This window comes from Glandiceps talaboti, chromosome 2 (genome assembly GCF_964340395.1).
Source record: "Glandiceps talaboti chromosome 2, keGlaTala1.1, whole genome shotgun sequence".
NCBI classification, from domain to species: domain Eukaryota; kingdom Metazoa; phylum Hemichordata; class Enteropneusta; family Spengelidae; genus Glandiceps; species Glandiceps talaboti.
The window spans coordinates 22,012,974-22,301,331 of NC_135550.1; the positions used below are offsets into that span (position 1 = coordinate 22,012,974).

The following is a 288,358-nucleotide window of genomic DNA, read 5'->3' on the forward strand; positions in this document are numbered from 1 at the left end:
ACATTGCATTATGTCTTCCATTAGTTAAGGCCTTCAAGATTAAAATTTGGAGGCAATTTAAGACATTAAAGATATTACAGTAAGACAAATATTTAACAGTAATGATTTGTGTGATGGTAAATAGAGATTAATGTTCCTAGACAGTAAACAAAGAGAGAAAGTGAGAAACCAAATTGAAAAACCTCCAGTATTGGATAAAAATGTTTGAAATACTGTCAATTTTCACAATTAATCAAATTTGTATTTATATCCCTCAATTCCTATAAAAAAAAAATATCATTCAAATAAATTAAATACAAACTTGTCTTGCAATATTACCTCTAAGGTTGATGTTGTACAGGAGAGGAGAAACAAAGTCTTTTCCTGATTATTGACATGTCCTTAAAATCAACACTGTATAATAAAATACAATAGCATTGCAGTGTATACAACAGACAAAATGAAATGACCCAGAAATGAATGCAAAGCTGTATACCTAAATCTGATGAAACGGAATTAATGTGGTCTCAGGAAGGTTTTCATCTTTGTCTCTCTAAATCAGAAAGAAATTAGTGTTACTTGTTTGATTGCATCTCTCCAGTGATTACACCATCATCAGTCTGCAATGATTGAATATACAGAGATATACCGGTAGTTCTGTTTCATAGAAAATGTTCATATTCCCTTGGCGTGTCTTGACAGTACTTAAGTCATTGAAATCCTTGTGTAATTGTACAGTGTGCATTCTTATCACATGATGATAACATAGTTGATTAAGACATCTATGTTATCCCAATTTCATCATCTTTGCAACTACACGTACTTCTTAGGTTTTAGCAAAAGCTGGAAGTAAAGGATTACGTGGCAGTATGCTTTCCTTGTATCTATCTATCTATCTATCTATCTATCTATCTATCTATCTATCTATCTATCTATCTATCTATCTATCTATCTATCTATCTATCTATCTATCTATATATATATATATATATCTGTCTGTCTGTCTGTCTGTCTTTCTATCTGTCTCTGTCTATTGCATTGTGTTTTCTTGCTATTGTCAATTTGTCTCTTTCCGTGTGTATCTCTCTCTCTCTGATTCTGTTTGTTTGCCAGTGTTTATGTTGTCATTTGATTTTTATGTGTCTGTCTGTCTGTCTGTCTGTCTGTCTGTGTGTTTGTTTGTGTTTCTGTTGTCAGTCAGTGTATCTGTTTGTGTTTCTGTCACTTTCTGTCTTTTTATCAAACTTATTTATAGATGTACATATGTATCTGTTTCTGTGTGCATGTATCCATGTTGGTATGTGCCTGTCTGTGTCTGTCAGTTTTTGTTCTTGTATGTCTATCGGTCTGTTGGGTTTTTTGTGTGTTAATGTTGTACTCTATCTATCTGTCTGTGTCTGTGTCTGTGTCTGTGTCTGTGTCTGTGTCTGTGTCTGTGTCTGTCTGTCCATCTGTCAGCCTGTTCATCGGTCTGCCTCCCTCCTTCCCAATCTGATTAAAATCCGATGTAGATGTCTGCTAATCGTTCATTGCTATTTTATCTTCGTTATTTTGCCTGAATTGAAATCCTGATTGCCTCCTAGAGCATCGGATTTTAATCAGATTGCCCTCCTTCCCTGCCTGCCCTTCCAGTCTGCTTGTATAACCAGTTACGTATCTCTCTCTGCCTGCCTGTCTCCATATCTGTTTCCTTCCCTACTTCTGTCTTGCTCACTCTCACTCTCTATCTCTATCTCTCTGTCTCTCTTTCTTTCTAAATATTACCAGGCTGTCTATATCCATATTTGTCTGTCCGTATCTGCTGATATTTTTTTGCAACGTTCTCATTTGATTGAAATAAATTTTTGCAGAATAATCTCTAGAATTACATTTACATTCCATTAATAGTTAGTTTGATGTAATATCCATATTGCATTCTGCAGCATATTAAAGAATATATATGACATGAGTAAATGTTTGATGAGAAAAGCTTTTTTACTTTCAATCATAAACCTCAATATCATCATTAATTTAGTCGTAAGTTGTGATTGTTATATGCAGCAGATTTACTAAAATATCATATTTGGAATCAATTTTCTCATATCATTAAATGTTTCCAAGGTAATAGTTTATTATTTCAATAACTTATTCTTCTTTAAAATGTTCAAATTGATAATTGCATATCAAGGCATATATACTAGGTAGAACACCATTTGTTTTATGCTCAAATGCAATTTCTAGATTCACCTAGGGATTCCTAATACATATATGAACATGCCTAGAAGGTCCTTCTCTTAACTGCAGTACTTCGAGCACATTTCTACTTGCACAGAGCATCTGACAGGGAGTAGGAAAACATTTAGTCGTTAGAAGATCACTTAGCACCAACTTGGTAGAGAAATCTGCACAGCTTTCAGCAAATTATCGGAAAAATTTGTCTGTTCAATTTTGTAAGTATGAGAGGCATCGGTTGCCATGGTAAATGGAGATAATAGATGACTACAATGTGATGACATGTCTCTCTTCGATGTTGCCATCTGTTTGGCTGTACTATAAATACACATTGAGACTAGAAGCCGTTATTGATGAAATATACTTACTTAACAGTGTTTGGAATCTTGACTCAAACAGGTGAATATGTTGGTCGGAATTGATGTCATATAATCACATTCTCTGTTTCCCTTTTTTTTCACATCAACAGCCAACTACGGGTGGTGGCGATAGTAAATCAGTTCACAGTGCTAGCACAGCTAGCAGGAAAGATGTACCTGATGGCAACAACTCTACTGAGACAGAGAAGACTTCGACCAGCCAGGTGAGAGCTGATCGTGATCAAAATGATGTGAATGAAATGGCGACGGCAGCAGCAGCATCAACTGACCCTACACCTAGAAGCAGTGTGGACAAGTCAAGTTGTGAATCATCCACAGATCCTGTTCGGTCACCAAGACCCAAAATCACCAAGTCTGTCAGTTTTAATGAAACTGTAGTTGTGGAAAATTTCAAGGAAAGATCAAAAAAGGCTCAAAAGAAAAAGCCTGGAAAAGTGGAAATGTCTTTTAGGACTAAAGAGAGATTGAAAGACAGCTCTGAAGAGGATTCAGAATCGCCTAACAGTCCATGCAGTCCTCAGCCATTTAACGATGACAAGTCAAATAACCCCTCGTCACCAAGGAAAGGCAGCAAAAACAAAGGCTTCTTTAAAGATTGTAAGAATGAAAAAAGTGAAGAAAAGGGGCCAAGGAAGGGTAAAGAGGAGATATCCAAGACAGGAGATAGCACAAGTACTGGCCATGGAGATGCAGCAGGCTGGAATAGTCACAAGTCAAAAAGTGAATCAGAACTACACACCAAATCAGCTGTGGCATTTTCTAATACACTTATGTATGATTTGGATTAAGATGACATAATCTGTGTTATTGACATCTTCTGAAACATATTCTAAATATAATTGACGTGTCAATGTCAAAGCAGTTGTTCAAATTTCAGTTTATTGATACTACTGGAAATGTCAAGTTTGTAGACATGGTTGTAGTAATAATACATAGAAAGAATGGATAAATAATATTCTATAGAAGATGGATGGATGGATGGATTGAGTCCATATTTTGAAAGTTCAAATACAAGGTAAATCGTAGCTTGATTGGTGCTCTGAGTGACAAGTTATTGAAATGTACCGTGTACAACGACGAAGCTTTCAATTTAAGAGGAAAGTTGACCTAAAAAAGTTGTAGCGTTTCAGTTACATATAGTATGTTAATGACTGTATAGGTGATACGATACCTTGCATTCTGTAAACACTTGATTTTCATACAATGATACAGTTTAGCTACCGCTTCACTGGAAAGTGGTTGAATCCAGTTGTCTATCATTTAGAGCAGCTAGTAACTGTGATAAAGTATTCAATAGAAATCGACATCTCTCAGTCAGAATCTGTTAATTTCACTTGTTCTTTGAACGGCCTTTCTTTACCTTCAGATAGTCCTATGTGTTTGTCTAATCACAACTTCAACCCCATTTTCTTGTTCTGTGTTAAGTCAGGCCAACTTGTTAAGTGTCTCGTAGGTTTGATATCTCCCCAGGTAATGTTTTGAAAAGGTTATCACAAGAATCTCGTTATCTGGGGGATGTTACTTTACACAGCCTTGCTTTAGAATATATATTTTGACATCAACATTCAATGTTATGCAAATTGTGTATGTGTATGTATGGATGTGTGTGTGTGTGTGTAAAAACTTCATATTTCCTGAGTGGAGGATTTTGTGTTACCCTTTTTATTATCCTAATTAGTGAAGGCAGGACAATTATTATAGTTATTTTAGTCAAAAAACACAGTTTATTGTATCATTATCTCTTCTGTTTCTATATATAGCATCAGCTGTTCCTGACAGCCATACTTAATTGGTAAATTTTATTGTAATATTGCAAGTGGGAATAAAATGTGTGTGTCCAATTATTTCAATGTGTATAAAACTACCAAACATAAAAGTACTAAACATATTACCCAGGTTTGGAGTCAAGAACAGCAATGTAAAACAAATGAAAACAGCTGAATTAACCAAATCAGTGAATTGATATTATTACGTGTTTAACAATGCTCACCTTTCCCTTTACTCTAGTGCAGTCAAGTGATTTTGTCATGCCGTCGAACAAAAAAATCAATTTAGCTGCCGCGGCAGGGATAAGATGAGAGAGAAAAGAATGTTCTCCTCTGTGGTTCAAGCCTTGGGGAGAAAACGACATTAGTTTGGCATAAATTTGGTAGTCAATTCAAAGCCCAGAATACGATACTGCATATGAATACGTAGGTTCTTGTAATTTGGATGCAGGTATATCAGATGCTGATAACATCAAATGTATTGGCAATTTAATTCCATGTTTCTGTACCAACAGCTATATTCTTACTATCTGCACTACTTCAAAATGACACATGTCAACATGTTAACGTAGTGTCAATATATCTAGTTCACCCAACCATCACTCTTCAATTGGAGTTTGTTTCTTTATCTAGTTCACCGTATCATCACTCTTCTTTCTTTCCATAATCAACTGCTATCAAAAACATTTTTGTGAATGGAAATTCTTGATTTGAAATATTTATTTCTGTACTAATTAATTTCTCATGTACTTGTCATTTCATATGCAGAATATTTAGGGAATCACATGGTGAAAATGACAAAGATATCGTTTTCTTTGTAAATTCTAAAAATAGTAATTGCAAAATAATGTGTTTGTGTAGGGAGAGTTTAGTGAGATGTTAAAGTGAAGGTGAAAACCCTAAGGGTTAAAACCTTCAATATCTTAATAACACTTGTTTTTAAAGTGGCCATATGGATGAATGAGCATTGTGTATTTATTTTGGATTTTTAATTTATGAAACAATTTTATCATGACTTCCTCTACTTATAACATCAATGTGAAACAACATATGCCAAGTCCTTGTTTGTAACTCAATAAATTGAAAAAGCATAACAAATGTGTAAAATGTTTGTTATTGTACGTACAATAAACAAACTTTTACACTATTTTTTACCTTTTTGCAATGTATTGAGTTACAAACACAGAAGTAGTCAATGTTGTTTCACATTGATTTTTCAAGTAGGAAGCCATAATGAAATTATTTTATAAATTAAAAATCCAAAATAAATATCCAATCCTCATCCATATGACCACTTTAAAAAAACAAACTAGGGTATTTTTCTAAGGAATGTTTTAATGGTTCTTCATTGAATTTGAAGTACTTGATTAATATTGTTTGATCTACTGAATGTTAGATATGGTTTGATAAGGACCATATGGTCAATGAAGAGAATGAAACTGTTTATTGATTTAGATGTGTGAAATTGACCCATAATAACCTTGATACAGTTTAAAACAGGTATTGTTTATTTTTTTGGAAGAATGAGTAAAAAAATGTATGATTTTTGTACTTGTAAATTCAGATTATCCCTTTTGAAATAAAGTAATGTACGTAATTTATTTTTCACTGAGTGTGTTTGATGTTATGTGATGACCATTGTTTGATGTTTGGGGCAAAGTCAAAAGATTGATGCTGGATATAAACTAAATTGATTGGTCTGTTTCACTCAAAATACTGGTAAGTTTTCATCTGACAACCATTTTTGTGTGTGTGTCTACATGATGGTTTTTGTATCATTATCAGATGAAGTACAAGATGTAGTTGAATGTGAAATACTGCTATTGCCAGGTGAGTCTGTAAAAGATTCAATTCTACTTTGGAAGGAGATGGGAAGTCTGAGAAAACATTAAAGAAATGTACTTTTTTTTATCTCATATCAGTCTTGTGATGAACACGGGGACTGTGAACTAATTCACAAACACATTTTGTCACTAAATGTATGATTGTGTTTTGACAATATGACATTGATCAGCTCATAGGCTATTTAGCCTTTTGTAGCTGTGATGTGATATGATATGATGTGATATGATATGATATGACATATGATATGATATGATATTATCTTATGACATTACTTCATGTCAATCTTATGACATCACTCCCTGTCAATCATATGACATCACCCTGCCAATCTTAAGACACAATCTTGTCAGACTTATGACATTAACCCTTGTATCTGTGTAGTGTGTTTACTATCAAAAGAGAAATAAAATTTAGGCATAAAATGAATATATTCAATATGAAAATTAGTAAATTTGCTTATGTAATTTTTCAAAATAATGTTAAATACATTTTAATAACATTTGTCTCCACGTTCTCGTATGTTTGGTAGAGTAAGGAATATATCAGTCAAAGTGTGCAGAGCCTTGTATTGTTAGAAAAGAACATCTGTCATTAAAAGTAATCATGGTAAAACATACGGTCACAGTACTTGAAGTGATCCACAACCTCCCTACATAGGTTTCTTTTATAAATTGACTTTCTTTGCTGGTGACCAGGTGACCCTGCTCTGTGTGTGGCCAACACACTATCCAATTCTATTATATATTGTTCACAGTCAGTAGTTGAAACCAAATAATGCAACAGCTGGAGTAAATGTTTTTTTCTTGTTATGACATACAACATTAGTAGTCAAATTCCAATTCAGTCTAATTCAGTTGATTTCTATCGCTCAAATATAAATGCTGGAAAGTAGCCTACATGTAGACGTGCAGGACTCACACTACAACATTACTTCAGCTATCATAACTGACATTTTGATTTTTGGAGCGAAAATTAAAAAAATCAAAATATCAGTTAGGATATTGGAAATATTATTGTAGCTATTGTCCTGCACATTTACAGGTAGACTAACTGAAGGTACATGAATAGGTAGAATGCAACCGAGAAAAATTTCACAGAAATTCTAAGTTCTTAAAATCACTCCAAACTGTTCTATATGAAAACTTGGATCCTTTTGAAATAATTAAAAAAAAATCAGGGTTCACCATCTTGTTTCCAAGGAAATAGACGATCTTCTAGAGTAAACACAGCATTTGGCAGCCATATTGGATTCTAAAATGACTTGAGTTTATAGACCCGTCTAATTCAAACAATTCTCTAGTGTCACCTTTATTTTATCTCTGATTTCAACTGACAATGGAGTTGCATTTTCTTGTAGAGTAGAAACAAAAAATTTAAACTTTCACTTCTGAGGTGCTTTCTTTAATATAATTTGAATTAATATTAATGATTAATTAATAGACCATATAATTTCCTTGTATGCAAGATACTGCATGTTAGTATTCTCATTTTTGTATCCTGTTTTTTTTTTCAAACTGTTGTATAAATAGATTTGAACCTTTTCTTTATTATGATAATCAGATGTTCACTCTAACTGAAGCCATAGATATGTATCAACAAGAGCGTGAATTTAACATCAAATTTGATTTCATTCTCCCTTGGGAACACTAGGAAATAACTATGTTTACTATGGTGATGAAAAATTCAATATCACAATACACAATTTGAACGAAGTGATAAAAATATTATCCGACAATGTATTTGTCTCAAAAATTCGTTTTGTTTTTAGTGAGATCATTAATTTCTTATAGATTTTTTGGAATGTACATTATTTGAACGAGTGTATGAAAAATGGAGGTCATTTTATATGTAATAGACATATGTTACCTGCCTTCAGGTGAAATTGATTTGATGACCCGTTTACTAAAAAATGTCACACTGAAACACAGATCATTAAATACAACTTTAGAATACCGTTCGAACGCTATTGAATTACATAGTGTTGATTTCACTCTATAAGATACAAATTTCATTCATTTCATGAAGATAAAAACACAAATGAAAACAGATATCATAGTTTTGCCAAATACACATGGTCTTTTCTCAGTCAAGTTGTTGTATTTGATAATTAGAGTAGCCAGTTTTGCAATCTGCAAGTTGCCGGTTTGAGCACAGACAAGAATATTCTTGTCTGTGGTTTGAGTCTGACTACTGCCATTTATATAAAATTATGAATGGCTAGAGGACTTGGGCAACATTGTATTACCACCACTGTACTCCAGTCAATGTAGCTGCATAAATTGGAACCTGTTAGGATATAGGTTGTAACATGAGGGATTAAATCCTATGTGGTTAATACAGATGCCGCAGGGATTTTATGCCCCAGGTATCGAGTTGAGGAAGTAGGGGCCATTGTACTAGTATAGGTCCATGCAAAGAGTAAATAATCATACAATGCATTAGGCACAGTTCGGGTATTAGTACTTCATACAAATTTGCATTATTCAAATCATAGATCTTGGAGGGGACATTGATCTGTGTTCAAATATGTCGTTTAATACTTCATTTACCTACATTCATACACATTGGTAAATGTCATACCTGGTGGTGTTTCTGGTAAAGATAATAGTGGTGTCCATCCATAAAGGATGTTGGTCGTGATCAGATTGGCCTTCTTGTGTTCTTGGGTACAAATTTAATCAACTTTCTGTTTCCTGAAGTTCAAAAACGTGCACGGATCGTGAAGACCCTTTCCATATTACCGTTCTTGCCATGGTGGTCTTCCTATTACAACGACTCCTTATACGCTATCTGATGCATCAACAACTGATTGCAAGGTTAACGTTCTTATTAAAATGCGGTAGGAAGTAAATTTGGCATCATTAAAATGATGTTTATCAATTAGGCATAGGTAGAGCTTGGGCATACACTCGGGTCAGACATTTCTTTCCAGTGTCTATGATTACAGTTAATATTTTTGATGGCGAGTTATATCCAGATGTAGACTGTATATCTTATATCGAAGACCATTCGTTTTATATACATGAATAGCTACATCTTCATATGTATATGCGTATGTATTGGTTCATTTCGTCACGTTTCCGGTTGATTTTGAATATGAATGTAGAAAGTAATTTAGAAAGACGACAACGCTATCCAAAGGCGAAACATACATGTAGTTGATTTCACATTTTTGAAGAACATATTTGCGTGCGTGCGTGCGTGCGTATGTCTGTGTGTGTGTGCGTGCGTGCGTGCGTGCGTGTGTGTGTGTGTGTGTGTGTGTGTGTGTGTGTTTGCGTGTGTGTGTGCGTGTGTGCGTGTGTGTGTGTGTGTGTGTGTGTGTGTGTGTGTGTGTGTGTGTGTGTGTGTGTGTGTGTGTGTAAGTGTTAATGTAAACTAATAGCTGTCTTATACTAGTATCATAGTTTTAATAGTGATATTGTCCATAGCAAAATAATATCATCATAGCTGGTTAGATATGTTTTAACAAAACGCACCATGCACAACTTTCCACACACACACTTATTTGTTATTTGTGGGCATCACTGCGCCCTGCTACCAACGCGTACCAACAGTGGACATAGGGGCGTGTAATATTTCATAGATTGTTGTTTTCCTGGTCTACAGACTAAATATAACAACCTTTTGACTATATATTCCTACATGTAAGGAGAAAAGATATAATATTTCTACTATAGTATAGAGATTGATACATTTGTAACAGCAGAATTCGTACGATATTTTCCTAAGAAAACGGCAATCTAAGCAATAATACGTGCCCCTGTGACAGTGGACAACTTTATTATCTTGCAACTGTAGAATAATGCTACAGTTTCAGAAGACGCCCTAGACCTGTATGATGAGCTAACTGTTACAATAACATATACCAGCTGACTGTATACGTCTTGAGGTGTATTTTTTTTATGCCTACTTGAAAAGGTACTCGCAGTATACCCTACTGTGAAGGATACTTAGTCATCATTTGCACAACTTATAAACGATCAAATGACGTCATTTATTACACAAATCCCTACCATGCAATCAACTGTTCTAACAATGCCAGAAGACAATTGTAATGTTAAAGAAGACATGTATCAACATTAACATTATATTTGAATAGTTGAATCAAGGTTTATTTTACTACAGTAACTGTAAAACTTGTAACTAAGCTTGTGCCACTTTTTTAAAAAAAATGAGAGTCGGGGGAGGGGAAGTGATTTCTCTTTGGTTGGAGATCCAGTGTACATTGGGGATACGTAGAAATGTATTACAAAACACATCACGTCTTTCAGCTTGTACACTGTTGTTGTGAAACAGTATAGTTTGATAAATAAACTCGATAAATAAACCTTTTCCTCCAAATAAAGTCGCAGTTTTAATAATATTGATGATAGCTTTTCGGCCAAGGTTTCTTATGACAACAACGGGTAATATGAATAATAGTTTGTAACAAACAAAATTAACTAAATATGTTAGATATTGTACAAAGTTCAAACATTGGCGTCATAGAAATGCCACCTCTTTGCCTACATTTGAGAATGCGTCAGAAACATCTGTCAAACCCTGGGGCATTGATCATGTCTAAAAACTCTTTATGATTGGCTAGAATACGCTAACATTCACCGTCTTTTCTTACTGTACTTATTTAATATTGGTATAGGGTTTAACATATGGATAAACTAACTGTCTCTTTCTCCTCTGGTCAATCCTCAAACACTATCACAAGTTTCCCGTCGGTTTGCACCCCAGCCCTGGCACAATGTAATCATACAGTATTCGCCCTTATGATATCACTCTACTCGTGCCGATCCGTCGATTCTTAACAATTACCACATTTTGTAGATATCATCTTCAGGGGGAAGAGAAACAGAGTGTTCTTGATTATGACACATACATATGTTGACGGTGGAGCCCCTTTTTCAATATATATATATTAAATCCAGGGTTTACAGCAAATCCTTAAACTTCACAGCGTGTTATTACACGTAGGTTCAAAGGTCAATCTAAAATGATGCGAAATCTTCCACTTATGAAAAGCTTCTAGCTATATGCTAAAACACAACAATACATCACCAGATAATCAAAATCACATAACACACACCAAAGCTATGACGAGGTTGCCATTGGTTACATCACATCACATCACACATTTCTCCTCAAGGAATATATCCTGATTTGAATTCTCTGAAGCAACAATACAGTCATTTTTAGTTTGAGACCAAGTTGTTTTCCTGTTCATTATAGTCATTCAATTAATCCATTTTATCATTTTTCTCTTTCATATTATTTTTGTTGCGATGCCTGTAGACACAAGTTGATAACAGAAGTTTCAGATATAACACTCTTATATGCTGATAAAAAAATATTATGTATTGCTAAATTTGACAGCAAGTTTGTGAGCAATTACCATCAATGTCGTAAACCATAGTCCAAACAATACCGGTCGGTCTTGAGCAGAAACATGTTTTCTGGCTTGTGAGAATGCGTTACCGTGTAATTATGATAACCAAATTGATAAATAATTTTTAATAAAACTTTCAACTGCTGAGTTTTAAAATTATATATTTAAATCTCAATTATTATTTGAATTAGCGATAAATTAAACAGATCTCAATTGTTCCTATTCACATGAAAACACACTAATGTATCGATAAGAGGTCAAACACATTTGAAACTGGAGTTTAAACAGACTGCATAGAAGCAGGTGTTTGAACTCAATTACAGTGTGCGACAACAGCATCACAACTATGAAAATCTAATTAGATGTTGGTCAAATCTAATTCTTCAGTTTTAGAAGCATGAAATGCTTATTTGCAATACTTAGGTCGTTCACTCTTCGGGGCTACACACTAATACACGCTATTTTCATGATTGCATTCTATACGAACTGTTTTTTTAGGGTTAGTGAAAGAAATTCTCTTTGAATCAAAAAACAATTTGTCTGTACCTGTAAATCATACTAAAGACGGCGTGAATGCTCAGCACTTTTACTGTCACGACATGCTAAAAAATATCACCTTTCTTGTAAGTTGTAAGAAATACATTAGATAATGACATTTACGCACCATTTACACCTCCAGCAAATAACAAAGTTGGCTAGTGTTGAAAAAACGGTCATCCTTTTCAAAAAATAAACTACATTTTGATTTGTGCTTTATGTTTCTGACATATCTTGAATGCCTCCGCCATTCAGGCTTTAATCTTTCGCAGCACGCATATACAGACAGACAGTTATAGTACAGTCGTATTTTAGGCTTGTTAGTAGCTTTAGATGTAAATCGACATAAAAACAGTTTTTAGTATCTTGACATACAGCCGGGCACGACTTCATTTAGCCAGTACACTATTAGTTGGAGAAAAACAAAATCAAGATCGTAAAACAAATTAGGATTTAAAGAGGAGATAGAATAAAAGAAAATATCCAAGCTTTTCATTTTAGATTTCGACTTTTGACTTTCAACGTATTAACCATGGTTATTAGACAAACACGACGAAGCGCGCCTTAAACGTGATAACGCTGTGTTTTTCATCGTCGAACAATACAAGTTCACCTGCATACTGATGTAGATGCGTATAAAACATTTTATTTTTTCTTAATTTCCATTAAAACGTACGAAGAAACATAAGTATAGTATTATGTTATATTATTATTATATTATATTATATTATATTATATTACATTACATTACATTATACTATACTATACTATACTATACTATACTATACTATACTATACTATACTATACTATACTATACTATACTATACTATACTATATTATACTATATTATACTATACTATACCTTCACAATTGAAGTGTTTGTTGACCACCTATTTATACCCTGTCAGGGCAAATCAACTTTATATGTTTAGGTATAGACAAATTACAAATAGGGTTTGTGTGAGCCAACAACACAGTCACTATTAAAGCTTATTTCTAAGTGAAAACTATATTTCGATGACGCGTGCTTTATATTTTATGATTCTATTCACTCTGAGCTACATTATAACAAATTTCATTACGAAATCTGCAAATATCAGTTTGACGAGATACACTAATTTTTTCTGGTAACATTTGATGCAGTACTACTACTGCATGTCTCTCGCTCGTGCATCAACTGCTTGGCAAATGGAGGTAGAGAATCGCACCAGGGGCTTTGTCTTTTGGCCACACGCAGTTCAAAAGTTAACTAAACGCATACTTGCCTTTGGTCGTGTAATCTACTCTACAATTGACGCACTGCAACCAAATTAAAGTTGTATATGCGTATCTCGTTTGTAGAATTATAATAACATTTTATCGGTATAGCTACAGGACTAACATGCACACCTGCATAGCGTACATGCAATTATCGCAATTACTAAATGTTTTATGATGTTGAGTGGATTGATAGACGTATGAACCGATACACATTGTGTATGCAGACTATTACTGTAGACTACTGCTATTAACCCCACATTGCACACGGTTGTGAACTTTTTCAATGGGTACTGCATTTTTTTATATTTTTTTTAACGGGAAATCTTACGCGTTTTCCGCGAAGCATGAAGACAAATATGATTATTGTATATTTTTCAAATGAAGTGTGTTAATTACAATAAAATTACACCAAACAAATAAAAACTGAAGAAATGAAAGCAGACCTACAGTAATAATCCATATGTAATATTCACTTCTCAACATACATTTATTCGAGTACAATCATGATTAAGTTGTAACGCCCTCTATAGGTGAGAGCGACCACGTCCATGGTTCATGTTATTCTGTTATTTGGAGTCTATTCCAAGGATCAGTAGGCAATATAAATCAATTATTGTTTCATGACAGTCGTTGCTATGCTTATCAGATACCATCAAGTTGAACAAACTATTAAGCTTTAGACGGATGACACTTAAAATATTGACAATTCATGCCAGTTTCTATGTAACAGGCCATCAATACCATCATTATCACCACCACTGCCACCACCACCACCACTGGGAATATCAGAATTATGTGTATCATACATATTAACAAGGTACAAACAATGTTTTTTAGTACAGTATTTATTGTAAATTATCATATAAAGGAACAATCCAAGACATAAAGAAATATGACTAGTAGTTAATGCTGTTATAATCAGAGGCAGTGTCCATTGCACAGACAACTATTTAATTTCAGAAATAAAATGTAAATGGGAAAATAGGTGTTCTTGTCATGGCTTTTATTTTCCTCTTTGAACTGAATCCCTGTAACTAACTGAAACATCTTTTTATTCCTTTTCAAGTTTCAATTTTTGAAATATAATGATTTTGTAGTTGTATTTCCTAATGTACATCTATTCACATGTGTGAGAATGAATGTTCATGGTCTCTAGGTTCATACTTAATAATGAAAATTTCTACTCACAGAGTCAAAAGATTTCTAGGAAGCGAACACAAATTTTCGCTGACGTCTTGTCAGCATCATCAGGGGTGTACTACAATGGGTTATTTGTCTTGTATCTCGGAAGGCCCTCTTTAAATAAGGATGGAGGCATGTTTCCCAGCCGTTTCTCTCAAGCTCATTTCACTTGTCTCTTCTGAGACACGTGACAAATAGCTCACTGTAGTACACCCATGACAACACTGATGAGATGTCAATGAACTTTGGGATTCCCTTCCACAAAATCTGTTGACTCTGGGAGTAGAAATTGTCATTACCATCTATTGATATGTTTGATGAAGGAGCAATACATGTACACATTGCTATATAGACATAAAAATAACAATAAAGACGGCTTGGTTTTATACTCCAAAGTAAGTTTTTTGGAATTTCCCACCTGTTGATTCAGTGTATTCACTGAAGTTTATAAATTTGTAACATCTAGTGTTATACATTATATGCGTAAATACAAAGCAACAATATAAAGAAAAAACGGCTTCAGTAGCAGCTATTTCATCATGCATCAAATGCTAACATTTTTGTTGACATATACATAAGTCAAGTTTACCCTCTGCAGTGTATCTGTAATAGTAAACTCTAGCTACCAGATACAAAACAAAATAACAAGTTCAATTATGAAATAAAACATTTAGTTTTATAATTATGAAAAGAATAGAACTCAACAGCTTAACACTAAATCAAAGTCAATTTAAATATAACATGTTTTCTATTCTTCCAGCTTGGCAAGATTTTTGATGATATAATGTTTGATAGATACTTTAAACAATGGTAAATAGACACTGCACTAGGTAGTGGAGATTGTGGTTATATAAGTGAAAACAATGAAGAATCTCAGTTTACAACTGCAATCCAGTACAGTACATACATGATGTCCGATTGTCGTTGGTGGCGCTATTTATCTCTACTCTGGACGACTACAGCTATAATACTAGTAATGCATAAACTGGTGGAATTAAACATTGCCTATTTATTGAAAATAGTTCTTTCAGAGAATATCAATACATTCTCACTAAATATCAGAATCTTTCAAATAAAAATTACGACCCACTTTTTTCCAGACAGCATATGCATCATTATTTATTTTTTTCAATTGGCAGATGCCATTACCAAAGGATTCTAGGCACTCTATAATGTTTTCATCATATGCAGTGTAAACTATCTACACTATTAAAAATGGATGGAATTTGAAAAAAAAGGTATGAACAGGTATAATATGGTAGGTATGAACAGAGTACTAAAAATCAAATAAAGATACGAAAAGTGTTAAAATATAAATTTGCAGATTTGAATTTTTCTGACTTGAATTTGAACTGCTGTTGTCTTGACCTTGGACAGTTATCTCTCATGGTGTTCACATTTTTCCATCACCACCACCACCACCACCACTGGCACCACCATCCAATACTTTATCATGAAGGCCTGGTGCATGCCGCTGGAGATCACTGATAAAATCTTTGGTTGTTGTCAATGACACAGAAGGATTCAGATACATCTGTAGGTATGATCGAGTACCCCATGGAGGCATAATCACACCCATTGTGATGTAGCGGTCATTGTGTGCCTGGCCTTGGGTCGAGTCTACAGTCCAATGTTTCAGACACATGTCCATCTGAATAAACAATCATATTTTACAATGAAGATTACACTCTTTGTCATAAAAACCTAGCATTTGGGAGTTTGAGTCACACACAATCCATGTCATAAATGCTTAGCATTTGAAGGTTTTATGCAACAATTTACTCTAAAACTGGACACATCAACACACCAACTTTAATATGTCTGTCAACCTGTGGTGACACAACCCTCAATGTCTTCTGTTTTACAGTAAATTTTGTCTAAAACCCCCAAATGCTAAGCTCTTATGACCAGCATTCAGTGTGTTTCGAACACCTAAATGCTATGTGTGTCAAACAAGGATTGTGTTTGTATCAAACACCAAAATGCTAAACTTTTTCGACAAAGATTGTAAAAATGTTCATGTGAAAATATTCATCAAAAGTCATGTGGTGATAAGTCTTTCTTAGAATCACTTCACAAAGAAAGCAGAAGAAATTCACACGTAAATGTTACTTACCCCAAAGACACCACATAGCCCATAACAGCAAGGTTGTTGGCCATGGATATTAGTCGCTGCCTTTACGCCAACCGAGGCATATAATTCAACACTACGGAAACAGCTGATAGGAACTGATATATAGTGTAATGTATCATAACACGACGTCTCCACACGGTAACCACCTGGTAGTTTCTTTGGGTCACCAAATTTGTTCAGTGTAGCACCTAATGTGAACACAAAGTATAGTTGATTTTAGTAGATGTAGTAGTAATATACAAATTATATAACTTGGGTGAACTTGCCCAGTAAAAACTAAAATGTGGAATATCTATCACGCCACGATTCAAAATATACAACCTGGGATTAGGTTAGTTTAGGTCACTGTGATAAGAATGTAAATGAAAGGAAGTTATATAACTACATTTGTATGAATTGAACTAATTAAAACCTTTGATTACCCGATACATTTAATAAAATCATTGATATATTCATAGATAAAATTTCAATTTAGAATATAGAAAAACCAACAATCACATATTAACTGTTTAATACATAATACTGTTCTTGAAATACATCTTACAAAGTAGGGAGCAGGGTAGGGAGTTCCTTGACTAGATCACACTGAAATGAGGCACTGAACTTGTGTGCTAAATACTTTGCAATGCAACCCTGACTGCTAAAAAGTTGAAGTATGCCCTCGCTTGTTGAAATCATGAAATGGCAGGAGAATGTTAACCTTAAATTCAGGCATACAAGGGTATACCTAGAACCTGAGCAGGAAGATTACTTTCCTTCAAGCAAACATTATCAAGACACAGTGGAAAACAAAAATTCATTAAAAATGTCCACAGCATATATATATATATTCCCTAATCATATATGATTATCAGAAATATGTAAATTGGTCTCATTAGTATGCACATATTTGCAACAAACACAATTGCAATGTAGATATGCTAATTACCTCACAAAATATGCCAACCAGCTGCAGACAGACAAACTTATCTCATCCTGCTGGGATCCAGTCATTTGAATACATAATAATTTTTAAATCAAATAAATGTAAGTACATATACCTGCAGAACTTTCTGCTGATAGCATCAGTAACCTTTGGTTTGTTAGGAATGCTCTGCCCTGTCTCATGGGTGCTTTTGATGTTGCATTGCCATGCTCATCCATAAATGACACAAAACTGTAGTAAATGTACTGATTATTCACCAACAGAGTCTCTCCTCGGTACAGCAACCCTGGTGTGTGGAGAGACAAATAAATAAAAATAACAATTTTGACTTTTACCTGTTAATGAAAGTGGTGTAATCCATCAGCACTTGATTTGAACTGAAATGAATTGAATTTTATTCAAATAGAAAGTGACAAGATACATTATTAATTGAAATGGTGACAGTAACCATGGTAACAACCGTGTTCAAAGATGAACTGCGAGGATCACTGGGGTTGTTCTCTGGAAAAAAGTAAAGTCTACGGTCTAGACAAAAACATGTAAATCAAAGTAAGTGTACAAGATACACATCAACACATAAGATAAATATGTATGTTGTAATGTTTTGTAATAAATATAAATAAATAAATGAACATATATGTATGTATGTATGTATGTATGTATGTATGTATGTATGTGTGTGTGTGTGTGTGTGTGTGTGTGTGTGTACGTGCACGTGTATGTATGTATGTATGAAAGTATGCTACATATAGAGTATAGAAAGTCACCAAATTGAAAATGTCAACAAAGAAGTTCTCAAGTTAATTGAAAAAGAATGTATCTTGACCTTTTATCTCCTGATTTTTGAAGTAAAAACTTTAACAGTCATAATTTCAAAGTGTATATTATATTTAATATTCAAAATGTTCATACTTATTCAAATTGTTCATACTTAAAACAATTTTCAAAGTTTTCAAGTTTTAATCTGAAGGTAAATCAGATTACTTAGCAATGTTTATAATAATATAATAAGTCTTGGGATACTGTGGATAAAGATTACTTGATAATATTGCACGGAAAAGAAAAACAATTGATGTTTTTAAGTAACTATAAAATAAAGGATATTACAATTAAAATCATTTCATCTGAAACAGTGTTCTTTGACTCAGCAAAACTCTCACCTCTGATATTGCTACATTTCATTGTCTGGCCCCCCCTACAGGCAAAAAAGTCCTACTAAAAATGTTACATTTTCTCTGCACAACAAATCAGTATCTAATCATATTGTTACATTGTAACTAATTTGTAACTGATTTTAACAAAAGATAAAATGTACTGATCATTGTAAATTTTTGTTGAGTCAGTTGACATAGAAATATAGTAGACTTACCAGCCAATAGGTTATCATACGACAAATTATCATGCATACCAGTAAAGGCAGCTACATTGGATCGATACATCTCACTGGTTTGTTGTGATATGAGATTGTTTAGAGTGCCACGACTCATGTGAACATAGGTACCATCCAGTACAGCTTTGGATGTGGGATCATACATCGAATCACTAAACATTGTCGGTATGTTTGACCTCACTGGTTGTTGTGTCATTGGTCTAGACATTGCAGCTGGTACCTAAAAAAAAATTAATAGAAACAAAAGTTGTAGAACTAGTTTATTTTCACTTGGAATTTATCTTATTACTTTTTGGATGTCTAATTCAACCTAAAAATTCGATTGACTCTTTCTGTTTATCGAAAAGAGAAAAGTGGGAAGGAAAAAACAAAAATTGAATCATGTGATATTACAAGGATATTATCAAGATGAAAACTGAAGACAAAATACACTACTGTAGATTTGCCACAACTGGCCTTCAAAGGTACACAGTATCTGCTTTTATATTTTTACATTGGAATTTCTTCTCTTTTCATTCATATTTCACTTTCATTTTTATTTCCAGCACTGAAGTAAAATATAAGTGAAAATAAAAGAAATTGAAATTTAAAAAAAACACAATTCTCTTTCAGATTCATAAAGTTTACAGTTCAGTTCTACTAATAAACAAATCCAATTACTTCTAGTGGGTCATATGTACAATTCCAAGTTCTAGTTTCAGTTTAGTCAGACTGTTCACAGCTACCACTAAGATGCAAATAGGTTTTGTGCTTTAATCTTTAGCTAAAAAAACAAAACGTGTCTGTATATACAAAGAGAACAATAGGAATACAATCAACACTAATCCAAACACATCAAATTATCCTAATTTAATTTTAGACTGTTTGGTTGCTGCTTTTAGCAATATTTGATTTACAAAATATAAATGACAAATCAAAATTTGACTGTATATACAAACGATTATACAGGAAGCAACAAAAAACCCCAAAACAATAAAGATCAACGACAATTTTTGAATTTGCTGTAAACATGTAAAGTTACAATGGGTATTATTTCACTATCACCTGGTGGGTAGTTCCGATGAAATCCGGATGTTAATTTTTTTCTCAGAAATACTACTGTTGCATGATGGTCAAAATTCTTTGGTTGCCCTGTACATGCGATGTAAACAACGATGTAAAAGACGGATTGTTACATATCAAATGTCATTTATATACATGTATGTTCTTTGACCGGCACCTAGGTTAGTCTCTCAAACCACAGGCCATAACAAGGTTCTATGAAAACTATGCTTACACATGTAAACGTATTTCACAAAAAATATTATGTGAATCCATCATTAGGGCAAACAGTGTACGTGCAGTGTATGGATTAGGTGTCCATGAAGGTAAAACCTCAGTCCCGGATTTCGGAAATATGGGATGTTTTTTGCAGTGATTTCTCCCAGATTCACTAAAAAAAGGGGGCGTTTTTCATTGAAATATACTGGGAAAAGGGGTACATTTGAAATTTCGCTAACACAAGCATGGGTACCATTCCGGAGTGCCAACGCCGGGAAGTAAAATAATCAAAAGACCGTTCATATGCCAAGTTGTTACTGATTAAATCGTGGACAAGGGCGAAATATCCACAAAATAACTCAGCTTCAGTTTCAAGTACATGTATCATGCATGCTGGCTCTGGAAATATGCTGTCCCGCGGGTCGGAGGGTTCCGACATGCGACACGTATTTTAAATAGTTGAGTGACGGAAAAGTCGGAGCGCATATACAGAGCTACATCATGTACATACATGCATGCGAAGTACCTACCTCGTACTCCATGTCTTGATAACCTACTTGTAGTTCTATGCTTTCTGCGCCTTCAGAACTACTATGAAACTCGCCGTGTTCTGTGCGCAAAAATGGTCTTTCCATGCGAGACCACCGACAAACAAGCCTGAACTAGTGTTCGACAGTGTGCTCAAACAATGGTCTACTTCAGTTAGTTACAACAAAACGAAAATTGACCCGACCGATACATTGAATTCCTAGAACTAGCGTGCGAATCGATAGAAACACAATTCTACGAATATCAAGTGAGTGTTGTCTCATGAACTATGACCGAAAATTTTAGGGACCATTCAGTTTCTTTGGGAGGGAGTCATCCTAGTGCTTTTGAATAGGGAGGGTCATCCTGTTTTTAAAATTTTGGATGCGATGGTCATTGTGGTTTAGATTCAGATTGTGATATGGAAGAAAACCCCATTTCTACGATGACATGACCTTATCTGAACTGTGGTATTTGTTCCTGTTCCGGTTTTTTACCTATATTCTTTAATATTTTGCGACCTAATTTAGCTTTGCAACTGCAAAGGTAGGTAGCGACCGAAGGTAGCTTTACAACTGCGGAACGCCGCCCTCGATAAAGCGACCTTAGGTCGCTTGTCGTATCGTATCGGAAGAAAGTCCGAAGGTCTAGCAGCCAGATGACTAATCTAAGACTCATAAATATAAGGGACGATCAACGCACTATGTCGCAAACACAGTCCCTTGTAAACTGTTATTCCTTTCCTAAATGTTTTTATTCTTGTCTATGACGGTCCTAATACAGAACAATTACGTTATTATAGGGATTGGCGATATTCTTATAAAATCGGTAGCGATGTCATAAATACAACGCTACCGATTTTATAAGAATATCGCCAATCCCTATAATAACGTCATTATTCTGTATTAGGACCGTCATAGACAAGAATAAAACCATTTAGGAAAGGAATAACAGTTTACAAGCGACTGTGGTCGCACAGGCTCATGCTCAACAAACAAACATCGTTCGTTTAGGTCACCCCTCCCCCCTTAAACGAAAGTTCATAAGTGCGACATCAAACGTGTGTGTGTGTGTGTGTGTGTGTGTGTGTGTGTGTGTGTGTGTGTGTGTATTTTAAAAACTTACGTTAACTTTAGCTTTTAGTCAAGCAGTCCACTCTGAGTTACGATGAATTACCTGGCATGTGGATATATGGGGGGGGGGGGGGGTTCCATAAAGTTTTCGATTTTACGGGGGGGGGGGGTGTAAGTGACTTTTCGTTGACGTGATGGAAAAATACACCCCGGTGGAGAAACTGACCGGCCCCTTACTGTGGAATGACTCATTGGTTTATGCCGTGCATAATTATTAATATTCAAATACAATATAATTACTGTGCACTTATCATGGTACGTGTAAAACACGTACCATGATAAGTGCACAGTAATTATATAGTTTGCGCGGGAACAGGAGTGGGGGAGGGGTTATGTACTCGTCACTTCGCCTTCTCCAACATGTCATCTAGATAGCATTTTAATACATTTTTACCAGTGGTACGAGTTTGGAAAATTGTTTGATAAAGCTTAGGCCTACCCAGTCTGACAAAGCTTAGACCTACCCAGCCTTCCACATCGTAATTTTTTCTTTCGCTTGCCTCTCACCATTAATGTACTTTTACTAATTACGAGACTTGTACACTGTGTTCATGTACAAGAAGGTATTTTAGTCACTACTTATTTTTGCGTTTTTTGTTTTCCAGCAAAATAAGCGAAAATAAGTGTTTTAGCCAAAATGTCCAGGTCTACAGCACACTTACACTGTACTAGTGAGCCTTATAGTCTAGTCTAGTATCGTAGTATAGTATTGTTCATTATTGCACAGTATGTAATGATAATATTGTATACATAATTTATTTGACAAATGCCTTCAAACAACTTTAAAAGATAGAATATTTATTTAAAATCAAAATTTATATAAAAAATTCCACATGCCTCTTCTACAGAAGCTGCATTACACAAGACACAAGATACAAGATACAAGAAAACTTTATCATCTCAAGTAAAAATGGCTCCATACATTAAACATATATTGAATATAGGTACACGATTTATGTTTTAAAAACGAAATACTGACTTTATAAAAGACTCCTAATACACAACACACTTAGATTAGACCTGTGTATGTCAGATATATTGATAAAACAAAGCAATGTATAGTAAATATATTTATTTTTTTTAAATCATCTAGTTTGATTTTATATTCTGATTGAAGTGGGTACAAAACTTGATTTGGTTCTGGTTATTCTGAATTTGGGGATACGTAATTGTCTCCAGGAGTTCAAAGTGTTGAGACATAACGGCGCTTTTATCGTTTATCATTTTCCTACATTTATATTCTGTTCAGGAGAATGTAAAACAATTCATTCAAATAGTCTCCTTTTCGCCTACTACTTTACTACACACATTTACAATCTTGTTCAAAACATTCTTGAAGTTGTAGCTAGTCCCCAGGCTACCAAACAGCACAAAGTCAAAGAAGAAAATGTTAGGGCTGATTCAATAATTAAAAGCTTCGATAGAATGTCTGCAACACCTTGGCATTTACATTTAGGGCCCTCAGTTTTTGCAAACAGTAAATTCTAGATTGATATTTCTTGTGAATGGAATCTGTGCTGGCCTTGAAATTTTATTGATCATTCGAGATTGTTCCTAAATATTTATATTTTTACACGTAAGAGGTGCAAATGGCCACAGGCAAACTGTAGCTGTATGGCAGTATGTCCTTAAAAAACGTTTCCGGCGTGGATTTTAATATTGGATTATTGACATTGTGTGATAACTCTCATCTGAATATGTACGTGGCAAAAATAACATATATGACTGTGTACTTAAGCTTAATACGAAAACTTGAACAAATCTTAACAACATCGACGATAAATTTCATCCAAACCTTTTTTCAAACGTGTGCAGTGGAACGTTGAAGGGTTGAACTTGACATAGACAGCTAGCTGCAGCTGGCCGGATTCTCGGATGATGTGAAGTGCGCCATCTATCGAGCTCAATTGTAGATGATGTCACCTTTTGTCACCTGACTAGTTCTACTACGCTGAGTCAAAATGTCGGGCAAAGACAGGATAGCGGTTTTCCCTTCTCGAATGTGAGTATGATTGTCTTTTCTCCCAGCAAATTATAGTATTTAAATTGCTTCTTTGGTAATGGTCAACCTCTCTAATAATTTTAACATGTCAGTATTCATACAATATCGAAACATGTGGTTTACTTGGATCGAGATCACAGGACAGAGGTGTCCATTTATTTCATATTCCAGAACGATATTTACTACGATATTATTGTATCAAAAAACTTACATGTAATAGTTACATACAACTCATAACAGGCTTTTCGTATCGCTTAACACGACATACATGAATTTAGATGATTGTTGCAGACCGAAAAAAATATCTGTAGCCTGTAGGTCTAAAAGGCAGTGCTATGGTAAACTAGGTATTTGACTGATAATAGGGGTACTTAAAAACTATAAATAGACTACATATTTTCATTCTGTATGTTTCAAATTTATATTCCTATCCAACCTGAAATATTCATTCAGTTTCCAATGCTATCAAAATCTATATATGAATGATACATCGTATGTTTTACTTTTTAGTGAATATATTATATATGTGACAGGATACTTTAATACCAGTGCTGTCAATCTCTATGGTGTATTTAGTTATTAACTTTACAACCAGTAGATTGAATTGGCCCAAAATATCCATTTATATGGATTATGCACGAATATCCGATAACAGCACTTGAACAAAGTGAACACCTAGCAGAGAGCATGAAATGCTGTCACATTTACCCTGTTGTCTCCTTGAAATGTGATTTTATGAAAGTGTCCATGTTTTGTTGATTCTTGAATATCAAAAATTTTTGTATAAATAATATTAACAAATTAACAATTGTGATGCAATTGTTTTGAATGTGCAGTGGACTGGTTATGTGGAAATACTTGCAATAATGTGAAATTTTAATTGTTCAATGCAAGTTATGTGATATAGTATAATGATATCATATATCATGATATAGTTTTAACTTTTAAATTATGAGAAAGTCATGTTTTACCAGCAGTGAAAGCCTTTTAATTCTTTCTTCAATCCCGAGAACCGAACTGTGTTTTAAGAAAGTAACTTGGAGTTACCAGAAATTTCCTAGAGACCGTGAGATAGGAGAATTTAAATGTATGGTTTGACATATGCATGCTTGATGCAACGAGTCATTACACTATAGATAGTGGTGAAGAAATCCTCCACTGTGCATGGTTTCACTAGGAATACAAAACCATATTTTCAAACTAACGTAACACCCTGTGTGCTTGTTGTACAGGGCCAGTGTGAGTGTGGTGAAAACAAACTTAATTGCTATGAAAATCAACCAAATCCAGTATCTTCCTTTTCCACCACTTTTTTTGCAGCAATCTTTACAGAACATTGCTTTTATACATATAGTAAGACTGATCTCTGATTCAGTCCATTGTCATACTTATACTATAAATGATACCTGTGTGAGGTTGTGAGGGACTTGCATATTTTTTGGCAAATTAAGTTCCCTAATGACCTGCAGTCATGGATAAGGTTGACAGTCTGGGAAAATGTTGTATCCATAACTCAGTATACCCTGGTTTATATTGACAATGTAAAGTATTTGTATCAGCAAACAAATTACATCAAGTTATGTAATCATTGCCAAGCATTCATTGGCACATGATAAAACACAAAATACCAAATGACCTTTAGTTGAAACACTTTATTTCAAAAGGAAATTAAAGGTTGCATACCGCATCGTATAATTAATACTTTTGATGGGCACCATTCATAATTCATGTATGTTGTGTTTTTGTTGATAGGGCCTTGACCAATATGAAGGCCAGGCTGAAAGGAGCTCAGAAGGGCCATAGTTTATTGAAGAAGAAAGCTGATGCATTGACTCTCCGATTCAGACAGGTTCTAGCTAAAATCATTGAGGTAAGATTTAGATTTCAGATTCACATGCTATCAAAAGATGCAGTAGTAATACTAACAGTCATCTTATTCTTCATATTGGTACATTGATGTGCTACATTCAACTACAATAGTTAGTTTTGTATTCTCAAGACAGGTTGGTAAACTGTAATATCAGGTTAGTACTAGTAGTTTATAAAAAAACTGTCTGGGATACTCTTTTTTGGCAATGTCAGGTTAGCATTCTGTGTTTTTGAAACCATTTGATATTCTCATTGCAGACTAAGGTTCTAATGGGTGAAGTTATGAAAGAAGCAGCATTTTCATTGGCAGAAGCTAAATTTGCATGTGGAGATTTTAAGTAAGTATTGGTCTTTTCAAGTTAAGCTCTGGTTTATTCTTTCCTAAGCTAGCTTGTCAGTAGTGGGGGAGAAGGACTACCATACACTAACCATGTATATATCCTAGATGCTATTCAAAAGAGTATCAAGTACATCACAATTCAGTTAACTATACATGTATACTCATATGCACACTCACCGACACACACACACACACACACACACACACACACACACACACACACACACACACACACACACCCACTCACACACACACACACACACACACACACACACACACACACACACACACACACACCCATCCACCGACCCACACACAAACACACACACTTGTACATTTACATACACATACAAATAAATACATAAATATGTATATTTGCACACACACACATCCACAATATACTACCGGTACTACACATGCACACATATACACACACTGATACACTTGTACAAAATTTACATAAACATGCAAATAAATACATAAATATGTATATTTGCACAGACACACACACACACACCCATAGATACACACACACACATACTTTCTGTGAATGTAAATACTAACAATTATCTTCTCCTTTCCTCATGTAGCCATATAGTTGTACAAAATGTCACCAAGGCATCTTGTAAAGTGAAATCCAGAAAGGAAAACGTTGCAGGTAACTATAGAAATCATATCATAGCAAATGTAATTTTACAATGATTTACATTTAGGTCATGCCATTGGTTCCATCTTACCAAATGAAACCAATATCTGGCATGGTCCAACTAGTAAGATATAACCATACAGTATAACATTGTGCAATCATTTCAGCAAAAAGTCAGATAGTTATCAATGTACTACATCTACATACTTCTCCATTGTGACATTCAGCTTCTATTACAGACTTTATCATAGGGACATGTTTTACAGTTGAAGGTGCAAACATTTGGACCTATAATGACTTTTGTTTCATAAAAATGTATCTTGGCTGGAAAGGTTTAGCATATATCATATGTAACATCAGGTATATGATTAACTGCATAAATACTTGTGAGAATGAATATTCATTGCTTCTGAGTTCATAGGCTAGCTATGATTAGTACTTTAGCAAGGCATGTTACTGTGGTATTTAAACACATAGTGGTACATCCCTGGCTATGCTAGCAAGATATTATTGAAACTTTTTGATTCTGTTGCCAAAATTTTGTTAAATCAGCCTGTGAGTAGAAATCTTTTATTCATACCCTCATACATACATACATACATGTATTTATTGATAGCTTTGTGTAGTGAGGTTATTTGATTAGATATGAAAAAAAAAATATTTCTCTCTTCCTTTCAGGTGTCAATCTTCCAGTATTTGAACTCTGTTCAGATGGCACTGATTGTGAGTATTTTCATCTTATTTATCCTGTAGTAATACTAGGAACTGCTTACATACAGTAATACAGACTTGACATGTCTGTGAAACCATAGACCCTACACGAAACATAATTTTTTTTATAAGCTGTACTTCAGGTCTCATTGGATAGCAAGGCACTGCATCTTTTGCTGTTTACAGAGATGAAATCCCATGTAATTGAATAGAAGTAAACAACAGCATCAAGTGGTTGACTTTGATGAATATTTCCATCATCAGTCTGTTCACAATGTAAATGGGGGCTGTGGATTTTGTAAAATGATACTGGCACATTACAAGGAGTCTATACATTTGTACATGGACTTGACATTCCAAATACCAACCATACATGCAACATATACCGGTAGTTAAATAAATTGCTGTTTTTTTAGCACGACTGAACTGATAGGTTCAGTAGTGCTATAGGCATGGTGCGGTGTCTGTCTGTGTGTGTGTGTGTGTGTGTTTGTGTGTGTGTATATGTGTGTGTGTGTGTACATGTGTGTGGATGACTTAAATTTGAAAACCACAAGACCGATTGCTTTGGTATTTGATGGGGACATTGCATTTGGTGTCTCGTTGGGAAATTGTTCAAAGCAAAATAGTCGCATCACTGGTGTGAGATTTGGGTCAAAAAGGTCATTTTTGGTCAAAAGATTTGATGGGGATGCATTTGGAGATGTGTTGATGAAGAATTATTAAGCATAGTGTAATGATCTTATCAGTAATATGCAAATTAGGTGTAAAAATATGAATTGTGGCCAAAAACTTGTATCTAAAAAAAGTACTTGCTTGATGGGGCTGAATTTTGATGAGATGTTTCTAGATGTTAGTCTACAGATGTTTAAATTTTTTTGACATAATTGACCCTAGCAATCATGACCGTGCCCATAGCAACAACCTAATGGCAGTATATTTTGCTAAAATAACATCTTGTAGGCAAGCAAGTAAACATTAAAAAAATTATGCAAATATCCCTAGCTACAGACTACACCCGTAGCAACAGCCAAACAATAATGTATATTGCAAAGATACCAACAGGGCTGGCTAGGCAGTAGTCTTGCTGCTAGACGTTCGGGCTTTCTTTCGATGCTATAAGCGAACGAAGTTCGCAGTGAGGGCTTGGATGTTCCATCCTCGATAGCGTTGTTCGGCCGTGTGTCGTATTTTATCGGAAGAACATCCGAGGTCTAGCAGATAGACTAGCTAGGCAGCTGGATAATCATTCAGCAAATGAACACCTATATGTAGCATGGATCAGCTTGTGGATAAACATTTAAAAAAACTGTACACTTGTGCTACAAGGCCATTGCCGCTATTTTTCAATACCATGTTTTTCAAACTTATGTTGTGATTCATTCTCCATGCAGCGTATGAATTGACTGGTTTATCCAGAGGTGGACAACAAATTGATAAACTAAAGAAGAACTATGCCAAAGCTGTAGAGTTATTAGTGGAACTAGCATCCCTGCAAACTTCATTTGTTACTCTGGATGAAGTCATCAAAATCACCAATAGACGTGTGAATGCCATTGAACATGGTAAGTATGATGACAGTGATGGAATTGCTGATGTCAACAGCAAATCATATGGTATGAAGGTTGTACTTTCCTCTCATGATGGTTGTCATATGACAGCATTTAATCCTTGATAAAGTCTTGATTCACAATATCCACTCGTTTGACAAATATGATCAGTACTGCTTGCTACCTCTTTTACCACAGTGTTTTACCATGTATGTCTTTTCATACCACAGTAATAATACACCCCTGTACCTCTTTTACACCACTGTGTTTTACCATGTGTGTCTTTTCATACTACAGTAATTATACCACGTATTGAGAATACCCTGTCCTATATTATTACGGAGTTAGATGAAAGAGAAAGGGAAGAATTCTATCGGCTGAAGAAAATCCAGGAAAAGATGAAGAAGTTAAGAGCCGAAGCAGAACTTGATAAGTTGGCAAGAATGGCAAAAGAAGAAGGTGAAACGGATCAACCTGCTAATTTACTACAAGATGGTGAAGATGAGGATCTACTATTCACATAGTAGTAGTACTATTATTTAACTCTTGTCAACCATTGGGATGGGTAGAATATCGGGGAAGGGAGGGGGATGCTTGTTGTTCTGTTTGTAAGTTTGTGTTATTGTACATATGATGGGGTTTTACTGTTTGTTTCCAAAGTATATAATTTGATGGAAGAACAGATACAATATAAAGAAATTACATCATATTTAACAAGCCAAGCATTACTTTACGACTGAATTCTAATATGTGTCACTTTCACCATTTTATTTTATCTGCCAGACAATTGTGTTGTTTTACAGTGGAACAAGTTCACTTTGACTATAGTAATATAATAGTTCATTTATCACAACAGACCAGATGTTCTGTTGTCTGTGAATCATTCCTATACAGGGATCGTTGTGACAGTATTATATATTGCAACAAATTAAGAACAGATATTGCATCTTTACATGGAGATAGTCAGTAACTTTATGGTTCTTGGTGGTACGTTTGTTTCAGTTGTCCTGAAATATCCATAGATTACTAGAAGAAGAAGTAGAGCTTCCCACTAGCTATACACCAGTCTTGACTTCAAAGTCCCTTTGTGTCTAGGTTTATTTACCTCTATTACACTGTCAACTCAGATTTATTTCCAAATAGGCTGTAGTGTGTATGCTGTGTTTGTGTTTTGTACTCTGACTTTGGGCCTCAGTAACAGACTGTACATAGATTTGTTGCAGTGTTTGTCTATGCAGTAAACCCATGTGAACGTTAATGTATTTGGAAGGGTTGAGTAGAGTGTGTTCTTTGGTGTAGTAAGAACTGATAAATAACTTCAAGTTTATCATGCAGTGTTAGGCTGGTGTATTACTTGCACCAAAAACATTTTTAAAGAGGATTCAATGTGATGAAAAATACTCTTGCCATTTAAATAGGGCAAAAAGAAATCATGTTTTACGTATGTCATGTTAACAGTGGGTTGTATAATTACATTCTGGTAAGTTATTTTAAGAAACTCTCCCATTGTGCAATTGCCATGTGCTTAGTAGTATTTCAGTAAAAGAAATAGAAAATACCAAGTTCAAGAACAACAAATATTCAGGCTTTAGGGTTTCAAAAAAAAGTGTGAAGTCAAAAAAAAAGTTAAGAAAATTGTCAGGATATTTATGTACTATGTATGTGTTTTTGTGAACTGTCCAGGTGATGAGTGTGTTCCTATATTTACTGGTATATATCACCCTAAATTATGATATTGCAATGGCAGTGAAGGTTACATTGCATTAGCATGTAAGATATGGTGTGTCAGCCAGCACTAACAGTAACAAGAGACTGGTTAGGGCTGATTGTCATGATCTTACAGGCTAAAATTTGCATCTAAAAATCACATAGATTTGAAACTGTATGTATCTATATCACTTGAAGAAATGAAACTGTACATTATACTGGAAATGAATTAAAAAATGAAATATGGACAATCAGACTGTGTGATTATTGTTAATGATTGACACCTGTCATGATTAATTGATGTCTTTTATTGCACTTATATCGATGAAACTTACAAAGCACTGTATTGTAAAATGTATGAAATGGCTCAAGTATGAAATCATGTATGTTTTGTGATGTATAAAATGGTGTAAGTACGTTTTATAAATGTGTATTGAAATACTGTATGTTCTGTAAAAATTCTGTCAGAATTTTTTGTGGAAGACTATAGCGATATAAACTGGCAAATGAACTATACAATGTACTATCAATAGCAGATGTGAAGTATACATAGAAAGCAATGCATGACCTTTGACTTTTGGCAAACGTAGTGGTGCTCTGATCTCTTGAAGTCTGTACGTAAACATATCGTTTTACTGTGTGAATATTTTCAGATTTCTACAAAATGCTAAACACATTTGTAAGGTATTGAATTCAAAATAGTGTGATTCATGCTCTTCTTTATCACCATAGCACCTACACCATTACAAAGTAAAATAATGTATTTTTTAGAGAGTAGAAAAGTGTGTATTCAGATGCAGATTATATTTTGTCGCATTCCTTAAAAACCTTCTGAAATATGTTTTATTTAAATACTAATTGTGTGCAAATACATATCCTATAACATACAATCTAATAGTCAGCATGCATAATGCACATACAGAACTCACTGCATGCACTGAGGATTCAAACACATAAAATATAATCTAGTGTCTGTACTATCTCCTCAAATGCCCTCTAGTGGTTAACCAGGCATCTGAGTTAGTCGTGCCATAAATGAGGGCACTCATGAATATTCATAGAAATGAAAGTTCAGTGGATTAGAACAGTTGTCTTGACTGCATGGAACGTCCTATCCTGCACACACAATGTTTAATTCTATTAATTTCAGCAGCAACAATATACTATTGAAGATAGATTACAAAAAAGTCAAGACGACTGTTGACAGTCTAAGGGTAGAACAGATTTCCATGAAGTTTTCTGTTGTATTCTCAATCCAATTACTTTGGCTCTGCACATGTTTCCTTCATGACTGCTGTCATCTATGTCTGTATGACCCCCTAGCTCACGCTACATTAGTCATCCCATTCATCATCATCTGCCCCTGCTCCTTCTTCATCACCTTTCTGTGTTGTTGGATTGTCTTGTGATTTCACTGACATTATCTTATCAGTCCATGATCCACCCACAGCCTGTCCACCGGCATAGTTGCAAACATTGACACTTTCAAAGTCAATTTTAGTGATGGATTCTGTAAGAATTAAGATACTATGGTGTATCATTAAGAAATTAAGAAGTGATACTATTCCTAAGAATCCAATAATTCTCATCAAGTAACTGTTGTCATAAGAAATGGTGCCATTTGATGTCGACTGGTTAGGGGATATGATAATGTACTTTGACATCACAAATGAGAGCTCAAACACACTTCTAAGAAAAATTATGGCACACATTTAAACATGAATATATAGACATACAGAAGCCATTCATCGGAATATACACTAATAATAGATAAAACATCACACTCTCGCTTACAATGACACTGAACTTGATGATGTAAGGTACAAAGACACGACAACTACCGGTACTTGGTGACTTCACAGAGGCTCTGTTATCACTGAGTCACAACTAGACAACAAATAATAAATTATAGTACAGGTAATTAACATGAAAACTTACCAATGAATGGTCCATCACCGCTAGTTTTCAACCTGATATGCTCACCATCAGTCAGATCAATTTTTTCCAAATTCTCTTCTTGAATCCAAAATGGAATACTTCCTGGTGGAGTCTGTTTTTCTGTCAACTTTGTAAGTTCTGGTTTCTTCAACACTGATTCTAATTCCTCCTGTGACAACTTATCAGTTTCACCTTTGGCCTTAACCTCTGAAAAGTGAAATCAAAGAATTACTTCTAACCTTTGTACACTAAAATTATATTTTTTAAAAGAATGAAATTTAAATACTACATCAGACAAAACCTATTCAAAACATAAAATTGGTTGGTGACCGAGGGATGATGAAAGTCTGTGCATTTAAGGGCAAGATGCAGGGTTATACAGGTAGGGAAACAACCTAGTTTACCTTTTCTAAATTGAATGGTTCTCAATAAATGATGATAACTATCTAAACTATATAGTTTCAGAAAGGTAATAATGTGAATTTTATTGTCACATTTTTTTCACACTGACCCAAAATGGGGGTGTTTTTTGGGGTGACAAAACACAACAAGGTGACAATAAAATTTACATAATTACCTCTGAAAATATATAGTTTTAGATAGTTGTCATTATTTATTGAGAATCATTAATTTCACAATAGGTTGTTGTTTATCTCCAACCTGTATCTGCCCTGTAATAAATGAGCTTGATACATGATAGTAAAATTTAGAAACAGTTTCAATTGTCATCATTAAATTGCAACAAACCAAAACCAGGCATATTAGATGTATTTATTTGTCACTGTTTTACAGCAATCTGTCACTGTTTTTCAGCAATCTATCAGTTTTACAGCAATCTGTCACTGTTTTACAGCAATCTGCCACTGTTTTACAGCAATCTGCCACTGTTTTACAGCAATCTGTCACTGTTTTACAGCAATCTGCCACTACGGTTTTACAGCAATCTGTCACTATTTTACAGCATATTATACACCACTTTATGACTGGAGAAAGTAATGACTTACTGTATGTAGATTGTAGATAGCCAGTTTGTACTTTTTTAGTTTGACTGAAGTTTGGTTCAATTTCCTTGCCACTGCTGTCAAACTGTCTTCGATGAGATCTTTGCACTTTCAAATGCAGCACATAATACCTGTACTAGAATAAAATAAATAACAATAAATGTCAGTAAGTACATATTCAATATTTTTTTTACATGGCATTTTTTGTTTGAGATTATATAATCATGAAAGTACTTTGGGCTAACCCCATCAACCCAGAGTACTAAGTGAGTTAATCACAAAGACTATATCACAAATAAATAAATAAATAAATAAATAAATTTTGATAAATATTAATTAAAACAAACAAAATAACATTGCTAGGAATCAACCTCTGAAGATCCAACAAACACTTTGCAGTCAAGTACAGTAGTAACGGTAAGTCTTTTTAATATTTATTCGAATTATCTGTACTATATAGCACCTTGTTCACTTCCTCTAGAACTCAATATAATAAACTGATATTAAATTACACCCTGCAGTGTGATAGTGACTTACCTTCTTTCGAGTTGTATCTGTAATGATATGTTTTGACCTGGCTTCAATGTTACCTTCTAACAGTAGACCATTGCCTCTTTATAGAATGGACAAGATAAAAATTACAAATGATGCAAAAAATTCTGCCAGAACATGACCCAAATACACACATACATATGTAATGTTTGAGAATTTAATCTGGAAATTTCACCAAAACATAGATTGCCATACCTTATACCATAATTTCGATGGAAAACCCTGTTAAAATATCTATTTTACTTGCCACCTATGACAAAAACAAAGTTTGTCATGTTTTGTATGTGTTTTATATTTTATATATAATTTGTCAAGAAACGAGTGTTGATGTACTTAACTATCAATGTTATCATATATCATACATACATCACTATAAATATGTGCCATGGCCTACAACATGCATGTTACAAAAGTTATACGAAATAAAAAAAGTAATATGTTTTTACTTCTCATATTGTTCAGGCTTCCATTGCCCAGCATATGAATGGTTGATGACTGGAATTGACTGTAAAGGTTCGTTGTAATACAGGCGACTCATAGTTGACGTTGGGTGATGTATTTCAGTGATTGTCAAATCTCGACCCTTTTCTGAATATATACTAGTAACAAGTCACTGTAAGGGGTCCCTTTCATATGCGCGAAATGCGCTGGGTGACAGTTTATGCGATCCTCGATTTCGAGCCTCCGATCTCTAGCTCTCAGGATGCTCTGCAAGTAAAGTCAACGAAGCCATACCCGGAAGTTATGGTGCACAAGTTTTCGTAACACGAAAGGTTATTGGGCTCATTCATTATCAGCTAACCAATCAGCTGTATGTTTACAAAATACAATTATCACTGGGTTGTCAACAAACATCATCAGCCGACGACATCGAGAGGAAGCATGGCTAATTTCTGACTGATTAATTTATATGATCTTCCGATGTTGTAGGTACGTGACACCAATGCCCAAAAAGGTCGATGGATATGGCATGACATTGTAAATTGTTAGCAATGGCGTACAGCTACGTGGTCCGCGACGAAGGGAGTAGTGTTTATGCTGCAGTAGCCAACGTTCTCTCATCCCGCCAAGATTGGAAATCGATCCATAAAGATAGTCGACGATTTAATGTGATGTTCGGCGAGAGAAATCGTTTACAATTCGGTCGTTTAGGTGAGCAGGCAACGCCTATTCAGTGAAACCGTATGTTTTATGTATTATGTAAGGTCAAATATATTTTAGAAGTGTGTGGAGTAAAACCATTGAAATCTGCATAACGTTAAAGATGAAAGTCATCGAAATGTGAATGTTTGTACATCATGTTTTTATTAAATATTACATATTGAAAGAAATACTCCAATGCGCTGTCAATTTTATATACAACCTCAAAATTCATTTAACAGGTACAATTATCTAGCTTGTATATATTATATTAAATTTAATATATTGAATATATACTATATATTATATTTCCGACATTGTAACAATGCAGGAATATACAGTGTTCGACTTCATTGATGTACATTGTTATACGTTATACATATTGATGAGCATAGTTGATAATGTAGGTTACACAAAACCTTGATTCATGTAACTTGCCAATTGTATATCGTTCTGCTTCCCATGACCGTTAGAACTCCGAGACTGAACAATTTGGTCAGTTTGCAGATGAACAAATATTTAATATGTGCATGCATACTCCAGGTGTTCCCATTTTCACCTCAGGAAAAAATTCACATTTTAAATGAGAAGATAGAAAGGAATCTAAAAATCATGGACTTTTATAGGATAATTTATTACAGTGTGTAAGTTAGTATGGTTAGGGCATTTAGATATGTTTTCATTTCCAGTTTAATATTATTGAGAGCAATCATCATAAATGTATATTGGGAATAGAAATTACTAGTATGTGTCCTAGTTTTGTACCATTTCAGCTTTATACCATACTAGACAGAATCAAGTACAGTGAATTTCACAATACCGTGCTGCTTTTCTGTTTGATACAACCACTCAGAAACCAATAAGAAACTGGACATGCTACACTTTAAGATAGCAAAGTTGAATGAGTACAGTTTCTTGTTACATTTTGTCTAAGTAAAATGAACTACACATATGCCACCATACAGACATCAAATGAACATTAAAGGACATTTTATGTGCCGTTCATCGGGTGTTGGATACTAAGAAAAACATTGGTGCTCGAATGTCTGTATGGAGTTGCAATACATTTAAATGGTTTATTTCATTTAGACTAAATGTAGCAAAAAAATGCAATCTTGCTATTGAAATGTGGCATATGCATTTTCTCGTTGGTTTTCGTGTGTGGATGTATGAAACAGAAAAGCTTGTATTGTGAAATTCACTGTAGGTATATGAATTTATTAAAGGTACATGTTAATTATTACTGACCTTGTCCTTACACATGCTATAATCTAATCTATATATCCAGGTGAAATGTCACTATATTATATATATATAAAATTGATTTGTTGATAGGGCATGAACCAGGTGTGACCCAACTGGTCAACTATTATAGAGGGTCAGGTCGTCTGTGCAGAAAGACTTCATTGGTGTATGTCTTGAGACAGTATTGTCAGTCACTTGACATTGACCCTTACCAGTGGATACCACCATCATTTGAAGTGAGTCCTAACAATGTAGATACACCCATGGAGAATGACACAAGTCTGAAAGCAATGATACAGAGACAAAGACAACAGAAGACAGATGAGAGGAATCAGTTTATTGAAACTTATCATAAGATGGCTGAAAACAACCAAGGAACTGTCTGGATAGCTAAGTCAGCAGCTGGTGCCAAAGGTATATGGGCTAGCTACTAGACACAAGATTCATGCACTGTGACTTAGACCATAGACCTCATGGAGGGACTATGCTTGGACACATTTATATGTGTTAGAAAGATATTATACCAGATTCAGAAGTATTTTGAATCCAGTTACATTTCTCTCATCAATAATTGTAAAGACATTGAGACAACAAAACATGTAGCCCATATATGGAATATGGGATGATTTTACCCAAAATTCTACTGCTATGTATATCAAATGAGATGTGACTAAAACACTCTGTGAAGACAAAATGATGTGTTTATGAACATGATTGAATATGATTAGTTGGCACAATATGATGATTTCTACTGATAGACATTGTCATCTTCAAGCAATTGCAGAGTTTTGTATGACATAACATAAGAAATAAGGCATATCACAAATATACTTAGTGCTATAGACTTTAGACTATACATTCAAGACAATTTTGTGAATGTTTCTATAAAACAAGGTCAAAGTTCAAGACTGAAACCAAAGGTTACAATATTGATTTATTTCAGGTGAAGGTATTCTGATTGGTGACAGTCCTAAGGAACTGATTGATTTCATAGATAGCCAAAAACAATCACATGTACTTCAGAAATATATAGAGAACCCTATGTTGCTGGAAGGAGATAGAAAATTTGATATCAGGTAGGGATGAGTGTTATAAAGCTGGGTTTGGATATCCACCAGTTTCTGTGTAAGGAAGTGCTCAATGACCACTGATGACTTTCAAGTTGTCCGAATGGAGGCCATTATAGAGGGAGCATGGGATTTGACATTTGGAAAGAAAATTTGTTCCATAATATACCATTAAGTTCACTATATAAAAATGTAATTTTATTTTGTCAAGATGGCACTCAAAAATTTCAAGGGGCTTGGAGCCTTCATGGCATTGTTTGTAGAGAACACTACCGATACTGTATATATAGAGTAAAATGTAAATCACATGTAGAACTTATCCTTAAACATGTTCACCAGGTCAGTAAAACATAGTAATAACATGTTCTTGTATCCTGACCAAGAGTTCACGGTAACATTTCGCCTGTTTGACGTTGCCTGTCGACCTGAACAGGTGAAATGTTACTAGTAAGTAATAAGAACTTGTGGTGATGGTACAAGAACGTATCTAGCTATTAATACATAAAAGTGTATAGTTTTGAATATCTTGATTTATTAATGGATGTGTTTTTCAGATGTTGGGTTCTAGTGGACCATGAATACAATATATACTTGTATAAGGAAGGTGTGTTGAGAACAGCGTCAGATCCATACAACCCAACTAATCATAAAGATGTGACTGGCCATCTAACAAATCATTGTCTTCAGGTATGTATTAGCTCTTCAAGTTCATGAATTCATCAGTGGTTGAACTTGAATATGACAAGTTTTGCCTCCAAACAGTCTAAAATATAAACAATGTTAGATTTGACATAGCAACAAATCCATTTCACCATTTGACTATTTCTATTTATGAGTTACACTTACACTAACTATGAATATGGAATGTTTCACCTGTAGGAAGCACTTTCACCTAATTTTGGAAAATTTGAAGAAGGCAATGAGATGTTCTTTGATCAGTTCAACAGGTGAGTAATGGTTTAATATGCAGATTACTAGTAACAGGTGAGAATCTTAGTATGCAAAATACATATGAACCTTTACAAATTTGTCAATTCAAGCTGTACCGTTTGCTAAATTGTGATGTAAGTTGTCATTTCTGTTTTTATAGGTATTTACAGGATAAATACCAAACTACACTGGAAGACAACATCCTACCACAGATTAGGGAAATAATTAAAGGAAGTTTACTTGCTGTTAAAGAGGTTAGTTACTCTTGTGTCCAATTTGTTCCTTCAAAAACATATATCCTCATCAGAAAGTGTGGCCACAAGTAAAATATTTGAGGAGGGGTGGGCTTCAGATCCTTTCTAGTAAGTTTACAAATGCTACTTTTGTGGGTTTGGAGGATACATTACCCAGAAAAAAAATTGTTAATTATTTTTCTTCTGTAATGAATGATATTAAAAGTACTATGATTATGGAATCAAGGGAATATTCATACTTAAACAAAGTTAAAGTCCAGAGATTCAATCCCAGGTTCTATCTTATCAGTGGAGCCATGAGGATTACACACGATTATTCTTTTATTAAAGACTGATCAACTTTTTCTATAACTCTTCCATACAGCTGTTCTCAGGCCTAGATTTTAATCCTAATCTGACATGGGTCACTATGTTATTCCATTTTTTTGTTCCTCTATTTAATTTTTTGTCTGCTCATAAATCTGACAAATCTCCTTTCCAGCAAATAAGTACTGAGGATTTACCATACCACAGTTTTCAACTCTTTGGTTTTGATTTCATGGTTGATGACAAGTTCAAAGTCTGGCTAATTGAAGTCAATGGATCACCTGCTTCAGCACAGTAAGTGTTAAATTAACCTTGTGTGTCTCCAACATTACTGATATTCTCACCTATAAAATAATGGCTCAGTCCATTATTGCAAAATTACTGATATGCTTACCCTCGACAGAATGGTTTGAGCCATTAGAAATTTTCATATAAACAGTGTCCATTGATATTTAACATTCAACCTTCCGTGTTTGAGAAAACACATAGTTAAACCCCCTCTTGGCTTGGGGGAACATAAAATTGTCCTAATTTCTGTAGCAATAGAGTACAGGGATAAAATAAGTCTTGAGTGGGCATTCTAATAGTCTATGGGTGTGTAACATAGACTACTGAAGTGCATAACACATGATTGCAGTTAATACAGGCTAAATAAAGATGAAGTCAAGAAATTGATTTTTTTTTAGTTTACCACAATGAATATACTAGAAATATCTTGATCAATTATGGCTTATGATTTTTCCTTTTTCATCTTTTCAGGAAACTTCTACCTGCATTGTCTGAGGCCATAGTGACTATTGCTATTGAACCATTGTTTCCACCTCAAGAGGAAGATGATAAAATTAACAGTGAACCAACACTGTTTGAGAAACTGTAAGAAGAGTAGCATCACAACATTGTTTGACTTGATTTCAACAGTTCAAGAACATTTACAGCATCTACATTTACATGTATACAAGATGTTAAGCTACCCTTCTAGTGCAAACGATTTCCCTCTCTCCATGGAATCTAGCTTTCCAGCCAAGTTGTTCCGCTACCATCCTGATCATCACCTATTATGGCAAGAATGTGGTACAGAGGACCTACTGAATGATAGAGTAATATTTGTAGCCAGGCTAGGGAGTTAGTGTTAGGGATATTGTTAGACTCCCTAGCATAAATCTCATGTGTATCTTCAGCAGTTTGGTGGACACTATTTCCATGCTTTATCATAGGTGTACCCCAGAGGCTTGTTTTGGTATTACTATCTCAAAAAGTGTTCTATACTTGGTAGGCAGAAGAGAGTTCCTTGAGACTTGAGATAGTAACACCAAGACAAGCCTTTGGGCTCTAGGAGTTACTTTTAATGTAGCAGGCTCATTCATTAGTGTATTCTGTCAGTACCATCATTTAACAGCAGAATTAATGGCTAGATAATTTCATACCTTAGAGTTAGACAAAATGTAAAGGGTGGCATTGGTATATATTGACCAGCTGACTGTATGGTAGGGAATTCTGTTTATACATGTATCAAGTTGAGAAGGCTGAAATGAATACAAAGGCAGAGAAAATTTCTTGAACACTTCTTGTGTATAATGAGTAGAATAGTTAAAAATGTAGAGAATTATAATTACCAATCACATGTTATCTGTGCATTGAATTTCTTGATGTCAAAATGCAGAAAGTCTGTGTAGCAAGAATATACCCCAGGTCGACTTGGCTTGGATGATTGTTGAGACATATTGTGAACTAAATGACACTTAATTGTTCACTGTACATATAGACTTGAAGAATCACACTTTCTACCATTCCAGTTGAAAGGAGGAGGGATTCTCAGGAAGTCACAATAGAAGTATACCATCCTTTCACCCAAGTTCAGACCCTTTTTTTTGAACATTTGAGTATCAAATTTTTTTCCACTTCCATACCTTATGGCAATTTTTGTAATATTCTGATGCTATGTATTCATAGACCAAAATACACACCACTTCTGGGCTAAAATTGTTATTCTTAGAGGAAATTTGTATCTTATTGACCCTGTTAGCATACCATATGAAGAGCGCCCTCACACGATACACCATTGCACATAAAGGTTGATGTACTAAATGCTGGTGTATCTCTAAACTTTTCATTAAATGTATATATTGTAGCATACAGTTTGTGTAAATTTGCAATACCTGTGTACATATATTTATATTTGTCAGACCAATGAATATTTGAATTAGACTCTTGGATATACATTGATTGTATTTGTCTTTGGTAGCAACATAAACATCCACTGTTTGTGAAATGATCATTTTCATACTCCATTCCATGAAGTGTCATGTATAAAAACTTAACATATAAAAATATAAATGACAGATTCAGGGGAAGTGAAAATTGTGAGATAGAACTGTTAAATATCTTGAATAGAATCAAATTTCAATTTGTGCATTGTGACTATTGCCTTTACGTATGATAGTATATTAAAACCTACAATCTATGCATACAAAAAAAGTTATCGGTCTTTCTACCAAAATAATTTTAATACTTTTGCTGATAATCAATTCAGTATGGCTGTGCATCCATGTGTGTATCCACTGTGTTGAACACACTGATTTACTATGTCAACTTTCACTGTAAATCAAGTCATACAGCAAATGTAAACGAGAAGCTGTGCACACAAATACCACTTATACTCTTGAAGTATGGAATTTGGAAAGACAATAAAAATAAAATATGAACAAGAAAATTCATTTCGAGTATGGTTGAATATGAAGTCTAGTGTAAACAAACATAGATTTGACAGTAGATCAACTTGACTATACAGTGAGTGATCTATATGTATGGTACAATGATTGTGGCAGGAGGCAATAAGAGCTAGCTACTTGTTCAAAGCAAATGCAGTTAAACTAAAATGTAGCAGTATCAGCTTTACTAAGTCTCAAATGTGGCTTGTTTCTCTGTAACTAGTGATAATAAATTTTACAACTACATTTCAAGGTACAGTGTAGATCTATGAAAACAGCCAAGTGTATTGGACTATTATTAAACATTAGCTTGAGTAAATCACATGATTTGTGGATTGGAAGCACTTCAACTTAATAGTAGATTCATTAAGCCAACATGATTGATGATCTAAAAATCAAGACTTGACCAAAAATTGTTCATCAGCTTGGTAGATCAAATAGCCTTACACAGATTATAATGCACAAGTAGTTCAAAGTCATGGAGGATCGCCGACCAAGACAGATTGAAAGCTCAATGCTAGAACTTTTGAACTGCTTGTGGCTTATAATCCATGCAAGTCAAAATTATGACTTATCAACTCTCATACTGGAGAGAAGAGACAAGATAAAGTAGTTCAGACTCCAACAAGTTTTGAGAGAACTGACATTTCAGGATTAAAACCATCATCTATTTTAGCTAATCTGTTCACACTTTTACTTACAACGTTCAGTTCATGAAAGTTATCATGCTACCCCTGACTGCATCGCTACTCTGATTTCTAGTACTATATACATAGTTAACGCACTCTGACATCAATTGCCTTCTGTGACAATCGCAAGTTCTATGGTTCTTTCAATACTTTGTTGAACTTCTTGTAAAAAACAAATAACTGCCTCTCATACAAAGTATACAACATAGCAATGACAAATACACACATGGCAAGCAAGAAATAAAAGAAATTCACACATAAGTTCTTACTTTGTCAATTATTTATTCCTTACTTAAAAATTTATACAAATGAGAGCATGTAGATTGAAAAGCTGAGGGTAAGTAAACCTTACATTATTAGAAAATGAACCCGGCTAACACAGAATGGTATGCAGTAAATCTGGATAAGATTTCACTATTGTATAAAACCAGTTCATGAACACCCAACTACAACCTACTCTCTTGTGTTGCTCCCAAATTTGAGGGGAATAAAATAAGTGTAACAATAATAATATTTTATCAGCTGTGATAAATAATTAAAACAATCAAAGTAACGGTTCTAGTTTATGATGATAACACATACTGTTTTTTTTCTTTCTTTCTTTCTGAAATCCCCACATACAGATGACAATTGGTATCATCTACATAGAGAGTGCTGGTTAAACTTACACCAAATAAAGAAAAAAACATACTTTGGTAATGCCTTGTAAAGTAGAATTCCAATATTTTGAATTGTTAACATACAAATTGGGTGAAAGTTGCACTTGGCATAAACATAATTAGAAATATAAATACTTTATACATGCAAAAATGAATTGAAATATTTTTTAGATAATGACTTGAGTTCCCATGGTAACGGTTATTGCTACATACTCCAAAAGATTGTAAAAGTAAAATCCACCTTATTGCGCTAGCTACATTTTCATTCTAAGAACAGAACAATTCTCTCGGCCTCAAACTGCAGTCCAAAATTTCATTGCATGAATTTTATACATTTGGTAATTTATTTTGGTTGCCTAAAAATTTATTAAAATTGTGTATCAAAAATATTTAAATAAGTGACTGCAGTTTGGATTTTGTGAGGAGAAATCGGCGAAAGAGTTCTTGTATATAATGGGATGGTGTAAATGTCAAACTGGATATTACATATGAAAGTCATAATGTACAAAAGTTTGATGATAGTCTGTGTGTTTGTGTAAGCCTGACTATATCACCCACCAGTGTTCATTTCAAAGAGTAAATGCACACATAAAATGTGATATTTGAATGAATTTATAAATTACTGTAAGTTCCATGATGTATTTTATAATATTTGAATTGATTTCATGTTTTGCTTAGATTACAGCACGGCAAAGGATTTGTAGTCTTGTGAAGTCAACTATGATAGAATTGTGAGTGTAAATCAATTTCAATAACTCCAGCAAATACATGTACTATTCATATGGAATGACTTTACAGGATGAAAAACACGAAAGAAAAAAGTTTTACAGAACATGATTTGGAAACAAGAAATAGCATTTCATATCTAAATGTTCATATAATGAACATCGTATGTCATGGATTGGAAGTATCCATCCATCAATTCATTATTCATTCATTCATTCATCAATCCATTTAGCTATGACTTCTAACGCTAGTTTCGTCTTAACACGTCTAAAAGCTACAATAACTGGACACGTGGCAGGGACACACAAAGGGAAATAGCAGTCATCACTTTATCAGCACGTCAAGAAATGGAACACTGAATGTAGAAAAAGATGCTGGCTGGATACAGATGTGATGGTTGTTTTTTGCATTGAAATACACCGCACTGTTGGATGTGTGTGAATGAGTGATAAGGCCTTAATGTTACCAATATGTATGCCACATCTGGGAAATGAATTTGGTACGTTTTACTTTGAACTGAAAACTAGCATACTTAGAAATGCATTAAAGTAAGCAATGTGTCAAAGCAGGTATGCAGTGAGTCAATATCTTCTGTACTTTATAACTGAAGGCAAGTTTACACCTTGAATATTGTAGTCTGGTCAGGTTGAGTTGTTGATAGCAATGAGTGACGTGCTATCAAGAGAGAAACCAGCTCTCTCCTGGTAGATTTGAAGTGACATACTAGCAATATCAGCCTAGGGGCCACTGGCATGTAACTACAAAGCTCTATGTATATGGATATCTAGTTAGAAACTACAAAACTACTTCCTTTTCTGCCGTAAAATATTGTGGAAGACTTGTGCAGCATTCTGTACTGCCATTCAAGGCACATCATAATTGTTAGTAATAATAATATAATATTTTCTATCAAAATTACAATTATTGACTGCTATTTTCATAGGCACTTAAATCTACCACTGTATATTGTCTATAAAAGGTAAAAAAAAAATACTGCATCTAGGCTAAGAGTTGTCAACACTGGTGAAAAAAAGCTGATAGAAATACAGCACCATACCCAAATATAAATGGAGTAGAGCTTTCAATTTATACAACAATTGCATAATAGTATCACCAACTAGTTTGCAATGAAATATTTGAAGTCCTTTTGTCTATTCAGTATTGACAATATTAAGTACATGTTTGGTTCAGATTGAGTTTTTGTTTGGGATTTAACCCAACCACCAAATCCAACAGACAGGTTTTGATTTAATTCAACCCAATGATAGGTATCCATGTGGGTTCCAACTGATGGGTTTGGGTTTAACACAACCATTATCACTGGTACCCACGTGGGTACCACTTGACGATTTAGGGTTTAACTCAACCACATCACTGGTACCCTATGTGGGTGCCACTCCAAGGGTTTGGGATTAACTCAACCAAATTACTGGTACCCATGTGGGTTCCATTTGTATCCTGGTGATTTCAGCATAGAGTTCAGAGAAAGCCCTTCCAAGGTCAGAGTTGATGAGAACATAGTCAAAATAATGACCATGTGTATCCTCCATCTCACGGCCCTTTTCGATCATGTCTCGAAGCTCCTCATCCTGCAATATCAAATAAAGAAAAGACATTAAAGATAAGTATATTATTTGGTTTCAGCCTTCAAATTCAAAGATGTGCACAAAGCCTCATATACACAGCTATTTCACCACATAGACTGATCCTCATATACAGAAAGTTCCCCCACACAGTCTCCCTCATATAAGACTGACCCTCATATACAGAAAGTTCCCCCACACAATCTCCCTCATATATATGCAGACAGTTCCCCACATAGAGAGACAGATTCATTCACACAAGCAAATCTTCGCAGAGGCAGGTTCTTGCACGAAACAAGAAAGCATACAATGTCATCATCAAGGTGACACTGCAATCTGTATACAGATGGTATGTTTCATTTATATCATAAAGTCACATATACCTACCTTAAGATTCTCTCCAGTTTGGGCTTTCATGTTTCGTAACCTATCCAATGATGGTGGCCTTACAAAGATGACGTATGGTTTCAAGTCTGAGTGTTTCAGAATTTTCAGTGCCTGTGAAGAAGAAATAACACAAAGTTGTTTATGTAATCTTCTTTAACAAGTATATCCAAGAAATTCTGCATGGGCAAGGTAACATCTCACAATAGCATACACAAACTGCACTTAATATATTCCCTAAAATCAACAAGAAATAACATTTTATGTAAACATAGCAGTGGTGAAAGTACTAGAAAAGTATTTCTTACCTGTGGGTGTAAATTGAGGACACATATTTTTCCTGAGTTCATGACATGTCTGATAGAGTCAAGACTGGTTCCATAAATATTTTTCTCAAACTCTCCATTTTCCACAAATTTTCCGGTCAGGATGTCCTGTTCAAATCTTTGTTTGCTTATAAAATAGTAGTCCCTTCCATCTTCTTCACCAGACTTCTTTGACCTGCTTGTGTCTGAAAAAAACAATGACAAATAACGTCTTTGAAAAGACTACAAACCTTTTCTATCAATACTCCTAACTGGCTGCAGATTTAAATGTCAAGAGAAAGAGACATTGATGTGAGGACATAAATTTCTACACTACCGAAGTGTAGATGAAAATTGAAAATACTCTTGCTGGACATGGTGGAAGTAACATTGAAGATGACTAGAATGCTACACAATGTGCATACATGTACTATATGCTGCAAACTTCTTCAAACAACTGAATCTGTACCATTAATGAAATACAGTAAACACTGAAATTGACAATGAAACTATAAAGTAGTACATTGATGCTTCAATACTAATACATGGCAATCAGGATAATTACACAAAATCTAAGATATTTTTCTCAATTCACAGCAAGTCTGATAGCGTCCACAGTAGTTCCATGGGCTTTTCATTTTTTCACACACTCACAAAAAAAGAACAGTGACTTAGATGCAGTCATTCAAAGTAATAGGTGTCTACAGAGACTAAGACATAATACATCTTACAGACCCTCACATGTTCCACCTATAGTGGGTCAAGACTACCTTATAAATCATGTAACGATAGCAATTACACTGTAGGTTGTAACTTACGTGGAATAGCAGCAGCAAATAACTGTGAGTTAGCGTCTATTAATCTCTGTCTTAATTCTTGTCTTCCAACATTGGTTGGTCCTATTAGTACAATAGGTCGTTTTCTGTTACCCCGTGGTTGATATAAGGCTACCTCCTCATAGGTTAAAATTTCTTCAACATCATATTCTAAAATAAAGAATCACAAAGTATTACAATTTAAGTAAACACTGTGATAACTTCAAAATGGTATACACTGTTTCATATTGCTATATTCTGTCACACTAAGATATCTTACTAGTATGTGTGAGCTAGAAATGAAACAACACAGTGAATTGGTATATGACTGTCATTCAACTGCTTCAGGTAAGTATGCACACATATATGCAGATTGACAGAGAGACAGCCAGACAGACAGCCAGATGGACCAACCAACCAACAAACAGATGGACGGACAGATGAATGGACAGACAGACAGACAGACAGACAGACAGACAGACAGACAGACAGACAGACAGACAGACAGACAGACAGACAGATAACAATAAACACTTTTAGCTCTGGCATTTGATCCTAAACAGTTCAAAGATTTATTGATATAACACCATACATGTGACTCACCTTCACTTTGGTTAGCATTGTACAATACTTTCTTCTTCTTCTTTTTCTTCCTTGCACAAAACCATCCTTTCTTCTTAGGTTCTTTGTCATCAACTAATGTGTGTTTCATGGCTTCACGTCTGACAAAGTGACAACAGTCAATAGTAAGTACATTTATATACATACAGAGCTGAGATTGCACCAGGAATCTACTTCTTATATACTGTAAATCAATTAACTAAAGGCCAAGATTCATAGGAATAACTTGTAGAACATCACATGCCTTTTAGTTTTCACTTGGCTATAAAACAGTGAGGTACAATTATTGGTGTCATTTCCTACAACTGTCTACATCACACCTGAGTTTTGTCACCATAAAAGCCTTTTTTTTTTCAAACGTTCAGATCAGATATACTGACTAAGCGCTAAGATACGAGCAGGTCACAATGACTCCTTATGACTGAGGACTATATAGAAAGGATGCAAGTAGCTCAAAGTATTTCAAATGATACTTTAAGTTACTGCTATGTAAACTACCACTTATAATACATATCACTTACTGTTGTCTGAAGTGTTTACTGGGTATAAGTCCAGCCAGTGTTTGGTCATCTTCCCCCTCCCTGTATGCCTGCCACCAGTTGGCATCATCTTGGTTGATAACGTGAAGTATATCACCTTTCTGGAAAGACAGTCCTAGTTCACGACATGGTATGTACATGTCATCCTCTGGATCATAGTCGAAATTAGCTCTGATGTGGACCTGTAAATGATGGGTGATGTTGACATTTTAGTAAATGTACAAGAAACTGGTGAGAATGTAACATTTCTTGACACACTGCAGTCATTTCAAAGTTTGTAGAGATTACAAGTACTGGTTTCCATGGCTTTAGTAGCTGATTTTACTTCACTTGTTGAATTGTACCCAAAACTGGATGAGATACTTGATTTGATATTCAGTTTAATGCTGCTGCTAGTACTGGTCTGCAAGTTGTACCTTCAAAATAACTCACCATCTGACATCATCATACCTAATCAACCAAAGTTGAGATATCATGTTCTCTAGTAACCTTAGTATGACCTTGACATTTGACAAGTAATACTTACAATAGCACTATCTTTGATGGGTTGCTTGACTTCTCTGCATGGTATGAGTAAGAATGTAAGTGTTCCTGTCAGGGTTGCCTGAAATACACACATATCAAAATGTTAGACAAACCACAAGAACACTTATAGAAATTTCTCTGAGGTATAAAATGTATGTAAACCTAAACTTACTTATGTTCGTTCTGAATCACAATAACTAGGGGAGACTACAATGTCCTGATGTGTGTTCCTATCCCCTGTTCTAAATCTGTAGACTTATTACAGAAGTGCTTCAACAATGTGTAACACAAGGTAGGGCTATATGGATGTATCTATCATACAACACTATCCCAAATACTGTTACAAATTCTAACACAGCTTTAATTGATACGTTGATACTTTGATCTGATAGTAACGTGAATACTTCAATGTACATCATTTATTTTACATACACAATTTTAACTAAGTGTTTCATAATTTGATCCTCTCATTCACCTGATTATGACATACTATTGTAATAATATCCCACACAGCCCTTCTCTTTAAATCCAATATTTTCTACTGTACATAAATACAACAACTTACCATCAAATCACAGACATCATCCACTGACTTTCCTTTCATGTCATAGCCATTAATTTCTAGTAGTTCATCCCCTTCATGTAATAGTCCACTTTTATCTGCTGCACCCCCTCGTACAATTCTACCTATGATAACAGAATCACCTTCCCTCCTCACTGTAGCACCCTGTAAATAACAAAAGGTTTTTAATAACACTGCCTACACAGTTCCCATCTCATTCTTTTTTCAGTATTTCCACCACAGCCATGCTGTCAGTCAGTTTCTACTGTCTTACAAAGATCAAGTCAATTTACTACCTAGTATTTATTATATTTTCAGTACAGGAGTGCTAGTATCTTTCTTTTTATCAATCTTTAGGAGCATTTCATTCTAAATCATAATATACTGTTTTGTCCTGGTTCACCTAGCCTACATAAATTCCACAATCATTCATTTGAAATGTATGTGAAAGTTATTATGCTTTCTGTATCAGCATACCAACACAAGTAAAACACATACTGATCTCTATGGTATTGATATTGGCATACAGAATATCATTATTACTACTGTGGTTTTACACACAGTTCACACCATACATATGGGATGGAAGCACTCAAAGACTGCCTATGACAGTCATAGTGAACTCTGTCTCATTACTGCAACATATTAGGTGTCAGCTGACCTGCTTTCAATGAACTCTGACCTGATTCTTGGTGTATGCACTGAGTTAACATTTGACTATGTTTAATTTAAAGCTTTATATATATATCCTACCATTAAATTACATACATTATTACTACTACCAATACATTGACAATTTATTGTTTTATAACTTAGCCTCTGAAATACTAATAAATACTGCTAACCCAGCAAACTCACAGCATTTATAATACCTTTGATAACGAGCAAGAATGAACTGTGGACTGACAGACAGCAGAAAAAGAATTACTACATCTTTGTAATCATGATGATGATTTGGGTGGATAGAGATAGCGTTAGACCCATTAAATTCAACTCAATTTGTGGCATATAACATTAAACTTGATGAAGTACACATAGTTCTTGATTTCAATCTTAATCCTCTTTCTACAAGGAGGGTATTTATACACAAGTTGGGAAAAAAACAGGATTGAACTTTTCAGGCATTGTGATAGATCCACTCACAGGCACAAAATTGTAATAATGAGCCACAAAATTTATAATGCTCCACAAAATTCATCTCATATAGAAAACACTTGTACTTAAAGTTACAATATTAAATGTTTTGACTTACCAGGGGCTCAGCAGTTTTATCAATTCGGACAATTTTGACTGAGTCTTCCTCTGTGAATTGTGACGCCCTGTCTAGTTGATCGTCCTCATCGTCTGCTGCTGGTACCCACCCATCTTGAGCTGCTATGGTGTCATGGGCCAAAACACATGCCTGGTGGAAGTAATTTTCACAATCCAATGATCAGAAATATCTAGTCAGTTTTGTTTTAGCTAATACATAGTTGTGTATGTGTCCTGATAGTCTGGTGCATGGAGGTGTAAATCGTAACGATACCATACAGGGACTAGACTAGTGTCCTGAAGAGTCTTAGTAATGGTACTAGGTAAACTATACCTAAGTTTTAAAAGCACTGTGGTATTATCTAGTGTACAATTCACAGTACATCAACAAAGAATTACTCTAACATAGAAAACTGAGTACAACTTACTTCAAAATCGATGTTTCTGAAAATTTGTTTGAGTTCCTCACTTTCTCTGACATGAACTTCTCGAAGAATTCCTTTCACCTTGTGTGGAAAAAAAAAAGAAAAAGATAAATTTTCAAATTTTCTGAAAGTGTTTAATTTAGTGTTGATGCAAACCATTGGAATACATGTATACAAGTTCTCACTGCAGGATTACAAAAAAATACCATTGCTGGATATAAACAAATAATGTTACCAATTACAGAAAGTATGGCATGTGAAAAAAATGGCAAATATGAAATAGCATACCTTTACATTATTTAACTATGTCAATGGCATTGTTTGTGAACATATAACAAACTATAACACAAATATTTAACTGGAACTCTATATTTTCTTTCAAACAGTCATTTATTTGTTGACATTATCCTATGTGTAGTAGTAATGGCACCTACCTCAGTTATAAGGTATTGTGTGTTATGTATTACAGGTGTGACAGGCACTTCTTGAGTGTGAACGTCTGTCATGGTATTATGCACACGGACTGCCTGTTGGAACTCATGGTCAGCAAATAAATTCTGTAGAAACCTAATATCCTCTGCATCCTGAGAACCTTTCATTGAAGACTTTAAATTATTCAACGTTGAGAATAATTTCTCTAGACCTGCAGAGTAATGTAAAGAGGAAGACAATTACATGGAGATACCAGTAGAATTCATCGGTGTTAGGTTCTATGAAGTTCATTCAACTCATTAATATTGCAGCCATTCAATAGATACTTGCAATAACACAGACATCACATGCTATGTTGCATTATGAAGGCCATCGCTACCTACACCATGGTTTGTACTTTTTAAATAATTGTTAACTGTTTGCTTTATAAGTTCCTGATATACAAGCATAAAAATAAAGAAAGGCATCTCACATTCTACAAAGAATTATACTGATTAAAACTAATACATGTTGTAGATGAAATATTTTCAAACTGATGACTGATTTATATGCGAGAATAACTATGATATACATCTTTTTTTAATTTTCATTTTTTTGGTATAGAAATATCAATCACTGAAACAACCAGAATTATATTGGCCTTAGTTTTGAACTAATCATAACTAAGAAAACCACTGCATTGTATCAATGGGTTTACAAAATCTATCAAGTCATGAAGAATATGATTCATGAATAATAATACAAGTCAACATGAAAACTGACTGACACACCTTTCATACCTAAATTTTATACTAAACACTACATATCACTGGTTTCTTTAACATCTTTCGATGACGATGTCAATATAACTATGACATAATATTTCAACAATTCAAGTCGGCATAAATTACTAAATTATGAAAATTAGATCAGACTATGAAAACTATGCATGGAATACGAATGAAAACTGCATTATAATACTTTTCATCTGTGTTGATTTTTCCCAAAAACATTTTTCTCCCATTTTTTATGTCATTAATTTCATTATTTGTTATTATAATTAGCACTTGTTGTTCTTTGGTTTATTCTGGGGTTTTTTCATTTTCCATTTTCACACAAAATGCATTTTAAAAATCAAGGGAAACAATTTCTTACTAGGATTTCAGAGTAGCAAATTCAAATCATTAATTTTTTTTTGTTACAGAATATAATTTGATAGCTGCAATAAAGTTGGAATGAATATTCCATATTTTAGAATAGTTAAACAGACCTATTAAGAAAATAATACCGGTAATGAAAAGTTAGATATTGGGGCTTGTAAAAATCAATATTACACTGAATACAAATGACTTGAACTTACTGACTGTTGAGGGTTCAGGTGCACTTTCTACACTACCATCTGGTATTCCTCCTACTGCTTGTGGTTGTTGTTGTGGTGGTATCCTTACATCATTCTGGGGTCTTCCTACCATGTTCACATACAAAGCATTCCCCGCTGATGGAAAAGTCTGTGGCTGGACTCTCTGTTCGTCCATCTGGTTCCTTTTCTTGATGTTTCTATTGTCCTGATCCTTGGGCAAAGTAGCCTTGTGATGAATATCAGAGTCCGTATTATCGTAAGAAAAGAAGGGTGGCGGGTCCTTCATTCCACTGGCTGCGACAAAACTTGGTGGGCAATCAACCGGTAGTTCCCTTGGAACAAAATTGTCCATTTCAATATCCTGTGCACTCATGGTTGGTTGATTATCTCCTTGTGTGATTTCTGGTTTATCTAGTGCACTGAAATCAGTGGGTGGTGCCTCATCAGTTGGCACTACTGTCTTTTCAAGTGCTACCTCACTTACAACTTGACTTCCTGGTGATGGTTTATATTTTCCTGTAATATTGACTTCAACGTCACTTTCTGACTCAATCTGTCCATTGACACTACTACCACTACCGAGAGAACGATTATCACCAATTGCACTTGATTCAATGGCAGTACTTTGTATTCCAAGACTTGTCAAATCCAATTTGGAGTCTGGTTCAACTTTAGTGGCCTGGATCACAGGTTCAATGCCGGAATTATCACCATTAGGAGTAGCAGACAGTCCATTTATGTTATTGTTCCTCTGTTTATCATTCAAAATATGTGCATAGATTTGGTTAGTTTCCACAATTCCATTCACTTCGGGGCCAATGATTTCACTGGGTCGTTCCAATGCTGGCATATTTGTCACATCAACAGGCTGAACTTTCTCCAAAGCAGACAGCTTAGCCAAGCGTTCCTTAGCCTGCTGTTCTACTGCTATGACGTAAGCCTCCTGTATGTTGTTTGGATCTGGACCACTGGTGTCTGTCAGTCAGATAAATCAACACAAAACACATTACATATTACAAAATAGAAAATATGTCTGTGACAAAATATTGACATATAATTGTAATATGACAAAAATTAGCAATACCAATCTCTGCTGCCGCCCAACCCCCACCCCACCCCACCCCACTGACTTCCTCTATGGTTGCTAGTCTTATTACCTTTATCTTATCACAATATACATAATACAGATGGGATTGATATTATGTATACTGAGTAAGAATGAATGCCATCAAATCTCAGTATGAAAATTGAAACAAACATTCACTCTTTCTTCATGAAACTTAAAACAAATTCTCCTTTTCTGCATGTAAATTAAAACAAACATTCACCCTTTCTACCTCACACTTGAAACAAACATCCACCCTTTCTACATGAAACTTGAAACAAACAATTCTCCTTTTCTGCATGTAAATTGAAACATTCTCACTGTCCTTGTTGAAGTAGTCTGCTGCCTGGGGCAAAAAACCTTCTTCTATGCATACATGCATGGCATGACTGTTGAAATTGAAACACAACTAGGCATAACATATCAGTCACATTCCACTTTCACTCTCTATTAAACTGTCTTGATAAATTACTGACTACACAAAGTTTTATTAAACATCTCACTTCCATACTCAGCTACTCACAACACAAACAACCTTAATCAACAGAAATATAAGGAAAGAAAAATATTCTTCATTTCAGCGTTTACAACTTGTAACCTTTGACTCCTTTGACAATTTACTACAACCTCAATTCTATATTTTAGTAGTGATAAGTGTATAAATACACAACTGAGAAGCAAATCACATGCCACAGTTGAAATATCTAATATTGAGAATAATAGTTTGTGAATAATCAAGATTCATAGTACAACAGTTTTGTTAACCTTCTCTAGTTTGAACTTCAACACTACAAAAGAAACAGAGCACAAATCAGCTTCTACAAACTCACAGAGAGATATATGGTTATATTTATAGCACTGATTACAACAACAAATTTTTTTGTCTGCACAAAGTTGTTAAGATTAGCAATACAAAGATAGCCATGTAATGTATGCAGAGAGCACTTTGTTTTTTCTATAGAGTAAATACATGGGTATATAACTAAAATAACAATCCATTCTAATGAACAGACTATGGATACAGATTACTGAGTACACATCCAGACTCATTGAGTATTTACCATCATATAACGAAATTGACTTTGCTGCTCAATTTTAATAGTTATATATCAGAAGTATGGTAACATTGGGTGTTGAAGGAAAAAACAGATCAACACAGACAAACTACAACATTATCAGGCTTCTAGAGTTCCAACAGCAAAATAACATATTTCTTTTCTTCTTCTTTTTTGAATCATGGCAAATACATCTGCTCCAAAATTATATTTTGAGTTGTCTTTCAGCAGTGTTTTCTTTCTGGAAGATGGTGACCTTTCAAAGGTCAGGTCAATACTCCAGAATAGACGATAAATTATTGTGACATTCCAGACTTCTAAGATTTCTTGATAAACAACACAGGCTAAAGCAATGTACAGTCAGTGTTCAGTTAGGATAAATGTCTGATATCAAATAAGTAATGTCTCACAAATAACACCCAATTTCCTGTAGCTGCCATGGTCAAAAGAACATAGATAAGAATATTCTAAACATGTGTTTCTGTACCAACTGAGACCTTCTTCAAAATTTACACGCACCTGAACTTCATTATAATTTGATTATCTCTCCATAAAAATACTCTTTTAATATGTCATGGCAATTATAATCTAAACTAAACTTAAATATTAAATATAACAGAACAAGTTCAAATCAAAACTAGGAGTTAAAAAAAGAAGAAAATTGTTTAGTATTTCAAATGCCTACTCCTCATGGCCGACAGACTTGCATAGAGATGATACAGTGTAATTTGATAGGTTGGAGACATGCTAACTGACGTGTGTAACAGACAGGGTATATGAACAAAACATAGTCTATATCGTTAACAAACAAGATATCACATGGTTTCTACATATGTAATGATCTGAACGAAAAAAGTGAACTCCCTTCTCACTAGCAACTGCACGTAAAATGACTTCAGGCTTTCACTACTTATTATACACCAGTTCACTGAAAAATACTGATCTTTCAACTCTCACAAGACTACAGAAAAACAAACAGCGCCTGGAAATGATAACAGTTATCCCAGGAAAAACTAATTAAGAAGTAATTAAACAATCAGATTACTAGACTAGACTGTAGTAGGAATGGCAAACAGATAAAAGGAAAAGGAAAGTTAAAGAGAAAGTAAATTATTGTTGACATGACGTAAGTTATATAAATGCCTCCCAGCTGATGAAATCATATAAACAAATGACACTACACAAAGACAATAATAGTAAAGTCGTTTAAAAAATGAAATATGTGAAAATTGCACCTTGTAAATTCTCGACTGACCTTTGCCCTGCGACTGACAAGTGTTAGTATCTCTAGTTTAATAAACCTTGTACATGCCCTTGTTGGTGGTATAGCAAGTGTTTATTGTAAAGTCAGTCTAGCAGCATAACAACTTGTCTCACCATGGAATTCAGGTTTACAATTGCTATGATTTAGTCTGTCATGTTTATGTAGCATTGGAAAAAAAATGTGTGAAAGTTCACACTAAACCTACAACACTTTTTCAAGATCTTATAGTATACTCTGTGAGACCTACTCACAACTAATAAGAAGCCTTGAAAACCTAGATAGCTTCAACTGTGAAATCAGCATACCATAGTGTTTTTCATCATGAAGTGATGATAATGCATGACTTTTTTTCTCTGATTTGTTCTTCCAGACTGATCTAGGTAATAATACATACAATTGACAATTTACAGGGATACGAAGCTGTTTGATTTGACTCAGACCTTTCTTAGCAGGTTTAGCAGAACTGGCAATAAGGGCAGCATAAAGTGGTGAGACACTACTGAAGCATGGCCGAGTTTTTTGACTGTTACAACTACCCTAGTATCATATTACCACACTGTCCAAGACCATCCTGTACTGTGTACTGGATAGAAGAACCACTCATCAAGGCTACAGCAAAATGAATAAAAAAAGGACTTTACCTCATATACATGGCTAACAGTTGTAGTTATCCAGCTTTACACACAAAGGACAGTGAAGGAATTCCCAGTATATTAGAGAAGCCATGTTCAAGTGAGAAAGGCACAGGGAGGGGCCTGGCAGAACACAGACTTGAGGCTTCTCATAAAACACTTATCAACTGAGATGTCATGAAGTGATTAAAATATACCAACTGACCTCAATACAACGCAACATACTTCACATAACTCCCCTGCTCACAGTGGTAACACTTGTAAAACGGTTCCCTCCTCCTCGCCACATGCGGGTACAAAATTTGGACAACTAGTACTGGTATACACTCACGTCAAGTTTACAGAGATTTGATGACTGGGACACTGAGCACTCAAAAATGTGGGTGGACCAGCCTTGGTATTAATGGGAAAAATACCAATGACTCTAGTGTCAATATTTCGCAGCAATTAAGCCAACAATTTCTATCTACAAAACATGATTGACAAATAAATGACAGAGGTATTTCATATAAATGCAAATTCATCAAATAATATCATAACAAATTAACATGAAAGGAACTAACTGGGAGCCAAAGTGGTGAAATGTTGATAAGGGTGATGTAACCTTGGAAATAATTTTTTTGCTGACCATGAAAATGTTGTCTTTCTCTTGGAGATTGACCAAGTAAAGTTTACTATGGAAAGAATTTAATGTCAACACTGTACAGGTACCTGTCATCAGTTTTATTTCCCAACACCCATGTGAGAAGAAACCTTGCCCCTCAAAGACAATCTACCTACCCTACAATCAAATGGTTCAACCATAAACATATGAACTCATCAGCTTGGAACTTTGAGGTAAGACACATACAGGGGGGTCACACACATATTTGAATTAGTTTCACAAAGTTGTGATTCCAATGAACAATGACGTGATGTAACAAGCATAGGATGGTATCAATGCAATGGTGCAAGCAATACCAGGAAGTGAACAATGCTCTTTAAAAAGAGTGTCATTTATAGCCAGGAAGTAGAATGGAGATCAAGTATGTATATGCATGTCCGAACACACCAATAATTAAGTAACAAATTCCTGTATAATTTATGAAAGGAGAATTACAATGTATATGGAGTGCTTATTGTGGTCAATATTCAACTATGCATGGGAGGCTATTTATACAAAGACCCATAGAGTATGAGTAGAACTGTAGATAACTATTGATATATTGCACACTTTGTACTGTTACTGTGTATGTAATTGATTTGGTAAAGTCACACACACACAGTGTATACACTAACTTTGTGTTTTCACATGTATATAAATGGTAGGTAGAGATAGAGTAAACCACAGACTGGGTTAGACACCTACCAACCTCTACCTTTCACACTTATGTTTGTTTTCATATTTTATACACTTTTACATTTATTATCCTGACAGAGACCTATAATGGCTCAATGGCCTTTCATACTTCCTCAATTTCATGGGGAGCATAAAATCCATGGCATACATTGTATATCCCCATACCAGCTCCCCCTCCCCCCATCATTTCTACTTCAATGTTGTGTTTAGTTGACTAGAGGTGAACGTGGATTCAACACATGAATTGTGAATATAGACAACATTCAATCTGGCATTTCCTTTAATCTGTTGTGAAAGAATCAAAATTTACACACAAAAACTTGAAGTGAAATTTTGGCAGTTCAAAATATGGTTGTACACCGGTCTATGAATGGGTTATATATGCCTACAAATCAAAACGAGGCAGGGGATATACATGTATATATATCATGACAATTTTATAAAATATATTTATTATTAACAATCTATTGAATATTATCTCAATAGCAACTGGAAATTTACACTTACGTTTTCTAACAGTTCATATTATCTGTGGCCAGGTAAACCCCGTAATAACCTCTGAATGACCAGTGTGTAAAGTTAAAACAACGGAACCTAACATACATGTATCCCTCAAACCAACATTTTGCATGTACAGTATCACACATTGTCCTATAGAGGGCGCTGTACTTATGGCAACTGTTTTCAGCTCAGCAGCCATCACACACGGAACAAGCAATGTAATTATCTGACAATCAATTTTAAGCGTTTAGTAATATTTCTTTTTGTTTAGTGACCTTAATCAGACTGAGTATTCATTAGAACTCATTTGGTTCAAAATTCAATTTATTTTACACCACAGAAGTGATAAACGTTTGTCTCTTGAGACACATATTACCTAGCAGTTACAGAATCTTTTCCAAGCCTTCAGAAATATATTTTGACAAGTAAACATTACAGTCAATCACCCTACAAACTAAAATTCAAATTACTCTCATGACAAACTGAAAAGAATGATGTCTAAAATGTCGCATTTAGGCCTAAAAAAATAAATTGTGTGGTTACGGTTACGCTCAATTTTAGAATTTTAGGTAGGCAGATTTTTAACTTTTTAATTTTTTTTAAATTTTATTTTTCATGTGCGTGTGTGTCTAGTTCAAGTAATAAGTTTTCTGTTGTTTTCAATACTGTCTCTGTGTTATTGGTTTCTTCCCATCACTACACATTGGAAAAACAGTTTTATATTGTTTTCTTAAGTTGATGTCAGTTTCTGCACCTCAATACCAGTGGCCACAGAAATGTCCTTATGTCCAATGTCAGCACCATAATGGTGAAAGTCTACTGGCATGGCACACATTAGGTCCGGTCTGACAGCAATGGCGTCATGAACATCATTAAATATCCTTATTTCTCACTATTTCTCATGAGACTTCAGAATTTACGTGATTTAATTATTTTTTTCTCGATTACATTTAAAAAAAGTTTAGGGTTGGCAGTGAAAATCTAGGTGGGGTTGGGTAACAGGAACCAAACAACTTTTTTAAGGCCTTAGTTGTATTACACTTGAGGGGCTTGTTTAAATTTAATTGCACTGAAAATAAAAAAAATTACAGAGAACTGATGTGACACACATTTTTTTTTATTTTCACATCACGTATACATATGTAATGTACGTATGTATGTATGTATGTACGTACGTACGTACGTACGTACGTACGTACGTACGTACGTACGTACGTACATACATACATACATACATACATACAGTTACACACACAAAAACAATCTTCGAGTCAGTATTTCCTACCAATCTACATTATTTACAAACACTTACATGAATATGAATGTATGAAACAAATCATTACTTAGACATGTTTCTCTTTCTAATAATATTCTATGTATATTTGGCTAAAATTAATAATTTGTTGTTAACAGTAATGCCCTCGTAGCTGCCATTTTTCTAAATTTTTCATAATTTTTGCATTATGAAAAAATCTCTGCACTTTTTAAATGGAATATTTAAATCATTTTGATTAAGTGAATTACCCGCTAGGTGATAGTAATAAACACTAGCTTGATGTCTGTATGTAAACAAGTGAGTAAAGTACAGACCATTTACATAGTTATCAACAAACCAAATTTGGCGGGATGCCTAGTTTGATCACAAGGCAATCATGTATGCTTCAGTAAATAAAACTTCATAAATATCTTGAATATAAGAATGAAAGTTCTATTTTTTTTTTTAAGTTTCAGTTACACTAAGGGGGCTCAAAACTGAAACTTCTAAAGTCTTCATTTTATGTATTTCAAATATCAGAGATGGACTGTCAACATAATGAACATGATATTCCTTGTTCTCATTCAAATATCAGAGATGGACTGCAAACATGATGAACAAGATATTCCTTGTTCTCATTTACATATCAGAGATGGACTACCAAAATAATGAACAAGATATTCGTTGTTCTCATTTACATATCAGAGATGGACTGCAAACATGATATTTCTTGTTCTCATTTATTTTTAAATATCAGCGATGAACTGCTAACGTGTCAGTGACCGCCATGAGAAATGTACACTACTCACCGCCTGGTGACCTCCTCCTGACTCGAAGGGATATTGATCTGGTACGGATACACTATAAAGTAAGAATGAGAAGTATGCTAGTTATTGTGTGCATTCATTTATAGTCTATGATGACACTTACCCTTCATATACTTTCTTACAGAGCCATTATCTTGATGTAGTATTAAAAAATTTACTGACATTTACTCAAATATCTATAAAATGAGTTGATGTCTTAAGGTTAGTAATGCTTCTGAGTTCATTTGTCTCAAGGTCTTAGTGAAGTTAGTAATATTCCTGAGTTCTTTTCTTTTCAACAAAGGCCATGTTCTGAAATTGACAATGTTAATGAACATCGAGGTCAAGTTCATACAGTTAAACTAATAAAACTCTGACACAGACCCATGGGCAATTCCTGTAATTTAAGCACAAAATTTACCACACTAAGTAAAGTACATAAGTTAATATATTTCATGGTTTCCGATATATTCTCAAATAACGTTTACGTAGACTAGTAACATCAAAAAATAGATTCTGATAGCTGTGGGTGATAATTTGTTTAATTCTTGCAGCATGACACACATTTCTATGTATACAACGTATATTCTTGTGTTCTGAAGGAGCCCTTCTTGGATACACTGAGCTCAGTACCCTGGGGGTATTTGTTTTAAATACTTGTTTGTGAAAAGAAAACTTCCATGAAACCATCATGATTTCAAAACACAAACATACAACATATGCATTTGTTTGAAGACCACAATATCAATATTAAACCTCAGTGCAAGGGAGGGATGATCAGGTGTTTTGTTATGGGGTAGTAAATTTAAGAATGTTTAAAAGTTCCCTTCACATTTGGCCTATAGGTGCAGGCTCTGAACCAGTAGCACGGCTGAATGCAAAGAAAACGATGTTGTTTCACTTTATTTGCCCCTTTTTTCTTACATATATAAAACCTTGGCAAAAACAAATGATCACAAGTAAATATTATAGAGAATAGAGACAGCCTGCATGCATACCTTGTGGATATGTTGTATAACTTCGGCATGTGTTGCATTTTCCAATGATATGCCATTGACTTCTAAAATATCATCTCCTACTTCCAAGTCAGCTCTGTCAGCTGGAGAACCTACAATAAAAACAAAATGGAATCAAATTTTAATTTAGAAAAAATCATTCAAAGAATATGGTCTTTCCTGTAATGTGTTCTAGCTTTATTAAAAGAAGAAATATATTTTTATTTTTGTTTGGGATAACACCCCAACATCACATGCTTGGAGATAACTCTGTGATATAAAAACGGTGGATACACAATACAATTTACATATGTGATTGAGGGTTTATTTTTTTACGGTACTAAAGTTTTAAATTTTATGAAATTTTTCAAATTTCCCTACAGATGTCCAAGGTAATTTGATATTTTACAATATGAACCAACCTTAGGCAGGCCCGCTAAAGATACATATTAGAAAATGTTGATGATGAACAATTACTATTATACTATTATCAACAAAACACGAACATTTAATTAGACAACTCTCACGTTATGTTCACTTTGCTTTTCAGAAAAGAGCTGAAATGGTTGAAATGGTTGGAAAAATCTAGATGATGGTAAACCACTGTACAACTTTTGGTTTATAAAGTTTTGTATATAAAGGCCGGTGGCCTAATATGATACAAATAAAACATTCATCATTCATCATATTAGAAAATGTTTGAAATTCTTTGAATTGATTTGAGCATACCATTTTGCATGGGTTCTAGATTATATCATCAACACATTGACCATGTCAATGTTAAATACACCTGAATGATGTCTGGGTCAATATGTGATTTCTAAGACCACACTTGACCTTACTCAATTGACAAGTACCGGTACAAGTTCAAGTATTTATAAAGACATTTTTGACATACTTTTCAAAGCCCAAGTATTTTGCTTGGCAAAGACAGCATTGCATGAAAGTTACATGTACATTAACCAACTACATTTTTTGAGGGTATATGGGACACTGAATAAATGTCCTCAAAACACACACACACACACGTACACGCACACGCACACACACAGAGGAACAGGCAGGCACAAACATACAGACAGACAACCACAAGTACGTTCGTTCGCAAGTTCACACACACACACACACACAGAAGCAGGCAGGCACAAACATACAGACAGACAGACAGACAACCACATGCATGTTTGCTCGCACGCTTGATAGCATGCATGCACATATACACAGAGGAACAGGCAGGCACAAACATATACATGTAGGCAACATGCATGCATGTAGACACAGACAGATACACATACACAAAATGTTCCATTTACATGCCATTTGAAGACCCAGATTGACCCCAGTCAGATTGAGTGAGTGACAGTCACACTTGTCAGTATATATGATAGTCTAATGACAACACAGACAAAAGTTCCCTACATAACTCAACAAAGAGTTTGTCAGATCTGACAATATATAGTTGAAGTCATCAACACATCTGTCTAAATTGAATAAAGCTTTAAATGTAATCTTTATATACCCAACATATCCTACATGGACATCAAACTGATCATCCTTAAATCTAGGTAGGAGTGGGATGGGGTGCCAAACAGTCTATATGTATATCATGTTTTGAACCAGTAAATACTTAAGATGTTTTATCACTCATTTCTTATATACATACGTACATATGTACACACATACACTAAAATACATACATACATACATACATACATACATACAATACATACATACGTACGTACATACATACATACACACATACATATATACATACAAACAAACATACATACATACATACATACATACATACATACATACATACATACATACATACATACATACATACATACATACACACACACATACATACATACATACAATACATACATACGTACGTACGTACGTACATACATACACACACATACATATATACATTATTACGTACATATATGCATATTAAAGTGGTACAAGCTCAAGTTTATAAGCATTTTACACAAGTGAAAATACTTACTTAAAACTTTGATTTGAACTACCAGTATTCTAATAGTAGAATAATGTTAACGTCAATGATGCATGCCTTCTAAGTTCTATACTATCAAAATTTTCTTTTGACGTTTTTTGAACAGTTGATTCATAACAGGCATCATCACACATCAGATTGTTTATACATGTATCTTTATAATACCAAGTTTGAGTTCAGTCAATTGCAAGCGAGTATGCTTCAATAAGGAAAACACTGAGTTACTTTCGAATATGAACCAAACAGTACGCCTCAAAATATATGAATTCAGTTTGTGCTTTTCTTTAACAAGATTAAAGGTCCATTTTATATTACAATTAAAATTTGGTCAACAAAAACACCAGGAAAGAGCTATAGAAAAAAGTTAGCAAAAATGCTTATCCTATCTATTCATATGGTTCTATTAAGATAACAGTAACGCCAGAACGTGGATTTCAAACATTGGGCTTTACACTTCTACCATTAATTAATTAATGAGTGTTTAGACCTGGAAGGCATGTCCTATGTGCTTATGCTTTCATACTGTAATTCTGGCTGTTGAATATTTGATAGTCTGTTATCAGCATTAACATACAAATTCTATAAATGAGCCAAGAGTAAATGAGAAAAACATATTATCCATTCTGAAAGAGTATTAACCCATGTTTTGTCACGTTTCTCAGAGCCAAAGGGAAAGAAATAATCATACTTATGACCACATTGAAGATATAGATATCAAAAAGTGTACTATTGAGATTTGATACATATTATGTTTCATTGAACATAGGCTATACAATGATTGATGTACATACACACATACACTTATTGTATACATGTTTACCCTTTGGTGAAATTTACTAACATTGGATAAGGGATCAAGAAATTATTTTGCCATGGAAAGCTTAACATTAACAGCAGATGACACACACAGTCTCAGGGCTTGAAATTAACTTTTTTCTTGGTAGTCCTAGTGGGCTACCAGTTTCACAAATTGGTAGCCCAAGGACTGTGACCTGTAGTCTGATATTCCTGAACTGAAAACACAATTCCTCTATTGGAAATATTTGTATTATTAAAATACCTTCATGTCCATAAATCTTCCATCCTCATCACATAATCAGTGGTAGCCTGTGTGGGCTACCAGTTGCAAACTATGGTAGTCTCATGACCAGAATTGGTAGTCTGTGGGAATGGGACTACTGTTAATTTCGAGCCCTGCATGACAGCTATATGTACAGTACATTGATAGCTGTAAGCATTATAGTTTATACTGTACAGAGACATACAATATGCACTATGATAAAGTTTTTCCACCTCAGCTGGTCACATAGTGTATGCATTTATCAAGTTATCTAGTTGCTGTGGCAACAATTAATATCATGTCAAATAAAATTCAGTTTTCACCACTGTCAGCATGTACATGTAGCGTGTGAGTAGTCTGGTACTAGTGGTACATGTAGTTTGATTCAGCTGCACTATCTTTTCAATTTCTACTTATATTGCCTGTGATCAATGCATGTAAGTACTTCATTGTGAGTGTGCAACATACATGTAAATGGTTGCTAATTGCTAAATGCATTTTGAAGATACATGTATGGGACTGGAATCTTTTCAAAACACAACTTTACTCAGAAGACGACAGAATTACAACAAAGAGTAGGGGAATAGGACAGCTTGAATTTTGATCATCATTTTGCTAAGTAACATGTACACTGTCTTTACACATTTAGTGAAAATGCAGACCGGGTGCGAGTGACCGGATGCTGGGTTAGTTTCACAATTATTATTATAGCCTAGAATCCAATCCTGTGGGGATTTTGCTCTTGCTTGTCCCCTAGCTATCATACCTGGCATTTCACTATGACGGTCATACATATTCAAACCTAATTCACTAAAGTTAGATCACAATTTCGAGCAGCAATTCTGAATATGGTAGTCATGTTTACATCATACGGCTCAACTTTCGGAGTTGGTTCTAATCACGTAGTGATGTTACTGATGTCATCTCACAGGAGGAAGAATTAAAAGCAAAATAAAATTTGCATTGGTTCCCTGGCCAAGGCGTCATTAAAGCAATAGGTTTATTAATGAAATGTCAGGAGTGAGAGTAATATCTCACACAACTGGATACTAGGCCACAGAGATTAGTATCGCGATCATGTTCATTTAAATGACAGGCTATCAAAGCTTTATTACTTTGTAGTCACTGTTGTTTACTCTGAAATCTTTCTCCTATACATTCTACATGATACAATCCCCGGATATATGCAATCAATATTTAAAATGTAATCTACAATAAATAATGAACTATACTACATAAAGTCATCTATATAACAAGTGATAACAAATACAATATCAAACAAATTTATGATTGCAAGTGTTTTGTGAACTTCATTTTGTAGAACATTCGTTTTCTATTTCCTGTTTAGTTCTGGTAATGCATTATTAATAACACTACCTGTTGGGTAAATATCTAGATGTTATTCCCAAAATCTTTCTTTATTCAGTCAAGGAAAATAAGAGTGACCTAAGGGGCCTTCATCACTACTGGTCTAGTCTAGCAACTTGTAGTAGCAACTCATAGGTCATGAGTATTTTCCAGCTGAACAAACAAAAATATTGGAAAATAACATAATAATACCAGTACCAGTAATAACAGAATATTCGGGGAAATTAATGCCAATTTTAAACATCTTGATTAATATTGCCTATGTGGGATTTCATTTAAGATTTTGAAGTTTAAAGTAAGGATTATGAAATAAACTTAGAGAAATTGATAGCTGATACCACTGTAACCAGTGTTGCAGCCAGCCTTTTGAAAGAGTGGGACATAATGTCCTGAAACTTTCATTTTTCTGGGTCATCATACATTTTTTTTTTGGGGGGGGGGGGGGGGGGGGAGGGACATTACAAAAAAACGCCAATAGCATTGTAGCACAACTGTACAGTTTTTTTCAAAATATTTACCCACATGCTGACCCATGCTAGATATTTGCTGAATGATTATGCAGTTGCCTATCCAACCCTGTTGTTATCTATGCAATATACAAGATCATTTGACTGTTGCTATAGACGTGGTCATGTTGCTAAACATATTTGCATACAATTTTAGTGTGGGTCATCTATGACCCGTCACTTCCAAAATTGTGGGTCAGGTCAAAAAAATGTGTGTCAAATGACCCAAAAAAACCCTCTGGCTACAACACTGTTGATACATGCTATAGAACATCTTAACACCACTAATATTACATCTGTATTGCTATATTATATTGTATTACTATTACATTACATTGCCAGCATCAAGAAAATAGCTATCATCACAGATGTTTGACAAAATCAGAAACTTTCAATCGCACAAACATTGAGAGTCATGATAATAAAGAGCACTATTGAAATATTTGTGTGTTGTTCAATAGTATTACAGTAGGGTGACAACATTTGTCATCTGCGCAATATAAATATAAAATTAAATCTACAGTACTAACAAATCAAATTTTGTCTAGTTATCTACTAGTTGTTCATTTTACTTGATAAAATTTCCAATGTTTTTATTAACTGTTTACATGTATATCACGCAATAATATGTTACAAGCACCTCACTCGTGGTACAATATCAATCATTGTTGTTATCTGCTGTATTTTCTAGTACCCCATGAAAATACAGATGATTGAACAATTTTCACATCGAAGTATGTACATCACATCATTAGCCACTTTCAAATGCTTGGGGATTGAATGTACTGTATCATGGGTATTAAATGTCACTAAAAGGAAAGAAATAAAAAATTGAGACTCTTAATCCCTGTACCAGGATCTTTTATGTTATGGGCTGATTAGCCTTGAAATGGGTAGCATGCCTTCATAAGCAATGCAATGCTGAATTTATTTTGATATAAGCAAACACCAGAATCAAATTATCAAATTCCGCTATGTGTAAATAGTTGTTCATATCAACTCCATCATCAAGATAACAGTTAGGCCTGACCTGATCCAATATTTATGTGTCAGTGACCACTACTTTCTGGTCTATATTCTCTCTAGTTACAACATAAAGCAGTGGTCACCAATGACGTACATGAAGTATTAAATGATGCTAGGTTTGTACAAAACAGCAGTATCAAACAGGTGGCCTAAATCAGATCACGCAATTCATACAGTACTAAGTAATTGAGAAGCATGGCAATCTAGGACAGCAAGTAAATGTGGGAATGTCCAACATACACTGTTTACAGTAAAGGCAATTTTACTATGCTGTTATGCTTCATTAGATAGTCAGTTGATTGAAGTTAATGGCTACATGATAGACAAATCTACTGGTACTGGTAACAGTTTACAGAGACAATGTGGAGCAGAACAGAGCCATGTCGCTAACTTGAGTTCTAGTTTATGTCAAGAGCTGTTCATTCTGTTCCTCCCACTATATCAAGACAGGTATATTCACTATTATAGATAGCGGTTCAAGAACAGCAGTTTTCTGTTAGTGTGCATGTACATGTACTTGACTAAAGAGAGAGAGTTACACACCTCAATTCATTAGTAGCACATACTAAATGATACACATTACATTAAAATACAATTAGTAAAAGTTCACTTTCCACTTTTTTAGGATATGGGTCATATTAGATGTAGATGTAGAAATTTAGATGCAGGCTAGTGACTTACTAATTGATATAATGACCTTACAAGTTACAACCAATTTACTAACTGACAGATCGACTCAGACTGACTGACTGACTTGCTGGCTGGCTGGCTGGCTGGCTGGCTGGCTGGCTGGCTGGCTGGCTGGCTGACTGACTGACTGACTGACTGACTGACTGACTGACTGACTGACTGACTGACTGACTGACTGACTGACTGACTGACTGACTGACTGACTGACTGACTGACTGACTGACTGACTGACTGACTGACTGACTGACTGACTGACAGACAGACAGACAGACAGACAGATGCCCAAAATCTCTTAAGCTTTCCCTTTGGAAGCTAAAAACTCATTACTGGTATTCCCAGGAAGTATTTTTGTCTTTGTTTGTGTGACAAGAACCTTAACGAGATTATCATCAGCACAACATTGTTAAAAAATGCAATGTTTAAAATCAGATTATCAATATCATTTATCAAAGTATGATTCATTTTCTACATTGTTATCTTTTACTTTTTCTACAAAATATGATTTGAATAATATCTACAAAATTAAATATTGCACAGACACCATTGTAGAAAATATGTATTTAGATGAATAAAATTAAATGGCAGAGGCCTAAAAGAAATGACCATACATATAAAGTGTGGAAAGTACAATATGTTGAAGTGAACTCTTGTATAAAGCGGCCTTGAAACATGCAGTGCCTGAATTCTTGTAGTCTTTTCTTAGCATCCCACATACCACCTTATTAGTGTCAAACTTGGATGGCAGACTACCACAAAATAACTCAATTAATTGGACAACATTTTAGATAAACAACAAAGTCTGATGGCTAAATTTATCCAAAACTGAAAATATCCTACGCATTTCACAATTGATATAAGCAAATGATATGCCTTTATCTGAAACATGACTAGGTTGTATCACGGCATGAAGTGTGGTATGGCCCCTTGTTAGACATGGTTTAGTAAGCAATATCCATACCATACACACAGCATGACTTTATAATATCCATGTCATAACTATCCATCATTTGTATATACACTGCTCAAGTTTGATAATATTAAGAAGTGAATTATTTACTTATTAGAGTCTAAATTTAATGAAAATGTGAAATCTCTGAATAGTTAGAATGATTCTCCTTAATTAAGTCAAATAAGTTTCAATCAACTTACTTTGTAAAATAATTAATTAATTTTTGAAATTTGTGTATGTGTGTGTGTGTGTGTGTGTGTGTGCGTGTGTGTGTAGGATATGTGGTGTTTTTTTTACAAAGTACATGTATTTGTGTGTGTGTGTGTATGTATGTATGTATGTATGTATGTACATACGTACACACGTACGTACGTACGTACGTACGTATGCACGTACGTACAAATGAATGTATGTATGTGTCTGCTTGTGACATGAAATTCATGTATACACACAAGCAAGACAGACATACATTCATTCAGAATGTAAATGTATATGTGTCTGTATGTATTTTCATGGATGGCATTTCACTGGAAAATTATCTTCATTTCATTTTCATTATCGCAACAACCTTTCAGCATCATTTGATATAACATATTATCTATGCATCTGACTTCTTGATATTTGATACTGGGGTTCATTGGCAGGGCTGCATGGAAGTTATATTTAGGGAATGTGCATACGTCCCAAGACTATCATTCTCTGACAGCTATATAAAAGAGGATCATGATAGATTATATTTCATTTGTAGACCATAAACAATATGATACAGTGTCATGACATCATACAGCTATATTAATTATTGATTCTGATATGACCTTAGAAAATGTTTCATTCATCTCAATCAGCTTAACAAATTCAATAAATTCAAACAAAAGAAACGCCTACGCTTCCAATGATGCGTTGAGAAGAATACATTTTATAATCAGACTTTATAATTCATAAGTATCTGAATTGTCGGAGGTGTGTTTTTGTACAATGTATCTAACTGAACTTAGCTGGGGAGTTTTAATCCCGTAATATTGACATACCCCACCTACATACTTTATTACATAATCACAGCATGCAAAAATATTAAGTATGTTGTCTTTACAGCAGTCAAAATATGAAATGATATTTCGAAAACATAGAAAAGGTTTATTTGATATTCCAAACAAAGGCTAGTTTTAAGATGTTTGGTCTCTAGGTCAAACTAAAATCTGCTCCAAAAAGCTAGATTTATTTTCTACTTTCTTGGCCTGTGTCGTGTACTAGTTTATAGTGATATTTCAAGATCTCTAACTCTTTGACACCTAGGTACAAGCACTGCCAGTTTGACACTAACACTTAATTGCTATCAGAAGGAATCAATGCATATCCAGTAGTCATTACTGTAACACAGCAATTAGTCAGGGAACTATGCCTGTCTTGGAGAAAACATTCAATGCATCTCTACATGAATTCTAATAGCTCAATTTAGAATACAGATTACATAATTCCACAACTGTGAAAACTTTTTTCTGGTTTGAATACACAAATTTAGAAATGAAGTAAAACATAAAAAAGACGACAGTGTACAAATTGCCAGTAGGAGCACTAAGCCATGAACATGTGTACATACTTTACAACATCATATACCTGCAACTGTAAAGTGGTCAATTTGCATATGAAGTATCTTATAAGGTGTCAACATAAGACACAAGATATCTACATATACTTACCATATAACTTCACTTTACCATCTTTACCTTCCACAAGGAGAATTACATATCCTCCTAAATCAACCATTTTCACAACATCACACTATACACAATATTCCACACACAAAAATAAAGTATCCTTTAAGCCACAGACGACAGGAACTACATAGCTATCTGCTTGCACTAGACTACTTATAATATATGTTGACTTATTAATGCAGCCTCTCACACAATAATCCTGTGATGGATATGTCACTGCACTGTCAGGCAATGGTTCTGCCAAGGAGCTCTCTGATTAATTATTCATGAGATGCAAATATGCAGACACATGATTGGATGAGGGCATTACAATCCCACTGGCTCTGTATTAATTATGTGCGACCATGCTGGGCAATCAAAGTAAAATAAGAATCTCTAGCTTCCTACAGACACAAAGTGAAGACTCAACAATTTTCCCTTTTTTTTTTTGCATTTATAAAACTAGAAAGCTATCTGTACATAACCATAAATCAAGAGTTTTAAATGAGTGACACAGATAGCTAAAGTGATCTATTGACTCTGTGTGCTCTATGGATATATACAGATGTTTAGAATATTCTTACACAGCAGTCTCATGGACTTACTAACAACTATCCCCACTGGGCTATACAATGAACTGACAAGAAAATAGATAAGATAGTACCTTACTACACTATAAATTACATGTAGAATCAATGACACATGCTTGCAGGTAAACACATTTAACATCGATTTTGTACTCCTAAAAGTCATATCCTGTGGCTAGAGTGTACCTATCAAAGCTAGTGTTCATTTTTACTATTACTTGCAGGGGTGAACAAATCATTTTGTGAACTTAATCCTCGTTCTCTCTTTCCAAATGACTGACAGTGCAACCAAACCATGTACTTTTCAATCAATGAAATATACACACCACACGTGAAATGAGGCATAGAATTCTAGCATTCTGTCATGGATTCATTCAGGGAACTGCAACACTTTCAACACTTACAAGGGTTTTTTTGGAAAAGAATTTATCAATGACTAGTAAGAAGTTGGCAGCATGTCAAGTTATGTAATTTGACAAAACTTAATAATATGTAATGTAACCTTCAAAACAAAGAATTTCTCACTTTTGTTTTCTTCCTTAGACATATTCATGAATGCATTATAATTCTACATTGAAACATTTAACATTGTAAACAAAATCATTGACTGTTCAATAAACAACAAAATATTCAATTGACTGTTCAGTAAACAACAATATATAACAACAAATATGCAAGTTAAATTGTAATTGAGAGCTATGTACATTATATGTATAATTTCCTTTCCAGACCCCCCCCCCTACCCCCATCTTTTCCATCCTCTCCTTTTTTGTGTCTTGTGGTTTGTATTTTTTTGACAAAATTTGAATAAAATTTGTTTTAAAAGAAACAAAAAAAACAACAAAAATAACAACAAGATATTGAAAATTGTGAGCCACAGATTCCAAAGTCTATTGACATACCATATACTAAATCGTCTGTACATGTACAAGTCTCTTGTCCTTTTCTGGAATGTCTAACTGTAAAGCGGACACCTTACAGTCAACGCTTCAATTTCAAAGTTGCATACAAGTACAAGAGTAACAAGACCATAGCTTGTGCCAGCCAACACATGCACACATTTATTAAAGGGCCATGTTTCACTCCATGGTCATCTCATTATCAATGTGGCCACTTGTCAAGTCAAGTAAAATATGTGGTGCTACATACAAAATCCAAAAATCCAATGAAGAAATGTAGTTTTCTTAACGGATGCAATAAAGATTCTAATTTCTATTCTATTCCATATATCATGGCTGTGTACAAAATATAAGCCCTGAATACAGGTACAGTACTGCAGTCAATGAGGATTAACTGATAAAAAGTGAACTGGATGACAAGGAATAGACTGACAATCAAAATCCACAAGTCATTGTAATGTGCAATTAACTGGAAACCAAACACAATAGCTACTAATCACTACATACAGAGAGATGTATTGATTGATTGATCCTCAACCAAGAGTAGCCCTTACTCTGGTCTCATACACACTAGTCTAGTACTATTCACGGTACTGTAAAGACAGACCTTGAGATTTCGATAGCATGAGACTATATATACACATGGCAGCAATAACCCTTAACAAAGTTCCTGTCATTATTTTGGTCACACCTGCGTGAATCACTAGAAAACATTTCATTTCCTTATCCTTCTCAGTACAAGACAGCTTGGGATTCTATGCTATGTAAATCATAGCTTGTCATCACACAGATGCTTTTCAATGAACACCATTTCAAGTATCTGTATAGTCAACCTTAGCCTAGAGACTTGGCTATCTGGCTCAACATACCCACTCCACACTAAAGACATTGTCAAGCTAGATACTGAGAAAGCCAAGTCTCTGGTCTACAGTCCTGAGATCTGCATAGATCCTTTTTATCTCAGTACACTTCCTACTGATCACTTCATCCTTTACATTACAGTGGTACAACAAAATCGTTCATCTCGCATTATGCACATCTGAAGTAATGTGTACTTGCGGTAATCAAGGAATGGAATCACACTTTTTATCATTAAAGGGACATGGACAGACATTTAAGAGACAATAATTGTATTAGACATAGGCAATGGAACATACAGGCATTGACTAATTTGATTACATGTAAGCTATTGAATATACTACACAGGTGTTGCCCCCAGAGGTGACTAACATATAACAGCGTTTTATAAATCACACAGATTGGGGTCAGAGGTCAGAGAAGAGAGAATGTAATAACAAAGTTCCACTTGCTATAAATTCAATTTAAATACATACAAATGATACAAAGAATAGCAATCTCATAACACTTTAGTGTACAGCTGGGTACACATACTTGATTCCTCTGTCATTTTTTTCTCTCCATTTTTTAAAGCACTATAATAAAACATGAAATGTATTTAAAAAATTCTAAAAATTTGTGACTGGATTGGGGGAAAATTTTAATAAAATCACATTAACTAGGATTTATTTACAAAACTGGGAAAAGTTATCATGTTGACTTCAGAAGAAACTGTAATGGGAATAACAATTTGACTATTATTGCCTCGTTATTTAAATACATATCTCTCATCACCAAACTAAAAGCATGAGTCAGTTGTTGATGAGTATCTCATTATAACATACTCTATCAATGACTCCATACGACCACAATTAGATAACATCTTGATATTCCGTTGCTTACCAGAGCCAGCCAGCCATACCTTGCATTACTGCCTGCATTAAAATATTTGCCTCCAGTTGTTTATTTTTAGATCCCATATATTCAACTGGTATAAATTCTACCCTTATTGTTGTTACTTAATCAGGTTGTTTGTCTTTGCAAGGCTGTACGTTCTGAGAGAAACATACTTCTATTAGGTCAATATCTAAAGAAAAATACAAATTTTAATGAGTTTGATATCGATATAGTGGAAAGCGCCTACAGCTACTTTTCTAATTAAGTAATGTAAGAGAGTCGATCTACTAAATTCTGTGAATTGGAGTTCTGGTCTGTTTCATTCCACTATTAGCAGCTGTATGTTGAGTTCAGTCCGTCCTTCCTGGCTGATACTGAAACTATTTTACAAATTCTTTACTACATGTAATTGTGTGATCACAACAACAAGAGACTGGTTTTCTGATCAACTATGTCTCCATGTTTACATGCCATTTACACTGTAATATATCAACTGCAGGATAGATTAGTCATGGCCATTATTTTAAGCCTTGCATACTACATCTATCAACAGAACAGTTGAAAGCACCCATTAGTAACATTAGTGTCATTACGGCTTATTCACCTTCACAACTCTGGTACTTCATACAAACACAATTTCTCTCTTCAGGGTATGTATACACAATGTAGCAATCATTCTATATTTCGCTAAATTTCCTATTTCTTGGAATATATTATTTCTACTTTATGTTGTTTCATTTGAAAAATATACTCTAGCTTGCAAGAATGAGAAATATCTAAAGAAACACTATTACTTTACAGACCCCAATAGCCTGATAAATTCACTGTAGTGAGCTCTTTTGTATGTTGGCGAGTGATTAACAGGAGTACCCACAACATCAAATCTTTTAGTCTAAGATGCTGGTGGTTATAAATGACTTTTGTGCAAATAAAATCTCTTAATAATTATTTCTTCTTTTAATGCATTCATTCCAGTTCTAATAGACATCCTAGTCCTTCAAATAAACTGTTCTCTCCAGAGTACAGAAATGTCCGTATTGTGGCCAATTTACACACAAATGAATAATCTAGAACTCAGGGGTCAACTGCCTCCCTTTCAAGCAGAAAAGGGTATAATTTGATGAAACTATGCAAGTGGAACATTGCGCCAGAACAGCATACTTTGATGTATCTACTGTAAAATATACACTTTATACTGTTCTATCTTTGTTGACCTGCTGGATAAATCTGTAATGTAACACCACATACTTGCAACTGAGAATATGCTGATCAGCATGTACTATCTTTAACTTTAAATTAAAATAGAAATTATCAAACCTCCTGTAAAGTTGTACATATATTTCCTGCCACAACTGTCATCAGCCCACACATCAAGTTTCACCCAAGAATAAATAATATTTGTCATAACGTATATTTTCCATTTACAAAAATGTTTAAAAAACATATGCTTATGCACTATTGCACTATTTTTAAAAACTATGGAAATTACATACAGACAAGTTTGAGATCTGGTTCCTTAATTGGACATACATGACCAGCTGACCTATACTAACTACATATTTTAAAGTTTGTACTTCAAGTCTGTTGGTTGTCTAAACACATGTACATGTGTTTGCCATGAATTCCTGATAGTAAAAATTCACCAGTACAGTTTTATTGTATTTTTATTTCAACTTTTTAGATAACCGTCCTCAGCTTCTAGACAGGAACAACAAAATGATATAATTAATGGCAGTGACATAAACGCTAGTCCAGATGGCATAATTTATCATAATATCTATCTATATATATATATATATATGTACATATATATTCACATTAAATGATATATAAAATACCAGCATATTTGAACATAAAAATATGCCCACACTTGTATCATTTATTCTACAATCTAGACAATTTCAACATTTCAATAGCAATACCAACAAACTTGCAGCAAAATTTTACAGTTTTTTCAGAGCCACCATATTGACCTTAATTGACCTTTCCTGTACTGAAAGACTGCTCAGAATATTTGGTGGACATGCGTCAGTGAGTTGGTTGAGTGTGACCTTTCAGATGAGGCCACATTCCCTGACGTTTCTATAAACTGATCAAAAGGCCTGCAAGTATATATTACATCATCTCTTATAACATATAAATCTGCAATTTAGATTCTACATGTCGGGAGCCACTACATTCACTAGAAATGTCATCATCAGGAGCCGCTATACTCAACAGAAATGTCATCAATGTACATAAAGGATGTATACTCTTTAAAGAAAGCAAGACTGTCAATAAAACAGAGTAATAAGAACTTATATGGTTAGAGCGCCCTCTATAGTTACATCACCCCATTCCGTTTCTGGGTGAAAACAAAAACCTTGCCTAAATTACAATTTTTTTGCTAAAAAAAGGAACTCGAACAATAGCATCTTTCAGTGGTTCACCAAACTACCTAAAACAATCCCCAACATCCCTGGACAGACGCTACTAAAAACCATAATCCAAAAATAAACATAGTCTCATATTTCAGCTCTGAAGAATTTCATGTTGATATATTACAGCAGCAAACTTCACAGTAATATATTTTATACAAAGCCAAAGAAACTCTTGAGAATACAACTGAACACAAATGATTTCCAGTCACCTTAGGAATACTGTGTTACAAGTTTCCACAGGTTGTTTTTTATTGTCATTATTACGAGTCAAACAAAGTTAGCTTCTTTTAACAACATGCTAAATTTCGTACTTATCATCAAAACGTCACTGTAAAGACAGGGCAAGTGAAGTCTACAACGATCAGTACTCAACCAAGGGAATGACTTTTCAACAAAGCTCCTTCAAAGGTCAACAACATATCACATTGAATCTATCTTTAAACTGATATAAACAGATGGTATGACATAACCATTAACACACAAAATAACAATATTTGCATCTGAGTTGATTACTAATATGTAACGTACACGTCCAAATAAAATGATTAAAAAAAATATTTTGAAGTAGATTTTTATGCGAATAAATCAAAACAAAGAATTCTCTTTGTAAGAAAACAACAAGGGGGTGGGGTGGGGGCTTATGTAATCATTGTACACAACACTCAAATGTTATCACTTGGTACTTGACTGTTCTGCTAGTGTCACTGGTAAACTTGAAAAGACAGAGGGATCAAAGGTCAAAGGTTACAACATACCTGGTGTGATGTCATCTACTCTGGGATGGAAGCCTTCCTCAACTCCTCCCATAACAGAGAAACCAAATCTGGAGTCTCCATCTTCCATATACACAGTGGTTTGTAGTTCAGTAACCTGGGAAGACATGACATGTGTAGAAATATTTCACCCATGTTAACAATTAAAGTTATCACATCATAGCAGTAAACTACATGTAAACTACTTACTTTAATGTTTTTGGGAAGTTTTGGTAGCTTCCCTTTCATCAAAATTGCATCTCTGACAGATTTTCCCTGAAGCATACTTGATTGTCATTATTGGTTGTAATATTTCTGATATCTGTGTTCATGACATGTTCCCTGCGATCAATGGCACCCGACTGAGCTCACTGTCTTCACTTTAACACTAGAGGGCGCTGTCAGACAAATGATGTCATTTTTTTCACACTCACAGTAACGATTGAAATTAAATTTTTTTTATCTCTTGAGGGGTTTTAACACACCAACAACGTTACAGAAAGCTCTAAAAAGAATGTTTGAACATGTTCATTCTTTTGTTTTTTTGGCTAACAACCACAGTAACGTTTTTGTACAATATTCTGCAGACTTCCTTTCACACACTAACATATTTACACAACAAAGTAGGTCTGTTAATAGTAAATACACATTATTTGACAGGAACTATCATGAAATTAGCAGTCTTAACATGCTTTAATGTATGCTGAAAATAGTAATGTGTCCTTAACAGTAGCCAACAGTTCAGTTATAATGAGGTTTTCATACAAATTAATCTTCTCTCTCTCCCAGTACCATAGGAATCACTTCTCACTACACAAATAGCCTCTAAACCAAGTTATAGCCTGCACAAGTGATTTAATAACCTTTTTATTTATTGATTTTTGTATGGTGACATTGTAGTGCTTGACACATTGAAATCAAACATTGTAGTGTAGATAAGAACTACCAGTTAATTCATTTATTGATTTTTGGTATGTTAAAGTGTCCAAGTTCAATTCAATTACATAAATGGAGTGTATCATAACCGATACTTATTCAAACTAGTCAAAGGCTTTCTTCTGACTTGTCCCTTACACCCTTTACACTACATGGTCTGTTTGCTGTGATCTTCAAATTCATAAAATGTATCTGTTTGACTGTAAGATATACTATAGTCTAGTCCCCATACAGTATCATTACAATTTACACCTCCACTCATCCAGTTAGAGACTACAGTAGCATCCAGACTAGATATACTCTGGCTTTCAAGTTCAGTTTGTTAAATAATGGAACAATTCCTTCACTTTTCACTTAAATGGAGATCTAAGACTTCCCTTTTTACCTATTGACTTTTTACCATATTTATTTGCATTGTCATTTTATTCATTTTAGAACCCTGATGAAGACTATCTCTCTATAGATGAAACCACGTTGGTTATTTTATTAGAACCAGTTGTATCTTCTTGACATTGCCAATATCAAGTTCAACAATGCAACATATCTGTTTGGCTGCAAGGTATACATGTACATACTGTGGTCTTCAAGTTTAATATTGAAATTGCATGTTTAGTTTAAATCATAGTGGATGGATAGCAACTGTAGGTTTTGTTTTATTCAATGGCGCCACTGTTTACTTCTGTTTTTTACAATGAAATGCACGGTAGAACTGTTAATCAATACTCTTCGAATTTGTTGATTTTTCAGTAGAGTACTGTGACTTAAGTTTAATTATGGATTTCGCAGTGACGTTTTGGGAACTTAATGACTGTGATGGCATTTTAAATGTTTTATTAAATGCAGGGCTTTCAATATGAATTGTTGTGTAATATGAACCATCCATTAACACAGTAGCCTGGAATCCATGCAAATGGGGGTTCTGAATTTGTTAATCATTATAGGGAAGTCAAATTTCAAAACGGGGATTCACCTGGATTCTAAGCTATCAAGAGTGTCGTGTCTATGAATTACACTATAAAGTGCAATAATTGTATTTACTCAACAGTTCACAAGGAACAAAACTGACATACTTTATTATTTGCACATACATCAAGTCATTGAATGATTACATGAAAATAGAAGTGTAAATTTACTTGATTAACAAATCTAATCCTCTAAACATTCAGAATGTAATGGAGAATATATTGTTCATTCCAAGAATCAATAGGTCAGTACAATACGTGATAGATAATGAACGAGTTTGGTTGATTATGCGTTATAACACGAGGGGGCGTAGCCCCGAGTGTTTGACGCATAATCAACCAAACGAGTTCATTATCTTACTTATCACCACGGCGATAACAATAGAATTTGCATGTATTCCAAGTCTGTCAGGTGGCACTAGTGAAGAGTGGGTTATGGCTTATAATCTACGGCAATCCTGTACCCTGATTGGTGGACGGAGTGTAGCCGTGTGATAAAGTTCTTTACGAATGTGATGTTTCTATCTGTCTACTACGCACCTTGATCACACAATGATTTAATTATTCAGCGTTGATGTCTCTCTCTCGATAGTTGATATGTATGAAATGTCTCATTCGTTTCCAACTTATTGTTTCAAAGTAACTATATTGTACTCTCCTATTCAGAATGTAATTGTCAAGTTCGTTTGGGACGAACATTTTGGAAATGTGGACATCAAAGATACTTACAATCTCTTCCTGGTCACCGTTAAAATAGCCATATCCATCACCTCCTTCCATGTCCTTGCCAGAAATTGAAACAGGTCCGTTGAGTGGGCCATTGGGTAGTTGACTGACATTCACATCTCCATTCATGGTGACAACCCAGCTGAATTAGCAATGGAGAAATACAGATACTGGACTAGAATTGGTCAATACATTCCTACCCTGTTAAAAGAAAACAAGAACAGACCAGGTTTGACTCGCAAGAAGTACCATAATGGAAAACAATTATGCCACAGTGAACTTAGAATGTAAGATATGTTGTGTCTTTCAGCCCTAATCCGCCTTCTCTTTAGTGAAGTGGGAGCTAATAGGGTGGCATGATACGCTAAATCCCTGGGCTGAATATATGCATATAGTCTAAAGAAAGCTAAAAGAGAAAACAAAAGCATCACACAGACACATGACCTTGAACATACTTTTAACTGTAAACCATTTACCCTACATGTAATACTGTAAATGTCATTTGAAGCTTTATAACCATACAATTTTACAAATAACATGAAATTAATTTGTGTCAAACTCTTGAAAATGCAAGTTTTTCTACTGTTTGTAAAACAACTAATACTAGTTAATGGCAGAAAATACTTACTTTTGATGATTTAGAATTCATTTCAAATTTTTACATCTACCATACAAATATTCTACTGACTACTAATGGAATAATGGGATTTCATGATGAAATTTAACAATATTTCATTCCTTCTTTTGAGCTAGCCTAGAGTAATATTTTGTCCGGTCTTGTGGGAACAGAACAGATTTTTTCTGTTCTTGTGGGAACTGTGTGATGAAAAACTACCAAAAGTGGCCTATTTAGTTTTACAACAAAGAGTTTATTTTGAAATTTACAATACAGGGATGAAAGCTCTCTAGAGCTGTAATTTTTCCAGTCTGGTGATTAGTAGGTATTCATAGTAAAATCAACTGTACAATGTACCTGGAATTTCAATACCAATCTTTCACACATATATGGTACAAGTTTACAGCAATCTCTGAAAACACATTGGTAGTTTTTATGTTATTCAAAAACATGCTGCATGCACATCTATATAATACCTTTGTAAAATTGAGTAAGAATATCTTTAAAAGAAACAGTAACTATGCTGCTATAGTAAAGTGTGGACTTTTTATAAAAATGGTTTAAGTGGAATTTTATTTTTTGCGTTATTGAATGAAATATAAATTTATTATGATGCAGGCATTCATACTTAAATGCAAATTTATTGTGTAAAAGAAGTACCATACATAATACACAGCCAGTGTGGACAACGGAAATTACTTGCTAAAGTATTGCCACTGAAAACACTCTTACAGTGCCATATGGTAGTTTAATACATTCTGGGAAGTGAATTTGTTATGCCGTAGGCAAGTACATGTACACTGTGATGCTTTGTCGGTCGAGAAATTAGCATGAAAATCAACCAAACATGTCCAAAATTGAGTTATTTGTCCAATATTATAATAAAACCACAACCTGGAAACAAAAACTATCTAATCTTCTAAAGAAATGTGTTATTTTATTTATGCAACCAGATAAAGTATTCCTCTGTCATCATCCGACCTATAGATTGTCAATCACCTTTACAATGTGTGGGATATTAAAAAAATTTGTTTATTTTCCACTTTTTCATTAAGACAGCTTTTCATTATACTAATTGCCTATGTTTGACATTACTTGGATATTTTCGTATAGCAACTTGGTATAGATTTGTGACAACTATTGTTAGACCAGGTGACATGTAATCAGGCATACTACCTTGTCACCAAACTGACCTGTTGATTAAATTTCCTCACATGACAAACCTTTCCTTTTTATTAACCATCTTATTGAACACTTTGAACCGAGTTCATCATACTAACATTTTGCAATGTATATATATATCATCAAAACCAATCTAACAAATTTCTGTATTTCCAAATATGAATGCTCATTCCAAAAATTTTCTTATCACCAACAGAATGTTTTCAATCCTAATTTCAACACTGACAGCTTTTACACCACTTCCTGCATTTTTAATTAATTTAGTACAAATATTTGTGACCTTAGACTGAAAAACACACTTTTTAATTATTATAGGGATGTCATGGTGTCACTCACCACTAGTCAACAATACCAGCAACTGATCATACAAACATACACACAATATTCTGGCATTATATTTGTAATACTAAATGTTTATATGATTTTGTTAAAATTTATGTTGGAATATCTATTTTCCACTGCTGTATGAAAATACATGTTTCCAAACCATACAATTTATTCCAGACAGTCTGACTGTACAGATGTCTGTCTTATTCTGGTTGCTATGCCAATGACAATATCATAATTTCATGTGATGCAACCTATACACGCAGGCTATTACATCAAAATGGTCAGAAAATTTCAATTTATTATGCTACATGAAGCACATAATATGACAACACTTTGATGGTGAAAAAAATTGGGACTAAAATTCTTTTGGTTGTACAATCCAAAAAGAATTTGTTTTTCTTTTTGCATGTGGTAAAATTACTCTGCACTTATGTTAGCAATTTCTGAGGTATTCTACAGGTTATATCATATATATATATATATATAATCAAAGTGAGTTGGTTGGAACTTGAGGTGCTAAGTTGTAACTCCGAGTTTCACGCTCAATGCGTTCATCAGACAAGAAGAAAGATGTCTGATGAACGCATTGAGCGTGAAACTCCGAGTTACAACTTAGCACCTCAAGTTCCAACCAACTCACTTTGATTATTCCCGCCCTGCTTACCCAAGCATCGAGCACTCTATTCTACGAGTTTGATACTATTTACTATATATATATATATATATATATATATATATATATATATATATATATATATATATATATATATATATATATATATATATATATATATATATATATATATATATATATATATATATATATATATATATATAACTATATATATATATAACTTGGTGAGTATCAATCTGCTAAGAAAGTGCTCTATACCGCAGTGGCAGAGCGTAATAGTTTATATATATATATATATATATATATATATATATATATATATATATATATATATATATATATATATATATATATATATATATATATATATATATATATATATATATATATATATATATATATATATATATATATATATATGAATATATGGGTGTGTGTGTACAATGTATTTATATATCTATGCTATTTATTTCTATTTATTTATTTCTATACTGTTACTGTTAACTCAGCTGGTCAAAGCACATCAACTTGTGATATATCTACAGTTGCCAGGGTTAAAACATAATGAAATTACCCAGTAGCTAAGAAAATGAGGAATCCCTGTATCTAGTTATTCTGTATTGTCAAATTACATGTTGAATGTACACAAACATACCTCTAGTATGTGATCTCTAAGCTTATCAAGGTACTCTGACAAACTTACATGCTACAAAGAAACATCAAACAAACAAAAGTAAACTGAATGCATTAGCAAATAATCATGACTCATTTGTTGACAATTAGAGACACATTGTCAACTAGTTTATCATCATCAATGATTTGAATAAAGAGGACAGTACATTTTTTGTACTTCAACAGGACATCTGGACTGCACGATTTTGCAATTACTAATGAAATGTCCTTACATTGCAACATGGTCGTTGCTTGTGATTACAGTATGCTGCAGTCAGTCCTTGCTCAGTTTAGTAATTGTCTAATTATAAAGTCAATTTACAACATAGTTAAGTATGTTTTTTTTTATCAATTATCACTCTGTTCAAAATTATTACTGAGATAAATGAAAGGATGTAACACGTCCATTAAAGGAGATAACATGATCAATTTTCAAAATCCCCAATACACTGACAAATTACATGCGAGTTATATTTACAACTTCATTCTAAGCTTTGACGTATGTACATGTAAATTTATGGTTCAAGATGAGCTGTTGATGTATTACTATGGTTAATGAAATCTATTCTTCTAATATGACCTAGATACAGTATGTCTATTTTTTACAAATAAATCATCCCACAAGTTGATGTTATTTTTTTTTTAGTTCATATAAATTGAATGGCTTTGCTGTATTCACACAGCCTACCACCATGTTGAATCAATCAATATTGAATGATGTACCCTGGTCAGTGCATACAATAGCTCTTTTCTGTACACTTAACTAATATTGATGCAAGGAATGGAATAGAAATGAATACACAATGAAAAACAGATGTGCGAGTCCACCAAACCATCTGAAATTAAAACTGATAGAAGTACTGGAACTGGAACCACAATTCATATTTGTAGTAACAACGGAATTTTAGTGAAATTATATCGCTATTCTAATTTTGTTGGTATTTCAGTCACCCTGTTTTAATCAGATCTCCTGCTGCTGCTGCTATGTGCAAAGGTCATGACCTTGTCATATTACTAAAATTAGCATAATAGAGTTACAACACTGATTATTCTTGTATTCAGAATATTTACAACCACTATCTCTAGTTTAACACACTACATGACAGAATTACCCTATGCAAAGACAAGTCTTCAATGTTACCCATTACAACAAATATTTCTAGTTTTAATATCACATTCTTTCAATTCTTAGAACTGTAATATCAAAACAGAGAGTTGGTTATTGTTTTATTTTGACCCTCTATAGTTTTGACTTCGGAAAAATATATTGATGAAAAAGTACAGTTCATACTTAGATGCAACTGTACCTGTATCTCAACAAGCTAATATCACTGATAGATTTAAATTTAAATTTAACTCAACGAATCAATAATGAAATATCTATACATGAATGGAACCCTATAAATAGATGCAATGTGCATAGATAGCTAATCGTTCCTATCAAATTTTTTATGGATATTTCATCAAGTGTATCACATGGACACTTTTAGTGGATTATCTAGTACACTGCACTGAATCACGTCTTGCTGAACCTCCTAAAAGGTTAATTACAATAAATAATACAAAAATGCTGCTATGCACATCAAGTTGTTCATCTCAAATTAATTTATCAAACTCCATTCTTCATACAGGTTTAAAGTACTGTACAAAATTAGAACCAATCAACCAACTACTATTAAACATTGGAACCAATCTTATCTATACCATGGAATCCATGTTCATAGAACATACAGGACGTTTCCTTGATAACCAGTCTATGACCAGAACTATTGTAAGATTCAAATTCAAATTTCTTCATTACACATTAATCATTAAAACACACTGGTTGACTTGAGGCCAAATCACAAAACATAAGATAACATAATGTCTCCTCCCAACTCAAAGGTCAGCGGAGTTCACCTCAATAATTCATCAAAACATGGCACCAGTGCTTACAGGAAATGAAATTTAGACCATCTGACATGTTACTATGGTGACAGAAAAAAACAAATTTACCATTCCAATCAATGTATTGAATACAGCAATATATACTAACAGTCTTTGGAAATGACTAAATGCACTTTGTATCACACACAGGAAAGACATCTTAAAGCTCTGAATGCACTATTCAATTAGGCATATTGGGACATTTTTTGAAATATTATAACTATTATGTTGTTGGTAGTTTAGATTTAATGACACCGCAGTCAGTTTTCTATTTACTTACAGAAACATTATTTCCAGTAATCCCCACATTTCTTATTTTCTAGTTGCCATGGCAATTTCAGAGTGACATGAAAATGGTTGTCTCTCTTACATACTGATGACAAAAACATTGTACACAAAACATTGTAGCTATAGCAACAGACAGGGGAAAGGTATTCCCTTATGGATAGTTTGAAATTACTTGTGTTATCATGCAGAAAATGGGTTCAAAGATTTTACTTTTCCAATTAGAGGTCTTTTGCTTATCTAATTACCACTGTTGACATGCAAAAGATTTCATGCACATAGAGTCCTACAAGGAAATTGTCAACATCAACGAGACTAATGTCAAACTAGTGTTTTTGTTATGGGGCGGTAACGCTGCAGTTCAATATTTATGTCATAAAAAGGGGCTGTAAGTAGGTAAAATCTACCAGAGTTCCTTCAGGTTTATAACAGGTTCTCCACCAAAAGTATGTGACAATGGATATGGAAATATAAAATACGAAAGTTTATCAGACTTCTTCCTTCTGTTACTAGAGTTTGCAAACCTTTAGGAAAACACACCTGACAATTAACAGTTCCGTATTGGTTTGAGAACAATTAAAAGTGGAAGTGTAACACTGAGAGGAAATCTAGGAATTTCACACAATATACTCATGGCAATTATAATTTGTAAAGTTACTCTGGACTTCAAACCTTTCATGAACTTGAAAACTTTGATAACATAAACAAATTATGTATTTCCTATCACAGTACAGTTGTATCTGTATTTCTATTTAGTGTGATACCTGCTTTGTGACACTGTCATGAATTCTCATAGTAGTTTTATCCTGACAGGCATCATGGGAAAAATCAAGACCTACAAACTGTCAAATACACATTACATAACCATGTTTATGTATTACTTTAGTACACTTTCTAAAATAAATGTACCAATATTTGTCTTAAAGTTTACAGTGATAGACTCCCCCTAAAGATACATCTGACTGCAGCAAAGACTATGCATGTTATGACAGATGGTACATTCTTACAGATAAGTGATTGGGTTAACAGGAGTTGAAAATCTTTACAACCAGGTGCCATTTTACCTGAGTAAAGTTTGTATACTATAGTGAAGGATGCTCATAAACAGGAAACAAGTAATTGATTGATAAATGTGTATAGTAGACAATTATTATTTAAATGTAATCTCAAGTGTGACCATCACAATTTCACTCCTTCACTGAGTACCATAGCCCTCTACAACTGAGCTGTAACATTCCATGTATGTGGCTACTACAGTCTGCATAGCTACAGCTATTTGCTTCACTTCAGTGCACACACTACGAGCAAACAAACCTTGTGGTGGGTCTATGAAACAGGAAAAAACACATGGCAGCATTTTTAGTCTTCATATCATACATACTAACTAGTTTGTCTTCTGAAGTTTCATCATGTATTGTGGCCATAGACTTCATCTATCTATCGCAATATCACTTTCCCCTACTTTATCAAACCATCACTATAGCATATATAGTTGCTGGAGGGTTACTACCTTAGACCTTGGAGCACTCATCAATGCAAATACAACATGTTATTGAAGACACTAAAATAGAATGATTCATGACCATTACACTGTACAGTACTAACTGGTACATGTCATCAAATAATTGGCAGGGGTATGCCTGCACTTTATTCCTCGGGTTATGTATATTTATATTATTTACATTCATGTCTCTTTTGTCATACCAGTGTCCTCATTTCAATAACAAGTCTACATTTCAACATCTGTTATGTATCATTTCTATATTCGGTCAAAATCATTCCATAAATGAAACTTGTTTTAAATAAGATTATGGTTTTAATTGAATCTACAGATATGAATGTGACCATGCATTTTTTTCTTTTCATTTTAGTATTGTTGAACAAATGTACAATGCAACTCTTTTTTTTCCAGTTTTTTTTCTGATTTATTTTTTGTAGGGGGAAGGTATTTTTTGTAGGGGGAAGGAATTTAAAAATACCACTCTGCTATTGCTATGGCTATGTTTTGAAAATACTATGTTTGATTAAAACCACAAATATAAAATGTCTTTTGTACTTTGGAATAGAGATTATATCTCTGTATTAGATCTCATGCTCTTTGTTGTACAATCAGTTAGATTACACAATCTACAAAGTGATTATCTTATTACCAAAAATATCCATACTAGGCTTAAAGTATATCACATGATTTAGATAAAGAGTTATATGTAACATACATATAAGGAGATAAACTTTGTATAAATCAATACTCTGCTATTCAGGCTTGATTTGTTCTGATTAATGTTTCTCTCCAGAATGATTTCAGTTGAATGTGTTTTAGATTGAAATTCACATATTTACTTAATCAGTGCCTCAAATATTATTTGTTCTGATAAAACTTCCTGTAGTTGAAAAGGTTGGCATCCCTATTCCCACTCCATCTTTAAGTTAGAACCAAGGTTTCCCTTCAACATTTAATGTAGAAACTGTAAATTTGACTAAATTTCACATCTCCAGTTAGAGGTTTTATAAATTCTAAGTAAAAACAATGTACAAATCAAGTCAAATTCGCCAGATTTCACCATCTTTGCTGTATATGTAATTCATCATATGGTAATTAATAATCTACAGTGAATACATTTTGTGTGTGTGTGTGCTTAAAATATAGAATTAATCAATCATTTTACTAATTACATAACAGGACAGATTATTGTTTGAAATTGACACATTCAGGACATGTGCTAAATGAAGCTTTACTTGAAATACAAGAACTGTTTGTATAGGTAATAGATGCCTACTTGCTCAAAATACAGCTGTAAGTAGTTTTCAATGACATTGTAACAGATTTATGCTGTCTTATAGCGAGATGGAGAATCAGATACTCTCAAATGTTGTCAACTATAACCGACTATTCCACTACTTTTCATTGCATGAATAACAATAGTTGTTTTTTAAACTTTTGTAACAGTGCCTGAGCTCACATACATACAGTAGGTCAAAGAAATGCCATTGTTACATTTCTTGGGTTTCTTTACAACTTTGTTATACATGTACATAGCTGTGATAAACAAACACATACACAAACAAACTTGGCAGTTTTCCTTTCTACGATACAGTGGAAGGAAATCATCAAAGCACACAATGTTAAAATGACTGAGGTACTTTTTATCCACCATTGCATTTTGAGCGTCACAGGGGATGGTGGCACACATCCAATGACCCATGTGTCTGCAAATCAACAATACTGGAGTCAACAACTAACAATGGCACAGCAGAGAAATACAATATGATGACAATGTTCCTTGGAATGCAAAGGCAAACAATGCTTCAGGTAGCTCACATACTTCAACAGTTCATTACTTTTAATAGTGCTCTAAAAGAAACAATTCCGGACTGTAGAGTGACAATGATTTTCCATGTTTTTCTACTTTGAATGGGACTTACGTTTTATAAGACTACTTAGTGAAATTTGAAAGGGTGTGTGATGTCCCATAGCTCAACATACAACTTCCATAAATATAATGGTCTACCAAATGTATACATGTCTCAAGAGATTCATATTAATGATATAATGTAGTTAGTATTTTTCACAGATAACTCTGATAATAGTCTGAAAGGAAATGTGGTCAAAGTTACCCTAATTGTGTTGTGCCATTATATTTTACCTATTTACAGTCTAAAATATATCAAAAAAAGTTTAATATAATATACAACTAAACTCCTACTGGTCTGCGTACTGGGTCCATTCATACAATAAAATGTCATAAACCATGCTATATACAAATACAACATTGGTTTTCTTATATATAAAATTTCCCTCAGCAAAAGAAATAAATTTGGCAAAATTTACAGTTTCCTATACTTACCACAAAAGTTGGTGGGGAACACAAATAAAACATATGGAGGACTAGGGTAAATTTTATCTATTTATACACTCACAAAAACAATGCACTACATTTGTATTCATTCAGTGTGATAGTGTTATCAACAGTTATAAATGTACCATCTGAAATAAGGTTATCAGGCTATCTTAAATGAATGTTTTTTCACTGGTATATCAACCATCTTTAGCCTCAAGGCAGACCCATACTTCACAAGTCATGGAGTGTAACATCCATACATGGCGTACTTTAAATTCAGTGCCTTTTGAAGTACAACAATCATGCCTGCCATACCTGTTGGTTCTTTTGTTATGTTACCACATTACCTCATCAGTACATTTTAACAGACTAGAATGTATGCAAGTACACCATATATACAAGCAAAGGTTACTTTATCTAGAATGGCAGATGACTGGAAAAGGGAACAGGAAACACCCCATCACTGTCTATTTCAAAATAAGTTAACAGGGTAGGAGTACCAAACACCTGATATTTATCACACTGTTTCTCTTGTTCATCAGAAAACAGAATGATACAGGTGAAGGAATTGGTAGTTGGAACAAGTTTCTGAGTAGTTGTTTTAACCTATTTATGCCTATTTATAAAACATTAACCAAAACAAAATTTAGGTCTACTATCTTCCACATAGTTGACTTTTATTTTCTTTTTCTGCAATGCTTTGTTAATGTTGTACTTCTGTACCATTTCAATGATTTTGTCACAAAAGTGTCTTTTCATGTTTTGGTCACCTTGGAAGCTTCCTCACAAACACTTCAATTTTGATATGAATCTTTTACAAGTATATCCACTTAATTAACCAGTAGGAGGGTATGAGTAACTGAAGAAGTAAAAAAAGTCCATAAAACTAGTGTGTTGTAAACAATACTGTAACACATAAACTGAGGCAATGTAATCACTTATCAAATTACTAGCACTTTCAAAGCCAATTAACACCTCTATGCCATGACTTGTACTGAAAAAAGAGACTGACATTTCTGTTGGTACAAGTTTGATTCCATGTTGCAACAGAAGGAATAACATTCCATAAATTGATTGGTGATTCCTATCTCAATTATCACTCAGAATATATGATTATGTCATAACCTTCCCTGAACTTATATACATCAGATTCAACTTTGACCCAATCTAATAGATATCTGCTTCTCACCTGCAGCTGATGATCAAAGTCAGTATAATATGACTCAGTCATTCTTAAAACAATAAAGGAAAAAAATTGAGAGTTTATGAGTGACATGTTGACATTTTATAACAATTTAAATGTCTACTATGGCAATCTGTCCATTGCATATCAAGCCCTGCACCAGTACTGACAATCCTGACATACATGATGTAGTGGTGAAATTTATATGAACAAAGTGGTATTTTGATGTTTAACTTTTTAAAGAAAAGGAACTGCAAATTCTGACAACTCTAATTTAAAACCTTATTATAAAAGCACATCATATCTGGTAAATTTTATAAACTTTCCCAATTTGTATCTGGAAAGAGGTCATTGACATGTTGGCCAGAATTGTAATTAGGACAGAGTCTAGTACATGTATTGGTTCTGATAAAACAAGTTCTGGTCAATCCTTGGAGACAGAACACGTTTCTATTCTGGGTGTTTACACACTAATCCGTCTACCTAACAGTTGGGACTTGTAATACAATTTACAAGATCTGCAGGAAGTGTAACAAGCCAGTCATGATACCTAGGCAGTAGTGCCAACCAAACACACATATATCTCCTGACTAAAATGTGTATAATTCTCCATGTATATAATCATTATTAGACAAATATCATATTTGTCCTAGTAGTCAACAAGTTGCAAGACATATTTTTAATGGTACAAACATTTGTTAAGTCATATCGGTAAATATTTCAAAGACACATGCTGGTAAATAATCTAACAGGTGGTATGTGTATCAACGCAGTAGGGGTGCGGTGGTGTACATACTTGATGTATCATATCAAACAATCGTCAACACTCTTCCGGGTTCTCGTTTAGTATTGTTCTGTCAAACATTTCACACTTACTTTAATAAAGTGCAGTAAAACTCTATACTGCAAAATTTAGGAAGTTGAACTTTTGAAAGTGTACCCGATTCATGACTGTGGATTGTGGTGTGGTGGAGCGGTGTTGTCTACACCCGCTGGGTGCATACTGATAGCCTCCCGTGTTGGGTGGAAAATTCACATTCAACACCTGAAGATTGACCATTGAAACGATGATAAACATAAAATTAAACTATCTGGATGTCATTTTAAACTAATTCTGACTTTTGAATACACCAAACCATACCTACACTCACGACACCAAAACGCGATTAATTGTCGTCAGATCGGCGTTTATCGTTTATATGGGGTGTTTCCCCACGGTGTCGCCCAGACGATCGCCAAAATCAGGTAGGGTTTCCCTTTACCTGGGTGACCTGTCGAGTGAGAAAACTACAGCACTGTTTTGGGACGGTCACAGTTAAGTGTCAATGTAATCGGAAGGGGAAAATACCCCACCCAGTGCCACAGGACTTTGGTGACTTTTCCAGAGGAATGTAGAAATCTCTTACCTTTTGTGTACGTAATTTTCAAAATGGCGGGTAGCTCAACTGGAGTACTACACTCCAAAATAAATTGGAAACCGTTCTCGATTCCTCGCTTGCGAACAGGTAATGGTATCCCAAGGCAAGTCAAATCTATCTGTTAGCTCTTCAAGTCTCGGTTTAAAATAGGGGATTGCTAATACGGTTAAAATAGATCACAATCGTACGAGAAGTACGCCATAAATCACACAAACTTGATCTACAGATGATACGTGGTCTCTAAAAGTGAGGGTGTGGTGCTAAAACAGAACAGCCAAATCAAAGATTTTGATTGGTTCAGGTTATAGCTGTTCCAATAGCCATCCTGCCCCAGTTCCAAACCAGGTCATTGGACTATCATCTGAATATGATCTCTGCATCTGAGTATCACTGTCGAGTACGAGGGTAAAGTTGGGGAACGCAGGTTCACACATACATCAATACTACTCTGTTCTGTATATTATGGGGGGACTTTAAAAGTATTATCTGATTGATATAATACACTTTAAGATATTCATCATTGGCAAATTTTATATTTTGAACACTGTTTATAGTGTAAATCTGGGCCGTCATCATTTCGTAGCTTCACGGTAGTGTACTCAGTTTTTAATACAATCGAATGTAGTAACATTGCACCACATCGCACTGCTCTTACTTAATTTTCTGACGACCATAGTTACAGAAAAATCAAGTCATTCCTTATCCAATTTTATTTCAAGTTTGTCTATTTTACTTCGTACATGAGTTAAAACTCTTTAATAGTTAGTCTAATGCGATGCTTACTAGAGTGGCTGAAGTCGATGGGATTTCTAAAAAAAAATACCAATCAAAATGTTTCAGTGAAATGTGCGTGTTTTTATTGTCTTTTATGAAATAGCTATGTATGTGAGGGGATGCGAGTGCGGGGGTTGAAAGCGAAATTCATCCATGGGCCACATACAATTGAAAAAAACACAGCTTGGTAACACATTCAACCTTTCCCCTTTGTCCAACAATCATCTCCGGGCTATCGCTTGTCAAGGAAATCTCATTCAAGGTGTCAAATGATCTGTCTGGAGTCACCAAATAGCCTCGCATAAATTAACAAACAGATCAAGATTATTTGACAAAATACATAGGCAAAGAAATATATTGAGATACTCTCCCTGGATTGACCACAGACAAAGTCTGCTTGACCGTGGTATTATTTATATATGCAAGATTTTTGAGCTGTGATTGCCCTGATATCACAATAAAATATAGAAGTAAGTTTATTCATAATTAACAACAAAACTGGTTATGATTTCAAAACATAAACAAATACAAGTATATGTTAATGTCCATTCTGCTGAATAGGAAATGTATAAAAAAAATTAAAACGGTGTAGATTGTGTCTAAGCATGGGGTATATTAAGAGGAGATCATTCCTTCATTGTGTAAGATAAAACAATTTTCCATGTTTTATTAGGGCATGTAAATATTCTAGCTGAGATACAAATCCACTACTTATGCACTAGTCTATCTGCTAGACCTCGGATGTTCTTCCGATACAATACGACACACGACCGAACATCGCTATCGAGGATGGCAAGCCCTCACTGCGAACTTCGTTCGCTTATAGTATCGAAAGAAAGCCCGAACGTCTAGCAGCAAGACTACTTATGCACCAGCAGCACACCCCTTCGTGCAAATGTCGCATTGCCCTTGATGTTTATCGACCAAAGTATCTTTTTTCACGAAAATCCCACCGCTAGGACTGCACTGCGGCGCCAATCTTAGTTTTTCACAGGTATATAGAACACGACGTGCCCTATCAGGAGAGTTTATAAGAAAATAAGATATGCAGGCTAAACTTAAGCTTATACCACAATTTTTGTAAGTTCTACTCAAATACACTCATTACATTTTTTGTTTGCCTATGCTTGAACAGATCTTAAACTTGAGGTGTACAGAATTTTGTTTTAATGTATCAGCAATGAAAATACATAATCTGTGTTCAAAATCACGTATATAGTGCACCTCCTTTCCCCACAAAAGTGTCTCAGTGGATTTTAGAAACGTATCAGTTCTCTCATACAGGTGTGTTAAGCGCTCCATGGATTAAAAAGACAAAACAACAACCCACTTGGGTTACTAGGTGGCGGGCAATTCTTGAGAATCTAAGATATAAAAAAAATAGTATGGTTGCCATAGGCATTGAGCCTTGTCATAAGAACGTTCGCTTAGTGAATTACAAATTTGGGATTACTGAGGATTACTCGATACTCTTCTGTAACCTTTAAGATATTGATACGGTTTCTTCGACATCCTCGTTTTTTTTTCTTCTCAGGTGTGCTCATTCACTGCTATAATATTCAGTCAAATATTTTTTATAATTCTTTTTCTTCCGCGTAATACTTTCACATATTCCAAATTGTTCTTGTAGAATATTTACGCACCATGCGCGTTCATTTAAAAATTTAAAATAAAATGAACCGTTGCACGCATTGTGGAAAAAAAGTAAAGTTATATTGGTACTGTGCCGACATATTGGTGACTGTGGAACCAGTACTTACACTTGGGTGCATTTTAATAAATACAAATAAAGCTTGAAAAATTGACAAATAAGAATGAATAGATAATTTCATAAAAATCAACTTGAAGAGGGCATTTCTGTGTACATGCTAAGTACACCTTCACGTGCACGTGCACATTTCGAACAGCCGTATCGTGACACAGATTCTAACGGCAACGTTCATTGAATATACATCTGCGTCATGAATGCAGGCAAGAAAGCAACCCAAATTCTGACTGTGGTTCTGTCCCTTTCTGCATGAATGATATTGATTTATGATTGCATGCAACAACAGAGTTGATCAAGTCCTCCGTGTGCTATCTGTATGTTCACTCAAAAAAAGTTATAGTACATTTATATTCTACGAAACGTCTGGATATACGTTAGAAAAGGGATGTCTATAAACGGTAGCAATGAAGACAAAACTGTATCACCAAAGGCATCTCACGACTCGCACGAAACGACGTCACAACCGCCTTTAGCCCCCACTGTTACTTCTATCAGGAATGGAGATCTCAGCACAAACAGGCTTGAAAAATTCGATAAAAGGTGAGAAATGTACGAACCGGTCCAGACATGAATCATATATAGAAATATTCCTTGTTTTCAACTACTTATAAGACATGTATAAATGCGAGGAATTAGAGGTTGAGATCTACGCTATGAAGGCAAATAGAACTTGTACATTTTCAGAATAAAAGACAACCGAATGGCGACTGTTAATGTTGTTTTTATATTGTTAACGTTTTAATACTGATTCACACCTTTAAAAACTATACAAATATTACCTGCAACAGCATACCATAAACACACAATTCTCAAGTAGCCTAACAAAGTAATGAGATTGTGAAATGATTATTGTTCTAAAAAATGTATTGTAATATTTTAGGCTATCATAAGCCTACGGTGTTCTTTTACAATTTCTACCTTATTATGTATATTTTTTTATAACTAGTACTCCTAATAATATTCCAGTGAGTCGTCAACATCTCATCGTTCCAAGAGAGAAAGGGTGAAATCATGGATTAATAATGTTCCCCCAACGGAGGATGATCATCAGGTAGTTGTCAAATAATTCTGTCGTTAAAATTCCGTAGTATTATTTATACATGTAAGCGTTCCTTCACTGCTATTTTGTAAAACCGTAGAATTGTGGGTGACGTTGGTACTTCCATGGTCGGAATTCTCAGTGAATTCCCAGTGATATGAATTTCCCACGTCAAAGCGTACGCTTGTGTGTATAAGTAACCAGGATACATATTAAAACAGTAGTTGCAAACCTATTACAATAGTTTCTCTTTTGAACTGCACATTTCATCATTTTAATTTCAGGGAAGCTCACTTTGCTGAGTAAAACCAGGATCAATAACAACATCATGATTTGGAAATCGATGTGGCCAACTTGTAGTATTTAAAATCACTTTCTTTTAGTGATTTGAGCTTAAATCTTATACAAATAAACCGTAATCATGTCAGTGTAATCATGTCTTTGAATACTATATCGACACAAAGACATCTTTATCAACAAAATGTATCTGAGATGCATCAAAATAAGCTTATAGAATGCTAAACTAGTCACTTATTAGCGATACTTATCTCTTGTACTGTTCGCCCAAGAGGTGGTGGTTCTTATCAGTCGTTCACAAAGATTGACCATATTAACGCGTAGTGTACTGAATACAATTGCTGTCCTCATATGAACTCAACATGATCTCTTGTCTTGTTGTCTGAACTATCCAGATTTCAACCCCTGAGTCTTCTTCAAACCCTGAGAGCGATGAGCCTCGGGACTCGTGTGAAAAGTGCACACAGGTAAACTTGTCGATGAAAAGTGAAGACAGGTGAGGAATAATTTTGAACCTGAAAGAATGACGTTTACCTCGATCTTAGTAACCTTTATTTGTTTCTAGTGTTTTAATTTAAATTCTTCGTAAAAAAAATACTGTTATCATTTTGCAATCGATTTCAGTGGTGAACCTACGGCACCTGCTGTTACCACGGCAACTGTCATAAGTGACGTGCTGCCCTCGATGGTGACTACAGGGATTGCAGAGGATGTGAATGTCTCAAGAATACAACCATGTGAAGACACACCCAGTCAGGAAACAGGTGAGAAAGGTGCATTAGAATGAATGGGAAAACTGTAGTCATACGAATTCTTATAGAAACTAATGATATGTGGGTGACGTCACATTAGTTATGACGCCATCCTGTTGTCTTTGTTCAGTGCAGTGTTGGTATTTTATGTTACATGTGTTTATAATTTGTGGTATATTCTTTGGTATATTCTTTGTGTTGTTAGTGAAGGTGTTCTGTAAGATAACATTGTAATAAAACTAAGTTGAATTGGAATACGTAATGACGTAAGTTTATTTCTAGAAACAATGGAATAACACACTTATCACCTTTCAGATAAAAGCGTTAACGTCATGACATTAAAGATTTAATGAAACACGTATTGTGAATGACATAATCGAAAGGAAAACAAGTGGAACTGATAAGAATGCACACTGGTCTTACGTGTATGTTATTTTTGTAACATTTTAAATTTCTTTGTTTGTTTATATATACCCATGGTACGTGCAAATACGTGTTGACACGATGGGACTGTCGTTACATACAGATACCTATCAAGCATTGTCAGAAGTTCTTCCGCATGAAAGCGACAATGTCATGACAGTTGCTGCGACTGTACCTATTCCTTTCCTTTACATACGATGTATACATAATGTGATATGATCACCACAAAACTGTAATAGATTTGGTTTATGTTCTCAAACTCTATGTCCTGCTTTATGCGTGTAAAGTTTACTTTTACACTCACCTTCTTTTATTCTCTTTAATTTCATTTATTAGTTTCAGATACCGAAGAACAAACAAAGGTACGTATATTGTGTAGATTATGTATTTAGATTATATGGTTATCACCCGATATATAACTGGTACTATCCATTGAACTTTGAGTCAGTACATGTATACCATTCTTTAAAAGTAATTTTTTTTGACGAACATAGTTGGCAGCGATTGTTTCTTTTGCACCTGTGTGTGATTTTGTTGAAAAGTGGGTCTCATTTTATCGCTAATATAAGATTGCAAATTTTTTTTCCAGTCCAGCAGTGACGATGGTAAGACTACTTCACGGTCGACACCTAGCACAGCAACATCTCTAAGAGAAGGGACTGTGTCAGCAGCTCTAAAAAGTAAGGACCCGTGAGATTGCCATCAAACAATACAAATCTACCTTTCATAGGTAACGTTTCACCCTACTCATGGAAATTATGTCAGATACATGCACACGAAACATTTCGTTTCCAGTTACTTACATATCCACATCGGAAAGTAAAAAAAACTTACGATTAAATAAATAACAAATGACTCCAATGCCTCGTCACATTCCTACCTCAATTCAACAATATAACCGAGGTATACATTATCATATTTATATAAGGATTTTTTATACTTTCTACGAGTACATGAAAATGTGGAAATTAATATTCCCAGATTTCCGATTCATAGGAAATTGAAATATGATTGATTTGTCGTGGGATGACAATGTGTCAGAATACTATACGCTTTATTGTGTGAAACTGACGTTGGAGTTGAAAACACGGAAGTGAAAGATGTACGTTGAGGTTGTTAAGGTTTGGCGTCAGCGTCAGCAAAATAAATATATTTATACTTGATTGTTAACCATGTCCTGTCTGGGCAGATGTTACAGCTCAAGCTGGTATGGTGACTGGATTGAGAAAGTGGCAGATAAAGACTAGAGACAAAGTGACTCCCCTGAGGAATTTTGCAAAGGTAACTGTAAGACGATACATAACGAAATACCAAGATAAAAACACGATAAAAAATGAAACATTTCTTGTATACTGTACATAGGTGTTAACTTGGTGGATCTTATCAACGTCGTAGCAGTATAAACCCTTTACGTCAGCTTGGTGTAATTGCGTTGCCAGGGAGACGAGAACAATGACCAGCTGCAGTAGTAGCACTGAGAATTGATAGGTACACGTCAGACACGTCTGCTATCCTAAATGCTAAACAAAACTGTAGTTTGTTTATTTGTCTTTATAGGATTGTGGAGTTTGCCAAACTCCGATACCTTGTTACAAGTATTTCGTCGGTTTATATGTAAATTTGGCATCGATAACTTGGCAGATATAAGTTTATAGTTTTTATAATATTGCTATTTCAAATGAAGAAATAAATCGCGAAACAACTGCATACAACTGCATATCAAAGACAAAAAACGGGTAAAACCACCTGTGGATTTTTGTCTAAAATTATAAATCAAGAACCTTACAATATTTGTTACGTCATAAATGGCAATCTTTGTCTTACATGGTTTTAGACTGTAACACCAAGAATAGGAATACCTTCCAACTCTGGACATTGACTTACCAGCGCTCCCAAAAACAATGAAGCTATACCATTTCGATCGAAATGAGGGTCACATTGACTTTCATTTGATTTCTAGAACCACGTAAATTGCAACGATTTTTCTATCATATGATACTGCTTTATTAACAGGACCGACATCATCTCTCTGTCATCAGGAAGGAGTGGGAGTCTATCACCGTTGAGCTTCCATTTCCCATCATCCTTCAGATTAAGAAAGAAACCAAACCAATCTTACAGGGTATTGTAAAAGGTCAGTACTTGTATAGCATAGCCAGTGGGGCCTAGTTGTCACATTTCACAGAATTTGGCATCTTTGGGTATATTATAAATGACTGCGAGGTACCCTGTCGTATGGTAACATGTCATAGGTCTTTGACACAGATATCTTGCATACATACCATGACAACTTTGCATTTGTTATGTTCTAGTGTCTGGCAGATATATTTTACATAAATGGGGAGCTTTTGGTAAATCATAAAATAATATATCCACGGTGTTCTGCAAAAACTTGAAATGTCTGATTTATTTTTACAGAATATAGGAAAGCTTTTGGGGTTGAACATAAGTTGACAATGGAGGCTCAAGCTAAGCTAGATCAACTAAATGATGAACTCAATGGACCTGACGTCTTTCTGTAATCTTTATGGACACCATTCTGGCTTGACGAAGGTGGGATTTTTGAAGGAAATGACAACGTTGTGTGTGTGTGTGTGTGTGTGTACAAAATGACCATGATGTCACTTGACTGTTAAGAGAGTCGACTTTACAAGTTTGTCTCTATTTTGTTTAATAATACATTAAATTACAATTTTTGTAAATGTTTTATAGTGAAATGATTACATTAATAAACATGTTATTTTCTAAATATGGATGGAAAGTAACAGGTTTGTGTAAATAAAATAAAAATAAAATAAAAGTCCTAATAACTATTTTGGGTTCAAAGTCTCAATGTATGCAGTAATGTTTGTGAAAGAGTAGTAGATTGTGGACACTGGGCAACACAGTCTGACATTTCATATAAATCAATATTTTATTTGTAGTTACAGAATTATTGATAAAATAAAGCATACAAACAAACAAACAAACAAACAAACAAACAAACAAACTAACTAGACTAACTAATTAACAAACTAGCCAAAGAAACAGATACACAGACACAACACACACATGAATAACACTATAAAACAACATATATACCAACAGAAGTCTTTTTTACTGTGCGATTTTGGGAGACTTTTCTTGTTCATTTATTTACAAAAATAAGGAACAATCAATACAAAACAAAATATTTATCTTTTGAAATATTAAGACAATCTGCACGATAATATTTTGGCAAGAAATTTACAGAAAATGGCAAATACATGTAATTCGTAAGTACAGGCAATAGTGATGAACAAACTCAATAAGTTTATGACTGTTTGTGTGTGTGTGTGTGTGTGTGTTTGTGTTTGTGTGTGTGTGTGTGTGTGTGTGTGTGTGTGTGTGTGTGTGTGTGTGTGTGTGTGCTTTCACAGCCTCCTCAGGCCAAGGACGGCATACTTGTGGTACTCATATTGCAGGAATTTACATTTGCTCATCATTTGTACACAGAAAGTCCACAATACTGACATTTTTTACCAATAAAAATTTATCAGGTTGTTGTGAATTCGACAACATGAACAATTTATTTCTACAGTACAGCTGCCATGACAATTGTTCTAAGGGCATCTAGTCATTTTCCATTTGGCTTAATGTTTTTTTTTTGAGAATATTACTATAATCTTATTGTCTTTGGTTGATATGTTTATTGTGATATGTAGCCTCTTTGCTGATTATAATATGCTAAGTGATTTCAATATGTAAATAGTTGAGTTGAATTGACAGGATGCAAATGAGTTGTGTTATCCTGGCATGGATCACTACATTAAATATGCCACGAAAAAAGAATAGGACCCTCTGGGTATATATCCAAGTTTTTTGAAGCTTTATACAAAACTATGATTGTAAACACTCACAAACTATATATCAAGATCGTAAAATATGTTCACTGACCTAACCTGCTGTGATTTGGTACAATATTTTTAATTAAACTAAAAACAAAGAATTCAGAGTAAATGTTTTGTCTGTTTTAAAAACTCCTACCAAATGTTATAGAAAAGTACGACCTGACAACAGTGTGGAGACAGAGAAGCAAGAAGTCTGTGGCATGACCTGAGTTACAATTAGTCTATATAAAAATACAATAAAAATAACAAATTGCATTGATAGAAATGTCTGACTTCAGTACATAGATTAAACACTGCGTTATCAAAATGGCAAACTTTTATTATAAAATCATTGTAAATCTGGCTGCTACAATCTCTGACATCTTTGCACAGCTTTTAGTGCACAGATAAATGGTGATGGGTGTGATAGAGGGACTGTGGGTTGGGGTAGGGCTAGAACTCTGGTCAGGCTTTTTATGCATTCATATTGTTTTGTGATAATGGAACATACTTCCACCTACTTACTGCAAAGGCATTGATGTGCATAGTACAATATGAGGAAGATACAATAACACAAACTGTAATCAAGGACAGTTCATAATAGTAACTGAATAACACACAAAACATTGAGAGACATTCATATTTTAAATAGAATACACCTATTACAAATCTGGTCGTATGCGGATGCAGCCTATTGGATTAGCATGAGCAAGAATTTTGGTATCTCACTTTATGCTATTTCAATGTACATACATACAGCCACATTTGTAATTGGTGTATTCAGAAATCTATAATTCATTTTATAACACCACCCATATACAATTTCTAAACCATCCAATGTCTACTTTATAACCCCTCCAATTTGTAATCTTAACCCTCCTATTTGTAATTCATAATCACCTCTCTCGTTTCTACATTACAACCCCTCCCATTTCTACATTATAACCCCTCCCATTTCTACATTATAAAACCTCCCCATTTCTACATTATAACCCTTCCCATATCTACATTATAACCCCCATTACTACATTATAACCCCTTCCATTTCTACATTATAACCCCTCCCATTTCTACATTATAACCCCTCCCATTTCTGCATTATAACCTCCCCATTTCTACTTTACACCCCCCCCCCCTTTATAATTGTCCCTCCCATCTATATGTAGGTCTAAGCTGTTGTAGTTTTGAAGTAACTTTGTCTAAAAGTTATCCTCCTTTGATTAAAAAATTGCCTGACGACTAAACCTGCTCCAAGTAGGATGGAAAGTACAACTAAAAACATTGTAAAATTACTGAGTGAAGGACCAGTGGACATGCTTTGAAGTTCTCCATTGTGTACCATGTCTTGATTCATTCTTGGTGACTGTTGAAGCATTGCTTGACGTCCAGGTGGACCAGGGTTAATGAAGTATCTCAGATGTACTACTACAGCTCCAGCGGCTACAGCTGTCTTGTGTGCCTCACAGCCATCTGAAAACAAATAAATCACTTTTTACATACAGACGATAAATATTACGAATTTTTAGCTGTTTTTCCTGTGACAATCTTTGTTGACACTCTGGTATAAATTGACGCGACTTACCAACAATCATGCAATGAAAAGATCAATGGAGAAAAATTGTCAAAAGTGACTGAGTTAACTTGACCTAATGGTGATGATGATGATGATAATGATGATGATGATGATGGTGATGATGATGATGGTGATGATGATGGCGGCGATGGTGATGATGATGATGATGGTGGTGGTGGTGGTGGTGGTGGTGGTGGTGATGATTCTTTGTTAACCTACAATTTTTACTTGTCAGCCTGAATTCAATGTTTATGCTCCAGGAGATTTTATTTCCCTTAACGCAGTGAAAGAATAGCTAACCTTCGGTTTAGAGATGTTGTCAATAATTTCATATAAAACATACCATTTGAAAATTTGGCTGACCAGACTTAAAATGCTGTGGAGCTTTAATACTTTGTGTGAATTACATTCAGAACAACATGGATGATGACAGTGTTGTGAAGAACACTACACTCAATATTACATTATAGTCAGAATCACATTGATATCGATACTACTGGTATGACTAAAGAATATCTTGCACGTCAGAATGAATCTATTCACCAGAACTTGATAGTAAAGCCACATCATTTATTTCCTTGTCTTTTAATTTATCACCATTTTATATTTACAATCTCAAAATGTTAGATATTAAAATAGCATTATAAATATTTGGTAAAAATGATGAAATTCAAATATACAATTTATCTCATCAAGTTTTTTGAACATTTCAGATTCAACAGGCCATAGGTTTAATTTATATTCCCTCAGATAAACAAAATTCAATCAGGTCATTTACCCGAGATGATAAAATTCATGAAATGTCAGTACATATATATATATCTATAAAACCTTGGAGGTGTATACAAGTTATTTAAATGTGTTTGTATTATTTATACAACTGGCCCTGTGTTATCTCCTTGACTGCACTTTTAATTCTCTGGAACACTGACTTTATTTTTATCATACAGTATGGGATCATTTACAATAAAGAGCTTCTAAGAATTCTGGAATGTTTTGGGCAAATCATATGATTAACTCAAATCCCAGAGTCCATGCCATGAACAATGTAGTCTACATATTCAATACATGTAGTCACTTCCCTATTGATAATATTCATGAAATAACAGTATACATCTACAAGACCTTGGATGAATACTTGTTAGTTATTAATGTGTTTGCATTATTTATACAATCGGCTCCATGTCCTCTACTTGTTTGTCTAATCCTTTTACAATTTTGACATCTAAAACACTGACACCTTTGTTTGTGTACTGGTACAGACTTGGATGCCTCTGATCAGAATGTATGTGTTTTTTTATTAGCAGTGGATGATTAAAAAAATTGTCTTTGAAGGTGCTGAAAAGTGTTCTCTTTGTATATCAATGTATATCAAAGTTTGATATACATTGATATACATGTAGTTTGATAAACTGATATACATGTACATTGATACAAAACAACAGTGGGTGCCTCTGATGTAGATTCATACGATGCTTTTATCAGTTTGTTTATGGCTGTGAAAGTTAGTCATATTATATAGGACAATATGACTACCTTTCACAGACATATTACAGGCATCTCTAGATCACAGCTGCAATAATTGTAATTCTGGGTCATGACTACCCCTTCATTACCTTTCTCTCACTGATACAATGTGATTGGTAAACAAAGGTTTTCAAAGAAACCTGCACACGTTCCTGTCATTTTCTGTCACATCTCATGTTCATTTTAGACTTGATGTATACATGTAAGTATTCAAGTCACACACAATCTGCTTGTCACTCACCATTCAAGTGTTGTGTTCTTTGTAATTTTCTTGACTGGAATGGTTCACTGATAATATCAACAGCTCTCGGCTTCCTACAAGGCAATAAGATTGATATTATATGTTTAGAGATTTTGAATGCAAGGAAGTCCACATTTTGATAAATATACAACTTTTACATAGCAGTATTCAAACAATACAAATGGACATTCTGCAAACAGCACCTGTTTTACAACTCTTGTATCCTACTTGACATTGGAGGTAAGTCTGTTAACTTGTTGGGATTATTTTGTGAAATAATTAGTACATAATTAAATATTTTGACATCATTTTCATCATTACTTTAAATGTTTATAACAAAAACAGGAATCTAAACAATTTCAACTTAAATCACATCTAATTGTTTTAACCAGACATCTGCATTTATCCTATAGGTGAAAAATAATAACAAAACAAAAAACCTTCCTACATGTGACATTTCTGAAAAGTGATGACAATATTAAAATTCAAAAATAGCGTCGCTGTTGCTATGGGCATGGTCTTGTTGCTAAACATATTCGCTTACATTTTTTGAATCTTTATTCACGTGCCTACCCATGCCTGTTGTTATCTTTGACATATACATCACCATTTGGCTGTTGCTAGGGCCTATGGGCATGGTCTTGTTGCCAGGTATATTTACATACATTTTTTGAATGTTCATTTGCTTGCCTATCAATCCCTGTTATTATTCTTATGATATACACCATCATTTGGGTGTTACTATGGGTGTGGTCTTGTTGCTAGGCATATTTGCATACATTTTTGGCATCTTTATTCACTTACCTACCCATCCTTGATGTTATCTTTGTAATATGCATCATCATTTCACTGTTGCCAAGGGCATGGCCATGGTTGCTAGGGCCAGTCTCGTCAAAATGTTTTGAACAATAACTACAGAATAACACCTCCAAAAACACCCACACCAAGTTTCAACCCCATACATAATGTAGTTTTCAAGATATAAGTTTTTGATCAAAATTGAGATTTTTCGCCCTAATTTGCATATCCCTGATCATGTTGTGAATATAACTTCATGTACAGAGTGAAAGCTACAGTGAGAGCTACAGCTAGCTCTGCTTGTGATTGACCCTGTACTGGGTATGGAGGTACATTCTATCTCCTACCTCCAAGTTAAATTACTCTATCCTTTGTTATTTCACATTGCTTTTCCTTTTTTCCCATTGAATTATCCCTTCTCACACCAAACTCGGCCATTCGTTGCCCATGAGCACACTGAACCTTAGTTCAGTTGTGCTAAAAATCTGAAAACGACAGACAATAAACACATATATTTTACATATTAAAATAGTAATTTTATTACCTTCTTTGTGCATCTTTAATGTGTTCTATTTTGAGTCCATCAATTCTACCCTTCTCATTGTCTTCACTGCTGGCATCAAGCCCTTCAAATAGTTGTGCAATATCTTTTTTTCTTTCTATGTCCCCATAGCAACCATTTGGAAACTGCCAGGAAAGGATTTTCTCAAGCCATTCTAGATTGACGAAATCTACATATCCTAATGATGCACCAATAAACACTGAAATACAACGAAATCTACATTAAGTATATTTTTAGAAAGTAGTAGATTAAAAAATCACACATTCTTATTTTTGTGAATCAGTGCAATTTTTCCATCATTCTAATTTTTTTTGCAAAAAATAGTAATGTACGACATATATTTGTAGTGATTTTAACATCAAAGTACACTGAAACAAGTTTGAGTTCTGAGGGAAATACTGAAAGTGAAAGGCATTCCTAACATATTTGTCTGGGATTTCTTGTCATGGTATGTGTATTTTAATGATCATGCATGTAATCCATACACAGACAATACAAAATGGATGGAACAATAACAAAATAAAACCATCATTACTTCTTTGAACATCTTTCTGACAAAGACAGCGGTTATGTAACTATTTTGTAGCTTATTCAGTTTTTGTGTGTTTGATGTATATTTAGCTAGAGTACTAATCCTAAAGACCTTTAAAGACAGGGAGTGGAGTCTTAAATCCAAGGTTACTTTATGCAGTCATACTGTCAGGTTGTAGGTATTAGGTATACAGGTTTGTATTTATGGAATGTTTATAAAAGAGCTCGGAGGCATATGCAATCATATCCAGAATATTTAGGACAGAAGCAGTATATTACATGTAAAACTCATAAATGTAAGTGCTCTGTAAACCTACATGGTTTCAGGACACATACTGAGTACAATACAATATCTAAATAACTTTCATTTTCTCCTGATAAAAGTAGGGTTTCATTCATTTTATTATTTAGTGAAATGATTGTGATGATTTGAAATGGCAATTTACTAAGAACTAATGGCTTATCATAGAGTTAATATTTTTTTTATGGGTGGGTGGGAGTTAAATGTGGCAAGTGAAATATTGATTGTTTGTACAAAATGCATGTGGTTTTCAGTGTAAATAAACCAATCCTCCTTTTAGTCTCTTATAAATCTATGAACCCATTCACAGGTTACATATTTTTGCCTCCTAAACTTCTAACCTGTTGAAGTCTGTTGTAGTATCAGCTGATCGTTTGCAGTGTTTTTATGACTTACCTAGGTGGTCAAAGTGTGACTGTGCAAGAAGTGAATGGTGTGATAGTGAGATTTCAAAGAATCACATACATTTGTTATTAAAAGTACATTATACAAGTCACAACAAATGCAATAAAGTGACCTTACAGTGTATAATAGCCTTTGTGTTCATGAAAATAGAAGTCACTGAAATTTCCAGGTGATTGTAGGAATCTTTAATAGAGTCATTTTCCAGAAGTTTCAGGGTGAATTTGTCATTTAGATTAGATTAATGTAGTTTATTTCAGTAATCAACAAAATCAACAGAATATTGGCATATATATATATTACAATTCATCTGATCAAAGGATACCTATCTGACTTTTAGTACATATAAACATTACTTGTTGTCAGACAATAACACTTTCCAACACTTTCAGGCTGATTAGTTTATAAGAAATATTGGGTGTACATTCACAGAGTTAGCCCATGGCCTTTTTATTTCTGGAACATGTAAACCTTCTATTTTAGCTTTTTATACACTGTTTGTATTTGTACCTAATTTATCAAATTACAACTTGCACATTTTAATTCAGAAAGTTTGAAAACTATTTAGAATTATCTGATTTGTTTTAATGTTACTATCCCATTCCCAATATACTTACCTTGCTCCATAAATAAATCTTCCAGGTTGCTAGGGTAACCCATGTTTGCTGTCTCTCTAACTTCTTGTAGTATTGCACCACACATCATATCCTGGATTTGTCTTACACTTCCCATTCCTTTCCTTTTAGCGACTACATCAAAAGATTTGCTACATTTCATCTGAAAACAATGACAGACACAACAAGAAATGTAACCTACACTGAAGTAAAAAAATCAAAACTATGGCAAAAATTTTATTTCATTTCCCTAAAAATTAGATTTGAAATTTTTTTGATGAAATCAACAGTTTTTAAATTGTATTATCATCTGCCTACTCCTAATAGTGGGGAAGGTAAGTTAAACACAAATCCATGGAAATGCCTAAAAAGATTTTGTAGGTCATAATTGGTACTGTCTCTATGGTCACTGAGGACACATAACCCCTCTCAACAAATTAATGTATATTAGAGAAATCCTATTCAAACAGAAACGTCAACTCACAGTATAACATTAACAAAGCATAATTTACAGTAAACATGGAACTTTACAATAAAGACTTACTTTCACTTATTTTATTGGATAACAAAAGTGAAATTAAATAGTGGCTAAAATGCATTCTTTTGCATGTACTTCAATATTGTATACCAGGCTTACACATTTGTAAACATTAGTTTTATTAGGCTGTAAGGTACTCAGTAGTTTTATCAGGCTGTAAGGTTTTTGAAACCTGGTTGAAGATTGTAAATCGTGAATTATATTATATCATGCTACTATGCGCCATTCTGATTGGATAATAACTGTGGTAAAATCCCATTTTACCACGGCTGGCAGTGGTAAAATGGGCCCCTAAACTAGCATATGAATAGTACATACAAGCTGAATGTGTTCGTTCTTATACCAATAAGTTAACACTTCCTCAGAGTAAAGGTGTGTCAGGTATCCTGTACAATAGTTTGGGTTACAGTAGTCCAAATAATTCCACTGATGACCTTGCGATCGAAAGCAACGATAGATCAGTGGCTTCAACATCACTGGCGGCCATGGCTGATAAGGTACAAGTTCTCCCATGCAACGAGCCGTCTCAGCGTCCTGCTCTCGTTGAATCAAGCAACACCATGAATTTAACTTTTAACCATCAGTCAAGTGTGTCAGGATTATTTTAAAAATGTACATTTTCAGGTTCAGTCAATGTTCAATTTGTTAACCATTAAATTAAAGTAGACTGTGTAACGTCGCGTCTCTGATTTACTGTCACGAGCTTTCTCCGATTCAACTGATTCAACGCCGAGACATCTATTTTTAGCAGTGTACAAGATTGTATTGTTCTTATGTAAATATCCAAACAAAATTGTTACTTTCTTTGACCTCTTGCCCCGTTTTCTTCGTTTCTAGTTTTCAACGTGTTTTCGTTATGCATTATATGATGTAAATAAAGTAATTTATCAATGCAATGCAATGCAATGCAGTGTATGGTTTGTGTTCATGCAGTGTGTGTGTGTGTATGGGCGACATGAACGTATCCACTCATCAAAATATGCTCGTTCCCGACGATTTATTACCGACTACCTTTTTCTGTACGTGCGAATTCGCCTTTTCAGGCATATAAATAACCACAGAATCACATTTAGAAGAAGTAGACACATATTTTGATATAATATAATAGCAATAACCCCCTCCGAAGGCGGGTATACACTCGAATTTGGTACAATTCGCTCCATATAGCACTCGCCATTCGGCTCGTGCTATATGTCGCGAATTGTACCAAAATCTCGTGTATACCCGCCTTCGGCGGGGGTTATTGCTTAAATTTACCATTGGTGAAAATATCTAGGCTTACAGAATTTCAACTGTTTACATCAAAGTTGGAAAAACTATGCAAAGCTGCACTATAATAATAATACATGTAATACTAATAATAATGTGGATTTAAAATGCACCTTTCCTCGGGAGAGCTCAAGGCGCTCACAATTATTATCCCTGGCAAGGATCAATGGCAGCACAACAGCCCTTTATACTTCCTCAACTCCCTGGGGAACATACAATCCATTGCAACTACTATAACTTAAGTGCATAGGATTAAAGCATTCACATTGCAACTTCTATCCTACCAGGTCCCAAATTATACAGCTGGGTTGACAAAGGCACAATCATGGTTCAAATCTTGCCCAAGGACTTTAGCCATGCAGAAACAAAGGGCAGCGACGGGCCTCGAACCTGCAACCTGCTGATTCCAAGCCAGTCACGCTAACCATTCGCCCATCATGACCCCATTATAGAAAGAGAAAAGTTGTAAAATGAGAAATGTCAGGTACACTGTGTAGATATAACCAATATACTTACTTGATAACCAATAGAAAAATATAAAACCTGATGAGTGAGTGCATACATCTTCTGGTTAGGGCGGGTCATTATTGTCCAACATTCAGGTGTAATTGTACATGGTGGGTCTACCTCATCAGTTCCTAGTAACTTTGACATACAACGATCACTGGCATGCTCATCTAAATCTGTACAAACAAAAACTGATGTCATTAAATATAAAAAAAAATTCATAACCACAAGATTTATTGTTTGATAGATATGCATTAAATTACTACATCTTAGTTTTTGACTTTCTTGGTCAATCATTATCATTGTCGTTGTCGTCATGATTGCCGTCACTGCCACCACCATTGTTGTCATCATCATCATCATCATCATCATCATCAGGGTTGTAGGTTATTTCACTGATAAGAATTTACTGTCATTGTCATGGTTACCAAGTTCACATTTACCTACTTATTAAATAATTCCATAAATTTGGGTAAAAATGTGAAATATCCATCAAAACTAGGCTGCTAGAAAACAATTTACAAAGACTTTGGTGTTACCTTGAGTCCTGTCCTCAGTCTTTACTGACGATACCAAAACATCATTTAACTTTTTATGAGGTAGAAACACTCTCCATGGTGACTTCATCAGAGGTGATAGATTGTTATAATATTTGACATCTTTCTTTTCTATATATGGTAAGGTTTTATCAGCAATAGTTTTACTTTCACTTTGTATTTTTTGGAGATTTTCCACAATAGTTGTAGGTACATCTTGAAGTAAACCTTTACCATATTCATCTAGCAACACTGAACTTTGACCTGGATAGTGAACGAATAGAGAGATTAGTAGAGAGCACATGTATTGGGGAATGATTGATAATGTTTAGTCAGTGGTACAGAGGCTAAATAGTCAACAACTTGAATTCTTTATTCCACTTTTAGCCCAAGACAGATGGAAAGTTCACTTCACATTGCATACTGCCATCAATCATAATATATGATGTTATTTTCAGATTAAATTTTATTTCAACAAAATTCACGAGTATTTATTTTTACCAGTATATTTAATTCAATGCTTTCCCTCTAACCATTGCAAAAGTATCATGATAATCCTCCTTCTACAAAGGGGTACAATGTACTTGTTTGTAAAAAAACCCCCTACAACGTTGAGAAAAACAGGAATAATCTATGTTACAACCATCTTTAAGGTGACTGAACCCTTCCCATTCCCAAGAATGATTGCCATTACTACATATAAAGAATGTATTGAATGTTAATAATGGTTGCCATGGTATCAATCAATATCACCCTGACAACAACACAGTTGTCAAGGAAAGCAACAATAACCCCTAATTTCTACCTATGTCATCAATATGTTGATTTCCTGTCAACATTTCTGGAAACTATTTCATGCCACATATTTTCCAACATAAATATAATTTCTATAGCTACCAGTTAATAATATCTAAACAACTTGTATGACTTTAACAGAACAGATCTTTTTACCAAACAATAAATCTACTTTATATATCAATACATATTGTAACAATTATTTTACAAACGGCATATAAAAAATCAATGACATCTTTAGTCATCAGAAAATGAGACAGACAACAGAACTCTAAATTTCACTGATATATTCACATTTAAAAATAAACAATATTAATCATTGTATTGTATTGTATCGCCTTATATTCCACTAATGTATGAATAATAAACATACTTATAGACACTAAAGTTACAATAGTGAAGGACATTGCAAATAGCTCTAACAGAGCTAATGAGACGTCATGCCCTGTCACTTGATTAAACATTACCTCAATACAGTTTTAAGTTAATAATATTACACTCGGTAAGAATATATTGAAAAACTTACAAATCTGAATATTATTTGTATAACAATTAAATTCTGGAAGAAGTGTTAAAGTGATAAAACTTACATTGGTGGGATCTTTCTCTTGTGCCCATCTTACTAGCCACAATTATTGTAGGGTTACATTTTCTTTCTTAGCTTTTAAGTTAAAATATTATTCTGTAGTTTGCACTAAAAATAATAGTTATTCTTGAGTGCATACAAACCCGATACTATTCCTGGATGGTTTTCTTGCATTTCTTAGTTAATTTTATATTCTTCGACTGGTTCATTACATATTGCTAGGAATGATTTTGCATTTGCCAGTAGCTCACTAACAAAACTTTGTAAGAGGACGTATTTATATTCATTTTCTGGCTTGATAAAATGACTATACATGATAGACGAATGCACCCCTCTTTATGAAAAAGAACTAGGTCAAAGAACCAAGTGATGTTTGTCTTGTTGCTAGGTAAAGGATTTACTTGTGTAAAATGACAGGAAAGGTGCTGGAGAAAGAAAAGAATGGCAGTTATACTACATCGAATCCTGACATGACATGATTGCGTGAGCGTCACAAAACCAAACCAAACAAAACTTACTCTCACAACTGTATATTCAGCAACTATAATACTATATATACGTCGGTGGTACACAGACAATGACGGCCTGCGTGCAAATGGTTCTGTTGATGCGGATAAACATTGACTATTTCCATCCACTTACATGTAATGTGTTCCATTATTATATCGATTTTTAATGCGAAGTTTATAGCACAGCAACATTACACAAAATCTCGCCCTTACCTTCCACTACCCGTAGACCGTACGTTCCATCCAAATTCATGTTCATGTACTCCGAGTCATAATATTGTACTATCTTATCCACGGCATGTAGGACTGTATACACAGTGGTATCTGACTTCTCTTCTGTGACTTGAAACATCAATAATAAACACTGAAGTAGTATCAACATAACGCATGTCAAAGTCATACGTATCGCCATTACATTACGTTGAGGTCAAAGTTCGCGTCTTGACACGAGAGGTCATCTACGGTGAGGAATGTTTATTTATTGTTGTCTAAGGATAGGCCGGTGAACGGAAATATATAAATAAACAACTACTTTGACTAATGACTGTAATAACATCTGTCGGTCAGAAGGTCGTTGCTATCAAGTTCTTGAAGTAATTTATTTTCTTTTTCATGTTGCGTTGGATGGATGGATGGATGGATAGCTAGATTCATAGATGATGGATAGGTGGACAGACAGAAAACTGGGTCAGAGAGAGGGAATTAGAAGAAACCCCCTCCGGCGAGATAGAGACTATTGTAATTTAATTTGAATTAATTTGATTTGATTTAGTTTATTAGTTTCTTTTGATTTTTGTCTGGACCCAGACATTACACACAAAATGTCTACCCTTGTGTATCTAGGAGTACAGGGAAGTAACAGCTAAATATATTAATTTCATAACAAACCAAATATATCATGGAGTATGGTAGACCATGGAGGTATTAGGGGAGATTTCCCCTAGTATAATACCTCCATGGTCTGGCAGATCAGACATGAGTGAGGCCATCAACAATCAATTAATTCAACTTTTGAGTCTTTTTGTTTAGATTAATTCTTCATCTTGACACTTTAAGAATGCTTCTAACCAAATGTCAAGTCAATCTGACCAATGTTTCAAAAGTTTTTTGGCCCAAAATAACTTTTTTTTTGCCCTAATTCGGACAAATTTGCATCCACTATTTCTTGCGAGACTTCACAATTTTTGCAATTTTATTATTTTATTCTCAAATATGTAAAAAAGTTTAGGATCAGTGTGAAAAACTAGGTGGGGTCAGGTAACAAGAACCAAACGACTTTTTTTTTTTAAATTTTAGGCCTTATCTACATGCATATAGGCAGATAGAGACAGAGAGACAGAGAGGGAGGCAGGCAGGCAAGCAGACAGACACATCATATATTCACTAGGTCAGTCTCTTTTTTTTAGACAAAACAAAAGAATTACTTTTACTGCATGCATCATAACAAAATACTGATCTGTTTTTACACGTTTACTGTAATACGTTACCCTCCCCCATGTTATCTAGGTTACCCTCCCCCATGTTATCTAGGTTACCCTCCCCCATGTTATCTAGGTTACCCTCCCCATGTTATCTAGGTTACAAAAAGAACTGTTGACAACGACAAATTGTTAAAGGATGATTCTGCAATGTTTACTCAGATAAAGAAACTCAACAATTACTTGCAAGTAGTACACATATAACTATATAGGCATTGATGATTGGACATACAAAGACAAAAATAATAAGTGTGAGTGGCTTACTCTCAGTTTATGTTTTTTAAAATCATTTTTTAAATTTCAGAATGATGATAATTTGAAAGCATAGCACTCTCTGTTCATATCTCATTAAAGTGGCCATATGGATGAGAATTTGGTATTTATTTTGGATTTTTATTTGATAAAACAGCTTCACTATGTTTTTCTACTTGAAAAAATAATGTGAAATAACATATACCAAGTCCATGTTCATAACTCAATACATTGCAAAATGATGCAAAAAGTGCAAAAAGTTTGTTATTGTACGTACAATAACACACATTTTACACATTGTTTAATGTTTTGCCGTTTATTGAGATGTGAACATGGACTTAGTATATGTTATTTCACATTATTTTTTCAAGTAGAAAAACATAGTGAAGCTGTTTTATCAAATAAAAATCCAAAATAAATACCAAATTCTCATCCATATGGCCACTTTAAACCATCAACATCTTCACAAAATGTTCTAACTAGTAAACATCAACTACATCATCAAAAAATTTATTTTGATTATGGTAGTATAAACTAGTCTGTAAGATAATAATCTTCATGTATACTGGATAGTTCTTTAAGTATATAAACACTTATCTCCCAAGAAGTCAAGTGAGGGCCATCCCTCATGGGTTCAGTGTTAATGCAGGAGGAAAACCTGCGTTGTCCGGTAGAGTTAAACTGAACGACAGTCTTCTTACTTATACAGTAAATTTAATCAAACCCTGAATGTGTCAAACCCTGACCACAGTGGTAAGAAGCAAGTGGTTTAACCACTCGGCCACCGACAACCCTAAGATACAATGTGTAGTGCCATGCCTATCAACCAGCAGAGAGAAGACTGATTTGGTTTGGATGACATGACATATCTTATAGTCTAACATTAAACATACTAATGACAAGACATGCTACACTTGATGGAAATTTATCAGTTATTACATCTATCAAATTTTACTTGACATCATCATAGCTCCATAAATCTAATTCCAGAGAAGACACTAATTTTCATTTGATCAAAAAAGATTACAGTTGCAAATACAGTTCACATTCAAGTCATCATTAATACTGAAATTGATGGATAAATAAGATGTACAGATATTTACAATCCAGAAATGATATGTGGAAAAGTTTGAGTACAAAGTGAAGTACGAAATGTATTAAAATTCAGTATAAACATATATTGCAAAGGTCAAGGGTATAAGGTCAAAGGTGAAAATAATCTCCATGTAGTCATGGAAATTGCAGAAAGTAAGTATTTATGTTTGCTTTAATTACTGGTCTTTACTCTTGACATTCAAGGCAGCAATATTCATGTTATTCTGAGGTGTTAAATAGGCACTGATTCGATCTGTTATGACACCAGGGAGTAATGAAAGTATACCATACAAGGTATACATCATTCCACATTGGTATTTGGATTTTGGTTTTAGTGACAATAGTGCATCAGTTACTGAGTCTGCAATGGTTGACAAATCAACCATTGACACTGAGGGCGCTAGTCTAGCAAAGGTCTCTTCTACCATGTTGTTGAAATAATCATCGCCGTACAATTCTCGTTGATCCTCTGTCACTTCTTCTAAAATAAATTGCTGGAAATTTTCTTGCTCTGATTTGGAAATCAAATCTGAGAAAAAAATATAAATATGGTTTAATAATACCCTTTTTTTTGTATTTAAAAGATTTTTATTGGAGTGTAAAAAGTTATACATAACAGGTTTTTACAGTATCTGGATAAAACACAAAAGGATTTCTTTACTGAAATTCAAACTTAGTTTTCTATTCCCTACATAATGCTAGGTCTTGGACAATGTGTTTTAGATAACTTCCCCATTTCTTTATGTGTGAGTTGAGCTTATGTCTCCTATTTGCAATATTATACTCAATTTTCTGTATTGATTGTACATAATTCTTATATGCTCTAAAGTCCAATGTCTCTTTCTTACATCAACAAATGTAGATATATATCTCTTGCCAAGCACTATAAGAATATTTACAAGACATGATAAAGTTGAATCTCCAAGGATTATTTGCCAATCTTTTGGTCACAGAATAAGCGGAGCAATGTCTCTTCTTCATTCTTACAGAATGTACACAGTGGATTGTCAACTTTTGGTGGTTTCATTTTACACAGTTTAACATTTGTGAATAAAATACTATGTAATATCTTGAACTGAAATTCTCTAAGTTTTGTGTCTATAGTAATAGGTTAATACCCTTAACTTTATATAAATATCGTTAATACCATTCACTTAATATCACTGACAAACTTTAACTAATAGTGTGTGAATATACATGCTGTAACAGTTGAAATCGAGGGACATCTGTTTCCTTATCTATTTAATATATAGTGAAATGACCTAATTATCTCAATATATTCATATTTTGGACATAAAAGACATTTTAAAAATCAAAAGACGAAACTATGTTACCTGTCTCCCTAAGTGGTGGTTTGATAACAGATACACCAACTCCCCATTTCTTCATTTCCAACCTTAAGACATCACTGAACCCTTCAATTGCATGCTGGGACATTGTGTAAGCAGCTGTGCCTTGTGTTATGAAGTTACCTAGGTAACAATAAACACAAACAATTCAAATACTGGTGGCTATTTTACACAACAAGGATACAGATAAACATATATAGAAATATCAGGTTTACAGCCATTTTTAATAAACTGTTATTATGTCTCAATCAATCAAAGACTTCATTGCATAGAACATCATTGGTTTGTAGAAGCTTTGCAGTCAACTGTGTCTGTACTCTGTGTTAAAGATCAGATATGTCATGCCTCCCTTATAGCTAGCACTCACATCAGACCACTGAAGGTGGAACGATACGACAGCACTCGCATCAGACCATTGAAGGCAGAACGATATGACAGCATTCACATCAGACCATTGAAGCCTAGCGGAATGTTACGACAAATATCTTAGCCTACTGTCTCGATCTGTGACCTATCATAGACTTCATATGTTAGTTATTTTGTTACTGTCAGCTGTTGTGCCATATTATACCACACAGCTTGATAGTACAGAAGTGTTGTTAAAGGTTTAATGATAACATACAAACTACCTATGTTTTGTTTGTTGTTGCAAACATTTGAAAAATATTGTTTGTTTTCAGGCACAAAATATTGCACTAAATTCTAAATGCTGTAAAAAAATATGTTTTGCTAAAATTACCTGCATAAGTAAAGTTGATGAATCGGCCTCCTATCTGTCTGATGAGAGGAATAAATTCTTTACAGACACGAATTTGTCCCATAGTATTCAGTTCAAACTCTTGCTGGAGGTGCTTCAATGGAAACATTTCAAATTCTGCCACATGTACAATAGACACTGTGTTTACAACACCCCATAGGTAGACTGAAATAAATAAATAAATAAATAAAGACAACTTTCATTGCTCCATGGTAACATTTGCAATGGAAACTGTTTTTTTACAATACCGCAAATGTACACCGAAATAAATAAATAAATAAATAAATACATAAACAGATTTCATTGGTTGATCAACTCAGTATCACATGATGCAGAACAGTGCAACATCTGCACACCTAAATAAAAGTACGCGCACATTTGTGTGTGTGTGTGTGTGTGTGTGTGTGTGTGTGTGTGTGTGTGTCTGTGTCTGTGTGTGTGTTTGTGAGTGTGCGGTCAAAATATTCACAATCGCTGGACTCTAATCATTTCAACCACTATGAGAGCTTACTCTGAGAATAAAATAAAATTTGAAACTAAAATTTAATGCATCTCTTTCAGTTCAAAATGCTATAGCACCATAGCTACATTCAAAAGTAGAACTTTGCACAAAATATATAGTTTTATGTGATACTATACATTTCCCTACTGTAGTCAATCTGACTCTCGAATCATATGTGACAACACCTAACCCTCCCCACTTAGTAAACTTTTAAATGATTTTTTTTGTGTCATTTTTTTTTCTTATGCTTGATGTAAAATGAATTTGAAGCAAAATATCAAGTGAGAGATCAGTTTTAACAAAGAATATTTACCTCCGTCTTCAAGATTCTCCATGACAAAGTCAACAGCCTCTGAAATATCATCAGCATTTACTACATCCAATGCTATGGTTTTTAGTCTTTCTGAGGCCTGGGATTTTAACTCTTTGGCCCCATTTCCATCTAAGGAAGCGCAGCCAGCAAAAACCTGGAAACCTAATTTATCTAAATGACATGCCAAGGAAAATCCTATGATTCCAGTGTCACAACCTACAAAGAAGAGAGGAAAGTATTTTCAGTGATGATGCATAATACAAGCCTGATGGGTTAACTCATTTTATGTGGTTTTTGTATCTGTTTAGCTGATGAGTTTTATCTATCAAAAGATTAAGTGTCTCTATGGAATGTTCGATTATCAGAGAAATGTATATTTTCACACATTGTGCATGCTTTTCTCTAGCAAGTAAAGTTTAATGTCAGTAAAAAGATTTTTAAACATCTGCTTTTAAAACCGTAAATGAAAAAAGTCCTATAAAATGAAAATTGCAACATTATGTCATATAAATTGAAAATTTGAATATAAAAATTATCAACTAATTTCTGAACACAGCCTGTTGGGATTTGAATTGAGTCAGGCAGTCTATTCCATCAATATTATACTAAATTACTAGAACTGAGAAATTGATTGAAATAATTAATAGAAACAAGTTGTAAATTGTCAACCCACCTGTGATCAGGACAGCTCTCCTTTCTACTGTTAGAAGAGGGCGTGGTAATTGATAGTACAGGGCAGCAAAGATGGCACAATACACCAACATACCAATAAATACATTAAATATCGCATTGCATAAAACGGCGGCTACACACAGCACGGCCAAACATCGACTCAACGTTCTGGTGTCAACTCTTACAATATCTCGAAGATTTCTCATCAATATATAAAGGAGAAAGAACACTCCAAGAGTTGCATAGCTATTTAGGGTGTATTCTCTCGGTGGATTCTTTGATGTTTCACTTGCCTGTTGTAGCAACTGCTTCCTGAAATTAAATATTCCGTAATCGATATTTATATGTTTATTTTTAAAAATTACACAATTTACTTTGGGTGACAATGTTCGTCTTTCCCCTATTTGGTGGGACGATGCAACAGTAAAAATGGTCTATGTGTGCGTTAGTCTCGAACTGTCTGTATTCAATACGACAAACGGCGTACTCAAACACACAAAGACTGCACTAATTAATTCTCATAAATTTGATGTGTACCGTTCTGTTATTATGCTCCGTCCATTGATGTGATATTGTAATTTACACGAAGGTCATGGATGAACTTCAAAATATTTGTAAAGATATTTATTTTCACGCTATTCCTAATTATTCACTAATTCTACAACATATTTGCACATTAACCATTTGTATCCAAAGATTCCAAAAGCACAACTTACCTGTAGCTGTCCATATTTACATCGCAATTACGAGGTCTCGTCTGACTAATTTGTTGATATATTGTGGGGCACTTTCATTTTCGCAGGATTGTGCGCCATCTACAGTTGTTCAAAACACTGTCGCTTGATGGCGCCCTTTGGACAGGAGCTATTCAGCTGCCTATATTATATCTATAGCTTACAAGCAAGATTTTCCTAGTATGCCAAGTTACAAATGGGCAGAGAAAGTTATATATAATGATAAAAAAAGGTTTCTGAACATAAAATATTGGTATATCACTGCAATTCTTCACCATAGAATTCAAAGCATGTCTATAGACTGGCAGGTTTTTGATACACTCCCCTGGCCTCGGACACTTAGACCGGGTAAATACTGTACTGCATGCACTGTGCGGATTCTGATGGAATTGTGAGGATCGACAAGTAGTATTTAAGCTAGGAAAGTGGAAAATGCAGGCCTATGTCTGTAGTGTATGCTATTCAATTTTAAGACTATGAATAACATTACAGAATTTAATTTGCATACATATCTCCACTTCAATTTGATACCAAGTTGTTTGCATGAACAACTCAAAAGAAATCAAACACAGACATGTTTAAAGAAATATCTTTATTGGTGTACCATCACCTTGGTGTAGTGAACACGATGTGTACATTCATAACAAACCTTATCAAAATTTGTGTCAAATTATTCAAATTTGTCTAAAAATCTCAGGTTTTAAACAGTGCTTTAATAATACTCTAATGACGTAAATGACAATTTGTTCTGGGATTGAAATTCAAGGCAAGTGGTGATTTTATTAAAATGATTATCAGGTGAACATTGGTGTACATGTATGTCTTTTATTGCTATTATTCTCAATCCAAAATCCTGCAAAAAATTGAAAATTCAAAAGACAAAGCATTACAATCCTTCAACTGATATTAACTTGTCAACTTTGGAATTCCTACAGATGACTTCCACAACAATGTTTTGTTTTAATTTTGTTCCAAATATTCAAAATTTGACGCGTATAATTCTTCAGAAGCAACTATACATAAATTCATTGGAAAAAACTTAATGTACAGGAGTACAACTGGCCACAATGTTCAATAGTTGTAAACAAACTACACTCCTAATGGCAAAAATTTGGTAGTTGCTTTCAAGAAAATTTTTGATTTTGTGAGTATGAATTTTCATTAGTAACTATGAACCAGTAGTCCATGAACATTCAATTTTGCAAACTACTCCAACTGTGCTATATTTGATTGGTACTTTTCTATATATGTCTTATGCAGGTCAACTTTATCAAGACTATGAAATGATTGATCGATTAATTGATTGATTGATTGATTGATTGATTGATTGATTACAAAATATGATTCAAAATTCTGAAGAACATCCAATGCAGGAATTTCACTTGCAACACAACGATAACATTTCCTGAACTTTGACATGGCTTATTTTCATAACAATATTAAATTCTGATCACCAAATCTGAATCAATTCTAAAAGCTTTAAGTTAATGTATAAACATACAACAATGTTTTTGATGATGAAAATAGCTGAATTCTAATTTTCACTTTTACTTCTTGCTGGAACTCATGACTAGAAAGTGTGACTACAAACGGTTCCTTTGGAAACAAGTTGGAGTTGTTGTTCCCCCAGTACTATCTCTGCTAAGTCTGCAGTACAATTTGACAAAAAAGTTAAACATTCAAATGTTTGTACATAAATCAGTGTAATACATTATACAAGCTGTAATAATTCACTTTCCAAGTCCTTTATTCCGCCTATTTCTACACCAGTAGAAGATACACAATCCTTACCAATATAACACTATCAACCATCTTCACATATCCTGCCTTTAAACTTCTACTGCACTCAAAAAACTGAGCTGCGTAATTGAAACATTTTTCACAAAACATACAATGGTATAATGTCATTCTTAAATCAATATTTAATCCATCTAGAGTTGCATTGCTAGAACATTTTGCATGAAAATATAATTTTCCTATTCCTTGATCATACATTCTTCTATCACCCCATGAACAGTACAACAACAGCAAAAAGGAACAAATCACTTTGAAAGTAGCATTATTTCAAATCACTAACAGTATACAAATATAGTTTTCCATTCATTTACATACATATATGCATTCTAATTTGTAATGCATGAAATTATCTCACTTATTACACTTTTAATACAATAAAGAAAATTATCTGAAATTAACAATAATAATAACGACAACACAAGACATTTGAGGACAAATTTTTCTACCAAAAAATCACTTTTCACAAACTAATCATAATTATCAATACTGGAATTAATTTAATGATGGATAATAAATCAGCAGTTAATATTACTGATATCACATCTGACATTTGTAGAAATCAATTATTTCGCAATCCTACAAAGTAGCAGTTCTAGTCTTACATATATTTTATATATATAGTTGTATATTGTCTTTTTTCTAACTAAAAATATACTATGCATCCAAATCACTATGTAAATAATATAATAATAATATAATATGGTCTATTACAACCTAAGTTGGCAGTTGGCATGGTAATAATTCTGTTTTATTTGATTTGGGGAAATGAAAACACTAAACCAGTATTACAGATCAATGTCTATCAGAATGGCAGTTACAGACGTTCAGTAAATGAAGAGTGAAAATAATACACAGATGATTCTAACTTCAAATAGTGAAACTTAACACAACAAAACAGTAAGTAAATAGTCAGAATTCTAACTTCAAATAGTGAAACTTAACACAACACAACAAGGATTCAGTAAATGAAGAGTCAAGCTAAACAATAATTAGAACTTCAAATGGTGAAACTTAAACACAACAGAACAGTAAAATGTTCGTAAAAGAATACACAAGCATAACATGGTCATACCATATATACAAATCAAGTTTGTAGTGATTGAAATCTAAATGATGGCATTGATCTCTAGTCATTCTACATGATATCAATGATACAGAATTCAACTGAAACATATGTAAATTATCTCATTTACATAAAGTGAAATGACATCATTTTACAAAATAAGTCATTATTCAGCATGAATATAACTTGTGATTTGTTTAGTCACTGGTTTATCCATAGGTGTTGGAGAGAAAGGGCTTTCTTTCCAATGTTGTATCATTTTATCTACCAGCTGAACAAACTTGATTTGATGTACTTCACTTGGACATAGAGTTGTATACTTTATAATACAAGAAATATATCAATTTGATTCATTTTAATATCTTGAATCAAAGATGAAAACAAAACAAAATATGAATATAACTACCAATACCATACAATATAGTTGGAACAACTAAGGGTGATATATTGGCAAGATTTACTGCAATCTAGTAAGCTACTTTCTAAATGGGCCATTTTTACTTCTTCAAATGATCAACTGATTCTCTCTGTTTTTCTGTCACATTTCCTCCCTCATTCTTCCCCTGTTGTATGTTTCTTACCCTTAACCTGCATGTCTTTCCTCTAGTAACAGCCCTATCCTGCCCCACCCTCCCCTTACTCTTAATGTACTTTCTTTCTTCTATCCCATTTCTTTCATTCCCTATACACTATCTATCTAACTCCCCTCTGTCACCCTCACCCATGTCTTCACTGTGTTTTCCATTTACTGACATAGATGGCTCCCTGTGTTGCAGTCTTCCATGGTAATACACATCTAACCCCACACTCTCCCCCCCCCCCCCAACCTGTCATCTTCATTGTGTTTCACCATTTCTGACATGGCTTGACTGGTCCTTGAGTTGCATAGTCTTCCCTGGTAATACACATCTGACCCCCACCTGCCCCTCCCTTCCATTCTTCCCTACACCTCAACACACTGTCTTTACTGTGTTTCCCATTTGCTGACACAGGCTGGTCCTCGAGTTGCATAATCTTCTCTGGTAATACACATGTGCTTGAATGCATTGAGACTGGATAGAATACAGGCCCCTAGATAGGCTGCATGGTATCGCTCAGCTGATGCATGTACCTTTGTGTAGGGAGATACACAAATAAACCAATTTTAATCATGTGGAAGTGTTGGATGAAAAGTCTAGAACTTTTTAATAATTTCAAATACTTGTCACTTCTACAGTGTATACATTCAATGTCACATCATAACCACAATTAGTAAGGCTGATATAACCACAATTAGTAAGGCTGATATATGCTATTGTTTCTGTCACTTTATGGCCATCATACCAGACTTACAATTTACTACCATTATATAAAATACAGTACCAGGGAAAAATAGAAGGAAATCTGTAAAACAAATAAAAGGTTTCGTCGTGGGAAATTCCCAAAAGTGTCTATTACATAATTTATATCCAGGAAATACAGTGGATGGAGAAATACCGGGAAGTAGGACAAGTACCAGTATGAATATTACACTACATCTAATTATAACTAGTACACATTACATATACACTGTAACAGTGACCTTAATGTTCTACGGAGTACTCTACACTTCAGAACACCCTATCTTGTCATAATGTATAGTACTTCCTTTCTGTGTTTATAAAGTAAGACTGTGAAGTAAACCTTACCTGACCTGGGGAATAATTTAACCAGTTCTAATATTATATCAAACCTTACCTGTATGACCAGTGACTTGGGGAATAATTGGACAAGTTCTAATTGTAATCTTTCAGCAAATCCTGGTGTCATTGTCACCCCACCACTTAGGTAGATACTCCTGTCAGTAACAAATTCATATCATTACATTCACAAACAATTTAATCACAATATTATATAACTTTAATCTAACATCTCTAGACAGCTTCTTCAAATCTCAAATTTATCTGATTTAAATCAAAAAGTTTTATTCACAAATATAGTCATACACCATCATTTGTACATTTTGATTTTGTATTGCTGTTCTTCTCTATTTTCAAAAATACTCTTTTTAGATAATAATTTCAAAGTAAAGTTAGACAGAAAAACAAACAGACAGACAGACAGACATGCACACACATAAAGAAGTGTTTATTACATGACATTCTAAATGTTGTTTATGTCAGTGAGGGTTGTCCCTAAAATTGACAGATTATAATTATTTTCAATCATGTTTCCATAGCAACTTAATGTAATTGAATTTGGAGTAATCATTATCTTTATATCTCCTTTCCTTTTTAAAGTGAGAATATCAACTGAATTACACTAAATACATGGTATTGTTTATAAACATCAAGCAAAATAGTGTTGCTAACGGAAAAAGTGTTTATTTTAGCAGAGTTAGATCGATTTTCATTGTTTAAAATGGGTAGTGATGACATATTTGCTAAACTTGGTATTTGTATGAGTTGTAATGCAGTACATATCAAAACTGTTCATAGATGCAAATAAAGTAAAAAGTGAAAAATCATTTCAGATGTGACAACATAGTTTAGATAACAGCATAATAGATATCCTACCTGCACATTTGTCTTCTGACATCAATACTACATGTCTGAATTGCTTTGTGGATAAGTTTATGTATGCCTGGGTTATCAACACCCCACATCTCAGGGTTAAACAGTCCTTCACAACAACGGAAACGGGCACTTGAAAACCTCATATTCCTGGAAAGAGAATGACAGAAAAGTTGAAAATTGAAAATATTACTCTGTATTGTATGTTGTTATTCTCATGTTTTCATAGAGTCTAAATGATTACAAACCATAATTTTGCAGTCCTTTCGTAATATTTCCTGGACACAGTATCTTTACAGCAATTTGGATAAAATAATCCTGACTTAAATTTGTGTCATAATACGTACTTAGTACCATCAGGTAATTCATAAGGTTCTAGGTCCACATCAGCTGTAAACAATCCAGCATCCTGTGAACACTGTGTCATCTCAGCATTGAAGTCTTCAGCCACATAACACACCTGTGATGAGTGAAATACTTTATTATATTTTACATTGAAATTAGGTGGGTAGAAAAACAACATTAGCAACACACAAAATAGATATAACAACATTAGCAACACAAAAAATGAATTAAATGTAGAAGATTAGAGCTAATGGTCGATATACTAGTACATCACTGACATACTGTTTTGACAATACTACTTTTCATATTAATAATATCAATTACTGTTATCATTTTAGCTTTCTAGGTTTATCACAGTGTACATGTAGACAAATCATTGATAGGAGCTATACATGATGTAGTCTGGATGCCAACATCTAACTAGTCAGTGGAGGTGTAAATTGTAACGTATAGGCACGAGGCTATATATGATGCATTTTAAACTTGCTATCTACTTTACTAGTATTAGTACATATAAACCAGTGATTACTTGCAACGGTTTGTGTGCACATACTAGTGGTATTAGCTTTGAGGTGTAATACTGAAAATGTTACTGCAAACCTGCATGCAAATCATATGCAAATGAGGGCATGATTCTTTCTTTCAGATGAAATTGCATGATCACACAGTATAATTTTTATTGGAAATTTGTTGTTTCAGATAAAAATATCAAATAATAACACAACCCCTTTGCTGAGGTAAGACTGGGAATTGTTGTAATAATGTTAATTACAAACCTTTTCCTTCAAGAACCTTGGAATAAATGTTTCTACCTCTGTGGAATACCTGAAATAAAATAAAGACAGAAAAAAGGTAAATAAACACTCACACTCACACACACTAAAAACATCAAAAACATACACAATTTGACAACTGTAAGGTTTTTCTCAAGGAAGTTACTGTTTATGTAACAAAATTTCATTTGTAGCCATGAACCTGAGTCCATGAACATTCATTTATGTAATCAACATAAAGTTCTTCAACAAAGCTGTAGCAAGAAAGCTAGCCCAGAAACTTGTCAGGATCTTACTATCTCATGCCAAGTGTACATTGGTTAAGAAAGTTTGAGGTGGTCAGACCAGGATAAGTCTCTAGGTTACAAGAAAGCAGACTCATAACAGTCTGTCCATGGTTTTGAATCTCTTCACCTTCAGAGATCTTGAGATTCAAAGCCTCGGATAGTCTCTAGACTAACTTCTCAGAGTCCTATGTACTACCACTCATTCTTTTCCATTCATACTAAATTGCTCCATGCTATGCTGGTATTACATGCACTTGTCAGCTAGCTGAGAGTACTCACACAGTGACTTGTACATAACATGAACACTTTCACACAATGTCTCTGTCACAGTTATATATAAACAAATAGTTAGTAGAAGACTGAATGTATTACAATATGGAAATGTTATTAAATTCCTTCATTGTAATTTATATTCATATACTCTCAGTATGTTAGTTATATCATTTTGTAACTTATAGCTTGGTACTCGTAACTTTGATATCAATATTCTCAGAGTAATTCAATAATGCACTTTCGTAGCTTACTTATAACTTTTGTATCCAGACTCTGTGAGTAGTCTGTTCAAGTGATCTGATCCTTCTTTGCCTCCATAGAACAGTCTACTAACACCACCTTCCAGTATAAAACCATCTACAACTGGTACAACATTGATGTGCTCTCCTACATCCACTGTAAATCAAACAGAATGAAGGATTTGTCATTTTAACGTCATGGTTTTATTAAAATGTCCATCATCTTGACCTATGACATTATTACCCTGACCCTTGTATGACATGATCACTGACCCCAATATGACCTTTGACATCATCACATCCCATACCCATATATAACCTATGACATCATCCCATTCCTGACCCTAATATGACTATGACATCATCTCATTCCAGACCCTAATATGACACATGACATTATATCATCCCTGACCCCTTCATGACATGACATCTTTCCAACCCTGACCCTGATGTGACCCATGACCTCTCCTCATCTTTGACCTCTACTATCCCTGATCCTACCATAGCCTATGACATCATCCAACCACTTATCCCTTCAAGACCCATGAGAACTATAGCATAACACACTTATAACTGCAATCTGAAAGTAATTATCATCAATATTTCCATGAATACCAGTAATTATCAAACCAAGGACTATTTGTTTATTTTTAAGTTTGCATTTATCTAGGCCAAACATAACATAAATTTAGACAACATATTTTTCTGCATGATTGCATTCACAAATACCAGTAAGTTATTGAAATATTATATTTCAATAAGTCACAATGTCAATTACCTGAACAAATCTATACATGTATCATTGATAATGTGATGTAATTAAATACAGCATATAAAGTAGCAAACTAACACACAGTCTGGAATATATGTAATACCATTCAGTAAACTACTTTGACATGCAAAATAATTGGAGATTTCATAAGCACACTGAAGGTGTGTGAAATGGAATCCTAATTCCATGAATAAAACCGAGTTAAGATATAACATATGCATTTCTCCAGAAATGACAAGAGCGCCCTCTATCATCAGCCATTCAAAATAACAACTGCACATGCTCAGTAGCTCTCATCCTTCGACAAAATGATGCACCAACAAGAATACAGTTGAAATTAACTTTAAATTCTTCTTTTTTATTAAGATTCCTTTTTTTTTTTTTTTTTTCAATCAGAGGTATAAAACTTTGTAACTAGTAACACCAAAGCAAACAAGTCCTGCCAAGCAAACGCAGTCCTGCAACAGTCTTCTGAAACTTGAAAACTTCTTATTCCAACAGTGTACTCAAAATCTGGAAGGAATAAACCACAATAGTTCAGTGTAATATATATATATACCTGAAGGTTATTGGATAAACTACACATCTCACCCTGGGCGGGACGGGTGGGAACTGTTATATCTTAACTCGGTTTTATTCATGGAATTAGGATTCCATTTCACACACCTTCAGTGTGCTTATGAAATCTCCAATTCCATTTCACAAAACCTCGTTAAGATATAACATATGCATGTTTAAAGCTACACTTACTATTTGCAAACGGTCAAGACAGCCTTGGTGAAAGCTGCTGTTTGTGCGTTTGAACCTTTTGCCTGCGATTCCCTCAAGTAGAACCTTCTAAATGTAGATGATTTTGACCAGTTTGCTCTAGAAAGGATATCATTCATTGAAACCCCTTGACCTTTGGCCTTTGATGTAGAAGCAGATCTAGTTGAGTGAGCCTTGAAGATACCTGTATCAATTCCTGCTCTATTCATAACAGTTTTTAGCCACCTTGCTAGTGTACTACATGACACTGGTTTATGTGGTCTGACATGACTTAAAAACAGCTGTTCTCTGTTGATTCCATCAGATATCTGACGCCATGTTTTGGTTCTGTCAAGGTATGTCTTCAGACATGAAATTACGCAAAGTGACTTAATGCGAGGATAGCTAGTAAATGTAATTTGACCCAAAGGGGTACTACGGTTTGATTTAGTAAACATGTAATGTGATGACTTTGTGAGCTTTGCCAGATTGAATGTTATGGTGTCGCCTGAATCAACCATATTTGACACTTGTAAGTTTTTGAGTTCTGATTGTCTTCCTGCACTGGTCAAGGCCATAAGCATGCAAAGTTTCAGTGACAGGTCCTTCATGTTTAGTTTTGGGTTCCCACCCACTTTCAAATATTTGAGAACCTGATCCACATCCCAAGTACCTGAATATCTAGGTTGAGGTGGTCTTTGATTAAATACAGCTTGCAGCATAGTTTTGACTTTTGGGTGTTGTCCAACCCTGAAACCATCAATAGATGGGTGAAATGCTGATAAGGTTGATCTGTAAGTATTTATGGATCTATACTCGTATCCCTCACTGAACAGGTAAGTTAGGAAATTCAGGATATCCCCCAAAGAGGCCTGAAATGGATTAATTTGTTGTCTACTACTCCAGCTACTCCATTTTCTCCAGGAGGAGTTATAAGATGTTGATGTTCCATGACGCCATGCATTTGACATAAGCTTGGCAGTTTCTTCCGAAATTCCCTCTGAAGTGAGGGATTTCCGGAAACCTTCCAAGCCGCTAATTTCAGTGTTCCGGTCTTTAATAGCGGATGGACTAGCTGGAGTGGTGACACCAAGAGTTTGGGGAACCCTGGTAGGAGAATTGGGAGTTCGATGGACATTTCCACTATCAAGGGAAACCATGCCTGGGTGTGCCATGTTGGAGTTACCATGACAACCGTTGCCCCTTCCTGCCTTATCTTGGACAGGCACCTCATTATTAGTGCAAATGGAGGGAACGCATAACCGTTCATGTGCAACCAACTGATCTGCAGGGCATCTGTTGCTATAGCCCCTGGGTCTGGTTTCCATGACACATACTTGTTTACCTGGTGATTCAGTCTGGATGCGAATAGATCTACATCTAATTTCCCCATCAGATTGTCCACTATTTGAAATATGTTTGGGTTTAGTTGCCAATTGCTGGAATCTGTCACATGACGTGACTCCCAGTCTGCTACAACATTGTCTACCCCCGGGAGATATTCTGCACTGAGTTGAATGTCGTTTATCAGGCAGTATTGCCAGATCTCTTTTGATAACTTCACCAGAACTTGTGACTTGGTCCCTCCCATTTTCATGATGTATGCCACTGCCGTACGATTGTCCATCCGTAGGTGCACATGAATGTTTTGCTTTCCCTTTGTGAAAGTTCTTACAGCAAAGTTTGCTGCAAGGAGTTCCAGATAGTTTATGTGATGGCTCTGTTCTTGGACAGACCATGGGCCTCCTGTCCTTCCCATGTTGCATGTTGCCCCCCACCCCATTTTTGATGCATCGGTGTCTATTATAATGTGGGGAAAGGGACTGATCAGGGTCTTCCCATTGCTGTCTCTCAAGTGGTCTATCCACCACTGCAGTTCCTCCTTGCACTCCTTTGTTAGGAAAACTTGTGCCTCGTAGGACATGAAGCTTATCAGGGTTTTTGTTTTGGCCATCTGAAGGAATCTGCACTGTAATCGGGCAGGTACTACTGCTGCCATTGAAGCAGTCATCTTCCCTATTACCTTTGCCAATTCCCTCACTGACACTGTCTGTTTCTGAACTAGATTTGCACAGTGTTTCACAATTTGAGTTATCTTGTCCCTTGGAAGAGACATCTTCATTTCGACAGAATTTATGGAGAACCCTAGAAATTCTATTGTCTGTGAAGGTAGTAAAATGGACTTCTTCCAATTTACTACAAACCCTAGATGTTGGAGGAGGAACAGCAGGGTGTCTCTGTCTTTTAACAGGTTTTCCTTTGATTGGTTTAACAATAGGATATCGTCCAGGTATATGATCAATCTCATGCCTAGACGTCGCAATGTTGCTATAATTGGTTTCATTAACTTTGTGAATAGTCGAGGGGCTGAAGCCAGGCCGAATGGCAGACATGTGAATTGGTATAATTTGTTCCTCCAAGGGAACTTCAGAAATTTTTTGCAATTCGTGGCTACTGGTACTGTAAAGTACGCATCCTTCAAGTCTACCTTGCACATCCAATCCCCTGGTTTTAGGAGATCTTTTAACATATGTAACCCTTCCATTTTGAAGTGGTTGTAAGCAACATAATTGTTTAGGCACTTGAGGTTGATCACTGGGCGATTGCCCCCATCTTTTTTGGGGACCAAAAAGATATTGCTTACAAAATCCCCCTGTTCCCGGACAGTTGGCTCGATTGCTTGCTTGCTTAGCATGTCTGTTATTTCCTTGTCTATAAGAGCACAATCGTTTTCTGTGAAATTTGGTTGCCTTGGGAGGCAATATTGTTTTGGAACAGAAGAGAATTCGATTTGGTGACCCTTCACTGTTGAAATTATGTACGGGTCCCTTGTAAATCTTTGCCAATTTGTTGCAAATTCTTTTATACGTCCAGCTTTGACTGGACTCTCTGTCTCCCTGGTGGACAATTTCAGTTGTTTTATAACAGGGTGAACATTTTCCTCCAGCACTTTTGGTGGGGGACTGTCCACAACTTTTTGTGCTAGCAAGCTTTGCGTCTCGAGACAATTCTCTAGTGAACAAGAGTCGCTTACCGTTAGATACGTACCTGGTTTTTTTCTGTTGGGACCCTCCTTGTTTTCTGAAGGAGTTGAAACTAACTCGGCCCCCAAAGTTGTGTCCACCTCTTGAGGGCCCTTGGCGAAAGGGTTGGTTGCCTTTCCTGGCCATGGGGAACTTTTTCTTCTTAAATGACGTTGAGGGGCCTAATTCGTCAGCTAGTTCTCTGGCTCGCTTCCGAGATTTTGCTATCTTGGATATCACCCTCTCAAACTTGTGTCCAAACAAACTTTCATCTGGTTTTTGCAAGATGTCATTGTGCTTAGACAGGATTGTCCTGGACCGTTTCACATCCTTTGTCAACTTAGTAAGGACTGACAATCTGCGTTGATAATTCAAGGATACATTAGCCTGGCCAACTAAAAGTACACTTTGATCTAGTAATGTCAGTGTCTCATCTAAATCCAAACTAGGAGAAGCACTCTCAGTCTTTGCTACATGCAAATCACTCCACAGTTTGGTGAGAGGTGCCATTGTGTTCAGTATTTTCTGTTGAACTTGACACAGTGATCTATCAATACCTCTTTCACTGGAAATACCCTTGGCTTGAAACAGAGTATCAATGTATCCGTCTACTTTACGGACTTCAAGAGATTCAGTCTCTGGTAATGGATGCACTTCCAATATATTTTCTTGCAAAGTTTTGTCCTTGATATACTTTGAGAAGTGTTTATCCACATAATGTTGCAAGTTTTTGTTAAGCTTCCATGCTGATTCATTCACTTCTGGGTCATACATTTCATATAATCCCTTCGACAGTTCAGGTGACCGCGCGCCAATTTTTTCGCGGGTTCCTTTTGTCCTGTCAAAATGGCGTCTGCTAGTGACGTCACTACTAGCACTGCTGTCACTGTCCTCAGAACTAGTTGATGATTCTGAGTCTGAAGACGTACTTGAATCAGATTTTTCTGACTGAGATCTCGAGGAAACATTGTCCTCTTCATAATGAGAGTCACTTAGCCTCAATTCTTTACGAGGTATAGTGAAACCTTTCAATTTACGGCGTTTTCTATCACCGTCGTCTGCAAGTACACGTATAGTGTTAGAAGTACCGTTACCTTGCTTGTTGGCTTTGGTTTGGTTAACTTCATCTCCACTCAAGTTTTCTTGAGCTCGAGAATCTCCTTTAACGCTAGAGTCATCCCTGGACTCATTTGCGTGTTTTGCATCCGATTTCGGCATTGGATGCCTAGTTAAATGGTTAGATAATACTTCGATAGAGTGAGCACCTAAATAAGACGGTCTTCACTCAAGGGCAGCCATTTTGGAGAAGGATGAGAGCTACTGAGCATGTGCAGTTGTTATTTTGAATGGCTGATGATAGAGGGCGCTCTTGTCATTTCTGGAGAAATGCATATGTTATATCTTAACGAGGTTTTGTGAAATGGAATTACATGCTATTATACATTGATTAATAGCTGTATTCAACAAAGGTGAATTCTTGTGGGTCATGGTAATTAATTTTACATTACTACAAAATAATTTCTCTTTGGGGGAACTTTGCAACATGTATTGAGCAGTTATTAGTTCGTGGTGTACAAATATATAGTAGCAGGCTACAACAGAATATGCATAGCAACAGGTATATGTAATAAATCCATAAACCACAGAGTTGACATAATATGTTATTATGGGGATGATTGATCAAGCCTTACATTCCAGCCAGCATATTATTCAATACTGTGGGTCATTTTATGAGTATAATTATGTATATCTTGGTACTTAATTCCTCCTTGACCTGGTGGTAATACAGCATGTAAATAGATTTAAATAGTTAATATAATAGTTAATTCACAGCTGGTTCAAAGTGTGACATTTCCCCCATCAGAACTGTTCAAATATAACACAGGTTATATATATATATATATATATATATATATACAATATGATAGTCTAGACCTATCTGTGAATCATCTCTTTACCCACAAACTTGAACATTTGGGTGTAGAATCCTAAAATGCTGACATTTCTCTCACTAGATGTGAAGAAATATATGTACCGATAGGGTTTTATTATACATGTACGTATGAGAGAGATATAAACTTGTACTTCCGGATATATAAACCTGAAATGTTATCCTTTTCCTTAATTACTTGAAATGTTATGTTATTTTATATGATGTGATGGCATTACACTTTGCACTTTTAGATTTAGAAACTTCAAAATGCACTAGATCTGTTGAAGTACATCACAGGCTATATATAATATTAGTCTGGATGCCGCAATGTGGTCTCTGGAGGTGTAAATCGTAATGATACCATATAGGAACTAGACTAACATTATATATAATCATGATAATGAGAACACTAACATATGAATATATACAGCAACATCTGGATCCATAAACCGTGAAGTGTTGACATTTCCCTTTCACTGTAATGGCACATACACTTCCTTTAGCCCACATACAAGATGTACTTGGCTATCTGGCACACCATACTGGCCTGCCAACAGCAGTGTTACTGTTAAGCTATAGCGTGGATATCTATGTCTCTGGGCAAATAAACTCTTTGAAATATTATATTCGGAGATTGAAGTTGAGGAAAGTTGACTCTGTTATGTAAAAAGTACAGAATTTGTTCAAGTGTGATGGGAAGACTTGTTATTAACTAAAACTTCATTTCTATTCATTGTTGATAAGAATTAATTCTTTGGTGAATTTATCTTTAGCCTAGAATCCATGTATAAATACAGGACATTGTATTGTAAAAGCGTCTCAGAAGCCCAGAGAGTTGTCTTGGTGTTACTTTCTCAAGAAGCTCTAGGCTCTATTGGTGTTATTAGCCCAAGAAGCTCTGTACACCAAGTAGAGAAATCTTGTTGAGATAGTAACACCAAGACGTGTCTTTGGAATAGTAAAACAGAGGAGCATATCACTGTAGCTCAGAGACTTGGCTATCTGGCTAGTCTGTTTACGGTACTGACTGTGAATCCAGTAGCCCAGAGACTTGGCTATCTGGCTAGTCTGTTTACGGTACTGACTGTGAATCCAGTAGCCCAGAGACTCGGCTATCTGGCTAGCCTGTTTACGGCACTGACTGTAAATCCAGTAGTCTAGTGCTATCCCTGCATCAATCTCCAGATATCTCTTTACAGATGATTCAATACTATGTGTAGCATCTTGACTATCACTGGTACTGATTAAATAATTTCAACAATTGTATACAAATAATGCTATATTGCTATATATATGTGTCATTGGATTATATTTTGTGACCACTAAAGTACAAAGTAATAAAGTATCAATGTCACTCAAGTTTAGTTTGAAGTACTACCCTTGACAAATCATACCAATATTGACATTGGCACTATGTGGTGTGGTATTTCATGCAGTTCAGGGACTGGTTATTTTGCTGTGGACCTGTTGATTTCCCTTTGAGTAAGAGTGTCAAAAAACTGTACAGTTTAAAATCTCACACAATTCAATATTTGGATGCAATAATTATGCAATACAGGACAAATTCAATACATTGGTGATGTGTTGGGTCATTTTGCATGTATGATGTATAACTTCACTATCTCTATACGTATAACACATAGTGACCTCAATTTTAATCTAATAAATGATAAATGAACTTTGACAACACAACAGCTGCCGTAAGTACCAGACATTGCGTGATCCAGTCATTAGAACTATTCATCATAAAAATAAATGATATCCAATCTCTCTGTAAAATTGTTCAGATTACACATTAATATTTTGTCATGTTTATCTGCAATCTAATCTGCTATTCAATATTTTTTAATGATATAAATATATGATAAGACATTTTTCACATATTGGTATGATAAAAGTTTAACTGATCTTATCAGCATGACCTGTGAACTCATTACATTAACCATCCAGGTATTTAGTGGTACAATCATAGACAAACACACTGTTGTACAGAGAATGATAGTACAACTACATTGCACAATACTTAGTTTTTATCTAGGTCTAGCTCGGCATCAAATCTAACTTTGTTTGGAGTTGTCCATGTTCTGAATGAATACTAAGCGCATTTGATGGTATAAAAGATTATATTTGACTCAGGTAACCAAAGCCTGTCTACAGACATGATGACAGAGACTATACATATCTCAACAAACAATGCAGACATTAAGAATGCAGGACTAAGAGTACTGAAGCAGGCAGGGATGTAGCTCATTTTTGGAGCATGTGGAAGATCTTAATATGAGGGTAGAAATATACTGCATGTATGCAATGGAGTCAATGGATAATTACTGAGAGTAGCAGATAGAAATGTTGAAATACAAGTCTTCATCTGATGGGGACTAATCTTGAAGCAAGTACTATAGGTGTGGTGGTTTCTGCCAATGGAATAGCATTCCTATGACTTGGGAGGGACTTCAGGGTTGGGATGGGAGGTGGGAATGGGGTTAGTGTTGTGAATCACCTCAAAGATTACAGGGCTATTAAACACTAATGAAGAGGATATGAGAAATAGTTGTCTTACCTATGACACCTGTTGTAGTGTTGTAGGAATACAAGGCAAATACTGATTGTTGTTGAATGTAAATACCGGCAACGTTGAAATAATTAAATAGTATGTCTGCGAGTTTCACCTGAAATCAGAACAATGTCCATTTATTTGTTATGCATGGTATTTGACATGTAAGGAACAACAACAACAACAACAACAACAACAACTACATGTACAGCTTGAAGTTTCCTCACAGGAACACATTTTCCTTCTATTTCTAAAACATTTCATTTGGAAAAGGGCAGAATTAGACTGTAAGATAGGTGGTGTTGAACTGTTCAGCCCTATCAGACTTCTTAATCCTGATGAGTGCTGGCTGATAGTGTGGCATGAATGTCTGTATCTTACTGACTAGACGATGAGTGCTGGCTGATAGTGTGGCATGAATGTCTGTATCTCACAGACTAAAACAGGATGAGCATTGAATAAAAACATCATTTTACATTATTTTGTCACAATCAACTGATCAGTGATGTTTTAGACTATTTTTTTAATTTACAACATTGAAATCAAATCTTATCTATGTCAGAGTATGATGTTGTCTGTTTTTTAAACTTTAATTTACTACTTTAAATACTTTGCATTGGGAGATCATATCATTTTACTCTGCAAGTCTTAACCTTTCATGGATTAATTTCAGTCAGTCTAAGCTTTGATTCAGTTTATAACTTCAAAACAGCACACTGCATAGTTGAAAGAAATGTCGTGTTGAGTAAATATGATAACTTTGCTAAAATTCTTGAGTAAAAAGACAAATCTTAAATAAACTGATTCAGTGACTTACTTTGCCTTCTACTCCAAGGTTTCTATGGGTTACCATGACGATGGTATATTTAGTTGGGTCAATGCCAAGGTCATTGAAGACCTTTTCAAAAATGTCCTTGATTGCCTCCAGGTTTAATCCCAACTGTTGAAGAGAGTTGCAAAGAATGGATAATTTTCTGAATTAGAAATTTTGGTCAAACTTTCGTAATAGTGATTAGATGAGAACTACACACCATCTACACACTTTAATACATGTAATTCTTCTTTTCATGCTGCGACTGTGAAAAACAAAATTCTTTTCAGCAACTGACTGGTTTCAAGTTATTGAACAGGAAGTATGACTTTCTTGGGATGTGAAACTAACTTTTGTTTCAGACTTAAAAAACCAGTAGGAGGTTGTACACTGTATAAATACAGCGTGAGGAGAGTGACAATATTCTCATAGCTGAGGGCATAGACTTATACATGGGGTAATGCAATTGAAATTCTTTTGATTTCCCTTTTTCAAAACTGTGTAACTTCAAACCCATAAAACAAACTCTAAGATTTAGTCTATGCTCTACTGTCCTACAGTTTGGAAGAACATAAAACTTCTCTGCAGTAAAAAGATGGGTACCATCCAGGTGATCAAACATGAATACACATATTACAGTCACACCTTAACCTAGACCATCATGCTGGTGGATTTTGACTCTGTGCTCTCCTCAAACGAGACATTTCAATTCTCAATCAATATTTTACTTCAAAGGAAAAGTCCAGTCAGACTAATATTTCTGCCTTTAATACACTTGCATATCATTTGACTCTTTATCTTGAAATAGACTGTGGTAAACATTGATGTCATTTCCTACAAATACAATGTTTTCCCATAATCCTTTGCAAGAAACCCTAAAAACAGAAGAACGCATGGAGGTGCAATAGGGCTCTTCACAAGATTTCCAAGGTGCCATTTTATCATCCAGGCAAAATCATACATAAGTTGTTTGCAGTAATCAACACAAGTGTACTAAACGCAGTAATAAGTCTGATTGGACTTTCCCTTTTAAGTGAAATATTAAACTCAAAGGTCTCAGTGTTTGTAGAGAGAAAGTTGAAATCCACCAGTGTGAAGATCTAAAAGCTAGTCACACAAATACAGGTTGCCTTACATGTAAGAATCAGAGGCTGAAGCAGTTGAACTTCAACTTGGCTAACTATAATTTCTATTGCTTCCACCCATACAATAGGATGGCATGGATAAACCTTTGACCACTTTAGTTTGATCAGTCATCAAAAATCTATCATAAGGGGAACTATTTTCCAAATCAATCTTATCTCAGTTTATCTCATGTTTGTGGTTTAATAGCAGCAAACACAATTTAAGAGGTGTCACAAATAAAATCCAGAAGTGAAATTCTAGACAAATGTGTGCTGCAAGGTCTGATTATAAATTGACACCAATTACGTGACCGGTAGTATAAACAGACCTGGGATCACAAACTTGTACATGTACTGAATTCCACATTAATTTGTATTACTTAAATACTAATAACAGAACACTGTTATTCCGACTCACCCTGTCCATTTTAACTGAGTGTCTAATAGGGAAGCTGAGATTGGATTTCTGTCTGACATTTGGTGGTAGTGCTTCAAAGCCATAGAATGTCTTACTGGGATTGGTTTTATCCTTGGCACAAATTGTAGGGAAGAAAAGTTGTGGTGCTGTAACGGTCTCGTCTCCACTGGGTATGATACCAGCACGCACTGAACAGGTACCAATGTCTACTACAACTATGGCCTGGAATAGAAGAATGAAATATGAAATATAAAGTTGAAGTGTAATTATGAATTGACTGCATAAATACATAAAATAAGTGTTCAGGATATTTTATAATTTATATACATCTTTACAACAGTTACTGTAGATTTCAATTTGCAGTTTAAAATTCATCCGAGGTGTGTTCTTTGGTAAAATCAAGTTTTTTTGTTGTATTAGTTCTGAATTTTGTTCTTGTTTTGTTTTATTTACTGATGGGAAAAGTCTGCATTGCTTTTCTATTTTAAAACTTGGTTGGGTAGAACGTACGTTGTTACCTCTTATGATTTATATAATGTGTAATTTATTTCTTGTTTTTCAGGCGTGACTTGAATACCATTCTAGAACAATAATAGTGCTTTCACCTATGACCCTTAACCCCTACTCCTTCTGGACAGTCTATTCAACATTTCCCCCAGAGGACCACATTGCACAAAATTAGCCAGTTAATCCCTAGCCCTAATCTTTTCCCTGGCAAAGCAATCAGCGGACAAGAGTACATCTTTGTTCATGGAAATAACAGCAGTCTAAATTAAACCTTGAAAGATTACTTCAGTTAGAAGATAATAGCTTTGATTGTTGATACTGTAGTCAAGTATGGGGAAAAACATAGTTTTGAAACACGGGGTGAAATGTCTACCTACTGGTAGAGGTCAGAGGTCAACAAGTCATATACAGTGTAAAAGCTCGGTTGTTGACCCACTTGAAGTGTAGACACGACTACTTTACCTTACTTTTATTCATTTTGGTATTCTGACATATGAGTGTAAACAAAATGTATTCAGATTCTGTCAACGACCACTTCACACTTAGGAATTTGTCCATAAAAATCTCAATGCACAGATTCCAATGGTTTTATTTTGCTTAATAAAACTTGGTAAAATCAACATTTCTGTGTGAAAACTTGCGAGAATGAATGTTCATGGACTCTGGGTTCATATTTAATAATAAATTTCAACTCATAAAGTCAAAAAAATGTCTTGGAAGTAATTTTTTGACTCTGTGAGTAGAAATTCATTACTAAATATGAAAACTGGTTTCAAGTAATTTGCAAAACCAATAGAAGCATATATCAACACTTATTTTCATAGAAAGAATCAAATTCTTGAATAGCCTACACAGTTAAAATACAAAATGACAGATTACAGTTCATTTACCAAGCAGGTTTCTAGATGTTCAAAGAAATCCCTGCAAATGTTTAATTTCATGGCATACACTCTGCTGAAGATTAGTTTCAATTTGACGTTGGTACTTCTTTAACTACACCATATGGTTAATCCATAACCTTGCACTGTAAACAATCTCTGATGGCAAAGTACCAAACACTTTCAATTTCTAATTATTTACCCCAGGATCAAACCCTGCCATCTCTGTCACAAACTGATAACAAAGAACTGATTGAATTTCGATCAGTTCTTTGTTATCAATTCTTTTAATTCAGTCGTCACTGTATTATATCTCCTACACTAAAGCTAGTAAGCTATCCTTTCAATTGATGTAAATAAATCACATAATCAATTGCAGTGGTTGAATAGAATTAAAGAGTGGTTGCCATATAACCATTAACATGTCATCATGGATTAGTGACTTTCATGGGTCCAGGAAAGGTGATTTATTACGGATCATCAAACATTTCTAGTTGTCACATCAACACCTCTGATATTAGACTAAATTAAAATGATGTTCATGTGCTGTATTCATATTTAATGATTTGTGTACATGATGAGTGTGTTATATAGATGATGACTATTGTTATGAATTTTATACCATTTTTGTTTTGTCTTTTGATGGTAGTTGGGATGCATGCATAGTTCATTAAGCAATCTCTTCACAATATCCATTTCCAGACAAGACAATATTAGGAATCTCTGTTTTTTAAAGAAGTGTACCACTTTTCAGGAATTTTGTTAAATGTGTAATGTGGTAGAAAATGTTAAATTGCATGTGTATACAATAAGAAGGAATTGCAATTTATTCAGTATTTGCTATAATATTACTTATTATAATATTTGTCACCTTATTTGGTGAGTCAGACTGCTTCCAGTCACCTTCTTTAGCTTCAGCCATTAAAGCAGCTTTCCAATCCTCCAGCTCTGTGGTACTTCCAAACTTTAATAGCAGCATACGCCCCTTCTGTATGGTTCAAGAGATAGGAAGAAAAGGGTCAATGAGCATGTTTTATGAGAATAGGTAGGAAAAGGTAGCGTCGTGGGTTGTTTACTACTGGTCATAGCTGTAGATACATGACAATGTGCCTCCATGTCTCTCAACAATACCACTAAAAATCATCGTTTCTATACACTCCATTTACAGCTTTGGTCTTGCACTGCTTGCAGCTGTGATTTCTACATGACTTGCATCTTAACAAAGTACAGTACAGTACAGTATTGTACAGTACTTTACTCTTCCACACAAGGTCAGGTCTGCTTTTTTTAAGAGTTAAAAGGATGACCCCAGTTAGGAGATGGGTGCGTTATTATCAGAAGTAGGCACATCAAAATATCAATGAACAAGTTCCTTTATTTTTTAATCTTGCCATAAAGTCTGAAAACACTAACAGGACCTTCCTTTCTACTGACTAAATAAAATTTCTGGTGTATAGGCATGTGTAAAAGAAAGACCACAGCAAAGAGAACGAGATAGGTGCACCATTGTCTGAAAGATGCCCATCAAATTGTTCACTTTCTCATCATAAAGGTTTATAGTAATGGAAAGGTCTTTTTTTTCTGCCTCTAATATAAAGAAAACTTTGTTGACAGTAAATAAATACATGATGGTTTTCACCTTACGATTTTTAACACCACAGAAAAATCAACCGCAACTTAACTGTAAAATGTTTCCAAAGTATTGGATTTATAATCAGTGAGTGAGCAATGGTACCAAAAAATATCAACAAATGTGTGTGATATTTGCAGTAAAATAGTTGTTATTATGGCTTAAAATATCCTAGGCAAAAAATAACAATCACTTGTAGATAAAACTACAAGTACATAAATTCTCAATGCTAGAATGCTGTTTATCATTTAATTGATATATATATTTGCCAATGAACCATTGAACTCTGTTACATTCCAATGACATTGTAATCCAAACACTGTATAAATAACACTAATTTAGTTCTGAGCATTCATAACCCTGAGACTTAACTGTTGTGACAATGAACAGCATAGAATATAGTTTACAATGTAAAAAAATATGTAATACATGTACTGTAAAGTCTATGGGCTGGCCTGTTTTAGAATCACAGTATACATGGTTCCCTGCCAGGCAGCTACATTGTATATCCATATACACTGAAAGACTGCCAACTCAGCAAGGTTTTAGGTTTCAGTCATTAACACAGCCCTGGATAGTAGTCAGCTGAATCATCCACAGTGCATTGCATTGCGGTGGTCTCCTAAAAAGTTTCATTTCCTTTAAACATGTGTATGAATCACACTATTGACAGGAAATCCCATCCCCACAGTCTTACCAGGAAAACTAGTTACTTTACCAGGAAAACCCATCCAACAAAGAAAGCCTGTCTGGCCATGTAATATGTTAATTATGAATACTATTTTCATGTGTTTTATGATTAAATAATGTTCAACTGTTTGTTTGGTTTTGGTGATTACCAATACAGAATCCAAGCATTCACCTAAGGATGGAACATTCCAGAGTAAACTTTTGTGGAGGTGACATACATGTACAGTCTATGTATTCACAAATTGTAACCTGATACTTCCCAAGAGTATATAACTTAGTGTGAATGTGGGTACAACTATTAAAAAATGTAAGCAGTGCATAACTGCTCATCATACAAATGTACAAAGGTATACGTGGCAACTGGTAGTACAAATTGTGTTTATTTTTTTTTAAAAGAAAGGAACTCTGCCTTGATGCTTTAATTGTGATTTGTACATCAGACAGGACAGATTGTCAGTCTTGCAAGGCTTCCTGTCCTTGGTGACAACAATAACTCACTTTACTGTCATTATTCTGGGTAGACAATTGTTGACACATTTACTGTGAAGTATAGACCCTTTCATCAGCGTACAATGACCTACCCAAGTTGAGATACCTCCAGGCAGTCACATACATACTGTACTACTGTATGTTGTACCAGTGTCACATATTAGTCAATGTAAATATAGAGTCATGCATTACATGTAAAAATAACAAATCTACACTCACCAAGTCTAGAATTTCCAACATCTTATTTCCAGCATCTTTAATGGTACTACCCATCAACTGCACAAAGCCAGAAACTTTCTTGGTGTGGTTATCCTGCAAATAATATGAAAATTATAATTTATTAATATCATCTTTTCAAACTTTGGAATAATACAATACTTGTAAGAGTAGGAATTACTAGGGTAAAACTGAAGGTAATACAAATTACAATACTGTTACCAAAGGGGGTTCATATTAAACATGTTTTAAAGGAATGGAGTGAAATTTTTCTTTTGCTTTATAGGATTGGTCTGTATTAATATGCAGATGTCACTAATGATGACAAAGTCATACAATCTACACAAAACTGAGTTTATTTAATATGGTAGTTGTCTGGAATTGATCATCCTTCTTAAAAGAAATGTGGATAATTGCAAAGCCTGTTGCACACATTTTACATACACACACACACACACATACTAGTACTACTAGTATAGTAGTTCATTCTCAGACAACAACCAGTACATATGATATCTATAATTACAATGCTATTAGTAACCACATATTGGCAGACACATTGGGACCAACCCTCCACCTACTGACCTGCACTCAACTTGATCACACATTCTGCTGGCAATTACAGACATGATCCTACACATTACTAATAAATGTAGTCATTCACTGCTTGTTTTATTGTATGCCAACACAAAAAAATGATCTCATATACACCTCTAACTTCAGGACATTTCCAACCAAGCGTAAAGCTGACTCAAGACATTGATATTTGCATTATTGGGATGTTGACATTATATACAGTACATCTCACAATATTGAAGCTAGTCAAACTTTAGCAAAAGTATGAATACTTATTATTCATTATAATATGAAATACCTCAGTCCATGTACAAAAGCAGTTGTCTTTAATAAGACTTTAGTAAGACTTTAATAACCAATATGATTTAACAGATGTTTCCCTTGTTATCTGACACACACAACTCAGATGTGATGAATGAACTCCACTGTTTCATTGTATCATGGTACACATCAAAACTTCTCTGAATAGAAAACTCATTTAATTACAGAAACTGATAAAAGACTGAATGAGATTGAGAGTCATTCTCCATGACATCATAAAATAATTGACATAGACTCACGTCGTAGTAAAACAAGTTGCCTTCTTTAGCTCTAAAATATCTTCTTTTCCATCCCTTCATCAACGATGCTTTACTCTGACCAACTGGCAGCTTCTCAATATATCCTTCCATTCTACATAAGTTACTGCTATGGTCATCTTCATCATCTTTGTACTGCTGAGTTTGACAGTACATGTCTCTCACAAGAGGAGTCTGTAAAATAAGGTTAACACGTATTTTGTACAATTTCTTCTAGTATTTTTTTCAGGGAATTCTAATTATTAGTAATTGTTTTCCAAAATTCAGAGTCCATGAGCTTACGGATGTATTCAACCCTTCATTATGACTGAGTTTGTTGGGGTGTGATATATTTGTTTTTTGTTCTCTCATAATTTTATTGTAATATTATCATTTTTATGAGGATGAATCTTATTACTTTTCTATTCAAGGCAGTTTAAGTATATTTTTAAAAATATAACATTAGAAATGATGTTATCAAAATCACTGGCAAGTCTTCAATCAACAAAAATTACTTAATTTTGATGTGAGATCTGACAAAATATTATTCTGTATTCAGTATAAAACTGGAACTGTACAAACTCATATTATTGTGATTAAAAACATTGCTCAAATATTTCTGCTATTACATGACATCCTTAGCATCCAAGACAGTGAAATATAGATATCGCTGTCCTTGGGTTGTCCACATTTAATGAATACTTGTGTCAACTGATACCTATTACACAATCTCATTTTACAAGAATGTGTTATGTGCTGGCTAGCTCTAGCTGAGTTATTCAAAGTTGACACATGTTGAGATGAAAGCGCAGCATTATTGCATGTCCAACACAGTAAACATACAACTATCACATAACAATGCTGGCTTAGACTACCCTATAAATATAACCATATTGCGATATTTATATCTCAACTATTGTTACTTATTTAATCATTATTGTGCAATTTTAATCCAAACTATTGTCACATATTTGATTTATTTGACTTCTATAAACTCTGACAATATATCACTAGTCAGTATCATTCCCTTGTTGTAATATGTGGATAGTTGCTGGTACTTTAAAGACTTGGCCATTGAAACCAAATACGTGTAGCTAAGCCTGTCTACAGACATTGGTTCAGATCAGGTATTCACCATTCTACACTAATTAGGTGTAGGCAAGGCAAATAACATATCCAAACCTGTTGACAGGCAAAATGAAATACAATACACAAAAAAGAGGTCATTTGATGACAAGGTCAAATTCATTACCATTTTTACATTCACTGGTACTAAATCATGTATAAAAATAGTACCAGGGTAGCTCCAATGTCCTTACAATGTGACTAACAATAAACATTGGCTTACAATGGCTCTCTCTTGTTTGTGCTAAAACTGAGGACACCCATCCCATCTGATCTAGCCATACCGCCCATTCCACACAATATATAATTCAAACCATGTTTGAGATAAGCTTAAAATAGGTGTAGTCTGGTTGTTTAAACTATTTTGTATGACAAAAATAGAATATTGAATGACCTGAATATAATTTCTGATAAATGCAGGTTATAGTCAATAATTTACAGAATTTGTTGGTGTAATGATAAAGAGTGAAGTACTAATTTTTTTCTCTCAATATTTTGAGTATGACTTACCGGATCCCACTTTTTCACCTGTTCCTTGTCAGTGTAGTTAATGGGTACACCCCCTTCACTCAGATCACTTTTATCAAATACCATTGATCCATCATATTTGTACACACTTTTTCTATTTTCATCATCCTCATCATCATTTAGACCTGAATTTGGTATAAATTCTGTCTCTGCTGTAGTACCACTTGCTTGGTTAACATACAAATCACCATCTGGTTTTTGTGCATCAATGTCAAATGATGGTGTCCATTCACTTGGTAAGGTGTCATCATCTCCTTTTTGTGCATCAACATCAACAGATGGTGTCCAATCATTTTCCACAGGTTTCTCAATTTTTTGTGCATCAATGTCAAATGACGGTGTCCATTCATTTTCCATGGGTTCATCTGCTTTTTCAATATTTTGTGCATCAATGTCAAATGATGGTGTCCACTCACTTTGTAAGGGTTTTGTAGTTGGTACAGATGTACTTTTATTTGCAGACAGTACTAACTTGGTTGACGTTGAAACTGATTTAGGTTGTGAGTTTGATGTCTTGGAGTCAGTTTGGCTATCATTATAAACCGGTGTCACTTTTACAGGTTCACTTTTGATTACAGTTGTTTCTGTAGGTGTGTTGAAAGTGTCCCCGTTTGGTTTAGGTTTAGGGGTAAATACAATTTTGGTTTGGGTTTTGTATTGTTTGGTGTCACCATTCTGAACACCATTTGAAGTTGTCATTTCACCAAAGCCTTTGATCAGCTGGTTGACATTCCCTGGCTCTGCCATGGTTTCATACAGTTCTCACAGGAGGCAAATAAAGAATTAATCTTTGATGAAAGAGGAAGAGCTCGGCCTGATAGTAATATATGTTTACTTTTTATTTAAAAAATCCAGGTCTGCACGTTGTAATGATTTATTTCCAGAATATTAACTAGAGTTTCTGAAATGAAAGAGAAAATGACATTATTTTGCTAGCAAACATCTAGATACACACCTCTCAACTTCAAATGAGTGTCATTGCATCATGTTAAATATTTAACTACATTATCATGTCTGACAAGAGGGAGAACACCATGCACTGTACATAACATCAATTTTGAATTCCATATTTTGTGGAAAATAACAACTTTTGCTTATAATATTGGTAACATTGTAGTCAGTTCATACACTCACATTCATATTTTTTCATTAATTTCTTTACTGGTCAAAAATAATTTTTGAAAAAAAGACAGAAAATATGGAACCTTTAGTTGAGCACCACGACTCTATTAATGTTCAACACAACTCAATGTCTGCTCATCATGTTAGTGTAAAGTTCATAATACTCCCACTTAAACAAAATATACAGTAAGAAATAAATAAATAAACAAACAAACAAAATAGATAAATGAATAAATAAGTGAAAAAAGAAATACTAGTAGTAGTCGTATAAGAAAAGAGAAAACCGAATTTATAAATGAATAATTTTATAATAAATTATATATGAAGCTGAACAAGAGGACTGATCAGTTGGTTCTCACTAACTTCCACCCTTCTAACATACGCGGTGACATAACGGAAACACAAACAATAAATGCAAGACACTTTCACACGCAACCGTGCAGCTATCACAGACAATCGCTGGCCGTTCCATTCATTCGACGTTGTATCCTGGGTTAGAACGAACTCAAACTGGTCTAGTCTAATCTGCCCGCATGCAACAAGTGATTTTGCTCTCTATGTGAAACTTTGACCTAGCAGTTGGCTGTATTTCTTGTCGATCTGACAGTCGAGGTGTGAATCTTGACTTTAAATCATTGCATACTGACGATCGATGATGTAAACAGAAGCACTCTAGACAAATAATAACACAAACAAAGGACTCCAGTCGATCGACTCTTGTCACTTATACATTACAATGTAACGTATTATCGTATAAATAACCCAAGCTCGACTTCATGACTTCAGCGCAGACAGATGTTGACGAGACAATTGGACAGCTGTCGAACCAAATGTTTCTGTACAATTTTGTCAATGGTATCTCTTCAAGAAATGAGAGTTGTGTCTTACCAGATTCAAACTTTGGGAACGGTTGACTCTGTATTTACTAAGAGAAGTATTTCACTGAGGATTCCCCATTGGCTTCTTCGTTGACAGTGAACACTTTGGCTTTGGACTTCCTCGATCCACAACATGGAGAAGTGGGCGTTGAGGGCGTCATATAAAAGACGGTCTCGGGTTTATTTGTAAATGTATTATACTAATCATGCTAATAGTAATACTACACAATGGAACAGGCCGTGCCCATGCCAAACCTCTTACGTTATATTCTTTTGTATTTTTCTTTTTATTAAAGTGGCAAGGCGGTGCATATAATTTGTAATGAGTACACCAACACATCCGGGCCGCTCCTATATAGTGTTGTACACTGGGCACATATTATGTATATGTGATACTTTTTACTCACAATTCAGATATTCAAAATATTTATAACACAATAATTCATATATCTAGCATTGGAATGAATCTAGTGATTAATGCGAATTGTTCAAAACTTAGGCTAAACTGATACACAATGTAATGTAACACAATAAATTCACTGTTAAAGATTTTAATTAACATACCAATGTCTGCCAGTTATTACAGTTGTTAATCTATTGAAGGTAATTCAATAGGGAGTTGCCTTCCGTAACACTGAATAGTGATATTGTTCATACTTTTCATGAATCAATCAAAAGAATTTCTTTCTTCTTCCTTCTTTATTATTACAATTTTTTTTTTTACTTAGTTCTACAATAAAGTCTTTATACTATTCATTAATGGTGTGACCATCAAACTGTGTACTGGAATGATGAGAATATTCAAGATAAAACCTGTGTATAATTTCAGAACTTGCTGACTTAATTAATTGTGAGAGCGAAGCGTTGGCACTGTGATAGATTTCAACTCAATATAGGATTGGGCAAGACATAATCTATAACAGAATTCAATTTGATATCAAAACAATTCAATTTGATATCAAAACAATTCAATTTGATGTCAAAACAGAATTCAAACAGAATTCAATTTGATGTCAAAACAGAATTCAATTTGATATCAAAACAAAATTCAATTTGATATCAAAACAATTCAATTTGATATCAAAACAATTCAATTTGATGTCAAAACAGAATTCAAACAGAATTCAATTTGATGTCAAAACAGAATTCAATTTGATATCAAAACAAAATTCAATTTGATATCAAAACAATTCAATTTGATATCAAAACAGAATTCAATTTGATATCAAAACAATTCAATTTGATATCAAAACAGAATTCAATTTGATGTCAAAACAGAACTCAATTTGATATCAAAAAAGTAATGTTGATCATCAGCAAGAATCATAGTAAAAAAAAGCAACAAATGTTGAAAGTTATGTAGTTGTAGCCTGTTTATGGCACTATAGTGGTACTATGTTTATCTCTCATACCATGTAAGAGATAAGCTGAGTACCACTAGTACTGTAAATAGACTAGAGTAGTCGTAACTGTCTGGCAAAGCTGAGTATAAGTTTGGAGTGAGTAGTCGTAACTGTCTGGCAAAACTGAGTATAAGTTAGGAGTATCACTTTGAGCAGAGTAAAGGACTATCGTCATAGATAATGCAATAAAACAACAACAATAATGTCCAACTCTTCATTACATCAAAATGTTGATGAGAAAAAATAATTTGGAAACAATAACATAAACAGACATTATCTCCACCTGAATGACTTTGAAGGAATGACCTTTCTGTTGTTTGTAGTCTGTTAAAAAGGTATCTAAATTTAAAAACTTGCTGATAATTTTTTATGGTGCTCAGTGACAATTCATAAGATCAGAGAGCCTCTCATTTCTACAATGACGACTATTCTCTCAGTTAAATTACACATTTGGAAAATTTCAACATCCACAACTCAGAGACAAAGAAAATAAAAGGAATCAATAAAAACAAATATCCAAACCATGTATAAAGGGTTGTTGTACCATTATAGGTCCATACATGCCAGGGAAATGAAAGCAAAGCAGATGTTAATGAAAGACAATCTGAAATCAGTATCATACGTCTGTAACCATTGGTGTTTATTTTCAGTATTTATATTTGATGATATACATACATACATACATGTACAGACATTTTGTCCAAACTACTGTAAATAGTAGAAAGTCATAACACAATTCACTGAATCTGTATTGCACAAACTGTACTGGCTTATTTACATGAATGGAAAATTTAATCCCTTCAGACCAATAAAAGTAGTTTACTCTCTCACATCTTGTAAAGTTGGAAGTAGGTAATGAGCTATGACATCATCAAATGAGAACCAATATTCCATTTTCCAAATATTTGATAATAAAATAATTTAACAGATAATTTTGTAACATATCTGATTTTCCAACCACTACTGAATGTCTAGAAGACATTTTCAAATTATACATATTCTTTATGGATTAAATGATTGACTTAAAATGATTTAAATATCTTTGCACGTTTCTGTAGTAGTAAGCATAAAACCAAAATTAAAATTCATAAGAAATAGGTTTATTTCCATTAAATTTAATCACTTTCCTTTCACTTTTAAAAGCCCAAAACAGATTTAAAGTTGTCAGAACAAAGAAGCCTTGCACTGGAAGTGTACTTTCTATCTACCTTCACATGCAATACACCAGTGTTATGTGGCCATTAAAATCCAGGATGTTAGTTTATTTCTGAGATTGTTTACATGGTATTCTACATCTCATGCAGTTCACTGTGTTAATGTGATTGAATGGTTCATTAATAGTCACTTTACAGTCTATAATTAATTACTACATCACTGACTCTGGGCTCCAAGGGTGAGTCTCGTTTAGTTAAATCTAATTTGAATTGTCAAAGTCAAAAAAATGCAAGGATACCTGAATCATTTAACATTTGTCTGTGATAAAATACATTTATTTAATTCAGAACTTGAGTGAGTTGGATAAAAAATACTAAAAATTGAAAATAATAACAGCTTGAGATTTCTCAGGTAAATCTATTACCAAATTATTAAAATTAAAAGTAATTTTGGATGTCTGTTTATTTCAGTTGCTTTTAATTTCTTAGATTGTTTTCATCATAACCAACATGTCACACAGTTCACTGTCTTAAAGTGATTGAACATTAATTTAGCATATGCACAGTCTATGATATAATTATTACATGGAACCAAAGGTATATTATCTGGGGCCAAAGCTTTATAACTATAGTCTAGCTAAGAATTGTAAATCCAATATGGATTGTCAAGGTCAAATATGTAAAGATAGCTGAATGATTTATGATTGTCCATAATAAAATCATACGATTTTGAACTTGAGTTTGGTAATACCATACTACAACTACAAACTGATCAAGATTTCTTCTGTACAGTAATTGTGTACAAAAATCACTGGAATGTCCATGATAGATTTCTAGACTCTGGTATATACAATACAACTGTATATGAGTATACAATATCAGCATTCCCACAGACCCTGTAGTTCACTCCAGAGTCCATGGTATTCCCTGTATAAGCAATCTGAGGCTTGGCATGGTATAGCAGTGGCACATATGTGAGTACTCTGTCTACAGCTAGTCTGAACCTTTTGACACTGTGAACTTGATTGTCGATTATCTAGCTAGCTGCATTCTTTGGTAAATATACACCAAAGTGTCAATGTTTTTACAATTTCTCACTGGGTATTTCATCTTTTTTTATTTCTTCCTTTTTCTCAGTATTGGAGGCTGCATCATTGCCAGCTGCTGAAGTGTCCTCAGCTTTGGTTTTGACTGGTGTGCTCTTTGGCTTCATCTTACTGGTACTTTCATCTGCATCAATTCTGGTGTGTTCGGTTTTGATTAATTCCATCAGTTCATCCTAAATAACAGCAAACATAACACACATGTGATAACATTTAATCTAATTTTGTTCTTTTTATCAAAGTCCAAGAAAGAGTTGATTTTCAGCAGTATATTCAATCACTTTATGTTTGATATGACTTTTAGATGGTCTTCTCCTGGTACTTTTTATACCGCTGCAACTGCTTCTACTGCGCTGTAGATTATTTCGTAAGGTTTCAAGTTTTCTATGTTCCTTTTCTATCATATCCAGAAGGTGTTTCTGTTGGTAGGAAAAGACAAGGGAGTCCCTTTGTCTAAGACACTTTTATCAATGGACACAATCTACACAGCAACATAAAACCCTTCCTTGTGAAAAAACCCTGAATTATCCTGCTAGTAAAGTGACACTACACTCTGTTGACAAAATGGCATACCATGGACAATGAACATTAAACCATCAATGTTTGTGACTGTGTTTTATAAACTCATAATTTACAGCAATTCTGAGAAGGAGAAAGGCAGCTGTATGGCTCAATCACATTGTACTGATTGTTTGGCAATTTCATTGCAAAGTACAAGTTTAAAATATTAAACATTGATGAAAAGGACAATGGTGTCTTAGATTATAGACCAGCATTTACTAGTCTATGCTCATCGTGGCATCCCAAAAGTTCATGGTAATCACAAAGTTTTAACCAACTTATTTTTCAGAAATTAAGGTTTATATATTGTAGTAACCCATTACACAGCTGTCTTCAACTTCAATATAATCGCTGTAAATTTCAACCACTGCATACAAGGAAAACAAAAAAATTAGCAACATAGCTTTTTTCCTATGAAAAACCATTCATCTCGACACTGCAACTATAAACATTTAAAGTTATATATCTATCAGTTTGTTACCTTCCAACCCAGCATATCAGCCAATGCAATACAACCATCATCACAATCTCCTTCATAAGCTACATCCCTGTCACATAAGGAGAAAAAATACAACATTTTAGGCTGAAGAAAGCAGAGAGTTTTTTTTTCTGAACACTGTCAAGTCCAAGTACATCACTGTGCTTAATGTGGAGTAGTTGACTAAATAAACATTGATGATGAATTAAGTGTCACAGGTATGTTAAACAGATTAGACAGCTGTTGATCAAAATATGTAGTATATGGATTGTTAAGATGACATGCAAGAACAATGTACATGTAGTCTAATCCCAAGAATCAAAATATCACATAAAAGTGTGTGACTGTAAAACTGACCTGTAGTTGTTGGGAGAATCAAACTCTAATCCTTTGCCCATTCCTAAGAACTGCATCAATGGATCAGTCTGAAGTAATAATCAAATACACAATATTACAAAATATTTGGGGGCACTATATGCTAACATGAGAAATTTAATTCACACTTCATCATACTCTGCACAAAACTATGATCTACACAGGATAGGATTAAATGAAACACCCCTTTTGCATCTTCTGTTATGCTAGTGATGAAACATTTGACCAATTTGTCTACTACAAGATCTCTAACATCTGTTTGGAATGAGCTTTATAATAATAACTCTAGAGTGTTCTCTAGTTTTGACCCAAAAACCTGCTGATAGGGTGGAATGACATGTCAAAGCCCTTCTGTGTAGTAACTATGTGCATTTGATAAAACCAGTAACAACCAATTGGTCATTCTGGCTTTGTATTCTAACACCGTTACTCCTACTATCATACTCTTCTTAAGTTTCCTGCTTCAGAATGAGTTCTCAAATGACTTTCAATCACCAGAATTTATAATTTATTGGACCCAGATTGACAAAGTCTTGGCAAAATTGCAATGTCTACTTATCACTTCAAACTATGTACAATAACTGTTTTCAAATTCCAGTGATTACTTTATTTACCTGACCACACTTTTCTTTATTGATTAATAATCTGGGGCAGTCATCTGACACTCTGGGAAAAAAAAGAAACTTTTATTAGCGATTTTCCTTTTTCAATTGTCTTTCCCAAAATAAAGCTTTCTAATGCATGAAGTCTATTATAGCTTTATCATCATGTCAATAGTGGATACAAAACTTCTTGGGCATGTGAGACATACCTATGAAAACTCTATTTGATGTGTATTTAGAAAGCAAGAGGTACAAACAAAAGGTTGAACAACTATGGATTCACCCATGATTACTAATGGTAACCAGGACTTACCGACTGACTAGAGAGGCAAAAGGTTGAACAACTAGAGATGTACCCATGATCAACAGCAAATCACACTTTGGAAAGTCCTGTTGACAAAAAGTATTGCATAAATGACAAATTTATGAACATTCATAGTGTCAAAGTATTCACTCTGTGGTCAGTGATGGCATAAAGGTCATGTCCTGGAAGAATTTCCTAAGATATGTGACCAAATGGAATGTTACACAAATACAGTATGATTTTCTAAGATAAGTAATCAAAGACAATGTTACACCTTCTCTCTCTGTCTCTGTCTGTCTGTCTGTCTGTCTGTCTGTCTGTCTGTCTGTCTGTCTGTCTTTCTCTCTCTCTCTCTCTCTCTCTCTCTCTCTCTTTCTTTCTTTCTCTGGCACTTCCAAGTCATCAACTTAAATCAATACTATTTATTACTAACCTTTTGTACAAGACCAAAGAACCTTCCTGGTAAGGCCTCACCAAAAAACACAATATCTATGAAAACAAAAATTGGTATTTAATTCCTTAATGCTTTCATAGAAGACAGTAAATGATGAATTTGCCATAATACCACAAGTGCAAGTTTACTGAGAGTGTAATGTTGACTTCAAACACAAGCCAGTACCATGGACAACTGGTGTGTAGTTTTGAATTCTCCAAACAACACATTCTTTATCATAAGCAGAAAAAATTACTTGAGAATATCAAATATTTGAAGTAACAAACCTGGTTTGACAACTCCTTCACACTCTGTACATGATGGTATTTTATCGTCAAAAATCTCATCTGAAAAAAAAGAAGCAAAACATTTCTCACATTATAGATGAAAAATACATTCAGAATTCACAAATGAGTTCAACAGAGTCAAAAATGAACTCGATTTGCAACAGAGTGAACTTTGGGAGATAAACTTTTAACACAAAAATATTTCAGTGATATGATGCAGCCACATGAAGACAATACTCACCTCTCATCCATTCATGGGTATATTCTTTATTACACCCTAGACAGTGACCTGTATGAAATGTCCCATGAGCCTCGACCATCTTATCACCTGGTACCCCAGCTACTCTCTCTAATGTATCAATATTCTGAATAAAAAGTATAAAAATTTGATAAATATTTCTGAATCACAATATTTGAAAAGTTTCTGATTCATTTTGATACAAATTATGAATCACTTTTCAAGAGATCAAAACTATCCAACTCTTAAGAGATTCACAGAGAAGGATTATTGAATTTTGTAAAGAACATAAAGTTTAATTTTGCCTCAGCTTGTCAAGTACCTACAGGAAGGGTTTGCTTCACTGGATAAAACATAAAGGAAATTTTAACATACAGTAACCATATTTACCATATGTGATCTAAAAGCAATGAGAAATGTGGATTTGTGTTCCTCAAAATACGACTACCTAAGATCGTATTTTTTAAAACTATGCTGGCCATTTTTGAACAAAATTGCTTGCAAAAATGATTTTCCATAATTTGGCAAATCCAGCTGACTCCTTCCAACTGGTACATGTTATTCACTTTGATGTAGAATGGCAACAGTAATACCATAGACTTAAATACAGGGTACATAATTATACCATTATATCATGCATAAGCCAAAAATATGGAATTTATACTCTGGTCGTTCTGCATCACAATAATGTGCATCTATGTCACGACAATGCATGTCTACATCACTGTTCTGCTGTGTTTGAAATGTTCAAAAATAGTCAAAACGTTCAAAATTGCCATTACTTTTCTTTGTTGTTACTGGTGGTGGTATAATTATGTTATTCTCCAATAATTTTCTTCATTCAGCTGGAAAATACTTGTGACCTAAAGGTTGTCACTACTTGTCTAGCGACTCATAGTTACAAGGACCACTTAGGTCACCGTATTTTCCTTGGCTGAATGAAGAAAATACTTGGGAATAATATCTAAATAATAAAAACATTAAATAAAAATAAATAAATATAAATAAATATAAATATAAATTTAAATATTTGGGAATAATATCTAAATATCTAGATCTGACTATCCAGTATCTGATAACGTAATGAAATACTTACCTGTGTATAATTCCTCAGTAGTAACTGTTTATCTGATAACATTTTGATAAAATAATGACATGGAGTTGGTTTGAAATTTCCTGGATACAATTCTTTGGAAAGGGTAAAGAATGGTTCTGGATTTTCCTGAAACATAGAATATTAAGATGTAAGTGGCCACTCCGGGATTTAAAGTCATCATTTCATATCATTGTTATATTACACCACTATATTTAAAGCAAAAGTACGATAAAAAGAATTGCGTAAATGAAAGCCATTTATTTGAATATTTACTGATGTTTATCAATTTAGGGTGAATATAAAAAATCGTTTTAGGTATTCACCCTCATTCCACTTTGTATTTGATTATATCATCTACAGTGATTTGTTTCCTTTCAAATTATGCAAAAAAATCAGGCAAAGTTTCTTGCAATTTTTAAATTGTAATTTTTGAGGAAAAATTTGCAATGTACAGATAGATAAATATCAGATCAACTTTGCATTGAAATATAATGTTGTTTTACACCAAAACCCTTCAATTCTATGTCAAAGTATATAGACTGATTATGACAAGAAATATGGTGAACCTAGTTACTTGCAAAGGAAACATTACCGGTACACTCCGATATCTAGATAAGTATTAATTCTATTGTTACAATCTAAAATTGTGTTGACAGGAAACCAAGAATTATATCCAAAAATAATTTGAACTTACAGAGGTTTGTACCGAAAAGGTTAACAGTTCCATGTTTTGTGTACTTACTTTGAAGTATCCTAATTCAAATATAGCCTGTGGATTAGGGAGGTTGTACTTCTGTAGATTGTCATATAAACCAGAACCTGGACTACGAAAGTCTGGAATTCCTGCAGCTTTGGAGACAAGATGATAAAATAATGAATGAGATAATACCATGAACTGAAAATTTACTTATGTATATGTTGGTGATCAAGATTCCATATACAGAATACAGAAATAAGAAGTTCTTGATTGCTGTGTCTCATAAAATGGAAAACAGCACTTTAACTATATAAGACATGACTATAATTTATACTTACATGTTGATATACCGGCTCCAGTCATGATTACAATATTTTTGGCTGATGGAATAAAAATAGAAAAACAAAATTATTACAGTCAGCAGGTTTACCACAAACCTCTGAGTCAACAATAGCATGTATACATTTAAAAGGTTGACAAACATATCCATTGGATAACAGTAGTAGGATGCAACAATCTCTACATCTGATGTAGAAATGGACAAAATTATGGGATACAGTGGAAAAATACAGACAAGTAAGACAGGTAAGATTCATAAAACAAATATGTTATAATACATTTTTGACTCGCTGATGAAAATATAGAACTGTATTTGTAACCACAAGTTTTCAACCAATATGTCACTGGCAACATTTCAACTTTTATATCAAAAGTTACCCATGATGATGATGATAAAATACTAAAAATGATCCAACAATAACCCATTTCACATTCATTGGGTGTGTATAAGTTCAACCTTAAGCTATAGACATGCAGACCAAAAACAAGTTTCATAACAGAATACCAGTAATACAAGACCTTAAGTTTAGGGACTGTACACTGCACTTGCCTACTGGGTAATGACACATACAAGTAGGGCAACAGGACAAAGTTATCTATCACACCAGGAGAATAAAACAACACTTAGAACGGCAAAGGTTACAGCTAATGTGGCATCAACATACTGAAGAAACACTGTGAAAGTTACCATCACAAAACTTGAATACAAATTATACCTTTTCCTTCCTTGATGTACTTTGCAATACCCTCAAAATTTATTTCATCTAATATTTTAGGTTTTTCTGCCTCTTCTCCAGAACCAGTTGTAAATCTGGACACTTTCTCCATCAATTTAGTTAAAAACTCCACTGAAAAAAAAAGAAATATCATCAATTAATTACTTTACAATTGAAAAAACATCTTAATTAAAAGTGTTATTTTTCACTTGATATGAATACTATAAACAATTGCAGAAAACATGTGAAATACTTTCCTTGGGTGCTATGGATTGCAGGTAAGGTAAGGTTACAATATCGAATAAAATCCAGAGTGCTATTTCATATAAGATCCTGGGCAACTCTCTTATAGTTTGGGTGTGGGGACTTTGGGGTTACTTACTCTCTCCGTCTGCTTGTTGTTCACCCTGTGTTTCTTGTGAACTGCCTTCAGCACCTTGGCTTTGTTCAGTGGAAGTGTCGTCTGGTTCTTTATCAACCTTTGGGGCTGTGTCTCCTGCTTCTTTAGACTGAAGATTGTCTGTAAAACAGATATTCATACAGCAATATGCAAATATATCTGAGTGCAATATCAAAGTAACCCAGACACTTGTCGTGGTCTCACTATCTCAAGTGATTTGAAAGATAGGATTGAGGAAGTGAGATCATAACAGTTTCAACTAATTTGAAAGCTACAGGCAGAACTTTGTAACCATAGACCCTACACGTAGGGTCTATGTTGTAACTGACCAATCTCAATTGGATAGAAAATCAAAACATTCTGATGATGAATGTATGCATAGCTTTTACACGTTACAAAGATGACCAGCACTCCGTCTACCATACATTCTACAAAACACTACCTTTAGTTGTCAATGAAAATGCAAGTAACTAAAGTTCTCATCAAATTCAATAGATCTCTTTATTTGTTTATTCTGACTGTCATTATTCATTGAATTGCGAAACGTTAGTTGGGATTGCGCAATACATCTACGTATGGAACATTTCTTTATCAAGTAGTTTGACCTTTTGACCTTTAGTTACAGCTGATCAAAATATTTCTACGGACTACTTGATAACCAGATCCATTAATGTTTTCAAATGAAATACTAAAAGGGAGTTGTTACAATATTTTCAAGGGTTACTGAAATCAAGGAGGTTTAAGAGAACCCTTGAAATGTACATATTTTTCTCAAAGATCAGAGATTCAGTACATAAATCTATCACAGTTTTCTTCAAAGATGCTGTAAACTTGATCAAATCCATATAAAATCTTTCTTTATAACCTATGCTTTTGCCTGTGTGGCACTTTTACAACAAAAGATGTTCTTTATAGTCATGGAATAATTTTCATCACCACACTCGGAGTAGTACACCTTGTTCAGAAGTGGACAATTAACCAACTATATGATATATCTTTAAATCTTACACTTAGTCATTATTTTTACCTTCAAAAGTCTTAGTTACATACTTTTGTGAAAAAGATATCAGATATAATTTTTTACATAGGGTAAGCTTGGTCATCCCTGGGAAGACTTAATTCAATATGGTCCCAGGTGAGTAGATGACAATAAGGGTTACTCAATTACTAACATGGACATTATCAATTAGCAGAACTATAATGATTGACTTTACTTTAAATGATCAATGATGTTACCCTTCCTAACATCAATTATTCTGATAATTAAATAATGCTACATCGGTTGTGTATGCATTCTCAGTTGATGGCTATAAAGTTGATTTGTTTATCTATAAACTTACTTGATATCATTTACCTGCAGAAATTATTCACACACAATAGAAATTTAAGTTCCTTGATTAATGCAATCAACGTGACTGTGTAGATTTTGCTGTTACATCTAGTTATAATGGTTGTCTCAACAATACATTTTTAAATTCTTTAATATAGATATGATTTTTCAACAGTTGTGCACAGGCCCTCTATAGATGAACTCTGAGCTATCAAAGGAACGTAAGCTGTTTATCAAATAAAGAAAGATTTGATTCACATACAGAAAATGTGTCAATCTTTTCAAAAAATATAAGAATTAAATATGACATTAAATTAAGTGAATGATGAAAATAGTGATAGTCTGAAAATCATGACATTTTGCAAGACTTTTCAATTTGCTGTTATACTAGACTTGTTTGAAATTCCAATAATTTCCTTGTAATACAAGACAAAGTAACAATTGGTCAAACAAACAAACAAACAAATTAAATTTCTATAGCATCCATCATAATCATAATCCATATGACATGTACATTTGCATATTATCACCTACTACAAAAATCTAATCGACCGTACACTGAAACTTACCTTCGCGTTCCGACATTGGTCTTGTTAGTTTGTAGCTGTTTTCTTAGTGATACGTCTACACGTCGCAAACACACCAAAATAGATATGACTCCTGCACAGCTTGCACTCTCGATCAAACTCAACTCTTGTAGGGTGAAAAGTCACTTTAGTCCAAAGGGCGTACCAGGGCATTGTGGGAAATTCTTGTCCAAAAAAATGGCGTCGAGTGTGAATCACTACGAGCGTATGCAGAAGTTACAAGAAATCCAATACCAGAGGTAAAACTATTTATTAATCAAGATACGTTTGTGATAACAATCATGGAGGCTATAAATGAGCAGTAGCCATTATGATCTTAATTTGACCTACGTGCTTTCCTGCACAAAACATGAGTTAAAGTGTATGTTTACAATTCGACGAATATCTGAATATTGAATAACCGCGATTTTCAAATGGCTGTCCCAACTCGATCAACGGATTTTGGCAAGCAACCAAATTGTAAACACTGCCAGTTATCCAGTGAACGCATAGCCACCAATATTTGATTCGAACAATTATTTATGTCTGTAGAAAATCGCAAGTTTTGGTCTGACCACTTGGTGTTGACGTTCTTTGATTAATTTAAGTTTGTCCTACGACCTCACACATACATTGATGTACGTGTATGGGACGCGACTCTGACTAGTTTATGTCCCTCAACAACAGGTACATAGTCATAATCGCGTCCCGTATATCGTCTGCAAGCAAGACTAATGCATATGTACCTCAGCTTACCTGTCAAAGTTATTTGCACTTCAGAATTTATTTATCTGATGTTTAAAATATATTTACCACTGATCTGTATATTTTGTTGTAGAGAACGACAGAGGTCACTGCTAGAAGAACAACTAAATGCATACCTTGGCTCCAGTGATAGATTGTAAGTATGGTATACCATGGATGTATTAATACATCTGTGGTTGTACAAATACTCTCGATGCGTTTAATAGTCAGCTGTGGGAAATTATTTTGTTAATTTTGAATAATTGTAATATATATTGTCTGTTTTGAAAGCACCTAGTTTTTATTCAGTGGTCAGGTCGTTGAATATTTCTGTATATTTCCTTCATTTAATTTGTAATATTTTAAATTGTATTAAACAGATCCAAACTTAAAGCAGCAAAATTACAAAATTATTGGAAGAAGGTTTGTGAAGATGAAAGAAAAGCCAGAGTTCGGAATGAAAATCTACTTCGTGATTTCAATAGGCTGGAGTCCTATATCAATGCAATGTCCTTAAAAACAGAACGACTAAGATCATTGAAGGTATGTACATATTAAGAGTTATATGTTTGTTTTTCTTTTCTATTTGTCTTTATTTTGTGTTTATATCAACTGTAAGAAGATACATTTGTACCTTCTCTGTGTCCTTCATGGACATCTCATGAGAGTCTAGTAGGTGAACATTTATATTTAATCCTGTCAAATAAAACAATCATGAACATTATTACATTGGGCTGAAAAAAAAACAAGTTGTCTTAACCTTGACATATTTCTGTGTATATAGAACCAGTATGAAGAACAGGTAGAAAGAATGTACCCAAGATGGAAAGAACAAATGGAACAACAGCTTCTACTTAATCAGGTAGGAACCTTTACATACACGAAAACTTATTCCAATGATAAGAAATAATGTTTGTTGACTTTATAGCTGCAGTAGTGTCATCGGTTATTTGTCTCATTTTTTTACAAATGAATCACCGTAATTTTCTCGTTAGTATTTAAGTAACAGTGGCAATTATAAAGTTGAAATACCATACTTTTTAAACTATGGTATTACCAGGGTAATTAAATCAGCTATAAATGAGATTGAAAATTGGAGGAAATTTTTTACCTAACCAGGTGGCAAACTATAGTTATGATGACATATATATAAGATTTACTAAAGGAACTTTGTCACAGTCTTGATCCCATACTTTCATGAAGTGTTCAAGTGGTTGTGCCAGTTTGCAATTACACAGTTAAATTGTGTATTATATATCATGTATCATAATAAGTATCACATACTAAATATATTTTCTATTTGGTTTCGAAAGCTACAAAGTGGAAGTCCACCCAGTACTGGTCCAAGTACTGCTCCTGGGCAGCTACATTTCCCAGCTGGTGGGTTGTATACCAGTCAGATGCCCCCATCTCCAGCTCAGTATCTTGCACACCAGCAGCCATCGGCTGCTGCCTACTCTATGCTACAAGGCCAAGGTTATGGTGGTTATGGTATGTCCCCTGGACCTTACAGTCAACAGGTACCAGCAGGGTCAGCTTCACCTGCTGCAGTTCCACGTACAGGAGCACCAATGGCAGACAGAGTTGGTCCACATAGACAGCAAGATCTACAGCCCATCACTGAAGCAAGTACTGATAATTCTGCTTCAGTTGATGTTTCTCAAAGGACAGAGGAAATATTACAACCACCAAGTATGTATCACCCAATGTCTGGTCAATATGGAGGACAGACCACACAGCAGGACTACAGGTCTGCACCAAACTTTCAAAGTGATCCTTATGGTAGAAATCAAGGTTTCACAAAACAAAGTCCCGAACAACAAAGAACAACTCCAAGTACAACTCCTAGGGGAATGTATGGTGAACCCGATCGGGTCCATCCTGTACCAGCCAAACGAAGTCCTAGAGAAAAATCTCCAAGGGTACCAAGACGACAGCTGATGATGTCTGACAGTGATGAGGAAGATGATACCAAACCATCAGAAGAAGAGATCAGAGTGGCTGAAATGGCTGTCAAAGAACGAGAACCACCATCTCCAAGGGAAGATTTTAGGCAGGTTGAGCCAGAGGAAAATATTATCAGTGTTTTATCTGATAAACTATCAGGTAGGATAGGGTCATTGTCACTACTACATAATTATGCAATTGTTTTGTAACACAATTTCCATTTTGTGATAGTAAATTATAGTCTTTGTGAAAATACAAATGATGATGTTTTCCTGTCCAACTTTGATTTGATGTGCATTTATGTAATGAGGTCATGATGTCTCTATATGATAAATACATCAAAAGATAAGCTGGGTTTTTGCATTCAACCTAATTGGATATAAAGATATGAAATATCAAGTTTGTCAATGAATGCTGTAAGTTAGGTCTCAGATAAGTACTTTTAAGCTAATATATTACTGAATTAATTATTATGAATGTCCATGTTTATGATAAATAATCCTGATTTTATATCCACTTGATATAGATTTTGATATCAGTGACCAGTTGCCAGGAATTGATAACATTGAAGTACAACGTCAGGAAGAGAGGAAACCCATAGTGATACCCAGTAGGGAAAGAGCAGATAGTGGAGGTGATGTCAGTGATATCAGCTTACCATATGATGAGGAAAAATCACAAGAGCTATCTCCAAGGCAACCATCACCTAGGCAACCATCACCAAGGGTTGAATCCAGAATACCCTTAACCAGAGAAACATCTAGAAGGTATTATAATTTGATGATATGACCTAGTTGAATGTTTAATGGCTTAAAACTACAGACTGTTTGATAATGGTACACACCCTCAGTCCCTGTACAGTGGTAGTTTCCTAAGCTACTGGTATACAAGGAGTAGTATGTAAGAGTTTATTTCATAGACTATGTCAGTCCGGTAAAGTCATTGTGAGATTGTTAAAGTCTTCTTTTTAGAAAATGAGACTGAGGGTCTCACCAAAACACAACTCTGCAGGTTTCTGAACACTTACTAAACCATGATATATACAGTAAAATTAGTCTGAAAGATCAAGTCTTATGTAACTACTCACAGGTTGAAGTATAGTACATAAGCAGAAACAACAACTACTGTAGATCTTTCAGGCTAACAATGAAATGTGCAAACGATAATTTTCAAAAACAGAATGCAAAGAAACGCTTTTCACATATCTTATAAGACAATGTTTATACATGTATTATTGTATCTGAATTTCATTAATGTCGTCTATTTCTTATCATGTGAATTGTCAAGATTTAGTGATTTGCAACTGTCTGCTATAAAGGGACAGTGAATTGTAAATATAACATGTGGTTAGAATTTCAACAAATAATGACATATATTTCATTATTTCCACACTTGCAGTAGTATTGCCAGTGAGACTACAGGGCCATCTGTGACAATTAATGGTTTTTGGGCAATGGTGAAAGCTGTAGATGATGATTTAAGAATGTCATTGAGTCCTGGTAGAATGTACAGATCAGCGGAGTGCTCTCCCTCTATCAAGACAGAAATTATACAGTAAGTTGAATAATCACATGGATATAGCATAGTATAATTATGATAATGACATGTGTTTCCAGATCTACTGAGTATTAGTATTGTTAGTATTGTACATACCGGTAGTACTAGTCTATTACACGTGACATCATGTGTATACAATATACACCATCCCACTTGTTGTCAATATGTCTAAAGCATGATATTGCACTAAGACATTTACAGTGATTTATTGACATTCACCTGGACCTGGAAACTGTCTGTATGTGTGAAATAATGCCATGTCCTATCAGTGAAATGCCATACCAACCCTTATTTCTGTTGTAATTATTGTTTTACTTGGACAAAAACCTCACTGGAAAATAAGAGTTCATATTAATGCTTATATGAGAATGAATGGTTTACAGAGGTGAATGAGAAAGCAATTTTATATTTATACAACATTAATTATAATGTAATAATTGTAATATTTTGTTTATATTATTTATCTATGTATGGTTTATATTGAATCTAATAATTCACCAGTAGGACTAATTGAATTCTCAAAACGTGTTCTCACAAGGATGATACCAGGTTAGCATGTGATATAATATTTGTCATTAAAAAGTACAAAATGATAACTTATGTCTTTCATTTCATAGATCTGCAAATGAAAATCGTTCTCTGAGTCATCTTGACCCAGTAGCTGTCAGTATGGTCATTTTACGTGAACTACCATTGTTGGTGAGGGATACGCCGGCTGGTTCGTTGCTTCCTGATAAACTACTCTCCAGTAAATCATCCAATATTACAGAAGCAAATGCCAGGTATGTCATGTTGCTTTGATGGCAAGTGGCTAGTCTTAGGAGAAGGAAAACCTCAATTTATTTCTGACTAGTTCTGAAAAATAGGTCATGTCAAAAAATCAGTGCATATTAATATTGTTTTGCCTTTTACTTAGATCTTTTAACTCATCTGTACTGTAGAATACATTAACATTACGAGTCATATTAATAATCATTGAACCACTTATTCTTTGGAAGAATTTACTCCCATAAGTTTTTTCTTGTTAAGGAATCTATTTGATATGTTATGTTATTGTTCTTTGCTATTGTCGGACTGTAATAAATCACTGTGAAGCTTTCATTGTGTTGTCAACCATTCTTATGAAATACAAAGACTTCTCCTTTGATTAACATGTTTCTAACTAATATTTAAATAATTATAAAATTTCTTTTTTTGTGTGTGTTACTGCTTACAGGTCTTACATGTTTTCATCTTCTCTTAACTTCTGGGACAAACTTCTAAAGCATTTCTCCAATTTGATGAGTTATGCTATAATGCGTGCTAATGAAATAGCACAGATATTTGCACCCCTTCTTATCAGTGAGAGTTCTAGTATGAAAGATAAGGTAAGAAATATTATGAAATAACCACAAGGTGCTGTATGAATACAGTCTTTGGAATCAAACATTGACATTGATTGAGGAAATGTGATTAAGATAACAATTTGAAGGGAAAACCAGTGTCTTAGCATGTTTCTTGTGTGAAAAGTCTACTTCTTGAGTTACATTTCTTTCCTGGAGTTTACTTTAGTGTTGAGAAAATTTCCTCATATGGTGTTCACTAGTTATGGGACTCTTTCAAAAAGATGAATATACTGATATTATGAATTTTAATTTGGGGAATTGGAGAACTCATCCATAAGTACCAGGTAGATTAGTACAACAGGAGGTCTAAAGTCATAGAATAGGAGAAAAAGATTTTCATAAAATTATGAAACCAGTCTTAAAATATCCATTTTCGTATGAACACAGACAAAGTATGGTATAGTGCAATTAACCAACATGTTGTATACTACATCTTTGCAAAGTATATGATTTCTTTGTAGTTTTTGATGATAGCTCATGTTAAAATGAAGTCTCATATCCATTCATATTTGTTATATGGTCTTCTAGGCAGTAGAAGTTCTTCAGTCTATCTTGACTAATATGTCAACTGAAAGTGCTACCAATGAGTCATCTTCAACAATAGCATCATCACCAGTTGGTTCACCACAGGGTAAAACTGGATCAAGTAGAACTGAACTCAAGCCTGCTCCCCAGGCTTCCAAAGGTAAATGAAAAGATACTAACCAACCTAAAAGTTGAATAATTGCCTTCAGTGTGATGACTGCATCAAGTCACATTTTATGTAGTGCTAGTGGCTAGTTGGTCACAAATCAAAGAATATAGTATTGCATCCTGGCCGACCACATGATGTCTCTCATAAAATACATGTACATGGATGAGTGTTTATTTTTGGGGCGAGATGCCATCTTTTATATCTGAATCCTGCTTAGACTGAAAGATCAGCTGTCATGAGTGCTTTTCTCATCCCATTCCACAGGGGGAAGATTATGACACCCAGCGACTTATTTTACAGTCTGTCTAACAGAAATACAGAATGCACATATGCACACACACCCACAAACTTTGACAAATATGTCCCTTGTTTTACATACAGGTATTACAGAGAGAATAAAATTTAATGTGGACAGGGATGATGCTTATTAAGTAATTACTGTGTTTAAGGATAACAGTCCAATTTTGGATGTTTTCAGGTTTTTTGACATAATTATATCTATGCTTTGTCCATTGTTATTACTACTGTATATATGTTGTTTTCTAACCACTTCAGTTCCTGATATTGACATTGACGATGATCCAGATGAAGACAGTTTTTTTGACAGCAATGTTAAACTTACTGGTGAGTGTCAAGTTTTTACACCACATGAAGTTTTTCATTTAAACATTTTTACACATTTGAATGAGTCAGCCTGGTATGGCTTTATGTAAGTATACACACAGTGACTGTAGTAACGCTGAATTTGAATGCGTACTACTTTGTGTACTTATCAATAATGGATTTATTATAATTTTAGAATGTAACAGCTTACAGTAATTAAGTTATAACACATTATCTGATTAGTCTAGTTCTATTTCAGTTCATGCAATGCCAACTTGGTCATCATGCCACAACTGAAATGTATTACTTGTTATATTATTTTGTTAGTGAACATTAAGAGATTTTGCTATCATCTAACTGATGTGTGGTGGCAGCTTACTTCAGGATTAGTATTTGATTAGCTCACTGGTGAAGTGTATAAATGTACATAAATCTGTGTTCACTGGTCTTGGTAATCACAGGGTGTCTGATTCCATAAACCAGTACAGTTGCACTACATCATGTGTATACACTGTACATTGTGAAATCTAGATAAATTTGACTTCAACATAATGTGCACTGCGGTGATCAGAGTACGCAGCATTAACATTTTTGGAAAGTTTGTAGTGAGGTCTCAATATGTAGTCACTGTGTTAGACAAATTCTTTATCCTTTCTGTATTTATAGTGGTATGTAAGCACATGTTAGTCTCACTGTCTGCTTAGTATACATAGTAACAGATTATCAGAATTGGAAGATAACTTAGTTCATGGTGATTCATATTGAATTGTTATCCACCTTATAGAAACACCTGCATATCAAAAAATGATTGGTAGTGCTCAGCTGAGTACTAAAGCTTTATCTGATGATGATGATGATGAAGTGTCAGCTTTGGAGAAGACAGAAGAGGAAGATGAAATAGAGAAGGCAACTAGACTAACTCCTACATCATCACAGACAAAGTAAGTAACAAACGTAAGATGTTTAAATGGTGGTGTTTTCTCTACAGATAGTGGTAGAATTGGTTGTAAAATTAATTGTTGAATGTGATGTTATTTCCATGCTATGCCCTCCCCTAGAACATTGTCATCAGTGCATATTTTTACTAATACCACACTTTAAAAATGTAATGTCATATGTCTGACAGTGTTCTCCTCAGTGTTTTCTCCAGGAACATTGGTTAATTTGCATATGACTAATCAATTGTTTATCTATTGTTTTTCTGAAATGATAGGATATGGGCACATTATCCAATAAACTCTGGGGAGAACACTATGAAATACTAAACCTTGGAAAAGAGTGACAAATTCTATGAATTGATATATTTTTTATCCTTATTTGTTTCCACTCGATATATATTTTCAGGAAAGGGAGAGGTAATCTGTTATCATCACTTGGATTTTCCTATGGTAGTGATGATGAGAAGATAGAAAGTAAACTATCGTCGTCATGGAGATCTGGTAATGTAGTTTCACCAGATGAAAGTTCACTGATCAGTTCACCATCAGCCACACCAAGATCTCCTGCATACATACCTACAGGCATGGACTCTGGGTGAGTGACTTGAGACTTTATACAATGACATTTGTGACAGTGATGGTATTCAAATTCCACTAAATGAGTTACATTACTTGTGTACACTTTTAAGACAAACTTACAACAAAAATGATTTGCTTTCATCTTTCCAGTGTATTCTTCTGTGAAGTTCTGTCTAGAATACTGATAACCATCAAATCAAATCATATCGATGCAGTCAAGTAAAACCCATGCTGTTATTTTAGTGTGCCATATAGTTTAGCTCATCAAAATAGAAATCATATGTTTTATCATGCACAAATTTTAAAGTTTCCTTACTCAAGTCAACATCTCTTTTGAATATATAATTTTTTTTATCCCCCCCAGCAACCAATCACGAAATGAGTCTGCAGCTAAAAAGGCAGCTGCATTCTGGGATGGATCTGATTTAGACGAATCCGATTCAGTGGCTGTTCCCATGGGAACAGGAACACTTGGCAGTACTCAGAAAGATGATGATGAAGACAAAGATGATTTTGATTTCTATGATTAGATTTATCTGATTTTACAACCAGTTAGTTCTCAGTACCTGTAATAAATATTTGACCTGACACCAGAGGGTCAAAATAGAACAAGAAGGTTGACTTATTCTCACGTGCACCTACAGTAATGCATGTGTAATACGTGGAGCATAATAGTGTCAACTAAGAAATCGAATAATTGTCACTTTTATGATGCACCTAGGTGGTTACATTCAAGTTCAGGTAACAAGAATTCATGTATATTATAAGAAATGATATTTGACACAATGATGTACAGGTATAACAATGTAAGTTAAAATATGAAAATCTGATTCTCATAATTTATGTTTAAAATATAAATGGCAAATGACTTGAATTAATAATCAGTACTGAATATGTGATTGATTGATTGATTGAAATCAGTATTTTACCATTCCAGACTTATTAAATGTACTTATTAATTTTTAATCCAAAGGCAACAATGTGTTTATATTGTATCAATGTATAGATACACTCACAAAGAGATGTGTACATTTTTAAGGTAACAATGTGTTTATATTGTATCAATGTATAAAATAATGACACTCACAAAGATGTGTACAATTTAATGCATCTTATTTTTTTATTAGCGTAACAAAACATAAATTATTTCAATAAAGAAATGTACTTAGCAAACAAAGCAAAATGTGTGTATGTGTCTTTTCATTTGAGGAGTGTCAATCAAGCAATACTAGACTATATAACACTAATTGTTATGTCATGTTTTCTTCTGTCTTTGGTTGTGGTATACTTTGTTGTTTTCTTAGCAACGAGTCTTGAAGTTCTTTCATACGTTGGTCAATCTCTGTGATGCTCATCTCTCTACCATCTCCCTGATCACTGTCTCGTCTCTGTCTCTTGTAAGCGAAAGGCTGAAAAGAGTAACATATACATAGCAAATTATAGTTGGAATACTAATTGAAAGGAAAGAGGTACATGTATGATCACATATCCTACATATTCACTCTATAAAGTAAAGTTGATACATGACTTAATCCAATCAAATTGAAAATTGCATCATAAAGGCCAGGGATTCAATCCCAGGTTCTTGTAATAGTGTAAGCCATAATGATTATACTAGATCATTGGTTTGTTGTGGACCAAATTTTTCTATAGCTCTACCAGACAACTGTTTTTCACACCTATGTTTAACCCTAATAGGAACTGGGCCTTTATTGTTCAGTGCATGAAGATGAACCTGTTGAACCATTCCATGATCAGCTTTTCAAAACCAAACTGAATTGCAAAATTGCAATCTTTTGTCACAGTGTATCCTCATCAACTTGTCAGAATAAATGAAATTAGGAAATTAGACAGATGGCTATTCAACAGAATAAAGGGAATCTACCAATTACAAATACTACTGGTGGCAGGAAGGATGTCAAATGAACATGCCAAAGCAACTTTGAAAGGTAAAAAGCCCCCCCCCCCCCCCCCCCCAACACAAAATATCAAGAGGCCAAGAGCCTCACTCTGATTAACAAGAGCTACTTGTTGGAGTCATGCAAGAGGAGTATTAGAGTATCCACTCAATTACCAAATAACTTACAATTGCATTAAAGTACTCTGGAGACAGTCCCTCTAACTGTAGAACTCTGTCTTCTAGTCTTTTAATCCTTGTGTAGACATCTTTAGGGACTGGGTGGCCTATTGGAAGGATTAAGTAGAAAGACAGAATGCTACTGTGTAACCAGGAATTCCAACTATTCAAATGTTAACAAGCATTTTAATGAACACTGAACACATAAAACAAATGTGATTTTTAGAACCGATGGAACTATGTAAACAGGTGTAGGTAATGATATTTTATCAAGTTCACCATGTTTGTAAACAGGCTAGCAGCATTCATCAGTGTTTATTATCACACAATGTATATCTATGTGTCAATGTATCAAGCCGTTAAACATTTTCAACCTGCACTAGAGAGTAAAAAGAATTCTTAAGGCTACAGGTATTCAAAATATAAGAAGTCAATTTCATTGCATAAATCATAACTCTATCTTTCATCTAATGCTGCAGAGTTGACAGTATACAATATATTTGTTTGTAGTCTGTATGATGTATGATATGTCATGTCATGTCGGAATACTCTTGCATGTCAGCCTACCCTTCCCACTTGGCCAGTGAGGGCGAATGACATTATGTATCTTATGGTATAATTGCTTGCTGTATGGCAATAAAAACTGGTACTAGCTTTTTTGGAATTAGGTACTAGCACATGTGTGACTATATTGAAGTAAAATGGACTAACCCATTCCTATTTTGAGATGTTTCTCCATGTTACTTAGTCTTTCTTCAACTCCCCCAGGGATGTGAGTTTTGTGCTGAGTACTGGATGTTGAAGTACTAGGTTGAGGCCTTGATCTCATTGGTGAAGCTGGTAGTCTTGTTTGTGGCCCATGTGGATTTACTACCTTGGACACTGAAATGAATTACATAAACTATCTACTGTGATGACAGTAAATGCTATGGTTATTTTGGGATATAAGTTTGAAGTAAAATCTCCTGTAATAAGAGTATGTACATGTGGTGACAGTGACCAGACTATAGAATGCTGTATATTGGTATATAATTGTAAAATTTAGCAAGGACATCTTGCAGCGTCTTTGCTCAAGTTTTAGAACCTAGACACCAGAGGAAGACTTCTTCTTGAAATCTTGTAAGCGTTTATGGTTTATGGTTTCCCCTACCTGGATAATGGTGAGAACACAAGTAAAGTCTAACAAGGTCTTATATACTCACACATGTTCATACTTTAATAATATTTCAGTAGTTCTCACAAGCATCAGTCTGCATTTCATTACATGATCAAAACATATTCATTTCACAACTGTTCAAAATTTGTAGTATATATTGTGTTCCTTTGACAAAAACCTCTTTGATGGCAAACAAGTTGAACCTTTCAGCTATTTTTGTACTCAATCATTGCAGAGATGGCACATAGTGTACCACTATCACAAACTTTGTACCCAATCATTGCAGATAACATCTATCATTATCACACATACATGTTTCATGGTCAAGGACAAAACCTGCTGATAAAGGTTAACAGCTGACGGTACCTTTGACATGACTTTTACCACCACTACGTGGTTTGAACACAGCGTCTGTTCTGGCACAACTATCATCTTCCTCTGTTAGATCAATAATACCACAGAACTCCCTTCGATTATTATCATTCACTTCTACTTGCTTCCTTTCCATGAATGATGCAATTCTTCTTTCTATCTGGAGATAGCAGTTTGAAACATCTGATTGACATCTCTTGATTTATACTCACTTCATTAACTTACAACTAAAAACTATGAAATGAAGGCGAGAGATTGTCAACTTCACCATACTCCTGTATTACAAGGATGACGTCAGCTAATACAAAATTACTTGTTAAACTTTAACACCAATTCTTTTCAAAAAGGACAAACTTTCACAAATAATACCTGAGTGACTACACTAGATGAAAAACTTCCACATAGTTGTATTTCATCTAAAGATTGACAACAACAGTGTCCTGTCAATACAGTAGAACATACTAAATACTTACCTCACTTTTACTGGCATTGATTTGTATTAATGATGGATCTATTTTAGAAATATCAGGTTTAATATCACATTCTTCTCCTTCCATTGTCATATCTGTGTGATTCTGTTCTACTTTTATTTGCCTCTGATTCACTTCACTTAAAACTTGCTGTTGGCAAAAGTAAAAATAATCAAGAATTTAAATTAGGGAGATGCTGTGACTTAATATGAAATACTGGAGAAGAAAATTAAAAAAAGTCTGTATAGAGATTGAACTCAAGCTATTACATCACTATTACATACTTATTGCCTGGCTATTAGGGTACTAGTAGATGTCTATTTATACCTCAAGGGCTGTGCAGCAATTATTTCCCTGAGGCTGAAAGCTGATACGATAGTATTTCAAATAGTTACTACATAAGAGTATGAGAGGTAATATGATGTCTACTAGTGCTTGAATATGGCCAAGTGATAAGTGTTTCATAACACATCACATTCCCAGGCATGTATTCTTTCCAGAGTGAAAGAAAATCACTTGAAAGACTAGTCTCATGCTAATGTAATAGTGCCCTAGGGAAAATAGAAAACGACTATTGCCCTCTGTATGCAAACTGAGGTCACTATAGGTCACTAGTCCATACCACATAACATGACCAATCACTGAAGGTTGTATCAAAATGACATGTTATAATAATCATATGTATGTATGTATGTATGTATGTATGTATGTATGTATTTACTTATATAAATACATACATTTAGAATAACTGTTAACAATGTACAGCTTTTGTTGTTTTAACACATGTTGTATTGATGCTATATATGAACACATTTACCAGATTTATGTTATAAATTGATCTCATTTGTGAAGACACACAGTGAGATGAAAGACTCAAGTATTGACATAAAAGTTCCTCTGACTACAACAAATGACATCAGGGGTGATGTATACATACATACCTGTAGACTGGATATCAAGCCTTCCACCTGACCAGTCAAACTGTTCAATGTTGTCAACAGTGATGTAGATACTTGTAGCTGTTCTTGGTTAATTGACATACCACAAACTCTGTCTAAGTGGGACTGTGGAAGTGAAAAAAAATTCAACATGCATTTCGGTGTGTGGACATGGATGAGAGGTAGGCTGTGGGTGACACTTCCTACTTTCAAGGGTAGGAAGGTCATCTTGGCTATAAGCTACCTCTGGAAATATACGCTGCGGGGTCTCGATACGTAGGAGAGAAGACGTGTCGAAACCCCGTAGCGTATATTTCCCAGAGCTACCTTGGCTAATGACAATATTTGACAAATCATGGCTATAACACATGTATTGTGCTTAATATATCAAGACGATGTATGGCAGCATCATGGTACCATTATAGTTGGGTTAGTTCTGCTTGGTGACGGAGTAAGCTGGGACTTGATAATAATCATGTCAGTGACAATATCGAGTCCTGGCTTGCTCCGTCTGCAAGTGCAAAAGCAGAACCGGGGTGTAATTGACTATTCGATTGATTCATATTCCCTTCATGCTTCACTCATTAAAATAACACATTTACAATGAAATTTTAAAGACTTTATTCACTTGGGCCATTTCGGAACTGTTGACTTTATTATTTGTCTTACCTCCTGCAGAAAAATCTGCATCGAGCCAAGCACTTTGGTCGCCAAGAGGAGCTCCGTCATTATCTTCACCTTTCTGTACGCTGGGGAAGTCCCTTTGAACTCTGACCTGAATATTTGGTCACGTGAGCCCCGATTTGTAGTTGTCGGGATTCCCTTTTACGTCACTTCACTCATGAAGTAACTAGTAAACACGATAAGATGTTGAGAATACCTAGTTTCTTTCATTTTTTTGGAACTTTGTCATACAAGTCATATATTTTCTTTACTATATTACTGAAAACGGAATTGATATACCGTTAAATATTGCATCAAAAGTGTTTGGGGAGGCCGGGGGGTTACACATGTAAAAGCAGTACGAGCAGGGTCTTTTTCTGACTCGTGAAAAATATTTGAAAATGGTCAAGTACCGACGCTTATTGAATATATCATTCCATTTTATTAGAACACATTTTGCAACCATTTCACGAATCGTTTCTTGTTTGGGGACAGTGTTACCGATGTATAATGTTCGTGATAACGACAGTCATGTCGCGCGCTGCATGTAATGAAACTTGAATCGCGCGACGTGCACCGTTCCAAAGATTCGGTCGAACAAACGGCATTTGTTATCATAACGGTTTTCTGCAGTCTGTCTGAATGTAGTCCATAAGAAAGCTGTGGGTAAATTGAGGCTGGCCAGGACTTCAACAAAGATTGAAATCAGAATGGGAGCTGGTCCGTCTATTTGTGCAAACAACTGTACATGCATAGACGTAAAGGTGGGCTTGTTTGTACGATTTTTCACCTCTAGAAAAATGATTTAATCGGCCAAATTTCAAGATTACGAATTTACGTATTGTCAAAATTTTGTGCCGCACATACAACTGAAATGTGTTTTATTTCAAACTGTTAAACTTTGAAGTATCTTTTTCAGACTTTATTTTTATTTACAGTTTGAATCAGGCTTCCGGGCTCATGTAAAAGAAGAGGCAAACATATAGATTATAATACAAATTTCTACAAAAACTTCAGATGAGATAAATATGATTATCAATATCAGTAATCATTCAATAAACACTAAACATAAACCATATTAATCATCAATTAATACTGATCACCTTGTATTTTTTTTTTGTATTTTCAGAGAGCTACTCTTTCACCCTCACCGTCTGAGGAAAATGTCAAAACTCTTTCAGTTAGGGTGATTCCAGATGGAGGATGGCAAGATCAAGAACTATTTCTTACTAGTGATGGGACGATAACAGAAGGTATTGATGGAAAACTGGAAATCGTCTATGATGCAGATGGAAGCAACGATACAATCAACTCTAATGAAGTCACTGCTGCAGAGGTTACAACAGACATAGAAACACCAGTTCCAACAGCTGCTCTTGAGAATAACATTGATATTGAGACAACCGAAGTCATTACTGCAGAGGTTACAACTGACATAGAAACATCAGTTCCAACAGCTACTCTTGAGAATAACATTGATATTGAGGCAACCGAAGTCATTACTGCTAATGATACAGGGGACTCTGACATACCACCTTCCCTGCCAACAGATGTCATAAAGGGTAATGAAGAAGCAAAGATCACAGTCACATCAGGAGAAGGTGAAGGTATCGAGAATGTAGATACAAAAGAAGTAACAACCGAAGAAGACCTGTCACTAACAACAGACATACCAAGTAAAGCTCCATCAGCATCACAAGAATCTACTGATGTGGTTGTCAAGCCTGTGAAAGCGAAGAAACTCAGAGCCAAGAAAACGATCAGTGTGCCAACATTCCACAATCCATTCAAGAGGAAAAAGAAAAACAGTCGTTCAATTTCTGACGGTGATATGTCTAGAACTGGTGGTAAACTAGATTTCATATTTGAGACACACGATGAAATCACAGATGATGAATTTGTTGATGCTGCAATATCAGTGGAGGAGGTCAAGGTTGCCGAGATCAGAAAAAATGAAAATTTGACCAGAGACAAAGATAAATCTACAGCAGCAGGTGCTGGAGATACAACTCAAACATCTGATGGAAAGGATGGAGATGTGATCAAAGATAAGGATGAAGATGAAAAGAGTGATGAAGCATCTGGTAGCAGTCAAAGGGTATTTGGTGCATTGCGGAGTGTAGTGAAGAGTCCAACCCAGTGGATGGCTAGTTGGATGTGGGGATGATATACTTCCTTCTGTGTTAACCTGGGAAAAAGGAGGGGGAGGGAGGGGGGTAGACCTGCTGACTTTGCAACAAACTTTGGTTTTATTTTCCCCTTTATTTTCATGCCAGACTGAAAGATATGTCTCTTGTAGTACTCTTTCACCTTGAACTCTACTGTCAAGGTCACAGTGGAAGAGTACCACAAGGAACAAATCATACAGTCTGCAAATATTATGCTACTTTCCTCAAACTTTCATTTCTCTCCCTACCCTATATTTTCTTTTTATTTGTTTTTGCGCCCCAATGTATATTTATATAAATGTGTTTTTATGATTTCTCTCTTTTTCCTTTTGAACTTTACATGTAAGCATACCCAACAGAGAGCGAATATGAGATTTGATGACATACATTTGTTGCAAATCTGGTAGTGTGGGCATGAAGCATATAGAATTAATGTTAACCAGAAGTGTGAAACTAAGCATGTGGTTAACATTATTTCTATGAGCTTCATGCAAATACCACCAGGTTTACAGTAGATGTATTGTTGTTGAATGTCATATCCCCTTTCTGTTGGCTATGATCTATGACCCTTCGAAATATATGTAAGAAAAATTGCGATGTTTTATGAGGTTATTTTTTGTTTCTTTGTTGTGGAAGCCCAGGTCACGAACAAGTGGGATGAAATATTTCATATAAATTTGCCATGTACATCAAATATTCCTCAATAAAATATCTTTATTGACCCAATATTTTGCTATCATTGATTGTCATTTTCTGCATCAGTAACTACAAGCACTTTTAATAAACATTTACATTCTGGAAATAAAAAAAATAAAAAAAAGCATTTGCATAAAAAATCTGACACTTTGTTACAAGTTACTGTCTGTAATTGTGTAAAAAAAAAATAATCAGACAGTGGAATGGAAAAATATTTGCTTTAGTAGCAATTGCATAATTCTACTTTTCGTCTATGAATTTGGAAGAATGGTTTTATCATGAACATAATAATTAAAAGTTTTAGGCTGCAGTTTTACTATCTAAAAGACTATTTTACCTCGCAATGGGTGAGTAACAATAGTACATCTATGTATACAATGGTTTTGAGAATACTCAAGGCATGGTACATGTACATATACTGTCTTTGGGCTAAAACAAAAATTGAAATTCCTAAATACACATACAGTGTGCTTGATGGAAATGCAGTCGCTAATGTGAAGACTAACTAAACTTACATCATTAATAATTTATTTCTCATATATCTTGTATTTTTCTATAAATTGAGCAATCCTTTCTGAGTGTGACATTCATCCACACACCCTCATGTGCACATGGTATGCTTTTATAATCTACAGCTTTGACTTTCATTGTATTAATAAATTATCTGGTAATGGTCTTATACAACATGATGCAGGTGACAAGATTATACAGTTGTAACACCAAAATATCTTCATTGGCCAATTGGATATTTAATACTTTTATCTCTTGATGGCATCGGGCAGTGTGGTGTGAAACTAAATTTATGCATATGAGGTTTAGAAATGAACAAATATATATAACAGACAAATAAGGCAGAGTCAACTCAGTGGAGATCCTGGGTGTTAAAAATATTCAAGCAAAACCTATCGGGCAACAGTGATGGTATGTAAACATCTATGGTGTGTGTGTATGTGTGTGTGTGTGTGTGTGTGTGTGTGTGTGTGTGTGTGTGTGTGTGTGTGTAGTTATATTGTGACTGAAACTGGATTGCATTGTTTTTATTACATTATCTATCAAATTCACTTAAAAACTTTGATAGCTGGAATGAAAAGACATGACAGTAGATGACTCTAGCAGACACATGATGAAGTTTCTCTTGTGTAGTCCCATTGGTTTCCCCAGAACCCAGTGCACAGATAGCCACCAGGACCCTTGCCCTTGAACTCTGCTCCAGTGATGACATAATCTGGCACAAGGTTAGAAAACTGTAAAGAGAAAATTGATAACAACTTAGACTGAGATATACATGACATATCTGACATTGGTGACTTCCTTGACTGAGAAAGAGAACAGCTGCAGTTCAAAAGACAACACTAGTATTTTCTATAATTGTCAAATGTGAAAGTATTTCAACATTAAAAGGTATACAATGTTGGGACAGATGCAAGCATTATTCAAATACCCATGTAATTGCAAGTGAATGTGTTTCTGTTTCCTACTACTGTTTTGGTGTCCAATGTAAAATGACATGACACTGCCATCCCCCCTCCATGAGATTCTGATTTGGTACTGATAATATCATGTTAAACGGAAGATGAATTTACAAAGTTGAACTCACGGGAGACCTTGTCATAGGTGGTATGGTTGGAGTTGCCAGTCGTACAACATCTTCAATACCATGAATAGAATTACCCATCAGTACTAAAGCTAAGCCAGAACCTCGGTGTGGAAGTAGTGATAATACACCAATCTCATGGTTTGTAAATCTACACTCACCAATGGATATACCTGACATGAAGTGAAAATTACATTATTCATGTGATGTGAATAGAAAGTGTTGGTGAGGTGCTGGTATACTGGGTCCCATGAAGTAAAGGCACAACGGACATGTTAAACTTTAAACAGTCATGTATAACTATTACAATGCAGCTAATCTTATCACATGAACCCTCTAAATTACAAACATCATTTACTTTGTGAACTTTAATTCATAATACACAGTATAAAGCACAATGAATTGTTCACCTTGCGTTTTTATTTTTTCAGATGTAGTCATCTTTGACATTTGTTAATTTTTTTCTGAAGAAGTCTGTATTCATTTCTGACAAGGTGTTTTTCTATTTGATAGGTCTTACACATTTTTAAAATAAGAAATACAAATGCAGCACAAAAGAAGCCATACTAGGTCAAATGAAGGTGGGTATCAAATGGAAATATTAAAATGGCTAAGTGTGCTACACATGCCTTACCTTGTTCATCTACAGACAATGGTGAGCTATTTGTCATAATTTTAGATGTCCAACTATTTTCATTCGGTCCTCCCAAGATGATCAAATTGTATCCATTGGCAACACTGTCTGTTAGATCCTTATCTTTGATGATAGGTGCAATGGTTTCAGAGGTCAGGAAGAATAGATTAGCAATGTAGACAGCAAGTTGTTGTAATGTTGCTGTTATACTGCCCTCACCCTCAGTACCTGAAAATAGTCAAAAAATGTACAATTATATTTCTGTAAATAGGAAAGTTAGAATTGCATGACACCGACAAAGTAAGTTATTTTCAACTTCCCTACGAAACTGAATTTGATTTGAAATACACATTGTATCACTGACGTGATGACACAGATAGCATGGCTATACCTGTTACGATCACAAATTGATGTTCCGCAACTCTTCTGGCTGGTCCCATATTGACTGGCCCTCTTTGTTGGTTAGATTCAAATACTGATCCTACTGTTTCACATATAGACCATTTACCTGTCAAAAGAATTCAATATTGTGTTGAACATTCATCTTTCATACTTTCACCATTCAACAAATTTCCAAATTTATTTCGACAAATAAAGATTATAAAAAAAAAACCATTCATCTTCTTGTATTTTTTCCCCTAAATTTTATTCTTTTATTCTTAACTTTTTCACATAACTTGATTTAAAGCAAACAGTTAGTTCATGCTGGTCTGAAGGTATACATTCTACACTTCTACTGACAAAGTAACAGTAAAACACAAGGATGGACTGCTGACATACAGATATAAAAAAGAACTGTACCTTTTGATTTACAAAAGTGAGAGCTTTCTTTCATGGCACTGGCAACATCATCTGTTGAAAATTTATCACTGTCAATCTGAGAAACAAGAACATAAATCAGATTATAAACTGAAGTGACATTTTGTAATGACAATGATTGCAAAAATATTTTGCAAAATGGTGTTGACGAATAAGATATTAATTTCATGATCTTTTGCTATCAAAGAACATTAACACCTTAACATGGTTGCCTTCCTTACACCATTGAATGGCGTATGAAAGCAAGGAAAGCAATGTAAACTCTTAGTCTTATAGACATGCACTCCTCTTTCCCAGATAGTTCACCGTAAGTCATATTTGTACAACATATCTCACCAGCCAAACCTATCTGTTTGCATCATAGTTATACTATATAACCCATTTCAAAATGATCTTTACAACAAACTACTTTACCTGAATACTTTTTAATGTCCATAGTACTGGTGATACCGCAGGTTCATATAACTTGAATTTCAAGACATTGCTGGTTACCATGGAAACTGAGTCTGAGGAAAAGACAAGCTGAAAGAGATAAAACACATTTCCATTTCCATTTCCTTACAAGTACTGACATTGGTTACTGAACAATTCTGAGGAGGAAACATTTTTGACCTCAAAATATCACCAAACTAGGTCTAGTAGTCCATATTTGCAGTAGAATATAGAAGAACACTTTTATAGTAATATGCCAGATTGTTTTACATTTAAAAACAGAGACATTTCAGCAAGATATTCAATGCAAGAACGAATGTTCTTAAAGTGCAAAACATATTAGCTACTCACAGTGTCCAAACATTTTTGAGAATAATCCAAATTTTTTGCCAACATCTTATCGGCATCGTCTAGGGTGTACTACAATATATTTGAGTATATGAACCAACCTCTATTTTGCTAATCCTGAATGGAATAATTTGTTGAAGTACTTGTATTCCGTGTACTCCTCCCATAAATGCAGGGTTGACTAATGTTACTGCGTATTTTCCCTGCCTCTCTTTGCTTTTTCTCACATTACCACTGTATCTGTTCACCATGGCAACATCATCATCATCATCATCATCATCATCACCACCACCACCACCACCACCACCACCACAGTCTTCTGAATCACAAGTTTCATCCTTAGCAGCATCATTACTTGAGATGATTAGATTCTGAGAATGTTTGACTGCAAAGTCTCTCAGTTTTTTGTCATTCACTGCTCCACCATCATTGGTTTCCCTGATACAGAAAGTAACATTTTACATAATACTCTGAGCATAAACATTACTTAAAATGACACAGTTTGTCACCAAAGCCCTATTTTGAGGATAAGCAGTGTACAACGTGTACACACCATAAAAATTCTAACTTACATGACACAGCATGATAGATAGATCCACTGGTCACAAGACATTGACTTTATTGGTAATCCCCATTAACACAACAATTTGTACCAGTTTTAATTTGTATATCTGTCCCATCGACTTACTTGTTGATCTACTAAATCTAATCTAACCGATGTACTCAAAGATGTCACTGACATCGATACTTTTCAAATTTTACTGGTAATCGAAAATTAAAACCGTCCTGAAATATTATTCAGAAGTGGTAAATAATTACAATAGAAATTTCCTTAGTTTCAGGAGACAGCTGTTATGATATGGTAACATACATTTTTAAATATTCAGATCTCACCCTGACTTTACATCATACTTTTCCTCACTACTATGGTCTTGTACTTGTACTTTCACTATTACTTACCATGTGTCCCACCACCAATGTTCTTTCCCAGCTAGTTCATCATAAGTCACATTTATTTTCTGTTCTTTGAGAAGACGATACATTCTCCTGCAAATAAATATAAAGATCATTCAAATAACAATGTGAGTTGTGATGACAGAGAACACATATAATTATTTTATGATTAGTTTTGAATTTAAAAATCATCCACGCTGATGATTATTCCTGTCTCAAATTTTTATCCCTGTTTCAAATTTTTATCCCTAATATTCATGAACATTGCACAAGGAACACAATTGGAAGGTCTGATATGTTAATGGACTGTAAATACAAATCTCTATGAAATGTTAATAATTCAAATGAACAATAAGAATGCATATGAAGCAAAGACATGCAATACAGATGTTAAAAATAGAGATTTAAACTTGTAGAAGGCAGATCACAGGTAAAAGTGTGCCTTCAGTTTTTCTGTTGTATCAATCTTGCAGCAGTTTGTTTTCTACTGTCTCTTTCTTGTCAAAGTTCCTTTCTTTTTGTAATGTTTTTTCATTAATCACACAGTTTAGTCCTCAATGTAGCTCCTATAGAATGATGACATTGGGTTGAACGCTTACAGCTGTTTATAAAATGTTTTTTTGAGAAGTTAAAAAGAAGTCAAAATCATTTTCTGATGAGACTAACCTGACAAAGTAAGGATGAACTGTTCTGTCATCAGCACCAATTCTTGTCAAAACTTCAACATGCTAGAAAAGATGAATCATCATGAATTGAAGTTAAATTTTCAATACAGAGAACAACACCCTGAAGTGTAAATTGTTTTTGGTGATATTGACTTAAAACTGTTCCCATCACCGCAATGGTTCCTTGTAGTACATGACGGAGTTGATTAATGCCATTTCACACAAACCAATACATTAATTCTTTTTGGGATGCCATTTACAGAAATTTAGAACTCCCAAATGTAAAGGTATACTAAAGTGGTATACTGTAACCAATGATGAAAAGTACATGATGTGTATTGTGCTGTTTTTTCAGACTCACCTGTAAATTGGAAATGTGAATATCTGCATTATTCTCTGCTATGCAGGACTGAATGAAAGAAATACAACTATGTGTCAGAATGAGTTAAAGTAACACTATGAACTCATAAACAACACACACACATGTGCTGGTACAAACATGCACACATAAACACACACATCAACTGACAGACAGACACACAGACACGGACACACACACACACAGACACACAGACACACAGACACACACACACACACACACATACACACACACAAAGTTGTAAACTGGACTATCAAGACATAGAGCATTTCTCACCTCCATGATAGCTTTGATGGCAGGATCTGTATGACTTGTACTTGTATCATGCCTGGAATCAGATTTGAAAAAAAAATACAACGATATAAAGATGAATATCAACCTTACTACAGAGAATTCCTTCAGACTTGTCAATCAGAGTTTTCTAATAGTCACATCTCATTGAAATCTAAGCTGTGGTTACACAATTACTCATTCTTGACTTTTCTGAAATTTGTACAAACCTGAAAAATTCATTGCTATCTCCATATTCTTCTTTCTTTATCCATCCAGCCAATGACATCACAGCTAGAGCTCTGTCTGGATAGTGTGTTGCTAAATGCCATGCTCCATGACCTCCCATGGAATGACCTGCAAATATCACATGATGTGCACTGGCCTTGTTTGGTAACCATGGTGTTTGATGAGTCAACTGTAAACAATAATTTTAAAAATATAACTAAATAAATTATATATAAACAATGTTTTGCAAGTGTGTACAATACATGTATGATCTCCATGGCAAACTTTTGAAAAGAAATGTCAAATTCTAATTATACATTCAGACTTTTGAAATGTTGGTTAACAGCAAAATGAGGCGATATCTATGATTTGTGAAAGGTGTGAATGTTTGCTGATATTGCTATGCACTGAGAATGAAAGTCTATCATCTCTTTATTGTCATAAATACAAGTAGTTCCACTTATTACTAGACATCTGAGGAAAATGAACACTGCTGTGCACAGACATGATACTTGCATATAGATAAACAGTGTTACAGTTTGATCTAACCTCTTGCAGTCTTTCTAATGCTGTCATCGAAGTCAGTGCACCTGGTCCCTCCCAGTTATGAGCTCCATGCCTATAGTAGAAAATATCAGAGATAACACAGGTGATGTCAACATTTGAATAGACAACAATATAATATCACTTCATTTTTTTTTAATTTTGTGAAATTATTTTGTCAAAATATAGGAATATAATTGTGAAGTTGTTTAGTTGAAAAATAGCCACAAGGTAAAATGGTAAAGCTATTCCTGTACAATGTAACATTATGAAAAAACAGACTCCAGCTGATAATTACCTTGTTGTGGCAAGTAACCACGCTGTTTCTAAACCAAATATCCATTTACCATGCTCCATTCTCTTGTAACTGTCTGCTTGATTCTGTACCTGTACACCTACAATATAGATGATGAATAGAATCACTACAAAATGTGAAAGTGTGAAATCTAGTTTCAAACTGTTAGTTGTAGTGCTGTATGACTAGTCAACAAAGTCTGGTCCGAATTTCATATTTACACATGTGATGACCTGCAGGTAAAATTCACATGGCTTTTAGAGGGTCTACAACATCACCTTGATTGCAGTGACATTGAACTCCGTCAAAAGTGACAAACAAAATACTGACATGTCAAAAGATAAATCTAGTCTGTTGATTGTGGGACTGAAACTACTGTAGATATTAAGTTTAAAATACAAATCAACTCACCTGTACCATGCAAACTGAGAAATACCTGAAATGAAAAATAAGTTTAATGATTATGAAAACTGACCACCTATTGCATACACATATTCCTTCAATTATTGCATAAACATTTGGATTATCTGCACATTTTGTTTACAGAAATGGTGCAAAGCAGACTGTATGTATATTTAACATAAAACTTCTAGTGAATTTACAATCCTTCAAATTGAGAATTCAATTTGCAATGAACAAACAAACAAACAAACAAACATACTTACAGGACATACACCACTAGGACAGTCGTCTATGGGTGGAATGGCTGCTGCTTGCTGTACCTATAAATTGAAATAGCACAGTCAGAGTTGCCATGGAAACAAATCACTGGTACATGAAATCAAAGATAGAAGTTAGCATTTGAGAATATGATAAAATTTATACTTACTGATCCATCATGATCTATGTAGGTAAAAATAAATGATTCCCCAAACTTTCTACATCTCAATGTGATTGGTAGTTGCTGTGACTGACCATCTGATGTGCTCAACTTGAGGGTTAATCTACCAAAATATGATAGTGAGGGGAAAATCATTTATATACAAGATTTCATATCAAAGTCCTAGTCAAGGATACATTCCAAAGTAACTATTGGCTGGCCAACAGTGACAGTGAAGAGAATCCGATTTAATAGCAAGTTTTCTATTTCAAAAATGTCACATAAAGTATAATTCTAACTAAACCCCACAATACAACATACTAATAAAGCAAAATCATCAAATTCACTTTTTTTTTTAAATTTTCAATCAACATCAATATCAATTTTACAGATACAACAATTTGTAATAAAAACTGAAACAGCGTCAAGAAATCGTTGCTTCCAATAGCCTGGTTGTTTGTGGTAGAAGACCTGGAAATGACCCTATGACCTTAAGAGGTCATTCACTTTACTTTCCTGAACAAAGGTAATGTCTGTTGTGATATCCAAGAGAAGTATTTTGTGACAATTCTCACCTTGTATCTACACATGGCATATCGTTTGTTTCCTCTTTATGTTGTATTTCAACTGTTATTGGTATGGTTTGACCTGGAGCAATACCAAACTGTTTGCTGTTTTCTGTTTGTTTAACATCAACTGAGGATCCAGAACTCTGACTTGCCATGGTAACTCTGTCAGGATGAAGTACAATTTCAATCACTTCTGAATGACAACTGATATTGTGGTAATAACAGCATGATTTATTGAATTCCGATGGTTTTTATCAATTTCAAAATATACTTGGTCAACTAAAACAATAACAATACATACAATATTTTCAACAAGGATTACAATCCCAAAGGTTTTGTACATCTATCTCAGCTAAAATAAAGATTAATTCACAATTATCTACTAGACCACAGTCCCTTTTTACAGAGACCGTGACTAGACAGACCTGTGTGTGTTATAGACATGGTGACCACAGGAGAAAGTTTCCAAATCCTAGAGTGATGTTCTACTGAGTCTCTAAACTTCTAACAATGTTTGAATTGTTGAATAGGTATCAATACTTGACTTCATGTTATATTTAGTAATAGCGTAAAGTTGTTGTTTTTTAAATCTAATTTTGAAGTGACTATGTAGCTTTCAGCTGAATCTCTCACACATCATCGGTGTTATTGTCTGAAATAGTATATTCATCAAACTGGTCATGAACATAAAAGTTAAACAAGGAGGATTTTATTTACTTGATATGCCTGATCCATTTACTAGACTGTACATTTGTGACAGGAATAGAAATCACCTGACCAAACACATGACCATCTACAAGGTCAGGCTTCATTTGGGGTAAATGAACTTCAAATATATCTGTACCTGGTAAAAGCAACATAATATGGTTATAAAAATGAAATGAAACATGTTTATATTGACATTACCTATATACTATGACTTGAAAGATGACACAACAAACTGATTGTGAGTTATGCTAGAATTAGTGACACAAACACAATACGTGTAAACTTATGTTGAAAGACAAAACAAAGAATCATTGGCCAATCTTTAAAATATACAGATTGAGAAATTTTATGCTCACATAAATACTCTTCTCCAAATGTTAATACATACCTGCTGTTTTTATATTGCATTGGAACAACTTGAAGAAAAGATGGAAGAAGAAAAGAAAACATGAAATTTAAAAAAATTACATATATTTTTTGGACAAAAGTTGTTGTCTTTAAATTCTTGAATCTTATCTCTATGGACTTCTTTAACTTAGTGATATTATTACTCCTGCTTGCATTTTCAATATTTGGACCACATTTGATGATGACCTGTAATTTGTCTTAGATCTATGCCATTTCCACATCATGAATGTTTTATAGCATAGTTACAGCACTAACCTGAGTTCCTTTAGTTCTAAGTTTGGCATATAAAGTATGTATTCCATGAGATAGAGGCACAGCAAACCTGTATCATTAAAAGTATATATAAGTGTGAAAAAAAAGTTATTCAAAACACTGGCTGTGTGTAAACCTTTCTTTTCTTCAAACAAAAGAGAAATTATTATATATTGGAAAGGGCCAAGGGTCTGAATTTAGAAAGATATCTAAAATCCAATGTTACACACCAATATTCGTTTCTCCTGTAGACATCACCAACAAGGAAGATGCCATCAACAAACATAGTTGGGATTCCTAATGCAGAAAGACAAAATGAGAGGGAAATTGTCATCTTCTGACATTACCATAGATAACAAAGTATAGTGCTCACCTACTATTAATTAAGATATTATTAAAAATTTTAAAAATTTTGGAATTTGGAGAAATTAAGAGCTTACCTAAACATTGTATCAGAACATTTTCATTGTTATGATTGACAGCAAATTCTCCAACAGCCCATCCCTGTGAATTAAAATACAAATTGTTAAAATGATGTGTTCCATGCTGTTAATTCTTGTTTTCACCTAAATTCTGCAAGATACACCAAAATGTACTGACCTGCCACTCAGTAATGGCCATTGACCCCAATCCAGAGACAAGGTCATTCCAGTTGATTTGTGGATTAATTTGAACATTGTCGATGGCGTTCTGAAAGGAAAATCAGAGATCATTCATAAGTTAAAGCACATTGTCAAATCAAGTCACACACTTTAAATTTTTGAACCTAGAATATTACAATTATGAAAACTGTAAATGTGTACAATGATAATCTAACAATGGGAAGAATTGTAGAAGTGCAAAAGATACATATATTCTCATATACCTTTTGTAGTATTTTCTTCCATTGTGTTTCACCTCCAGCTACAAGTTCTGTATAGTATTTGACTTTCTTGTCATACCTATGCCGTGATGCATTATAAATACCACCATGGAATTCCAATGGATCACCATCTACTTCAGGTTTGCCAATGACAAATGGACCTATGATGCAGAGAGGAAGATTTTCATGATTCAAATATGTACTTAACTTAAAAATTTTACTTTAATGACAGATCCTGGATTACATTTGTCTTTGTTTCAATACTTTTTGGGAATAGACTGTTTACAGAAATATTGGTACTCTGTGTATATGTCATAATACACTGAGATACAATGGAGTACCTGCACTAACACCATAAACAGGCTATTTTGACAAAATCAAATTTTTACATGGATTCTTGTTTAGTGCATAATAATGTCAAGTTGTCCTGTAAGCATTCTATACATGTTGAACAGAAAAATACGGAATATATACTTTGGTCATTCTACATCACGACAACGCACATCTATGTTATGACAACGCGTGTCTACTTCACTGGTTCTGTTGTGTTTGAAATATGAGTCAAAATGCAATTATTTTCCCAAATTTTTCTTTTATGTAATATATTACTGCACTGATATAATTATGTTATTCCCCAAAAAATTTTCTTTGAAAATACTCATGATCTAAGGGTTGTCACTACTCGTGCCTAGTGACTTTTAGTGACAAAGACCCCTTATGTCACTCGTGTTTTCCTTGGCTGAACAAAGAAAAATGTTGGGAATAACATCTAATTGTATAAACATAAGTTAACAATACACGTTATATGACTTACCAATGTAATGCCATGTAGCAATGTGTGATGATATTTTCCCTGTTAGCTTTGCTGCTTGTTTAAAACTTGTGGTGGCTTTAGAGTTTTCTTCCTGTCCTTGAAACAGAGTTCCCAACTCAGACCTAACAATATGAATATAGGATTGACATCTAAAAATAACAACTTGTCTGTAACATTTATTTTGTAAATTTTAATCATGATATTATCTTGTATTTTATTGTACTCAATTACACTGATACTTTGTCTACTCTGATTTTTTATCAATTGTTCTTTTTACAATGAAATTTTTTTGTTATATTTCTTTCAAATGGTATCACTCTATTATGAATTTTAATATTGACTCACCACATCCATCCATCCTCTGGGTTAATTTCCAGATTTTTCAGTACACATACCAGTGCTTCTTTGCTCTACACCATGTCAGGTGAAAACACAAATAGACAACATTAATTGTTCTGGTTATTATACAAAGCATCAATATGCAATGTAAATACCATATATGACTCTAGCGTTGGTTTTCCATTGGATATCAGCACTTTTTTTTTCATTTTTATGCAAATCGTGCCTGCAATCTCATTAATACATCCAGGAGATGTGGGTATGTGATGACTTACATGTGTAAAGGAAATAAAACCTTGCACAGAATTTCTAATAATGAATGCCACTGTGATCTCAGATAGTAGCTATTGAATGATCAGAAGTATCTATGATTGAATCACCTTATCAGTTACTCCCCAAATCAGGAGATAACAAAGGAAATTGAGTTGTTTTCTGTACATATTGCATTCATATTATCACTACTTATTTCAGGAATTTTGCACACATAAAATATAAGTCATTCTAATAATTCTGATATCAAAAAATATTATCCATAATCCTATTTATGATATTTTTACCTTTTTTTTGATCCTTAACTTTGCAATATGATCAACACTAGAAGCTTTACAAGTACTGGTATCAACTTTCTTAGTTTCCCTTTCTAACAACTGGGCAGCTGCTTTCTGAAAAATAAGAATAAAATTATATCAAGTTTATGTAAATATATCTTAGAAGTTGCAATCAGTCAGAAATTTCTTTTCTCCAAACTTTTCACACAATTCACATATTTCAAAATAATACATAAAATAAAGAAGAAACAGGAGGCAGACTATATAAATATAAACAGTTTTGTATGTTTCATCATAGACTCTCCACTCCTCTGGGTGGAGGGTCTATGATTTCGTAATGGTTTGATATTCACATGTTTTTATATCTTCATCTCCTACATACTAGTAATATACTATATTTACATGTAATGTAGGGCGTAATGTAAGGCATGAAGTTACTATTATTTCCTATGATATTTTTGTACTATAATTATAAACTTCGGTTTCATCTGGTCTGGAATACTCATTTCCATATTGTTTCTAGCATTTTTCGATATGGTCAATTTCATCATTCGATATATATAGTCGATCAGAACTGAGAAGGTCTGAGTACGTCTAACCTGTATTTCTCTCTTTTTACTAAAACAACAGTTTACAAAGACCAACAAGACCCACAGGAAAAGTAAACACGCAAAAAGCCTCATCTCCTTTCGATACAAAGCCTGAATCCAGTCTTCCTACTATGATGTGCAAACTAGAGTCTTGTATTTATAGCATGGTGTGAATGAACGAGCGTGAGCACATAGCATAACATTAACAACAGCCAGCTGTTCTGCCATTTATTTATCAGCCATAACGATCCCAAAGTTGTCATCGGATTCGTTTTCGGAATCATTTTCGAATTCGAGCCACTGAATAAAATGCCGATTTCCAAGGTGATTTACTGTCGTATTAAAGCCATTAAATGTTGTGATTTCCATACTAAATATTTTATTTGAAATGTCATGTAAAACACTCTTCTCGGGGTTTTATTTATTAAAATCTTGATGAATGACGCCCTCTTTGTTCAACCATTACAAGTGGACAGTGAACATTATTGAGTTTACAAAAAGTAAAATAAAAGTAAAATTCAAAGAATGTGGTAAATAAGTCCCATTCTTGCAAACCATATCCCATATTTCATTTCCGGTGAAAGTCTTGTCACCGATGCGCAATACGACAATCAACCTAACATTTTGAATATGAAAACGAACCCAACTTTGGAAACGTGAGAGTTCGTTCACCCCTTGTTTTGTCTCAAACGTGTAGCATGTGTAGACGGAACGCTTGAGCCGCGACAGTACGCAAGGTGGAAACGTTTCTTTGCTCAAAAAAGGGTACAATTCCCGGTACAGTATTGCACTACCAGTAAAGTAACATACTTCTCGGAATTTTGAAAAGATTCACCAGCGTTTACTGCAGTGACTGACGACCACACTGTGTGTGTCAGTCCAGGGTGTCAATGCAGTGACTTGTCGTCTTCACTGCGTTTACGTTTGAACAACCGCGGCTGTGTCGGGAGCAACGATTGGTTCTTTGGACGTAAATGGCGATCATCTGATGTTACGACGGCCAATAAGACAATGAGCTGAGGGGCGACCTGAACTGCAACGCCACGCCCATTTCGGACAGCTTTACAAGATATACTATTGTACAGCAAACATCAACACTAAAACCATGTTGTACTGAATGTTACTGCCATATTACATGTAACTTGATGCCATTCAGTACTTGGCGTTGGAAGGTAACGATCAGAGTGATATTTATACATTTATCTTGAGAACGCCCATGATAAGGTTAGTCAGTAAACACTAAACTGTTGTAGTACAGGTATACGTTCAGATATAATTTGCACGTGAATCAGTGATGATGTAACGTTTACACATACCATTTGAGCATTTTGATGCTTCAAGTGTGCTTTATCATTTAGTTTTGTTGATTGTCACTTCTAGTCCTGCTTGCATACGGAGGAATTCGGGACTCGATTCTGACAATTGTCCCTCCCCCTCTTGTTCAGAGTCAAGTCAGTAATACAGACTCGTGCACCGTCATGTAAGCAGGACTATGTCACTTCAAGTTCTATGTTTTAGTCCTACCAATACCATACGCGTAGTGTGTGTTGTGTACATTGATATCCCAGGTCTATTATAAATGTGTCTTAAAATTATTATTAGGTATAAAGTTTTCACGTGTGATTACCAAGATTGGTGTTTTACTTATAATTTGTATATTTATATGATTTGCCAAGGTACACTATATGCTTTATAAATAGCAATATTTATAATATATGTAAATTCAATGCCGATTTGAGTACTGACTGCAGCAGGTCTATATTTAGATATTAATATAACTTTAAAATGAGTGCATTTGTCCACTTGAAATTTGTCAAAAATGTTCTCAACTCTGCTGATAATTAATCGTCAGTGCAGTAAAGGCTAAAGTTGGATATTTTCCATCATTGTTACTTGTAGATATCTCACCACATGTGCAAAGATGACTAATCTGATGCATTGTTTGATAGTTTGTTGACCTCCAAGAGTCCCAAGAATTATAGACTAATGTAATATTTGTCCAAATCATTAATTTGAACTCTGTACAATTATCTATCTGCAGTTCAAAAGGTAGTTCAAAAGGTTGCTGTGACTGATATTACTATCATTACAATGGCAGTTCAAGGTGATGATTTTGAAGATTTTTTAGGACCTCGGCGAACACAGGGTGAACTGTTCTGGTCATTGAGGACCAGAGAAGGTATACCCGAGTATAGATTTGCTGCTGGTAAAACAGGTGAAACTGTCAAACAACAAGTACTGCAATCTCCTCGGATTCACAATATTGTCAAAGAGGTATGTCATGGTCAGCCATACAAGTAATGTATATGCATTTAGCTTAGTATCCAATATGGCAATAGTAGATGAGTTACAGTGCATGGGTTCCATCATCTCCAGGGATGATGAGATCCATAGTGAAATCATAGAACCTACACGAAAGTAGGGTCTATGGTGAAACTAAGATATTGTTAGACATACTAAGTGAATTATACTGTAGTATTACAATGAGACAATGAGAGGTTATCTCCTTAGCATCACTGTTTTGATGATCATATCTCCTGGGGTCACAGGAGACGTGCAATGTATGACATACACAATGGTGTGACAAGATACAGATGACAGCAGGTAGCTGTACAGAAATGTGATCAAGAAAAACATGGATAGTTGGATAAATATATTAGATCAACCAGTTTTTCACAAGACTGTCACAAACATAACAGCTGTCATAGATGTGTTAGAGAAACACGTTTCACAACTATGCTTGTCACAAACTACCAATAACAGATTTATTGAATGTTTTTGAAAAATACAAAACGAGAAAAAAAATGAAAACTGAATGCACAAAACTCAACTGTACAGGTTTCTAAACACTCTGACTAGCATTTTCTGTGTTCACAGAGTGTCACCAGGTCAATAAATAGACGAAGTTGAAATAACAAAATTAAAACTCCAGAAATTACTACTTTGACAAATTTAGAGTACAATGATGACATAGTTCGTGTATCTATTCTGTATGGAGACTGTAAGTGATGGGATGTCATATGTTGCTCTGTCCTCAAGAGTTGCTTGGCCTTTCTCCTAGAAAGGGGTTGAAAATGGTTGGCAGATGTGTGAGGATGTCCCAGTACTGTGTACCTCTACAGACTACCAGAGTATTCTGTATGTTGAGTTGTTCAGTATTGTCCAATAATCCCATCTACTCAGTAGTGAATAGTAGAGATTCTATGAAATCCATGAATACACAGTTATGCCTTACTTTGTTCTATAGTATTAGTACTATGTATAATGGAAACTATGATTTACATGTACCCCTAAAGAGTCCTAAACATACAATACCCTATTGTTCTTTCTCACAAACTGGAAACCAAGGGTTTACAGAGTTTAATTTGCTGCATTACAATGGGATATGGGAGAGAGTTGACTCAAATTTTGCCTCACAAGTTATATTTGACTTGTACCAGAATACTTACACAATATATGTACTATTTTTTGATACCTTACTTTTATAGATATCGGCACAAGGTGGTAAAGATGAAGCCAAGATACTTGAAGAAGCCAAGGCAATTGTGGATGAGATGGGACATAATCTTAGTATGGGATCAATTCGATTCCTGGCATTCACCTTACCCAAGGCCTTCAAACAATTGTTCCAAAATGTATTTGTCAATGTAGATGGCGTTGAAAAGGTAAGTCGTACGTCATACAAATTGGATGTTCCTAGAAAATACATTGTATGTTGCTATCAGAGATTGTTTGATGCATGTAGTAACACCGTCACAAACTGCCTTTTCTGGGTAGTGAAATGATGTGAGGTGAGGTTCAACATCATTCCAAAATTAAACTTAGAGATCTCAGAATTGAATGAGTCTCTTCCCCATCTTGTGTGCAGTGTGAGTCTAAATACAGAATACAAAATGTAGAATCCAGTCATATCAGATTTGATTATGATTAACATTTGAGTAACAGCAGAGCTGTACAAAAAGTTGGTACAATACAAAAGAATGATCCTGTTTAATCCTGATGGCTCCACTGATGAGCTAGCACTAAAAAATTATGAGAACCTGGGATTGAATCATGGGTCTTTAAACGTGTCAAACTTTGATATGTGTGTATGACATAAACTGTTTGCACAAAGAGTCGTGTTCATTTCTATTGTCTTCATCTTTACAGGTGCGGAAAATGTTAAAAGAGACACCAGTTATCTTGTTACCAACTCATCGTAGTTACATAGATTTCCTTATCCTATCCTATGTGTTGTACCATTATGATCTACCACTACCCTGTATTGCAGCAGGACAAGGTAAAGTATTCATAAGGAAAACAAACTTGCAAAATTGCCTGATAACAGGAATATGCTTCCTCTACTGATTTTTCAAACATTTTTGACTAGACAAGGAAAGGACTGTTGTTATCTTTAACTTTGCAAGATTATGTTGTAAGAACTTTTATGATGTTTGAAGTTTACCACATGTTCTAACATAGTTTGATAGATGTACCCAGGGAGAGGCAGGTAAACGGGACCAGAATTAATACATGACACTCCAATCTCAGCTGACAACACATATCCTTGAAGTTGAGAGTTTTGCAAATAAAATGTTTCAACTATGTATTTCGCCATAATTCTCGTTATCTGAAATAAATTATTACTGCCCATAAAAATAATGAGCATTCAATTTCTTGGTCAACACCACAACTTCCGCTCCACATGCTTCACATGCATTACTATAGGCACACATGAGAATAAGTTGACCCTCTTTTTCTATTATGACCCCCTAGCCTGAGGTAAAATGCTATTGCAGGTACTGGGAATTGTGCATAGCTTTAGTAAATGATACCATAGATGTAAGACTTTGTGATAATGAAAATTACCTTAATTCCTTCAACAGCATTTTCCTTTAAACATGATATAGTCTTTATAGAGTTCTACAATGTATTAATTTACCAGACTTGTATCACTCTTAATACTCTAAACTTGTGTGGAGGGATATTATTTATTTTGATATAAACTCAACATATTCAGTTACATGTATCATTTTATCTTAACAGATTTTATGTCTATGAAGTTTGTTGGTACATTATTAAGGAACTGTGGTGCTTTCTACATGAGGCGTTCCTTTGGTAGTGACAAACTATACTGGGCTGTATTCACTGAATATGTACAGTCCCTGGTTATCAATGGAGATGCCCCTGTAGAGTTCTTTCTAGAAGGAACAAGAAGTAGAACTTCCAAGTCTCTGCCTCCAAAACAAGGTGCAGATAATTAAATTGTTGCCTATTTTAATATCAGTTGATCTTGTAAGAATGTCTTGTCAGATATACCAATCTGCATTATACCTTTGTTTGAGAATGTAGCCGTGATACGTGAATGGTACAAGTAAAAAATGTGTGTGTGTGTGTGTGTGCGTGCGTGTGTGTACATGCAGAGTGTGTGTGTATGTGTGTGTGTGTGTGTGTGTGTGTGTGTGTTTGCAAGTAATGTTTATATATATTTACACTTACAAATATTTACATTGCAGGTTTATTAGCAACGATAGTAGAAGCGTATTTCAATGGTAAAGCCACAGACATAAGTTTTGTACCAGTAAGCATCACTTACAACAGAGTGTTGGAAGAAGTGTTATATGGTAGAGAAATGCTTGGGGTACCTAAACCTAAAGAATCAACTTCTGTAAGTGGACCACCTTTGCAGTTGTTTGTGTCAACTAAGGGTTTTGTCTTTACTAGTTATCAGTATGTATGTACATCAAGGAAAATACAATGAATTATCTCATAAAGTTCGATCATACTATTCCAAAAATTGAACTCTTTCTTGTCAAGACTTAGGGGTTTCTCTTAATGTTTCCATCGTGACTAGATTTAACTTTTGCTAACTGGATGAGTTGTCAAAACTCACACACAATGAATATTATGTTAATGAAAGAACATTCTAAGTTGTTTGCAAGAGCTTTCTCTAACTTTTTACATTGATCTACTATTCTTCCTGTTCAGCGCCATAGAACATTACATCATGTTGGATTTTGGCACTATACAAATTCTTTTGATTGATAATGATTGATTGATTCTGCATTATATTTCTCTGTGTATTCAATCATTTTGTTCACACTCTTCAACCAGTGTAAGTTTCACCACCATGATGTAAATTTTTCATTTTTTAACTGCTTTTGTGTTTTTTTCTAACTAGGGTCTTTTCAAAGCAAGAAGTATTTTAAGTGATGACTATGGTCCCTTTCATATCTACTTCAGTGATCCTATTTCATTGAGAGCTTGTAGTGAAGGCAAGGTTGATAGAAGTGTACATAATTTAGTACCCAGGTAAATAAACCTATTTTTATAGTATCTCTTTTATTTGGACCACACTTTGTTCTTACTTTCTTCTCCAATGCTGCAACAAAACAGGAGATATTGCAGCAGTGTTTAAAGAAACTACACTGAGAAGTGTCAGAAAACACGTGAAAATGTCCCAGGCTAACTATGACATGTAAAGAGCTTTGTGAAAACTTTGACCACTGTATAGAACAGTACTCCATTAGAGCTTGGAGATAATAATGACAGGTAACAGTGTATTTCAACAGCGCAGTAAACAGGCTACAGTAGTCCAGGCATCAACCAGACAATCTTATTCACTCACTCACTCTCAAAACTTGTATATAAATACTTACATATACATGGTGTAACCGTCAGGAGCAACCTCATAACATTGTCTTGTCATGTCTACACATCAAAAGTTGATGTCTTGATGTGGATTATAGTGAAGAAGAAGTATGAATATTATTTCTTGATTTTCATTTTTTTTGGCTAATTTGCATTCATTACAAGACATGGCACTTTGAATTGCTAACTAATACTAGTCAAAACATTAGCCATATTGATTTCATGGTTTTGATTTTGATAGGTTCAGGTTTTCATTGACAAGGGAGGAACAGAAGTTCCTGACTGAGTTTTCATATCAAGTACTCTTACAACAACAGAAGTACCTTGTAGTATCGGTGTGGAGTTTAGTAGCAACATTACTTTTACAAAATAATGGTGAGATGAAACTAACCGATTTATACAGAGAAGTGGAGTGGCTTAGTAAATATGTCAGCAGTAATGGAGCTTATATAGATTGGCCAGGTAAGGGCTCTTTAACACTTAACTAAGATTGTTTTTACACTAATATCCTGCTCAAAAACAGAAACTGTTTGTGAATATGATCAAGTTTTATATCAATTCACCAGATGCAATGAGATTTTAGAATATGTACATTTCAAAGAAGAAGTTACCAGGATAATATATCTTGTGAGAACCACAGAAATAGTTTGATCTAGTCAAGTATGTAACCCTGACAAAATAAATATCGAAGAAAAAAGTACAAGTGCGTAACTATGCATTAATAGAAAGAGCTTATTGTTGATGTAGGTAGTCTTGAGTAAATTGACAATTTATCCCATTTGGAGATTTGACTTGTACAAATACATGTACTTTCTACAACATACCAAACCTATTTCTCTTGACATTTTCAGCAATGCAGACAGTCAAGGATGTTGTGCAGGCCTGCTTGAAAGTACATCATTCCGTTGCCTTGGTAACAAAGGATGGAAGAGTCGTAGCCAAAAGTAATGTTGATGATGTTGTACCTAAACCAGTACCACAACCAACAAACATGACAAGAGATGAAATCATGACCATCGCAACAGTATATGTGGTCATAGGTCACTATAGAAACCAACTCACACATGTCTTTGTCAGGATGGCATTGGTTGCCATAGCAATGGGTGAACAAACATCATGTTTAAAAGGTACACCAAAATATTTGTCAATTATTCAAAAAATGTATTAAAAAGAGTGAGATTCTGCTAAAGTCAGTCATGCAACTGATGTCACATTGAATTAATTTACGTACAGTCCTGTGGTATTTTGGTCAAGAGTCTTTACGTACAGTCCTGTGGTATTTTGGTCAATAGTCTATCAAAATAAAATGAGAAATTGACAAAGCTGGATGTAATTATGATCTCAAATTGATGTTGATGGTTAGAACACGGTTAAGATATTTGGGGGCTCTTTGAACATGGAGAAGTGAGAAGTGTATGGTTTGGTTCTCTTTCTTTCAGTCATGAATGTCATTTTTAAAGCACACAGATAAGTGTTCTGAATGTTTCAACAAATTAATGTATTCTTTCAAGGATGTTACAAAAACTTTTTACAATCATTGCACATGAAGAGAATTGTAGTTAATGAAAGCTTTCTTCACTTGGTGTCACAATATGTTCGAAGTATGCAAATTATAGATTGTTAATATTTGCTATATCTTTTTCACTTTTGTAGATCACCTATTTGCAGACTACAGGTGGTTAGTACAGTTATTATTCAATGAGTTCATCTTCCATCCTACAGCTGCCCAAGAAGTAAGTATCAATACTCCCCTTTGTATTGTCACAGCACGTTGTGACAAAGGATATGTTATGTTTGAAAGTGAGGCTCTTGACCTCTTCTATTATTTGAAAGTGAGGCTCTTGATGCTTTGAATTGTATGGAAATGATGCTTTTGAAAATATCCATATTTGAATCTTGTTTCATTACCATTGGTGTAGAATTATAAAGTTTAGAAGCAAAATTTGGAAAAGCACAGTTACAATTGTGTATGTAGTGTTCTTAAATTTTGTTGAAAGCAGCAGACGAAGGAAAGAATTACTGAAGTGAACAGACAACTAGTGTTCAGTTTGAAATAGATCATTCTTCTACAGAGGGATTATCATTATGGCGACTGCTTAATAAAATGAGCTGTATCTAGGTGTGGAAAATGACTTGTAGAATCACCTGACCAGTCAATTTTTATTACTATAAAACAAAATTTTTCAAGAGACCAGCTCAGAATAATATCCAATATGTTATGTTTTCTTTCCTACAGGATTTTCATGCAGTTCTCAAGAAATTCCACCACAGTAGTACCGTTATTGTGGCAGACAATGAAGTGAGGAGACATTCCAGTGGAGATAAATTACTAACATTCCTTCAACAGATGTTCAGACCGTTCCTATTGGGTTACTGGGTGAGTGTTGTCATGGCAATGTCTTTGTACACCATATTTATATCTGTATTACATGTAATGTCACTGGCTTGTTATGACGTTGGTAGAGATATAATACCAAAATATCTAATAGTGCAAGTCTTATTATTCTATGAAACCGTACACAATAAATAAGCTTTGTAATCAAATCAAATAAATAACAAATTTGCATCATATGATTGAGATTTAAGTCTGTCCTCATCATGGTTGATTATTTTCTTCAAAATAACTATGTGTGTATTTCCCTAATTTACAGCTGATCTCCAGGTGATGTTGTTATCAGCCAATTTTAGATGTTAGCTTTTAAGATGCCCCCAAAATTATATAGTAATTTTGCAATGTTATTACAGGCAGTGTGTCAATATTTACTGGCAATTTCACAAGGAACAGGAAGTGAACAGCAATTTAAACAAAAGATTTTGATAAAAGGAGTCCAAGATATGATGGTGGACATGATCAGTGCAGGTGATTATATGTTATTTCTATTCTATCTAGTCACTTTGTGGTTACACACACACACACACACACACACACACACACACACACACACACACACACACACACACACACACACACACACACACTAGTGAACGATAAGAACTTAATGTTCAGCAATGTATGTACATCATATGAACTCAAATTCTTCGCTGCTCTTGCAAGTATCTAAAATGTGTTTTCTGTTATTTACACTTTGTGCCAATCCCATGAAAATGAAGAACTGTGCATAACTTCCTAATATTTCAACTTTGTGTCTGTGTAGGTGAAATCCCATATTATGATCTACTGTCAACAAATTTGATTGACAATGCACTGAAGTCACTTGTAACATTGAAGGCTCTCCAAAATACAAAAAGGTATGTATTCATTGTCGTCCATACTGTACTTCTATCCTCCCTAGAACCAACATATAATATTGCTGTAATTTTGATAAACATAGATTCTGAAATGCAATCTTTCCAGCTTGTAAATGAAATTCAGTCAATGTATCATTCACCTAGAGCCCTACATTTGTATGTAATGCTATCATACTGAAACACTGCACTTTCTAGCTGGTCATCGATTTGTTGATGAACACTTGGTATTGTCAATAATAATATTTTTATAGCCAGATATGGGTTGTGCAGACCAAGTGTTGCATGGCCAAAAGTCCTGTAAGCTGTACTATCAGAATTATTACAACGTTATGGATGAAGATTTCTCCATAGCAATACATAGCGATGTGATTTATAGGTATACAATAGTTCTCATCATAATGTGTTTATCCTTGTATATTGATATCGATATGTGTATCTAGTGTTATATTTATCTCTTTTACTTCATTACAGAAATGGAGAAACTTTATTTGTTCCAGTTTCAATGGAAATTGCCAAAATAGCTGACAGAATAGGTGAGCTCTTTTTCCCCAAAAAACCTATTATAACATTTACAGCTTCAAAAGTTGACAAGTACAGTTCATCATACTTGGTATAATGACTGTTCAACCATTATCAATTAAAGGGATTCTTATTTTTATCTGTCAAGTCATTCACATTTGACTTAAATTTCATGAAAATTGCCTTGTTATTAATTTATTTGATATTTGTCAGTCTCTACTCATGGTCTATTTATTGTAGCTTGTCATCTTCATGGGTTATATTTATCTCCACAGCTGGTTTGATTCAAGTCCACCAAGAATGTACTGCCACATCAAGACTGCAGAGTGTTGTACCAGCTCAGTTGAAAGCTAAGATTTGAACATTGCCTTGATAGGCTAAAATATGCACTACGCTATGATTGGCTAAAATGTGAACTGAGCTATGATTGGCTAAAATGTGAACTGAGCTATGATTGGCCAAGATGTGAACTCCCCTATGATTGGCTAAAATGTGAAGTGAGCTATGATTGGCTAAAATGTGAACTGAGCTATGATTGGCCAAGATGTGAACTGCGCTATGATTGGCTAAAATGTGAAGTGAGCTATGATTGGCTAAAATGTGAACTGAGCTATAATTGGCCAAAATCAATGACTGTGAAATACACAATCAAGTAAAGATAAATGATGAAATCATCTAGGGGGAAATTATATTTTCATTCTTTCAGATATTAAAAAGAAACTTTCTGTACAAATTCAACTACACTTTGTAAAGGCCGTGAAATGTTAAACCAAAAGCAATCATATGAAATGGTATATTTGATAATAAGGGGAAGGGGGTTAGTTAATTTTTGATCAATCAAATATGATCAGATATGTATTTGTAATTTATTCAATTTCTTCACAACAGAGTACAAAAGTATCTATTGTCAATGATTTTATAAGCATTTTATATATCCTTTTGCCTTCAACCTTTTTTGAACTTTGATTATGACTAAGTAAGAAATGTACTTCAGATGATTCATACCAAGTGGTCAGTGTACTGGAGGAGGAAGTGTTATTTGTAACCTGGCCAACATACATTGTACATCAGTTAAATAACAAAATCCTGAGGTGAGACATTAATACGTTATACTTGCAGTATCATAGACAGCATTGTAACTGAATATAATAGCTGCCAGATATTACTGAGCAGTTTTTTGGCTAGACTATAAAATATGTTGTGTTATTCAGACCTGATCAGGCTTCTCCTTACTTGGGTGCTGGCTGGTAGGTGTGACATTGTACATAGTATCTTACATTAAGTTGCAGGCAAGATAGGAAGTCGTCAACTCAGTGAGAAATGGTATTTTCAACAGTGTATAAGAAGTAGGAACTCGTAGACATTGACATTGCTGACTTACCAAAACTTATAGAAAACTTCGACAACTGCAGAAATTAGCCAAACTTGCATAAACTGGCCCTACATGTCTGCATCAATACATTCACTAATAAGACAAACTCTTGAATCAGTTCAGTGTATTTTACCTAGGATAAAAAGTTATCAGTATGCCTTGGCCAGGATACTGTACTTGTATACTTTGTACTAGCAGAGTAGCTCAAAGCAAATCCAATTAAAAATTTTGATGTATTTTTTTTCTACAATTACATAGTAAAATGCTATTTATTGTTAGTGTTATTTGATTTTTGATTTGAAAGCAAAGACATGTATTACATACATACATGGTGTACACACTGCTGAGCTATTTGCTATTCATTGCTAGAGCTAAAATAAAATGCAAAACAATGCAATTTTTTACTAGAAAGCTAGCACTAATGCAGTCAAGCACTGCTTTTGTAAATGATTATGATATTTCTGCTCTGGTGGGTACATTTTGGATGGTAATGTAAAGAGACCTGTTAGTTTATAATGATTTCATAGACTGAAAGCTTTGTCTGCATGGGAGTGATTGAAGGATTCTACACAATGATGAATATTCATGTCTAGAACAACGCCACAAGCAATGTGTAGTATTTATAGAAACATAAATGAATGAGAACCATACTTTGTGCAATATAATTATCATTTGTATTATGATACATATACTTTCTTACATGATTCAACTTGTATCATTTTGTAAACCATTTTTATCTGACAATAAACTGTAATAATACCATATTGCTTGGTTTGAGTGTCTACAGTAGTAGGAGGTGCAAAGTTTTGAATGTGGGTTTGTATTGTTTACTAAATCTTGGACTTGTCTCCTTGAACTAAGTCATATAGTTTGTATATTAGACATGCAACATTCATAAATTTATTTCATAACACAATGTGATTTTTAAAGCTGTCTTGTCTTGTCTTGTCATCATTGTCATGCAGGGTAACAGTAGTTGGAACTACTGGTATTCTTTTATAAGTTGTGTTCGTATTTTCAGTTTATGTTCTTGTACAAATGTACTTGCTGAAGCATTTACAATGACCTATAGTGATCAAACCATATCTGTTGACAAACAAAAACCTGGTATCAGGCACTATCAAAGGCAGTATAATTTGGTGACTGTTACTCCAGCTGGCAGCTGAAAATAGCCACCATGATTTTCCTTTACTTGGGTGGGGACCTTCAAAATCCATAAATTGTTTACTGGAGAGAGTGTCCTGCCGGGCCCTGAGATTAGATGTGGAAGAATATGGCCGACATGTAGATTTGCATGATGATTGATTACCCTTGATATATCATATGAGAGCTTTAATAGAATGATGTATTGATATCAGTGTAATAACATTAGACGTACATCGGCAAGTGATATGTTTAAGAATAGCAGTTACCTGCTGGCCATAATTCTGACAAGTAGCTGCCCACATCTTTAGTGACTGTTGGATATCTCTCTCTCTCGGACTTAAACAGGAAGTTGAGAAAGGGAACAATTCCCAAAATATGATGTGGTGATCTACCAGATGGTTACACAATAGATAGACTACCAGGTATAACTTGTCTATGTTACGATAAACTGAGTTAAACCCCTGGATTTATTAATTATACGTGTACTCGCTATATCTACATGTATGATTAACAGTATTCTATCACTAGAGGGCGCTGTTGTGTATGCAAAGAATCAAACAAACAAGGTCTGAGCGCAACGTTGTTGAGAGTCTATGGTCTGAGGGTGAAATATAATACGAGAGATATAGGGCGCGTTGGAACTGCACTATTGTCAATTCGAACATTGTTTGTACCAAAGATAGGCATAACAAGTGTGACTGACTTGTACAAATGCGAATTATACATCTATTTATCAGAAAAGTAAAAGACTAACAGAAAACATAAATAAAAGTAAAATAAAATATGTACTAAATTTAGGAGATACACTATGGCAAGCCATTCAGGCCAAAAGTATTATTTTATTTTAGCTATAGTGTATTTTATATTTTTCGTAGTTACAAACTAATTTTAACTGTTTATGTGTAGTTTTTCGATATAATCCACAATTGGGAATGGACAGTCAAATGATTTATTGGTGTTTCAACAGATACACATAATGTATGTAAAACTAAAGGTGATGTGATACCAGCAGCTTCAACCCCAACACCTTTGTTACAATCGTAGCCTAAAACATGCGATTTCTGAAATAGTGCTAAGATTTTGGCGAATACCCGGTAATACTACAACTTTATATAAATATACACGAGTGAGTAATGCAAATGACGTCATCTTTATGTTAAATCAGTTACCATCATACACACAGGATTACTAGTATACAGTCTGTGGAATTTACCAGGGACGTATAAACACATTGTTTACATATGTCATGTATACGTCCCTGCAGTGGAACACGTCGATATTGAATTTATGAAAACAAATGTAACATTTGACTTATGTTAAGTTGATGAATCATTGCGGCATTGATTTACGAATACTAAAAAAAATCATAAATGTTAAAATGAAAACATGAAAGTTTTTTATGGCGATTAATTTTGAAAGAAGACAGAAATATTTTATTATATTAACCACAATGACTAGACGTTTACCTTTAAAAAAATATGAAATCTACGTACGAATGGTCCGTATTAGTAACACGGTAAACTCTAATAGAACGAAACTTTTATTTTCCAAGAGCAAACTTTTAATGATTTCAACGAAAGTTCACTTTTAATACGTTCTCAGATCACCAAACAACGTTTGAACGAAACTGCTATTTGCCAAAAGCCCAGTTTTAGTACTTTGAACGAATCCTTCATTTTTCAATTGTGCTGATCTAGTCCTTTGGAGGCCTGGCATTATGTAAATCCAAACACTGGAATGGTGTTCATCAACACTGCAAGGGGATTTACATGTAATACGTTGTAAATCATTAATGTGGTGGCAGTGGTGGGGCTTTACCATAGAGTCTCAGACACTGGTCCCTTTTCACGTCTGACAGCATTTTAACCCCATGGCCTGGGGGGGGGGGGGGGTTGTTTTGTTTTTTAATACTTGAATATGGGGAGGGTTATTTTGTAGCGAAAGGAAATTGAGGAGTGTCACTTATTTGAAAATGGAATCGAGCGAGGATCACATTATACCGTCATAGGTCGCGCTTGCTTCCCCTGTATGTAATTACTGACCCTTAGTATTCTCATGCCAAAAAAAGAAAAAAATTGTTTCTGGTCAAGACGACGCGATTTTTTAAATTCTCAGCAAACCTGTCACCAGTCTACTAATTATGGCAGTTACTGTAAGTTCTTTTCATTTAGTACTTTAGAGCAAGTGTGTATGTGGGGCAGATGTCATTTGCTTGTTCGTAATGCAGTTGTCTTCACTGAAGTAGGGAGGGTTATTTTTGTGTTTCTCCACGGATCTGCAGACTGCATGAGCTGGACAAACACACACAAAAAAGACCGACGCTGATGCGCTGACCAGAAACAATTCTTCTTTTTTGGCCTTCAGTGTGGATGGATGGATGGATGGATAGATGTGTTTCCGATATATCTATTGTTATGTTTGTTATTGAAAACTAATTACCTCAAATTGAATTTATATATGCTAATTCTTTAAAATTTATGAGTGATAATTTTTATGAATTTTGCACAGCTCTTGACCCGCAATTTAGCCCGCAACCCGCAACCCACACCCCGCACACTAGTCACACTCTCTGTAAGCTTATACAGACCAACAAATAAGTTGAGTGCATCTCAGCGCAAGGATAACTTTTATGTGTTTCCTTTCACGAGTAGTATATCTGGTGTTTTGATTTTTTTAAATGGTAAAGTTTCATTCAAATTTTCTATGGGGAAAACACTTTACAGTATAATAATGATATATTGCGTTATAATTTGATATTAAACCGTTCGCCAAAGGATACTCCCGGAGCATGTTTGGAATTTGATTCGGGTTAGCATATTTTTAGTACATTATCATGATATCTAATACAATCGAAAAAAGAAAAAACTTCAACCTTGATTTAAATTTTTATAGTGAAAAAGAAGTAGAAATTTTCGCCAAAATGCGCTGCTCCAACCATAGTAACAAACTTGTGCGGAGCTGTAACCTCTTTCAAGGGAAATCCCACAAATATTTCATTTCGCAAACATATGCACTCGAATTGAACTTGTAAGAATGTTCACAAAATGTGTTTTTGTGTGTGACTTCGATGCCTCAAAAATACTCTTAAACAAGCGCACATTGCGAAGGAAAATGTGAATTCACAACAAATGTCATGTATTTGTGGACTATATGCATTGGCCGATAGTGATTGGTTGTTTGCAGGTGGCCGGAACTTTCTACCACTTCACACTGCACACGTGATGAGCAGAAGTGTTATTTCGCAGTACCAAAGTTACACGTGCGTGTGAGGACTCGTTGCAGTGAAAAGTAAGCATTTTTCTTGATTTTTGAAAAGCGAAAACCGTGACAACTTTGCATATGAATGACTTCGTTCACGCTTTTCCTTATTTCACAGAATGTATGAGTCATTTTGCAAACTTGTTTGAATATCCAGAATATCTGGAGTGGTGCGGGTTGTCGTCTGACCCGATTTACATGTAAAGCTTTTGAATTAGAATTACGTAATGTACTAATGGGAAGCGAACTTTTCATGGAAGTCTGAACTCTTGTAAATTTTATGGCTTTATGGCTTGACATCCATCACAATTGCACAAGCGGCATTCCATTTATTTAGTAAATTTTATTTTCGGAGATTATTTTAATTCATTTTTTTTAATATGAATTTTGAAAAACCGTGCATTATTTTATCCCAACTTTATATTTATCCAAAAGTTTTCAATCGAATTTTCGAAACAAATTTTGAGGGACGTGTATGGGAACAGTTCTATAGGGCATCTTTACCGAGCTCCCATATATACCAGTAGTCTGGAGTTCTAAACTGGTACAGTATTAACTATTAAAAACTTCAAGTAATGAAGTTCTTAATACATAATACTGTACCAGTTTAGAACTCTAGACTAATGTACCAGTTATCTGGTCATTCGACGTATTTATACAAATACAGAAGTTCCATTTTGGGAGCAAAGTTCTTTTTTTTTTGTTGCAACAGGTGTTACAGAGAAATTATTGATCTGTTGTGTGATATACAAGCAATAAAAGAACATATGATTTGTATATATATTCCATAATATGCTGGTCTTTAGTGTAGGCACCACATTGTTACAACTTTTTAAGTATAGCAAAGACTTACAAAAATGCAAAAGATTAATAAGTTTACATGGTAGGAATACTATGTTTTAAAGAGATGAGTTTAATGTTCACTGAAAAGAGAACTTGCTGTTTTTGTTGGGCCTGATTTTTACTTATTTTGGAAGGTATTCATGATAACTGAGTACAGAGTATTTTCACCGTTGTTTTATTTCAGTGCAAAATAAAAACCCACCATCAGAAAAGTGGAAATGAATTCCTAATAAAAATTTGGTAGTTCACAATCTTCAGTAAAATATCGATTGGTCAAAGTTGTAGACATTTTCCTACAGAATAACCCAAACACTATTTACACTGAGTTAAATGTTTGTAAATTGTATCATGTGATAATATTTCAGAAGTACTGAATTTAATCCAAAATCATGTACCCCAGATGTTAGGTCTTGATATCTGTCAACTATCTATATGAATGTCATTTTGTCTGCTGCTACAGGTGATCTGTCTGGCCAGGAAATTCATGTTGGTGATGATTAGATTCCTGTTCATTGTCAGGCCAAAAGCCTCTGTGTTATCCTTGACTCTGGGCTGTCAATGAAATCCCAGGTTGGCCAGATCTGCCATTCAACCATTTTCCACTTGTGCCATATAGCTCTTGTTTGAAAATAGTTACTGAGATGTGGAACTAGAAATTGATTCATGCCTTTGTCACATCCCACGTTGATTCTTGTAATTCTCTGTTGTATGGTCTTCAAAAGCATTTAGTCAACCACATTCAATGCATTCAGATCCTTGGTGCTAACATTGTAACTCATTCGAAAGTCAGTAAACTATACATTTTACTTCAGTCTAACATCAATTGTATTAGTTGCCTATTTCACATCAAATTATTGTTAAGTACCTCTATTCCTTTGCTCCAAGCCATTGATTAGATATGATCTCTGTACACATTCCCAGTCATAATTTGAGGTCTGGCAATCATTTTTGAACTCTGTCCAATGAGATAGCGCACAAAGAAATTAAAATATTGTGATCATTCTTTTAGTGTGATGGCACCCATTCTGTTGGAACAATCCTCTCAAAATCCATATTTCACCAGATCTTGTGAATTTTTAAATCTCCACTTTAAACTCACCTTTGCAGAATAGCTGATAACATATTCCATGTAGTTTTTTTTATTTTAAATGTTTCAAAACAAGTTTCATGAAGTTTTTGTAGTATATACTTTTAAATAAGCATCTTTGGTCACATTTGACTATGGATACTGATGCTGTATAAATAAATTTATTGTTGTTGTTGTTGTTGTTGTTGTTGTTGTTGTTGTTGTTGTTGTTGTTGTTGTAAGATGGAAGAAGAAAACAGTGGCCAAGCTAACCCTGATAGTAGATGTGATGAGAGTGTAAATGTGCATTATGAAGTACATAGCCCAACAGTTTATCAAGGTGAATTTAGTGGGACCATTCACCCTGTCCATGCAGAGCATGAACACAATGAGGAGGAGCTTACCAATTCCAGTGACTACAACATTGACAGCCTTCTTGGGCATGCACCATCTCCAAGTACTCAGAGACCAGAACCACATTTCCAGAAAAATCCTGACTATGTTAACATAGACAAAGGTACTGATAACACCCAGGCAAATGTTGGTGGAAACTACACAGAAATTAGTGATGTTTGTGTAGAAAGCATTAGTGTAGTGGACAGAGTGAACCTGCAGACTACAAGCAGTCTAAGAGAGCTGGAATGTGCAGAGTCATTGGATCAACTGAGCATGCCAAAAGTTGGTGACTCACCTCACTCTGATATCGATGAAAACAGTAATGTACGAAAAGAAAGAAGCATAACTGTTAAAGAACAAAACCAGTGGCTTCCCACTTTTAGCACCTACAACCAACCACGAAGCAGTGGTGACACTAGAGGTTATGGTATAAACCAAGAACAAACTGTACCACTTGCTCGCTTAGAAGAAATACTAAAGGCATACAGTAAAGAAGTTGGAACAGAGTTGAGTTTATCTCCATACAGAGAATATATGGTGTCCTCTAACAAGAACTGCAGCTGGCTGAATGTCAACCAGCAGCCTCAGCAGTTTGTGGAATCACCTGGTCACTCTTTCCAAGCCAATATTGGTATGCCAGTAACTTCTACCAGTTCTACCCAACTACCAACTTTATTCCATCCACACCAGTCTATGCACTATCCACAATCTATGCACTATCCACAGTCTAATATTCCATTAAGATACCGAAATCCCAAGGACTGTTCCAAAAGAAGTGACCAGTTACCTCCTTTCCAAGCCTATATCCCACCACCAAATCAGATGGATGATCCAGTCCAATTTAAAACCGGGCAGTGTAGATACACAACACCAGAACAAAGTGAACACTTAAGGTTAGCTCTACATCAACAACAACAGTTTAGTATAAATCACAGTGAGCAACCCAGTTTACAAGTAACAGGAGACAAGGTAACTGTATCTATGAATGAACACATCGCTCAAGGACAGAATGTTCAGTTCACCCAATCTGTAGCTCCAATCAGACAAAGTACCACAGAGTCAAGATATTTACAGACTAGGGGAGAAACTCAACAACACATACAAATGCCTGTGTTTGCCTTACAAAATCAACTACAGCAACAAGACCAGTGGGTCCAAGATACACAAGGTGTGATGTATTATCAACAACCATTCATTCCAATGCAAGGCACAAACCAAATGATGGCTGTTAACACTCATTCACCTTCACCACAAATATTTATTCGGTCCGTTGTGCCACCACAACAATATCAGCTGTCAAGGCAAGTAAATCCAGTGAGTCCTGTGACACCTGTTTATCAACCAATCAGTGAAAAGCTACATGTTCAGCAGGATATCAGACCATTGCTTGGTTCTTTTCCAGTTGTACAAGCACAGCCTGCTAAACCAGGCCAAAGACCAACAACCTCATGTAAGTGCAGTCCAAACATGTATCTTGTACTATTTGTAATGTTACCAGTGAAATGCATATAAAAGTTCTGTGCAAGTCTGCAAAAATAGGATATTTTACAGAAATAAGGTTTTTATTACAAAAGATTGAGATGTAAGAGGATATTATGTCAGAGTTTGACTGGCAAACAGCAAAGGTGTGAGTTGGACATTGTTACTGTGTTGTATTGATACTAAATTTAGATCATTTAATGTAAATAAATTAAAAAAATAATTTCATTTATTTGGTATAGCTACCATGGTTAAAAGCAGCTCCCGAAGTGCTCCTAAAACCAAAACAGAGATGCCATCTGAACACTATCAAAGTGGAAGAAAGTTTGGTGCAAAACATTTGATGATTCAGAGTTTGCAGATTGGAAAATGGAAGGTAGCTAAGATTTTATTTTCAGTTGACATTTTACTTGGTTTACTGCATTCACACATCTGATGTGATTCATTCTTTTGAAGTTTGTGTAGGAGGTATTCAAGTTAATTGAGTGTCACATATCTAATGTGATTCATTCTTTTGAAATTTGTGTAGGAGGTATTCAAGTTAATTGAGTGTTACCTATCTAATGTGATTCATTCTTTTGAAATTTGCATAGGAGGTATTCAAGTTAATTGAGTGTTACATATCTAATGTGATTCATTCTTTTGAAATTTGCATAGGAGGTATTCAAGTTAATTGAGTGTTACATATCTAATGTGATTCATTCTTTTGAAATTTGTGTAGGAGGTATTCAAGTTAATTGAGTGTTACATATCTAATGTGATTCATTCTTTTGAAATTTGTGTAGGAGGTATTCAAGTTAATTGAGTGTTACATATCTAATGTGATTCATTCTTTTGAAATTTGTGTAGGAGGTATTCAAGTTAATTGAGTGTTACATATCTAATGTGATTCATTCTTTTGAAATTTGTGTAGGAGGTATTCAAGTTAATTGAGTGTTACATATCTAATGTGATTCATTCTTTTGAAGTTTGTGTAGGAGGTATTCAAGTTAATTGAGTGTTACATATCTAATGTGATTCATTCTTTTGAAATTTGTGTAGGAGGTATTCAAGTTAATTGAGTGTTACATATCTAATGTGATTCATTCTTTTGAAATTTGTGTAGGAGGTATTCAAGTTAATTGAGTGTTACATATCTAATGTGATTCATTCTTTTGAAATTTGTGTAGGAGGTATTCAAGTTAATTGAGTGTTACATATCTAATGTGATTCATTCTTTTGAAATTTGTGTAGGAAGTATTCAAGTTAATTGAGTGTTACATATCTAATGTGATTCATTCTTTTGAAATTTGTGTAGGAGGTATTCAAGTTAATTGAGTGTCATCAACATAAAGTATTTACCAAGTGTACCAACTTTTTTGCAAAGAATATTAAAACTCACTTGAATTAATAACTTGTTTTTAAAAAATGACAATGTTCTGAAAGAAATTATACTTGTCTCTGCTTTTCATTAAGATAAAGAAAATTGTTGAATTTTCTAGAAAAGGTGTTAGCCTTGGTTTCTCAAGCATAGTTTTTCTTTCAAACTTGTGAAATAAATAGTCATCAGACATTATTAGTAGCAGATGCAACCTTTTAGTGTAAGGCAGTTTGAAAACCTTTGCAAAAAGAACCATTTAGTTTTTATGATGTCATAGTGGTAATCATGATGTTGACTAAGAAGTGACATGCCAGCATTGGTGGTAAAATTCTAGTGAGATAATTCTTGCATTGAAATGTTTATAGTATATGTCTCCAACAGTTCCAGAGTTCTTGATTCACAAACTTTTTAATTTCAAGGAGTGGTGAAACATTCATTCAATGAGATACAAAATAACTTTTTTTTAAATAGTAATAGTCAACTTAAAAAAGTGGATCTTTGACAAGTTTTGTGCTAGTGAGAACATTCACTTAGTTGTAAAAGCTCAGTTACGAGCATCACAGCTGAACTTTTTTCTGTTCAGCTTTTAATATAGTGATCACCCATTTCAAAATAAGTTAAATGTTGAAAAATTCGAAATGTAATTGAGCAAAAACTTTTTTTCTGTTATACATTTTCTTTATCCATTTATTGCAGTATGAAGCTGACTTTAAATATTCTTTGACTGCAAGGCTGAAAGTGCTGTTTTCTAAAAGGTAAAATGTTTACTATAAATATCGAACAACACTTCCAATTTCAGTTATGTAGGGATGGCTATGATCAGAGCATCATTTTATTATGAAATGATTAAGAGATGAGTGATGAGGACAATAATGAGAAGAGCAGAAACCATGGTAACTGAGAAAGAGGGTGAAAAAAAATTAAATGAATCACATCAAGAGAGTTGTGAGGACCAATAGTTACAAACATTTGGCCTTCAGGATACCCAAGAAGAAAGATAAAACTATGAACAAACAAAAAGACACCCAGGGTAACAAGAAATTCTCCATCAGGATACCATACATTAGTGGCCTCTCTGAAGAACATCAACGTATCTTCATGACGCTGTCATGGTGTGTTTACTTACCACAAGCCGACTAATGCCCTCAGGCAACAACTGGTCAAACTAAAAGACACAAATCACAAATTGAACACTAATGTAGGATTGTTTACCATGTCAAGTGTGGGGAATGCAACTTGTACTAGATTGTTGACACTGCCAGACCACTGGGCACCTGCTCCAAAGAACACATTAGAGGCCATCAACCTTTATCAGTGCTAGGCGAACATCAAAAGTCACAACACACAACTCCAGCGTCTTGTGTGTGTCTTCTAAGAGAAGGGTTTCCATTCAGTTTTAATCATCCATCACTGATAAATACATTCTGATCACAGGCATCTCTACCTATAACTATGCAATTGGTAGCATTACTCACAGCTAAGTTATTGTGATATGTATCAACACTTGACAGCCACTAAAACACTTGGTTTATAGATACTGTGAGCAAAAAATACAACCAGGGTATAAAAGCTGTCTGTCCTCAGTATTGATGTTATCAGTGCTCAGCAGGAATGGCTGTATGGGTTTCCCATGTAATTAACACCAAGCAGGACATGGCTGAACAGACTATTTGTCTCCCAGCTCTCTCTCTCTCTCTACATATATATATGCCTTCAGTTAATGTAGGATATGCCAGCTAAAGTATGGCATGTTTCTTTAGGGGCCTGCAATAAAGAATGTACAGGCACGTATAGTACTCATTTCAGTTCTGTTTCTAATTAAAACATTTTAGTTTGTCCATTAGCCATTGGTAGTGGTTCATAACCTTTATACACCAGGTGCTTTTGTGGTTGACAAGTTTTTTTTTATCAAGGTACATTCTAAAGCCACCCAGTTTGTTATGCTTGCAAGCTGATGTTGGTTGTCAGGGGCAACGTGATATTTAGTAGATGCCATAAAGTTAGGCCTGCCATTAGTAGGAAGCACTCCTCTGCATCTACATACTAATTGTGTCTTTTGCATTTGAAGTACTCTGAAAATGTGGAATAAATGTCACATGAGTGAAACACATACGTAACATCATTTGTACTGTAATACTGCATGTACCTCCTTTACTGACATTATGTACATCTAAAACCTGCAGTCAATTATATATGTATATTAGTCCCAGTTCAGTGGAGGTTACATTCTTTGTTTAAACAAGTTATTAATAAGCTGCTATTCTGTCTTGCTTGGCAAAAATAACAGTGCATGTTGGTCTTGTATCACAATCTAAGATTCTAGCCAGTAGCAGGAAACATTCCATCTGCACATATCACATATTATCTCTCTGTCTAGTCCGATGTCAAATCTATGTCAATGGGTATAACAAGTGACCAAAAATGTTCATCCGCTTGGTAGATCAAATTATTTTACAAAGGTTAAAACACACAAGCAGTTCAAAGTTTTTTAGCATTGAGCTTTCGATCAGTCTTGGTCGACACTCATCAGAATGACAAATTCCATACTTGCAACTGACCACCGCGCCGTCAGGTATAACAAGTGTTGTCATCAGGTTCAACAACAACAACTAGAAATGGTAGAATAAAGTTCCAAGCATTGGGATTAAATCACTGACTATCTGAACAGACATACATGATCAGCAGCTGACCTGGCAGTATACAGATCTGATCAGGCCAGAATGCCAGTTAGGTCAAAATTGGCAGGTAACTACCAATCTGGCTTTATTTGATTGGTTACCCAATATTCTATTTCCATTGGCCCTGTAAAACTATACCCAGCTGGGCTATCACAGTTCCCATTGTGTTTTGAAAGATCATTACACTGGAGCTATTAAACCATAAATGTGTTATCTTGAGGCCACTATAAACTCCTTATGCTAATCCCAGGCCATTAAACTGCTCATTAAAGGTTAATTACAGTTAATTACAGCCCATTAATCTCATGTTTTGTTAACTGTTAGGGAGTAATTGTTGGTGTAATTGGTAAGAACTGACAGTGAGATTGTGAAGCATGATTGCTACTTAAATGTTAAGATTTGTTGGCATCACATTTGATGAATTTGAGAAATTTTGATACTTAACTTTGATTTAGCTGCAATGTTATCAAGATAAAATCATGTAGCAAATTGGAATTACTTCTAGTAATATTTCTGTAAATTGTGACTTGCAGAAAGTTTGTGTATGAATTTCAAATCAACGATGTAATGACAGCCAATATACAAAGCATGAAGCAGATGGCCACCATTGACATTCCGTTCCGTGATGTTGTGAACCTGAATTTTAAAGACACAGAAATGATGCTGGAAGTGGTACAGCCACCACAAATGTTTCTTGGAATCAAAGATCTGTCTCAGGGAAACATTGACAAGTGCCACACTTCACTGCCGGCCAAATATGACAGAAGTAAGACTGTGGATTTAACTGATGGCGAACTTAAAACTTCACCATACCACACGGTAATGCTATTGCTGTTATTAATAGCATTTTTTTCTCCTCCTCCTCCTCCTCTGCTTTCCACATCCCCTCTCCTCCTCCTCCTCCTCCTCTGCTTTCCACATCCCCTCCTCCTTGTCAGAGTACTGAGTCATGTTTGGATTAAGTTTAATAATTATCCATGGCTAACATATGTGAATAAAACATGTCTATCTAAAAATATGGCTTTGATACATTTTCTATGATAACAAACAACAGTACACAAGAACAGACATATCACAAAGTACCCTGCACTTTACTTCCTATCGTTACAACTACCTTCTTTCTTCTCCTCCTGACACTTTCCTTGCATGCTATTTTCAGTATTTCTCCATTGGTAATTAAACAAAATTTCCACCTGCATATACTTAAGTCTTCCACCTAGGTGGAATGAATTGATGAATTCTTAGCTACTCTAAGAATTAAGTAGACACATCAATTCATTTCAAAACTTTATGAGGTAAATTGATGCCAACTGAGATTTGTAAAGAGTAGTTTATTGTCTGTCTGATGTATTCCCTTGTCTTTGCAGGTGGTTTTCAGAAAACCTGTGTGTGAACGACTGAAAGGAAGTCTGCTTGGTTTTGATAGCAAATTTGAGAACATAATCAAAATGGTCTTTGTAAAGGTAGCTGGAAAGACTCTGCAGCCAGAGATGATAGTACCTCAGACACCAGCAGTAAATGAACAAAGTAAGAATGAGGGTTAGTATATGCATGTCTATGATTCACTCCAAGGTTCTCATACTGATGCTGGAGCCTTAAGGATTAGATTGGATCTGCAGTGATTTGTTCATCAGGGCCAACTTTTTCTGTAGGTGTGTTTGACATTTGTTTTTTTGAATCCTAATCTGACCTGTGCCTTTGAGTTCTGTATGTTCTATATTGTCAGACTATTATGACCCAGTATTGACAAGTCATGCATGGTAGTGTATTTTCAATAATTGTAATGTGGTGCAAATATATACTGTCATTCATACCAAATTGGTAAAGATAGAAAGCAATTTGAAATGTAGTAAAGAAATTTTCTCTTTTGGTGTTCACAGGTAATCAAAAAGGTCAAGCAAAGTGTTCAAGAACAACAAAAAAACCTCGGCGGAGCCATACAGCCACTGTTGGTAGTGCTGCAGGAAATACCAGCCTTTCTTCTTTCCCAGGTTGCATGTGCAAAATTCACTGTATCAGTAAAAAGTGTAGCTGTGTCAAGTTGCATACACCATGTACAGCAAGTTGTGCCTGTGGAATGGACAAATGCCATAATTCATTCACTATATTCTCTAAGCTTGGATTCAGTATGGAGGCAGTGAAGAAGGATGCTTGTTTAATGTGGTATCTAGATAAGGTAAGATATTGGTAGATAAGGCAAGATATGGGTAGTGTTGGGAAAGCACTGTACAAAAACTGGCATTATATAACTAGAAATTTGTATATTGTCCATTGTGCAGTGTTCTGATGTTACAGTAGGAGAAAAACAGAGTACCCCAGGAAAAACGTGTCAATTGTTTGGTCACACTGGTCACCAATCTGGCATGGAAGTGCAGGCATCTTATTGACTTTTGGTGCAAATTTACTGTGCCTGTTAATGAGCTTAATTTTGGTTATCATCAATTCCAGTCAGAAATGGCTGCCTTCAATGAAAAGAAATGATGAATTGTCGTAAAAGATTTCTTGATCACAAATATTTAAATTTTCATATCAATCAAACTGTTATATCAGATGTTAATTAGTATGGCTTTTAGTGGTTAATGTTGCTTTGTAATAGGTAAAGGTTAAATCATTGTCACTTACAGCTAAAATGATGTAGGCTTGGTGTTTCACTCATGTAATATGACATTTAATACACACCCTCAGATAACTTTTAATGCAAAAGACACAATTACATAGGTGCCGTGCACAGTGGGGATGGAGAAGTACATGTATAGTCAAGTTAAAATGTTGATTATCAATTAGAAAATAAACATTTGCAGCCATTAAATCATCAAGTTCATGTGTAATGTGTCCATTAGAAGCCTGTTTTTACTGCACTGTGAAAGAATAGCAATGCTTATCAGTGTTCAATGTGATTGGGCAAAGGATCCTGCTGTGTTTATTGTGTCTCTGTTATTGTTAGTCTAGAGTCGAAATATGTCTAGCTCTGTGTCAAAATGTAATGTCCTGTGCAGTGTGTGAACTTAAGGGAAAATGACTACTGGTCATAAGGACCGACATGTAGCAAATACTGCTGGTCCTTAAGGAAAACTGCTGGTCCATACTTAATGCAGTTCACGGCCTATATTTATATACCCTCCATTTACAGATTAAATGATTTTGAACTTTAATATGATACAGCATATCTTTAGATATATTAAAGTAAAAGAGAGTACAACGAATTGTGCGCTATCCACTATTATTTCATAAAATTTCCATTCACAGAGTCAACAAATAACTTGGAAGTAAATTTTGATTCACTACCAAGTAATATTTGACTCAATGAGTAGATATTTTCATTTGTAACTATGAACCCAGAGACTATGAATATTCATTCTCGCATAATCTATTCCTATAGACTATAGTGGTCTGAGACTGAATGTATTAATTGCTTACCAGTCATAACGTCCCCGGGTCAAAACGTCCCCGGGTATGACCAAAACGTCCCCGGGTCAAAACGTCCTCGGGTCAAAAACGTCCCCGGGTCAAAACGTCCTCGGGTATGACCAAAATTTAACCAAGAGACTTGACTGTGTAACAGTTTCCGTTCCTTCCCTAAAACACAGTCAAGTATTGATGCCCATATTCCGAACCATTTTCTGTTCGTGATTTACATGCTCATTTTCATAAAAATTGGAGGGCGTTCACCCACGTAGACATGAATATTTATATTGCGTAATAGCCAATCATGTACGACATGACACGCACTGTAGCTAGCATGCAGCACCGACCATTGATATTGACACGCAAGACTTTTACGACCTCAAATCTGTCTGATTTCCCGTAAATATAGTGATGGTTGCACAAGACAATGATTATTTTTGCCCATGTAGCACATCAAACTGTTAAGATGCGTAGCGCTGTGGTGTGACACATTTCGACGTATCAAGTACCTACATTGACCCCTGACCTGTTCGTTTATTAGATCGTTGTTTCTCTCCGTCACCGCCACTTACTGGAACCAATTTTCTACATATCCATTCATTGCCAAGTAATTTAGATTGTAAAAGTCTTGCGTGTCAATAGCAAATGTATGTATATATTTGCTATTGACGCGCACGTGTCAATAGACACTCCATTTTTTTTAATGAAATAGAAAATACGAAGAGGCCCTCTGCTTAGTCTGGAATCCCGACGTTACTATATTTCGATCATTTGAATGATCTCCATACATCTACGTAACGTCGGGATTCCAAACTACCCTCGGCTTGACAAAAACGAATGGAAGGGGTGAAAGTTCTTGAATTTTATTCTTTGTTTGCGGTAGTGCATTTTGGCCGGGCATTTTGGTTCCCGATGCCGATGCTACCGCTACGGGACTCATGTGCGGCAGTGATTGCCTGTTTTCTAATAAATTGTTTAATTTCAGTTAAGGTGAATGACGCATGACAGAGGCTGTGCAAGAGGAAGAGGAGATGTTCAAATCTAAAAGTTTGCAGAATTTCTTTTACAACCATGTCTTTTCCACTAGATATAGAAGTAAAACAACATTCAAAGTTATTCCGAGTTTTTCCTCTTTTTTTTTTTTAACCTTTTAGCTCATTTGTACTTTTCAATGCATGTAATGTGCACACTAAAAACCTGAGAGTGGAATTAACTCATACAAGAAATCAGTGGGGGGGGGGGGGGGGGGGGCAAAAAATTAAGGCTGAGTTTTATGTAGAATATTAGTACAGTTTATTTCATATTTCATATAAACATACACACAAAGACGTTTTTCTATAAATACGTTTAATTGTACATTCAAACAACATTTACAAGACAATTCACTAGACAACAGACCTGGCACAGTTTTTACATTTCACTGGCTGGATAAATAACACCATACGAATACCATATATTTTATACCAAGTCCATAAAAAGTGCAGTTTGTATCAAAGTCCACTTTTCTTTATATTTAGTATAACAGTATCAAAGCACAAATTAAATCCATAGTATCAAAGCACAAGTTAAATACACAATATTAAAGCACAGATTAGATCGATCGTAGCGAATGTCCACGGTATTACAAGACTAGTCCAAAGTCGGGGCCATTATGTGCGAACATCTCCGTATCAGTTCCTTGGCAGTTTTCTTCCCGGCAATGTAGTCGTCCCATAAGGCGAATAACTGTCCTTGCGTCTGGCGGTACTGCTTGCGTTGGCGACGTTTCAATTTATTTTCGGATAGAAGGCGGATCTGTAGTTCGATGAGGTCTGCGTGTTCGTGTAGGAGATGTACAAGTTTATAAAATGAAAGATTGGCTCCCTTTGCGTGGCGATTCAACATCCCATGCCAACCCTCGACGACGTTGTTGGTGCGTATGGATTCGTTAAAAACGGACCAAGTGCGTGGGGTCCACAACGATCCTTCTATCCACGTGCTTCGGACGTATTGTGCAAATTCCTCTAACTTTGGCGTAGTCGCTTTCTGGGCGAGGCTCTCGAAAATGGCGGGAATGTGGTCGGCTGGTAGGTACGGCAGGGCGAGGAATTTTCGAAGAAGCTTGTGTGTGCGGTCATCGTTACGGTGGGTGAGAAATGTCCAACGAGTCTATCGAAACTAAGGTGTCAATACTCTTAATGGCGGCATATAAGATGTACCTGACATGTGAATCCAATACATCTAACTAATGATCAAAGTGAACCGAAGATTTCACACTCAAAACAATGAGGTGGTAATGAACTCAAAAGCTTGTGTGTGGTTATAGACAAGGGACAGCCCACTTTTACAAACTCCGTCCTTAACTCCTTAAACTGATTGACATAAAATTCGAGAGAATCATTGCTACTAACATCATGTCAGTTATTTTTTTGTAAAACACATGTACTGCCAGATTTAATATGGCACTATACACTCGCACACAAACACGAAACACCTATATATCGTGTAAATCTTTTATTTTATGAGTTTGCGCAATACACTCGCACTCAACTTGCCGTCTCAAGTCATAATGTAAGAGTATCCTGTAAGTCATACCAAGATAGATTTGCAACCATTGGTTACACATTAGAGACCCATACCTGGGGTTCTTAATTGAATAAACACAGTTAAAAAACAGTAAACGTCATTGCATGTCATTAACTGGAAAAAGCATTCGGTAAACGAATCCTTATTTATAAATAGTATTGTGTCAACACTTGACTGTAAGTGTCAATAATTACCGTGAAAGTTGCAATTTAGTTTTCACTGACTCGCCAGTGCATACTACTTTCGTTCATCATGATTAACTATATTTGCATGATGTGCTAAATACATTGATCAATCGCAACATTCAAGTATTTGAAGCGTCGCCACGCGTGACTTCAAACCTTACAGCCCTCTTCATTTGTGTTGCTAATTAGCACTTGTGTTAGCCGATCCATGGGAGCCGCATAAACGTATTTTGGGCACCTGAGGTGGGTACGCAGTCACATTACTGTATTGTGATGTAAGAAATAGTAAGAAATAAGGATATAATGTAACACACACACACACACACTCACACACAAATAGTTTGGGTCGAGGAAAATGGAAAGAGGGGGACGTTTTGACCCGGGGACGTGGGGACGTTTTGACCCGGGGACGTTTTGACTTATGGAAACCGTGGACGTTTTGACCCGGGGACGTTTTGACTGGATACCTATTCATTACACCATAGAAATGCATATCCATAGATTGTAGATAATATGGGTGAATGAATCATTAAATATACATTATCTGCAATCTCTAAGAGATCACAGTCCTCTCCTTCCTCTGTGTACGATTCACTAAATTCTGAATTACATTTCCAAAGTCAGGTTCATCGTCTGTGGCAACAGCTGATGTAGCTTTCCAACTCTTAGCGAACGTAGACCCACAAATTCATCATGGCATTAAGTTTTGTCGCATAACTATCCCTCTTGAAAACTGTGTATTCACTTTATTTCAATTTCCATCCACAAAAGTGACACGGAGTGGTTTCGTCTGCCTTCAAATATGTACTGAAGCCCCCCCCCCCCCATAAAGCCCTACCCATATACCATACAGTGGTGTATTGAGTATCGTCTCTGACTCGACTGTTTGTGTAAGAAATCTGACCATGATGAAGAGAACTATGGCTAAACATGTCTTACAATGCAAGTTTTTTTGACGTGGGAGCGTGATATGGTAACTGTACTATAATGTGTCATCCACTATATGTACCCGTGTTTGGCATGATGCAGTAATTTTCCAGATACAACAATGGCAACAAAAATGCAACATTTCTAAGTTTATATGTTGATTACAAGACGACAGGACATACATTATCATATGAATCAAATTGAAAGCAATCAGACTATGCATTTTATTTACTGTTTTACAAAAAAAAAAAGTATCGTACTGAAGATATTTTACGAAGTGTACCTGCCTTCTTTATTAGTTAAAATGCCATTTTCATAGTAGTTTATATGTTTTCCGTCAGTTTGTTTTGATCATGGCCACACACATGGGGAACTCCGATAAATTGATCGGGAAACCCGCTAACATTTACCGGCTTTAATACCACCATTTAAAAAGCAGTGTCTGTTTAAATTCGTCTCCTTCTTCGGAAGCTCATTGCTGCCTTCTAAATATCGTCACATACTTTATAAATACAACGTGGAACTGTCTTAAACACATCAATTATCATTGTGGGAAAAGAGGCATGCGCTGAATGCGTAAAATGGGTCTGAATGTCTAAGACGTTCTGATTAGTCAAGACACAAATAATTAGAGAAATTCGGTCAATCATGTGTTTGCTAACATAATTTCATAAAGTAAATGTTGTATGCTACGTCATATGTAGACATGATATCAACATTGACAACAACATGTAGCGAGCTAGCTCAGTGTCGCTTGACTTGAACAAGATGATGTCGAGAGTAAAATAGGTAACACAAGATCAGATTCATGTCAGGTGAAATTGGATATATCTTTGAATAAATGTTATTATTTACTCCAAATTTCAGTCGGTCATAAGGACCGATACGTTGTTGTAATTCTGAAAAACTGTCGGTCCGAACGGAAGTCTGTTGCTCTCGGGCCGAAGGACCGGCGTTAATTTCGCACGCTGGTCCTGTGAGTGAAACACCAATCCAAAATCATTTTAGCTATATTTCTTTCCTTCATTCATAGAGACCAGAAGGATCACTGCAGACAGAGCTAGCTACGGATGTAGAAATGCCATGCTGTCATAAAAAATCCAAATTAAAAGATCTACTCCCAGGATTGATGCCTTGTCAGCACTGCAACAACCCTGACATCAAATTTGAATACTCATGGTGCTTGAGATGTCTCTGTCTGTATGAGAAATACCCAACACATTGCAGAATGTGTAACAGATGTATCAAGTATGATGATGACATGCATTGCAAAGTAAGTTAAAGTAGCATTTAAGTGACTTTCAACAGTCTCCCTCTCATGGTATCAAAATCATTTTGGAAGGCAGTGTTTCTGAAAGTGAGACCCCCTTTGGCTCACGATGACCTTTTGTAAAAGTTCACTGTGATAAAGTTATTACAACTCAGACTAGAAGTCATAGGTTCAAATCCACTGGAGACGGTGGATTTTCTTTGACTATCCCTGGAGTACTCGGCTGTGTCCCACTCACAAATAAGTGCAAATATGATGGGTTTATACTGGAGTAATACCAAATTTACTGTCAAGAACACTAACCTTTACAGAACCTGGAGGTGTCTAAGATGGTATTGATTGGCATGGGTGACTCCAGGATAGATTTAGAGAGCAATAACAGTGTCAAAGTGGTGTGATAATGAGTGTTCAACATCACTCTGTCATGAAGTGCCAAACCTGTAGAAATTGTAGAATCATATATGGAATCTGCGGGATGTATGAAATTGTGTGGATGTGCACAAGACATCTTTATATATTTGTCAGTACAGAAAATTAATTACCAGGAGCACAAAAGAGAAACAGTGGCTTGCCACTTTTCACTTCAATTCAAGATTTAGTTTGTCACTTAGGAAGTAATGAATCAACAATTTTTCTGTTTAAAATAGAGGAACTACGTTTTACGACTTAATAATTGCATGTATTGTCATTCCAGAAGTGTGGAACATGCTGTGTGACTGGACCATCAATGCCAGGTGAAAAACAGGCCTGTAGTAAATGTCAGAAGGACCAGCCTCCAGAAAGAAGAACAAAAAGGAGAGAGGTGGCCAAATAGTGATCATCCTAGTACTTTGTTTTGGATGCATAGATATATACAACAACAGTGATGTGTTTTGTTAGAGTTTATAGAATATAGTGTCATATATATAAGTCATTTACATATGCCCAATGCAAAAGTGTAAACTTCTTGTTTACAGCTAGCGTTCAGGTGTAAGCAACTAATTTTTCTGTTTCCCATTTTGTAAGTTACTGAAGCATTTTTGTATTTACAGTTGATAGTTTGTAGACCTTGATAGGTTTTTTCATTCTGCATCATCAGTAGTATGTCTGAGGAAGTTATTAGAGATGTCAAGTCTTATATCCAACTATAGCAACTGACAGATGATGCAGTAATGAACATGGCTAGGCTATATAAATGCTACAAGTCATATTTCTACATGTACTAAAAGTTTTAACTTTAAGACCATAGCAAAATTACATGCCAACTGTCTACGTGTGCTGTGTGGCACACACAATATATGTGTTGCATTTGTACAGGACCGAATCACGTTCATTTTGTCTTCCTTGGTGGTGTGGCATGGACTTATGAAGACTTTTGACACTACTTAAATACTTGATGATTGCCCAAACATAGCTGAGGATATACTAGCTGGTGTCTGGTTGACAGTCACCAAGCAAATAATTCAGAAATTGTAAGAAGAACAGCACAGTTTCCTTTAAGAATGCATGTGCATTACTACTAGGGTCTCACATGTTATGTTCTCTGACACTTATTAAATGTATAGATTGAGTTTCAACACAGTAAGTATAACACTGAACAGCCAACATTTGGCTAAAGCTTATGCAGGCCATATCAAAGATACCAATCTTAACTTTGACAAAAGGGACAGGCTGTATGACAGATACATGTATTAGATTAGTATGTTTTCATTAACCAATGTTATCAAGACTATTTTGAAGACACTAGCTAGCACATGATTGCATGCAACTTTTGATGTATGTGGTCTGTTTTATGATACACTTTTAGATGAGATGGTTCTTTTATCTGTATTGAATTATTGGTTTCTCTGATTAGGAGTATAGATATGCTGCATTCACAGTTCATGCACTTTAATCATACATAGTGCAAATTATGTACATAGGATGAGTATATGTATGGATGTATACCGTATGGTCAACTAAAAGGGTCTCATAACAAGTTATTTCAGTAGAAAAAGTATAATATTGTGTGTCCTGTTCAGGTCATTAGGTGAAATATAAACTGAAGAGTTTCAGTCTAATTGTTCAAAGACTATTCTAACAACTCTTTATGGTTTGCCTCATAGCTTAAGAGAAGTGTATAACACTGAAAATTCCACTAGAAATTCAGAAAAGGTCAAACTTGTTCATTTGATGTTTGACCACCAGTATCTTGTCAGCAAGTGGAAAAGAAAGGTATTTTTGTCAGTCTGTAGAAAGGAATTTATTACAGTCACAAAGTACTACTTTTCTAAAAGTTTAATTTATGTTATTTCTACAAGTCAGCCAAAAATTAAAAGCAAAATGAAAATGCCTTCTTGGTTACCAGAACTATTGGTATGTAGAAGTTGGATAAAAAGTCCTTTATTGACCCATTGGTGTTCATTTGTTATCATGTGTCAATCAATACATTTTTGGTTGCTATGACAGTACTAGGTTGTGATGATGCAAACTTATTTTTACACAGGATACATTTCAGTGAATTGTGAAGAGAAAAATGAGTCATATATTTTGTGCAGCTTTGCCTCCAATTAATGTTTTATTGTTGTTTTTCCCAGTGTTAGTTGTTTGAATGTATGTCATCATGCATGCTTTTCCTAGCAAACAATTTACTGAAATGATTGGAAAATGTTTGTTTGTAATAGAAATGGTCGATAACATCAACACACGAAGTTTTCATTCCACCATATTTCCCTCTGAAGCCTATTTTCTTATGTGTTAATACAGCAGCATTTACTGGGCAGGATGTTGTGTTTAGTGGTAAGGTTCAAAGGTTGGCAAACCACCATGATCGAAATAGCTCACAACAACCATTCAGATATTTTCCAATTGTTCATAGTTCAATAAAGTGCAATGTTGTCCTATTTTGCAGATTATTAAGTATTTACTTGTGAAGTGTTCAAAGAATAAAAAGTTATGTTTGTCATTACAATTTCAAGAATTATACTTTTTGATTATGTTGATAAGGATGTGAAAAAATATTTTGGTTGAATTTTTTTCCACAGTGCCCCCCCCCCCCACCCCAAAATGAACCAAAGAATTTTCGTAGCCCCAGCTACACAGATATTGCTGTATGTTCAATTGTGTGTGGTCACGCCACCGCCTAGCTTTCGATTGAATCACTGAGATTTCATCTATTCTACTGTACTTCCTTTCTGACACATGTAAATCACGACATATCAAATTATGATACTCTGCTATATTGTGACCTTTTGTCCATGTATTTACTATTATACTATGCTTTCCATAGCATGGTGTAAGTAATAATTATAAATAATATATAACGGAGTCCAGTATCAATTTTTATTCTACTCTGCAATTCCATTGTCTATTCAAAAAAATTAAAAGTCTGAAAATTGCTATGATGAATGCCTTTGTATAATGTATTCATATGGACAGGACATGTGATATCTCATTGCTTTAAAGCAAATCACTACCAACCTGCACTCAATGTTTCTTTTTTCATTATTTAGCAGCTATTTACTTCACGAAGTTTTATGATATTTGATGATTTACAAGTGTAATTGATTCCCTTGTTCGAGTGATACAGTTAATGCAAACAAGTCTTCACAGAAGACACAGCTCCCGGGACCTGAAATACTTTACTTCTATGTGACTGAATGGAGACGTGATGTAAAAGAAATTTGGGGCAACAAATAAATATCACATGTGTCTGTGTTAATGCACGAAACTGCTAAATTTCTGTAATTGAACCCAAGGATCCATGTCAAGGCAAAGGACAACGATATCTCAAAAGAAAGTTTAAACCTGACAATATGGGGGTAGACACTTGAATGTGGTCTCTATGTATTAGCGTTTTTGAGTTATGTGGTAAATCATTATTGTTCATTACAAATATGATTGCAATTGAGTAAAACGTTATATGAGCACCAATCATAATGATTGTGTATGTTATCTGGTTCTGCATTTAATATACACATGATCTAAAAGACGTTAGCCATATATAATTCCTACAAAGTGTCTGCAATATGCAAGTAATAGCTTGAGTTTGATGGTCTACCTAAGGTATACCAATGTAAAGGTCAATGGTAATTCATACAAGAAAGCTTGCATGTGATTATATGGGGATAGACACTTGAATAGACTCTACGTATTGAAGATTTTGAGTTATGCTATACAGTAACATAGAGTTTTTACTGCAAATAATGCCATTCAGTAAAAATTACATGCACACCAGAAATTATGCTTGTGTATAATTCTTTTGTTCAATATTACTTGTAAACGTGAATTAAAAGAAATTGACCGTCAAAGGTCAAGGTCTCAAAAGATGGCTGACATCTGATAATATAGGGGTAGACATCCGAATTGTCTGTGTATTGCAGTTTTTGATTTATGCAGTAAATATTGATTTTTAACTACAAATATGGCCTCCATGCGGTTAAACTTGCATATATGTAAAAAAAATAAAAATAAATTGACGTGCATATGTCCCACATGATACGTGTATATGTTACCTTTGTGTCAGATTTGAAAAGAAATCGGATATTGCATGTCTGAGAAATAACGTATTACAAACGGATGGAGCATATTGTACCCTGCCATTCTAGTAGTCACCCCCTTTTTTTGGGGGGGGGGGAGTGGCTAAAAGGACTTTAATATCAATATGGATGGTAAGTTGGTAGTTTGCTTGGTTTTTTATTTATAAAACAGTTTTACGATGGTTTTCTACTTGATAAAACATGACTGTAAAACAACATGGCACACATACAAACCAAGCAGTATACAAATGTTCCCATCTTCTCACACAGCTACGATCACAATAACGCTGATTCAAGTATTCTAAAGTGTGATGTAGTTTATGTTACATCAGTTTTACAGTCATTCAACTTCAGTCTATACATGTTGACATCCAGGTTTGTATATACACCTTACGGTGGTAGACTGTCACCAGTTCGATGGGAGATTTTTTTGTCTCATTATTTTGAATTTGGTATTCATTTCTGCTGTGTGGTCAACTTCCCCCCCCCCCCCCGAATTGTTCGAAGTCACTCACTCAACTAGCGCAGGTCGCTATCACACAAAAGAACACAATTGTATTTTAAATTTGTTTTTCAAATATAGATAATAGAGTGTAAAAGGCCCAGATACTTGAGCATACGGCAGCAGTTTCGTCATCTAATAAATTTAGTAAAAGCTGTGTATCATCTAGAAACAGTTAACATAATATGGTCGTTTATGACGCTAAAAAATGTACAAGCATAAGCTGTAAATAGAACTGGACCAAGACAGGGTCCTTGTGGGACGCCAAACCAAAGACAGCGGAGAAGGTTCTCCGGCCGGACTTGAGTTGAACACTTTTAGACAAAGTACCCGATACAAATGCTTTCCTTCATCCGTTGACAAGGGCCTTAAGCCATTTGAGAGCGGCATTCTGGATTCCATGCTTCATCTATTGATCGAGTAGAACCTCAGCCAACTTTTAGTTGTCTGAGGTAGAACAAAGCGCCACTTGTTTCCGACCCATACACTCAAGTGTGTCCGACGTGACCTTACTGAGGACAGTACTGTGTTATAAGTATTTATATATGGACGTCTGATAAATATAAACACGTTTTTAAAACAAGCATGCATTAATTTATTCATATTTATATCGTAATAGCAGCATTCCAATAACGTCCAAGTCTACTCACTAAGCAAATCTGGGTAAAGATACAGCTACGCTAGATCGTATCGCACCAGGAGTCATCATGAAGAGATTACTTATTCGACACTGCTAATGACTCCAAGTGAATTGGGTTTAGTGTACTACTAGCATAGTAGTGTGTACATCAAAGTGTTCAAAGAATTATCTCCTAAAATTTAAAGTTAAAATACTCAATGCGTTGTGATGGTATCATAAGTCATGATCCGAGGTCTCACAAACAAAGCACGTGGTACTAATTACGATCGTCTGAACTAAGGTGTAAGGTCGGCTCCCAGTATTTCTGAGGTGTCCTATTAATAGTCGTCTACCCTCGTATATGTATTGAACGCTTTTTGACGTGACAGGAACATTTAAAATACTTCACTAAATGAGAATCTCGTTCATCATTGCTTTAAGAGATACTTGACTGGATGATGAAGGTGTAAATCTATATCTATATAATAAGGTTATATCTTATATAAAAGGTGAACAAAGTTTACATTTCACTCTTACTGATCAATCACTTTTCTACTGATGATATTGATAACGTCAACGTACCTGGCTATATTGTTCACTGCATAATACCCCATTGGCAAAATGAGTACATTTTGAGTACGATACAGTCAAATAAACTGCTTTCAAATGCTCTTTGTTTGTAAAATTATAATATTTCAGTTTCACAATATCATGTTATTTCATTTCATGCTGAATCATATGTGAGAGCATATCATGGTTCAAATACGTTTATCAAATTTGTCAGGCAACCCTGGATTCATGGTCACTATTTGTAGAGCAACCCTGGATTCATAGTCACTATATGTAGGGCAACCCTGGATTCATAGTCTGGATTCATAGTCACAATATGTAGGGCAACCCTGGATTCATAGTCTGGATTCATAGTCACTATATATGTAGGGCAACCGTGGATTCATAGTCACAATATCTAGGGCAACCCTGGATTCATAGTCACTATTTGTAGGGCAACCCTGGATTCAAAGTCACTATTTGTAGGGCAACCCTGGATCCATAGTCACAATATCTAGGGCAACCCTGGATTCATAGTCACTATTTGTAGGGCAACCCTGGATTCATAGTCACTATTTGTAGGGCAACCCTGGATTCATAGTCACTATTTGTAGGGCAACCCTGGATTCAGTCACTATATGATGGGCAACCCTGGATTCATAGTCACTATATGTAGGGCAACCCTGGATTCATAGTCTGGATTCATAGTCACAATATGTAGGGCAACCCTGGATTCATAGTCACTATTTGTAGGGCAACCCTGGATTCATGGTCACTATTTGTAGGGCAACCCTGGATTCAAAGTCACTATTTGTAGGGCAACCCTGGATCCATAGTCACAATATCTAGGGCAACCCTGGATTCATAGTCACAATATGTAGGGCAACCCTGGATTCATAGTCACTATTTGTAGGGCAACCCTGGATTCATAGTCACTATTTGTAGGGCAACCCTGGATTCATAGTCACTATTTGTAGGGCAACCCTGGATTCACAGTCACTATTTGTAGGGCAACCCTGGATTCATAGTCACTATATGTAGGGCAACCCTGGATTCATAGTCACTATATGATGGGCAACCCTGGATCCATAGTCACTATTTGTAGGGCAACCCTGGATTCATAGTCACTATTTGTAGGGCAACCCTGGATTCATAGTCACTATTTGTAGGGCAACCCTGGATTCATAGTCACTATATGATGGGCAACCCTGGATCCATAGTCACTATTTGTAGGGCAACCCTGGATTCATAGTCAGTATATGATGGGCAACCCTGGATTCATAGTCACTATATGTAGGGCAACCCTGGATTCATAGTCACTATTTGTAGGGCAACCCTGGATTCATAGTCACTATATGATGGGCAACCCTGGATTCATAGTCACTATATGATGGGCAACCCTGGATTCATAGTCACTATTTGCAACAATAACAAAATACACGGCAACATTTATTTACAATTAAAGGGAGAAAACGTTTACTATCAAAGTCACCTATTTACTAATTATTATTTAGGTTATTTAAAAAACAAATTCTGACACAGTCTTGTATGGTTAGGCTATCATTAATCTCACTATCCATTACATGACTTGAAACTTCTTCATAACAAACTTTTCAATCTCTGGCAATGCTCAGAATGTTACACGTATCTTACTGAAATAATGCACCAGATGTTACAGAGTTGAGTGAATTCCAACAATAGCTACGCTACGTCAACTAAATGCGAATGTCTAGCATACTACGACGACATTTTTGGTGAACTACACATGACACTAGTATGATGTCCCAAATTGATCGAGGCATTTCGACTCTATATTTTATCTACAGACAAAGTAAATGCTGACAATTTTAAGGCACGTTTCACTCGCTCCGTCTATAGTTTTAGGTAATATACGGACTCCTTTATGCTAAGCAATTAGTTTATCTTAATATTGAGACTGTATTTAAAACTATACGTCGAAAAGGTACGTTTTCGAATATTAACGCTAATCACTCTTTAAGTCTTCACCCGAGCAATACTATTTCAGTTGTGTTCGTTATTACTTGATCGAGCTGCTTAACTTTGGACACCTGTGAAAATATAAAAAGGTGATAAAAAGAGATTGGTCGACAGTATGACAATATTGTATGCCTCAAATTTCCTATAGGTTTAACGAGTTCTAATTCAGAATGCATGTTTTTGTTACATAGATGGATAAAGAGAATCGATAGCACCGATATCGAAATCCTTTCTAGAACTGAAAAGTTGACAGCTTCATAAAAGGTGTACAATTATCTTTGTATATACATCCAATGCATAGTACGACTACAAATGCCAATTGTGTATACATGTATGGTAACAAGGTCCAAGGTCCTGAATTGCTAAGAAAAATTCTACCAAACAGCGACTCTTAATGAACATAGCATCCGTTATATTCCTTTACCACGTTGAAAAGATATTAGTACGACACATTTGAATGGCGGAAACTTCACCTTGAATATTTCAATTTTATTCAAGATCGAAGACTTGAATAGAAATGTTCTAGTTATGCATTTATAATAAGTTTAACGTCTAAAATATAACTTTTATTCTTAAAAGAATTGATTATTTTTATCATTTCGTTTTCAACTGAATTTGATATGAAGTAACACACTTACCACTACTATCGAAGGTTGTTGAAGAATCCTATTACATTGAACAAAGTGAAGATTAGTAGACAGCGTGATAGGGTGGCTTGAATACTCGAACACGTCGTTGGTTGTCGGTAATCAACGTCTGAAACAGAATAAATGAGACTAATTTAATTGACACTGATTTTAATTGTTTCTTCGTTCCAAATCATCGTATTTTATACTCTGTGGCTAAAATGAACAATTCGAATTATGGAGTCATCATGGTCAAATGGTTGAGGTGGTCGGCTTGGAATCTGCAAGTTACCATTACGAGCCTCGTTATTGTCGTTAGTTTCTGACTGGTTGAAGAACTTGCTTGGGTAAGATTTGAACCATGATTATGCCCCGGTCAACAAATTGGGTACCTGGTAGGATAGAGGTTGCAATGTGAATGCTTTGTTCTATGTGCCGACAGAGGCTACAATGAACTGTGTGCTCCCCAGAGAGGTGAGGAGTTATATAAAGATGGTTGTGTACCTTATAGGTCCATGCCAGGGGTCAAAATTGTAAAGCTCTCCGAGCACAATGTAGGAAAGTGTCATATGAAAACTCACGTTGTTTATTATCGAAAGAATCAAAGTTACCTGCGAGTGAAGCAAATTTAGGATACAATTCCCGCCAGTAGGCACAATGTTTAGCTTTAAGTTTCTGTCCAGTTTCTGCGGCTTGATCGCCATCACCCTTCAAAATAATGTACTCTTGATTCTGTGAGTCAAATAGGGGCCACTCTTCGTTACTGACACTGTCTGTTCTTTCTTTATTCGGATCTCTGAAATTGACGACATTTGATAAGCTTTTAGGTAACAATACATGATACATATGATGAAATTGACGACATTGTTTATGGGTAATTTATTGCACTTAATGTAACTTGAATTATGTAATAGAGAAGTAACATTACACAATGCACTGTGTCATGAAATCAACATTAAAAAGGTGATAGTACGCATTATAACATGCAATAACACTGACAACATTAAAAATAACAGTAAATGTACCATCTCATCAAATTGACGACAATGAAGGTAACAGTACATATTGTAACGTGAAATGAAATCGACAACATTAAAGGTGACACTACATGGTGCAAATTATCATGAAATTAACATTAGCGAAAACACCTCCTAGTGAAATATATAATGAAATTGACGATATTTATAGAAAATACCATACAGTTCAATGAGTAATTAAAACTTCAGACAGGGAAGGAAATAGAGGTAACGGAGACAGGTACGTCGATAATATTTACCGCTCTTCAAGTAGTAGTTGAAGTCTATATTGTTATACAAAGGAATGGCTATGGCGACCTTTCAGATCACTTTCGTTTTGTTCACGTGTTTGCTTTGCTGGCTCTTGTTTCATAGCTATTTACCACATGCCGTCAGTTTATCCATAGAGCCCCCACGTTGGTGGAGGGTCTATGGTTTATCCAGGGAATCATTTGTTGATTATTTGCTCGTTGATCCGTGTTTTTCGTTTGGGTTTTCTTTTACCGTAGTTATTACAATAGTTCACGATGTGTCCTTGCTGGTCACCCCTGGATGTTTTCACATGCTAATGATTTTGTGTTTTATTGGTCGTCACACTATGGCACCAGGCTATCAATACCGTTCACGGATTATAAAATTCCAGGAGAAAGTAACTCAGTTTATCGACTAGAAGTAATGTATTTACTCGAGTGCTTCAAACTTGCAGATGGAGAAAGTGTGGACTCGATTATGAGTGTCCCTTAGTAGTATATGCCTTGTCCATATTAGACATGTCAGTTCCGACTTACTCCGTTTGCAAGCAGGACTATATATATTACGTGAGTTAGCTGTCCCAGTAGAATACAAGTGGAAACAAAATTTCAGTTTGTTAACTCGGTGTTGCGATATACACCACACGTTATTTATATTGTGTGGCTAACATTACTTTGTTGCACTATATGCAGTACATTATCGACGGATTGCAACCTATTTATTTTCATGTTAACATTTCTATACATAACTAAGGTTACAGTTGGAGTGCATTTGCGTCATCACAACTATTTAAACCAGCTGTTTATTTCCAGTGAATAATTACACCTCAATTATGACAAATGCTATTAACTCTACAGTAATAGGGCTATGAAGGTCGAACGGATTAAACTATGTTAGAATCTTATATAGGGATTAGTCAAGTTACCATTCATCAAATACATTTTGGATCAATATCCAGGTCCAATTCCCAAAGTCATTGTCAATGTATGCCCCACACAAACAGAGAAACTTGTCTTTAACGGTTTACCGCACCAGTTATCTCAGGCCATTATAATGACAAATAGTAGCCTGAGCCGTTATGTGTTTTTTAAAGAAAGTGTTAACCCGCGCTTTGAATCGATCGGACATCAGATGATCAACTGAACGCCGTACTTTGAGAATCTGTTCGATTTTACTTTTCCACTTCTGACATACAAATATTTTAACATTTTATAAAAAGAGCACCTTTTAATACATGTACATGTACAGCAACTAGTAATTATTGGTTATACGATACGCGTATGATGTGAACGGAGCTCTCATTAGTTGCAGACTTTAACGGTAACGTAGTGCTAAAAACGATCGTTCCTAGTGGCAGGACATGTAAATGAGCCTTCAGTAATTACAAGGGGTGGACGAGGAATTAAGGGGGTCACTATTGACAAATTAGTCCTCCGGGGGAGGGTCATATTTTAGAAAATGATCATTATTGTGTGATTTTGGCATTATCCCACCCACTGCCACCGGTTCCAAATCCTACTGCTGCCACTTCCCACCACTGCTACCATAGTAAAGTAATAATTGTAACATATCAGTGAAAAGCACTGAATTAACTTCTTGTAGTTAATTGTGGTGTGAGGAGAGGAGCTGGTCTCACAGTAGTAAAGGGGGACCAGCATGGGGATAATGTGATGGAGGGGAGATGTTGAACTCAGTCCTGAGGTTGTCAGTTTTGAGCGCAGTTTTGGGAGATCTGGCCTTCAGATCAGCCAATTTGGTCCAAACACGGGCATTGGTTTTAAAAAAAACACAAATTCACTGTAGAGGTAATAGTAGTAAACAACATATGCCTTTAAAATCTATCAATGTGGTGGGAGCTTTACCGTACAGAAACATTCTCTGTCTCTAGTGGGATTCGAACCCAGGACCTCCTGACTACTAATCTTGATCTCTGACAACTCCGCCACAGGGAGGCGGTGTAAAACATCATGTAATTGAACAGGGGAAGGGGGGGTCATATTTTAGAGAAAGGAAATTGAGAGGGGTTCACCTTTTAGCATAACGGACTAGGGGGAGGGGAACATTTTATGCCACAGACTGGGGTCAACCCCCCCCCTCCCCCGGCCCGTAATTACTTTAGGCTCTCTAAGTTGATGTCATGCATGTAGGTCGGGTTTTTCTTTCCCTCTCAGCAGTAACAAAATGAATAGAGTGCAAGAGAACTACCCGTTAATGAATGATGTGTCAATTCAGCGAACCACTATAACACTCCAAAGGCGATGAACGGTATAACTTGTACCTACACAATGGAGGCTGTGTATGTCTTTTTACCGTCGTGTCATTAAGTACATGTAAATTCCTATTTGAGTTTTCCATTCCATGACAACTATAGGAGCAATTGAAACAAAATGTCACAGTAAGATCAGCTAGGTACATTGGTATTTTTTATCTATTGATTTTAATGCTGAGTTAATTGTTAAAAAGTTTTGAATCTCGAAAACTGCATTCATTTATCCTTAGTTTATACTTCAATATGTCCTTTTTATTTGCTTCTATTCTTCTGATTTTCTGCCAGCTGTAACAAAAGATGTCCTTTAATTTTTGAATGAAAATGGTTGTTTGTTAATGAAATCTTATACATACATCAGCGACGACGTATTTCCGACGATAACAAATTTACTTACCCGGTTTTAGCAAAATTCGCCCAAAATTTCATCATCTTTTTGCTCACAAGACGATCTTCTTCATTGAAGCCATTTTCAGAATGGAGTGGTCGACCGAAAGCGAAGTCTATCTCATCTCCATGGAGAACACCAAACCATTCAGGCCAAGGGTTATTAGATGCACGGTGGTTGAAGGAGTACATAAAGACGTCATTATTAGCATCGTTGTAAACTGTAGCTAAGTCTATCGTAGGACACGCAATTATACTGTCACCGATAATGTCACTTAAAGCTTTATTCAAGGAATTTGGGTCATCGGGATCCTCCCAATTTATGTAGTTAAAGGCAGTGACATCGTGGGCAAGGTTGCTTTCTCCAACGAAAAACTTAGAAATAGAATCGTCATACACAGCTCTTGTAGTATTAGGATAGGTGAGAGAAAAATGTTCGCTCAAATAATACGGCATAAACCAGGTACCTTCATCACGATTAATGCCTATGAGTATAGGTGATGATTTCATAGATCCTGAAGACACGGACTCGGCTGGAACACGTTTTAAAAAATTTTGATCAACAACAGGTGAAAATACAGCGACTGCGTTGTTGCCAGTGGCCAGATAGTTTTGTGCGTCTGTGATTTCTAATGCGGTTTTCTGGTGGAAACACTCAAGTAACGGCTCGACTGCAATCAATGTGTCATTTGTACTTGTTATCTCACATTGTAACTGTTCGGCCAATTTCTCAGCCAACATCACCGCTTCCTGATCACTAGTAATTGCCCACGGTGCCAGTGGGCTACCGCTTTGTAAAATGGCTCTTTTGAACAAATTTTTACTCATGGGAGAATATAAATGCAACCCTACGCTGGCGGCGCCGGCACTTTCACCAAAAATTGTGACCTCGTTAGGGTCACCACCAAATTTATCTATGTTGTCTTTCACCCACTGCAACGCCACTGTTTGATCCTTTAGTCCCATATTTCCAGGAGCCCGCTGGTCTCGCAGAGCGAGAAATCCTAACGCACCAAGCCGATAGTTCATTGACACGACGACAACTTGTTCAATGGCAGATAGAGTAGCACCATTGTAAACATCGAGGGACGATACACCAGAAACGAATCCTCCCCCATGTATCCATACCATAACTGCTGCATTGGTTGGTCTTGGGTATGGTGTCCATACATTCAGATATAAGCAGTCTTCACTGATATTTACATTCGGATTCCACATATTACTGCCTCTAAATTCATCACCAAAAAACGTATCAGGTTGTTGCAAACAGCCATCACTAAATGTTGTTGCATTTCTGACACCTCCCCAACGCTTAACCGATGGGGTCGGTGCTTTAAAGCGAAGTTCTCCGATTGGAGGTTCGGCGTATGGAATACCAAGAAAAGTGTCAACTTGACTGTCAAGAACGTCCACTTTCTTACCGAGTAGTTCACCATAACGTGTTTTCACCGTTGGACCGGAATTCTGACATGCAACTTGTAGTCCACAAATGGCCAGCAAAGAAGCCACATATAGTACAGTGCCATCGAATACACATATACTCTTCATCTTATATGTGTAATTTGTAACCAATATTTTGAATGCTCTTAGAACACGTATTTAACCCTGGATGAAAAATGGAGGGAATTGAAACATGCAGTTGTGCGCCTTTATAACTGGCAAACACTGAGTAGATATCCAATCGATGCTAGGTATGCAAATAATGTGTTGGCCTGTTGAACTCCTGGCTATCCGTACAGGACATACACAATAGACAAAACGGGTCAATACTCTCAAAAGCCTCGCATTCAAGGCAATTCTCAATACAACAGCTGACATTTCCAACTTGTCTATAACCTTGTTTTACCTATAAACCTTTCAGATACATCGTAAACCTAAACCACTGACAACTAGACAAAGAGTTGCGCCGTCATCTAGTACGCCCTTGGCCCACGATTCAGCCATTTGTCCAGTCAGTCCGACTGCAATGATTTAATTACACGTAAATGCATTATAAAAGATCGTCTATAGTCCTAAACACCCAATAGGCAAATTGCCAAACGACAGGTTTTGTACATGGACAGACATAACAAAATATTACAATTCATCAATGCATGATTGGTCACGATTGCTGTCCAATACCCAATTACGTAGTTCAGTGGTCAGGCCAGATTTCGTAACAGTTTGATTCCTCATAATTTATCAGGCATCACATAGTAATTACAAGTCAACGCACACCTGTTGTCATCACCTCTATAAATTATTATGAGTACCGTGTGTGTACCTCACACAACGATATAGTATTCCTTATCGTCATAGTTTCAGATGTTGTTTTGGTATTACTATTATAAGCTTAAGTTTACAGTAACACCAAAACAAGCAGGAAATTACGCATATGCACCGAAAAAAACACTTACTTTTTCATTTCATTTTTTTGTTTCATTTCACCAGGAAATTAAAAAAAACCCATACATATCAAATAAATTAACAAAGTATATAAATTACATTAAGTCAAATAATATTAAATCAAATACATTAGTAATTCCATGGACCTGGTGGGGGTTGTAGAAATAGTTCTACAGAACTAGTCTAGCCCACAACCCTTACAGAATGAGTTAAGTCGAAAATACTGGGTGAAACTTGGATAGCGGAAAAAAATGTGATAAGAATAATTGTCAAAATATTGCTTTGCATGAACGAATAAATAGGATTTACAACAACAACAACAACAACAACAACAACAACAACAACAGGATAAACACACACACAAACTTATTGAAGTAAGTAAGCTTTTAAGACATGTTTGAATGAATGAATGTCTGTCTGCAAGTTATGTTTTTTATGTAGTCTGGGAGTGAATTCCAGTGTGTTACAGCTGCATACTTGATATTGTGTTGACTATGAGATAAGCTAACTTTAGGGACAGAGAAGTTATTTTGAGTCGCGAAACGGGTGGGATACATGTGATGAGGTTTTTTTAAAGTAATGCGTTATATTATGGCCAAAGTGATTATTCAACAAGTCAAAGATGAAAACACTTGTGTGCAGTTTACAGAGTTTATAAATGTCTAAAATACCAATACCAATACTTATTTATTTAATTCACTTCAAATTGCTTTTATTAGGAACAAAATAGATGTACATTCAATGTAATTCTTTCGGCTCTCAAGATCTGTTTGTTACAAGTGTTATTTTATAACATAAATGGCATTTTAAATTTAATTCCAATTGTGACTGTCTTGTTTTGCTTCGTTGCTCTATGTTGTTTTAGACGCAGTGAAGCGAGTCCTCAGTTCGAAATGTAATACACGCGGTCGGTAAAATGTGGTATGATATTTATATTAATTTATGTAAGATGTACAATGAACTACCATGAATGGTGGTATACATCGCTGAAATGTAACACACATACACTTAATAAATGTATTCAGTGCTAGAAATGTGATTCATGTACATGTGCATTACATGTGAAGTGTGGTATTACATTTACTTCTCAAGTATGGTGAAGGATGTTACTTCTTTGAAGAATGTCAGTGAACACAGTACAGCACTGGTGAAATTGTAAGGAATCTGTCACGGTTATACTTGCTCATGTGACTTGAAATTTAAACAGGCAATACCAAAACTGAGATGTATTCCGTTCATTGGTTCAAAGCCTAAGATTTGTAGGTTTCTCAATCATGTGACCGTGTTCCTTACTCTACCCATACATACATACATACATACATACATACATACATACATACATACATACATACATACATACATACATACATACATACATACATACACATTTATATAATTTTACTAACAGACGTTACATCTGACGAGCGAGATGTAAACTTATAGTTATATACGCAATATCGATAACAAATATCCATTATATTTGTTTTATTACATGTACAGCCTTTTCAATAGTATCAGAACAGCCCATAAACGACTTGAGTACGTATGTCTTAAATTAGGTGACCATGTATTGCAGAAAAAAGAAAGCATGCATGATTTTGACACAAATGGCGCTGTTTCACGGCAACTTTGTTGAGAAAAATACACACACACACACGTTTGCAGTCGCCTCTACAGAGCGTAGTAAATCACAACGATAAGGAATATACATGGAAAATTTGTCAGTTAAATCGGTCATAATTTTACTGAAATAACGAAAAATGGCAATATAAATACGTAGTGGCTCTGCTTCTTCATGCGTATTTACATTTTTTCAAATTAAAATTTCAAACTGTACAAACATTCCAATTGTGGGCACACTTTGAACCAAAAATGACTTATTATTTCCCACTGGACGTCTTGCTCTTTTTATTTGGTAAAATTAATGTTTTAAGAATTGACAGTGTTAGTCGGGTCTTTGAGAGAAGTATAAAGTGCAAACCCGATCTCTCGATTTAATGAGCTCCCTACCGAGTGCAACTCGAAAAGCTTAAAGCTTCACAGAGCAACTTCTTCTTTTTAATGTCTTACTAGTATGAGTTTGTTGTGAAAACTGAAGTCAATCCAATTTCAGGGATGAACCAGCACATGGACTAGAGATTTGTAAAAGTCCTTTAGTTTACGTTTATAAGACTTTATTTACCGACGTTTCGACCCCACAGGGAAGGTCTTCTTCAGGGTAGAATCGTGTGTGTCCAAGTTCCGAAAGCACGTGACTCATGGAAGAGCAACCAGGACATGTGACCCGGTCAGGACAGTGAACTGCCCGGCCTGGCGAACTGTAACCTGTGAGTTACAAAACTGAGACACTTCAGGTCATCTATGTCTATAACATTTTCTAACTTCAAAAGTTTACTTGGAGGTTGTAAAGTACCTGGAACTACTTGTGAAATGTCGTCAAAGACAGTGATACACACCCATTGGCTCAATTAGTGATGACGTTTCTTAGAATCACCCATGAAACGTCTACTGTTAAGTGACGTCAATGACAGGCGACGCATGCATAGTTAAGTCACGGTAATGGGCCACGTGATTCGCGGTTTTAAAGGACAGGCAAATGATAAACCCGATGAAAATTTAAAACATTCGTTCCTCTTTTGTTTTCATGGAATTCTATATCACTCTTAACTTTGGAATTTCATTTTTTTTAAATCTTTTTAGTGAAGTTCGTAATCATTATGTTTAGGTGTATTTGTGGCTAGTTTACTGGAGCATTAAAAACATTGAAACTTTATACATGTAAATTATAAGGTGTCGTGGATACACCACATGAACGGAAGCTAGCTTCTTCAAGAATGTACGTCAATAAACCATGCGTCCCCCATGCCATGCATGATCCGTATCATATACAGACTAAACTTTCATGTAACAGTATCATACAATGGGTCGAGACATGTAGAACACTTCACATTAGTTATATTCCCGGGTCTCTATTGCACTAATAAAGGTCGGTGTACACAACTGTCCGGGGTTATATTGCACCAAGTCGATGTGTACAATCAAAAGTAGAACACAAGAATGAAAATCGTCAACATCGGAACTTTAGTGATACTACCTTTACTAATACCAGTTTGTGCCCGATATACGACGGTTCTCAGTGTGACCATTACAACCACAGTCACTTGTGAGCTAACATTCTACTCAGGGATTGTCACTATGCAAAATACAGTAACGACGTTATTAGATATTTATGAATATTCAAACAATTTACGAATATGCAAACACCGTCTCGTTTGTATGATTGCGCAAATACCGGTGAGGATATATTTTTGAATATTTCTTTATACCTAATAACGCCATCCTTGGAATAGAATATTAGCTCACACGGTGATAACAGTTGATTAACTATCACCACCCAAAATAGAAAATCACTTGTGATCTTCAGATTTGTACAATTCGTTATAAGGTTTTGATACATCGTAAGTTGATTTCTGGTTAATGTATTAATGACGATCAATGACCATAATACGTATATTTTGATCTGGAAGGGGTCGATCAATTAAAATAGTTTAATATGAGAGAAAAGTTGTAAGAAACAGAAAGTGATAACGTAGTACACCACTTGGGTGATGTGATCAATCATGGCCATTACCATGACGACAACGTAGTTGAAGGATAAGCTGATACGACTTGCTCAGTAGTACAATGTATAAAACTAAGACTGACAGGTGTAATGTACGTCATGAGCTTATTCGTCACAATATGATTACGTCACTAGTGATATCAGTCGTGAAAGCTACATGTAATTGAGTGAAAGTGTAAACACAGAAAAACAAATTAAAACAAAAAGAAAACACAATAAAGCAGAAATAAACAAACGAGAATACACTCGTACAAAAAAAAAACGAGAATATACTCGTACCAGTACCGTCAATATTATACAGACTCTTAGTAGTCTGGATGCTAACGTGGTCTCTAACTAAACTACGGAGGTGTAAATTGTAACGATACCGTATAGGGACTAGACTATACAGACCCGTGCCCTCTAGATAGAGTTATACTACCACTACATGTTTTAGTTCTCTCCTAATAGACCACTATTATAGTTTACGTACAAATGCACAACATTTCTACAGTGAGTCCTCTCTGCTCTGCTGTGGGTGGTCGTGCGAAAATTGATTTGACGGCTGTTTTAGCAATTTAACAACTATTTATGAAGTCATGAAAACCTTGAAAGGTCAATCAAACACATTTCAGGTATTATAAATGTCATCCATGTCATACCATATACACGAGGTTTTGAATTTTGAGAGTGAAACATATACACTTCAATTACACACATAGAGTCTGATATTCAACATTTCTCATGCTTTGGAGGATCCCCAACGGTGTCGACAGAGGACCGTGTCAACATCTGGGTCAATAATAATATTCATTTTTAATTGTCTAAGGGGTAAACCATTTGATTTATGGGGGAGGGGGTTGGAGGATTTTCGAGAAAAAAAAATTGTTGCCGGCAAAAAGCAGGAAATATAATTGCTGACCAAGTCAAGACAGAATCAAAAAAGAAGTTTGCTGTCTACTTTGCTCTCGAAAAAAAAATTTGCTGTTATTGTGGTTGAAGAAAAAAATGTTGTTGGGTCTAACTTCTCCAGCCTCCCCCCCCCGAAATCAAATGATTTACCCCTAAAACTCTGGACCTGTCACTATAATTCTAATTTGACACATTGAGAACCTGGACAACTTTTAGGAGAGATTTTTCTGAAATAAAATGATGTTTCCATGGTAATACCAAAATGAATATTAGACTTGAGAATTGACAAAATAAATGGTCATCGTTAATGGAACACGGGATAATGATATTAAAAGGTATTGACACGATCGTGGATAGTTGATGAGTCAACTCATTGACACGTTTATTACCTGACTTGATGAAAGGCCTTGAAAAAGACACACCCTCTTAAAACTACGCCTATAATCATCGCATTTGTGTTACTGAGTCTCCATCCAGTGCGTTTTGTAATTATGCACATGTTCGAATGTCAAATGTAAAAAGATTATGATCTATTCTAGTATCATGAAATTCTACTTGTAGATTAATTGCCATAAAATTCCTTATATGAAAACAATTAAACGATGCATGCAAGTCATTTGTGTTGTAAAACCATTCTATTTGTAAGCGACTATATTCGTCATAGAAATTTAATACAGTTGTGTAACTGCCATTCCCACGGTTATGATTTGTATAAACGTTTTTGACTTTGTAAAGTCAATTCACCAGTACGCAGTTTAATAGCAAGGACACATATACATGCAATAAAATATCAGAGTCTAATATAGTATATAACGGATTCGTGTAAAATACAGGAGATTTTCTGAAGTGGAAAGTAGCAAATGTCACTAGTTAAATTTAGTCCATAAACGATAGAGATTAGATATAAAAATTGTGTGTAAAGAATATAGTGCTACTGGTAAGTATTGTTGTATATCTCTGATGACGTAGCCCATGCTACCCACAGAGACTTGTCGCGGTCTGGCTATCTGAAAGTACTTTAACCAACTTACGACCACAGTAAGTCTCTGATGGCGCCATATCATATCACACACACACACACACACACATACACACACACACACACACATACATACATACATACATACATACATACATACATACATACATACATACATACATACATACATACATACATACAAAATGTACATACATACATACATACATACACACACATACATACATACATACATACATACATACATACATACATACATACATACATACATACATACATACATACATACATACATACATACACATACACACACCCTTAACAAACCACATACTACTATCACAGTCTAGATATTGATACCAGACATCCTACGCCATTCATGGCAAAAACCCAATATATCTCATACCTTAAATTAATTCGACCTGAAAATGTATGTTGCCTGGAGGATATAGAGTTTTAACCAGTACAACCTATAAAAGCAAGATTACAAACTTACACGATACTAGTACTATGGCAATGTAACATTTGACCTTGGGGTCTAAACTTATTTGACGAATTTGCATTTGTCGCGTAGACTGTCATTTGATAGTACATTCACCCTACGATTCTATACTTGTATGTAACAAAAAGGGAAATTCAATATAATCACTCACATATATAAATCCTTGACATTCTCTCCACTGTTCCGCTATTAGGCCGCTTTAGAAGAGAAGAAACGGTGTCGTCGCATTCCAGAAATTTTACAACGTGACTACACGTAAAAAGTGTATCCGTATGTAAAAAAAGCATTTATGGGCTTTTAATCGTTAACTGCCAGGAACCGCTGAGCTGTTAACAACGACAAAACTATCATTTGAAGACACATAGATGAACAAATCTAGCTATAAGCACATCTCTTGTCATTTGACTACACATTTCGATATCCTATAAGACATTGTACCAACTCATTTATGTTATGTTAGTAATTTGGATACGCTGAATAGAAACAAAAATGACAGGCATCCACATTCTCATATTAGCCAAAGTATTTTGTTTTCGCTGATGCAACGAAAAGTACGGGGGCCGGCGTCAGTAACGCTCTGCCGTAAAGAGGCTATTTAACAACGTTGTTTTACAACGATAAGCATCCAATGATTCAACTGATTCGTTTATATTGAATAACCGACTGACATCCGATTATCTAGTTATTACCTATTATAAATGAAGGCGAGGGAAAAGAGCAAAATTAAACACTAGTTAAGAGAAATGACAAATCGGTTGTTACATCATATCAATAACCGATATTATTTTATGTATGTTTATCGTCATTGCTATGAAATCTTCAACAATCATCCAATGTATAGATATATTAAACTACTGTTATTTGTAATCAGTTGCTCTGTGTGCGCATGCCTCATAGAACACTGGGAATTTGTTTATCTCATATTTAGCAATGAAATTAATAGTAGTGACAACATTTATCTCAATATTCAATAGCCCGGATGTTATACAAATATTACACTCATCTATTTGTGAAAATCAATGCGTCAAAGAGTGAGGATGAGATATAACTAACAATGCTCTATCAAATACCAGCCTGTACAAGTACTCCACTAACATAACAACACAAATGAAAACTGGATGGTCTCAACAATACATACATACATACATACATACATACATACATACATACATACATACATACATACATACATACATACATATATACATACATACATACATACAGACAGACAGGCAGGCAGGCAGACAGACAGACAGACAGACAGACAGACAGACAGACAGACAGATGGAAGGATAAAACTAGCTTTACTTATATGTTAACTCTAAAACTTATTCGAGATAAACTTTGACCTCTTTAGCATTTTAACGAAATCATAAAATTTAATTGGAGCTAACGTTAGTTCCAATGCATCAGATCTGGATAGTTATAGCGAATAAGTCATTAATGACGGAAGGGTAGACGACATGCTTAGCTTAGTTTTGTTGAAACGAAAATAGCTGATATCCAACAGTGAAGCATTCCTTGTTGACGGTCATAACACAGTAATGTACATTATTATGTGTGCTTACTGATCAAGAGGTTTTCTTACTTCAATGCCCATGACAATCGTTAATATTATTTATAGTATTTTCCTGCTCGTTTAAAATGTTTGATCGTTGAATATGTTACCAGTAACAGCGCATCGGTCGGCAGGACTTTCCTTTTTTATGCCACTGTTCCTCATCTTCAGCCATCGGAGAGAAGATGTAGTTTATGCTGTTCCGAACCAAAACAATGTTATCATGAACATAAGGAAGGGTGATATTCTGAATGATGAAGGCGGCGATGAACAAGTTGTTGAAAGCATTTCTGTTTGGTTGTTTTCTCTTATCGATTCTTCGCCTGAAATAGATCATAAATTCAGTAACGGAAAGAGAATATGACAAGATTGTCATGATGTATATTTTTCAAGAGAGCTCATATTCAACATTCTGATTGCACAATGTATGGCCAGACATTCTCAAGTTCGAGTCGCTGTCGGGTTAGCTTGGTTGCGATCTAACCTACGAACATATCAATAAACTTTAAGTACAGTCGTACATGTGAGTTGACTTATTTATTCACAGTAATATGAAAATAATATACTAAGATATCTATTAATAAAACAGTCGGTACACACGCAAACGAATTAAAACTATGTTCGCTAAAACAATATTTCAAGTCATTCTAACCTTCACAATGTATCAACAGTCGATGGTACTGCGAAAATTACTCTACAATTAAACTAAAATTAATTAGTTGATAATTACCTGGATATTCAGTAACCAACTCATGTGGATAGCCAGTAGCCGATTCATGTGGATAGCCAGTAGCCAACTCATGTGGATAGTCAGTAACCAACTCATGTGGATAGTCAGTACCCGATTCATGTGGGTAGTCAGTAGCCAACTCATGTGGATAGTCAGTACCCGATTCATGTGGATAGCCAGTAGCCAACTCATGTGGATAGTCAGTAACCAACTCATGTGGGTATTCAGTAGCCAGCTCTTGTGGATAGTCAGTAGCCAACTCATGTGGGTAGTCAGTACCCGATTCATGTGGATAGCCAGTAACCAACTCATGTGGATAGTCAGTACCCGATTCATGTGGGTAGCCAGTAGCCGATTCATGTAGATAGTCAGTACCCGATTCATGTGGATAGCCAGTAGCCAACTCATGTGGATAGTCAGTACCCGATTCATGTGAGTAGTCAGTAGCCAACTCATGTGAGTAGTTATTAGCCAACTCATACGAATTATTACATGTAACGCTAACTGTAGGAGCTGGGGTGATAACAGGTTTTAGTTTCTCTAGCTTTGGCACCAACTCTTGCCAGAATTGACAATAGGGAGTTCGAGGATAACTGTCTGTTTTCATATTTTGTTGGAAATCATCGTCGAATATTACATACTTCTTTTCTTTCGGCTCATATCTAGGCCATTCATCAGTTACGGTCTCGTTCTCATTCTGAACATTTGGGTTGCTGTAATGAAAAGTCAGATTGTTAAACTGTATATCTCTTAAACATTAGTACAGGGTAACTTGAAGGAAATGACGTGTACTACAAAATACGCCTCCGCCAATGACTATACTCACGCCTCATCGTCGTAAACTACAGCCTCTTTTACGGCACCGTCCAAGACGCACCGTTTCGCCGTGTCGAGGAAGAAATAATAGGTCTGGTTTGCGAGAATGTCACGCATTTAAATAGTAAAAATCAGACTGTGCACTAATGTATGAACTAACAACAAAATCAAAATTTACTTTAACTAAGGAAAAGTAACATTTGTGTGGTGAACATAGATGCAAATAGCTGCAAGGAGCAAATGTTACCAATGGTTAATTGCGAATCAAATAAGTTGTACATAATAATGGCCCTAATACTCCGCCATATGTTAATAGTTACCAATGGGTCTCTCTGCCAATCAATACACTTTCTCCATCTAAACTATCATTACCGGGGAACGGTAGGGAATAAGAAGGGAATTCACTCACACAGCTGATGCAAATGTTCAAAGTCTCGCGCTTCACCAGAGTTTGGTTTTGTCAAGAATCAAAATATAGGAATTGTATATTTACTATGCACATAAAGTATTCTAAAGACCTTGAAGGGTCTAAATGATGTCATGATTCAATTCTAAATTTACTTTATTATGAAATGTGACCTTACTCCTTGATCTTAGATCATGAGGTAATAATACTAATTAAATAAATGGAGTAATTTCTATTGTTTCATTGTCACATAAAATGTCATCACCTATCAGAGGGACTACTTCAATTAACTCATGAATTAGTGGAGAAGTCAATCATATATCAAATAAACACTTTGCTCACTCTTGCTAAGAAGTAACGAAATAGTCTATTTACGAACAACCAAAGTAGGTCTAAGGATATATTAATGCATATAATATATCAGTATTCGTTACTTTAAAATAAGTAAATAATCCAAAATTCCGAAATATGATATTTTTGGATCGTAACACAACTACACAAGTGGCAAATGTAGGTACTCGATTAGAAAAGGAATACTAAGTGTGTTTTACGTACCCATATTTTGCGAAGTTCGTCCAATGTTTCATCAACATCTCACTTAAGACTACATCTTCATCACTGAAACCAGAGAAAACAGAGTTCAAAGGATGACCGAATACATAAGCGATTTCGTCACCATGTACGGTACCCATCCATTTTGGCCAAGGGCTTGCAGATGAACGCTTATCTAGGGCATAATAGTACACTGAGTTGTTAGCAGACGCATATACATTTGCGAAGTCGATAACAGGACACTTCATTTTGCAGTCTCCAATCGCGTCATCTACCGCATCTCGCATTTTCTCTCCATTTTCAGCATCAGCCCAGTCTCTGTACACATAGCACACCGCATCTGTTATTAATTCATCAGGAGCCCATGGTCCACCTAAACAAAATTGAATAGCTTCGCGGTATTCTTCAGCATTTAGTGAACTGTTTGTCTCTATCGAGAAACCAGGAACCGATCTAACCAGGTTCACCATCCATTCATTTTCGCAATTACCAATCAAAACATCAGCTTGTTTGAAACTCTGTTCTTTCAATATTTGATTAACGGGTACCTGGAGAAAGGTTCCGTCCACAACTGGGAAATGGTTGACCGAGGACCATATGTCATTGGTGAGATTGTAAACCGGCAATTGAAGCAAGCACTCTAGGACACCTGCTAGCGTTTCGATCGAAGGGCAGCCGAGACTTTTAATGTATCCCGCAAACGCCGCATTTTTGTAGTACGAGCTCAATGGTTGTAAGAGTGGTATATTTGGTGTACCACTCTGTAAAATCGCTCTTTTAAAAAGATTACGACTTACAGGTGCAAGCAGATGGTAACCAACCGAAGCAGCCCCGGCGCTACACCCAAACAGTGTGATAAGATCGGGGTCGCCGCCGAAGTTGGCAATATTGTCTTTAATCCACTGTAAAGCCACGACTTGGTCCATTAATCCCATATTGCCAATAATCTCGGGAATTCCTAAAGATAGAAATCCTAGCGGACCAAGACGATAATTGATGGTGACCACCACAACATTTTGTGTCGATGCCAATATCTCACCGTTATATTCTTGTACGTTAGCGGTTCCCCAATAAAAAGAACCACCGTGAATCCATACCATAACTGCTGTGTTGTTACGCCTGGGCCAAGGTGTCCATATGTTGAGAAATAAACAGTCTTCACTTAGATTTTCCACCGTATGCTGCCACGATAAACCTGGATGGTCTAGTTTCATTTTCGGCTGCCAACAATTATCTCCGTACGAAGTAGCAGTTTTAGTTCCATTCCAAGTTTCTGTCCATAGCGACGATGGTTGAAATCTCAATGGTTGTTCTGCATAAGGAATACCAAGAAAATAATCTACTTGTTTCCCATTCTCAAACGTCTTTCTCGTGCCAAGCAGCGATCCGTATTTCGTCGTGCCCGATATTGTCTTTTCTTGACCGAATCCAAGTGTAATAAAAGTGCACAGGACAAGGAGTAATGCCTGAGGTGTCATAATTACAGTTGAGAGCTGCACGTCAAGTCAGACTTACTGCGTAGCTACTAGTTTAAGACAAACTCTGAAAACCTCTGGTCCGTATGAGATGCATTCCGCACGGGTCAATTAGTCCCCAGGAATCTACTGGTGTCTAACTTGGTGTTCTGCAGTGTACATAGAAACACTCAAACAAATACAAATGTGCAACAGAGATCACAACCACCACGACTGTGGATATTTCAAAAAAGGGGCCAGAGGTGAGGTTCGACAAATCGGGTTTTGTTTGTCAGATTGACTTCTTAGTAAGTAGCCAATGAGAAAATATATTCACGCACTTGAAATCTAGAGTGAAATCTGTGGCTGTGAAAAATTGTCGAATGAAAGTCTGCCTGAATGGTATAATTAAGTAAACCCATTTATCTTGATCGCGTTATTATGGACTGAATATGATCGTATGAGTAGATACAAATACCCTCAATTTAAGAAAAAAAGCTTCCTGTCCCAAAACTGACCAGAAAGTATGCCAGGGATATTTTATAGGCTCAATATATTTTATAGGTTTGAAGACAACGATTTTGGTGCAATGTGTTCCTTGTAAACCGCTAGATTTAGCTACACGGGCCACACGAACACTTTAATGGAATGAAGCGCGGCTAGAGATATATTTACATCATAAAAAAATGATGGGTTCTTTTATAGTGTAACAGAAGAGACCTATACTGTGTCCGTACATGTTGAATTTTTCAATGGCATCTGGTTGACTAAAGTTATCAAGACGAATCAAACGATCCGTGTTAGTGTTCGTGTACGCCCAACCTTAATAGCTTGCGTAGTGCACACAGATACTAAACTGACAACCATAACCATTGACGAGAGTATCATATTCACCCATTTATATTAGCCAAGGCAGTAAAAGAATTAAAAAATGCAATTTTGGGCACAAGTTTAACGGCATATTCTATCACTGATGACCCATTTCGCGAGTCACGACGTGGGTGGACAATAGTCAAAAAATTGTGAGATTAACAACATACCAATTATAATGTAGAATATGGAAGACGGCCAACTTTCTTTAGTCACTGCAAACGTATATGGCTGTTACCATGCCAATATTGCAATTTTGCATACTAATCTTTCATCATTCCAACATTGACTCGGGAAGGATGTCTACTCTTTACGCACGAGATGTCGTTTCGGCAAAATTACCCGGATGTTCTCCTGGTGATGGATGACGGTATTAGATTACGGGATTATAGGTAAACTGGCACAGGAAAGCACTTGAAGTCTCTCTCTCTCTCTCTCTCTCTCTCTCTCTCTCTCTCTCTCTCTCTCTCTCTCTCTCTCTCTCTCTCTCTCTCTCTCTCTCTCTCTCTCTCTCTCTCTCTCTCTCTCTCTCTCTCTCTCTCTCTCTCTCTCTCTCTCTCTCTCTCTCTCTCTCTCTCTCTCTCTCTCTCTCTCTCTCTCTCTCTCTCTGATCTGTCCTTATTTAGCATCGGAGACCTCGTCTCCATGAAAGGCCATTTTAGTGTAAATGCTGTGAAAGCATACTTTTCTGGAATCACACGAAGTCCCGATGAAGGGATATTTATTTAACATAACGATTAAAAAATCTACAAACCAAAATGAACACAACAATAAGAATTGAACGGATTTGAAAAGCTTAATAGATGTATACAATATTTGTGTGTAGCCAATTACAGTAATGGTGACAGTAGAGTAAATTCGTTTGTTGTAGTCATGTTTCCAACCAATCAGAACAACACTGACAGACGAATAAAATATGAATTCGTCAACCAATCGGAGCAACGTTGACAAACGAATTTGTTCGCTATCATAGTTCTGTCGATACTAAAGATCAAGTCATCGTTGAAAACAACATATTCTTACAAGACTGACTGGTACCAAGTAAATGTAGAATATACTTGTATAATTATTGTCAAAGATCAGTAATAAATATTTACTATATTCACACAAAAACTTTAAAGTTTACGATAAAAGATAGTAATATAATTTATGTCTGTAGGTTCTGGTCCTATGCAAACTTGATGAATTACTTGCGATCTCGAGACTTTCATGGGTACGATTTACAAATAGCAATTTTCGTCTGATGTTGTTCGTATTATACCAGCTTACCGGCAAACCATTACAGGAATATGCATATGCATATGTATGTTTCCGATGAAGGAAATATGAAGGGTTGTTGTGCCGTTATAGGGCTGTGCCAGGAATAATTATTGTAACACTCTTTTATAAGCTGTTTTTGGAAAATTATGGAAAAATGCACACTGATTTAATACAGTGCACTAGTAACTCCCACGATACATCTATTACCGACTACGTCCGATCAATGGTGGCGTTGCTATGACGACTTGACTTATAATCTACGTTAAATATTCCAGTTGCACAACTGTGAGGCATGCGTTGGTGGTTTCTAGATGTTCCATTGTTGGACTGCAATGTAGATTGCGGGCTTTTATTAAATTGACCGAGTTCAAATTCAACGACAAAGTTCACACAAATCAACTGATTCATCAGAACGTACTCCGCCAAAACTTTGGACGTTCACGTGATGAGGAGACACAGATGTATTAAATGTACTAATGTATTATTAGTTGTAATGTGAACGGTTCTGCTCAAGAAGTAATTCACATCATGACATCTACCTTAATCCTACTAGATAGTTATCACTATGGTAATTTCCGTGCTGAGTCGTTGTCATCTCTAGTGACCTCCACTGTCTGGTTGGTCGAAAGTGTTGAAAAACGTCTATCTGATTAATGTTGAATAGAAGTGAGAAACTTTATGCCCATATCCATAGCATGCCGGCCTTATTCTCAAAATTCGCAATGTAACATAGTTCTTATCGTAAATAACAATAAAACATAGTTTAAAACAATGCTAAGTTAATTGACGATGATATTCTATCTATGAAAAGTTCGAATTCTTAAAGATATATGTCTTTCTATTGATGACGTAACTATCAATGACGTCATTACTTTACATATACATGTAGCAGCCATCAGATGGAGAAACATTTAGATACTAGTATTAAACCCTTATATCATATCGAATCGTTTTGGTTTCCTTATATAATCATATTTGTATGGGTAAACACCTGATCAAAGTCGCCTCGAACTTTCTATAACCACCCATCCCCATCACCTATCAATATCCCCTCGCACCTTCAAGGCTTTTACCAAAAATGTGTTAACACACATTGCAAAATATTTGAATTTCGGTCACGTTGCACATTTGAAACGCCACTATTCTTCTGCCTAGAGTGAAGGATTCGTCGTTGCTGGCGCTGTTAGCTATTCGATCTGCAAGTGTTTAAAAGTGTGTACACGACGACGAACCTTTCAGGCTATTTCTACCCTGTGTCTATCAAATATTGGTGCAATTGGTACACGTAATAAATGTGTATACCTTTCACTGTGGACTTTATGGATGTCTCCCAACATGTACTACGAATGTCGAATAATCCTTCGATGACGTAATGTATTACATAGATGACAGGTATCGCGTATCGTACCATAATTGAAATTATTCTTTGACGATTCGGAACTGGTTCACGGTAAAATTATACATTGTATGAACAAAAAAGAAACGCCCAACATTCATGACTACCATACAATCAATCATATAAATATTGATGACGTAATAAGGAACCACATACACAATGAGAGAACGCATGGTCTATTTACAACTGCGGAACACACAGCACCTATCGCTGGTTTAGACGGTCTTTCAGATACAGATTCTGATTTGGATTCCGGTTCTGGTTCTGGTAGGTCGTGTGGTATAAATGGTTTTGACCCTCGCTCGCGCTCTTCCTGTACTTCGGAATTTACTTCAGATTCAACGATACCTGTTTCTGATGACGAATCCGATGATTCTGTCTCCGATTCTGTCTCCGATTCTTCCTCTTCTATATGGGAAATAAGAACATAATCAGACGTAAGTGATATGTAACCCTATAGTAGAGATAGTCAAGACTTCCTAGCCTACTAGTAGACTTGAAGAAAACACTACTACATTATTTAAGCTATCCTAACTGCCGTTTTTATTTATTTTTTATTTTCACTCGTCCTTCCAAGAAAATGTCAGTTAGGATAGCTGAAATAGTGTAGTAGCATTAGTCCTTCAAATATATAGGTTGGCTAAGAACCAGCTGATAACTTTCCATTCTGCACAACTCTTGCAAATTAATGTTGTCGCAGGGTTTAGAACCTTACTGCAGTAGAGTTTTGCACGTGCAAGTGTAATCATGGTCAATCATCAAACGATGGCGCTGAAGCGAAAAGTGTTTGGGCAGACACCCCCCCCCCCCTCATTCCTACAGCTTATTCTCATAAGATCATACACCTTGCAACCAATGGAATCGACTCTATAACGATGAACATTACTCTATTACGGTACTCTACTTGACCAATACAATCAACTAATTCAAACACAAACTCAAAAGTGGCAAATGAATATTACTAATTAAAAGTGTTTTTTTTAATAGTTAATCTTGTTTTTCTTCTGAATTGATATAGCTTTTAATCATTTCTACCGTTGTTATTTCCTTTTTACCGTCTGAACCTCGTGTGTTCTTAATAGTGGTTACACTCCTTGTTTTTGTATTTGTATATTTGGTACAAATGTCATTTATAGTTCTAACTTTACATTGGATACATCAGTACTAGTGTGTAGTCTTTCTATACGGTGTGTGAGCCTGTAGATTAATTGTCAGCAGGCCGTTCCCATAGAAACAAAATTCAAATAAAAATCAAAGAGGTCAGTGATGCACTCTTTAGATGTTTGATTAGCCGCCAAAATACTATCTTTATATTCCATGACAAAGCATTATGACACCCTGTAGCTGCATCCAGAGGAAGTGAGAGAAGTCGTCTTATCACTGATTAACTATGGAATCGGTGTAAGGTGACTTCGATCAAGGGCGAAATAATTCCTTCAAAAGATGAAATTATATTTAATGGATAATATATTTTTGACCTGCCTCTGGTACCCAGTAACGTATTTCTTAGTTTAACAAGTGTTTTGGACAAAAGCTTGACTGAAAATGACGTCACAACTGCAGTAATGGATGTGTGGATCAAATTTGTAATTTTCCGGAAATCTAAAAACAAACAAACCCAAAACCAAGACTACTATCGACTCACCCGGTGGTGGCTTAGCAAGTTCTGGAATAAATTCATTCCAGAACTCACAGTATGGTGTCCGTGGAAAAGTATCTTGTTGAAATGAGGCGCCCTCTGTCGGTGCATCAAAGATGACATACTCTCGACCCGTTGTCGTATAACGGGGCCAAGTTTCATTACCGTCTGCTACGTTCGGATTCCTGTGAACACATATATGAACTAAATTTAGGCGAATACGAACATGTTTCCGTTTTTACAATACAATACAATACAATACAATACAATACAATACAATACAATACAATACAATACAATACAATGCAATACGATACGATACAATACAACATGTAATACCACAATACAATACGATACGATACAATACAATATAATACAATACAACATGTAATACCACAATACAATACAATACAATACAATACAATACAATACAATACAATACAACATGTAATACCACAATACGATACGATACAAAACGATACGATACGATACGATACGATACGATACTTTAGTTATACATTGCAATACAATGCAAAAGAACACACTGTGTTCTGGGTGATCACTCCCTGAAGGCGGTGATCATCCAGAACAAAACAAACGACACAAAACGATGGAAATAGAGGTAAATAAAGGCATCTAGCCGCTTTCACCACGTCAGATTTTAATCAGATTGACATTATAGAGTACCCCAGTACTGCAGAGCTCTGTTCAGTAACAGGCAATACCAAGCATGCAATCTAGAAATCATAGACCGCATAGTTAATAATACATCGTCAATGTATCAATTGTACTCACCCATATTTAGCGAAATTAGTCCAATATTCCATCATCTGTCGGCTTAGAGCGACATCTTCGTTATTACTGCCGCTGTCTGGGACGAGTGGATGTCCGAACAGGTAACTTATCTCGTCTCCGTGAACAGCACCCATCCAATCAGGCCATGGACTGATCGAAGAGCGCCTCCTAAGTTCATAATAGTAGACATCATTGCCTAAATCAGAATATATGTTAGCAATCACAATGTTAGGACACTTCAAAATATAATCTCCGAACAAATCGTCTATACCATCTCTTAATTTGTAAGGGTCCGTCTTAGCCGTCCAATCGGTATATTGGAATGTTGTTGCCGTGGTAACAATGTCCTTTACTCCGTAATAGCCGTATATTATGTATTTAACTGTAGTTTTGAATTGATCATATGTTATTGCACCTTCGGTTTCCATGGAAAAGCCTGGAGAAATTCTGACCATATCAATCATACCTTCATTTTGTGAATTTCCCGACATTATTTCAGTATTTTTGAAATTTCCTGACTCCAGCAGTGTATCAATATCATTGTCCAAAAATTCACCATCCACGACTATGAAATGATTCATGCCAGCGAAAGGGTTGCTTGAGATGTTATGTGGGGACTGCCCACGTAAACAATCAACCACAGCACTAGTATTAACTCCATCCATCGCGCATCCCAAACTGTTTACAAAGGCTCGAACGAAGTAACCGGTGAAAGATGTAGCAACGTTGACGACGGGCTTCATCGGGGGAGATGTCGGCGCCCCACTTTCAAGAATTGCTCGACTAAACAAATTCCTACTCATTGGGGACAGTAGATGATAACCAACACTAGCTCCTCCCGCACTACATCCAAAGATTGTTACCAGATCAGGATCTCCACCAAAGCTTTCTATGTTTTCTTTAATCCACTGTAAAGCCATGGCTTGATCCATCAATCCCACATTGCCAGGGATCTCAGGAATTCCTAAAGTCAGAAATCCGAACGGACCAAGTCGATAGTTTATAGTTACCACTACAACATTTTGTGTAGTTGCTAATATCTCACCATTATATTGTTGTACGTTAGCGGTTCCCCAGTTGAAACTTCCACCGTGAATCCAAACCATAACCGCCACATTGGTTTGCCTTGACCTTGGTGTCCAAATGTTCAGAAATAAACAATCTTCACTTAAATTTTCCGTTGTGTACCAAAATGACGTGCCTGGATGGTCCAGTTTTTCGTCAGCTTGTTGCCAACAATTATTACCAAACCTTTTGGCGTTTCTTCTTCCATCCCACGATTGCGTCCATGGTTTTGGAGGTGCGAAGCGCAGATCACCAATAGGTGGTTCGGCGTATGGAATACCAAGGAACCCATCCACCTGTTTTCCTAAAACCTCAGTGGTCCGTCCTCTTAGAGTTCCCCATCTAGTGTTCACAGTCACTGCATCACCATCGTGGATGTTGATGAAAACGAGCACCAAAATCAAACTACAAATGACGATTTGAACGCTTTCCATGTCTACCGTATACTTGCAGGTTTTCACTGCCTGCACTTTCTGGGGTTGACATAAACTATTTATACATTACTCGTGCAGTACCGAGGTCGATTAGAGCTGCCTTTCACATTTTCTAAACATATGATATTCATGATATTGTAGGAAGTTATACACAGACAGTAGCAAGGGTTTGACGTTCCTTACACAAACAGACATATCAAATTCCATTTGCAATGAGTTCTCCAAGTATGTTAATGTAGGAATGTTGTATGAATATATTACGGAATGAATGATATCGAGGAAGTGTCCTCTCGGGAGTGCATCCAAGAATTTTAATGAGAATATGTACAAGATTTTCAATGTCACCAATATTTCGAGGTCCACTGTGTGCCGTTGTTTGTTAGTTTTTCAGGCATATGGTACATTTAATTGGGTCGGACTGTTAAAGTTCATGAACCCTTGTAAGGTCAACATGTGGCTTACCAAGCTCGTGCTGTTATTTGGGAAAATCATTTTCAGATAATGGCTCATAACATATTCAATTTGATATGACGTTAAATCTTGAACATTTAGCGCAGCAAGGCACATGAACAGCCGGGGTTGTTTGTTCTAAATGTACGAGGACAGGTCTTTCCTGTTATGTCACTGAACTGACACCAGTAAAAGATTTATCGTCATAGATAAATTCTATATCGTCACGTGACAAGGTTATTTTAGTAGCATTGTCGTTTTTAATACTTCCATCGTTGTATTACTTGCCAATCGTCCATTATTTGAAGATCATTCAGAGTAAGTTTACTTTACTACACGATTTCCAGACAAGTGTATGAAATATACAACTTGTATAAGCTTATAAAATATGAAACCAGTACGTTCATCCATCCCTGCCTCCTCCGTCGTGGTATATGTGCATCATTCCCCTAAACGACGTGCGTATGATCAATCAATCCTAATACCGAATTATTACAAGTAATAGCGGACGTCTATTTATGTTAACATCTCTCTGAACAATATACAAAAGGGAGATGCAGCTGTGACTATACATGCTACTCCAAAGTTGTGTGAATTTATAGGTAAACTACCAGTTGTTTTTGTCAGGAGCTTGAAACAGGTACGGTTGGTCAAACACGACATAGCTTCAGATCGTAAACACTTCGGAAAAAGTTGTCAGTGTCCAACATCACCAATAAAACTTTCCAGTCTTTGATAGATATACATGTATTGGAGTATGTGAAATTCGAAACAGTCTGGCTGCTTGCAAGCCGCTCTCATACACCATACTTGTCAATGGAATGATACGTCGAGAGGAATGATAGCAACGTAGTTGACGAACATGTTGTTAAAAGGTACATGTGAAGAAAATAATAAACTTCCAAGTTTCATCCCATTTTCCAGACTCCAGCACCCTAATTTACTAAAAACAGTCCGTTTCTATAAATGATTTCACAATTTGGATATATTAGTACATATATGTTTAATCCGTCTACCATATCAGTTAGTCAGTATGATGTATAATTAGGATTAACTATCAAAGATTTGGAACAACCTATGTGGTCAGAATGATATACAATGTACAGTCAGTTTTAGTACCTCAAATGTCAAGTGTTTAAAAACACGTATATAGTTACATGATACAGACAAGCGGTATAGCTTGGTTGGTGATAAGCATTGACTTCTTAGATTCTGTCCAACACGGAAAGTTGCTGTAAATCTGGTGTACTATGACACGGAATGATAACTGAATGCGTGTTCGTTAGGAATAACAAATGATCGCATGTAAAGGTAATATATTGAATAACTTCAGTAGACATTGTCTTCGCGATTTAGTATTAAGGATTAATATTAATTGTTGTTGTCATGAGATACAAGTCGTTGGCCGAATTTTGACCAGTTAAGTCGATTTTAACGTAAAGCCACTTTTGTTTGGTTATTTGAAATCTGACAGTATTTACAAAACATCATCTCATCTGAAATAACAAACCTGTTGACAATGCATGGCCATGCGTTATTTCGACAATTAGATCACCATGAATGCAATCGATGAACGAATGAAGGACGTATGGATGGCGAGTTCAAAACGCCCGGCTTTCGTTGGCGGTGTCATTATATTTGATGTTTTTATACGTGTAAGTAAGATATCTACTCCAATATCTTCATGATTTGAACGTAAGTTCTCAATAGAATATAAAAACCGTAGATTATATTAACTAGCAAACCTATTCAATACTATGTAACATGAAACGTAGGGTCTGCATTAAGGATCACGTGAGTTTAATCTACTTCCGTGTGGATTATTTTAAACTAAAATTACACTAAAATACAATTTTGATTTTTCACGTCCTCCTTTCTTTCGGTTTTGGCTTTAAATCAGATTCAGAGAAATGCCTATTATAGATTGTTTTTCAACCAGAATAAACCTTATAAAATGCTTGACGTCAAAGACATTCTGTATCTGAATGGAATGATGTGAATGCCAAACGGTATACTACAATAATAACGCTTGTGATAAACCATCAGTTCATTTTTTTAACACTTGTAAAAATATATCGCCATTACAAAATATATCGCCACTATATAATCTGGGTAATGCATATACTATTAACGCTACAGGAATTATACAATCTGAAAGATTATCAGGCGGTTTACTTTCAAAATGTACTTTGTCCTTGTGATTTGAGGGTATGATTGCCTGGCGACACAACATGGCTTCTGACTGTTGTATATATTATCCATCCTTTTATTCTGGAATACACGTGTAGAATCAGACTCCAAGTATGACGCAAATTAAGATAGTAGCCATGGAAACGCCATACCACTGATAGAGTGGTGTTGATGTGGACGATGTAACTGGGCAGGGATCGGAGTGTGTCTTATCTGCACAAAATACAAAAAATATTGTCAATGGCACTGTAGTACAACTGCATAACTTGGCAAAATATAATGAAGTTTGGTTGTTGCTATAGAGTGGACATGGTTGCCATGCATATTTGTGATTATTTTTGAACACATATTTTGTGCCACTTTTTCTGAATGTTTGTTCACTTTATTAGCCACCCCTTATGCTATCTTTTCAATATACATCATCATGTCACTGTTGCTTTGGGCCCGGTATTTGCTGCTAGGAATAGTTGTATTTATTTTTCAGTGTCATTCACTTTAATATCTACATGTTTGCCATTCAGAGACAAACGACATATCTAGACACGGTACCCGAAAAACAAAACTATAAGTCACAGTAACCATAGCAAAGACAAGACAGATTTAACGAGCAAAAACACTATATAGTGAAATCACATCCTGAAGGATTTTGACAGTCTACTATGGTTGTCTGTGTGGTGACAAAACGGGTATATACATGTATTTTGACTGGTCACTGGGATGACACCATTCGGCTGTTAACTGAAAGGATTGTAGATTACCCTGCATAGTTTGTTTCCCGGAGACAGAACAAACTGTCCAACTGGCCCCTGGGAAACTGACGTATGATATTGCCCGAGTAAGACAGCGTAAAAGGTGTAAAAGTTATTGATAATACAGTCCCTATATGTAGTAGAATTACCCAACTTTTGAGTTAATATTATTTGATATTGTAGTAATATGTCACAGTGGTGGTATACGACACACCGTCGAACTGTGAAAAGCAAGACCATGTAATTTTGTCCAAGTATAACAAACTATGTGTTTTGTCACACACGGCATCAATATCTAGTACATAACTATATCATCTTCATGCCTAAATGTAGGATTGTCACACACAGTAGTGTCTAATCGCATCAGATGCTCAATGTCACATGACCGCATATTGACCAATCACATCGCAGGTAATTGCATAATACTATACAGGAACCAATGAAGGTGGGTATGTGTCGTTTTCTGACTCAAGGATATCCCTCTAAAGGAGCTATGGGATGACCGTTTCCTAAGAAGACACATATTCTTTGATTGTCTCATTAGTTAAAATGGGACAAGCTGAGTTTATAAGCTATTTGACTCGAGTGAAAATGCTGACATAAAAAAAACATGAACATAAAAATACGATGCACTGATATCATATGCCTTGTTTCATGCCTTTAAAGTCAAAAACGAATTGTAACCATTCATGAATTCATTGAATAATATTTGTGTACACTATATAAGTTACATTTGATTTGTTCACCATAGTATATTGTATAGGCACTATGCACTATGAATCTTTTGTGCCATTGAATGTAATGAAATATATTGATTTCATATTTTGTCAGTAAAATTACGTCGTTTATGTATTATTAGTCCTGAAATTGGTGGTTAAATGCTTCAGGGAGTAAAATACAACAGGTACCTTTTAATCGACAGTAGAAATTACTCTCGATAAACGTATAAACTCAGCTAGTGCCCCGGTTTAAGCTATGTATTCAAGATAGAGTGATGTATTATCTTACCAATAACAAGGGTAGACTGTTTCAATTTTGGCCATAGTTCTCTCCAAAAGTCACAGTATGGGACACGGAGACCCCGCTCTGCAATCGTTGCTGCTAAGCTTGACATATTTAAGGTTTTGAATGACATTGCATCTGTGGTATATGGAGACCACAGATTGCCATGGAAACTATTATGGCTGTCAAAATCACCATCCGGAGATCTGTAGATAGCAGATTCAATAATGTTAAGTAACCAATGACTGGTATTATTACTTATGTTAATATTGATATATATGATTGTCTGATATGTTGGATTGTAGCAAAATTGTAAGATTTATTGTTGATTGTAAGAACAAAAATAGTCAAGACAAGTCCATTGAACCTCAGTGATAAATACACAGGTATTGAAACCACCAATGTTTTATCGAAGAGATTGATGACGTCAACTGAAGCCAGTTGTAAAGGAATCGTTCTTCACCGTTACTTGGTGAAGATTTTCTTCTCTATAAGAGGCATACATATAGGCTATGAGAATTGTTCTGTAAGATGCGTCATACACATAGGAAAGGATGGGTTGACAATTAGTTTATTTCTTGATGATATGTGTGTGTGTGTGTGTGTGTTAGGTGAATGCGTCATACATATAGCTATAGGAAAGGGTGGGGTTGACTTTAGTTTATTTTTTGACGACATGTTTGTGTTAGGTGAATGCGTCATACACATAGGAAAGGATGGGGTTGACATAATAGTTTATTTTACGACATGTGTGTTAGGTGAATGTGTCATCGTTATTTGCTTATTTGTTATTTCTGTTGCTATTTTATTTCGTTCAGTTTCTTGTAGATGAGTTTGTGAAATTCCGATTCGTTGCTTGGGGCATGTATCACACAATGAGAATTGATTGTTTTTCGTGAAACCTGTTTAAAATTTGTCATCGTGATGTTCGTATAGTTTGAATGGTATTCTGTAAATATACTCTATGCTTGACAAGAATTGTTCAAACTTACCCAGTTTTTGCGAAGTTTGCCCAATAAGTCATCATTTTCTTACTTAGAACCTTTTCTTCTTCAGTGTGAACACTGTCTGTGCTTAGAGGGGCACCAAATACAAACTCTACCTCGTCTCCATGTACACATCCCATCCAAGGTGGCCAGGTGCTTGTCGACGTACGATGTGTGAAGTGATACATAAACACAGTTGTACCTGAAGATGATGAATATTGCCGTGCAAACTCAATAGCCGGACATTTAATGTCACTATCCCCAACCATGTCCTCGAAAGCATCACGCAGTTTTTGTGGATTATGTTGATCATACCAGTCTGTGTACATGAATGCGGCTGAGTCGGCCAAGAAATGTGTACTTTCGCCTGTTGAATCTAACCACTGCCTTACGAATGCGAGGAATGATGCGTAATTTATCAAATTTTCACTGTTGGGAAAGAACCATTTTGGCAACCGTACCATGTTAACTACAGCCTCATTTTCGTTGAAACCAAGAAGGATTTCAGTTCGTTTGTAGTCTTCTTCCCTTGTGAACAAATCATAATCTTTTTCAATGAAAACACCATCAATGACGGGAAAATGTATTCCAAACGACCAGACACTTGTTGCAATCTGGATAGCGTCCCTTTGTCGAAGACAGTCAACAATTTGCGAGTCAGACACAAAGTCCATAGCATCGCCATCACCATTATCATCACCACTATCATCACTATCGATATTACTGTCATAACCATCAGTATAAAGAGAGTGTGACATAAATGATTCGCTTTTGTCAAACTGTGACGGTATATCACTACTGGTGCACCCAAGTTCCGATGCAAGCAGTAATGCATATTGGCGTATGTTGGTCCAGGCAACTGCGTTTAAACCAGGAACATTTGGAGTTCCACTTTGAAGTATAGCCCGACGAAATCTATCTCTACTTGCAGAGGAAGACATATGATATGCCACACTTGCAGAACCAGCGCTTTGGCCTACAAGAGTCACTTTACTCGGGTCACCTCCAAAAGTAGCTATATTTTGATGAATCCAGTCTAGTGCTACGACCTGATCCATTAAGCCCATATTACCCGGGGCATCAGAAATGTTCAAAGCAAGAAATCCAAAAGGTCCTAAACGGTAGTTAATGGTCACAACAATGACTTTTTCCATTGCCGCCAGTATGCTACCATTGTACATATCAATGGAGGCGGCACCCCATAGAAAACTTCCACCGTGAATCCAAACCATAACAGTCAAATTTTCAAGCCTTGGGTACGGACGCCAGACATTTAAATGAAGACAGTCTTCACTCAAAGGTTCCTTTGGAGTCCAAGCATGTATGGATGAAAAGTTTAGAGAGAAAACATCGGCTACTTGCCAGCAAGTGTAACCGTAAGACGTGGCATCACGAATACCTGTCCATGGTCTTTGTATTGGTTGTGGTTTTTTGAAACGTAGCTCTCCAACAGGAGGTTCCGCATAGGGAATCCCGAGAAAGCTATCAACAACTTCACCTGCCACAAGATGTCGACGTCCCTTGAGTTTACCCGTCTTGGTCGTGACGATCGGTGTCTCAGTACTGCACTGATGTATTAACACACTTTGTGTCAACAAAAGAAAATGCAGAATCAAACATTCAAGGTCGATCGACATTTCTGATAACCTGCTATACATTGACGAGAAGCTGATTTCTAACAGATTTTGTCCGCGATGTTATCCTACGACTTGGCGACATGAACGGAATAGTTAAGAAAGCTCACGATATGCAAGTATATTGAAGCCAACAAATTACAACAACACCTTTACATCTGACCAATGAATTTATGCGTAACTTGGCCGTAATATTGATGTCGTATTATTTTGGTAGATTTTTCCGTCTTCAATCCCATTCGTTTAACAATTAAGGAATAGCAATTACTAAACGGACACGTATTCAGTCAGCATACACCGACATCGTGATTACAAGACCATATTGTGGATAACACAAAATAATGATCTCTTTGTACGCGTCAATCACCTGAGTCCCATCCCTTCTGAGCTTTCGGTTGAGATGAATAGAGTGAAAATGACTCGATGATGAAGTAGCACTCCTCTCTAAATTAGATTCAAATAGTACACACACAACGAGTGTCGGTGGCTAGGTGATCAATACACTTTCCAATACATCGCGTGATCCATGGTGATCGTTTGTCGGCAAGAACGCACGGAGACCGAGATTCAGCTAGCTGTGCCGATGATTGCTTTTCAATTGAGTGGATATATATAGTCACGCGGCAAAGTGAAGCAACTAGGTTACACAAAGAACATTGTAATTTCCGACGACGAAGGAACACAAACATGTTATCGCCATTGTCATTATGTGCATCGAATTACCTATTAGATAATCCCAACAGCACTTCAGCAATTCATTTCCTGGTTAATATATATGTATGTAACTGCCGCTTTTAAGTTTTTTAGATCTTTTTATATCATTATTAATGTTATTATTATCATTATTATTTTCTTTTATATTGTTTGTATCATCATGTTAGTATACTTGGTTCTAAACGCTGTGTAATCAGGTATACCACTTGACACAACTTCTGTATTAAATCTTCAAAATCTGGGTCGGCTTCCCATCCATGGTGACGTTATATCATTATGTAGAGGAGAAAATTAGTTTGGCAACACGGTGTCTTTTCATTCGATTATATATATATATATATATATATATATATATATATATATATATATATATATATATATATATATATATATATATATATATATATATATATATATATATATATATATATATATATATATATATATATATAGTTTTACTATTACGCTCTGCCACTGCGGTATAGAGCACTGTCTTAGCAGATTGATACTCACCGAGTTACAAGGTATATATATATATATATATATATATATATATATATATATATATATATATATATATAAGAGAACTTTATAACCAAACTCAAATAATATGTATAAATATTGTAGAATATAACATTCTTGAAAGCACAACGAATTTCCGACACATCCCGAGTACATTTAGTCGTTTCGACAAAGTCTTATGAAAACGTTAATATTAGATACTATTAATATGAATATATTTCTAATTCTATTAACGTTAATGGTGACATAGTGGAATACCTTGTTGAGACTCTTCAAGCTATTGTAAATTTGGCTTAAAGCTGTTGCTTATGAATTCTGCATTCATGGGAAAGAAAGTAGGTTGAGTATGGCTAAGCATACACCATGGGTTTGTCTACTGTTTGTGGTCTAAGGGGAATGATAACGTTTCTCTTCCTTGAAAATGTGAAGACTTGGTATCACGTGACAACTAAAAACAAACCTGCAACATAATAACAACGCCTATTAGAACTATACCGGTACGTTTATGTTGGTGATTGAGAACATTATAAATCATCATCATCATCATCATCATCAGCATCAGCATCATCAGCATCATCATCATCATCATCATCATCATCATCATCATCATCATCATCATCATCATCATCATCATCATCATCATCATCATCATCATCAATCATCAATCATCAATCATCATCAATCATCATCATCATCAATCATCATCAATCATCATCAATCATCATCATCAATCATCATCAATCATCATCATCATCATCATCACAACCACTTCAAAATTTGATGTGAAGATAGCTCTCCTTTAAGATGGTTAAATACCTTTTTGGAAATATTTATTTACAAAACCATTTAGCCGGCCTTATCCGCTTTTTTAAGAATTGACTATCTGTTGACTCTGTATTATCTATGAGATCTTATTTAAGCGTGCTGTGCACGTGGTTTAATTTATATGTTACATTCCATGCATAGCAGCACGTATTCCGTACATGGATGTAAGCATTGTCTCTAATTGGCAATGTATTTCCTATTAAAAAGAGTGCAAACCAGGTACCCTGAAAAACTCATACTATACGATAGCAGTTGTCAATCAAACAACGCGCCTAATATTTTGAACGAGTGATACCTTGCCAGACTGATGTCAGTAGTAATCCACCATTCTTTGAAATATTGAACACTTTCAGATAGTCACTATTTAAGCAACATGTCGAACTGTTTCTGTCCTCCGCTCAAAGTCGTTAAAAAGATAAATACTTCTTACGCTTCCTGTGACCAATCCTTATTCAAAAATAATTTACACAAGCAGTGAAACACACCATATTCAACTCTTTATAAAGACTTCTATATGTATTTTATTTGAAAGTAATGTAATATTTCACAGTTTTATTATTTATGTTTTGTATGGAAAGTTTTAACAGAACCTTTGGCTATGAAAGAATGTGTATTATGCCTACACAAGATAGAGTTACTACCCAGAATTTACTACATGAGACCCCGTTCAGTGTACTAAATTTGATACTAGACTAGCTGTGAATATCATTTTGAGAAAAGTGTGGAGGTCGATAAATTAATAAGACTCCAACTACAGTCACCAGATTAATATCGAATAGTTGGGGGCAGACAAACGACGCCCTGGTAACATATGAAATCATGAATTCTTTAAAGTACATTCGAAAGCCAACACAAATGGCATGGTAACGTTATACGACCATGCGCAGTCAGTGGAAATATCACGGCTTGACTTGACTCGTCTGACAGACCACGTCAACCAGACACAGTTGCACTTTTTAAAAACAAGTCAGTTCGTACACTTATTGTACTGCTGAATAGATTACAGCTACAGGCTAAATAACAAAAAGTATTTCAGTTAATTCTCGTGGCATATATTTATCTGGTTCCCATGGTGCGATTATTATTATCACCAGTATTTATTAATCATTCGTTAGCTAATTTTATTCGGGGTTCAGTTAAATATTTCAGATGTTTTTAAAAAAAATATTTTCGATTTCTTCATATGACACTATAAAGAGCACCAGCGTTTAGTCTGTCGACAGTCGTACATATGTTGTGTATGGTATTTCATCCATCCCCGCGTAGTGTTAATATAAAACACAGGCGACTGTCGACAGTCTAGCCAGAATTTTTTCTATTCTCGTATCTGTCCAAGGGATGATATGATTAAAGCTGCACCTGGACCAGTTTGTTGAAACTGATTTGTTAGATATACTGACTTACTCGTAATATTGTTCACCATGAGATGTATTGAATCAAACATGTGTAAAGGCATTTGTGTAGCAGTACACTTTGTATGGTGCAATACGTCAATCAAACTTTGAGTCCGCACGCAAAAATCAACTCCTCCCTTTGAATCATGACTTCAACTTATTGTTATACATCTAGGCCTCTCATTGACATGTACAATGTCTAATTATTACTATTTACTGTTTTCATTCCATATATTATTGTTTGTCAGAACAAAAAAATAATACCCAGGCCTGTTACAGCTAGTGCAGGCTTAATATGTACATGGACTGACTGACATCTCAAAACCATCATCAAGTGGCATGCAGTTGTATCCACCCATGAATGTAATAGATCGTAGTACGTATAGACTTCGTGTTGACAATGTTGAGGTTAAGACAGTTGATCGGTATATATATATAGACACGTCAAAGATATGTCATTATCCCAATAAACTTTGTTGATATAGAACTACTGGTCAAAAGGTTGACGTCAGTAAACTTGTTGTCTAACTTTTATCAGCTTTTGGATAGTTTGGTATTTTGACAATGCTTGCCGAAATAGACGTCCTTTGTAAGTACTGTACACCCAGCTCTCACTTCACTCAACTCGTCATTCCATTTGCTAACCATATCACTCAGCATACGACAGATAATTGAGGTTATATGTAAGCCACCAAGTTGTGTATCAGGCAGATATTTGATAATCATCCGCACGGCAAGGTTGTATTCAGTAACTATAAGGGGGAAGGTAGGAGAAATTAAGCGCGATCTCTTTTTGAAAAATGTGACCCTCCACCCGGATCCCATTTTCTAAAATGTGACCTTCAATTCCTTCCCTAAAATATGAGAATTTAGTACGGGGTATAACTAAATTCCTCATCCAAAATGGAACTGAACTAACTAGATGTCAGGGAACCAAAGGTTTTGTTTATGTCCCAGATGATACCAATAAGTGTAGTCGGGACGGTGGCAAATCGCTTGAATGGTACCGGGGCGGGTTACATACATTACACTTTTATACGTGTATATGTGTTGGATTTTAAAAAGAAAGGTATTGCTAGTTGCTGCTAAAAGTGTACTGAAACAAACCGAGACGATGGTCGTGTACTTCATATCTAATGGAATAAAAGATAAAGAAGAATGGTACCTATATTATAATTATACTACTACTGTGTGAACAATTTGAATTTGCTAAGACGTATTAGTGGAAGAAGTAAAACCGACTGCATATCATATACTATTTATTTTGGAAACCATACATTTTGGTGATAAAATATAAGCTCTAATACATAACATATTCAGATTTATTGACAGACATTTACATTTTACTCATGTTTGTGCTTATATTAGATAAATGTCCTACCCTGTGCTGACTCTACTTGATAATTGGGGTATAAGGTAACTACACGCCACCCCCTATGAGTTTAATGGTCGACACCTTCATTCGGCGATGCATCATTACCTTGGGAATGTTCGGGGTTATTAATGATGCTTTCCAGGATGCATCTGGCATCTTGAACTTAGCTCTGGAAATGAGATTTAGATCGAATTACACGACGTATTAATCGCCATGATGAATAGGCCTACATCTAATATTTCTGTAACATCAGAAAGCATCGATTTGATTAAAAAGGTAACTTTAATTAGTTAAAAACCACTGACCACTGCTAGGGTTACTACATGAAAACATAACCTTCAAGAGAGGTAACATTTTGGTTCTGATGGTATCCATACAAGACAACACAGTTCTGATGGTATCCATACAAGACAGTACAGTTCTGATGGTATCCATACAAGACAGTACAGTTCTGATGGTATCCATACAAGACAGCACAATTCTGATGGTATCCATACAAGACAGCACAGTTCTGGTGGTATCCATACAAGACAGCACAATTCTGACGTATCCATACAAGACAGCACAGTTCTGACGTATCCATACAAGACAGCACAGTTCTGATGGTATCCATACAAGACAGCACAGTTCTGACGTATCCATACGGGACAGCACAGTTCTGGTGGTATCCATACAATACAGCACAGTTCTGATGGTATCCATACAAGACAGCACAGTTCTGACGTATCCATACAAGACAGCACAGTTCTGACGTATCCATACGGGACAGCACAGTTCTGGTGGTATCCATACAAGACAGCACAATTCTGACGTATCCATACAAGACAGCACAGTTCTGACGTATCCATACAAGACAGCACAGTTCTGATGGTATCCATACAAGACAGCAAAGTTCTGACGTATCCATACGGGACAGCACAGTTCTGGTGGTATCCATACAATACAGCACAGTTCTGATGGTATCAATACAAGACAGCACAGTTCTGATGGTATCCATACAAGACAGCACAGTTCTGACGTATCCATACAAGACAGCACAGTTCTGACGTATCCATACGGGACAGCACAGTTCTGGTGGTATCCATACAAGACAGCACAATTCTGACGTATCCATACAAGACAGCACAGTTCTGACGTATCCATACAAGACAGCACAGTTCTGATGGTATCCATACAAGACAGCAAAGTTCTGACGTATCCATACGGGACAGCACAGTTCTGGTGGTATCCATACAATACAGCACAGTTCTGATGGTATCAATACAAGACAGCACAGTTCTGATGGTATCCATACAAGACAGCACAGTTCTGACGTATCCATACAAGACAGCACAGTTCTGATGATATCCATACAAGACAGCACAGTTCTGACGTATCCATACAAGACAGCACAGTTCTGACGTATCCATACAAGACAGCACAGTTCTGATGGTATCCATACAAGACAGCACAGTTCTGATGGTATCCATACAAGACAGCACAGTTCTGACGTATCCATACAAGACAGCACAGTTCTGATGGTATCCATACAAGACAGCACAGTTCTGATGGTATCCATACAAGACAGCACAGTTCTGACGTATCCATACAAGACAGCACAGTTCTGATGTATCCATACAAGACAGCACAGTTCTGACGTATCCATACAAGACAACACAGTTCTGATGGTATCCATACAAGACAACACAGTTCTGATGGTATCCATACAAGACAGCACAGTTCTGACGTATCCATACAAGACAGCACAGTTCTGATGGTATCCATACAAGACAGCACAGTTCTGATGGTATCCATACAAGACAGCACAGTTCTGATGGTATCCATACAAGACAGCACAGTTCTGATGGTATCCATACAAGACAACACAGTTCTGATGGTATCCATACAAGACAACACAGTTCTGACGTATCCATACAAGACAGCACAGTTCTGACGTATCAACACAACACAACACAACACAACACAACACAACACAACACAACACAACACAACACAACACAACACAATACAGCACAGTTCTGATGTATCCATACAAGACAGCACAGTTCTGACGTATCCATACAAGACAACACAGTTCTGATGGTATCCATACAAGACAACACAGTTCTGACGTATCCATACAAGACAGCACAGTTCTGACGTATCAACACAACACAACACAACACAACACAACACAACACAACACAACACAATACAGCACAGTTCTGATGGCGTCCATACAGGACAGCACAGTTCTGATGTATCCATACAAGACAACACAGTTCTGACGTACCCATACAAGACAGCACAGTTCTGATGGTATCCATACAAGACAGCACAGTTGTGGAGATAAGATCTATAATTCAAAACAAACATGCCATTTGACTCATTTAAAAAAAAGGCTTAGTGTCTGTTTTTCAATTTGACTCATTTTGTTGCCATAGTAACCAATGTATCCAACTTTTATGATACTATCGGATTCGGCACATTGAGAAACGTAAGGCTAAATGGAATGTATACATGACTATGACTACATTGGCAAAGAGGTCGAACGTAATCACATTTTTGTTCCTATAGTAAAAAAATTTTCCAGTGCTGCACTTGGACTTTACAATGGAAGTTTACAATGGAAGTAACTTTTTACAAATGTAATGTGTTTGCTATTTTACTCATTTTGACGAAAATGCTAAACTTTTGAATTTCCAATCTTTTTGACTGCCATGGTAGCCACGAATCTCACCCAATATCTACCCCAATTGGTCCCTGTGCCATGTGCAATCCCCCACAAAGCTTAGTCAAATCCATGAGATTTTTTGCGACAAACAAACAAACAAACAAACAAACAAACAAACAAACAAACAAACAAACAAACAATCACGGACCGTCCAATTCCCCAGTGTTGGCGGAGATATTAGCATGAAATTGTACAGAACACATTCCATCACATCACATACAATAAAAATAAACCGAATATATTTTATTTATATCAAATGTATAGGGACTTTATGAGTTATACAATGTGTGCCTACCAGAGGTCACATAGCATTACGTCTGACTGTGATAAACTATCCTTAGTGAGCTATCAGAGTGGACTTTCTAAGATTTAGCCCTAGCTTTGGATGAAGCTGTGTCTTCATGTGTTTTTGTACTTGATGGTGAATACTTTCAAGCATGGTTACAAATACAAGGTTGTTACCTAGTGATGTCGACAACAGTTGGTTGTAAGTTGAAACACCCAGACATGACATAATGTACCAGACGAGATATAAAACATAGTGTAGTAAATTTAGATGAATTACAACGTTGTATGTACGTGACAAAGACAAGATTTATAGCGCCATCCTATCTACTAGATTGCCAATTCAGGGCCGGGTCACTGACATATGATCTGATCATAGAACCTCGACAAAATGCGCTGTTGTAATTCACCCTTGTCACCCTTTTACCCGCTTCAAAATGACTGACGTAAATGGCAAACGTTTGATAACAGGAAATATGTACCCAGTGTTTTTGTAAGTTATTCCAATAATTGTGGTGGTCTGATATGATTCCATAAAAGAAATCCCCCCTGTCTATACATACATATACTGGGCACACCAGGTTTGCTCCTTAAGTGGGAATGGCGTCTATCATAAAGACTATAGGGCACATGGCTAAATATATGCATAAACAATCTGGCGTGGTTGTAAACGAAGACTGTGCAGTATAATACGGAGTTTGATCGGATAACATTTTTTGTCATAGTTTTAAAAAAAATATCGTCAATGACGTTGTTGCACAACTGCATAGTTTATGCGTCAATTAAAAACAAATGTTTATCCACTTGTCTAACTATCGATGTTATTATTTTTGCAATGTTTAGTATCATTTCTATGTTTGCAAGGCATATATGTGCTCATTTGCCGAATGTGTATTAATTTGCCTATCCAGCCCTGTTGTTACCTTTGTCGTATACCACCGTCCCTTGGATTTTGCTATGGCGTTGGCTTGTTACTAAGTATTATTTGGCAGTTGTTGACTTTGAAAGTTGTTTATACACACACACGCGCGCGCGCACGCACGCACGTACGCAGACAGACAGGCAGGCAGGCAGACAGACAGACAGACAGACAGACAGACAGACAGACACAGACAGACAGACAGACAGACAGACAGACAGACAGACAGACATATGGATGGACAGACAGATGGATGGACAGACAGACAGACAGACAGACAGACAGACAGACAGACAGACAGACAGACAGACAGACAGACAGACAGACAGACAGACAGACAGACAGACAGAAAGACAGACTGACGGACGGACAGACACTTCGCCAGGCCTATAGCCGCTACTGAGCCTCAGCTCAGTTGTGCTAAAACGTTTGAACATTTCTTTAAATGGCCATATGGATGAAAGTTGGTTTACTTTGGATTAAATCAATAAATTGCAAAAATACTCAAACAATTTGTACGTACAATAACAAAACTCAGTGTTATACATTTCCAATGTTTTGCAATTTATTGAGTTTCAAACAACGACTTGGTATATATTCTTTCATATTGTTTTTCCAAGTAGGAAAACATCAAAGAGTTGTTTTATCAAACAAAATCCGAGATAAATAGCCAAATTTCATCTATATGGCCACTTTTAATAGCGCTGTTTATTCACGGTCTATGTTGCCCAATTTGTAGTTTTCAACGTTGATGGCGCGATAGCACCAAATGATCATATAGCCGGTTCTTGATGCATGGATAACCCAATCAATCACTGATAAACGAAAAGTGACGGATTCGCGTGTCAAGAAATAAACTGACTAAATCAAAATAACAAAATAATGTATCATTTGGCATCGATCACAACGGCACACTGTTTTAATGCTATGCTCGTTTACGTATTCAATCATCTTGTCAAGTAGGCATTTGAGATAGTTCTCGACTTGATATTATCTCCCACGTATCTGTGGAGGACTTTTTAAACAACATACCATACACTGCTGCAATACATGAATGCAAAAACTACTATAATCGTCCAACTATGCATCGTGGACGTGTTTATTCCTTCTATTATACTTGTGAATATTTTGTAGACTTGTAGTGTCAATTATTGTCGTCGTAATGCTTAACGTCAAATTGTGTTTTTCAAGTGTCTCTATCCATCTCCCTGATGCATGTACTACATCGAGACACGATTGCCATCTTTTTACTGACTTGAATATTTTTTTTCAATTGACGCTGGTCGTCGATAAAATGCAACCATCACGATAAAACGTTATGTTTGAAATATTGTATTGCCCGCTTGACATGATTATCGACTTTGGATAGTGTCCATAATTTGTGGTATTCCCCTCTCTCAACGACAATAATTGTTCGTTTTGTACCTCCAATATGTGTGACAATTGTTTTAATGATAGTATAGTTCCCGTACCATGACACTACTAATGTATTCACTGTCAGACCTTCAGACAAAAATAAATCACGTGTATATATTAGCTGTTTCCTGTGGTAGATTGAAAAATTCATTGCATTTTATATTTGAACTTAAATATAATTTTACTTGTTAAAGTATGACAACTTAAAACATTGAAAACAAGCATTTCGTAGAACGCATAGTACCCAACTGGCGTGTTGTATGGCCCAAAGTTATTCTACAAATTGAAATAGTGTATCCACATACAATTGACCAATTTGTCATTTGACCTTGAATATTGAGATCAACGGTCAAGGTATAAAAAGAAAAGTTACCTTTGCTAATGTTATATGGGTATGGTCGTTGTGTATTCAACGTCTAGAGTTACCGTAGAAAGAACAATTTCCGTCATTTCACACTGAAAATGTTTGTCAAGGTCAAAAGTCAGTTGACCCACGTATTACACATCTAAACTTATATTAAATGCAAATTGTGAAAATTTACAACATTTATGGCTGCCATTCGGCCATATTTGATTCAGTCGCAAAACAAAGGGACGTTCACATCCCCTCATATACTGTCTATGTTACCTTTTTGTCAAGTTTAGTTGAAATCGGTCAGTTGAGTGTGAACTTAACGCACGCACGCACACACGCACGCACGCACGCACGCACGCAAGCACGCTCGTACACACAGAGACGGAACCCAATACAACGTAATAGTAACTTCCGGGCGGTGCCCGGGCTAAAAACTTATTTTATATCTATTTTGGTAACAGAAGCGCGAAGAAGTGCGCCCTCAGCTCCATCATCGTAATTAAATTGTACCGCAGTCTGAAAATAATCTGTCGTTTCAAAGGAGCACTGCACTACAAGTGTGACGAATAATAAAGGTTCCCGCCATTTCATAGTTTTACGTCATTGAATGTTCTTGGTTTGGGCATCAGTGGATTTTCCATCGGGCCGACGAAAAGTCACTGACCCCCCCCTCTCTGTAAAACCGAAAGCAGGCTGACCCCCCCCCCATCACTTATTTCTGAAACATAGTGAACGAGCTATATCATATTTACATGACAGATCTTGACTTAGAGTGGACTGCTTGACTAAATACTTTATAAGAGGACTTCAATAGCATCTTGACTGTAAAAGGTAGGGGAAAGTTTGAGATGAGAATATATGTAGACCTCGCATTGGGTCCCCCTAGAAACTCTGGAGGTTTTCTGACATTTTAAACAAAATGTTTAGGGTATTCAGACCGCTTTCAACATGTAATTAGCTATATAACTTAGGGTTGAATTGTTTAATAGCATACATCTTGACAGTCAAAGGTAGGTGGAAAGCTCAAGATGGGAATATGTACACTCATCATGGGAGGGGGTCCTCGGGGGTCTCCTCCTGGAGATGTTCTACTCGAAAAGCCAATTATTAGGCTATTCAGACCCTTTCAGACAATAATTGTCAAGCTTTACAAGACAGCACCAACATGTAAAAAGCAATTACATAGGTTGAAATATTAAGAGAATAGCATCTTGACAGCAAGAGGTAGGGGAAGAGCTTTAGACTCGGATATGTCCACCTCTTGTGGGGGTCCCGGGGGGGGTCTCCCCCTTAGAAGCTCTGGGGTTTTTAAATCTTAAAGCTAACTTTTAGGCTATTCAGAGCCCTTTAGGCAATAGCTTCAAGACAGCACCATCAAGTATCAGAAATTAAACTATTCTTTACACATAGGGTTGAAATATGTTCTTAAAAAGTTATAGCATCATTACAGTAAAGGTCAGCACATCTGAAGGTTGTATCATTGACAGGGGAGAGTTGGAGAGTTTCTTTACTTTAAGCGTCTTTTAAGGCAAGTTTTAGACTATCCTGGCAATAATTACCTATCTCTAAAAGACAGTACATCTAAAATTAGCAATTAATGTTTAAGAAAAGTTTAATACTATTATAACAGTAAAATATTGGTGCATCTGATTGTTAGTTGACTGCACGAGTGACCTCTGGGGTGATATAGTCCTAGCGGGTCTCGGCTAGCAGATCTGGAGATGTTTTGACTCTATTAGCTAAGGCAAGTTTATGTAATTCATATAGCCTTTACATGTAAGATAATATTTCACAGCTTCGAAAAGCTTAAGTTAATGTAAGTTGTAAATGAGTTTTGCATGACACATATAAATGGGCCAGGTAGTGTCCATAACATCGGTATAGTGTCATTACTGTTGCAGATATAGTAAACTCACTAGAATGTTAGAGAATGTAAGGTCCTCATACCTACTACTTGTATTATGTATGATACAAACTAGAATCTGATGAGGTGTGGTGACTTGCAGTGTCGAGAACATGTAGTGTCAGAAATAGAAAGCATACAATGCGTATTAATCCTTCATAGTGAAGAGTAGAATAATTTAGATTAACTTCTTTAAATTTATAAACTATCTATACCATTACGGAACTTTCAACTGTTGTCCCAAAGTGCAATATGTGAAACATATTCGCCATTGATTGTGAAAAACCCAAGTATTTAGATGATATATATTCTGAAACCAGTATGGTAGTAATACATTGTATATATATATGTAAAGTTATGCTTGAGCGTTACGCCAGGTGAAGTAATATTTAAAATAATGGGGACAAGAAGAAATTCTACAATTCAGACAAAGTCATGCCACTGTAGATTCGTGGATTTTTTTCTTCCATCAAAATCCAAAACACAGTGATCCATCCTATCCAAAATTTTAGAAACAGGATGACCCCCCCCCACTAGCCATTTCGAAAACAGGGTGACCCCCCCCTACTAATCCACCCCAGGCCGAAGAAACTGACCGGTCCCTTAGATGGGTACAATGTCCACATTGTCGGGCGGGGAGGTCAACATCGATTCCCCACTCCACCACGCTATCCTAATATCTTACCACAGTGTCCCCTTCACGCCTCACACAGCAACTAACACTTTTGACACTGCATAGTTGTGAGCAGTGATTTGACTGATATGTTCTGATATTAGGCTGGGGTCAGAATTTACGGCAGGGACGGGGGGGGGGGGGGCTGGAGAGAAATTATTTTGGTCCAAAAAATTCGCAGTCCCCCCTTCGCCCTCTCAAAATATTTCATGCCCCCCCCTCTCGAAATGAACCCAAGAATTTTCGTAGCCCCCTCCTGGCTACACATATTTTAATGTTTAGTTATACAGTTCCCCCCCCCCCACTTTAGAGTTGTAGAGTATGGTACACTACAATAACTAGCAGCAGAAATCAACTTCAGCGTCCATACATAACAATGAGAGATTTCTTTACATAGATATATGTGGGCTTTGCGAAAAATGTCTCACATTTGGCTCTGGAGATACTTAGTCAGCAGGGTTTTATCTTTCAATCTTGACTCTGGGCAGAAACAGCATCCCCCATGATAGTGGGGAGGGTGTGGGAGGGGGTGTGCGTGGCCCTAAAATATGGCCCTCCCCGAGAACCGATTTGTAAAATATGACACCTCTTTCCTCGCCCCTTGCTGAAGGCTCCCTAAATCTTTCTGCTGCAGTGAAACGGCTACAAACGTCCAAAGAGAGTCATTACAGTCATTCTTTTGTGAGTTTATTTTTTCCAATCTGTGGTAGCAATTCTTATTGCAATATTAATTATGTCTCTACGTCCATAAGAGCATCGAGACATCGAGACTTTGCCAACTCGGCATCGATTTCTACCCTACGGCAAGTTTGAGCCAGGAAAAGCTAAAGTAGCTATAAAAATTCATTAGTTGGACGGGCTATGTGTATGAGCTGATTTGAAAAAAAATTGACAGAACTGTTTTCATTTGACAGAAAATATTTATGTTGAAACAGGTTAATTTCATAATCTTTGATGTTATATTTCTAATTCCAATCTCCGAATTTAAACTTGAAAATGTTAGAAGTAGTTTGTTGATGGGCTATTGGCCAGGGGTTCAGAGATACCATTTTGTAAATGTTACCCTCTTACCCCAGAGTAAGCTATCCAACGTGAAATACAACTTGGGCTGATGTATCCGTTACACAAATATTAAAATTACATACGAATGATAAGATGTATTTTCGTTGCCAAGCTGCGATCACAAGCAAATATAGATTTTTGTGGGAGTGTAATATGACCTTGATATGTTTTTTTTTCTCTCTATGTGAATGAGTAACTGATTCGGATTATTCACATTGGATACTGTAAAATAATACTACAAGCTTATATAGCCCCAGTCTGACACACTCACACACCGGAGACAAGGCGCGCCCTCCTGTCTGCATACAACACTTTACTTGTCTAGTCTAGTGATGCTGATATTGAAAGCACATTTCTTCAGGAACGTCGGTGAGTAAAGAACTTCGAATTATTCTTTCTATCATTTTTCTGTGGTGTTTGTGTTTGTGTTTGTGTTTGTGTTTGTGTTTGTGTTTGTGTTTGTGTTTGTGTTTGTCTATTTGTTTGTGTTTGTGTTTGTGTTTGTGTTTGTGTTTGTGTTTGTGTTTGTGTTTGTGTTGTATATGTATTGTGTTGTGTTGTGTAGTGTTGTGTTCGGTTGTGTAGTGTTGTGTTGTGCGTGTGTGTTGTGTTGTGTGGTGTTGTGTGTGTGTGTGTGTGTGTGTGCGCGTATGCGTGTGTGTGTGTGTGTGTGTGTGTGTGTGTGTGTGTGTGTGTGTGTGTGTGTGCATGTGTGTGCTCAACTATCCCTGTACAACGATTTCGTGTTGACAATCACTATGGTATGGGGTATTTAATGCGTAGAGAATACCACATATGGGGTCACTTCTAATAGTGGGGTAAAAAGTTGGACCCCACAGGTAGTTTCAATTGATATCATTCACGGATGCCGCAACGATGCCTAACAAATGGTCCCTAAAATGTACCCCACGTGGCCATTTTGGGTAGTGTGTGAATCTGTGTGTGTGTCATGCGTCCAGATATTGCCATCCACCAAGCTGACTGCCCCCTTGCTGTTTAAGAAGGGATAGTGGTAAACAAACATCTGTATACATTACAGTAAACATACCAACGTCAGTACTACGTCAGTACAGTTGGTGGATGTGACATATTATACTCTGTGACCTAATTTTTCGGGTCAATCAATGCCATAGTGCATAAGCTTGGAGAATGTGAGGATGAATTAGACATGGGTAACGTGTTCAATAGATATTACCGTCCAATATATTTGTTGACCTGAAACGTAATCTTCAATAGCGACCATAAAAAAACTCCTACATGAGGGGGGTGTCCCTCTTCTAAACAGCACTGTTTTGAAAATGACATTTAGAAGTTAGGAAGAGTTTTAAAGGCTTGAAATTTCAACAAATACCCATTATCAAAAACAGTAGAATACTTGAAGATTTTCTGCAATACTCCACTTTTACTCTCGTTAAATCGTCATATATTTTACTACACTTTAACATATACGGATATTAAGGTAGATACATGCATTCGCTCAGCTACCAACTCTCTCTCTCTCTCTCTCTCTCTCTCTCTCTCTCTCTCTCTCTCTCTCTCTCTCTCTCTCTCTCTCTCTCTCTCTCTCTCTCTCTCTCTCTCTCTCTCTCTCTCTCTCTGCCAAGGGGGCAGAAATATGTCTTGCACTTAGAATTTGGCAAGGTTGTTAATTTACAGAACTTTGCATGCAAATTACATTATATATATTTTAGCAAACGTAATTACATATGACAGTCATGTAAATTGTAATGTAGTTTTGTAAAGTACCTGTCGAAACGATACCACATTCAAAGGTAAAAAGAAACAGATTTAAACTGAGTGCCTAGCAAAGATATTTGGGCATATACACAGTGTTGGAATGAACACCTCTGAACTATAGCTCTTATTAATGATGTACGTACCACTTAATTTCAAAATTTTATACGGAACTGTATGAAGTTTGAAGATTACATTGTTAACAAATTGTCTAATTATAAAAACATTAATTATGCAAATTAACTCAGTTTATACATTTCATCATCAAGCTTAAATGCCGCATGTACGTCTTTAGTATAAATGCATGTGCTAAATTGCCTGAAATTTAAAGTTTGCATTTAAAACATAATTAAAATCATTAAAAATGTGAATTACCCATTAAAGGTAATAAAAGCTACATCAAGAAACCTCAAGTGCGTATTGTTATGATTGACATATGTACCAAATAATATGGAATTGCAGTTTAAATTCTTAAGATAAGGCTAATTACCGAAATCACTAAGTATACAAATTACTCATTACAATTATAAACAAATATGCTGATAAGCTTTTTTGTTTCTCATAATTATTTGTACTAATTTGAAACTTGAATATGCACTTATCAAGCCACCATGATAAATTAAATTCATAATTATCTGAGGTAAAATGAATAAAAAAGAGTTGCCAAATTTCCTATGTTTATTAACATTTCCTCACCTGTTATGTTACAATATAATTTTTTATCAAATCTGTACACTTTCTATCTAACTGTTGTCAAAATCCGAAATCAGCATGTAATATTAAAAATAACAGCCTGAGAGTCAATTGTTAATTTTAATAAGAAGGCTAGGAAGTCAAAATGACTCCCAAAATCCTTGGTTGGCCCCATTATCTGCTTCAAATGTTTCCAATTGTAAACATAATATGGTGAATTTTTGTAGATGTTACAGAGTTAATGGGCCAGTGTTGACACGTTCAGTACTGCAATGAAAGGAATTCCACTCCTGAATTGGGGTCAAAATAAATACACACACATGGGTTTTGCAACACACTCATATGGTATTCTTCTTTACGTGTAAATGAATGACCATCCTGACACTTCGTTATCATCATGGATCAAATGCAGCCTTTTGTAGAGGATAACGCGTATAATAAGTAAACGATGTCGAGTTTAAGAGATGTCTTTCAAGCTATAATTTCAAATTAATCCATAGCATTAGTAACATTAAATTACATTGATTTTTGTATCAGTCTTATTTCTACAAAACAATAGTATACAATTACACAAATCCCAGCTGATTTTGGCTCCCCGACCCAGGTGTTGACAAAACTGAAATGGGGGGGGGGGGGGGTTGTTAGACTGTATGATTGAAAAATTCGATTTGGTGGGGTTGAGGGGTATAATACTAAATGATTTAATTTTAGGTTATTATCTCTAAATTTTAGGATATATGCATGGCTCTACGTTGTGTTATCTTTTCTTTCACAGAAATAAATTCTTATACATTTAATGTTTACTACTAACTGACATGTTAAGAATATTCTTGATACTGAAAGAATATGTGACAGAACATTATTAAATGCAGATATGAAAAAATGAATACGATTGTAGCATCGTGTGTACAAAGAAAATAATGATAAAAAAGGTTTGAGACCCAATATATCAGAATGCGACTATTATCTTTTTGAGAATTATTTTTCAAAGTATTTGTACATTGTAGAGAACTAGGGTTAAAAATCACCGAGTCAAAATCAAGCATAATTTTTCAGCGTTTGTCTTCACCTCTCTTCCTCTTAATGGATATGCAATTTGAACGGTTTTGAAACGTTTTGCAATATGATGTAACGAGCTTTACTTCATACTTTACTGCATGAGATGTATTGAAACACCTATGGGTATACATATTTGTGTTGATGTACACATAAACTTTAATATGGAAAAGAAATCTAACTAAATTAATTTCTGGGTCCAAATGCGATTTCAGCATGACACTATACAATTTATGGATATTGCCGACGTCTAGTTTATTAACATGTACATGTCTAATTATCCGTATTTGAATAATTTTCAGTGAAAATATTGCTGATTGTCTGATCGAAAATGTAATACTCAAGTTACAGTTAGCGTAGTTTCATAACAGATCTTAAAGTAACCTCAAAGTCATGTATTGTTCAAGATTAACACAATTACTGACTTACTGCGATGGAATTCATTAGGTATACACAGAAATACATTTAAGAGAATTCTGTCAGTGACGTTTGATGAAGTCCAGGTAGAGCGCATGCAAACAAGAACATTACTGCCATGACATACAGGCCATTTAAATAATTAATTATACATTTGCAATTACTGATAAATACATCGTTTCCACTGACACGATGAAAAGAAAGGGTTTTTTAAAGACTTTATGTGTAACTCTCAACCTGTCAATACATTTAAAATATATCGAGGATGGAAGATTCGGATTCCCATTAAATTTAAGGAGTGGATAAACTACACATTCCAATGTCTTGGTTTAGGTAATATAATATCAAATCCAGAACGATTTATCTGTGCTTTCTGGGCTTCTGATGTGAAAGGTTTGTTACATATTGTTGACAAATATGATGTGCCACAGGATCGAACAAACACTATAACATTGAATTTTGCCTATTTGTAGGGAAGGCAGGTTTCACCTGGAGACCATTGTCCTCATACTACATTACGTAGTGTGTGTCTTTCAATCCATGCATACTAGAGTATACATGTAATGTGTTCACCTTTGTCTCAAACATGTACTAGCTAATTTCAACCAAACCTTCAATAGCCAATAACTTCATACTTTGCTGATTAACACCACAAACCAAATAGATATATTCATTTGTCTAAATCCACGTCATCAATAATGAGCCTTCTATCTAATAATGAAATGACTTTTGACCCTGACCTTTATTTTCAAGTTCAAATTGGCATATAGCATAAACTTCATGTTTTGCCCACTAACCACTAAACGATTTACTTAGGCTTACATTTACAGGTTAAAACTAAAACCATGATTGTCTGTATTAATTCATTTAAAACTTGGATATGCAGTTACAAAATGTAGCCTGTATAGAAATTAAATTCATAATACGTTGAAACACAATGTATAAAAGAGCTGTCAAATACCTTATGTTTGTTAACATTTCCTCATCAATTATGTTATAAGATTATTAGTAATTTATCAAATCTGTTCACTTTCTACCTAAGTGTGGCGAACATCAGTTTGTAATATTAAAAATGACAGCATGAGAGTCAATTGCTTATTAACTTTAATAAGTAGGCAAGAAAATAGCGCCAATGGCGTTGTAGCACAACTGTACAGTTTATAAAAATATTTACACACATACTGATCCAAGGTATGTATACGTGTTCCTTTGCTGAATGATTATCCAGTTGCCTATCCAACCCTGTTGTTATCTTTGCAATATGCGCATTTGGCTGTTGTTATGGGCGTGATCGTGTTGCTAGACATATTTGCATACATTTTTTGAATGTTCATTCACTTGTCTATGAATCTCTGATGTTATCTTTACGATATAGGTGATCATATGTCTGTTGCTATGGGCGTGGTCTGTTTCGAGGTATATTTGCATACATTTTATGAATGTTTATATATTTGTCTATTAATCCTTGTTGTTATTTTTGCAATATCTGTGATCATTTGGCTGTTGCCATGGGCGTGGTCTTGTTGCAATGCATATTTTCATACACATTTTGAATATTTGTTCACTTGTCTAAGAATCCCTGTTGTTATTTTTGGGAAATAGACACCGTTTCGTTGTTACTATGGGCATGGTCATGGTTGCTAGAAATCTAGAAACATCTCACCAACTTTCAGTCTCATTGACCAAGTACTTTTTGAGATATAAAGTTTTGACCAAAAGTCACATTTGTACACCTTATTTGCATATCACTGATAAGTTGCTTCATCTATACACTCCCAGCTGCATCCCCATTAAATGTCTGCCCAATCTGCTCAGCAGTTTTGGAATTAAGGATTTTCGACCAAAAAGACACATTTTAACCCAAATTTGCATATCACTTATGGGATCATCATGTCATGAACAATTCTTAATATCAACACGAATATTCCCACCAAATGTCAGACCAATCTGCCCAGTAGCTTTTGAGTTTAAACTTTTTTGACCGAAAATAAAATGTTTTGACCCAAATCACACGCCGGTGGTAAGATTTCCCAACTAGACACCCAAAGTAATATATCCACCAAATATCATGGCAATCGGTCCAGTGGTCTTTTAATTTAAGTTGTTTGCACACACACAGACAGACAGACAGACAGACAGACACTTTGCCATGCCTATATCACTACTGAATCTAAGTAGTTCAGTTGTGCTAAAAAAAATGCCGGTATGCTGAATGGAAAATTACCCCACTCACATGGTTTTAGAAAGGAAATTAATCAACTTGAAAAAAGTACATTTTGCGGAGTCCAAAGTCCAAATCACTCCCTGGCCTCTGCTTCCAATGTTTCAAAATGTTGACATAAGATGGTGAAATGGTAGATGTCACAAGGTTAATGGACCAGTGTTGACAAGTACACAATAACAATGAGAGGAATTCAACTCCTGAATTGGAGTCACCAATATAAACACACAAGGCATCTGCATGCAAGAAACTCATATGGTTAGGGTTCTGTGTCCTTTTTATAGCAGTGACCTTGCTGACACTTTGTTGATAGATTAGTTAGCTTTGTGTAGAGGATTCGTTTTTATCTATTTTGCTGTATCAGTGTGACCAACCTACATTTTAAAATTTCAAGAGACTGTGAATTAGTGCTCTGCCAACAAAACTCACACTCCACAAAGAAAATCAGTTTGTACAAAAATGTCTTTCAAGCGATATTTTCAAATTAACCCCCAAAATGTCACAACATTTGCACAAAATGACATTGATTACAATGATTGTATTAGTCGTATTTCTGCAAAAACAACAACATATAAAACAAAGAAAACAGCGGAAGGATCCCAAAGACTTCTTACCCCACCCCCACCCCTACAATTGACATAAATACGATACTTTGGTATCAAAAATGCCGTCCGATGGCTATCTTAATCGCGTGACCTGTTGCGAGGTCAACCCTTACGTACCGTGCTGTGCTTTCTCCCTGGGGTTTCTCAACCAACATTATCGGTTATAACCTTGCGATGTAAACTTTGTCTGAATGCGATTTTTGTTCCATAATGTTTAACTATATTCGCTCTGGATGTGCAAGTTCGGAGCTCTGAGCTAGCTCAACAGAAAATCGGAAGTAAGTTTACCGGCTGCTACTATATACAAATTGTCATCAATGATCTACAAATGTATTAAATGAAAATAAAAGATTACATCATTAGAAGATATGTTTATTAGACAATGGTTTGTATGACCGCAATTTATAGATGTATTTCTAGCTTTTCAAGACAATAACGACCATTTAAACAGTGTTTTGGATTACACTCTCCTACCATTTGCCTTATAGTTTTAACTAATGTACCAAACCACTATGGCGAGAGGCCCTGTTTATGATTCATTTTTTCCCGCTTAGTTTTATGACACATATCACTAGTTGATTTACATGATGTATGCTTATGGAGGTGTCAAGTTTTCTATGAAAAAAATGTATTGCAGTCACTGACAACTAATGTTAGTACTTGTCAGACTAATGTATTACTGCACACAGGGAAACTGAATTGAGGGATAGGCACAAAAACTGACCAAATTAGAATAAATATTGGCATAAATTAAGTGTTCAGGATATCTACTATTTGTTGAACAACATAATATGTCAAAGACATGTGTTTTACCACTGAACCCTCTTTGGCAAAACTACAGTTAAATGTGTGACTGTACATGATTTCATCATCACAATGTAATAGCAGTGAGCATGAAATGTAATCCAATGTTGTGCATGCATCATGCATGTATCAGTATCACACTGGTCGTTCAGATATACTACTAGATATTATGTTTGTAAGCGCTTCCTAAAGATTTAGACCGACCGCATTAGCATAGACCGTATTAATTATGTAATTTCATCACCAATTATATTAATTTGAAAGGACATAGACATAGAGATGTGCAATTTCTCTGCATGTAATTAATAAGTTACTCAGCTTTTTGCCAAGCCTTTTGGCCTTCCAGGTGTACATGTGATTACATATATTTGACTAACAGACCAAGTGTATTCCATGTCATCACAAACAAGTAAGACTAGTCTGTGATGCTATATGTAATCATGTGTTGTGAGCGAATAACTTTGACATTGCACTTCGTGCATTGACTGCTGTGTACAGTAAATTGACTGTGGTGTTAATTGGCCGGGTGTGTAAAAAGATGTAATTAAAAAAATTGTAACTTGTCAAAGGGCCCAGGCCAGGCAACTAAGCTCTCACTGAGGCAAATTATGAGGAGAATAAGCACTGTTTGAGCGTTGATTTCTAAAGAATCTATCCACATGCTAATCAAGCCCTGTTGCTACATATTCAAAATCCATCGTATCTTACTATTGGTATGGGTGTCTCTTAGTTGCTGGTTGACTATGTGCCAATATTTTGGAAGTATATCTACTTGCCTAACAAGGAACTATGTTGTTATCTTTGCCATATACACCGTTATTTCACTGTTGTTATGGGTGTGATCTAACTGCCAGAAATGTACATATTCTTTTTAGGAATGTTTATCCATTTACTTTCTAGCACTGTTGTTATCTCTCTTATATACACTCCACCATTGGTCGTTGCTATGGGTATGGCCTTGTTGCTAGACATATGTGTGGACATTTTATAACTGTTTATCCACTTGCCTTTTCATCTCTGTTATTGTCTTTGTAATGTATGCCATCATTTGGTTGTTGCTGTTGACATAGTCTTGTTGTTATGCTTATATGTGATCATTTATTGGATGTTTAGCCACACGCTTACTCATCTCGGTTATCTTTGCAATACATACAGGCATTTCATTGTTGCTAGGGGCACGGTATTGATTAAAGGCATATTTACATATGGTTTTTTCACGCTTTCTCAACAAATACTCTTGTTACTTTCAAAATAACACCGGCATTTACTTTATATGTGAATGACAATAATCGTTTAAACCCATCTTCCTGAAACTAATTAGACGTTCTAATCACTAGAATGACTAGATACAAATATAGTAAGACAAGAATTAGTCTGAGTGCTCAGCTCTTGATACCATTCGAGATCGCTAACGTTATCTACCCGTTTTGGCATTCTTGACGTCCAGCTGGTACACATGCATAGCACAGACAGAAATGAAAAAGGGCAGTGAGAGAAATTAAAATCAAATGAATTGGTCTGTCTTGCAACTCTTTTTACCATTGAAGATGGCTAACGTTATGAATGGATATGTGCTATAACTCTCTTTACCATTCAGGACGGCTAAAGTTATCTACCTGTTTTGTAATTCATGACGTCCAACTGGTAGACATGCATAGCACAGACAAATGAAAAAGGGCAGGGAAAGAAATTAAAATAAAATGAATTAGTATGTCTTGTAGTTCTTTTTACCATCAAGATGGCTAAAGTTATGAATGTTATAGCTCTGTTCACCATTCGAGAAGGCTAAAGTTATCTACCTGTTTTGACATTCGTGCCAACTGGTAAAATAAAATGAATGGGTCCATGATATACATGTAGCTCTTTTTACCATTGAGACGACTAAAGTTATCTACCTATTTTGACATTTGTGACGTCCAACTGGCAGACATTCATATCACAGAAAGAAATGGAAAAGGATAGTGGAAATATTTAAAATGAAATGAATGTCTGTGTTGGAGTTGTTCATGATTCAAGACGGCTAAAGTGAATATGGCTATTAAAGTGACTTACTTACTTTACACAAGCAGTAATGTGACACGCACCTTCTGATCTTTATTGAGTTCATTTGTTTTCACTAAATGTGATAAATTTTGCATCATACTCTACTGGGTTTGGATATCTCTTGCAAAACTTACACTCTACAATTGAAAGATCAGGAACGTTTTACATGAAATTATATGCATTTATGCACATTTAAGAGTCACACTAAATATGCTTTCAGGTGATACTAAAATTGTCCATATTCATGGATTTCTATAAAGATCTATACATTTGCTATTTTACCATTTGAATTTATCAAACTATGCAGAATCTTTTACATTCAGATGTTTAGGACAAATTCTTAATGTATCAACTACTATATGCATAACACAGAGCTTGGTACAAAGTATGTCATGTAATACATACACGATTCGAACTCAGTTTTGTTCTTGCAGACTACAATGTACAGCATAGTGAGTATTGGGGAAAGTGTTTGTTCGTTTATTCAATCAATAAACTTTGGACACTCAAGACAGATGTGTTATTAACTGAACCAAAAAACTATTTGGCCTCCTACATAAAAGTATTCCAAGTCCCATTCTTACTCCTACAAGCGAATTTGCTGACAAAGTTATGGTTAAGATATGATTGGATTACAAAAGAAAACGCACACGATTGCCAGAAATGTGTCATGTTTTGAACAAAAGTAGGTCAACAACACCGACATTGGAACAGGAACTACTCGAAAGATGAAGTAATGATTACCTCAAGAAATCGCCAACGTCCTCAATAGCTCATTTAACATAACTGATAGTTTGCCATCAAAGTATGATTTTAAAAAAGTTACATAAATGTATACAAAATTTTATGACAACATAGCCTAACGAAATAAATCTATACACATACGAATTACATGTTAGCATCGAATACATTTATCAAAAGACAGCAACACGCTTTTGTAGTAAAACGTGTTATTTAGAAATTTAAATTTAAATTATACCTACAAAATTAAATTTAGATCAATAGGATTTTAGTATCCACAAATAACAATCAAAATAATATCAATTTTTAATGGGCAAGGCAAATCTGGGCTATTCATTACCATGGTTATAAGGAATTTATAGTACAAGTAAAACATGTAGTACATGTTTTGCGCACCTCATATCCATCGGTAATAACAATGCAAAGTACAGTGCCAACAACCAAAAAATCAAAATAATATTCATCTTTGAGGGGTCACCATGTGTCCACCTACTATATTGTATGGGGTTTGCAAGTGATGCACGTCGCACAACGATGCGATGTCAAAATTACACAGTGTTGCTAAGTTAGATAATACAGTTAAAAATATGGCTGAAATATGGCCCTCCCGTGACAACCGTTTTGTAAAAAGTAACCCCCCCCCCATTCCCCCGGCCCTCCCCCTGTAAATACTGAAGGCTCCCTTGACGTTACAAAAAAACATTACAACGTCAACCCATATATAAATCATTGTACAAAAGTTCGGTCAAACAATTTATTCTGGACAGCTATCACACATAGTCATAGTTTATTTTCACACTTGCTGCCCTGTCTATTATAGTTAGGTTATTGTACTCACCAATTTGACGGACAGCAAACATCCACATATTAATTGCTTACTGTGTAATGCATGTACTATATTGTAGCTTTCAGTGATAGTTTTAGAGTATATAAATATCATAAACCTATCTTTAACTTCCATTTCTGTTCGGCGTTCACAA

The 288,358-nt window shown here is 35.2% G+C and overlaps 17 protein-coding genes, 1 long non-coding RNA gene and 1 pseudogene across 21 annotated transcripts in view; 5 read left to right on the top strand and 14 right to left on the bottom strand.

Annotated features, from left to right (window-relative positions):
- The window catches only part of LOC144452046 (protein kintoun-like), an 18,113-nt gene extending 12,283 nt beyond the window's left edge, over nt 1-5,830 (top strand). The window contains exon 3 of the mRNA XM_078143058.1: nt 2,660-5,830. Within this exon, the coding sequence (XP_077999184.1) occupies nt 2,660-3,358 (699 nt within the window). The 3' untranslated portion in view covers nt 3,359-5,830. The remainder of the gene's footprint in view (nt 1-2,659) is intronic.
- Nucleotides 5,831-14,235: 8,405 nt separating this feature from the next.
- LOC144452202 (uncharacterized) lies at nt 14,236-20,998 on the bottom strand. The gene is made up of 5 exons (XM_078143255.1): nt 20,784-20,998; nt 18,973-19,213; nt 17,719-17,889; nt 16,661-16,866; nt 14,236-16,195 (listed from the first exon to the last, which is right to left on the bottom strand). Exons 1-5 carry the CDS (start codon nt 20,886-20,888, stop codon nt 15,938-15,940), a joined length of 981 nt encoding a protein of 326 aa, XP_077999381.1. The 5' UTR covers nt 20,889-20,998; the 3' UTR covers nt 14,236-15,937.
- Nucleotides 20,999-23,856: 2,858 nt separating this feature from the next.
- On the top strand, nt 23,857-30,981 carry LOC144448296 (V-type proton ATPase subunit D-like). The gene is made up of 7 exons (XM_078138488.1): nt 23,857-23,916; nt 25,669-25,786; nt 26,044-26,123; nt 26,716-26,783; nt 27,450-27,494; nt 28,877-29,047; nt 29,330-30,981. Exons 1-7 carry the CDS (start codon nt 23,876-23,878, stop codon nt 29,554-29,556), a joined length of 750 nt encoding a protein of 249 aa, XP_077994614.1. The 5' UTR covers nt 23,857-23,875; the 3' UTR covers nt 29,557-30,981.
- A 49-nt stretch (nt 30,982-31,030) lies between these two features.
- Nucleotides 31,031-34,918, bottom strand: LOC144453463 (arpin-like). The gene is made up of 5 exons (XM_078144768.1): nt 34,677-34,918; nt 34,216-34,291; nt 33,682-33,814; nt 32,678-32,884; nt 31,031-32,249 (listed from the first exon to the last, which is right to left on the bottom strand). The coding sequence occupies exons 1-5, from the start codon at nt 34,766-34,768 to the stop codon at nt 32,074-32,076; spliced, it is 684 nt and encodes a 227-aa protein (XP_078000894.1). The 5' UTR covers nt 34,769-34,918; the 3' UTR covers nt 31,031-32,073.
- Nucleotides 34,919-35,216: 298 nt separating this feature from the next.
- Nucleotides 35,217-40,049, top strand: LOC144445555 (tubulin--tyrosine ligase-like; the record flags this gene model as incomplete). The annotated part of the gene is made up of 8 exons (XM_078135158.1): nt 35,217-35,382; nt 36,706-37,029; nt 37,559-37,691; nt 38,237-38,369; nt 38,562-38,629; nt 38,773-38,866; nt 39,348-39,466; nt 39,932-40,049. Coding segments are annotated over 8 exons (1,155 nt in total), but the record flags the coding sequence as incomplete, so codon positions are not given.
- Nucleotides 40,050-42,843: 2,794 nt separating this feature from the next.
- On the bottom strand, nt 42,844-92,342 carry LOC144447006 (protein PALS1-like). Of its 3 annotated transcripts, XM_078136872.1 has the most exons (17): nt 92,090-92,342; nt 80,020-80,217; nt 77,396-77,510; nt 61,691-61,800; nt 60,696-60,747; nt 52,736-53,710; nt 51,399-51,607; nt 50,968-51,045; nt 50,541-50,690; nt 49,292-49,453; nt 48,728-48,805; nt 48,184-48,383; nt 47,645-47,763; nt 47,045-47,212; nt 46,230-46,432; nt 45,925-46,035; nt 42,844-45,543 (listed from the first exon to the last, which is right to left on the bottom strand). In XM_078136872.1, exons 2-17 carry the CDS (start codon nt 80,143-80,145, stop codon nt 45,367-45,369), a joined length of 3,033 nt encoding a protein of 1,010 aa, XP_077992998.1. In that variant the 5' UTR covers nt 80,146-80,217; nt 92,090-92,342; the 3' UTR covers nt 42,844-45,366. The 3 variants fall into 3 exon arrangements, with proteins under 3 accessions (XP_077992998.1, XP_077993004.1, XP_077993013.1); XM_078136878.1 differs by lacking the exons at nt 77,396-77,510; nt 80,020-80,217; nt 92,090-92,342 and adding an exon at nt 71,004-71,176; XM_078136887.1 differs by lacking the exons at nt 60,696-60,747; nt 61,691-61,800; nt 77,396-77,510; nt 80,020-80,217; nt 92,090-92,342 and adding an exon at nt 56,801-56,961.
- Nucleotides 57,757-62,330, top strand: LOC144447028 (uncharacterized). Its single transcript, XR_013481992.1, has 3 exons — nt 57,757-57,816; nt 60,644-60,754; nt 62,238-62,330. It is a non-coding gene; the product is annotated as an uncharacterized LOC144447028 (long non-coding RNA).
- Nucleotides 92,343-102,170: 9,828 nt separating the features above from the next.
- LOC144445562 (UPF0764 protein C16orf89 homolog) lies at nt 102,171-112,703 on the bottom strand. The gene is made up of 7 exons (XM_078135171.1): nt 112,505-112,703; nt 110,405-110,665; nt 109,875-110,041; nt 107,555-107,714; nt 105,686-105,902; nt 104,344-104,417; nt 102,171-102,472 (listed from the first exon to the last, which is right to left on the bottom strand). The coding sequence occupies exons 1-7, from the start codon at nt 112,701-112,703 to the stop codon at nt 102,171-102,173; spliced, it is 1,380 nt and encodes a 459-aa protein (XP_077991297.1).
- A 2,589-nt stretch (nt 112,704-115,292) lies between these two features.
- On the bottom strand, nt 115,293-119,499 carry LOC144453817 (D-beta-hydroxybutyrate dehydrogenase, mitochondrial-like). Its single transcript, XM_078145180.1, has 6 exons — nt 119,426-119,499; nt 118,711-119,021; nt 118,038-118,253; nt 117,205-117,387; nt 116,451-116,588; nt 115,293-115,645 (listed from the first exon to the last, which is right to left on the bottom strand). The coding sequence occupies exons 1-6, from the start codon at nt 119,437-119,439 to the stop codon at nt 115,293-115,295; spliced, it is 1,215 nt and encodes a 404-aa protein (XP_078001306.1). The 5' UTR covers nt 119,440-119,499.
- Nucleotides 119,500-123,151: 3,652 nt separating this feature from the next.
- On the bottom strand, nt 123,152-147,455 carry LOC144451598 (uncharacterized). Its single transcript, XM_078142490.1, has 14 exons — nt 147,340-147,455; nt 145,312-146,230; nt 143,680-143,871; nt 142,547-142,639; nt 140,390-140,506; nt 138,134-138,355; nt 136,598-136,720; nt 135,787-135,895; nt 126,764-126,908; nt 125,956-126,004; nt 125,182-125,294; nt 124,838-124,984; nt 124,020-124,119; nt 123,152-123,414 (listed from the first exon to the last, which is right to left on the bottom strand). Exons 2-14 carry the CDS (start codon nt 146,074-146,076, stop codon nt 123,268-123,270), a joined length of 2,322 nt encoding a protein of 773 aa, XP_077998616.1. The 5' UTR covers nt 146,077-146,230; nt 147,340-147,455; the 3' UTR covers nt 123,152-123,267.
- Nucleotides 127,936-132,668, bottom strand: LOC144451609 (uncharacterized). The gene is made up of 2 exons (XM_078142501.1): nt 131,319-132,668; nt 127,936-128,036 (listed from the first exon to the last, which is right to left on the bottom strand). The coding sequence occupies exons 1-2, from the start codon at nt 132,509-132,511 to the stop codon at nt 128,030-128,032; spliced, it is 1,200 nt and encodes a 399-aa protein (XP_077998627.1). The 5' UTR covers nt 132,512-132,668; the 3' UTR covers nt 127,936-128,029.
- A 2,892-nt stretch (nt 147,456-150,347) lies between the features above and the next one.
- LOC144451413 (NAD-dependent protein deacetylase sirtuin-2-like) lies at nt 150,348-159,540 on the bottom strand. Its single transcript, XM_078142249.1, has 14 exons — nt 159,415-159,540; nt 157,498-157,635; nt 157,116-157,247; nt 156,399-156,440; nt 156,106-156,212; nt 155,364-155,489; nt 154,271-154,394; nt 154,030-154,089; nt 153,743-153,798; nt 153,319-153,395; nt 153,018-153,069; nt 152,386-152,453; nt 152,032-152,098; nt 150,348-151,165 (listed from the first exon to the last, which is right to left on the bottom strand). The coding sequence occupies exons 1-14, from the start codon at nt 159,428-159,430 to the stop codon at nt 150,971-150,973; spliced, it is 1,260 nt and encodes a 419-aa protein (XP_077998375.1). The 5' UTR covers nt 159,431-159,540; the 3' UTR covers nt 150,348-150,970.
- A 9,568-nt stretch (nt 159,541-169,108) lies between these two features.
- LOC144445572 (MAP3K12-binding inhibitory protein 1-like) lies at nt 169,109-173,610 on the bottom strand. Its single transcript, XM_078135183.1, has 7 exons — nt 173,541-173,610; nt 172,875-172,997; nt 171,937-172,083; nt 171,458-171,623; nt 170,647-170,817; nt 169,945-170,042; nt 169,109-169,267 (listed from the first exon to the last, which is right to left on the bottom strand). Exons 1-7 carry the CDS (start codon nt 173,598-173,600, stop codon nt 169,109-169,111), a joined length of 924 nt encoding a protein of 307 aa, XP_077991309.1. The 5' UTR covers nt 173,601-173,610.
- Nucleotides 173,611-177,482: 3,872 nt separating this feature from the next.
- LOC144453526 (uncharacterized) lies at nt 177,483-189,562 on the bottom strand. Its single transcript, XM_078144840.1, has 29 exons — nt 189,479-189,562; nt 188,889-188,993; nt 188,338-188,402; nt 187,993-188,114; nt 187,182-187,339; nt 186,917-187,006; nt 186,757-186,820; nt 186,547-186,613; nt 186,320-186,386; nt 186,045-186,072; nt 185,666-185,792; nt 184,955-185,110; nt 184,389-184,503; nt 184,225-184,281; nt 183,971-183,995; nt 183,563-183,659; nt 183,271-183,340; nt 182,724-182,911; nt 182,500-182,551; nt 182,206-182,253; nt 181,846-181,907; nt 181,186-181,272; nt 180,327-180,663; nt 179,860-179,967; nt 179,428-179,503; nt 179,018-179,134; nt 178,627-178,854; nt 177,996-178,165; nt 177,483-177,642 (listed from the first exon to the last, which is right to left on the bottom strand). Exons 1-29 carry the CDS (start codon nt 189,560-189,562, stop codon nt 177,508-177,510), a joined length of 3,105 nt encoding a protein of 1,034 aa, XP_078000966.1. The 3' UTR covers nt 177,483-177,507.
- A 1,998-nt stretch (nt 189,563-191,560) lies between these two features.
- Nucleotides 191,561-200,750, top strand: LOC144453403 (dihydroxyacetone phosphate acyltransferase-like). Of its 2 annotated transcripts, XM_078144688.1 has the most exons (14): nt 191,561-191,743; nt 192,958-193,134; nt 193,619-193,748; nt 194,495-194,698; nt 194,965-195,116; nt 195,630-195,760; nt 196,341-196,561; nt 196,951-197,226; nt 197,753-197,832; nt 198,336-198,480; nt 198,849-198,959; nt 199,255-199,348; nt 199,820-199,881; nt 200,143-200,750. In XM_078144688.1, exons 1-14 carry the CDS (start codon nt 191,561-191,563, stop codon nt 200,226-200,228), a joined length of 2,052 nt encoding a protein of 683 aa, XP_078000814.1. In that variant the 3' UTR covers nt 200,229-200,750. The 2 variants fall into 2 exon arrangements, with proteins under 2 accessions (XP_078000814.1, XP_078000815.1); XM_078144689.1 differs by lacking the exon at nt 191,561-191,743 and having other exon boundaries at nt 193,014-193,134; nt 198,336-198,476; nt 198,845-198,959.
- Nucleotides 200,751-229,454: 28,704 nt separating this feature from the next.
- Nucleotides 229,455-236,395, bottom strand: LOC144453083 (cholinesterase-like). The gene is made up of 4 exons (XM_078144362.1): nt 234,539-236,395; nt 231,219-231,403; nt 230,620-230,737; nt 229,455-230,052 (listed from the first exon to the last, which is right to left on the bottom strand). The coding sequence occupies exons 1-3, from the start codon at nt 236,074-236,076 to the stop codon at nt 230,625-230,627; spliced, it is 1,836 nt and encodes a 611-aa protein (XP_078000488.1). The 5' UTR covers nt 236,077-236,395; the 3' UTR covers nt 229,455-230,052; nt 230,620-230,624.
- Nucleotides 236,396-244,672: 8,277 nt separating this feature from the next.
- On the bottom strand, nt 244,673-248,462 carry LOC144445582 (cholinesterase-like). Its single transcript, XM_078135193.1, has 3 exons — nt 246,988-248,462; nt 245,211-245,923; nt 244,673-244,803 (listed from the first exon to the last, which is right to left on the bottom strand). The coding sequence occupies exons 1-3, from the start codon at nt 248,460-248,462 to the stop codon at nt 244,673-244,675; spliced, it is 2,319 nt and encodes a 772-aa protein (XP_077991319.1).
- A 1,549-nt stretch (nt 248,463-250,011) lies between these two features.
- Nucleotides 250,012-256,081, bottom strand: LOC144452976 (acetylcholinesterase-like). The gene is made up of 3 exons (XM_078144222.1): nt 254,399-256,081; nt 253,610-253,788; nt 250,012-252,372 (listed from the first exon to the last, which is right to left on the bottom strand). The coding sequence occupies exons 1-3, from the start codon at nt 255,895-255,897 to the stop codon at nt 252,083-252,085; spliced, it is 1,968 nt and encodes a 655-aa protein (XP_078000348.1). The 5' UTR covers nt 255,898-256,081; the 3' UTR covers nt 250,012-252,082.
- A 2,556-nt stretch (nt 256,082-258,637) lies between these two features.
- On the bottom strand, nt 258,638-262,911 carry LOC144445593 (acetylcholinesterase pseudogene; annotated as a pseudogene).
- Between the last annotated feature and the right edge of the window lie 25,447 nt (nt 262,912-288,358).

What these genes read in the sequence shown, in the direction of transcription:
- LOC144452202 (XM_078143255.1), bottom strand. Translation starts at nt 20,888, where the DNA reads ATGGAAAGACCATTTTTGCGCACAGAACACGGCGAGTTTCATAGTAGT. An exon ending in ATCAAGACATGGAGTACGAG is followed by an intron (nt 19,214 to 20,783) that starts GTAGGTACTTCG and finishes ATTTTTTTTTAG; the next exon opens with GTACCAGCTGCAATGTCTAG. An exon ending in GGCTATGTGGTGTCTTTGGG is followed by an intron (nt 16,196 to 16,660) that starts GTAAGTAACATT and finishes TTGTTTATTCAG; the next exon opens with ATGGACATGTGTCTGAAACA.
- LOC144448296 (XM_078138488.1), top strand. Translation starts at nt 23,876, where the DNA reads ATGTCGGGCAAAGACAGGATAGCGGTTTTCCCTTCTCGAAT. An exon ending in CTGTTCAGATGGCACTGATT is followed by an intron (nt 27,495 to 28,876) that starts GTGAGTATTTTC and finishes TTCTCCATGCAG; the next exon opens with CGTATGAATTGACTGGTTTA. An exon ending in TGTGAATGCCATTGAACATG is followed by an intron (nt 29,048 to 29,329) that starts GTAAGTATGATG and finishes TTCATACTACAG; the next exon opens with TAATTATACCACGTATTGAG.
- LOC144453463 (XM_078144768.1), bottom strand. Translation starts at nt 34,768, where the DNA reads ATGAGTCGCCTGTATTACAACGAACCTTTACAGTCAATTCCAGTCATC. An exon ending in CTATCTACAATCTACATACA is followed by an intron (nt 32,885 to 33,681) that starts GTAAGTCATTAC and finishes TTCACTTTTCAG; the next exon opens with AGGTTAAGGCCAAAGGTGAA. An exon ending in CGGTGATGGACCATTCATTG is followed by an intron (nt 32,250 to 32,677) that starts GTAAGTTTTCAT and finishes TAATTCTTACAG; the next exon opens with AATCCATCACTAAAATTGAC.
- LOC144447006 (XM_078136872.1), bottom strand. Translation starts at nt 80,145, where the DNA reads ATGAATGGAGATGTGAATGTCAGTCAACTACCCAATGGCCCACTCAAC. An exon ending in ACCTGAACCCTCAACAGTCA is followed by an intron (nt 51,608 to 52,735) that starts GTAAGTTCAAGT and finishes ATTACTCTGCAG; the next exon opens with GTCTAGAGAAATTATTCTCA. An exon ending in ATTTGCTGCTGCTATTCCAC is followed by an intron (nt 46,433 to 47,044) that starts GTAAGTTACAAC and finishes TGTTTTTTTCAG; the next exon opens with ACACAAGCAGGTCAAAGAAG.
- LOC144445562 (XM_078135171.1), bottom strand. Translation starts at nt 112,703, where the DNA reads ATGGCGATACGTATGACTTTGACATGCGTTATGTTGATACTACTTCAG. An exon ending in CGGTCTACGGGTAGTGGAAG is followed by an intron (nt 110,666 to 112,504) that starts GTAAGGGCGAGA and finishes TTCACTATCCAG; the next exon opens with GTCAAAGTTCAGTGTTGCTA. An exon ending in ATTAAAGATGCACAAAGAAG is followed by an intron (nt 104,418 to 105,685) that starts GTAATAAAATTA and finishes ATTGCCTTGTAG; the next exon opens with GAAGCCGAGAGCTGTTGATA.
- LOC144453817 (XM_078145180.1), bottom strand. An exon ending in GAGAGCTGTCCTGATCACAG is followed by an intron (nt 118,254 to 118,710) that starts GTGGGTTGACAA and finishes TCTTCTTTGTAG; the next exon opens with GTTGTGACACTGGAATCATA. An exon ending in GGAGAATCTTGAAGACGGAG is followed by an intron (nt 117,388 to 118,037) that starts GTAAATATTCTT and finishes TATTTATTTCAG; the next exon opens with TCTACCTATGGGGTGTTGTA.
- LOC144451609 (XM_078142501.1), bottom strand. Translation starts at nt 132,511, where the DNA reads ATGCCGAAATCGGATGCAAAACACGCAAATGAGTCCAGGGATGACTCT.
- LOC144451598 (XM_078142490.1), bottom strand. Translation starts at nt 146,076, where the DNA reads ATGGCAGAGCCAGGGAATGTCAACCAGCTGATCAAAGGCTTTGGTGAA. An exon ending in ACTCAGTTAAAATGGACAGG is followed by an intron (nt 136,721 to 138,133) that starts GTGAGTCGGAAT and finishes TCTCTTCAACAG; the next exon opens with TTGGGATTAAACCTGGAGGC. An exon ending in GAATTACCTGATGGTACTAA is followed by an intron (nt 124,985 to 125,181) that starts GTACGTATTATG and finishes TTCTCTTTCCAG; the next exon opens with GAATATGAGGTTTTCAAGTG.
- LOC144451413 (XM_078142249.1), bottom strand. An exon ending in TTGAATTAGGATACTTCAAA is followed by an intron (nt 155,490 to 156,105) that starts GTAAGTACACAA and finishes TCTATGTTTCAG; the next exon opens with GAAAATCCAGAACCATTCTT. An exon ending in GATTCTCCCAACAACTACAG is followed by an intron (nt 152,099 to 152,385) that starts GTCAGTTTTACA and finishes CTTATGTGACAG; the next exon opens with GGATGTAGCTTATGAAGGAG.
- LOC144445572 (XM_078135183.1), bottom strand. Translation starts at nt 173,600, where the DNA reads ATGACGGAGCTCCTCTTGGCGACCAAAGTGCTTGGCTCGATGCAGATT. An exon ending in TGGTAAAAGTCATGTCAAAG is followed by an intron (nt 170,818 to 171,457) that starts GTACCGTCAGCT and finishes AATTCATTTCAG; the next exon opens with TGTCCAAGGTAGTAAATCCA. An exon ending in ACATCTCAAAATAGGAATGG is followed by an intron (nt 170,043 to 170,646) that starts GTTAGTCCATTT and finishes TCCTTCCAATAG; the next exon opens with GCCACCCAGTCCCTAAAGAT.
- LOC144453526 (XM_078144840.1), bottom strand. Translation starts at nt 189,562, where the DNA reads ATGAGGCTTTTTGCGTGTTTACTTTTCCTGTGGGTCTTGTTGGTCTTT. An exon ending in GTAAAAAGAGAGAAATACAG is followed by an intron (nt 188,994 to 189,478) that starts GTTAGACGTACT and finishes CTTATTTTTCAG; the next exon opens with AAAGCAGCTGCCCAGTTGTT. An exon ending in TCACTTTTGTAAATCAAAAG is followed by an intron (nt 179,135 to 179,427) that starts GTACAGTTCTTT and finishes TTCTTTTGACAG; the next exon opens with GTAAATGGTCTATATGTGAA.
- LOC144453403 (XM_078144688.1), top strand. Translation starts at nt 191,561, where the DNA reads ATGGCAGTTCAAGGTGATGATTTTGAAGATTTTTTAGGACCTCGGCGA. An exon ending in GTACATAATTTAGTACCCAG is followed by an intron (nt 195,761 to 196,340) that starts GTAAATAAACCT and finishes TGATTTTGATAG; the next exon opens with GTTCAGGTTTTCATTGACAA. An exon ending in ACAAACATCATGTTTAAAAG is followed by an intron (nt 197,227 to 197,752) that starts GTACACCAAAAT and finishes TCACTTTTGTAG; the next exon opens with ATCACCTATTTGCAGACTAC.
- LOC144453083 (XM_078144362.1), bottom strand. Translation starts at nt 236,076, where the DNA reads ATGAAGAGTATATGTGTATTCGATGGCACTGTACTATATGTGGCTTCT. An exon ending in GCGAATTTTGCTAAAACCGG is followed by an intron (nt 231,404 to 234,538) that starts GTAAGTAAATTT and finishes CGTCAATTTCAG; the next exon opens with AGATCCGAATAAAGAAAGAA. An exon ending in TAAATTTGCTTCACTCGCAG is followed by an intron (nt 230,738 to 231,218) that starts GTAACTTTGATT and finishes ATTCTGTTTCAG; the next exon opens with ACGTTGATTACCGACAACCA.
- LOC144445582 (XM_078135193.1), bottom strand. Translation starts at nt 248,462, where the DNA reads ATGACACCTCAGGCATTACTCCTTGTCCTGTGCACTTTTATTACACTT. An exon ending in ACGAACTTCGCAAAATATGG is followed by an intron (nt 245,924 to 246,987) that starts GTACGTAAAACA and finishes TTTTCATTACAG; the next exon opens with CAACCCAAATGTTCAGAATG. An exon ending in GTTGGTTACTGAATATCCAG is followed by an intron (nt 244,804 to 245,210) that starts GTAATTATCAAC and finishes GATCTATTTCAG; the next exon opens with GCGAAGAATCGATAAGAGAA.
- LOC144452976 (XM_078144222.1), bottom strand. Translation starts at nt 255,897, where the DNA reads ATGGAAAGCGTTCAAATCGTCATTTGTAGTTTGATTTTGGTGCTCGTT. An exon ending in ACTAATTTCGCTAAATATGG is followed by an intron (nt 253,789 to 254,398) that starts GTGAGTACAATT and finishes ATGTGTTCACAG; the next exon opens with GAATCCGAACGTAGCAGACG. An exon ending in ACTTGCTAAGCCACCACCGG is followed by an intron (nt 252,373 to 253,609) that starts GTGAGTCGATAG and finishes TTTCCCATATAG; the next exon opens with AAGAGGAAGAATCGGAGACA.